We start from the raw sequence: 288,358 nt of genomic DNA, 5'->3' as shown, positions 1-288,358 counted from the left end.
GGAAATCCATCTTGTAGGTGACTGGCAGCTGCCCCTCACAGGGAGCACGTGGGGGTGAAGCTCGACCCCCCACAGGGAGCTTCCACGTGACTCTGAATTGCAGTTTTGAGGACACAGGGCCAGGCACCTCCGCCTCACCTCATTCCTCTGGCCTGGGTGACAATGGACTCCATCAGTGGTGGGAGCCTATTGTGGCCAATTTCTCAAGGCCGTGCCACAGAAAGGCCTGGAGAGGCTCATCTGAGTCTGAAAATGACCGTGGAAGCTGCAGAGCAACTGGTTCCCAAGGCTTGGGAAGGAGCCTCCTAACAATTATCGGCAGCAAAATGTATTCATGTTGCAACGCGTTTAAAATAAGCAAACCGGCCCTAGTGCTCGGCTCTGCTCTCAGCGCTGGGAGGGAATTTAACAAGGAAAATCCCTGCTCTGGAGGTAGCTGTGACCTATTTAAGAAGAAAGAACTTTGCATGTAAAATGATACCTTACGCTGGGGCTCTTGGCCCTCCTGCCCCCTGAGCCGTGTGTGCTCAGCTGCTGAGAGGATCAGCACAGGCAGGCCTGACGGACCATCTGGGGGCCAGAGTGGGCATAGTGCCCAGAGCCTGTGATAGGTTAGGGGCCCATGAAAATGTTTTAACTTGTAAAATCAGAAGAAAAAAATGAATATAATCCAATCTGAATTGCATTCACATTTGTATCAATGCAATCGCAAAATATGTTTTAATTTTTTTTATACAAAAGGAGGCCCAAGAAAGGCAAAAATTTCCAAGAACTCCAGAAATTATAATGCAGCCCTGACTGAACAAAAGGGAAACCAAATGAGCAGCTGCAGAAATGCCCAGTTACCATTTTGCCCTTGCACGTGCAGCTGAGCAAGAAACATGCAAACCTCAAGAGCCCTGGAGCACGTCCTGAGTAACCATTCTGCTCACAGGCATGTGGACACTGCCCTGGCCCTAGAAATGAAGCGTTGATAGAGGTGATTATGGTGATAATCACTGCAACCGTTTAATGAGTACTTCCACTATGCATCAGATTCAGTGCTAGAGGCTTTACATGCTTGATCTCATTTAATCACCTCTACGACCTTGGAAGGTAGGTATTATTACCTACAGTTTAGAGATGAAGAAACCACAGCTCAAAGAATTTAAGTAACAAGCCCTGGCCACAGGCTCTATATTGGCAAATGCAAGGGGTGCCGTCCATGTTATATTCCCTGATGCTGATGCCCCCAGGAATAACGTGGTATGACAGTACTGGCCAGGCTCACCCATGTGTGTTGCATCTTCACTCCACTGTCTCTAAAATTACAGATTTTTCCCAAGCAAAAGCACACCCCAGCCCAAACAAGAGAGAGTGCACAGAAATGGGCCCGAGATTCCCTAAACCTAAAAGCCCAAGTTTTCCTTAAAGTACCCCGTACCTCAGATCACAGGACAAAAGGGCTCCTCGTGGCTGCGCCCCGTCACTGCTACATGGGGTGCCTGTGTCTACAGCTGCCGGGGGGAGGGGAGTGCAGGTGGACTTCCTGCTTATTCCAGGCTTTCTCCTCTCTCTAGCATTCACTGTTTGGCATGTCTTTGCCAGTTTCTCTTAGATGCTCTCCAAGGACCTTTGTAAGCATGTCTGGATGAAGGAAATAAAATTAACTGCCAATTTTTGTCTATGTGTTTCCCGTAAACCATCTTAAATCTTCTGTGAGCCCAGCTGAGTACAAACACAGAGTTATAAGCTGTGTACTACTTCACCGTTCAAAGTATGGTCCCTGAACCAGCAGCGCTGGCACCATCTGGGAGCTTTTTGCTAGAAAGGCAGAGCTCAGGCCCTGCAGATGCCTTGTGAACTTGCGTGTATATCGAGGTCGGAGAGGTGCCAGGGTGATTCGGAAGGGGAAGTCACTAAGATTGTCAAATTTGGCTCTACAGTGAATCACCAAGAGCTTTAAAAACTACTGACGCGGGCTTCCCTGGTGGCGCAGTGGTTTGAGAGTCTGCCTGCTAATGCAGGGGACACGGGTTCGAGCCCTGGTCTGGGAAGATCCCACGTGCCGCGGAGCAACTAGGCCCGTGAGCCACAACTACTGAGCCTGCGCGTCTGGAGCTTGTGCTCCGCAACAAGAGAGGCCGCGATAGTGAGAGGCCCGCACACCGCGATGAAGAGTGGCCCCCACTCACCGCAACTAGAGAAAGCCCTCGCACAGAAACGAAGACCCAACACAGCCAAAAATAAATAAATTAATTAATTAATTTTTTTAAAAAAAAGCAAAACTACTGACGCATGGATCCCATGCCAGAGACTCTTAGATAACTGGTATAGGGAGCGGCCTGTGAGTTTGGGATGCTTCAAAGCTCCCAAAGTGATTCTAACATGCAGCAAAGTTTGAGAACCCCTTGACTAAGTGCCGCAGGGCTTCTGAAGAACTTGGGAAGGAGGGCACGGCAGTTGTACGCAGGTGGATGTGACATATATTCATGGGGTAGTGAGAAGGCCCATCTGAAGAGAGAGCAGAGGCCGTGTAGGGGGTGGGGGTGAGGATAAGAGTTTGGGGAGCAGGCTATGGTCACGGGATTCAGACTTGAAGTAGTAAGAATAGAGTGCTGGAGGAGATGAAAATCGCTCTTAGAAAAGCTTGCTCTGACGAAGATTTGCTGGACAGGATAGAGTGTGGGGAGCCTGAGTCAGGGAGACCAGCTGTTCACAGGAGCCCATGTCAGAGCTGATGAGATCGGAGAGGCAGGATGCCTCTGAGAAGAAAAGGAAAAGATGGCAGGCATGTTGGATTCATTTGCCAGGGCTGCTGTAAAAGCATCACAAACCGGGCAACTGAACAGAAATTTATCTTCACATCGTTCTGTCGACCAGAAGTCCAAGATCAAGGTGTCGGCAGGGCTGGTTCCTTCGGAGAGCTGTGAGGGAGACTCTGGCCCATGCCTCTCCCCTCGCTTCTGGTGGTTTGTTGGCAATCTTTGGGGTTCCTTGACTTATAGAAGCATCACCCCGATCTCCGCCTGCACGTTCCATGGCGTTCTCCCTGCACACATGTCTGTGTCCAGATCTCCCCTCTTCATAAGGACATCGGATTAGGGCCCACCCTAATCACCTCAATTTAACTTCATTACTTCTGTAAGACCCTATCTCCAAATACAGCCACATTCTGAGGTACTGGCGTTTAGGACTTCAACAGATGAACTGGGGGGGGGCACAAATTCAACCAATAAGACGCATCAAAGGAAAAAATCTATGCAAGATCGGTTTTGCTATGTCACAATAAAGGCAACTGAAGTCAGCTGGATGGGATCTCCACTCATATTCTGAGGTTGGTGAGGATCTCATTTTACTGGAGGCAGATGCAATAAATATGAAACTAAAGGGGACTTTCCTTGGCAGGGAAAGCTGGCCAAAATCCTTTTTTAATTCAGTTTTTCTTGCATCACAGCAATGACAGTTGATTTAAATGTATCCATGTACAGAGTTGGGATTTGTAGTCCGTGGTGTAATATGAAAAAACAAAAATGCCATCCTTTGCATGCAGAAATAACTGTCACAGCCTAGCAGAGGTATCAGCAGGCCCCACATGGTTGAACCGAAAAGGAAATAGAAGATTCCATAGGTAGGCGCTGGGCTCCATCACTGGTCAGTGGACTGCGGCTCATGGGCTCAAGCTTGCGCTGAAGGAGGCAGGGGGTTTCCAGGGTCAAGATCAAAGGCCACAGAAGTTAAGAAGCCAAAGGATGATGTCATGAAGGTGAGGTTATCAGCAAGACACACCCTAAGCTGCTGGACACCTCTGGTGACTCTGGTCTGACAGCAGGGGCAGTGCATGCAGAGGGAGAGACTGTGATCCGGGTTCGAAGATCCTAAGGGCCAAATCGTCCAGAAAAAGGAAGGTTCCACCTGCAGCAGCTTCATATGTGCCCGACGTGGATCTGCTGCTCCTCACCCAAAAACAGGGGGACGGAGCTCTATGACTTTTGTGTTTTCTTCTCCTAGTACTAGAGATGGGCTTTGAAGGGCAGCCGTTCTCAGACCTTATATGCATTGGAACCACTGGAGGGACCCGTTAAAACATTGATTTTCTGGACCCACCCCCAGCATGTCTGATTCAGTAGCTCTGAGGCAGGACCCAAGCATTTGCCTTTCTAATAAGTTTCTGGGGAGCGCTGGGCTGTGGGCCACCCCGTGAGAACCACCCTGTAGAGTTAGGCACTCTCTCTCCCCTTCACGATCAACGATAAACGTTTGAGGAGCAGCTAGCCAAGGTTCGGGCTGCAGTCTGTGACCATGGGGTGTAATGGTCCTCCTCATTATTTATTGAGGATCAAGTTCAGTATCTCCCAAGCTCATTGGCTTCATGCTCCGACCAACTGAATCAAGTGACCTCCACTTTTAAATTTTTCCAGGATCTAAAGGATCCTGACAAGAAGGGAGTTATTTGATTTTTGTGGGTGATCATTTAACCCAAAAGTACAACCTCAAGGTATTTGTTATTGAGAAATAGCCTCACATGTACACAAAGAATCATGTTCATTGCAATTACTGACTATAATAGCCAAAGTTAGAAAAATCTAAAGGTCCAGCAAAAGGGGAATAAATTATGGTATATCCATACTATAATAAATAATGCTACACAGGGATTTAAAAGAATGTACAAACATGAAAAATCTACAAGGTATAATTAGAGGGAAAAAAGGAAATTGCAAAACGATACATACTAAATTATCTAGTTCATGTTTTTTAAAACCCATGAAGACATGTGTACAAATGCATAAAAAAGGGCCTGGAATGATATAGGCTAAGCTCTTAAGAGTAGTTGTTTTGAAGAGAGGAGGGCAAATGGGAGAAGGATTATCTCAGTTTCCCATACCAACAAGATTCTGCCTTTGGCTCCTGCCGTAGTGGAAAGTGCTGGGCTCGGCCCAGCCCATAGAGGTTCTGGGCCTCTACAGCAGCCCAAGGAATACAACCAGGGTACAACCTTTGACAAATGAAAGACAGGAAATAACAGGAGGCTTCCTTGGATGTAACTGGCTCCTTGGCGATGTCCCGCACAGCCAAGACCATCTGAGTTCTCTTGTTTTCTTGTGAACCTGTGGCCTACTTGGTAACTCCCACCTTACCTTCTTCCTTCCCTGTCTTCACGTCTCCGTTTCTCTCAATCTCACTTCCCTGGGATTCCCCACCTCCATCCCAAGTATTAGCACAGTAAACTTTGCCTCCGGCCCATTTTTCTAGGGAATTTGAACTCAGACAATCTATTTCTATGTTCTCTGAACTTTGAAAAATGATAATGTATTCAGCTAATACTTGTAGAAGGATAAAATAGGATTAAGAGGGGAAGGGTGATCGGTTTATTATGAAGAGCAATGTGAATGTCCTGATAATTCAAGGTGTTTTGCTGGCAGGAGAGCGAGGTACAGGAGCCGCTTGCTTCAGCATATTCCAGGTGCTCCCCGAGGAGCCTGGGGGCCAAAACCTTCTCTAACAACGTAATGTTTTCATTATCTTCCATGGAGTCCCCTTGCCCCGCCCCAGTCAGGTCCGCTGCGTCAGACCCTCCAGGAATTATCACCCTCTTCAAAACCTCAGAACCGGCTCCCTTTGCCTCTCTCTTCCTTCCCTGCTTGTGTGGGTGTGTGAACGTGTGTTACTTAGGTCATTTCAGATTGATTGAACTGGGGGCTCAGAGAAACAGTCCAGAGGAGAGCCACCTACCCCATCCTTCTTTTCTTCGCATTCAAGAGAAACCTGAGCTCTTCCTCAGAGGAGACAAAGGATGGGAACAGGAGAAGTGGCAAGCTTGACTTGAAGTTTAGCTGGGCCTAAGGTCTCACCCACCTCCTCCCACAGCAAATGCCCCAGAAGCAAAAGCCACTGAAGGTACAGGTCTCCAGATTATAAAAGAGTGGGAGATAGGGAAAATTACTGGGGGAAAAAAAATCAGTAAATGAGCAAGTTCATAGATGCAGTAGCCAAAAGAAATTGTGTTTCGTAAACTCAACTTTTTAAGTCCAAAAAGGAGCCGCAATACAAAGTCCCGCCCGTTCCCTGCACTTTTGCTCCAGAGGATAATGGCTTGGTGCTGACCTAGAAGGGCGGGGCTGTCTGGATCCAGAGTTTGCCTTGGCTAAGTGTGCTGGGCACAATTAAAGGAGAAGTTTTACCTTCAGGGAAGTGTCTGTGGATGCTTTGTAAGCAATGCAAAAGAGAAGGGAGTCTTTCTCAGGCACTGTTTGTTTTGTCCCAGAAAATTTCCCTTTATTCTGACTCAGGGATTGTTTGAAAAGACAGAACAAACAAGAGGCTGTGGGTAACAGAGTCCAGGCTTTTAGGTGAGAGAGGATTTGGTCTCTCTTAGACAAGAATCCTGAGAGTCAAATACCCTATAATTGGACAGGCTTGCTGTAGGAATTTCGTCGCAGGATTAGTCGAGAAAGGGAAGGTTTAACCAAAAGAAGTTTAAACAAGAAAAAGTCTGGGGTTTTTGATGTAAAATGATAGCGATCTGAAACTGAGCAGCTTTTCTTAAAGCCGGGCCTGATTTCAGATTAAGAATGGAGTAAAGGGCTGAGAGATGCCTCCTCCACCAATATCAGGAAAAGAAGCCCACTGGACCCTCCTCTGTCTGACATGACCCTGCTCCTGTCGGCAACTCTAGCAAAGTCAAGTTTGCCTGGACATGGTCAGGCCTACTAGGAAATCCTGCGCTTATGGACTCCTTTTCCACCCAAGCAGGTCCAAGGAAGAACATTATGTCCTGTAAAACCATTTCTGTCTCAACATTTGAGAGTTTTCCTGCTTTTTCTGTGGGTTTGTTTAGGAACTTAGGTGCTCCACCAGAAAGCTTTTCCTTAAAATCTCTAGTCTTCAATTCCAAGGTCACCCTTGTCCTGCTGACCTGGGCTCCCCGCTTCTGCCCCCGCTGCTCAGTCCTACCTGCGGGTGCCCCTCACCTGCAGGTCTAGCCTTACCCAGCCCTGGAGCCAGTCCCGCCCAAGGCCGGAAAGAGATTCAGAGCCTCAGGCCCACCAGCAGATGGGATGTGGAAACATGTACCTACCCTGGGAGGCCCAAACCTTCTCACGTCCCCCAGGTCATGACCTGCGGCCAAGCCCTGCCACACAGCTGGGTTTCCCCCAGGGCACCAAGGCCCCAGTCCCTGGTCTGCTTTTGTCAGTTCCCCTCTCTGGGGGATGGAGTGGGCCCTGTATCTGCCGTCAGGGGCGGGGCTTGCTTTTTCATTGGACAGATCATCCAGAGTCTAAAACCATGGCCTGCAGCCAGGGTTGCCTACTGTCATGCCTGCCCTCCACAAGCCTGTGGACCGCCACCCCTAATACACCTAAACACCCTATGGCTTAAAGTTTCTCAGACTTCAGTGTGCACAAGAATTCCTGCAAGCTTGTTAAGAGTGAAGTGCCGTGCCCACCACTGGAGATTCTGTGCCAGGTGCCCAGTTCATCCACTCATCCCCGTCCTGGGCGACTCTAGTGGAAGAGCTCGTGAAGCCCATCTTGTTCAACCCGACTCTGGGTGAACCGTCCGCCAGACCAAGTCCTGGACAGCTCTGGATGCCTTCCCTGTTCCCCACTGACCCTACCTCTTCATATCCCAGGCTGCTCTGTCGTCACGTCACTCAAGGCATGACATCTATAACATTTTAACATGTGTTCTATTGCATGTCAAGCAGGCTGTGGTTATGGGACACAAGTTCTCTCTCAACCCAACATGACTGTAAATTGCACCCTGGCTTCCCAGCCCAGTGTATACACAGGCTTCTACATACATTGGGCATTCAATACCCTCTATATCTGGCAGTGACAAGAAGCTCATCTAAGGGATGTACATTGTTAAAGAGGAATATGGTGTTGATAATTTCAAGCACGATGAATTTTTAATGAACAGTAGTCACACAGAAACGGACAGATTAACCTAAGAAGGTTAAATAAAATAATTTTATATTTGTTCCACTTGGTCTACCTTCCTCCTTTTTATGCTGTAGCAGAATACATTTTGATCTGACACCAGAAGGCACTTTCCATCATGGCTTTATTTCAGAAGACCCAGCGCCCCATCTGGTGGACCGAGAGCTGTTTGCACCGCCACCCTCTTTACCGTGCCACCCTGAGGAGTCAGCCAACCCCGCAACTGTCCAATCCCATTTACTCCCTCGCTGGGAGGGGGTCCAGGCCTCAGGCTTGCCTCCCTCCTTCCCTCACCCACTGCTGTGCTCCCTTTCCTGGTCTGTCATCTTGATTCACAGAACACAACATCAGGGCCTGTATTAGCATGGAGAATGGCAGAGAAATGCAGGATGTGGGAGAAGGCTTCCACTTTCTCCTTTCTCTGCAATCATCACTCAGCTGCTTCAGTAAACAACAAAACTGTTCCCCGCACACATCATTACCGTTCACAAGATTAAAATAGTCTGGAGGTCGGGAAGGGGAGCACAGGTTAGCTTGAGTTTTTGAAATGAATAGCTTTCCCTGGCTAAGCCTCCCCTAACCCTTTCTTTCCTGAGGAAAATTGAGGATAAGAGGCCTGGGAGAAGTTAAGGTGCATCTCCCCACTCACACAGGAAAAGATTTGAAAGAAAGACAAAATGAGGAAAAGACAGAGCTCAGCACAGGCCCTCGCTCAGTGTGGGCGAGGCGGGCAGTGGTCTGGGCTTAGGACTGAGACTCTCCTGGCACTCTGAACCCATTCTGGGCCGCGGCCAGCTCGGTCCCTCCTCCCCAGGCACGAGGCGCCTGTCCTACCTTCCACAGCCCAAGTCCAAAATGAGTCCTGGGTGAGTGGCTTCATGCTCATCTGTTCAGGTTATAGTTTTGAGTGTGGGTGCCCACTCCCCTAAGGGGGCAGAAGCCTCCGACATAACCGGGCAGAGTAACAACAGCCCGACAGACTAGAGCTGAAAGCATCCTAACAGAGCACCAGGGCCTCCAGGCGCGTCACGCTCTATGTGAGTGGTGCCCTGGAGTTGGGTCACACCACGAAAGCCCTAAATGTCAGGGAAGCCCCTCCAGATGAAGAGATGTTTTCTATGATCTTAACATGTGTCCTGAAAGGGTTCGTGAGGATCAGTCATAAAGGAACAGATTTAGTGAGGCAGATGTTTCCACACCTGGCATAAAGTTTATAGGACAAAATCATGTGATAAAGGCCAGGGAGGTAACATTATGTGAGTCAGGGCCTAACTAGAGACACATACCACCTTCAGGCCTTCAAATGCAAGTTTAAAAAATGTGCTGGCCAAACAAAACCATCTGAAGACCAGGGTCAACATCCTGGCCTCCAGTTTGCAATCCCTGATCTAGGGGAAAAAACAAAGTCAAGAGATCAGGATAAACAAGGGCAAAGTGTTTTGTTCTCCTGCTAATTAGCAGCCCACATTCTCTCTCTGCTGTGAAGAATCATCCAGACTATGGAAAATGATCACCACCAAAAGAACACGCTTTCCAGGATGTTTTTCTGGGTATCAGGACGGGTTCCACCAACCAGCACCCCCTCTCTATTCTAATCTCCTTTGGGACCAGGGAACATCTGTGACATTAGAAGTGCATCTGTGTCCACAAGATGGAGGGTTTTCTTCTATTGAAACTAATTAGCACTGGCTGTAATAGAACCCCCATGTCCTTGATATTATTAGTTTGGTATTGTGACAACAGCACTGGCCAGCCCAGTCCTCTGGTACTGGTGAAGACAGGGATAAGCAGACACGTGCTGACTGTGGCCCGACTGGTCATCTGTGTCTGTGCCAGCCACTTGCCTAACAGCCTCACTACCATTCCCCATCTGAGAAGACTACAAATTGAGGCTCGGTCACATCAGCCTAGATTGGAAATGGATGGAGCGCCAAGCTCAGGGAGCATCTGGACAGAATGATTCCTGCAGCTTGCTCCCAACAAAGATATCACTGGTCCGTGGAGACTCTCAACAGGCTTGTTGGGAGCAGACGGGAGAAGGGCTGCCATGACAGGGTTGGAAGCCAGAGAAGGAAGGGAAACAAGTGTCAGGCTTTGGGGTCCTGGATCAGTATGTGTCCCATGTGGCCTCGTCCCATTAAGATCAATGACGGGGATGGTTGTGAGGATTTGGGATCTAACTAAATAGCTTATAGTTAGTTGGTTAAAAACATTTTCTTCCCCAAATATGATGTCAATCAAAGGCAACTGGTCAGTTCCTTGTCCTCGTGTTTTCCATACGCAGGAAAACTCCAAGGATATGGGAACAGGAATGAGGGTAGCTCTCTAGTACCTGCATTTTGAGGTTCAGTTAAAGAATCTGTTCAATAACAGCTGGGAAAGGGAATGCTACAATGAGGGAAGGAAAAGGATGGATGTCACCCTTTGGTAAATAACCACTGCCATGAGCCTCTCTAGCACCTCCCACATCACCACCTTGGCTGTCCTGGGTCCCTGGAACCCTCACTGTGTGCTGTTGAGGCCACCCTGGCACCGGTCAGCTCACCAGCCATCCCCGCATGGTTCCTACGCTCCTGCCCCATCCCCGCAGGTCCCTGCGGCCAAAGCAGGCCCGGGCTCCACAGAGACCCAGTGCGCATCTGATCCCCTGAGTTGGTGGCCGCCTGACTGACAGCCGCACCCCCCCAAGGGCACCCTGGTGTGGCAGCGATGGGCACTGCAACCTCTGCAGTAAGATTCAGTTTAGACCAAGTGAGCTACCCTAGCCAAGAAACGCCTATCATCTGCCCAGGGAGAAAAAGCCCAGGGACGTGTGCACGTGGGAAGGTAAAGCCTGAGATGTCACAACCAAGACGAGAAAAAGAAATGCCAGCCGGTTCGGGAAAGTTCCGTATAAACCCCGAGCATTATTGACTCTCTGCCTTTCTCAGGTGGCCATTGACTGCTGAGTCAGACAGATAGGGTCCCAGCAGGTGTAGATGTTTTCTTGACCTGTGCATTTTCCAGATTCTCACTCAGTGCTGAGCATGTGCTAGAAGCTCTGTAAGTACAGGCTAATTTCCTCTCCAGAACACTTGGACTTAACTGAAATAACTTACTGGACTGAAGAGAATCTCTAGGTGGGAACTTAGGTCTGCCTAAAAGGTAAGAGGAACACAGGGCACCGGTCAGGTGTCCTGCTCTTCAGAGATTGAAGCAGGCCTGAGAAAAATTACGTTCAGGCAGGGCCTGAACAGGATTAGGGGAATAGGTCTGAGGCCAAGAAGGAGCCCTCTGCCCTCCTTCACTGGGGCTGGGGCCTTGAGCATCCCTCCACACCTTAACTAAAAAGCAGCGAGCTTCTTTTTTAATGAAGAGTCTATATGTGATAGCTTATACAGCCTTGTTCCATTTAAGCCTACAGATAGCAAGAGTGAAGCTTCCATTCTTGGCAGACTGAATGACTGAATGGTCCTTGTGGGAGAGGGAGACCCCATGCCTCTACCCCAGGAGATGTCACAGCAACCGAGGTTTTCTCCTTTTGTTCATCACGTCTGTGGCCATCACTGAACTGTGGGTATAACGTGGCAGCCAGAACGGGTGAGCCAGCCAAGGTATTGCCTAGATTTGGGGAGATGATGGAAGCAAAAGTCAGAAGCCAGGCAAGTATTCAAGAGGCAGAAGAGGAAGTGGTGCCAGAGGACAGTGCAGGGGGAAGGGAGGTCAGAAACCTGGAAAGCAGACACAAGATGCCAGAGCAAAGCCTCCTTGAACAACAGGCAGCTTTTGGGAGAAAGTGATTACTGCTCTCCTGCAGGGTTGGAGCTAACCCTCCTGTTAAAGTCCTCTCAGTGAATGAATGAATTGCACCACCATCTACTCTGAGGGTCAAAGCAGTAACCAAGAGGGAAGGCTTCTCTCCTAACCTCCCACAAATCCAGCTTATTCTGCCTCCTAAATCTCTCTCTCCTCTTCAGCCCCACTGCTACCTTCCTGATTCAGGCTGCCATTTGGTAGCACGTGGATCAACGGTTCTCAATCTTGGCTGCACCCTGGGATCACCTGGGAACTCCACCCCCAAAGATTCTGATGTCATTGGTCCCGGCTGGGGCCAGGGTAGGGCCAGGTGCTTCTCTTGTTTCTCAAGATTGAGAGCCACCCAGCCCAGTGACAGCAGGTCTCTTAGCTGGGCTCCTTCCCTCTGGTCTTGCCCTCACTCTCTCCAATCTGTTCTCCATGTGCTAATTGAAGGAAACCAATCAGATAATGCTAAAGCCCTACCTGTAAACCTACAAATGGCCTCCCATTGCTCTCAAGGTAAAGTTCAGATTCTATTACATGGCTTGCAAGTAGCTTCATGACCTGGTCCCTGTGAATTTCTTAATACTCCCTTCATACCAATAGGTGTCCGTCCATTTCTATTCCAGTTCCTCAGAGAAACCATGTCTCCCTACCACCACACCTTTCCCCTGCCAAAAGCATTATCCCAGGATTTTCTTACTTTACAAAGAGCAATAACTTCATTTTATTCAGCACCCCAAAAGAAATCTCTCCAGTGACAAGGTAATATAAAACTCACCAGTCAAATGCATTAGGGTAAGTCAGACTTCTTCGCTTTACTGACAAATTTCTACCATCTACAAGAGGAAAAGGAATTTCTGACCCAAGTCTGGGCCAATTTAAAATCAGCGATCAATGGGCTGGTCTTTGTGCTTGAGGATGGCACGTAACTTTTTCTTGTTTGGCAGTACATGGGGACAACAAAAAAGTCCCAAGGATATAAGGTTGTCCTGTTGAACCATAAGTTCTATGCAAGAAGGACCACAGTGGAGTGATAGAATGACTCCCAAACCTATAAGCCTGGACTGAAGGCATAACAGAGTTGAAACAAGAACATGCCATCAGAAATGGAGTTGGCAGCCCCGACCCAAGGTGTGTTCAACAGTGATGCCCATTTCAAATTCATCAGAGCCAGTGACCATATATTTTACATATAACTATGATTGAGCAGGCTCTCACAATTTAAGGCTGTTAAGTAGCAAAACCATCTAACTAAATCCCTTTGTTCTGATTTCAAACTCACCAAACAATCTACTGTTGACAATTGGCTTGAAGATGGTTCTATAGAAAGAGACAGATACAGACCATCACAATGTATTTTACCTGCATGACAGTTGTGTTTTTCAGTATAAATCAAGAAGCTGACATTCTGATTTGATTCACAAGCCTATGCGTTTGGTTAGAGCAAATCTTTCCCAGGCATTGGATCTGCTCTCATGGTGCTGACTGAATCAGGTTTTGAGAGCATAAGGCTAGGGGCAGACCCTACACCCTGAGGAGGTCATCAATATCAATACCATTTGGGGAGGCCTCTTTCAGTCCTCCAGCTTCCCTGGATATGCCGCACTCTAGATCTTCAGTTCACTTCTATAACTTGCACTCGAGTTGTTTGTTTTCCCGGAGTGTGTAGGGCTACTTGAGTCCAGAACCAAGGACATAATCTGCAAGATGCCTGCCTGTGAATGGTTTTCCCTCTTTGATCAGTTACCTGTTATCTCTGGGAATTAAACTCACAACCCCAGTTTCTGGGCACCTAGCTCTGGTCAACTGAGTGAAAAACCTCTGGTGGAAGCACCTTGAACACTCCTGACTTCCAAGCATCTTATGTGGGGTGGAGTCCCCAGAGAGCTAGCGACAACTTCCAAAGTTAACAGAGGGGTTTTTGGCCTCTTTTTCTCTCCAACCAGGTTCTTACAGGCTCACCTTGATGGCAATCTTCCCAAGGATGCCAGCACGTACTTCCTCTCAGCCTACTCTTCATGTGAATATTCCATTGCCCAAGAGAGTGCCAGACACCTAGCAAGGGCTCAATGAGTGTTCTAGAGGTGAATGAATGAAAGAATGCAGGCAGCGTTTCTCTCCCTTTCCTGTAGTCCCACGTCATTCACAAGCACGTCACAGCCCCGTTAGGAACATCTCTTTACACAAAGTGATTCTCAGTACCGTGGGTTGGGGAGGGGGACTCAGCTGTGTGTCAAAATATCTGAGGCCTTAGGTTTGATAGTGCCCCCCACGCCCTCCAGGAGGTCCTCAAATGTCCATGCTGAACTCTCGGAAAGAAGACTAAAGAAAGCACTTTCTGACTTCCTCTGGCTGGGCATCTGGCCAACCTTGGACAAAGCCAGGCAGAGCCCTGAGGGGCAGTAGAGACTTGGCTCTCCAAGGCTCTGGACCTCCTTCACATCTGCCCACACACACCGGCTGGGAGACTCACTCCCAGGACTGGTGTTGCCATTCCCTGCACAGAAAATGATTAAGGCAATTTTGGTTTCAGAGAAACAAGTCTCCCAGTCAAATAGGTGATACCCAGAGAGAAGCCAGGCGGCATGAGAGATCCCCGTTGGGCTTCAGTGTGGAGTGGCATTTCCTTCTTGACAGAGATGGTCACAGTCTGTTCCTCCACCTTTGCCTTGCCTTACACCTCCATGCTGTGGGCAGCCAGGCCAAGCCCCCAGGCCACTGCCATCTGGGCCTGAGGCACATGGCACACCAAGAGCCAGAGACCCACTTTGTCACCACCACCTATGTGCCTGGTGGGCCCAACACTTAGGTCCTGGCTTCATTCATCACACAGGCTGACCAGCAGGCTGTTGCCCAGAGAGGAAGCACTCAGTAATTACTGCTGAATGAATGAATGAAGGAATGAATGGATGGATGGATGGATAGATTGATGAATGGGTGGATGAATGAATGAAGGAATGAATGGATGGATGGATGAAGGAATGGATGGATGGATGAAGGAATGGATGGATGGATGAAGGAATGGATGAATGAATGAAGGAATGAATGGATGGGTGGATGAATGGATGAAGGAATGAAGGAATGAAAGAGTGAGTGAATTTATGAAAAGACTGTGGAGTAGGACCTGAAGAACTGAGACAAAAGAGGGCCCATTTTGAAATGAAGCTCATTGACATGGAATCTGAGAGAAGGACCAGAGTGGTGGCTTGAGAAGGGGCCACCTGAGACAGGGAATACCTAGAGCAGAAAGTTGTCAAAGGGCAAATCAGGACCGCAGCACCCACCGGCCTCTGAGATCTGCAGGGCCCCTCAGTTCTTCAGTGGGTGCCAGGAGGGGGACATGTGTAGTGGCTGGCGTGTCCGGTTGGAGATGGTCCATCACGACCTCACACGGTCCTTTCTCCCACCTGCCACCGGGGAAAAACCAACAGAGTTGTGGGCGCTCGCCCCCAAGGCATTGCACAGCCTGAGGTGAGGCAGGAGGGGGAGGGGAGGAGTGGGCGTGGCTTCAGATTCCCACCGCAACTCGCAACTCGGGGCTCCGTGAAGGCCTCGCCGGTTTTTCCGGAGGGCCCGGCGGTGACTTGCACAGAGACTTCAGACTCAAGCCTCACTTGGAGTCTTGGCAGCCCAGTGTGGCTGCTCTGGTTCCAGTTAATAATCAAAACCTGCCACTGCTGCCGCATCTGCCCCGGTCGTGTTCAGAGTTGAGAACAGCAAGACCCCGTTCCCAAGTGCATCTGATGCCCCAATGGAAGAAGCCTATTTAGAGCCATAAATCCACAAGCAGAGCCGCCACTAGTCATGACGCGCTGGCCTCGTGCGGGGCCTGGGGATAAATATTCAAGGGGTCCCCTCCCTTCCAAGTAGGGGCTTTCATTATGCCCTGTTTATAAAGGAGACTTGGAAGGGTGGAGCTCATGCTCTTAACCGTTACCTTCACCCCTCTGTCCAGTAGGGTCAATTTGTGAAACTAGGACTTGGAAATAAGTTTGTTGCTATAGATGAGAGTTTCCCCCCAGACATGAGAATAGGAGACCAACCCCCCCGCCCCCCCCACACACACACACAACCTCCTGCTGCATCCCTTAGTCCCTCTATCTATTAAATTAACGTTTGCCAAGAGCCTCCTGGAGTCTGGCACTGACCTTCATTAGCCTCTCCCTGGGTGCTGATGTAGAACATTTGGTATCAGGATAACAGTGGCCAGGGGGCCCAGTGCTCCTGACACGGGGGCTCCTGGCCTGACCTCTGGGAGTGGAGTGACTGTTCACTGGCCCCCCTGCCAGACACGTAAGAGGCCAGGCTCCCGAAGATGTTTGCTTTCTCGGCAGCGAAAAGCCCCCCCAAAGCAAAGCTCAAAGGACATCTGTCTTCAAGGACCCCAGGATCCTTTTCATTTTAACAAAAGACATAAAAAGGCTTTGCAAAGTGCTGAGAGGATTGAATTCTAAAACATCAGAAAGAGAAGATTATCCACTGTTGCCCCTGCCCTCGGCAGCCTGTTCAGTAAAAAGGGACAGTCGAGGGGGAGTGGCGGGGGAGGGCGGCCTGAAGGACTCCACCGTCGAGCTCCGGCAAGGAGCAACCCCTCCCCGGGACACCCGGCCCTTTGCAAGCGTTGAGCGGGGCCTCCTTCTCGCGGGTGCTCCGGAGCGGAGGCTCTGCGTGCGGTCCGTGGACCGGCGGTGGCAGCCTCACCTGGGAGCTTGTTAGAAAGGCAGATTCTCAGCCCCACCCCCAGCCCTACTGACCAGAAACGTGGGGTGCTGGGCCCGGCCATCAGTGGCTCTGACACCGGCTAGCCTGAGAACCGCTGCTCTGGAGGAAGAGGAACACCGGGTGTCTTTCCTCCCCCTGGAGCTGCAGCCCAGCTGCGGAGCCCGTGACCCCAAGCCAAGGAGAGCCCGTGTGACTGGTGAGCGGAGCGTTATGGCCAAGTTGGCGCTTGGAATTCTGACTTCTGGAGTCATCCCGGAGCTAGTGTGTTGCTTCCCCAATCGCTGACACTGCAAACATCTTAAAAGTCATTTTCTGGTCAGATTCTGCCTCCTGCTCCCGTGCCGGGTGGATGGAGGCCGGGCTTCCAAAAGGATCAAGGACGATCACAGACTAAATGGAGCCAATCTTCATAAAGTGCTCGGACGATGTCTGGACCTTCACAGGCCTCAAAACCGTCGGCTCCCATTCCTTCTTGCTTCTCACATCTCTGCTGAGCTCAGTACGTCCTGATCCAATTCTTCTGCTATACATATGAACCACAGACCCTCCGTAAGTGCCTAATCCAGCCCTGACGGGGCACAGCCTCCCCCCGTGAGAAAACATCCCAAATCGTCGTTCTGTCTAATCACCCGTCCCCACTGAGGGCTCAGAAACCACATGAGTGCCTCATTACTCCTAAAATGTACAGTTTGACACTTTTAGCACAAAGCCAAAGCCACGCTGGAAAAGCACCAGTTTGGTGAATCGCTTGTCAGCACAGACATCACGATCCCCAGGGATCCCTGCGTAAGAGCAGGAGGAGGGCGTGTTCCACGGGTGACTGGCCTGTTTTCTATCTAAGGCATGAGAGGGAAGTTTTGGCGTAAGGGCCTCGAATTTAAACTTATTCCACCGTTAGATGGGCCTTCAGCGAGCACCTCCGACGGCGCTAGATGATGTTCTTTGGCACGAGTGGCCTAGAAACAGTGGCCCATGATGCCAGGCAGCCAACGAGGCCGAGAGAGCCCTTCGGGGAACAGCAAAGAGCGAGGTGCCCACAGCAGGGCCTGTGGGCACCGCTAACGACTGAGGTCTATTTGTGGCCGGGATTCAAGGAGGTCGGTGAGATGGCTTCCGCCTCCTGCCTGGCGGAGGAGGGTTTCACTGGCAGGTTAACTGGGGAGGGCGAGTGGCACAGATGTCACCTCTGCCCTCCTCACTCCTTCCCCCTCAGCGCAGAGCCTCTGCTCATCTGCTTAAGTCGCAGGCCTCTGCATTCTCCAGATGTTAGTCTGCCACGTTTCTCCTTCGGAAGGGACGGCCGCAAGGCCTGGGAGCAAACTATCTTTAACGAGCCTGGAAGGATCCCGTCGGGGCCAACCTGCTCTCCACATGCCAAAGCCCCGCCACAGAGAGTTCTCCTCCTCCTCAGTCCCCAGAGCCACCTCCTGTTGCATCTCATTTAAAAGGACTGAAAGGCAAACAGCTTCCAGACTCTTCTATCTCATATTCTAAGCTCCTTAACGGAGACCAAAAGGGACTGAAAAAACATCACCGGGTACAATACGTACTCTCTAACAGTAAAATAGGTATTCTTGAGTCTTCTGCGTAATAGTCACTCACACCTGGGCACAAGCGTTCAGCAAGCTCTGCCAGCCTTCCCAGCAGAACCTCATGGGAAAGAACAGTTATTTATTCAGTAAGTGTTTAAACCCCACATACATTCAGCCAGGTGTTGTGCTCGGTGCTGGAGTTACAATGCTGAGCAAAACTGCTGTAGTCCTCCTCTCACTGGACTTCAGTGTAGAAAGCAGACAGGCATTCAGCAAATAAATTGACAAACATACATCTAATTAGAATGCGTGTTAGGTGCCGAGATGAGACGCTCCCAGGGAGCTGCTGGGCCCGTGGAGTTCTTTAGGCAGGTTTTGCAGGATGTGGTGAAATGGAGTGACACACGAAAACTTGGAAATGTATGAGCGGTGCTTTGCAGAGGCCGTCTAACCACAGCTGAAGCTTGAGTGGGCCCAAAAGATAACACATAGCACAGAGCTGGAGTAATCCCCACTGTTTCCTTCTGCCCTTGATGCCAGAAACAAATGTGGCCCTGAAGCCCCGTTCCTCTGCTGGTGCCCACAGCCTGTCTCCCATCCTCCATGAATGCCCCCCACCCCACGCCTGGTCTTAGACTCCAGTATATCCATGTACAGAAGAAGGCTTTTAGATGCTTCTCCTGTATTTCTCAAGATAATGAGAAAAATGCCTAATTACATATAAACCAGCCAAAACCAAAACACACACACTAATTAGACTGCCAGGCCACTAATACACCTGGTGTGAGAATGCAGACCCCAGGGGCTTTCCCAGAGCCCATTTCTCAGAGGAAAGAGAAGAGGGGCTGGCGTGCAGTCTCTGGGCCGGTGCAGAATCCAGGCTGCAGTGTTCTCCTATCTTCTTCCAGGGGACACATTAGCTGTGTGGTGGGCACGCTCAGGGCTGCCTGTCTCACTTGTCCCTGTCCCAGTCTCTGGCTACCGCACTGGTCCTACCTCACCCACTGTTAGGCCCCTGGGAGACTCCTGATTCCTTGCATTGCTTAAACCCCCTTCATTAGCCATTGGGAGATCAGAGAAGGAACAGTGCGTGAGTTTATTCGCTTCAGTCCCCCTCTGCAGACATGGCAGTGGCTTGGTCCCACCCCCAACAAAAGCCCTTTGGCAGAACTGGATGTCATTCTCCTGTCAAAACCCCCTTGCCGTCTGCCAGTTTTTTCTAGACAACTCCAGATAGGGAAAGAGGGAGAAGGAACCTTTCCAAGTGGCCTTCTGTCTAGGCAACTCCGACGCAAATGTTTGATGAGCGATCGCTGATACCACCGCCAAGTTGAGGGTGCAAGTGCCAGCCAAACACAGGGAGTGGCTGTCAGTCACCTGTTCCCTGTCCCACCCAAGATCTGACAAGGAGACGTGCCCCCCTGGCACTGGCTGACTGCTGCCGTAAGACATCCCGACTCAAGGAGCAACCCCAGCCAGAAAGTGTCAACTTCATTCATCAGCAATTGGTATTGATAGAATGAACCTCATAAGCAAGGGAATCCATGACACCTGCCAGAAACTGCTTCTTGGTTTCCCATGCTCTGCCCCTCCACACACACACACACACACCCCTACATGTACACACACACACCTCCGCACACCCCATACCCACCCCTACACACACTCACACACATCTACACCCCTCCCCCCTCAGTCACACATACACACACCTATCACAGACCCAGACACACACACACACAAGCACATACACGTTGACTTTCTTCTATGCAAGTGATGTCAAGGACTCAGCATTAGAAAAGCCTGTGTTTTTGCTACTTTCCAGTAGAACCAGGAGGTTGAGGGTATTTTCTACAGGTGGTGCAAATTCAATTACATGCACTGTGGGTAGGAGGATGGAGAGAGAAAGAGAAGGAATTGCAGGCTGATTCGTTGTCTGGCCTACCAGGGACACCCAAAGCCCACCGCCGGCTTCAGTGCCCACCTCTTACAATGTGAGTGGCTCCCGGCGCTGACGTAGGGTGACCAACTGTTTGCCAGGGATTTGGGGGTTTCCCGAGACACAGAACTTACAGCACGAAAACCAGGACAGTTCTAGGCAACCGGGAGAGCTGGTCTCCCTAACAGCGTGATTCCTGTGTTGAAAAATCATTCTCTTTGTGGGGAGGCTATATGTAAAATACCATGAAATTAAATTCATGATATGAATTTAATTTCATATATATTAAATTCATTATACTCATATGTGGTGCAAATTATACTCATTCCTATATTCATTATACTCATTCCTATATTCTATATGCTGGACATTACTTTCTCCATTAGACATTCTTACCAAATAATTTGGCCCAGGATTTTACACACATAATAGTTTCATGGTAACATCAGAGATTTTTCAAAGACAGTTTTGAATCTGAGACTCTTACCTTATCTGATGACTTTGAAGCACATGTAAGGTGCAAGCCCACTGCAGAGGAAGTGGGCCACCGAGAGCCCACAGTAAAATCTACAGGCACGGAAGAATGTCATTTTGTGGGACACCCACTGGGCTGTGCACAGCCAAAGCCATTCGTGGCCCAGGCTCGCCTCAGACACGGCTCTTCCCAACCAGGCTAACTGCGGCCCAGCTGCCCACCCCTGTGAGGCTTGGGTAAGGTACTGACCCCTCTGCTTTCTCGGCGGCTCCTACGTTTAAGACAGTTGTGAACACCTGACTTCACACACTGAGACATTTGATACGAAAGGCTTTTTACAATGTTAAAATGATGCCATTTCAAGGAAGCAAAGCCCCGTCCCTCTGCCCGCTCCTCCCCCCAAGCACCCCACACCCAAGTGCTCACCAGTGCGAAGGTCAATGACCTATGAAGGACAGGGAAGAATCAGAGTGTAAAGTATAAGACCCAGGTGGGCAAGCTGGGTCTGTTCACGACTCGGAGCTCCTGCCGCTCTTGGGAGAGGGAGACTGATGAGAAACAAGCTGGTGCAGAGCAAGTCCAAGGTGAGCTACTCTGTGGCTCTGAGAAATCCATGCCGCCGATGCTGTGTGTGGAGATGGTGTATCTGAGCTGCATTTTGAAGACTGGGTAGCATTAGCACCTGGGACCTGAGAGGGGAAGCATATTGGAGGCAGGGCAGCAGGGTGACTCACAGCCAGGACAGCACACATTTATTAAGCGCCTGCTTTGCGCAAGGTGACTGTGCCAGATGCTGGGGTGACAAACCGGCACAGGGCTGGGCTGGACCTACGCTGCTAACAACCTCCCTGTCCTTGTCATCAGTGTCCTGGCCACTGGCCCCTCCCCCTCCATTTCATCCCAACTGCCAGCATCACCTTCGTTAACTTTAGGCTTCAACCCATCACAACCGCCTTGAGAATTTCCTGCAACTCCTTTGGCTTTTGGGGACCATATACAATGTCCTCAGCACAGCACAGCCCCTGGTCGGCTGCCCCCTCCACACCTCCTCACATGTTTTGCTCACACCCCTCAAATATCACCGACATCACTCATTGGTGCCTTTACTCCATTTGATGGACAAGGACGAGGTAGAGAAGTGGTGGGGAAAGGGGTGGGAGGAAGGGGGACACTGAGCTGGGCATCTGGGAAATTGCTTTTAGGACTCAGCTCTGCAGCTGCTGAGCACTGGGGCCTTGGCAGGTCACCTCACCTCTCAGGCCCCAAACATCCTCACCCAGAGTGGGAGGGGTGTGGCTTTCCCTGAAGGCTCACTCAGTTCAAACATTGGACATACTGCTCCTGTCTCTTCACTTAATTCTCACAAATGCCCGGTGAAGTAAACATGACTGTGTCTGTCTTACTGCAGACACGAGTGGGTTGAACTACTTGATCTCCAAAGGTGCTTTCAGTTCTAATATCTATGACTCATGAAAGAGTTTAATTCTGAGGCTCCACAGCAGAGAGAGGACAAGCATGCTCCCTCTGTTTATCTCTAGCTGCATAACAAGTGACTCCAAAACTTTGCAGCTTAAAGCAATAAACATTAATTATCTCATAGTTTCCATGGGTCAGGAATCTGGGAGCAGCTTAGCTGGCGGTTCTGGCCCAGCATGTCTCTTGGGAGGTTGCTGCCACTGCAGACTGAGGCTACACAATCTGGAGCTGCAGGAACCCCTCCAAGCTCAGTCACATGGTTGTTGGCTGGCCTCGGTTTCCCCCTGGCTGTTGGCTGGAGGCCTCAGTTCCTCACCACGTGGAGCTCTCCAGACAGAGGCTCACAACCCAGCAGCCTGCTCCCCTCAGAGTGAGTGAGCGATCCAAGAAAAGAGAGAAGGCGAGACACCCCAATGTCTTTTATGACCTAGTTGCTGAGTCACACATGATCACTTACACCTTATTCTGTTCATTACAAGCAAGTCACCAGACCCAGACCCAAGCAGAAGGAGGGAAATTAAGCTTCACCTCTTCAAGGAAGGAGATCAAAGAAATTGTGGTCATCTGTTTAAAAACAGAACACTCCCCTTTCCAAAAAGAAGATGATGCACAAAGGTAAATCCAAGGGACAAAACATTCCTAACTATGAGAGGAAGTAGATCTAGTGGTTAATAACATAGGCCTTGAATCAAACAACCTTGGGTTTGAATCCCAGTTCCCAGTTACTTAACAAACGTACAACCTGGGGCAAGTCCCGTAACCTCTCTGAGCTTTAATGTCAGTGTCCTCATCTGTAAAGTGATGACAATAACAACTCCCTCATGTGGTTGTTGTGTATAGAAAATGAAGCGATGGTTGTAAAGCTAATGGACCATAATAAGCACTCATGACATAGTCGTTATTATCACAGGAGGTTCACTCACAGTAATCCTTGCCCATCTTTAATAATAGAAAGTTACTGGGTTAGAAGAACATGAGGCACTAGGAGAAATATTGATACATTTGGGAGGGGGTGATGAACCCAGATAATTGGGAATTTGATTAGTAAGATTGGGCTCACCTGGATCCAATTATCCACATTTAAAAGACTATTTTAAAATCTGTAATCCTTCATTACATCTGTGAAGTTCCCTTTGCCATGTAATTCAACCTATTCATTCAGAAGTGCAGGGATGAGGCCATGGGCATCTTTGGGGGCCATCATGCAGCCTACCACAGATGCTACATGGCTTCCCTGAACCGTGATAGAACCACCTAGATTGTCAACAGGGTATAAAAGCCAAGAGAACTAGCCAGAGGGTTTGGGTTCAGGCACAGGACCCTAGACCCTGAGAAGCACTGACAAGAACTCCTCGGAGTCCCTGAGACAGGACTAGCAGGTAAGTGAACTGGGCAGGAATTCTAGACTGAGACAACGAGACACAAACCAGCTCCCAGAAGGGGCACTGAGTGGACACATAGTTCCTGGTATAAGGCAGAAACCCAGTTACTCTACCCACAAAGTCAAAGCAGTCTGGAGCAAGGTTGGCTAGATGTTGAGTCTTCTAGGGTCCTTAGCATTTCTTGACTGAGAATTGGGTGTGTTCCAGTGTCTCCAGCTGGAAAATTTTTGATTTGAAGAGAAAGAGCTAGGTAAGTCCTCACAGACTTCTTTCTGCAAGCTCAAGGCAGAAAATTTGGCAGGAAGTGGGGGGCATAGTTCACAGATGGCCTTGTCTTAGCAATATTTCCCCTCTGCATACATTCAAATACCAAAAGGTGGAAGAATCCTCTAGTTAATTCATGGAGATGCCCATCTGCTTTCTTTGTCTTTGATTTGTGTGTGTCTATGTGTGTCCTTGATTTTTACAGCTAGACCAGTTCCTTTTATCTCCTGGACCTGATGAGATGTTAATTACAGTACTATATGTTACAAAGGTGAAAAATGTAAAGTCCACAATCCAATGGAAATATAAGGGGCAGCAGAGCCCTCCCTAGAGTATATCACCTTGGTGTAATTGTTTTGGGTCACATCACTCAGACCACAGCAGGTTGGTGGAGGAGGTGATGAAGGGAACCCCCAGCCTACATTGAAGAAGCCCGTCTCCTAGCACTATCTCCCCTGTCACCAAAGACAGAAGGGCGACAGTGGTTTTGGCTTCCAGAAACAATTGGGCTTGTTCTTTTCCATACTCTCCACTCCTACTCCCTTCCTCATTCTTGAGACTGCTTTTCCTTCTAGCTTCTCTCTTGTCCCCCAGAAATTCTACTGATGGCTGATCCGAATATGGGCTCTGTCTGTTTCGATGTTGCTGTGAGTATTTAACTAGATTTTCCCAGAACAGGAGGACTACAGGTCAGAGCGGGATACCCTTCCAGTCTGGTAGGTCCTGGACCTACCAGTGCCCTTGGGATGGCTCTAGAACCCCAGTGTGAGATGCACTTAGCAATCACTGCAGGTGGCAAATCTGGTTCTAACTGCCCAAGTCCAAAAGCCCTTCCTGTGAATTTCCTCAACTTGACAGCTACACGAGGCAGAGGTGGACAGAAATGAAGCCCCAAGTATGGGAATGCTGTGAAACCCGCTGATCAGAGTTGGTGAGATTTTCAGAAGCGGGTTCTGTGATAAAGCTCTCTACTCTGCTCCTTCCCAAGAGGAAGTTGCTTGTGGTGGGTGACACTTGTCTCTCCCTAGACACCGGATGCTGTGAATCTAGCTTCCTTTCCTAACTTCCTTTCCTTCCTTTCCTTTCCTTTCCTTTTCATTTCCTAGCTCAATGAACTTCCAAGCCTGCGTGCTTACCTCCAATCCTCAACAAAACAATGGACTGATTAAGGTGCAGGAAAATAAGTGAAATTCGCAGCTAAACACACACACACACACACACACACACAGTAGAAAGACCCACCTAGATCCTACTCCCTCCATCTTTTTTCCAACATGGGCTCTACTAATTCTTATTAACTTGATAGAACGTAATGCTGCAGAATGACTAAAATGCCCATCCCCAACTGGACCATAAGCTCCTCAAAGGCAATAGTGGAGTCATAATCCTTTTGTATCCCCACTGCACTTACCATGGTGTAGGGTTGTGGTTCCCAAACTCATCACAATGAAAAATGCAGATACCAGGACCCCATCCCAGACTGACTGAACTGGAGCCTCAACGAGGAAGAAACTATCCTTTATTAAAGCTCCCTGGATGATCCTAATCACTGAATGAAGCCAGCATTAGAAACCACTGGCAGGGCACAGTACGCAGTAGGTACTCAATTTGTTGAAAGCACAATGAAATCCAGCTGCCTAGTAGACCCGATCAGAAAAAGAAATAATGTGCTAAAAGTAAGACACATCTAGCTGTCTGGGTCCATGGGAGGAAAGCCTCATCTGGCTGATTCCTGTCTTCCTCATTATCAGGTTAGTTTTTTCTGGAATGGCTATATTTGCCCTTCAGGATAATAATTATTATTTATGGAGTGTCAAGCATACTAAATTAAGAACCCGATAGTGACAAATCCCTCCACCAGCTTTAAGGTACAGGGAAGGGGGCTTGGCTCTTAAGGGTACAAGACCAGCCTAGGAATAGGAAGATAAAGCTATTTGTGTCCTTGACCAGTGGAACTTTTATCATACATGCATTCTAGATTCACGTCGGGTCCAGAATGCAGTGATGTGACAGGGAGGGGAGGATTAGACGGAAGGCAGAGGCGGGAAGGAAAGAGGACAGGACAGAGAGAATTCTCAGGTTCCTTTTTCTAATCTCCTTCTTCCTGAGCCCATACTGGAGAAGGGAGTCATGCTTGGCACTTGGCCCTTGGCCCTCGGCCTACTAATATTGATAATAGAGCCCTTGATCTAGACGAGACTCACAGCTCAAGACACGGGCAAGAGATATGATATTGTGACCACTTTCACCCTTGTCTCTCTCCACGACAGGCATGTGATGGCTGCAAAAGAAAAGGGAGATGCAGCCGCCAGCTGCAGAGGCAGGGAGGCAGCCAGGAGGGAAGGGCGAGGTTCCAGTGGTGATTAAGACATTTTAGATCAGGAGAGTGGGATACAAATGTCAGAGCAGCTCCCATCTTGATGGCCACAGCAGCAGCAGCAGCAGCTGGCAGGAATTGGTTTAGTGGTAGAGGGAGCTTAGCGGGCGACTGCTTGATTCCCAGCCCGCTAGGGTGGCCCTGGGCCATCTCGGGGCGGCCCTTCGCCAGCGGAGGGGAGAAACTCTGCACTTCAGCCAGGCGGGAAGGGCCAACAGCATGGATGGCCTTAACACACTCAGTAGTTCTCCAACTTGAGAGCACTTCAGAATCACCAGGGGATCTTGTTTAAACTTTAGATTCCTGGCTCCCAGCCTCTGAGGGTTTTGCCTTAACCACCAGTCTTGACCCAAAGCCCTGGAGTTCCAGTGGGTGGAAGCTGGACTCTCCCTTTTACTCTGTTTACACATCCTGGAAAATGGCCCTGAGCCCACTCCTTGGGACCCTAACAGGCACACCCACCAGGGCTCGCTTGGTCCCTAACTAACAGTGATGTAGCGGACCCCCGGCAGGGCCCAGCTCACCCAGCTGCCCACCATGTATTCAATAGGTTGCAGTCAAGCCCCACCCACAGGAGCTCCATTCTTGCTCTGAAATGGTCAGCCAGACTGGGCTAGCCCGTGGGGAAAGTCAGCCCTGGGTGTGTATCAGGAAGGCTGCTGATACTTGAGAACTCACTGAAACTGTGACCAGGATTAGATTACCCCCTTTGAGCTGGTCAGGTCAGATTTCCAGATGCAGGGAAGGTCTTCTGGGGACAAGGCTTCAGATGGCCTCCCCCATCATAGTGTTCTACTTCGGACCATCACACTGCCCTGCAAAAAAAGAAAGAGTGCGTGTGTGTGTGCCTGGTGTGTGTGTGTCTGTGTGTGAATGTGTATACTTAGGAGTAGAGGCGTATACTAGGACGTACAGCAGCTGTGGACTCCCTGGATGTACATGGACAGGACTCTTGGAGATCATTGTTTATTTTTTTCTTCCTTTTGTCAAGTTTAAGACCTTTGTACTTCAGAAGTATTGACTGAGCACCTCCTCTGTATTAAGCACCATGGGAGATACAGAGGTCCTTGTACTATCAGAACTTACAGCCTAGCTAAAGAATTTTCCCAGAACATTAACTGTTTAATAAGAAATGGAGGAGAAATTATGTCCTTTTGAATTTTATACCTCTGATGCTGCCATACAATCTACGGGATTTCGAGCTCTTTGAGGGACAATGATTTCTATTATCTTGGTCCCCACAAACATCTAAGGTGTCAGTATTGTTATTAAGTAATGTTTGCTGACAAAAGGGAAATTGAAAAAAATTCAAATATATTTACTCTGAATATGTGAACTTCAGAGGATACTAATTTTTCAGTGATGTCTTGCATAATTTTTAATCTCTTTCATAGCAACCTCAGTTTGCTTTTCTTTATGTGGCAAAACCCTCTTTAATGTTTAATGAAAAAACACTCCACTCATGGAGCCCAGGCCACTCTTATGCAGCCAGTATTTACCCACCCCTGTTACGTGCCCAGTATTGGGCCTAGTGCTGTGGGGTAAACAAAGAAGCATAATAAGGTAACTGGGGAGCCAAGTTTATCGTGCAAAAGACTAATTGGAGAAGAATATGAGACAAATCTATAATGCCAGTAGCGCATACATAACCCAGAGATCTTTCTTCCAAATCACAGTTTTTCTCAAACTAGAGGAATGAATAGTCCCCTAAAAGGAGAACCTTTTCAGGGACCTTCCAATTTGACCTAAACATTTTTATAATGTTACTTCAATATGTATAAACATAAAACTTGGCATAAATTTTTAAAATTTATAAGTACCAAAGCAAATTTAAAATGACACCCCCACAAAAAAAAATTCCTGAAAACCCAATAATATTCAAATTAACACCAATTTAATGATACTGTTTTGCTGAAACCAAATTAGTGGTGTTGGGTTTAATAATAGAAAGAGAGAGCCTCGGGTCTGGTTCTTTATTTAATCGGCTTGGCTTTGTAGTTTAACTTCCATAATACTAATTCAGAGAGGGCCTGTTTACACAAGAGTGCTAGTCAAAACTATGTTCATGGCTTCAAGGCTTTGTCTGCTCATTCAGAATAATCAGACCTCATACTTAAGCCAAAACTTGCTGCATGCAATTCTCAAATGCCTGTTTTAATGATATCTCATCTGATAACACTGTGAAGTTAAAATTCAGTTGAAGATAAGATTAACATTGTGACACTCTTGAGTCTACATTAAATTTCCTCCGATTATTGACTGTATTAGAAGAAGAATTCTGTATTGTAAATTTACTACTATACTTACTTATAATAAACTACAAGTTGCAAAGTACTCAACCCAACTGAGCCACACGATATATCTGCTTATATGCTGTGGTGGTCAATTTTATGTGTCAGTTTGACTGGGCTAAGGGATGCCCAGATACCTGGTAAAACATTATTTCTGGGCGTGTCTGTGAGGATGTTTCCAGAAGAGATTAGCATTTGAATCAATAGACTGAGTAAAAATAATCACTCTCACTATTGCAGGCAGGCATTATCCCATCCATTAAGGGCCTGAATAGACCAAAAATGTGGAGGAAGGATGAATTTGCTCTCTGCTTGAGCTGGGACATCTATCTTCTCCTGCCCTCCAGTATCTGTGCTCCTGGCTCTCAGGCACTGGGACTCATGTTGGGACCTACACATTGGCTCCCATGGTTCTCAGGCCTTTGGGTTTGGACTGGAACAACAGCACCAGTTTCCTTGGGCCACAAGCTTGCAGTTGGCAAGTCATGGGACTCCTCAGCCGCCATCATCCATGAGCCACTCCCTCATAATAAATCTCTTTCTGTGCATCTGCACATACATCCTAGTGGTTCTGTTTCTCTGGAGAAGCCTGGTTAATGCGCCCGTGAAGCTGCAACGGCGCAGGCGCGATTCTCTGGCATTGGAAACGCCTGCACCGCTGTGAGCCAGGAGATGATTCAGGCCTCCCACCTTCCTTCCTTATTTGAAGCTACAAAGCTTCATTCCTACCACCGCTGCAATTTCATTTGGCTTTCACTTGGTGCAAATGGAGATTGGGTATAAAAGTGTAAATGCAAGCATGAAAATATTATGACAGTTTGGGTTTAAAAAATGGTCATTCAGAAGATCTTAGATTAGCATTTTCAGATTTTCACTGAATTAAAATCCTAAAGTTAAAAAATGATTGTAAAGAAGCCATAAACCCTTGAGAGGGCTGAGGTGTACTCGTAACCCTCCATTCTGACCTTCCCTCTCCCCTACGACTTCATGCAGGGCTGCACAGGGTGTGCTCAGAAGAATTAGGTCAATTAAAAAGATGAACCCGATGTTGGAGGGGAAGGGATAAAGCCCATCACTAAGTAAGTGGGACTTTCCCAGACTCCAAAGGGACAGCATCTAAAGTGTTAATGCCTCCACATAGGTGCCCCTCAGGGGTGCACCCTTAGTCCCTAACCTGGCTCCCAGACATAGAATTCCCATATCTCTCCTCAAAACATCTTCTTTCATCAAACTTCCCAAGCTGGAATCTCCAATGACCTTTGGGGTAAACCAGATCCTTGTACACCAAAAGGGACCATGATGCCACCACCATCTCCTTTCTCCCCCGTAGTACATTTCCCAGGTCTAAATCACTTAGTCTGAAGGAGGGTACTGACACTTCTAATTATCACTGATGTCCACTAACACCCCAGATCGCACAGAGCATCCAGTGGTTACAGCTTTGGAATGCCTGCTTTCCTTGTGGGGCCAGAAGGGTCTTCTGGGTCAGATTGCCTTTGCATCTCTCACCTGAACGGGTTATAGGCATGACTGTTTCTTTAACTGTTGCACCTGTTGAAACAGGTCCACTGGCGCATACACACACACACACACACACACACACACACACACACACACGGCACAAACATTAATTCTCAGAGACAGTAGCTTCTACTAGGAAGGAAATATTTCCTGTTTCATAATCTCCACGGTGCTGTCTCCATCCATAAGTTTAGAACATCCTATGATTATACTTCCAGCATGTGTTCCTCTGCAGGCTTACAGAATGGGAAACAGATTACATGTTCCTTAGCACCTGTTCCCTCAGGTACAGGAGAAGCTTTGAACCGACCATTCTAATGAGGACTCATCTAAATTATCTGCTACTGGCTTTGTCCTCTGGAGACTGGTCACTGAGGGAAGGGAAGGTTGTGAGACTCACTTCCACTTATAAGTATTACAGGTTCTCACGACAGTCAAACATCCACATTTTCTAGAGATGCCCAGGAGGCTTCATGGTGAGCTGAGGGCTGAGCGGAACCTTGCAGGGTAGCCTACTAGGCTCAGCATAGGTGGAGTGGAGATGAGGAGTGGGGCGAGTGGGTCGGGAAGCAGGAGTGAGGGGCAGGAATCGGGAAAGGCCTGGAGCCTGGCAGGGGCCAGAGCGTATGTGGGGACATGGGAGCAGGAGGAAACAGTGGGAGATGGGAGTAAATAACTAGGATGGGGCAGGTTATGGAGAACCACTGTATTTCCTTGAGTAGAGAATAGAAAATTCAGAAGTGAAATGGTGTTTGGGATGGATAAATCTGGCAATGGTGGGCAGGATGTGTCGGTCTGGACACAAGTTTAGAAGTTATTGCAGGGGCTTCCCTGGTGGCGCAGTGGTTGAGAATCTGCCTGCTAATGCAGAGGACACAGGTTCGAGCCCTGGTCTGGGAAGATCCCACATGCCGCGGAGCAACTAAGCCCATGAGCCACAACTACTGAGCCTGCGCGTCTGGAGCCTGTGCTCCGCAACAAGAGAGGCCACGATAGTGGGAGGTCAGCGCAACGTGATGAAGAGTGGCTCCCCGCTTGCTGCAACTAGAGAAAGCCCTCGCACAGAAACGAAGACCCAACACAGCCAAAAATAAATTAAATTAATTAATTAATTAAAAAAAAAAAAGAAGTTATTGCAATAATCCAGGTGATGAAGCGTGATTGTTAGACTTTAGTTCCATATGGACAAAGTGCTGCATCACATGTGATAAACCCGAAGTCTACGAGTGCACTTCACATGCAGGAGTTGCTCACTTCTTCAACTAAAGAGGCTAAATAAAGTCTAGTTACCAGGAGTTGTCAATAATGGAGTGCAGGGGAGGATTACAAAAGTCCCTCCCTGTATTCAGATAGATACCACTCCTACATACATCTGGCTCAAAGAGCCATGATCTTCCATGTTCTTTTTTATGAAAATATGTCACCAGAATCTCTCAGCACTTTCCCAATCTACTCCCAGTAGCCGAGAGTGACAGAGAGATGAGGGAAGATGCAGGCCCCATCACTCGCAGAATCTCCGGATAAGAATACCTTTGATGATACACTCCACGCCAGTACAGCTCTCTATTGCCACAGTGTTGTTGCATAAAAACAACCACAAAACCTCAGTGGAGTACAAAAACAGACTTTTCTTTTTGCTCATGAGCCAATGGATTGCCGGGCCATCCTGCAGATCTGAGCAGGCTCGCTCGTGTCTGGCAGGTCAGCTGAGGGCCAGCTGGTTTAAGAGGGCCTCTGCTGGCGTGACTCAGTGCCATAGCCTCTCACCCCCCAGGAGGCTAGTCCAGGTTTGTTCACAGAAGGTAGCAGGAGCTGAAGATGGAGAAGAAAGCAGACAAGTGTTCTGCAAGTCTGTACTTTCATCTAGTTTGTTCCTGTGCCGTTGGCCACAGCAAGCTCTGTGTCCCAGAATCAGAGTGGGTGGAGACTGCACAGCTACACAGCAAAGGGCATAGATACAGAGAGATCACTCATGGGGGCTAGTAATGACATCAGTCTGTCACAGTGCCTGAAAGAAAAAAGGCCGAAAGAGATCGGAATCAAGGGCAGACTGAGATCTGGATTGAGGAAGGCAATCTCCACAGTAATGTTAGGAAGGAAATGACAGAACTGGTCACCAGGAGACAGGAGCCTTTCATGTTAGGAAGGCCAATGATCCTCAAACTGACCCCATAGCTCATTCTTTCCTCCTCTACACCTGCGAACAGTGAGAACTTGGGTGAAGGATGGCTATTCTGCTCTTCTCTGCAGGCAATCACAAATACTTTTGCTTTCCCTACCAACCGGCTCCTTCCCTTCAGCCTTCAAATATGATCTCTCCACCTTAAACAAACTCTCACTTGACTTCCTATGCCTGTCCAGCTACTGGCAGTCTTGAAATGGAAGGAATAGAAGGAATAGATGGGAAGCAAGGAATACTGGCGACCTTACATGGTGGTTCCCTTCAAACCAGCACAGTGAGACTTAACTTGGGAGCAGAAGTACTTGGTCATGACCAGGCAGGGAGAGGCAAGGTGGGATCTTGGTCTACCTATGTCATTGGCAAAGGCTGCAAGGGTTGACATATGAGGCCGTTGTGTATTTTTCACTCTTGACTCTGACATGTGGCATAATCCGACACGCACAGGATGTCTGCAGCCTCCTCAAAACTTAACATGGAGATGAGAGATTCATTTCATGAAATTCCCAAGACTCTGCTTCCGCAGGATGATTCCTGCTGAAAGGGCGATGCTGAGAGCAGAGCGTGACGTTTCGGAAGACTCTTGGTTTCCTGGTGAGGCAGAGGAACAACTTGAGAGGAGTTGATCTGAAGCAAAGGGCTTGGGGAACAGGACAAGGCATGCCCAATGGGCAGACGAGGAAAGTGGGAGCCAAGAGATGGACACGGCCTCTGGGAAGGACGGCAGGAGCAGGGCTCGGCTCAGAGAAGCGAGGAAGAGACTGAGGGGCCATAGTCGGCAGACGGTGCTGTAGGTGACGGCTGGAGGGAACACAGCCAGGCCAGCGGGACAAGTGGCCTCCGGCAGAGCTGGTGCAGCCTGGGTCAAGGAGCAAGAGCTGGCGTCTGTGAGCAGAATGGACCAAAGGTAAAAGCCTGGCCTCAGGCTGGGGGTTCAGGCACAGTGGGCTGCCAGAGAGAGGGGGAATCCCAGGGCCTGCACGTTAGTTACAGTGAGGAAACCACTGACGGGAGACCTCAGGTGGACGGGTCAGTGCCCACATCTGCGCCGAGCTAGAGCTGCGCCTATAATTTATCTCATCTGAGCAGCATTGCTTCCTGCGAATCCCTGCAACTTACAGCAGGATTTCACTGTGGCTGTGAATTGGTGATGTGCAAAGGGCGGGAGAATAGGCAGCAGAGACCAGAGGAACAGGAGGGAACCATGAATTCAGAAGCACGGTCTACAGAGAGATCTCTGACACCTTCTTTACCTTCCATTTGGAGACAGAGGAACCCTTTGGTTACTTATGGGAAGTAAAGGATCAGTTATAATTTCCTCTCCTTCGTCTATGAACGTAAGACTCACAAGCTACCAGGCCTGCAGCAGGGCTGGGGGTTTTCTACGCCCCTTCCCCCAGGAGCAGAAATAATTAATGCTGACTCACACGATCACAGAGATGGATTTGTAAGGCAGCAGGCCAGTGACTTTGACCTTAATGTTGCTCAGCTCAAGCCAATCGCCCTAATGTGATAAATGACAACGCGCAGATGAGCCCAATTCCCCCCGACTGCTCAGCAGTCAGCATTTTTCTGACAGTCCCCTTCTCCTAAGAAGAGAGCGCCATCTTGTGTAGAAACACTGAAGTTCAGGATGTGCCAACCCATTCTTTTCTTCTACTTCACTAACTTTCTACTAGGTCTGCGCCCTCCTGTTTCATTTCCAGAGTACACTGAGAGGTCGCGTTATAAGAAATGAAAGGTGTCCCTGAGCATGTGAAGCTGTTTCCAGGTACAAAAGGCTAAACACTAAAACACTAAAGATGTATCTGGGCTTCCCTGGTGGCGCAGTGGTTAAAGAATCCACCTACCGGTGCAGGTCACACGGGTTTGGGCCCTGATCCGGGAGGATCCCACGTGCCGCGGATCGACTGGGCCCGTGCGCCACAACTGCTGAGCCTGCACTCTGGAGCCCGCGAGCCACAACTGCTGGGCCCGCGTGCTACAGCTGCTGAAGTCCGTGCGCCTGGCGCCCGTGCTCCACAACGAGAGGCCACCGCAACGAGAGGCCTGCGCACCGCGACGAAGAGTGGCTCCCGCTCGCTGCACCTAGAGAGGGCCCGCGCGCAGCAACAAAGACCCAATGCAGCCCCAAAATAAATAAATAAATAAATAAATAAATAAATAAATAAATAAATAAATAAATAAATAAATAAATAAAAGATGTACCTGGTCCCCGGAGGGTACCTTTCAAGTGTAGTTTTGAAGACCTGTTACTTGTCTTCCTCAATTTGGAGCTTAATAGAAGTGGAAAATCTGCCTACCTGAAATTCTCCATTTAGCACATGTCTGTGAATTAAAGGTTTCCTACGAGCACCTCCATTCAAGTCTGGAACATTCTGTTGAGTTTTCTCCAGCCACAGTGTTGTTGTGAGCAAGCCAGTGGTGGGGTGGTCAACCAGCTCTCAGGCAGGGAGGAGCTGGTCCCAATTTATAGCATCTGCTGTTTTCCCTGCTGCAAATACTTCTGCGACGGCTGATCTCAAGGACCAGACTGACATCACTGGTGCCCAGCTGGGAGGAGATGCAGACCATGGGCTCCAGCAGGGGGCACAAGCTGGCTCCAGCACACCACCGGCTCGCAGACCTGGGTCTTGTGCTCACCTATGGAGTCCCATTCACCGCTCAAATGTGATTAACTGTCAAAAGGGACAGAAGGGCCGATGTAAAAAGACCAGGTTTGGGGACCCAAAGATCTGCAAAAGTACCAGGCAAGGCCAGAAGGGGGTTGAGAAGCAAAGAAAAGTTTTTTCTCACCCTTTTACAAAGACACAGAATTCTGGGGGCAGGGTCTGGGATGCTGTGTCCCAGAAGAGTTGATTTTCACCAGAGCAATAATCCGTGGAGGTGCTTCAAAGAGTACCTAACATACGGGATGTGCTCAATAAGTTGTCGTGTCTGTTGTTAAGATTGCAACTTTCTGGAATGTCCCAATAGCCCACATATCTTAATTTCTTATTTTCTTCAATTGAGCTCCAAGGGGAATAAGTGTATCTTTTTCAGCCTCCAACAGATATACCCCCAGCATCTCTGGAAGGCCCTATTTATTTTCACTTGAAAAGGGCCAGTAGTGAGGCTGGCAAACACTCCTTCAACCAGACAACCCTCCTGAGGAAATAGCATCTATTGAGCACCTAATACATGCCATCTGATTAACATCAGGTCTCATTTCTTTCTCGCAGCAACTCTGTAAAGGAGGTGCGATCATTTTCCTTTCACAAATAAGGAAACTGGAGTCTGATGTTATGAGAGGTGTCCAGGGCCATTGAATGAGGCGGTGACAGAAATGGGGTGATTCAAATTGGGATCTTTTGGGCTCAAAGCACATCACCCTCTCCATGCATCCATACTGCCCATGAATGAGGAAGGCAGAGCTCAAAGAAAGCATTTTCATAAGGTTGCAAACCCCATTTTGCATATCATGTCACAGTCCGTATGAGTGGGACCCTGGATTTGTGCAGTGCACAGCCTGTGCACCCTGATGTGGCTGTGTGTGTATTTCCCTTTCCTCCTCTTTTTCACTTGTACCACAGGGCCATTTTCTCTTCCCCAGGTTACACCAAAGCGGAAACAAAAGTCCAAAGAAAACGGACTTCCACTTAAGTGAAAGACAATGATTTCCTCCTCAGAGGCCCGAGGAAGGGGAGAGAGTAGACGGTGGCCACTGAAAACAGGAGTGGAGCGTGGTCTGGACTCCAGAGGGCTGAGGAACACCCCAAAGGGGAGAAAGGAGGCCTTTCTGTGAGAGAGGTCCAGAGAGGAAGGCGAGCGGCCCCAAGCAGAAGGACGCAGCTAAGTTCTCCTGGAATAACATCCTAGACATAGGTAAGTCCCCCTGATCTGCAGGTGGGGAACTGAGGTAAGGGACCCTTTCTATGGGGTCAGAGAGGGACAACTGGGTCCCTGACCAAGGGCTCTCGGAACAGAATCAGTCGGGGCATTTCCCTGTGAGCAGGGGCCGCACGGAACCCCCAGCTACCTCCTGAAGGGCCACAGACCCCACCACTGTGGACAGGAGATACACCATACAAACAGTATAATCGATGCTGGGGGTAAAGTTATCATCTGAAAGAGCTGTCACCACATCTCTCTTCAAGCAGAAACTCCTTCTGGAAGAGTAAGCTGGGGAGGACTAGGGCTGCAAGGTGAGCCCTTGAGGGCTGTGGTTACAGTGGGTACAAGAGCTTCCAAGGAGGGGAGCCGGGGCGTCTGCTGGGGAGGAGGCAGGTGGGGTGTGGGGAGGGAGGGGAGGAGGGAGAGGTCAAAAGAAAGACAAGAAAGGAGACAGCGAGAAGTCAGAAGATGACAGAAGGCTGCGTGGAGAGGGGCGACGCCCCCTCTCTGCGAGCACCCAGCTCTAGGAAACATATTCAACTGGTCTGAATGGGCCTTTCTGGCCGCTAAAGCAGCAGCTGTTGTCACATCTGGGCAGCTGAGCACATCCAAAGACTTGGGGCCCTGGAGGCTGCAGTGACCCCGACCACATCAGCCTCTCTCCACCCTGGAATTTGAACAGGGGATTCCAGCCAAGTGTAGCTCTATGGTGTGACACGGGGGGGCGGAGGGGGGGCCAGCTGGCATCCGGCTTATAGAGGGTTCTGTGATGGAAGGAGAAATGTAAATTCCACGTGGGAAGCTCCGAGGTCGTGTCCTGGAGCAAGCACTGACACAGCATTTGACCTTCGTTAGCCAAGAAGCCACTTCAGGACATATGCTCAGAGGCCCTTCTCCCCACCTCACCAGCTGGATGTCACCCTGCCCCATTCCTGTGGAGAAGGTCAGGTGCGAGAGAGAGAGAAAGGCAGGTTCCTCCCTGGTCCTTCAGAAAGTGTGGAAGAGCTCAGGGAGAAACGTGGGGTGGACAGTTGAGAGAGATTGTCCCCGCTCTAAAAGGAAGCCTGGCTGGGTATGTTTGCCTTTAATCAAATGACTTCTACATATGCAGAGGGCTAGAGGGCTGTTTATTTTACTATTTACAAATAATTGGAAATTTTCTTTATTTAAATTTTGAAGGCTCGGGTATTGAGAATTTACCCCCATGCTATTGGAAATCTGACTATTTTGGCAATGTCCACATGTAAGTACTTTAAGACACCCCTCTGCCTAAGGCTAATAAAATCATTGTGGTATAACTAACACTGGATCCATTCATTCGGAAATGCAACTCCAACCAGTTGGCTGTTTGCAAGGATAGCACATGGTTGGCACACACCAAATATTTGTGGAAAGAAGGAGGGAGTCCCCATGAGCTGAGATAGACAGCAATCATGAACTTGGAACCGTGAAAGAAAAGTCAAGGGTTTGGAATGCAGAGGTCACTGCACCCTAGATGGAAGATGGCACTTGAACAGAGAGCATCTCTACTTGGCTGAAACTGCCAAAGCAGGACTAAAGGGCTCAGACCCAAGCATCCCTAGGCAACCCAGATCTTCCCAGCCCGCACAATGGGTTTCTCTGGGTCGCTTGTTTGCTTTCTTTTGATTCTGCTCTTCAAAGGAAATAGGATGTGTTGATGTTTTGGATAAAGAATGTGCCTTCTGGGTGATCTAATTCATCTTGCAGAAGAATGAAAAGGAAACGAAAGGGCAGAAGGAAGCAAGACTCATGGAATATCTCAATAGAATGAAAACATTCTATGGAGAGGAATGAATTTTTTATATACTGTTCTGTGAACAGGGACAGGTCATGCTGCTGTGCTGTGTTCTCCATCTTTTAACCCTAAACCATGGACAACTAGATACAACTGGTGTGAAGAATAACTTTTACATGGGGTCGGGATGAGTGGTGGGCGCATGGGAAACTAACGTGCTTGACACAGAAAAGAGCTAACTACACACGCTATCTCATTTAATCCTCACAACAGCCCAGTGGTAACTGGTATATAAGCAAATAAAAACAAAACATACCAAAACAGGCTCATGAAGAAAAGTCACACAACTGGGAAGTGTTAAGCTCAAGACTTGGGGGTCCAATTTGGTCTAATGCCAAAGTCCCTTCTCTTTCCACTGCCTCCCAAAGGCAATGAGGACTCTGAAAATTACAAAGAGCACTGCTGCGTGTGGAAGCCCCTTGTCTATTCCAAAAGCACTTACTCCAGGAAATCACCAGCTTAACAGAGGTCTCAGTTTTTTAGAAGATGCGGTATGGATGAGATATTTTCAGCTAGCTACTTCTATCAATCTCTCAGGCTATATTCTTTCCAGTTTAGTGATGGATGGGGTGAGTCACGGGATTTTGTTTTTAAGAAGTTAAATTTCCACATCTAAGTAGCTGTGGTATGTCGGGATAAGGGAATTATTTTGCCCTCTTACGCCAGAGCCGAGAAAGCCGGTTACTGAGGCTGTGCAAGTCAGTACATGCCCCTGAGTCCAGAAGCTGGAAGCAGCGGCCAGAGAGGTGCGCCCGACAAGCAGGTGTTAGACTCTGCCCCATTCCCCACCCACCCCTATTCTCATTTCATTCCACTTGGATTGGTCGTTAGTCAGAGTCTGCATTGATACAAGAAATACGGACGCTCTGTACTCTACACAAGCCTAAAACAGCTTGAAGAACAGTCAGCCAGGCCACTTTCTCTCTGCAGATGCCTGTGGTCTCTGTATTTGCTGCGTTTTTCATCTTCATCTAACTGTCTGCGCCTCTGTATGTTTAATGCACGCAGGTGCTAGGGTTCCCTTAGAGCCAAACATTTGGATTGTAAACCATGGAGGGCATACACACAGTTGGCTTTTCATTCAGATATTTGGCATCGTGGAAAGACAGTTAAGCGTGTTCCGTTCTTCTCAGTGTAAGAAGGGAACTGCTCCACTCAAAAGTGCTAGAGGGTTCCTCAAAAAGCTAAACATAGAATTACCATGTGACCCAGCAATTCCATACCTACATATATACCCAAAAGAATTGAAAACTGGTATACAAACAAATACTTGTACACAAACGTCCATAGCAGCACTATTCACAACAGCCAAGTAGCCACTAGCAAAGGAATGCATAAAGAAAATATGGTGTCTTCACACAATGCAATATGATTCAGCCATAAAAAGGAATGAAGTGCTGATATGTGCTACAACATAGATGAGCTTTGAAAACAGGCTAAGTGACAGAAACCAGACACAAAAGGCCATGTATTTTATGATCTGATTTATATGAGATGTCCAAAATAGGAAAATCTATAGAGACAGAAAGCAGATCAGTGGTTGCCAGGGACTGGCGGGCCAGGGAAAGGGAAGTGATTGCTTAATGAGTACAGGGTGTCCTTTGGGGGTGATGAAAATGTTCTGGGACTAAATACAGGTGATGGTTGCACAACACTGTGAATATACTAAGTGCCACTGAATTGTACACGTTAAAATGGTTATTTATTTTTGGCTGAGTCTGGTATTAGTTGCCACACCTGGGATCTTTCGTTGCGGCGCACACGCTCCAGAGCGCGTGGGCTTTGTAGTTGCAGCACTCAGTCTCTCTAGTTGTGGCGCGCAAGCTCAGTAGTTGCAGCACGTGGGTTTAGTTGTCCCGTGGCATGTGGGATCTTAGTTCCCTGACCAGGGACCAAACCTGTGTCCCCTGCATTGGAAGGCGGATTCTTAACCACTGGACCACCAGGAAAGTCCCATTAAAATGGTTAATTTTATGTTATGTGCATTTTGCCTCAATTTTTCTTCTAAGTGCTGGGAGCATGGAGTAGGGAGTAAAGAATAAATGGGCAGAAGGCATCTGAGGAAGCAGCACAGTGGTGAGAGGAGCAAGAGACCAAGATACAGAGGACGTAACTCTGCTACGAGCTGTGTGACAGCAGGTGAATCACTCACCCTCTCAGGGCCTCCATTCTCTCCTCTGTGAGATGCAAGAGACTCAGAACAGCCAGCTCTGAGAACATATTGTGTCGATGTCAGCTATGGTTGCAAATGTATCGTTGTTAATTTTATAGATACGTACGTTCTTCTCTAACGACCTTCTCCTAGATGCATCTTGGTTTTTAAATCAGTTCACTAGTTCAATCTTCGTCAACTTCCAAGAGAAAACTCAGTATTCAGGAAGCCAGAAGAGCCTGCTGTTCTGATAAATATTCTGTGTTGAACAAGGGGAAGTGAAAGGCAGAGCAGAGCCCGCAACTAGCGAGTTAAGAGAGCGGATGACATCAATGCTTCTGGCCAAGGTTGTCAAAGAAATATGCGTTTTCACTTCACCACCCTGCAAAGCTAATAAACAGCCCACTGTGTATGATTTAATATGACACTGTATGCAAACTCGAAGGCTGTCTACTCCAAGGGAAGATCTGATGTGTAACCAGGGGAGCATCACGGCTGAGCACATTGGCCGTGATGAAGCCAGTGCCCCACCCCTGCTGGGTGCACCCAAGGTGAGGGCCACGCTGGCCAGGAGGCTGTGGGGCTGTTTTCTCCATGACTGCCGTCCAGACAAGAAGGGCTGCAGGCAGTGGGGGACCCCACACGACGCAGCCCCAGACACATCCCCAAGGCTGTAATCTCCAGGGCATCTAGAGCGGTGGCGTTACACCTTGCTCCACCTTCCAGAGAACAAAGCACCAGTCTCTCCTCCTGCTTCTCTGGACCACCCAACAAGGAAGGACTCCAGCTCCCCTGAGCAACGCTGACATCAGCGGTCCTGCAGGGCAGGACAGACCATCACTGAACGGGAGGCTCCCCTGGAATGACGGATTCTGCCCCAGGGTATCGCCCTCTCTTGCCTGCCAGCAGCTGACTAGCTCTGGGACCTCTGTGCACAGGGAAGAGAATTGCACAGACTCATCTAGGTGTATTCTCCTAGACGCCCTGCATTCTGATGCTGCCTACACAGGCTTTTGCCTTGACCAAAAAACTCTCCTATAAGGAAAAAAACCCAAGCGTTGTCGCCTGGGGTCCACACTGCATTCAGCCTTCTCAATATGCCAACTCCTATACTAGCAAAAATGATCCACGCATGTCTATTTCACACTCAAACACTTACTAGTATCAACTGTGTTAGCACACTTCTGCTTGGCACAGTGAGAGGTTCATAGTAAACAGAAGGCCTGTTCTCTGCCTTAGGGACTTAATTTGTTCATTCCTTGATTCATTCTGTTTTTGAGCCATCTATCATGTGCCAGGCACTGATGCCAGCAGTTCAGAGTCAACAGGGAGGAAAAGTTCTCACACCTAAAACAGCTAGAGAATAATCTCAAACAGACATAGCATGGAGGCAAACCATACAACTGCTGACACTATAAGTTTAGCCATTTGAATTTATCGTTATATATGTATTCAGGCACTTTCGAGCTAGAAGGAGCCCAAGTCATCCCTGAGTCCATTGGAATGGTGCCTACCCAGGGACTGACTACAAAAGTACCTCCTGGACAGCTTCTTAAGCATACAGAGTGTCACACCCATCAGGATTGTCAAGGATGTGGAGAATCTGGGACCCTAAGGCACTGTTGGTGGGAATGTAAAACACTGCAGCTGCTGGAGAAAACTGTATGATGGTTCCTCAAAAAATTAAAATAAATTACATATGATCCAACAATTTCACTTTAGAGTGTATGTCCAAAAGAATTGAAAGTAGGGTCTCAGAGATATGTGTACACCCATCTTCATAGCAGCACTATTCACAATAACCAAAAGGTAGAAGCAACCCAAGTACCCACCAACAGGTGAATGAATAAACAAAATGTGTTCTATACACATAGAGGAATATTATTGAGCCTTAAAAAGGAAGGAAATTCTGACAACTGCTACAACATGGAAAAACCTTGAAGACATTATGCTAAGTGAAATAAGCCCATCACAAAAAGACAAATACTGTATGATTCCAGTTATTATGAGAGTAGTCAAATTCACAGAGACAGAAAGCAGAATGGTGGTTGCCAGGCGCTGGGGGAGGAAAGAATGGGGAATTGTTGTTTAACAGATACAAAGTTTCAGTTTTGCAAGATGAAAAAGTTCTGGGGATTGGTTGCACAACAATATGAATATACTTAACACCGTTGAACTGAACTATTAAAAATAGTCAAGATGGTAAAATGTGTCATGTGTATTTTACCACAATTTTTTTTTAACCTCTCTATTGGAGTATAATTGCTTTACAGTGGTGTGTTAGTTTCTGCTTTATAACAAAGTGAATCAGCTATACATATACACATATCCCCATATCTCGTCCCTCTTGCGTCTCCCTCCCACACTCCCAAACCAACCCCTCCAGGTGGTCACAAAGCACCAAGCTGATCTCCCTGTGCTATGCAGCTGCTTCTCACTAGCTATCTATTTGACATTTGGTAGTGTATATATGTCCATGCCACTCTCTTACTTCATCTCAGCTTACCCTTCCTCCTCCCCGTGTCCTCAAGTCCATTCTCTACGTTTACGTCTTTATCCCTGTCCTGCCCTTAGGTTCTTCAGCACCATTTTTTTTTAGATTCCATGTATAAGTGTTAGCATACAGTACTTGTTTTTCTCTTTCTGACTTACTTCACTCTGTATGACAGACTCTAGGTCCATCCACCTCACTACAAATAAATCAATTTCGTTTCTTTTTATGGCTGAGTAATATTCCATTGTGTATATGTGCCACATCTTCTTTATCCATTCATCTGTTGATGGACAATTAGGTGGCTTCCATGTCCTGGCTATTGTAAATAGAGCTGCAATGAACGTTGTGGTACATGACTCTTTTTGAATTATGGTTTTCTCAGGGTATATGCCCAGTAGTGGCATTGCTGGGTTGTACAGTAGTTCTACTTTTAGTTTTTTAAGGAAACTCCATACTGTTCTCCATAGTGGCTATATCCATTTACATTCCAACCAACAGTGCAAGAGTGTTCCCTTTTCTCCACACCCTCTCCAGCATTTATTGTTTGTAGATTTTTTGATGATGGCCATTCTGACTGGCGTGAGGTGATACCTCATTGTAGTTTTGATTTGCATTTCTCCGATGATTAGTGATGTTGGGCATCCTTTCATGTGTTTGTTGGCAATCTGTATATCTTCTTTGGTGAAATGTCTATTTAGGTCTTCTGCCCATTTTTGGATTGGGTTGTTTGTTTTTTTGATATTGAGCTGCATGAGCTGCTTGTAAATTTTGGAGATTAATCCTTTGTCAGTTGCTTCATTTGCAACTATTTTCTCCCATTCTGAGGGTTGTCTTTTTGTCTTGTTTATGTTTTCCTTTGCTGTGCAAAAGCTTTTTTTTTTTTTTTTTTTTAAAGAAATTCACGTTCTTTTATTTATTTATTTATGACTGTGTTGAGTCTTCGTTTCTGTGCGAGGGCTTTCTCTAGTTGCGGCAAGTGGGGACCACTCTTCATCGCGGTGCGCAGGCCCCTCACCATCGCGGCCTCTCTTGTTGCGGAGCACAGGCTCCAGACGCGCAGGCTCAGTAATTGTGGCTCACGGGCCCAGTTGCTCCGTGGCATGTGGGATCTTCCCAGACCAGGGCTCGAACCCATGTCCCCTGCATTGGCAGGCAGATTCTCAACCACTGCGCCACCAGGGAAGCCCTGTGCAAAAGCTTTTAAGTTTCAGTAGGTCCTATTTGTTTATTTTTGTTTTTATTTCCATTTCTCTAGGAGGTGGTTTACCACAATTTTTAAAAATACAGGTTCCTGGGCCCTGGTCCCAAAGATTCAGACTCAGTAAGTCTGGTGCAGGACTCTAGAATCTGTGTTTCTAAAGCTTCCTGGGAGTTGCTGATTTGCAGCCAGTTTGGACACTTCCAATCCCAGTACTTATTTTAGAGAGAAGGAAACTGAAGTCCAGGGAAGTAAAGTGATTTGCCAAAGGTCACTCAGCTCCCTAGTGACTGCATTTGAACAAGCCTAGACTGGAGGTTTCTAACCCTGGCTAGACATCTGAGTCACTCACTGGGCCCCAACCCAGACCCACTGAATGTGGATTTCTGGGAGAAGAGGCCTGAGCAACCTGAATTTGTAAACACTCCTTCAACTCTTAGAAGTCTGATGTGTGGCCAGAATTGAAGACTCCTAACCAAGTCTTGTGGTTCTTTTCACCCTTAAATGCTGGATACCAGATTTCAGCTAGGAAGTAGGGATCATGTGTCTGCTGTTTGAGTGGGCTGCTACCAGCAGAGCTTCTGGCCAAATTTGGTGGTTTAGCAACAGTGGTTCCTCACTACTGCATATTTTGCATATTTCAGGGTCTAGTACACTGCCTCTGTTTCCTCAGTGCAAAGGAGAAAACAGCCCCCGGAGAAATACACATTGAAGAAAAGGCACAATGTAACCACTATGTTCCACTTCACTAGCCAGGGATGCAAAAGAAAATCACATTTCTTTTTTTTTTTTAAGGAAACAGTAAAATTGTATTTCTTCTCAAAGACTATAGAAATCCAGCCAGGCAGTATATACTATTTTTTTTTAATAGATCTTTACTGGAGTATAATTGCTTCACAATACTGTGTTAGTTTCTGTTGCACACCAAAGCAAATCAGCCATATGCATACATATGTCCCCATATCCCCTCCCTCTTGAGCCTCCCTCCCATCCTCCCCATCCCACCCCTCTAGGTGGTCACAAAGCACCAAGCCGATCTCCCTGTGCTATGCTGCTGCTTCCCAGTAGCTAACTGTTTTACATTCGGTAGTGTATATATGTTGATGCTACTCTCACTTTGCCCCAGCTGCTCCCTCCCACCCCATGTCCTCAAGTCCATTCTCTATGTCTACCTCTTTATTCCTACCCTGCAACTAGGTTCATCAGTACCATTTTTAAATTTTTTTAGGTTCCATATATATGCATTAGCATATGGTATTTGTTTTTCTCTTTCTGACTTACTTCACTCTGTATGACAGACTCTAGGTCCATCCACCTCACTACAAATAAATCAATTTCGTTTCTTTTTATGGCTGAGTAATATTCCATTGTGCCACATCTTCTTTATCCATTCATCTGTCGATAGACATTTAGGTTGCTTCCATGTCCTGGCTATTGTAAATAGAGCTGCAATTGAACACTGTGGCACATGTCTCTTTTTGAACTATGGTTTTCTCAGGTATATGCCCAGTAGCGGGATTGCTGGGTCATATGGTAGTTCTAGTTTTAGTTTTTTAAGGAAACTCCATACTGTTTTCCATAGCGGTTGTATCAATTTACATTCCCACCAACAGTACAGGAGGGTTCCCTTTTCACTACACCCTTTTCAGCATTTATTGTTTCTAGATTTTTTTGATAATGGCCATTCTGACCAGCATGAGGTGATAATTCATTGTAGTTTTGATTTGCATTTCTCTAATAATTAGTGATGTTGAGCATCTTTTCATGTGCCTCTTTGCCATCTGTATGTCTTCCTTGGTGAAATGTCTGTTTAGATCTTCCACCCATTTTTTAACTGGATTGTTTGTTTTTTTGATATTGAGCTGCATGAGCTGTTTGTATATTTTGGAGATTAATCCTTTGTCTGTTGTTTCATTTGAAAATATTTTCTCATTCTGAAGGTTGTCTTTTTGTCTTTTTAATGATTTCCTTTGCTCTGCAAAAGCTTTTAAGTTTAATTAAGTCCCATTTGTTTATTTTTGTTTTTATTTCCGTTACTCTAGGAGGTGGGTCAAATAAAATCTTGCTGTGGTTTATGTCAAAGTGTGTTTTTCCTATGTTTTCCTCTAAGAGTTTTATAGTGTCTGGTCTTACATTTAAATCTTTAATCCATTTTGAGTTTATTTTTGTGTATGGTGTTATGTAGTGTTCTAATTTCATTCTTTTACATGTAGCTGTCCAGTTTTCCCAGCATCACTTATTGAAGAGGCTGTCTTTTCTCCATTGTATACTCTTGCCTCCTTTATCAAAAATAAGGTGACCGTATGTGTGGGGGTTTATTGCTGGGCATTCTATCTTGTACCATTGATCTATATTTCTGTTTTTGTGCCAGTACCATACTGTCTTGATTACTGTAGCTTTGTGGTATAGTTTGAAGTCGGGGAGGCTGATTCCTCCAACTCCGTTTTTCTTTCTCAAGATTGCTTTGGCTATTTGGGGTCTTCTGTGTTTCCATATGAATTGTATAATTTTTGGTTCTAATTCTGTGAAGAATGCCATTGGTAGTTTGATAGGGATTGCACTGAATCTGTAGATTGCTTTGGGTAATATAGTCATTTTCACAATATTGATTCTTCCAATCCAAGAACATGGTATATTTCTCCAACTGTTTATGTCATCTTTGATTTCTTTCATCAGTGTTTTATAGTTTTCTGAGTACAAGTCTTTTGCTTCCTTAGGCAGGTTTATTCCTAGGCATTTTATTCTTTTTGTTGCAATGGTAAATGGGAGTGTTTCCTTAATTTCTCTTTGTGATTTTTCATTGCTGGTATATAGGAATGCCAGATATTTCTGCGCATTAATTTTGTATCCTGCAACCTTACCAAATTCATTGATTAGTTCTAGTAGTTTTCTGGTGGTGTCTTTAAGATTTTCTATGTATAGTATCATGTCATCAGCAAACAGTGACAGTTTTACTTCTTCTTTTCCAATTTGTATTCCTTTTATTTCTTTTTCTTCTCTGATTGCTGTGGCTAGGACTTCCAAAACTACGTTGAATAAGAGTGGTGAGAGTGGGCATCCTTGTGTTGTTCCTGATCTTAGTGGAAATGCTTTCAGGTTTTCACCATTCAATATGATGCTTTCTGTGGTTTTGTCATATATGGTGTTTATTACATTGAGGTAGTTTCCCTCTTTGACCATCTTCTGGAGAGTTTTTTATCATAAATGGGTGTTGAATTTTGTCAAAAGAATTTTCTGCATCTATTGAGATGATCATGTGGTTTTTGTTCCTTAATTTGTTAATGTGGTGTATCACACTGATTGATTTGCGTATATTGAAGAATCCTTCCATCTCTGGGATAAACCCCACTTGATCATGCTATATGATCCTTTTAATGTGCTGTTGGATTCCGTTTGCTAGTATTTTGTCGAGGATTTTTGCATCTATGTTCATCAGTGATATTGGTCTATAATTTTCTTTGTGATATCTTTTTCTGGTTTTGGTATCAGGGTGATGGTGGCTTTGTAGAATGAATTTGGGGGTGTTTCTCCCTCTGTAATTTTTTGGAAGAGTTTGAGAAGGATCAGTGTTACCTCTTCTCTAAATGTTTGATAGAATTCGCCTGTGAAGCCAGCTGGTCTTGGACTTTTGTTTGTTGGAAGATTTTTTATTACGGTTTCAATTTCATTATTTGTGATAGGTCTGTTTATATTTTCTAATTCTTCATAGTTCAGTCTTGGAAAATTGTACCTTTCCAAGAATTTGTCCATTTCTTCATGGTTGTCCATGTTATTGGCATATAGTTGTTTGTAGTAGTCTCTTATAACCCTTTGTATTTCTGCAGTGTCAGTTGTGATTTCTCCTTTTTCATTTCTAATTTTATTGATTTGCGTCTTCTCCCTTTTTTTCTTGATGAGTCTGGCTAAGGGTTTATCAATTTTGTTTATCTTCTCAAAGAATCAGCTTTTAGTTTTATTGATCTTTGCTATTGTTTTCTTCGTTTCTATTTCATTTATTTCTGCTCTGATCTTTATGATTTCTTTCCTTCTACTGACTTTGGGTTTTCTTTGTTCTTCTTTCCCTAGTTGTTTTTTTTTTTTTTTTTTTTTTTAATTTTATTTATTTAATTTATTTATTTTTGGCTGTGTTGGGTCTTAGTTTCTGTGCTAGGACTTTCTCTAGTTGCGGCGAGCGGGGCCACTCTTCATCGCGGTGCGCGGGCCTCTCACTATCGCGGCCTCTCTTGTTGCGGAGCACAGGCTCCAGACGCGCAGGCTCAGTAATTGTGGCTCACGGGCCTAGTTGCTCCGCGGCATGTGGGATCCTCCCAGACCAGGGCTCGAACCCGTGTCCCCTGCATTGGCAGGCAGATTCTCAACCACTGCACCACCAGGGAAGCCCTCCCTAGTTGTTTTAAGTGTAGGGTTAGATTTTTCATTTGAGATTTTTCTTGTTTCTTGAGGTAGGATTGTATTGCTATAAACTTCCCTCTTAGAACTGCTTTTGCTGCCTCCCATAGGTTTTGGGTCATCGTGTTTTCGTTGTCATTTGTTTCTATGTATTTTTTTATTTCTTCTTTGATTTCTTCAGTGGTCTCTTGGTTATTTAGTCACGCACTGTTTAGCCTCCATGTATTTGTGTTTTTACAGGTTTTTCCGTAACTGATTTCCAATCTCATAGCATTGTGGTCAGAAAAGATGCTTGATACAATTTCAATTTTCTTAAATTTTCCAAGCCTTGATTTGTGACCCAAAATGTGATCTATCCTGGAAAATGTTCCATGTGCACTTGAGAAGAAAGTGTATTCTGCCACTTTTGGGTGGAATGTTCTATAAATATAAATTAGATCTATCTGGGCTATTTTGTCATTTAAAGCTTGTGTTTCCTTATTTATTTTCTGTTTGGATGATCTGTCCATTGGTGTAAGTGGGGTGTTAAAGTCCCCTATTATTATTGTGTTACTGTCAATTTCTCCTTTCATGGTTGTTAGCATTTGCCTTATGTTTTGAGTTGCTCCTATATTGGGTGCATAAACATTTATAATTGTTATATCTTCTTCTTGGATTGATCCTTTGATCATCATGTAGTGTCCCACCTTATCTCTTGTAACAGCCTTTATTTTAAAGTCTATTTTATCTGACATGAGTATTGCTACTCCAGCTTTCTTTTGATTTCCATTTGCATGGAATATCTTTTTCCATCCCTTCACTTTCAGTCTGTACATGTCCCTAGGTCTGAAGTGGGTCTCTTGTAGACAGCATATATATGGGTCTTGTTTTTGTATCCATTCAGCCAGTGTGTGTCTTTTGGTTGGGGCATTTAATCCGTTTACATTCAAGTTATTATCGATATATATGTTCCTATTACCATTTTCTTAATTGTTTTGGGTTTGTTTTTGTGGGTCTTTTTCTTCTCTTGTGTTTCCCGCTTAGAGAAGTTTCCTTGGCATTTGTTGTGAAGCTGGTTTGGTAGTGCTGAATTCTCTTAGCTTTTGCTTGTCTGAAAAGCTTTTGACTTCTCCATCAAATCTGAATGAGATCCTTACTGAGTAGAGTAATCTTGGTTGTAGGTTTTTCTCTTTCATCACTTTAAGTATATCCTGCCACTCCCTTCTGGCCTGCAGAGTTTCTGCTGAAAAATCAGCTGATAACCTTATGGGGATTTCTTTGTATGCTATTTTTTGTTTTTCCCTTGCTGCTTTTAATATTTTTTCTTTGAATTTAATTTTTGTTAGTTTGATTAATATGTGTCTTGGTGTGTTCTTCCTAGGGTTTATCCTGTATGGGACTCTCTGTGCTTCCTGGACTTGGGTGACTATTTCCTTTCCCATGTTAGGGAAGTTTTCAACTATAATATCTTCAAATACTTTCTCAGACCCTTTCTTTTTCTCTTCTTCTTCTGGGACCCCTATAATTCGAATGTTGGTGCATTTAGTGTTGTCCCAGAGGTCTCTGAGATTGCATTCAATTATTTTCATTCTTTTTTCTTAATTCTGCTCCTCAGCAGTTATTTCCACCATTTTGTCTTCCAGCTCACTTATTTGTTCTTCTGCCTCAGTTATTCTCTTATTGATTCCTTCCAGTGTATTTTTCATTTCAGTTATTGTGTTGTTCATCTCTGTTTGTTTGTTCTTTGGTTCTTCTAGATCTTTGTTAAACATTTCTTGTATTTTCTCAATCCGTGCCTCCATTCTATTTCCAAGATTCTGGATCATCTTTACTATCATTACTCTGAATTCTTTTTCAGGTAGATTGCCTACTTCCTCTTCATTTATTTGGTCTTGTGGGTTTTTACCTTGCTCCTTCATCTGTGACATATTTTTTTGCCATCTCTTTTTTTTTTTTTTTTTTTAATGAATGGGATTGTGTTCCTGTTTTACTGGTTGTTTGGCCGGAGGCTTCTAACACTGGGGTTTGTAGTCTATTGGGTAGAGTTGGGTCTTGGTGCTGAGATGAGGAACTCTATGATCCCTCACTCTGATGAATATTCCCTGGGGTCTGCCAGGGCTTGTGAACCAAGATCCTGTAAGCCACCTGGAGTGGCAAAACAAAACAAAATACAACAATAACAAAGTAAAAAATAAAATTAGACTAGGAAACTAACAGATATGTTAGGAAGAATATAAAAATAAAAATATAGATGAATCAACAGCCAGAAGGTACATCAGTACCACAATAGTAAAAAGAGGGGGAGGGAAAAGAAAAAAAAAAAGGGTGGGAAAAGACCTTGGCTGTGGAGGGTGGGGCCTAAGCAAGGGTGAGGTTTGGGTGGTGGGCAGGGCCAATGCTCAGGACCCACAGGGCTGGAAAAGGCCCTGGGGGCTGTGGGGGGTGGGGCTTAGGCTCAAGGAACAGAAGGGGCCCTGGCGTGCCCCCCACCCCTGGTCTCAAGAGGGCAGGGGACCTCACCTGGGAGCCCAGCAGCCTTCCTGGACTCAAGTGGGTAGGCCAAATGCCCTCCTGTCCTCTCCTGCTCCTCCGGTCTGGGAGGGCCCCTCCCTGGAGGGCCACTCCTGCCCTTCTCTCCTGATCTCCCAGCCTCCCTCCTATGCCCCCAAGGACCCACGTGGCCTGGAGGGGGCTTTGGAGGGCAGGGGATTGGCCTGGGAGCTCAGCAGGCTCCCCAGGCCAGAGTGGGCGGGGCAATCACCCTCCACTCCTCTCCCGCTCCTCCTGGAGAGTCCCTCCCACCTGCCTCTCCTGATCTCCCCAGCCTCAGGGGCACCGATCCTGTCTGACCTCCACTTCTCCTGCCCCCTCAGCCCCACTACGTCCTACTGGTTCACTTTGGGGTTCCTCCCGTCTCCTTGGGCATCAGAGTCCTCCACCAGCTGCTGGCAGACGCCCTACTTGTGGGGACATGCTAACTCTACACGGCCATTTTGACCCCCAACTCCCACATTTCTTATAAAGTCTCTAAGCCCCTAGCTGCCTAAGTTAGTAAGAAATCAAGACGTACTTCCAGAACTTCCTTCCAAAAACCATTCCAAAACATCCCAGGCTTGCCTATGCACACCAAAGGGCAGTCCCACCTACTCTCAGCACATAGCAGCTAAGCACACAGCTTTCCTACTTAAAGCAGATCCAGTTCCAAAGGGCCATTAGTCTAAAGTTAAGAAGCCACCTCTGGATTCACTGCCATCAATAGGACTGTGATTCAATCACGTGAAGCTTTCACACCACTTGTGGATAATATGTGTCCTTTGGGGCAGTCTTCTCCAGAAGAAGCCAATGTGGTCATCATCAAAAAGACAAGAGGTAACAAGTGTTGGGGAGACTGTGGAGAAAAGGGAACCCTCGTGCACCTCTGGTGGGAATGTAAATGGTGCAGCCACCATGGAAAACAGTATGGAGTTTCCTCAAAAAATTAAAAATAGAACTACCGTACAATCCAGCAATCTCACTTCTGGGTATATATCCAAAGGAAGTGAAAATAGGATCTCAAAGAGATCTGTACTCCCATGTTCACTACAGCATTATGTACAATAACCAATACATGAAATCAACCTAAATGTCCATCAACAGATGAACAGATAAAGAAGATGTGGTACATATACACGATGGAATATTGTTAGGCCATGGAAACAAAGAAATCCTGCTGTATGCTACAACTTGGATGAAACTTGAGGGCATTATGCTAAGTGAAATAAGTCAGGCAGAGAAAGACAAATACTATATGATCTCACTTATCTGTGGAATCTACAAAAGCTGAACTTAGAGAAACAGAAAGAGGAATGGTGGTTACCAGAGGGTGGGGTATTGGGGGAAATGGGAAGGTATTGTTCAAAGAGCACAAACTTCCAGTTATATAAGTAACAAATTCTAGGGATCTAATGCACAGCATGGTGATTATAGCTAATAATACTGTAACATATATTGAATATTGCTGAGAGAGTAGATTTAACTTATTATTATTATTATTATTTTGGCTGCATTGGGTCTTCGTTGCTGCGCGAGGGCTTTCTCTAGTTGCGGCGAGCAGGGGCTACTCTTCTTTGCGGTGCACGGGCTTCTCATTGCAGTGGCTTCTCTTGTTGCAGAGCACAGGCTCTAGGCACGTGGGGTTCAGTAGTTGTGGCATGTGGGCTCAGTAGTTGTGGCTCACAGGCTCTAGAGCGCAGGCTCAGTAGTTGTGGTGCATGGGCTTAGTTGCTCTGCAGCATGTGGGATCTTCCCAGACCTGGGCTCGAACCTGTGTCCCCTGCATTGGCAGGCAGATTCTTAACCACTGCACCACCAGGTAAGCCCGAGAGTAGATTTAAATGTTCTCATCACCAAAAAGAAATATTAATTTTGTGGGATGGAAGTGTTAGGTAATACTATCATGGTAATGATTTTGCAATATCTAAGTATATCAAATGAATACATTGTGCATTTTATTTTTTTAAACTTTGAAAAAAACAAAGTTTATTACTTACAGGTCCTAGAAATTACACGGCACACAGGGGGGCCACACAGCGAGGTTGCAAGTAGAGAGAGAAAGAGCCTTTGTGCATGTTAAACTTACACAATGTTATATGTCAATTACATCTCAATAAATCTAGAAAATAAATAAATAAATAGGCCAATGTCACCTACACTGAACGCCTGTTGCGGCAGGTAATCCCCCACCCCCACCCCGCTCCCTGCCGCTCCCGGATGATCTCTGCAAGTATCCTAAGAAAATCCTTAATATCTGTGATCTCCAGGCCAGTGTGTCTGCTGTCAGCCCCTCAAATTCACTCTTCGATGCGGAGCAGATTTGAACAGGCCTTGAACCTATGGGCCACATGTGGCTTGTGATGGTTCAGGAGAAGCATTTTACCACCTATAGGCTTTAAGGTCCTGAAGAAACTCCTAGCTCTCATCTGAACCAACATTAAGCCAAGACTTCCGACAATGGTGTTCATCCTCTCATCACAGAGGCAAATGTCTCTGATTTCACCAGTTGCTCTTCTTGCTCTCCTGTGACTTGACAAATACCTCACGTGTTGCTTGATCTACACTTTGCTCTTCTAACCGTCCCTACTGTCTCGTAAAAATTCACTATACATATGCAAAACACACTAAACTAAAAAACAGTATGGCTGCTATGAAAGGACATTGTGTGACCTCCCCTCCTGCCATCTGTTGCGGGCAGGCAGAGCTGGTGCACTTCAGCTCTGAAGCAGGGTTCTGCAGGTGGAGATTTGAAGGTGGAGAAGCTTCTGTGCTCTACTCAGTACCCCGATAGTTCCATTCTCCATCCTTGATGCCTCTGCTCCTAAAACATGATATCACCTCCAATGCAAGAGGCCCAACAGCCCAGGACCGGCCCATTCACCTAAGGAGTCATCAGGACAACGTAGCGGAGACTGCAATCCACAGGGATAAAGCCGCCCCAAGGCACAGTGCTCCCTTCAGCTGCAAACATGCAGGGGCTCCTCATCCCCCAGCATTGCACCCAGCATCCCATGGTGCATCCTATGAAAGGGGGTGGGAACTTGGACTTCAAATGTTACAGGTCCAATAACCCACTCTTCCCATCTGTCCATGCAGGAAGATACACACACACACACACACACACACACACAGAGTTATTTTCTCCCTAAAATCATACTCATGGCTCCAAGATAGTTGGATCTAAAGTAGTTCCTGAAAAGGCCAAATACTGTGGCCAAAATTAGCCCTCTCTGAGTCCTAGGCCAGACTCCCCAACCCTCTGGTGAACTTTCTCTCAGAGTCTTCTGTTATCCTTTCTTGCCATCTAACCTGCTGGGCAATTCAATTTATAACATATGTTATAACAACATTAAATTTCCTAAAGAGGGAATAAGGGTCTCAAACCATTCCCTCTCTGGAGATACCTGTGCTCCATATGTAAATATCCCCAAACTCTCTTCATTACAGTGAACTTGCTCTGCACATGTATTACTGAAGAACCATTCCATTAACTTTCCTAGCACAAGACAAAAGAAAGTAGAGATATAAAAAAATTGGAAAGGAAGAAGTAAAACATCACTATTTACAGATTCTATGATGATACACCAAACAACCCAAAAAAAATTGACAGAAAAACTATCCAAACAATAAGAATATTTAGTAAGGTAGCAGGCTCCAGAACTAATAAACAAAAAATAACCCTCTGAAGATATAATGGGGAAAACAGGTGCCATTTACAAGGGGAACTAGAGAGAAAAAACATAAAATTAACCAAAAAAGATCAAGGCCTATAGGAAAAAAATTTGAAACCAGTTCTGAAAAGAAACAGAAGACGATTTGAACAAACAGAAAGGCATACTATGTCGTGATATGTCAATATTTTGTAAAGGAATTAATAAATTTAATATATCAATATAAATACGAACAAAGTTTTTTTTCCTGGAGCTAGACAAGATGATGCTAAAGTCCTCAGAGACAAATAAAGTAGGAAAATTCTGAAAAGAACAATGAGTAGTATTCACATTAGTATTATTAATGATCACAGTAGTATTACCAAAATTTTAATTTAGTATTACTAGTGTATAAATAAGCAGACAGACTAATGTAACAGTAGAAAATCCAGAAATAGTCTCAAATACATGAAGGAATTTGGTATATAATAAATCTGGAAAATCTGTGGGGAAAACAAGGACTTTTCAATAAAAGATATTATTACAACTAGTTAGGCCATCTGGAAATAGTTTGTAAGCCATACCTTATGCCATAAACGAAGAAAATTTTCAAATGGATCAAGAATTTAAATATAACGATAAAAAAATCTGAAAACAAGAGAATTCTTTTAAGGTTATAACCTTAGAATGGTTAAGACGTTTCTAAAATGATTCAAAATCCAGATGTCATGAAAGAAAAGATTAAAATTTTTTACTTTATAAAAATTGAAACTTCTGCATGAATAAAAACAAATAGCCAAATGAACTATTATAGACAAAGACCAATGACAAACACAAAAATATTTGCAACTCACATTCCATATATACAAAAAGCTCTCACAAAATGACAAGTAAAAAGATCAATGGCCTAGAGTCACATGGGTGAAGGATACCCCATAAAAAGGAAATACAAATGCTCTACCTCACTCATAATAAAAGATGTAAATTAAAGCCACTGAGATACCATTTTCTTAATTAACAAATTGGCAAGAATCCAAATGTTTAATAAGGCAGAAGCCTGCAGAGGAAACAGGTCCTCTCACTTATGGCTGGTGGGAGTATAAATTGATACAATCCGTTTGGAAGCAATTTGGCAATATCTATTAAATCACAAAGGCATGTTCCCTCTGACCCAACAATTCCACCTGCAGGGATTCATCCCACAGTCATTCTTTTACACATGCAAAATGACCTGTGTACAAAGTGACTCACTGAGGCATTGTATGCAATAGCAAAAGATTAGAATCAACTTAGATGTACATCAATAAGAACCTGATTAAATAAATTATGGCGCAGGTTAGATAGGCTGGGACCTGGGACCCTTTACCAGAATGCTTGCACTTGTGCCTGTCTCCATGGACAACAGAATACAAAGAAACTATAGGAACTAAAAATACACATATGCGCAGTTGGGGCAATCATGAACAAAGACAAAAATGCCACAAACCAATTGCCATTTCAGAGGTGCTGGGAGCAAAAGTAGGGTACTGCCCAAGATCCCTGCACACAGCACCACCAAGGCGGCGGGCAGACCACCTATACCACCCCTCCGGCCTGACCCACCCCTACCCTCACCGCATTTAAGGAACGAGGCTGCCCTCCTCCTCAGAGAGCGAGCAAGGGCACGTGTTACTTGTTTTCGCTTCTTTGTGCTAGAGCACGAGTCCCAGTAAAGCTTTGCCTGAATTTCTCATTTTGCCTCTTATCAATTTCTATTGATTAAAGAGTCCAAGGACCCGAGTCAGTAACACAGCCACAAAATGGAATATTATGCAACTCTAAAAAGGAATAGGAAAACTCTTAGGGAACTGATATGGAAAAGTCTCCAAGATAAGATGGTAAGAGGAAACAGTAAGGTACAAAATGTAAGGAACACTGTTAGTTGATTTTTAAAAGTTGGGAGAGGAAAGGCTGTATATTCCTATTTGTTTGTACCTGCTTTAATAATACCTCTTAAAGGATGCACCAAGAAACAAATAATATGGGATAGCTGCTGGAGGAAGAGAAGCTGGCAGGACAAGGGAGAGAATTGCGAAGGAGCCATTTAACCATATCTATTTATAGTTTTCATTTTTGAACTATGCAAATGTATCACCTATTTTAAAAAAAGAAAATGGTAATTTTTTAAAGAATATGCTGAACAAGGGGGATTAAATGGTATTTCCTTTGATTAGCACAGGTTGTTAAAGCCACTCTCACAAACATAAAATTAGGCTACTCTCTGCATATTGCCTAGGGGGCCACTGTGCTGGCATTCCACTCCCAGCCCGTGGGTCTCAGCCCCCAAGGTGGGGACAGTGAACTGTCAGCTCACATTCCCTGTTTTGGAGCCAAACCCTAACCATCCCTGGATTAGTGGGGAAAAAAATGCAAAAATAGATAGCCTGGCCAAGAAAGTCCTTCTTTGAGAAACTAAAGCTTATTTCCCAAACCATACAGTAAATTTTTAATGAGTTTATGCAAACTCAATACACATTATGGAGCCACAACTAAATAATCTACAATTATATTTTAAGATAGAAATTGCTTTTAGGCAAGAATACAAAAGAATAAAAAGCCTAAATGCACCTGATACCTCCCACTGGTTCTCCATAATTGTACTTTTACACATGACGGTGGTGGTCTGGTCTACAATTCTCTCAGAAGCAACATTTCATGCTCTACCACTTGTGCACTTACTATTTGATGTGTTAAGGTCAGTTCTTTTTTTTTTTCTTTTTTTAATTAATTAATTTATTTATTTTTGGCTGCGTTGGGTCTTCGTTGCTGCGTGCGCGCTTTCTCTAGTTGCGGCGAGCAGGGGCTACTCTTTGTTGTGGTGTGCGGGCTTCTCATTGCGGTGGCTTCTCTTGTTGCTTCTCTTGTTGCAACAAGAGAAGAGAAGAGTAGCGCGAGCTTCTCATTGCTTCTCTTGTTGCGGAGCACAGGCTCTAGGCTCACGGGCTTCAGTAGTTATGGCTCACAGGCTGTAGAGCACAGGCTCAGTAGTTGTGGCACACAGGCTTAGTTACTCCGTGGCACGTGGGATCTTCCTGGACCAGGGCTCAAACCCATGTCCCCTGCATTGGTAAGCGGATTCTTAACCACTGTGCCACCAGGGAAGTCCCAAAGGTCAGTTCTTATCTCTTAGATACCACAACATAGGCAGATTTTTGAATACTTTCTTTCCATTAGAACTGTGGCTATTTAAGCAACAATGTCACTGTCTGAGTTAAAATGGGGGAAGTGGAGGCCCTTCATGACAGCCCATTGTTGACATATCTATTCCCTTGACTTGTGTGCAAAGCAAGAACATGTTTGGAAGTTCTCTGGGGCCAGAAGCTGTGCCTTCTTCTTCTGAATCCTCAAAGACTGAAATGTATCACCTGGCACACAGTAGTGCTCAGCAAAGGTTTGATAAATGAATGATGAGGTCAGAGAGAGGAAATTGACCTACCAATGCTTAGGAGACAGCAGAGTCCAATTTTTCTTCTACCATCAGATAGCAAAAACAGGAGGATTATTTAGGAAGCCTGAGAATTGCCCAGGGATGTGGGTGGTCCATACAATTCAATCTCTGGTGGCAAATCTTTAAGTGGATCATTAATTTTCCATGGACAGTGGACATGACCAGTAGGAGAACAATGGCACCAGCATGTTTCCCCATAGAGCTCCTGAGTCATAGAAGCTGTACCCACAGGGGTTGAAGAAGATCAGAAGACAGGGGAGGAAGGTGTTACTAATAGCAAAGGTCCCGATGGAGAGCTGAGTCTCAAAGAAAGGAAGTTCAAGACCTGGATTGTTGGAGAAGACGGGGAAAGAGTGGACAGAGGCAAACGGCAGGGTGGGTAGGATGGCCAGTCACAGAGGTGGACATGAGCCTCTCTTTCCCTGCCGCCTTCCTTCTCTTTCCCCTACTCCTCCCTTGAAAAGCTGGGCTATGACCTAGAGGGGGAACCTAAAGTTGAAGAATAAAGCCCACACAACGGGTAACCACAAAAAAATTAATTTGAACAGAGCCAGCCAAGGAAAAACAGGTGGAGGTGGCAATCGGGAGCTATTGTGAGTTCTTGCGTAAGGAGATGCAAAAGCAATGTGTTGATAAGATCAATTTGACAGAGACGTGCAAGACCTATTGGGAAGATGCTAGACTGATCAAGGGCGCTCAGTGAAGTGCTGTTAGAATGATGGGAGTTGGAGTGAGAGTCAAGGCAAATATTTCATTTCTAAGGAAGAAAATAATTGTTGCCTGGAGGACCGATTAAGGACCAGGTGTGAAGTGCAGGGAAGTTATCATAGAAGATTCTGAGACATCTGAAAAACAGGCAATGAGTTCCCCTGGTAGGAAGTGGGTAATTGGGAAAGGAAGCTCGGATTTGGGATGCAAAGATGATTAATGACGTTAACTAACGAGATGAGTATGATTGTGGGCAGTAGCCCATTGAGGTGATGGCAGAATCATCTGTACTAAATACCCTCATGTGGATCTTCACCTGGAGGAAAGACCCCGGCCTGTCTTTATGGTCCACGGTACTGGACTTTCCCACATCAGAACGTGTTTTCATATTTCAACTCAGTGACAACTTCTATGATATATGATTTTTAAGTCCATTGCCTATAAGCTCAGAAAAGGCATAAAGGCTGTCATTTGGGGGCTCACTCCTTTTGCACTCAGTGTCATCAAGTTCAATGAACATCAGATTTACAAGCCCTGAATGAGCTGCTCTTCAGGGGCTCTGCTCGCCAATCTGCTGATGGGCCCATTTTACCTTTTGGCTTTCCCATAATTACGTGTGTGTGTTGGCCTGGCTCACTTCACACCACTGACAGGACCCTGGCCTTTGATTGAGTTTGTGAGCTCAAACTTGGTAGAACTCACAAATCTTTTCCTACTGAATGTCTCATTGAAGATAAGTGTTTTCAGGTTGCCTTACTTGGAAGGAAAAAGCAGCTCAGAATAGAAATCTCCTCCTTGCAGAGAAATATACTCCCCTCCCAAACGAAGTCAATATAGAGAGGGAGTCCCTGGAAAGAGTAGGGCCCAGAGTGGGAGTGGGTGAGGCGGAGGCTATTTTTAGGCCCTGATGTCGCCGCCGGATGGCCATTGGCATCAATGGACAAAGGAGGTCCGGCCCATTGGACTGTGTTCCTTGGCCGACATTCCAGGAGCTGCTGGCTGAGGAAGGTTATTTTCTGCAAGGAAAAACACACTGTCCAGATGAATGGTGGGTCTGTCTGAGGACTTGCTGAAAGGTCTTGGTGTATTTCAAAAGCAATCCTGGCTTCAGTGAAGCAAAACTGAAGAGCTTCACTTCCAGGCCCACCTGGGTCTCCTCCCCCCACATTCCCCTCTCCTCCCTTCTTCCCTGTCCTCCTTTGCCTTCCATTGTCACCTGCCCTCCTCCCTTCCTCATCTCACCAGACAGCTGCCTTGGCAAGGAGGGAAGGGCGGACAGACGCAGGAGCCCTTCAACAGGAGGCAGGAGCAGCTGCAGCCCACAAGTCACAGGATCCCTGCCCGGACACGTAGCCGGAAAATGGGTCTTTCAGGACAGGCAGGACCAAGTTTACTGCCTTTCACGCTGCTTGAACCCAGTGTGACCTGGTGCACCTCTCAGATCACGTCCTAGTTTTTGGAATAAAAAGTAGTATGTTGGTATGATGTAGTTGCAAAATTACAAAAAAAAAAACAAAACAAACCTGGAAACAGGGGGATTGATTGGAACAAGACTAAATTCATGTCAAGCCATCTAAATTGAGATTTTGGAGTCCCACGTTTCCTTGCCTCAAATAGGGTCTGGCTCAACTCCAGAGCCCAGCAGTGGACTCAGAATGGAAATGGAACCTATCAACTGGCCCCCTCTGTTGGGATGGCAGCTCATTCAGGGCTTGTAAATCTGATGTTCATTGAACTTGATGACACTGAGTTCAAAGAGTGAGCAGAATTCGGAGGGTCAGGAGTTCTTTGTGATGACTATCCAGGACGTGGGCAGGCCTGAGGATACCTGCGCTCCTGACTCAGGGTCCCCTCATCTCTCAGAAAAGCAGGTAAGAGTCCTCTTGCCAAAAATGGTAGGCAGCCAGGAGCCTAGCCAATAGAATGTGTCTATTGTGAGGCTCGCCTGCCAAATATCTCAGCACATATATGTATCCCTGAATGAGTCTTTGTTTGGTTTTCGCATTTTTGGAAACGTTATAGAAATGGAGTCATGTGTTCATTCATGAATGGCTCCTTTCACTCAACATTGTTGCTGAGATTTTTTTCCCCAAGTTAATGCATGAGCTGTCATGCATTCATTTTTCAGTGTATATAGCACAATTTATGCATTCATTTTCTCCTGGGTGGATATTTGTGTTGTTTCCAGTTTTCTTCTTTTGTTTTTAACAACAGTTCTGTTACAAAGATTCTTGTGCTCCTCTCCTGGAGTTCATATGGAAGAATTTCTCTAAGGGGTACATAGTGAAATTTCTGGGCCATGTGGCATCTTTAGCTTTTCTAGATAAAGCCAATTTTTTTCCCCAAAGTACTAATTTACACATCCACCAGTAGTGCTTTGCTCACATCCATGGTATTGTCTGAATTATTAATTTTTGCCAGTCTGGTGGCATAAAATAGTATTTCCTCCTTGTTTTAATTTACAGTCCATGTTTAATCATGAAATTGAGCGTTTTTTCATATGTTGTTATCCGTGTTTCCTTTCCTATAATGTTCCTGCTCTTATATTTTCTCTATTTGTATAGTGTGGTTTACTTGTTTCTTAGTGGTTTTTAGGAGTTATTTATATATTCTGGATAATAATCTCTTTTGTTTATATGTGTTACAAATACTTTCCCCCTGCTTGGAGCTTTTACTTTCACTCTTTTTATAGTCTTATAGTAGTTCTTAAGGTGGTAGAATTATCAGTCTTTTCCTCGCTGCCTTGCACTTTTGTGTAACATTTAAGAAATCCTTCCCTACCCTGAAGCCTTAGAGATGTTCTGTGTTTTTTCTAAAAGGGCTTAGAATTTTGTCTTTTACCTTTGAGCCCTTAATCATTCTGAATTGAGTTTTATACGTGGAGTGATACAGAGTTCCAATTTCATTTATTTTCCATATGAATAATTATTGAATAGTGTAGCACTTCCCCACTTTTCTGTAATGCCACTTTTTCCATTTATCAAATTTCCAAATATGCTAAGGTCTATGTCTAGGCTGTTTTGTGCCAGTGATCTTTCTGCCTATCCCTGCACTAATACCTCACTCTCTTTATTATTATTTTATAATGAGGCTTGATAGCTAAGAAGGCAAATCCCTCCTCTCTGTTCTTTTTTCTTGTAGACTGTGTTGGCTAGTCTCGGACTTTTGCCCTGCCACATAAATATTAGAGCCAGCTTGCCAACTTCCATGAAAAACCATGTTGGTATTTTTACTGGAAATGTATTAAATCTCGAGCTCAAATTTGGAAAAATGGACATACTTTCCTTACATTTTTATTGCTATTGTAAATGATAACTTTATCAAATTAAATTTTCCAAATGTTACTGGTGTGTAAAAATGCAATTGCCTTGTTCATATCGTGTTTATAATTGGCAACCTTGCCAAACTCTTATTATTCTAACAAATTGTCTATGACTCTATGCAAACAATCATATCATCTGTGAATAATGATAGTGTGGTGTCTTCCTTTCTAATCCTTATACCTTATAAATCTTTCTTTTTTTCCTTACTGTACTGGCTAGGAAGTGGTAAAAGCAGGGATTCTTGTCTTGTTCCTGCTTGCTAAAGGATCTGCTTTTTCAATTTCATCATTAAGTGTGGCATTTGCTGTAAGTTTTCTTTCTACACTGATTGTCTTTATCCGGTTTAAAAAATTCCATTCTATTCCTCATTTGTTAAGAGTCTTTATCATTAAGTTAACGTTGGATTTTATCAAACAGTTTTTCTGCTTTTACTGAGAGAATGCCATGTGAATTTTCTCACTGGATCTGTGAACATGGTAAATTATATCAGTCCATTTCAAATGTTGAACCAGTCTTGGATTTCTGGGTTAAGCCCTTATTCCAATTTAGTCATGATTTGTTGTCGCCTTATATATTGTTCATTCAGTTTGCTGATATTTTGTTTAGGATATTTGTATCTATGTTCATTGAGTAAAATCAGCCTACAATTTTCCTTTCTCATATTGTCCTCATCTGCTTTGGGTATGAAGGATTTTTACTAGCATCATAAATAGAATGTTCTTTCTTTTTCTATTCTAAGAGTTTGTGTAATATTTTAATAATCTGTTTCTTTAAGTCTAGTGAAACCTACTTATAGGGCTGGCATTTTCCTAATGGGAAGAGTCCGTATTAATAATTCAATTTATTTTATTCAATGATTATAGAACTATTTAATTTTTCTATTACTTTTAAGTCAGTTTCAATACTGACTTCAATACTGAGTTCTATTTTCCCCACTAATTTGTCCATTTCACCTAAGTTCTACTGGTATAAATTTGTTCATAACAATCTCTTATTATGTTTAATCTCTGCTGTATCTGCTGCATGGTCCCTTTTTTTTTTTTTTTAATAGTTTTAAATGTATTTATTTATTTATGACTGTGTTGAGTCTTCGTTTCTGTGAGAGGGCTTTCTCTAGTTGCGGGGGCCACTCTTCATTGCGGTGTGCAGGCCTCTCACTATCGCGGCCTCTCTTGTTGCAGAGCACAGGCTCCAGACGCGCAGGCTCAGTAGTTGTGGCTCACGGGCCTAATTGCTCCGTGGCATGTGGGATCTTCCCAGACCAGGGCTCGAACCCGTGTCCCCTGCATTGGCAGGCAGATTCTCAACCACTGCGCCACCAGGGAAGCCCTGCATGGTCCCTTTTTTATTCCTCATATCTGTTTCTGTCTTCCTTCTTTGTCTCATCAATTTTTCTGGAAGTTTGTCAATTTAATTAGTCATATCAAAGAACAAACTCTTTGTATTGATCATCATTTTATTCTATATTTTACTCTGTTTACTACTTCATTAATTTCTTCTAAAATATTTATTATTTTCTTTATTCTACTTTCTTTTAACTATTTTAATGTCCTTTTGCTAACTTCTTAAATTGAATGCTAAATTCCTTGATTTTTAGCCATTCTTATTTTGTAACATAAGCATTTAAAGCTATAAATTTCCCTCCAAATACCACCTTAGCTGCATCTCACAAATTTAGATATATAATATTTTCATTATTTACAAGTCAAAGTGTGTATTTTATTTTTCACAAAGCAGCATATAGTTCAATGATTTTTTACCAAATGAACACTCAAGTAACTACCAACTAGGTCAAAAAATAGAATATTACATGTACCCCAGAAAACCCCTGAGCATCCCTTCCCGTCTCTATACTATCCCCCCCTCCCCAAAGCTAACCATTATCCTGACTTTTATGGTTATCTTTTCCTTTTTTCATAGTTTTAACTCCAAAGTGTTTGCGCCTAAATACAACAGTTTAGTTTTGCCAAACTGTTTTGGTTTTCTGTTTGTTTTCTGTTTGTTTATAAATGGGTTCATACGGAGTATATTCTTTTGAATTTAGTTTCTTTCACTCAACATTAGGCTTCTGAAATGCATCCACATTATTGTTTATAACTAGAGTTTGTTATAATTGCTTATAATTCTCCATTGTATAAATATATCATGATTAATTATCATTCTACTCTTAATGGACATCTGAGTTATCGTCAGTTTGGGGCCATTATGAATAATGTTGCTATGAATAATCTTGTAAGTCTCTCAGTGAATATGTGCCTCTATTTCTGTTAATTATACACTTATCAGTAGAATTACTAGCTCAAAGGGTATGAGGAGCGTCAACATGAGTAAATAGTGACAATTGTTTTCTAAAAGGGTTGTACCCAATCACACTCCACCAGCAGTGTAACTACTGCTCTACATTCTTATCAACATTTGGAACTGTTTTTCTTTTCAATTTTAGCCATTCTGATGAGAAGGTAATAATTCCAATTTGCGTTTTCCTGCTTATAATGCTGTTGAATACATTTTCATGTGTTATTCTCAAGAAGAAGAGAATATTAGCCACTGTTAAAGAAAGAATTAGTAAACTGGAAGATAGATTTGGAGAAACTATCCAGAATACAGCACAGAATGGGGGGGAAAGATGATTAAATAGAAGTTAAATGACATGAAAGATAAAGTAAGAATATTTAACATATAATTACTTGGAATTCTGAAATAAAACAATATAAATAATGGGAAGAAGTAACATTTGAGGAGATATTAACTGAATTTTTCGAAGAATTGATGAAAACCACAAATCCTCAGAATCAGGAAGCCCTATGAATTTCAAGAGATGTAAAGTTTAAAAATCCACACTTTTTTTAGTCAAAGAATACCAAAGAAAAAAAGAAGATCTTAAAAGCAACCAGAGAGAAAAGAAAAATTACCTATGATAGAATAACAATTAGATTTACTTCTGACTTCTCAAAGCAACAAATAAAGCTAGAAGACAGTAGAATAATATTTTCAAAAACCTAAGAGAGGGCTTCCCTGGTGGCACAGTGGTTGAGAATCTGCCTGCCAATGCAGGGGACACGGGTTCGAGCCCTGGTCTGGGAAGATCCCACATGCCGCGGAGCAACTGGGCCCGTGAGCCACAATTACTGAGCCTGCGCGTCTGGAACCTGTGCTCTGCAACAAGAGAGGCCGCGATAGTGAGAGGCCAACGCACCGCGATGAAGAGTGGCCCCCGCTTGCCGCAACTGGAGAAAGCCCTCGCACAGAAACGAAGACCCAACACAGCCAAAAATAAATAATAAATAAATAATTATTTAAAAAAAAAAAAAAAAAAACCTAAGAGAGAGTCTTAGAATGTCGACTTAGAATGTATATCCAATGATAGTTCCTTTTAGGAACAAGGATGAAATAAATATATTTCAGACCAGCAAAGAGTGAAAAAGTATACTAACAGCAGACTCTCACTAAAGCAAAAGACCAGATCATTGGCTAAATGTTGTGGAAGCCAATAAAAAACAGGAAATTCATAGGAACCAAAATAGAAGCTATAGTAGATAACTTTGAGGTATCAACTCAATCCTCCTCCCCTTTTTTTCTGAAAACTAAAAAAATATATAATGTTCAAAAAGTTAACAACATGCCTCTCATACAAATACAAAATAAACATATGTCAAGATTTGCCCACTTCATTACTGAGGAAATCAGCAGGATAGTGAGGCTGGTTCAAAGGAGAAGTATAAGTTAAATGAATATACAGTCATTAAAGAAAGAAAATGTTGGAATAAGATTGCTAGGTTAGGTACAAAACTAGTTAACATGCTTATGGGCAATAAAACCAAAAACTTTGGTTATATTTTCTACCAGATAGAAATCATTTGAATATCTACTGGACAAAATCTATAAGTTATCATGTAATTTCAGAGTCTGGGCCTTTAATCAGTAGGAGAAAGTGAGTCATATAAAGATACATTCCTCTAGATAATTAAAGAACCCTAAGGTGGTTAAGCAACACTCCAATATGACATTGAATGGACAAGCTGTCTTTCTTTTGCCTTATTTCCAAATTTGAGATAATTTTTCTTAACAAAATAAATCCCCACCTAATGAACTAAACAATGGCAGTAATGCTGGTATCACATGACTCACAGCCTAGGTCACAACTGACCCAACCTACACTGCTCAGCTTCTCTACCAGGTGTTGGGAGTTGGGACACCATCCTCAAGACTCCCCTTTGAACTAGGGAGCAAAGTGTGCCATTTTGTGGCAGCCATGTTTATCCATGCTCATGCCAAAGAAGTAAAAGCTGGTCTACGGACAAAAAGAAGCATGCATCATCCTTGAGAAAGAAGCAAAGAGTCCAGTTGGCCCCAAGTGAGAGAGAGAAAAGTGAGAATGAAATAACTACTAGGTTCTTGATGGCTTTCCACTCAGTTCCTAGTTCCAGGCTTTCATGAAGCTCAGGCTATAGTTCTTGGCCTTGATTCTTGAGATACTCCAGTATTCATCCAATAAATTCCCTTTTGTGCTTAAGGAGAGTTAAGTGACTTTAAAAACAAGAACAACAACAAAAGAGTAATCCATGATTTGAAAACCCAGAGAATCAAGACAGAGAGCAATGAGAGACTTTGTCCAATCAATGCAGATCCACAGATCCTGGGGCAAGACCCCCTTCCTGAGTCAGAAGACATCATTCTTGTGTGTTTCCTGTTAACCCAGGGTAAGGGTTCTCTGCTATGCAGCTAAGTACCACATAGCAGACAATTAGCTAGGACTTATCATGAGCCAAGAGCTGCAATGGGCTAAGCCCATGAACTCATTTACATGACGTATGTGGCAGATCAAGGACGACAGTCACATCTCTGTTCTTTCCAGCTCCTTATTGGCCATTCAGATAGCTTACAGCTGACATCTCACAGCATGTGGCATGTCCTCTCTTGCTTATATTGGTATAAAGAAAAGCACAAGAAAATCTCTGTAGCTCTTTAGTTTGACTTATCAGGGAGGTGCAATCATGAAATTAAAATACCGACATCTCCAGTGGAAATTCTCGCTTTTATATTGAATTTTGTTTTTATATGTTCAAGCTTCCAAGCTAATACTAGACACTAGGACCTCTCTAGAAAGATGCAAAGAAAAAGGAAAGAGAGCCACAGGGAGGAGGGAGGGAAGGGCAGTGATGAATACATGGGAAGGTAGCTGGAGCAGGACAGGACCCTGTGAGAGAGAGAAAATAGGGCCGAAATGACATAAATTAAATCTGATAATCTATGGCAAACATGGGAAAACCAGATATCACTAATTGTTTGCCCTGTATAAATCTTTTTAAATTTACCCTGGTGTGTGTGACAGGAAATAAGAAACTGGAAAGGGACTTTTATGAAAAAGCTTTTCAGAATATGTTAAATAACAAAAGGTCCAGCTCTTTTGTTCAATCACATCAGATAGAAACTCAGCAGGCCCGAGGGCCACTGCTGCTTCTAATTAAGGCCTCAAGGTAAGGCAGCCCTTTAGGGGGTCTCATCCCAGCAAAACATAAATTCCACCTCTGTCTCTAGCAGCAGAAGGCTGGCTGGGGCTCAGTATGCTGTGTTTGTTCTCAGCTTGCATGAAAAGTGGTAGGCCTCACCTGCCTTCCAGACACCCTGCAAGCAAGTTTATTCTAACTCCGATGCTCTTGTTCAAAGGACTCAAAGCATGGGTAACAGATGTTAGAGGAGGAATGAGAAGCAAAGCATTTTTCCTTTTTATGTGTATTTTTGTGTGTCTGTGTGTGTGGAGGAGGGGTTTTATACGTGAAAGAATTACTACTACTGCTTTCCTCTGCAAAAAGATGCCGCATCTGTCACACAGGTGTCGGTGCTGAAATCGTAGGCTCGGGTAGAGGGTCTTATTTCAGCCATGGGTCTCAAGGAGAGGGGTTCTCAAAGTTTAGTGATCATTAGAATCACCTGGACAGCTTGTCAAACAACAGATCACCAGCCTCACCCCCAGAGTTTTTGATTCAGTCGGTCTGAGGTGGTGTCCAAGAATTTGCATTTCTAACAATTTACCAGGGAAGGCTGATGCTGCCACTTCAGGAACACCACTTGGAGAATCACTGTTCTAGGAGAGCAAAGAGAAAGTGAAAAGGCGAAGAATCACCCGCTGTGGAACCTCAGGCCCAGCCTGATTGATTTTTTGAGACACAGGTGGTAGACAAAGAAAAGACAGCTGTGTTTGGATCTGAGCAGCTATGTGAAAGGGCAAGCTGACAGCAGGCAGAAGAGAGTTCTTAAGTGATTGCCAAGTGTGGAACAGTTTGCATGAGGAGCGGGTACTTAGCCAGAGGGTGAGTGGGATTCACGTTTACGGCAGGAGGGGGTGTGGGTCTTCTTAACCCCTGCCCCAGCTTCCTAGGCCTCTGTCAAGGCCTTGGGTGGGACCTAGTTCTTCATGTCTTCCCTCTCTTAGACGCTGTGGGTGCCCGGGCCCCCCAGGCCCAGCCCTGCCCCAGTTATTGCCACACCTCTTGCCCCTCACTGCCTGTGTCTCCCTCTGTAGGAAAACCGGGCTGGTGAGAAAGGCCCTTCCTCCCCTTGGCTCCTAGTGAAGGAGGACTGAGAAAGCATCTGGGTTTTGGCCTGAGCTGCAGGGCACTGTCTGCCTCCAAACTCATTCCCCAGCCAAGCACCCCTCACACCCAGTTAGTCCTGCCCGGGGTGGGTCATTTTGTCAGCTGTGGGCGCAGGGAAGGGGCTCTGTCTTACAGAGGGTGTTAAAGTAATCAAACAAGGAGGCCATTTGACAAGGCTCTAATGCCATGGCCGCCTACTCAAACCAAAGTCTAATCCTGTAAATGCCTCAGAGTCACAAAATCAAGATGCTAGGGACAACCAATCACAAACACCCAGCCAGGCTTTACGCTATAGCCAATCAAATAATTCCCTTACTTTGCTTCCCCACTTTCTCTCTGTAAGTCTCTCCCCAGCTCCTGCCTGTCAGGGAGCTCCTAACCATACTTCCAGTTTGGTGCTGCCTGATTCCAATCGATTTTTGTCTCAAATAAACTCTCAAAATTTTTAATATGCCTCCGTTTATCTTTTAATATGGGAAACAGGAATACAGCATTCATTTTTCCACATGGTTTTCCCTTCCTCACTGACCACCCCTCCACCAGTTCTCAGTGAGGTAGTACAGGCTGTACTAAGGAAACAGCCATGGCTCCTGGTCTCAACCACAGGTGGCATGAGTCATGGCAGGACTACCTACGTAATTTTCAGGGCCAGTGTAAAATGAAAGTGCAGGGCCCCTTTTTCAAAAGTATTACGAATTTCAAGATGGCGCCCGCAGAGCATTAAAGCAAGCTTGAGTTTCCTCTCTGTATTGGGCTCTGAGCAACCATGCTGGTCGCATGTGCATGGGTCTGGACCTGGTCATGGGTCGTCTGTGGAAGACTTAGCATTCAGGTAAGAAGCTCTAAGCTCTCCCTAAGCGTGGCCGCTGCCCCCACTGGGCTGGAGGGAGCCTATCCTGCGGAAGGAGTGGGAAGGAGAGTGAAGTCAGACAAACAGGAAATGCAGTCCCTGACCTCAGAGACTCTCTGGGGCCCTGGGAAGGCAGACACCAACTGCTGGAGAACAGATTCTTGGGACAACTTCCCATGGCCAAGATGATGTGGCTGACTCCATATATCTAACTCGGCTTGCTGGTGCTTTTCCAGCAAGTTTATCCAGGAAAGGTAAACACAGGAGACCCCTCACTTTCAAGGGCAGGAAAGGTGAAGCTGAAATTAGGAGGCTCAGGCACTTCTGTATGATCATGGCATTTTGATGTCAGTTTCTGGAAGCCTCTGCCAGTATTCAGAATTCTCATGTGCACATCAGAGAGCTGAACTACCTGCTCTCTAGTCTCTCCCAGCTCTACGAATACGTGCCCAGCCTTCTTTAAAACAAAGTTCCAGGTATCTATTGTATACCAAACTGCCCCAAAAATTGGTGGCTTAAAACAACCACCGCTTTACTATCTCACAATTTTGTGGGCTAGAAATTCAGAGAGGGCTCAGCCATTCAGTTTTTCTGTTCCACATGGTATCAATGAAGGAGACCCAGGACAGCTGCACTCACACGTCTTGTGGCTTCATGGGGACGCCTGGAAGGCTAAGCCCAGCTGGAACTGTCCTCTGGAGCACCCACATGTGGCCTTTCAAACCAGGGGAACTCAAGGTAGTGAATTCTTAGATGGCAGCTCCCATGAGCTTCCCAAAGCTCAGGGCTCCCAGAAGAGCATTCCAAGGAGCCCAGCAGGGAGTTTGAAGTCTAGACATGGAATTCGCAGAATGTCACTTCCACTGCATTCTGTAGGTCAAGAAAATCACCAAGGTAAGCTCAAAGCAAGTAGAGGAGAATGGGATTCCACCCCTCAATGGAAGGAGTAGCAAAGGATTTGGGGCCATTATTGATTCATTAAGGACGCTGTTTATATAAGAAAGAAAATAGAGAACTCCAATCAGCATCCCCATGGTCAGAGAAAAAGCCTAGGCTGAATATCAAAATGTTAGGGAATGTACATTTTATGTTTTAAATTAAAATGCTTAAGATACATAGGTCCTATTTTTATATTGATTTGTCAACTTTCTTTTTTCTTTATTTTGACCAATTGTATGGGATAAGAATCTCTCTTATCCCTGTAAGTTTTTAAAAATGCAAGAACTTAGATCCATCAAAATTTCTTATTTGTCCTTAAGGATTGAAAGCACAAAGCATAGTGTGTGCTTGCTAATTCAGTACAAAAACAAAAAACTGGGTGCCCACTCTTTTTTGCCCCAGAGCTTCCTGCTACAGCCTCCGTGGTTCGTATTGTGAGACTCCATTTCCTAGAGCTAAATTGCCTTCGTGGTCGGCCATCTGCACGCCTTTCCACTTCATCTTGGTTGAACTTGCCATTTTCCAGAGCACATCTCAGCCCCATTCCTCTCAAACACATAGACTCTCTTCCTCTGACTGCTTCTAACTTAAGCTGGGTAACGCTCCTCCCTCCAGAATTCCAAGGAAAACCAATGTTTTCCTAACTCCGATTTTGAAATACCCACCACCTACCAACCCCTCTCTGAAGTCATTGCTGCTCAGTTTCACTAACAATCCAACCCCAGGGGCCATCACATCCTCAGCTCCTACAGACCCCATCAATGGCCCATCAGACCCTGCACACCTCAGAGTCCTCTCATCCTTTTTTTGCCCTCTCATCCTTTTAACAATCTCTGGGCTTCCCCGCACATTTCCCCACACCTAGGGTGCCTTCTCTGGCAAAACAGTCTCTGGCAAAACAGTACCTACACTTTCAGACTATCCTTCCCCATTAAGCCTTTTCCAGTGAACCTCACCCACGGCTGTCCTTGCCTAACTTTAAATCCCAACAATCCTGCCTGTGCTCCACACCACCTCTCTCCCTGTGGCCTGTGCATCACATGCAGACTGCTTCTAGCTTGTGACACATGTCTCTTGTCATTCCCTCCAAAATGCAAACACACTGAGAGCAGAGACTATGGTTTATGGGCGGGGGGTGGGTAGTTATTCAGTGTAGAGAACAGAGTTGGGTTTCACAATATATACTCTAAAGATGCATATTAAAATTAAATGTCTAAAAATGTACATATTTTATTTTTTACTGAGGTATAGCTGATTTATACAATATTGTGTTAGTTTCTGCTGTAGAGCAGTGATTCAGTTTATATATATTTTAAATGTATATAAATTGTGCCAGGCACAGGACTAAGTACTATACGTTATTTAATTCATACATTTAATTCTCATCCTATACCACTATTACTCCCTCTCAGGTCTAATTTTAACAAAATTCCACCAAAAGGAAAGAATTTGGCTGCCCCACATAGCTCAGTAGCATGGGATTTGGCATCTGGGACAAGCACGGCTCAGGATGCCAGATAAAGGCATGAACAGCATCAGGTGGGGTCAACGGCAGTGATTTCCTGGCAGGTAAGCTGCAGCTGCGTTAGGAGGGACATGGCGCTGACTGCAGGCAGAGGAGGAAACAGATAAGCCTGAGCTATGGGAAGCAGGCATTTGTGAGCAGCGGGCAAGAAGTAGGTTTCCTGTTCTGGGAGACAGGAGCCATGTAGGAGTTGTGAAGAATGAAGTTGTGGAAGCGGTGGGTGGACCTCTAATCCCACACCCTCAAAGAGGTCAGACTTTGTTTTATTATATATTTTACCAAAATTGGAACCAGGGAGAAAAAGAACAAGCCACAGAAATTCATTCTTGGCTCCTCTCAGAAAATTGAGCCACAAACCACAATCCTAAAGTCTGTTTGCTATTGAACATGCAATTCAAGGACCAAAAGGCACTGGCACATCTAGTGGGCTTGCTGGCTCAGTTGCCAAGTTGGCCGGTTGGGGACATCTGCCAGCAGCCTGCTCTGGTACACTCTGTTCCTGCCCAAATCTACTGCAGTAATTAGCTTTACTCATTAGTTTCGAGTAAATAATCTCCTTGTCACAGCTGGGATCCTTTATCAGAACAGTGGACATTAGGGTTTGCAGAAGCAAATGATTTTTTTCCCCCTGGAGTTCCCTGGAACACTAAGTCATGACCCAGAGATCTGAATGAGGCAAAGAAACTCCCAAAGATGTCTAAAGTTCTGAGGAATAGCTCTGCCTAAAGGGGGGAAGCATAAGATATTAAAAACAAATGAAAGACAACAACAAAAGAAAACCTTTGAAATGGATGTTGATCTTTTCTTCAACTCAGTTTAGGTTCAGATCAACAAACATGCAGAAGAATCTACTACATGCCAGGAAATGTAGTCTGGCCCTCAAGGAGCCGAGGAGACTGATAAGGAAACTGGTAATAAATGCACTAATAGTGTTAATGCGCTAATAATGCACAATGATAGCAGAATGCACAGAGAGAGGGCGCCCTAACCCAGCCTGGGTCTTCAGGGAAGACTTCCTGGACATGTGACTCCAGCACTGATTTAAGATGGGAAGTAGCAGCCAGGAGTACTTCTGCAAGACTTGCACAGGAGGGAGGCATGGGGTTGATTCTGGGCCTTTTAAAACAATTGGCAAAATACATGTTGTCAACCTTTTATCCCTTGGTATCCCATCATTATGCCCATTTCAAAGGAGAAAGTGAAAAGAGAGACTTCAGCTCTGTCCTTGGATTGCCTGTGGGGTTGGGGTTAGGAGGACAGTGCTGGCAGGACACCCGCCTGCCTCAGGTAGTGCCCCATGGTGGCAGAATATCCTGTCCCTGAACCTTTAAGCCCTGCCCCCCCCACAAAGTATTGCCAGGGGCATCTGCAGCACCCTTAGTGCCAGGGGCATGGTCATTGCCAAAGAGGGGGCCAGACTGCTTATAGTTTCAAAGCCTGCCTGGGCCAGAGCTCAACACCAAAGCCCATTCTCCTTTCAGCAGAGGCTCACTGTGGAATTCGACCCAGAGCTGCCCGACAGAAGGAAGGAGATATGGGTAGTCAGAGGGCAAAAGGGATATGTCATCTCTTAGGTTGACTGGAAATCACAAGTTGGGGAGAAAAGGCAAAGAGGTAAATAACTGCATGGTGGTTAAGAGCATGGGCTTTGCAATCAGACAGTTCTGGGTTTAGGCCCCAGCCCTGCTACTTCCTAGCTGTATGGGTACGTTCCCTGATCTCCCTGCACCTCAGTTTCCTCATCTGTAAAGTGGTACAATAGTAGTTACCCCAGTGGGTTGATGTGAGAATTAAGTGTTTACATGTAAATAATACATGTAAACATGTCATGCAGTGTCTGGCACATAGTAGCTACTCAATAAATATTAGCCATTGTTTCTTCTGTCCATTTGCATTCCCCATGTCCATGCACAGGATGCCTGGATCCACTAAGGTTTTTACCGGAATCATCTGGATCATTGCCTTCATTTAATCATTTTGGAGATAACCAATGATTTTTTACACTAATGTATATTTTGTAACCAGAAAATGAAAAAATACTTTCTAGTAGCAAAGAAGAGTTCCTGGGGAAGACCAGAGCTAGAACAAACAAGGGTGTCCACCAGGAAGCAGTTCTCATGTCCTTTCAGGCAGAAGGGATTCATTCAATGGGACTTTGCCTTACTGGTGGTCAGCCCTGGCTCACGGGCACATTTAGTGACGTGTGGTGTCTCAGAATGGACAATCCCTTTGAATCCATGGCGACCCTAGTCCTGGGGTGAGATGAAACAGAGAAGAAAGGGCCTTTGACATTTGTTCATCTGAACTAATTCATATCACTTTTACTTTGATTAGCAGCTACTTCAGTCAAGGCACTGCTTTAGAAATCACTGTCTTGGTCAGAGACAATCAGGGGCCAAGCAGACTGTCCCTTGATTATGAAATTAACACTCTCCATCCACAATTGTGATCACAATCACCAAACTGTACTTACTTAAAGCTGTGTACTAGCTCAGCATTTGAAATTCACATTCATATCCATGACCTTCCCATGAGAGCAGCAATCCAGGATTTTTATCCCTATTTTACAGAGGAGGAAACAATCTCTCTGAGAGCTTAAGTACTTGTACAGCTCCATTCAACTAGAGAGGGGAAGAAACCAGGGCTTACCTCCTGGCCTCCTGATTCCAAAGCTCTTACTGTCACTAAATCAGGCAGCTTTTGCCACATGGAGGGGACATGCTGCACATTCTTTTTCCTTTGGAACCTAGAGGACACATTTCTAGGACGGCTGGCTCCAGTCAGAGAGCAGGCTATGCTCCTGGAACCACTAACCCCCATTACGTCGTGATCTATCCATCCATGGAGAGAAGTTTGCAACCAGCTTCATCACACTCCAAATTCTGCTGTTATCAGAATTAGAAATAGTATTCAGTCAGCTGGCCAAGACTGGGCAGAGGGCAACCTCGGGGACTTACAGACATTTTAGGGGGAGGAGGAAAGTTCATTCTCAATGGAAAGTTGCAGGCATTGCTCTAGCTAGCCCACCTCTCTGACCTTCAAGTCATCCACTGTATCTTTTCTCAGGCTTTAGTCTTCAGGAATAAGATGGTACTGAATTGACTGTGGCGAAAGAATTCTTTGGGTAGGGGAAGCAAGAGTTGTGACCACTGCTCTCCTGGAAAGTAGGTTTTGGATGGAAGGCTCAGGAAAAAGTAATCCTGTGTCCAGAGAGTCTACTGAGATCTAGGCACCAAACTGGACCCTGCAGTGTTTTTGGTACCCTCCCAAATAGAGGGGAAGACAGAAGTGTCACCTAGACGGGCTCAGATATCCGTGGAGGAAATGAAACATTCAACCACTTCAAGAGGAATGGTGCTGGAAAGCACAACATCAGGATGGTGGACTTTTCTCCAGGTGGCAAAGAGAAAGGCCCAGAATGCCAGAGCTATCTTGAATATGTTCCAGTGATTTTCTTCTGGGCCACTGCAGCTTACTGAACACCAAGCCCCTTGACCTCCTCTACCGCAGGCTGACAGGTGTTGCCCATATCCCAGATGACAAGCTCAAGCACTAAGTCAGCCCATACTGACTACTCTGGACTTGCTGTCACATGAGGAAAAGAAACCCCATAAGGTTCAAGCCACTGGATGTGAGTTTTCCCTTCCCTGCAGCCTAATACACTCCTCCCAGCTATAGCCAGGCAGAGCCTTCCTTCTCTGTGCTCTCATTTGTCTCCTGGCACTTGGGAGGAGAGTCAAGAAAAGTAAGTGGAGCCGACTGGCTCCCCGACTCACACAGAGGAGCAGGCCAGGAACTCAGTGCCCTGACCTCAGCAGTGCCCAGCCCAAATTTGTCTGGAAAGTAGAGGATGCTTCTGTCCACAGAGCCCCGGCAGAGATGGTAGCAAATAAGGTAGGTAGTTTCACCCCATCCCCTCCCCTCTGTCTCTCCTCTCGTCTTGTTCCTCCCCTCTCCCCCTTCCCTTATCCTCCTGAACTGCCCAGACCCTTAATTTCTAGGCTTTTGTCATATTCTTCCTCTGTGGGTCAACCTCTCTTATCTCTCCGTCCCCCAAAGAATTGTCTGGCCTAGGATCCAACAACCCTAAGACCCTGCTCTCAGCCAAATGTGTGGTTAGGAAGACTCTAAGGAACTAATTCAATGAGAAATAAGTTTCCATTGCTTATAAGTTTATTTAAAAAAAAGAAAAAGGAACCAATTCATTCCAAAAGGATAATCACTTAATATGTTTTGGTTCTCAGGGAAATATGCATTTTTTAAGGTGACGGTCATTAACCTTAAGACTTATGGCAGACGTTTGGGCATTAAGACAGGCATTGGGGAAATATTTTGCAGCAGGAGCTGTATCACCATGTGGGACTCCCTGGTGTGATAAATCTCCCCTCCCCCTCTGTCCAAAATGGTCAGCCCTAGGTCACCCAATTTCCTCTGAAATCAGAATCCCCTCATCCAGCTGCCGGGAAGAGAGAACAAAGCTGCCAAATGATTATTATTCAAGAACAAAGCAGACCATTTATTTTAGTAGGTTCAGAGCCATTATCTCCCCAGGACACATGCTCCAGTCAGTGTGTGCTAGCTTTATCCAGCCGCATTTCCTTCTGTCCCCAAATCCTTTAAGACCGAGTTGTTCCCCTTGCTAGAGCAAGACAAAAGGGAACTGGAGAAAGAAATTTGTGGTAGCAATGACCTACAAACGCTGTCCTGTCCTTCCTTTACTGCCTGGACATCTACAAGGCAATAGGATTTCCTGTCTCTTCTAGAAACCCCAGGTGAATGAGAGAAGTTTCGAGAGAAGAGGACCGGGGCAGCCATCTTCCATCTGATACAGGAGGAGCAGGATACCCTCAACATCACCACCATTGTCAAGGATCCAGACTTCTTTGCTGCTGAGGGTCCCAAGAAAGGGTGCCAGATAAAACACAGGAAGCCTAGTTGGATTTGAATTTCAAATAAACAGAGAATAATTTTTTTAGTATGTAAGTATATCCCATGCAATATGGGAGACATACTTATACTAAAAATAAAAACCATCATTCATTCTTCATCTAAAATTCAAATTTAACTGGGCGTCCTGGATTTTTGTGTGCTAAGTCTGGCAAACTGATCACATCATCCCTCCCCACCCGCATCTCCTGTACCCTCCCCCACAGCTGGCTCTGGTCACCACACAGTCCTGGACCGGTCACCTGCAGATGAGGATTTATGTGCGTACACACCAGAAGCATATAAAATGATATGCATCCAGGTTCAGCATTGAGGAGCATCGGAGATAAATCTCACTGGGAGACATTTCATGTCTGGCTGCTTCAGACTTGCTTGCCTAAGGTCATCTAAAAAACCAATAAATATGTTCTATGTTCTCAGAGAAAACAGGGACCATTTCTCTAGAGGAAATGGTGAAATTTTTGAGGGAGGCCTCCTGCTTGCATATGTCAATCTCCCTGGGCCCAATCTAAAAATTGTGAGGTTTCAACTAGATTCCTAAGACCTTTCCAGTTCGAAATTCTGTGAGTGTGTGCACCCCTGGTGGGCTGGAAAGTCCTGTCTCCCCCGCCCCGTATGTGCTGCCCAGACCTGCTCAAGTCCCAGGACACCCAGGGGGCCAGCTCCTGCCCCAACTCCTCTCTCAGTGGCAGTCCGAGAACAAATTGCTCCCCAGCTCTTCCTGAAACCTCTGACACTTCTCCACCTCCCCAGCCTCTCCCTCCCATCTCAGATATGGGTCCTGTTCAGAGGTCCTCTTTTGAGTTGGGACCTCAAGCCTTCTGGCTCTCTCACTGGTCTATCTCACGGGTTTATCTCCTGCATCCCCAAGAGCAACTGGTCAAAAATAAGCAACGATCATTATCCCTTAAAGAAGATGTGGAACATATATACAATGGAATATTACTCAGTCATTAAAAAGAATGAAATAATGCCATTTGCAGCAACATGGATGGACCTAGAGATTATCATACTAAGCAAAGCAAGTCAGAAAGAGAAAGACAAGTACCATATGATATCACTTATATGTGGAATCTAAAATATGACACAAATGATCATACCTACAAAACAAAAACAGACTCACAGACATAGATAACAGACTTGTAATTGCCAAGGGGGAAGCGGATGGGGGAGGGAAGGATTGGGAGTTTGGGATTAGCAGATGCAAACTATTGCATATAGGATGGATAAACAATAAGGTCTTACTGTATAGCACAGGGAACTATATTCAATATCCTATGATAAACCATAATGGAAAAGAAATACATATATATATAATATATATATTAAAAAACTGAATCATTTTGCTGTACAGCAGAAATTAAACACAACATTGTAAATCAACTATACTTCAATAAAATTTTAAAAAAACAGTCATTATCCCTGATAGTGACCTACTAAAATTTAGGCTGAAAAGCAATCATATAGATTCCAACACTGTGAGGCCAGACATGATGGGTCTATGGTAGGGTTCTGGATGTACTTCAGCAGCTTGCCCAAACTCACCTATAAAATCACATTAGGTTGGGCTTCCCTGGTGGCGCAGTGGTTGAGAATCTGCCTGCCAATGCAGGGGACACGGGTTCGAGCCCTGGTCTGGAAAGATCCCACATGCCGCGGAGCAACTAGGTCCGTGAGCCACAACTACTGAGCCTGCGCGTCTGGAGCCTGTGCTCCGCAACAAGAGAGGCCGCGATAGTGAGAGGCCCGCGCACCGCGATGAAGAGTGGCCCCCGCTCACCGCAACTGGAGAAAGCCCTCGCGCAGAAACGAAGACCCAACACAGCCAAAAATAAATAAATAAATAAATAAAATTTTTTTTAAAAGTTTAAAAATAAATAAATAAATAAAATAAAATCACATTAGGCCAATAGTACCCAATCATTCTTCTAACAAAATCATTCTTCCTTCTCACTGCCATTTCTTTATTCCCCTTTCTGTCCTTATTTCTGTTTGTGTCCTCTTTCACCATTTACATTCAAGTCAATTTGTCCATTTGAATTAATTGGCCAGTAAAGGCTTTGGAAAGGTCTGTCCATCTTTTCTTTTTTAATTAATTCCCCTATAAGATCCATGTAACTAACAGCTTATGTTTTCTCTCCGTTCCTTGCATTTTTATTCTGCCCAAAGTAAACCATAAAGTTCCAGTGAATTTCAAGAATCCAGAATCTTAAAATTCACTGGAACTTATATTTTATAACTTTACATATAAGGTCCTCTGAAATCTTTTTTTTTTTCTTTTTTTGGGGCGTCTTACCAAAAAGAACTCTATCTTCTCATGCACTTAATTGTTTGGGAAACAGACACACAAGAGTCTAGTCACCTGCCCAAAGACAACATCTGTGAAATTTTCTGGGATTAAGAAAAACAGTAAGATAGGATTTTGTGGTAGAAATGTTTCCTTGTATACTTTACGTACGACTTTTCCCAATGCCAAAATTTTACGACTCCATCACAAAAATCCTCCTGTGGCTTTCATGACTGCTAATGGCAGTATTTAGGGGCTTCTGGCTTCTGACTATGAGAATCTCAGGCTTAACATTCCAGGATACTGGCTTTACCCCTGGTGAGAAAAATCTCTTTGGTGTAGGGTCTATTTCTATTGTTTTGCAAGAAGGAAAAGGAGCCACATAATTAAGGCTGGAGCACGAGGAAAGGAGCTCAAGGAGAAGATGCCTATGCGGAGCCAGGACAGTGGATGACAAAGCAGATGAAGAGGAGACCCCCCTTCCCTCCGATAGACGGTCATGACGGTCAGTCTCCTGCCCCTCCGCCAGCCACTGCCCAGCTGATGTTTAATATAATACAGGTTTCCAGGGAATGGAAGTTTAAATTTCAGTGTCTCCCAGGGAGTTGGTTCATTTGTTCACTCACAACCCTTTACTGCATATCTGTCACCTGCCAGATACTGTGCAAGACACAGGAAACATAAAGGGGAATCGGACCCTGTCTGTGCCCTCAAAAAACTCACAGACTAATACCTGAACAGCTCTACAAAGAGTAAGTGCATCACGGTGCATCTTTGCGTGTTGAACTGAAAGCACAGGCTCTGCATTGCAGTGGTTCTCAACCACGGACTATTCCATCCCCCAGGAGATATTTGGCAATGTCTGAGGGCATTTTTGGTTGTCACAACTGGGTTGTACTGGCATCTAGTGGGTAGAAGCCAGGAATGCTGCTAAACATCCTACAATGCATAGAACAGTGCCCCCCAACAAGGAAGTATCCAGCCCAAAATGTGAGTAACGCTGAGCTTGAGAAGCCTGGTCTAGTGGGACAAATATGCTGTGGTCAGTTCTTTCCAGTTGGCTCAGGAATTTGAGTCCACACGGCCACTTGTGTTCTTTTCCTGGTTCAACCATTGATTGGCTTTTACCCCTAAGCAAGTTAATCCACCGCTTAAGTTTCCTCATCTATAAAATGGCACTGGAGTCTCTGATCTCCACATCCCTTCCTGCATAAGAATCTATGGTCTCACAGGGTCAGTATTTGTACTTTCACTGAACTCTGCTCCTATGAGAAGAATGCCTTGACCAAGGTCTGTTGACTCTGCTCCAAGTCAAGGAGCTAAGCTGGCTTCCTGTGTGGATCCTGAGTGTAAATCGGGGAGGGCAAGTGTAACCTCTGCCCGAGGACTGCCATTAGGAGGTCTTTATCTCAGAGCCTAAGTTTTCCCATCAGCAAACAAGAGACACAACTTGTCTGCCTCCCTGTGTCAAGAAGAAAGGATGGAGTAAATGAAGCAAGATGGAAAACTACCCAGATGCTGCTCTGGTGACCAGATCCAAACCATACACCCCACTCTTCCCCCTTTTGGGGGGCTTTGAGGAAGTGAAGTGGTAGGAGGGACCATGCTTAGAGCCAGCTCAGCGGCCTGGGCTGCTGAGGGGAGGAGAGGCATCAGGACCTCTTTATAGGGCTTTGGAACTGCCTGAAGGAGGACCTTTGTCTTCCGTCTCCCTACAGGGTAGTTAGACTTGGATTCTTAGCCACATATTTTAGGCACTGGGGCTGGGTGTGGGTCAAGTGCCCTCAGATTCGTTCTCTCTCTCTCTCTCTCTCTCCCTCCCTCCCTGGCTTCAAACTCATTCACCAAACAGAAAGAGCCTTTCAGGGCTGTCGGGCTGGAGGAGCCCGAGAGCAGCTCTGGAGCAAAGGGGGAACCAGCCCCCTTGGAGGAAGGAGAGAGGCTCGCATCTAGCCCTAAACACAGGCCTTTTCACAGCTCCCGCAGTGCTGGCTGTAACCAGAAAGGCAGGAGAGGGGGACAGGGCAGGGCTGTCTTTGGCAGCTACTCTGATTTCTGTGTTACTGGCCTCCCTGTACTGGCAGAATGCAATCAGGTCTGCAATTGGAGTCTTTGTGTCCTCCCCTTGCTAGACCAGTGCCATCTGACGTGGCAGGTTCTGTGTGCAAGGAACAAATGAAACCTTTTTTTTTTTTTTTATTAAAAGAAAAACTAAAATTCAGCGATATTAAGTAACAGGCCCAAGTTACTTAAACTGCTAGGTCAGGGGACTTCTATTAGTGTTGCTTACTATTCAGTTTGCTTCCTTGAGCTTATTAACAGTAAATGTTCCTTAGTCAGTGAACCACATATTTCCCATTCTATATTGTTCATTGTTTGGGTTTTGGTTTGGGTTTTTTTTTTTTTTTCTGGTATAATTTACATTCAGTAAAATGTACGAACCTTAAGCATACAGCTCAATCACACACACACACACACACACACATGCAGCATTCATCTGGATAAAAATATAAAACACTTCCATCATTCCAGAAAGTTCTTTCATGCCTGATTCCAGTCAATAGCCACCCTAACCCCAAGAAGTAAATGCCTTTTTTTTTTTTTCTTCTGTCACCATAGTATAGTTTGTCTATTCTTGAACCTCTTATCAACCTCGTATTCTTTTGCTCAATATGGTAATGTTTTTTAGGTTCATCCATGATGTATCAGTAATTTGTTCTTTTTATTTCTGGATAGTATTCCATTGTATGAACATACCGCATTTTGTTTATCCATTCTCCTATTGATGGATAGTTGCACTGTTTTCAGTTTGGGGCTACTATGTTCATGTGATTTTTTTAATTAATTAGTCTCATGTGCCTGTTTTAATTCTCTATTCAAATGAACTTTAATGAGAGCCACCCTCCATGGGTCACAGCATGATGAGAGAGGAAGAGGTACCAGCTGACCTTGACAGTCCTTTCAGCCCTGAGGTCCTCTAACTCAGCCTCTTCTCTAAGAGCTGCTATGGACCACCTACTTTCACGTGGGTTGTGACAGTGTTTTCTCTGAATTGCAGAGCAGAGAGTGGTTGTTTCCTCATAAACAGAGATATGACTCCTGCACCTACAAGTTCACCAACAAAGACAACAGGTCTTATTCACGTACAAGAAATACACCCATTTCTCTTCACCAGGTGACATCTATTCACGAAGGAAAGATGCTCTCCTGTTCTACCCACTGGAGAGGGGCCAGCTGCCATGGTGAGATGTAAGTAGGTGTCTACTTCAGCCAGCTCTCCTGTCCTCCACGGAAAACTACAGAAGCTTCTCCCTTGAGGTATGTGGGAAAGAGCAAGGCTCACAGCGGGAATGTGAACTGGGTCTCCAAAGCATTTCTGGCAGATGGAGCTGCTGGACCCTTCAGTGAATTCCCACCACTCATTCTTCTTCCTTCTGCTGTTTATTTTGTCTAACACTAGCTTTAAACATGTCCATACTACACCTTGTAAGTCTAACTGCAGTGCACACTGAAATCCAGCACAAAGTCAGGCGTCCATTTAACCACAGAAAGGGTCTTTCTTGCCCATACAAAGAAAAGATTGGGTGGGGGGGGATTTCTCTGGCAGTCCAGTGGTTAGGACTTGGTGCTCTTACTACCATGGCCCTGGGGTTTAATCCCTGGTCGGGAACTAAGATCCAGCAAGCCACGTAGGGTGGGCAAAAAAAAAAAAAAAGAGAGAGAGAAAAAAAAGAAGATTGGGAACAATCATTTGGATGATACACATAAGAAATAATCACTTTGCCTTAAGGTTTATTCAACAAATATTGATTGAACCACAAAGACGCAAACTCCTAATGGTCTGAATCATTATTACTGTGCTAACATCCAGCCTGGGTACCGACCAGCAAAGTCCTCCTCTCCTCACACATTCCTGGGACAGAACACACCACAGAAAGGGTGGTGGGAGGTGACAGGGCAGTGTGGGGGGTGGGGGGGTGGCAGGGGGAGGAGACACAAATTCCATCTCATTCCCTCTTGGGCTTCTCTCATCCCTCCTAGCTCAGCCCTTGATCTCTCCTTTCTTCCACACCTCTCCTCTTCTCTTCCTAATTAGTTCCATTTCTCTACTGATCGCCACTCTTTAGGGGTTCACAAGAAAAGGGAAGAGGACAACCAGGTGTAGATGTCACAACTAAATAGCCTTTACGCAGGCTTTCAGATCCCCCACCTCCCCTTTAAGCACTGCTTGTCCCTCAAATTACCCCGCGTGTACCCCAGGAATACTTCATCTGCACCAGCTGACCTAATACATCACTGTTTTCCCAGCTCCTTCAAATCAAGACACATACCTCTCACCTCCCACCCACTTTGCTTTTCTAAGATAGGAAGCAAAACAGTTCCCTGGGATCCTAATGATCTGGTCCAGGCCCCTGAGCTCATGTCTCTCATCCTCAAAACAGGCAGGGGTGGTGCTTGTCTGTTACTTGACTCCTCCTTCCTTTCCCTAGACTGGCCTCCCCCTTTTCTTAAAGTGACAATACCGTGTATAATCGGCTGCCGACAGCCTCATCCCACCCCAATCAGCCTTATCCTAGCCCCTGGCCGGCCCTAGCTCTGACGGTGCCATCCAGAAACCAAGGTATTTTTCTAACCTCTCCCCGCCCTCCACCCACCTCTTATTCTTTCAAGAACAAATTCTCCCCCCACCCCAGAATTTCCAAATAAAGAAGAAAAGATAAAAGAGTTTCTTCCATTTTGATAGCTGGTGAAATAAACTAATTGTCAGGTTTTGGGTTTTTTTTTTTTTACCAAAATCTGATTCAGAAATGAACCAGTCCTGAACTGGGTTTGGATTTTAAGGACAAACCTAAAAGAGCTTCTGAGGTATTTTTTGAAAATTCCCAAAAGTAGCCAGGAGGTGAATTTGCTAAGCTGTGGTTATTGGCATGAAGGACTTCGAAGGCAGGAAATTCCGTGCATAACTAGCCTCTCTTCCTGAAGCCTGCCGGGATCAGGAAACTAGACTCCTCCCCGGCTATTTCTCCTGGCTTCCCGGCCACCCACTGGCTCTGACGGGCTGGTCCGATGGGCCACTTACTGTAAGTTACAGCTTCATAGTGTATTTTCACATCCACTTCATCAAATCCCTTCCAGGCGAGAGTTTAGGGGAGAAGATGGGCTTTAACTTGCAGAGACACCGACCACTTCTTCCATAAAGTCTCAGCACTATCTTCTCCTTCTATGGAATCTAGTCAAGGAGCAGCCAAGATGACCAGCCCAGAGAACTTTCCATTTTGAGAAATTCCTTCTGGATCTCTGACGTCTATTCCCACCTCCCCACAACACACACACACACACACACACACACACACACACACACACACACACACACACACATACACACACACTACATTAGTCATGTTACAGTCTAGCTATAACAAACATTCCCAACATCTCAGTGGATTAGCATACTAAGGTTTATTTGTCTCTCACATTTAATACCTGTTGTTCTTAGCAAATATTGCCTTGATTGTGAGTTTTTTTCTAAATTATATGTCTTGCCTTCTAGGTCATAATTCTTGGAGGAATTGTGACTTATACATTATGTAACTGAGATGTCCCTCTTTACAGTTTGTAGTACAAATAGCCTCAACCAGTTCCCAGAATTGGTAGTAGCTAGAAATCCAGTCTGTATTTTTCAAAACCCCAACTCCTTTGCCTCTTTATATCCAAAGATATCTGACTTCTGATTAGTATGTAGGTAGGGGATAGAGGGAGAAAATGCAAAGGAAATGAGAAGCCTTGGGAAGGGGTCAAATCTTATTTAGTCTTCTCTAGCTGTGCCAACAGCAGTGGCAGGCTGGTGGATGGAGAAAAGTTTTACCTCCCTGGGTGTAGAGTCAGGATAAGCCAAGTGTCCCTTGGAAGCCACCCTCTGGCCTATGCTCAGTCAAGAAACTACACCAGGGAGAGGGAGAGTTGGAGGAAGGTGGTCAGAAGATACAAAGTATCAGTTATAAAATAAGTACGAGGGATGGAATGTACAACATGACGACTATGGTTAACACTGCTGTATGATACATAGAAAAGTTGGTAAGAGAGTAGATCCTAAGAGTTCTCACCACAAGGCGAATTCTTTTTCTTTTTCTTTTTTTTATTGTATCTATATGAGATGATGGATGTTAACTAAACCTGTTGTGGTCATCATTTCACAAAATATATAAGTCAAACAACCATGCTGTACACCTTAAACTTATACAGTGATATATGACAATTATTTCTCAATAAAACTGTGGGAAAAAAGAAAACTACACCAAAAATCTGAGCTCCTCTCGCAAGGATTCCTTCAGCTGTTTCTCAGGGTGAGCCAAACCCTGGAGAACTGGGTCAGGATGGGTTCCAGCAAGCACCTCGTGGACCCAGAACCATTACCCCCTTCTCTCCAGCCTCACTCAGGTGGACCCATCAGATTTTTTTTTTCTGTCTCTCTCTCTCTCTAACTTCCTGGTAACTTCATTTTGGGAATCCACTTGCCCATCTCTGCAACTGGCCATGATGAGAGCTGCCTGATGCCAACAATAATCGATCTCCCTAATTCTGCAGTCAAATGCTCTGCCACTGAGCTATACCCCCATCTCCCTAATTATGAACCTCAGGAGGAAGGTGCAAATATATATGGCAGATTGTATTAATGTTCACCACATATTCCATTTTTCCATCCTATGGGAGAATTATACATCCCTGCCCTGCTGAACTCAGGAGTTGCCCCCTGACTTGTTTTAGCCATTTATTGATAAATGCGGGAGGAATTGAAATATGGGATGTGTGTCACTTTGGAGCAGAAACTGTAAGAACCAGAGTGTGGTTTACATGAATCTTTTTCCCTCTGCTATGAAGACCAAACAGTGCTTCATATAGAAGCTGCTCCACTATCCAGGATCCCAGGACAAAGACAACATGGAGTAAAGCCATGGCCAGCTCAGGATGCATGTGTCGCATGAGTGAGAAACAAACCTGTATTATTGTTGTTGTGAGCCACTGAAAGTTTGGGGCTATTTGTTAAAGCAGCGTAACCTTGCAAATCCTGACTAATAAAGTTAATATCCAGTCCTTCCCTGCCTGATTACCCTGGGACTCCTTGTGCAAATTACACCACCTTCTCCTCAGAGCATTTCACACCACAAGAGGCTTCTCAAAGAACTCATTTTGCCTCTCCTCTCAAGGTCTCCTGCCTGCCTTATATCTGTTTAGTAAATGAGGAGTCTCGACATCTGCCCTGAGGTGCCCTTCTGGTTCAGCTTCTACAGAAACTGTTTGGCAGTTCCACTTGCTAAAAAAGGAAAAAGTAGTAATCTCTCAGAGGGCAGAGCCACTGCTTATGTTTTCCCCAGAGTGGCTTGAACATGGTAGACACCAGTGAATGCTTGTCATCTGGGATAATTCTGAGAGGAATTCACAGCGTTCTTAGCATAGTCAGAAAACCTGAGCAATCGATGGGAACACCGAGAACTTGTTCCATCCAAATCTCTACTTATGCCATGTCCCTGTTTTAGCAACCTCCCTCAAAAACAAACAAACAAACAAACAAAAAACCCTAGAAGCAAAGGGTATAATTGGTTATTTTTAATCTGAGAAAGAAAAAGATCCTGGGCTGGACAAGTCAAGCTACCTGCTGGAGAATGGAGACGAGGCAGTCATCGGGTCGATACAAAGCCAAGTAGCTGACCCGATCACACTGCAGATGTTTTAGTGACACGTAAACCCAGCTTCAGAGGCTGTGCCAGTACAGCCTGGTCTTGACGGTATTTCCACTGGAGGAGAGGTCTGGCCCATTTTGTTCAATTGGCCCATCAGTCGGTGGGCCACCTTGACTCCCCTGTATCACTGCTCCAGCTGGCAGAGCTGGCAGCACCTGGCTATTGAGGGCCCAGGTCAACACAGGAGCCGAATTACCCCAGTGTTCCTTTTGCTCAGTGCACGTTGCAGGGGGACGGCCTGGCCTGCCTGGCACAAGCCTGCACGTACGACTGAGCCAATCACGTTGGCAACCTTTGAGGGCCGACGACATTTCTGCTTCGGAGGCTGGCACTTCATAATTACAGCTATGTTTCTGTTGTCGTACCAAATTACCTCACTTAGAGCCTTAAAATAGAATCCAGCCTAAAGTTGCTGACTGAACAAACAAAGAGGGAGGCTTCTCAAGACTCAAAAGCTGGGTGCTGAGCCAGAGGGCAGGGCTGCAAGCTCGACCCAAAAAGTCCTAACTGTGAAAATCCTATGACTCCTCTCTTCTCGCCTAGTGATGAAGACTGCGCAGTGCCACAAAGCCATCTGCTCCCAAACTAGAAATGCGAATTAATTTGCAGTTCTGTCTCCATCATGCTCCCACTCATTCATGCACTCATTCATTCATTCATTCAATAGTTTATTTACTTCCTCTATGAGACCTACTCTCCCTGCCCTCCAGATCACTCTCCCCAGCCTCTCTGCTCTGGGTCTAGGAGGCTGACTTCTACAGACCACATCATCAAGCTCCCTTGCCCTCTGGCTGCCAGATGGGTTAGGCTGAGGGGAGCAGGAGATGGAAATTAGAAAGTGGGAGAGGTGCGAGGTCAAGGCCTTTATTCCCCTGTTCCCTCCCTGATCGGCCAGGGTTTGCAGTAGTTGCATTCTGCTACCTGGGCCATAGCTCCTGGCAGGTGGCCCCTCTGCTGCAGATCATTGCAAATGGTTCATTTCTTCCCCTCATCCCTTCAGGCCCAGAAGTGGTGTATGAATTTTCTAGAGCTGCGGTAACAAAGTACCACAAACTAGGTGGCTGAAAACAACAGAAATGTATCGCTTCACAGTCCTGGAAGCTAGAGGTCTGAAATCAAGGTGTTAGTAAGCCCATGCTCCCTCTGAAACATGTAGGGGAAACTTCCTTGCCTCTTCTAGCTTCTGGTGATTGCCAACAATCTTTGGTGTTCCCTGGCTTATAGGTGCATCACTCCAATCTCTGTCTCCATCACCACACAGCTGTCTTCTCCCTGTGTGTCTCTGCCTATGTCTCCTCTTATAATGACACCAGTCAGATTGCATGAGGACCCACCCTAATGACCTCATCTTACCTTGAATACATCTGCAAAGACCCTATTTCCAAATAAGATCACATTCACAAAAACGGAGTTAGGACTTCAAAACATCTCCTTGGGGACTTCCCTGGTGGTCCAGTGGGTAAGACTCCATGCTGCCAATGCCAAGGGGCCCAGGTTTGATCCCTGGTCGGGGAACTAGATCCCACATGCCAGAACTAAGAAGCCCGCATGCCGCAACTAAAGATCCCACATGCCACAACGAAGATCCCACGTGCCGCGACGAAGACCCAGTGCAGCCTAAATTAATTAATTAATTAAGAAATATAGGGACTTCCCTGGTGGTTCAGTGGTAAAGAATCCGCCTTCCAATGCAGGGACATGGGTTCAATCCCTGGTCGGGGAGCTAAGATCCCACATGCCCCAGGGCAACTAAGCCCTTGTGCCACAACTACTGAGATCGCTCACTTCAGTGAGAGAGCCCGCGTGCCACAAACTACAGAGCCCACGTGCGCTGGAGCCCGTGCGCCACAACTAGAGAGAGAAAAAACCCGCACGCCACAACTAGAGAGAAGTCTGAGCACCACAACGAAGAGACCACGCGCTGCAACAAAAGATCCCGCATGCCTCAACAACTCGACGCAGCCAAAAAAAAAAAAAAAAAGAAATATATATATATATATCTCCTTGGAGGACATACTTCAATCCCTAACAAGTGGTAACAGCCTCCCACCATGGCTAGTCCCTGGACTGCTCCCTTAATCCTTTCACTCCTTAATAAATAGTCCCTTCATTAGAGTCTTTTCAATTCCTTTTTAGAAAGTGCCACCTGTTTCCTGCCAGGACCTTGACTGAGACCCCTATTGCCTGGCTGCCCTAGAGCACCTTGTAAGTGCTCTGGGAGCACCTTGTAAGTTACTGGGAATACAGTGGTGAGCAAACATTAGCACAGTCCCTGCCTTCATAGGGCTTACCGTCTGCCATTTCATTGGCTGAATCAAAATATCACAAAGTAAAATTGCAACTGGGATGCGATACAAAGGAGAGGTTCACAGAGCCCTGAACATGCTTAATCGGGGAGTCACTCTAGTCAGGGAGGGCTTCCCAGGGAGAGGACACCGGAGCCAGAATGTGGAGGATGAATGGAGTCAACCAGATAAAGAGGGGATCTTAAGGTACTCCCGCCCCCGGCTAAGGGAGAAGACCCAGAAGAAGGAAGCCAGTGTCCCTATTTCCCCCCAAAGGCAGATCTACCTTCGTTCATATCCTAATCCATCCACAGGTGACTCTTCTCTCCAGGAAGAATTTACACTGTCTCCTGTCCTCACAGCTGCAGACCCCAGCAGAGAACTCTGGTGCAGAAGAGAGCACCCAAATCAGAGAGCAAGAGGCCGTCCCCAGGTCTACAGGTAAAGAGCAGCAGCACGTCGCAGAGGGCATGGCAGGGAGCAAGCGCCCTGGAAACCCAGGGACAGAGACGGCCAGCGCACACGTCAGCCTCAACACACCCAACACCGAAATCACCGTGTCCGTGAAAGCAGCGCCTCCCGCTCTGTGTTCCCAGACTCACTGGGGACACCCCAGCATGTCTCATCTGCTCCCCCTCTCCCTCACTCAGCTCCTCCTCTGAGAAATCATTGTGTGTGTCTGATTTTACCTCCTCAATCTTTCTCAAACCCATGCTTTCCTCTCCTTCACCACTAGCTCCTGCCCTGTTTCAGGTCCTTATGTCTCTCCCTAAACTTTGCATCCGCTCCTTCCTTGACTGGTCTCTACCCTGGCAAATCCACCCTCAACAGCACAGCCACCAGAAAGCCAACCACCTCGCTCCCCTGCGGGCGACCCTCCCTGACCACTTCCTCCCAGGAGGGTATAGTCCAGGTGTGAACAGGCCCTGCCTTCCCGCCAGCCTGTCTCCCACTGCCCATCCCTGATCTTCCAACAAGGCCAAACCCCTTTAGCTCCTCGTACACATCAAGTCATCTCTCCCCTTCTGTGCCATTTTTCAGGTTGTCCCATCTTTCACTGTACCCTCTCCCACAATCTAGTTACATCCAGCTCATGCCTAAAATCTTGATTCAGGTGTCAACCCCTCCAAGAAGCCTTCCCTGACCCCCCTCCTCTCTCATTTCCCACCATAGGATCCTCCATTAAATCTAATATCACGTGCTCTAAATCTCTGTGGAGCTATTTCCCGCAGTAGAATGAAGATCCTTGATGGCAGGAACCATATCTTATTTGGTTTCCTATACCTATTGCTCCAAAAGTAGACGAATGAATGAGTGGAATGACAATCAAATGGGGGTTGACTGGGCCACTTCTGTGCTAAAGTCAGATGCCCTCAAAATGAACAGAATTCCCCCCCCCACTCACACACAACTATCACTATTACATGGGTCCCCGCTCAGCTCTCCCTCTACTGATCATTCTTCCAACCTATAGAAGCTGCTTTATTGGTATTTGTTTCATCTCAGTCCCTAATAGGCAATATATGGAAGTTTCTACCATACAGTAGTTGTGTGACCTTCGTTATTTATCCTTTCTAAGCTTCAGTTTTCTGTAAAATGGACTCTATTACAGCATCCACTGAACAGATTTGCTGTGAACATTGAATGAAATAAGGTGCATGGTCAGAACTCAGTAAACGGTAGATGTCACTAAGCTGGAAAATGGTGCTGACAAGAGATACACAGGTAGGTGCAGTGGGAGTTCAGAGGTGAAAATGGACTTGACAACTGTTGCCTTAAGTAGAACATCCCTCCCCCCAAAAAAGTATTTTACACATGATCAGTAGCTGTGGGAAACTCCACTGTTGTGGGTTTACTGTGCTGTTACAAAAGGCAGTGCTTGCATTCACTTGCCAGTCTTAACCAGCGTGCATGGAATTGCAGCAAGACCAAGAAAAACATGGAGAGAGAAAAAATTCAGTGTGTTAGGCCAAGGTTTCCCAAGACTTCCATCAGGCTCCTAGAGAAACTGTACACGTTCGCCTCCTGCTGCTGGGGTGAAGTGGTGGGAGAGAGGGCCTGCCTTATCAAATGAAATGAGTAGCAAACACATTTGTTCCCAGCCCAGATCCAAAAGCTAATCCTCATCCTAAGCTTAGTAATTAGTAGGTGACAGTTTGATGATTGCACTTGTAGATGAGAAAGTCAAGGACTGGAGGCCAAGACTGTGCTTTCTGGTCCTGGTTTCCAGGACCAGTGGCCAGGCCAGTCATGTCCATCTTCCCTCCCCAGCAACCTCCTCGCTCATGGGAGTTCTCCTGGCAAGAGAACAGGGGGAGTGGAAGCTTTCTCAGCTTCAGCATCAATCAACAAACATTCAAGGGGCAACTGCAAAGTACCCAGTCCTCTGCCAGGTCCTTTGGGCCAGCTCTGCAGATTTAAAAAGGAAGTACACTGAACAGCAAAGGAAACCATCAACAAAATGAAAAGGCAACCTATGGAATGGGAGAAGGTATTTGCAAATAATGTATCTGACAAGCGGTTAATATCCACAACATATAAAGAATCCATACAACTCAATAGCAAAAAAACAAACTGATTTTAAAATGGGCAGAGGAACTGAATAAACGTTTTTCCAAAGAAGAAGTACAAATGACTAACAGTTACATGAAAAGATGCTCAACACCACTAATCATCAGGGAAATGCAAATCAAAACCACGATATATCACTTCACACCTGTCAACAATGGCTATCATCAAAGAGACAAGTGATAACAAGTATTGGTAACAAGAAAAGGGCAGCCTTAAGCGCTGTTAGTAGGAATACAAATTGGTGTAGCCACTATGGAAAACAACATGGAGGTTCCTCAAAAAATTAAAAATAGAACTTGCGTATGATCCAGCAATCCCACTTCTGGGGATATATCCAAAGAAATGAAATCACTATATCAAAAAGATATCTGCACCCCCATGCTCATTGCAGCATTATTTACAATAACCAAAAACTGGAAACAACCTAAGTGTCCATCAACAAATGGATAAAGAAAATGTGGTATGTAAAAATAAAATGGACTATTATTCACCTGTAAAAAAAGAAGGAAATTATGCCATTTACAACAACATGGATGGACCTTGAGGGCATTATGCTAAGTGAAATAAGTCAAAGAAAGCCAAATACTATATGATCTCACTTATACATGGAATCTTTTTTTTTTTAATTTATTTATTTTTGGCTGCGTTGGGTCTTTGCTGCAGTGTGCAGGCTTCTAATTGCGGTGGCTTCTCTTGTTGTGGAGCACGGGCTCTAGGCACATGGGCTTCAGTAGTCGTGGCACATGGGCTCAGTAGTTGTGGCTCGCAGACTCTAGAGCACAGGCTCAGTAGTTGTGGCGCACTGGCTTAGTTGCTCCGCGGCATGTGGGATCTTCCCGGACCAGGGCTGGAACCCGTGTCCCCTGCATTGGCAGGTGGATTCTTAACCACTGTGCCACCAGGGAAGTCCCTATACATGGAATCTTAAAAAACCAAACTCACAGAAACAGAAAACAGATTGGTGGTTGCCAGAGCTGGGGGAGGGGGGAGAAATGGGTGCAGGTGGTCAAAAGGTACAAACCTCCAGTTATAAGATAAATAAGTTCTGGGGGTGTAACGTATATCATGGTAACTATAGTTAATAACATTGTATTGTATATTTGAAAGTTGCTAAAAGAGTAGATCTTAAAAGTTCTCAACACAGGAGAAAAAAAAATGTGTGACTATGTAGGTGATGGACGTTAATTAAACCTACTGTGGTGGGCTTCCCTGGTGGCGCAATGGTTGAGAATCCACCTGCCAAGGCAGGGACACGGGTTCGAGCCCTGGTCTGGGAAGATCCCACATGCCGCGGAGCAACCGGGCCCGTGAGCTACAACTACTGAGCCTGCGCATCTGGAGCCTGTGCTCCGCAACAAGAGAGGCCGCGATAGTGAGAGGCCCGCGCACCGCGATGAAGAGTGGCCCCCGCTTGCCGCAACTAGAGAAAGCCCTCGTACAGAAACGAAGACCCAACACAGCCAAAAAATAAATAAATAAATAAATAAATTTAAAAAAGAAAAGAAGACTACTGTCTTTAAAAAAAAAAAGAAAAAACCTACTGTGGTCCTCTGGCTGCAGAACCTGCCCTCTTACCTTCTAGCCCAGCGCTGCCCAGTGCAGTAGCCACTGGCCACATGCGGCCATTACTTGAAGTGCGGCTGGTCTGAATTGAAATGTGCTAAATGTGTGAAATACACATTGGATTTCAAAGACTTGGTATGAAAAAGGAATAGAAAATATCTTCTCAAAGTTGTATTGATTACATGTAGAAATTATAATATTGTAGATATATTGGGTTAAATAAAATGTATTACTACAACTGATTTCCCTGTTCCTTTTTACTTTCTTGACATGGCTGCTAGAAAATTTTGAATTACATTTGTTTCTCGAATTATATTTCCATTGGAGAGGGCTGTTCTATATTGACCTCATAGTTTGCTTCAAGCATTAAATCAGTGAATACAATGAGAGCACCTAGCACAGTACCTGGAACAAAGTAAGCACCCAACAGCTATTCCTAATACTAGAAAGATCAGTGTTTTGCAAATGGTGTAGCCAAGTTTTCTTTTTCAAGCAACTTCCTCTAACAGATAAAAAAGCACTTCTGATTGAAGCAAAGGGGTGTCCCTTCCAGCAGCTCATTCACCCTGGCACCACCTCCACAGCTTGGAAACCCACAGAGTGAAATCAACTTTAAATATCCTGCAAGCTTTAGCATGGTACGTCTATAATTTCAGAGAAGGCGAGGAAGTGGTATTGGACAAAATCAAGGTGTCTATGGCAGAACTTTAAAGATGGTCATGGATCTTAAAAGTTCTCACCACAAAAAAGAATAATTAAGTGATGCAATGAATTTGGTTGCTCAAGCCATGGTGGTAATCATCTCGCAACAGAGAAGTGTATCAAATCAACACGCTGTACACCTCAAACTTACACAATGTTATATGTCAAGTATATCTCAATAAAAATTAATTAAGGCCAAAAGAATGATCTTGGAAAAACACTACCATTTTGCTTGAGAGGATCAAAGTGATTTGCTACAAGATCTAGACAGTCCAGAAATCGGGGGGTCACGAATGTGAATGGGGTCACCTGTGGGCCCCTGGATCATCACCTGCCTACACAATCCCCACGCACCACGGCAGCTCTCTCCTGCTCCTCACTAGCGCTAGCTCCAGGGAAGGGAACAAGCGACACTCAGCCCAGACACCACAATGACTTTGCTGTCCTGAAGGCAACTCTGGTCTCAGTCAGCCCCGGCATCTGCCAGGCAAGCCACCTGGCTCTTGCTGCAGCCCTCGCCCCTGGTGCTGGTGTGTGTGTGTGTGTGTGTGTGTGTGTGTGTGTGTGTGTGTGTGTGTGTGTGTGTGTGTGTGTGTGTACGGGGACAGCGGCCAGCTCTTTGCCGGGCTCTCTAACAAGTTCCGCAAGTCTGTTTGTTAAAGAAAAATTCCAGTGGGTGCATCCAACACATGGAACTCAAGTACAGAAATTATATTTATCCACCCCACTGCCAAGGAGATCACATGCCCCGTGAGTCACTCCAGATGTGCTCAAAAACACAGTCTCTCTGTGGAAGCCCAGTCCCCCAATCCCAGAGAGAGTAGGATTAACAGAGGTCCCGCTCCTGTTCTCCCTAGGAGGCAGCCCTTGCCTCTACCCTTCTGAGGCAGGAGAGGGCATCTCGGCAGGTCTGAAAAGGAAGGGGAGGTAAGAACGATATCGTCACACTGGGAGGACCAGTACGGGCATACCTGTAGCTCCTGGGGTCCCACTGGGTCTGAGGGCGACTTTTCACCTTTTTGGAGGAAAAGATGTGTTGGAAGACGTTGCTGCTTCTGCTGTTGTATTATGATGCTCAGGCCACTCTGTCGCACAGGTGGAGCAGGGGTGAGTTGCTTTTAATTTATTTGTCTGCTTGATGCTCATTCTTCTTTCTTCAATACAATTAGGAATTTGGGGGGAAGAAAGGAGAGAGCAGGAGGAAATTAGAAGCCCTGCACCCTCCTTTTATCTCATCTCTGCCAATTGCTTTATGCTTCTCGACATGCTAGAAGGTATTAGAAGGTGATGGGGGAAATGACACCAAAAACTCAAAGTCGCTGAGGGAACTGGGTCGAGGGGGAGAATGCGGAGAGCATCCCTTTCTGACAGGCCAGAGGGAAGTCATCTTTGCTTCGTAGAATGTGCACAGACTCCCTTGAGTTCCCCCCAGGCTGCTGCAGCTGGGCAGGGCGTGCGGAGAGCAGGTGCTCGGGACTGATACTGACATGAAGGGACTGGGGGTGCTGACCGGCAAGAGGCCTGCTACCTGGAGGGAGCGGGGTGTCCACATGGAGGGCCCCACGCTGCTTCCTGAGCAGGAGTGGACACATCTTTCCAGCTGGAGAGAGCTGGTCCAGCAGCAGGAGAGGACGAGTAGCCCCTCAGCATCCTCGTGTCTGCCTGGCAGCTACCGCCCTGGCCAGCCCCCTCGGAAAGGAAGGAGCCCAGCAAGGCTGCTCCCCACGGCCGACTTCCTTGCTCTCGGGACACAGCTCCTGAGAGCCGGCCTGGCATCTTTTTTGGCTCCCGTGGGCAGACACTGGCAGCACCTCCAGTCAGTGAGGGTTTATCACTTAGGAAGCAAGGGACCAATAGTGCTGACTGCTCCACACCGATCTGAACTGAAATCTTTCCACTGCCTAAAGTCAACTGAGGTCTCTCTCCTGGAAAGAACTGGAAAAAGAAGTCAGGCTCACTGGTGTTTCCAGAGATCCAAAATAGGGTGACAACTGCACAGCAGCAAGAGGATGAGCCCCCTGGTTCTCAACGAGAGTGTCAGGGAAGGAAGGAGCGGCCAGCCGGGGCACAGGGCAGATGTGAAACGGGGGAAAGAAAAAGCCAGTGCACTTATTAGGGTTTTTATTCCCTCACTTGTAAGCACCTCCCTGCTCATCATGTGCACAAACTCTGAGGGCAACACTCGGAAGCACAGAGCAAAGAAACCTTGGCGCTGTGTTCTGCCACTTACCCCTGTGTGACACTGGGGGCCTTCCTTAATCTGCCTATTGAAAAAGGATGATAATATCCACTCTTTAACGCACAGGCTGTTAGAAAGCCAAATGAGATGATTTGCTTTGTTACAAGGCTTGTAAACACAATAGCCGCATGATGAGCTATCCTGCAAGGAACTCCCAGATTTAAGTTCTGCCTCTAATTGGCTGTGTGATGTCTGGGAAGACTTAACCTCTCTGAGCTTTAGTTCATGAACAGGTAACATATTAACAGTAACAAAAACTGACCCTCACTGTGTTGTCATGTGGGGGTCATATTGAAAAATGTAAATAAAACGCTTTGTAAGTGATGAGGAGCTATATAAATGTCAGCTATTACCTACTACTTAAAAAATGAAAAAATTTCATTAAAGAAAGTCTGAGGTTCTCAGCAGAAAACCTATCGGTTCTATAGCAACATCCTGAGAGCAACTGCTCTGGCTTCACCCCTCCTCACTGGGGAGGGTCTGCCCCCCAATAATGATAACAATCTGTATAAAGACACAAGGCCAACACAGCTGAAATAGAGGCCATGGTGAGGCAGCTGATGTTAAGTGCTGGATTAGCCGTTCATATCAGTGTTCAGGGCCAACACATGATGCAGAGCCCTTCCAACCATCATCGAAAGTCTTCCACGTAGTTGATTTTTTTTTTTTTCGTTTTTAACATTTTTTTCTAATCATGAAAGGAATACACAATTGCCCTTTTTTTATGACGGAATGGGAGTCACACCCAGAGAAAAACCAATTTTTCCAAATGTATTAACTGTTCCTTTCGCCTGCATCCTTACCCCAACCCTGCCCCCCACCCCAGTGCTAGGCCTAATTTAGAAGAATTCCCTTTGGAAACAGTCAGAGGGCGACTTCTCCCTACAAAACCCTCCTCCTCCATCCCCCTCAGCACCACCCCCTGCCTCCACGGGTAGAAACGTGGAAATAAACCCAAAAGGAATACACCCTGCCCTCAGGACATCTTTTTTTTCCTACCGTTCTCCCAGCCTCTCCCTTGGACACGCTCTCTAGGATTCCGCCCTGGGAGGCAGCTCCCTGCGCCAGGACGGCTGCGCCAGCCCCACCGACTTGATTAAGACCAAGGGCCTCACCTGTGGTTAGCGAGGCCTCTGGGAAGCGGACACACCCGGCCCAAGTCCCAGCCCCACCCAGGTCCTGCCGGCACACCGCCTGGGGGGCTGCAGGGAACTAGCCAGTCTTTAAAAAAAACTACACGTATTATTTCCTATAAGTATCTGAGTTTTATTAAATACATATGTCATTTCTTTGAAAAGCAGTTTCATAAGGTAGGGTGGCCCTTCAGTGGTGGAATGTATGTCATCTTCAGGTGTCCAGTTTAGCGCTGTGTGTGTTTTCAGTCGTGAATATTCCGTGAAGGGAAGGGCCCCGGGTGGGTGTTTTCAGTAAGTGTCAACTGACTCACCGGTCCAGCATGACTAAGTAGCCACCTCATTCACTCCATGGTCACTGCCTTAGGAGGCGTTATTCTGACCACTAACAGGTAAGAAAGCTGGAGGATGGGGGAGAACTTAGCACTCCCCAGATCCCTCAGCTGGAAGCTTAGAGCTGGATCTCACTCCCCCAACCCAGTCTGCAGAGGCAGAGCCTCAATGTCCTCATCCACGCCCCTGCATCCCTTCCAGGTGCTCCCCCTGGGCGGTGGCACATTCTGGCCAAGGGGAGCCAACTCACAGCAGCCCTTTCAGAAGCACTCCAGAGGACCCCAACACACGGGGCCAAGATCCTGGCTCCCTCAGGACATCACTGTGTTTCCAAAGGGCTGGTCCAGGAGCAAAAAAGTAAATGACATCAGTAGGATCTGGCAAAAGACCTTTTATAAATGAGAGCTTTTCCTTTCCACACCCACGGTCATTTCCATAGAGTTGTGTCAACTGATTCATTAAAAATATGGTTGTATTTTGGTATGATATGGTCATCCTTTGGATGGATGTGAATCCATTGGAAAGGATGTGAATCCTTTCCAATAAGCTCTTTGGTACAGATGCTGTGCACAGTTGCATGGAAACCATGGTCAGCCTTAATACTGTTCTGTGTTTTTTAACCTATTTGGGAGATGGGAGGGAAGAAGAGATTTTTATCCCAGGTTATAAAAAGTCAAAGAGAAGATTAGGCTCAAAGCAAAAATAGGCTCTTCCATTTAGGGAGGCTTCTGCCTATACGTCTGGGCAAGAAAGCTTGAAGGAGGTAAGGCTTGGGGAGCAAGACAGGTGCAGGTGCAAGCCTTGACTGAGATAATTAAAAGTAGCTTCTCTGGGTATGAAGGGAACCCTTCTTTACTGTTGATGGGAATGTAAACTGGTGCGGGCACTATGGAGAACAGTATGGAGGTTCCTTAAAGAACTAAAAATAGAGTTACCATATGATCCAGCAATCCCACTCCTGGGTATATATCTGGAGAAAACCATAATTTGAAAAGTTACATGCACTTCAATGTTCATAGCAGCACTCTTCACAATAACCAAGACAGGGAAGCAACCTAAATGTCCATCGACAGAGGAATGGATAAAGATGTGGTACATATATACACAGCGGAATACTACTCAGCCATAAAAAAGAATGAAATAACGCCATCTGCAGCAACAGGGATGGACCTAGAGATTATCATACTAAGTGAAGTAAGTCAGAGAAAAACAAATATCATACGATATCATTTATATGTGGAATCTAAAATATGATACAGATGAACTTATTTACAAAACAGAAACAGACTCACAGACAGTGAAAGCAAACTTATGGTTACCAAAGGGGGAAAGGGGTGGGGGAAGGATAAATTAGGAGTTTGGGATTAGCAGATACAAACTACCATATATAAACTAGATAAACAACAAGGACCTACTATTCAGCACAGGGAACTATATTCAGTATCTTGTAATAACCTATAATGAAAAAGAATATATATGTATAACTAAATATATATGTGTGTGTGTGTGTGTATATATTCACATGTCTGAATCACTTTACTGTACACCAGAAACTAAGATAACATTGTAAATCAACTATACTTCAATTAAAAAAAAAAATCAGTTTCTCCTAGACCCAAACAGGGGTTCCTCATAGATAAAGGGAGGGTGTGATGGAGACAGGAGACAACATCTACTTTCTGATAATTATCCAGGACCTGTAACTGCAAATAAGTTCTAGAATCACTCTGTTAAAAAGAGAAGGGTGGGCTTCCCTGGTGGCGCAGTGGTTGGGAGTCTGCCTGCTAATGCAGGGGACACGGGTGTGAGCCCTGGTCTGGGAGGATCCCACATGCCGCGGAGCAGCTAGGCCCGTGAGCCACAACTGCTGAGCCCGCGCGTCTGGAGCCTGTGCTCCGCAACAAGAGAGGCCGCGATAGTGAGAGGCCCGCACACCGCGATGAAGAGTGGCCCCCGCTCGCCGCAACTGGAGAGGGCCCTTGCACAGAGGCGAAGACCCAACACAGCCAAAAATAAAAATAAATAAATAAAAATTTTTTAAAAATTAAAAAAAAAAAAAGAGAAGGATTTGGTGAGGCACTCTGAAAACAATGGAGTTGAGTAACAAGGAGAGTGAATGTGTTTCTATGGGATTGTTTATTCATTCAACAGTCATCGGCAGGATTTTAGGCACTGGGAATACAGCAGTGAACAAAACAGACAAAATCCCATGCCCTTGTGAGCGGACATCCTAGTGAAAGGAAACAGACAATAAGCACATATAGAAATAAAACATCTGGTTCATTGGATGGCAATAAAGTTGGGACAGATTAGAGGGTATAAAGGATCACAAGTTTAAATAGGAGAGTCAGGGAGGGCCTCACTGAGAAGGTGACTTGAGACCTGAAGGAAACACAGGAGTGAGCCATGCAGTCTCCGGGGAAAGAGTATTCCAGGCAGATGGAACAGAAATGCAAAGGCCCTGTGGCAGAGGCATGCTTGGTGAGCTCAAGCAACAGTGAGGAGGCCTGCAGCTAGAGGGGCATGAGCCAGAGGATAATAGCAGATGAGTGCAGAGAGGTAGTAAGAAGTCAAGTCGCGTAGTACCTGGTGGCCATCTGAAGATCTTTGGCTTCTACTCTGAGGGAGACGGAAAGCCATAGAAGTTTCTGGGCAGAGAATTGACATCATCCAACCTATGTGTTCACAGAATTGCTTTACTTGCTGTGTTACGAATACAATGAGGTGGACTTCCCTGGCAGGTCCAGTGGTTAAGACTCTGCGCTTCCACTGCCGGGGGCACGGGTTCGACCCCTGGCAGGGGAAGTAAGATCCCGCATGCCACGTGGCATGGCAAAAAAAAAAAAAAAAAGAATACAATGAGGAGGATGAAGATGGAAGCCAAGGATGGAAACAGAGACACCATTAGGAGAAATGTTCAAGGTTTGGACCAGGAGGCTAGCTGGGATGCGGTAAGAAGTAGCCAGATTCCAGATATATTCTGAAGGTAGAGCCAACAAGATTTGCTGATTAGTGGGGTGTGAGATGTGAAAGAAAGAGAAAAGGCAAGGATGACTGACAACTCCCAGGTTTTGACCTGAGCAACTATGAGAGATGGGAAGACAGCAGACAAAGCAGGAGATGCGGAGCAGGTGTGACGGATGGCGGGGGTTGGGACTGGGTTGGGGATCAGGAGAGACAACTATTACGAATCCAAAAGGAGACTCCCACAGGCGGTTGCATATCTAGAAGTCAGGCCCAGAAATACACAGCAGAACACCCGTACAAAGTCAGTGTGGCTGGTGAGAGGGGAGAGACCCAGGCTGAGACCAGGAGTCTGCAATGCGAAGAGATGGATGAGGAGGAAGAGTGGCCAGCAAGGGGGTATTTTTTTTTAAAGAAGCAGCAGCAACGTGTTTTCATGCTGGCTTGAAAGATCAGTAGAGAGGGGAAAATTAACGACGTGAGAGAGAAAGGTGGAAAGGTGAGCGACATCTTTATTGGAGACCTCGTGCACGCGGGGAAAAGTTGGCTCGAGATAAGAGCAGGGACACGATAACAGAAGGGAAGTCAGAGGATCTGGGCAAGAGGCCGGTAACTGGTTTAAGGAGAAAGGAGGAGGTGTGAAATCATCATCCATTTCATGCTGAAATAGAGTGAGAGGAATCAGGAAGTATGGGTAATGGTCAGGCAGCATTTCGGGCCCCTCCTGAGAATAACGATCACGAATTTCAAGTGAGACCATTTAACCCAGGTGCAGATGTGGAACAGGTAAAGAGATGGGGTGTGCTTTTGCCTAGTGACTGCAAAGGAACAAAGAGGGAGCAAAGGAGATGAGGATTTGTGCAAGAGAATGATCACAGGGCTGTAGAAATTTGACCTTGTATATCACATTATCAGCCAAAGTTAGAGATTTGTTTAAATATGTGTGATTCATTTAAGAGTATGTTTTATACCATACGCATTCATTCATTCCTAATTAACTACATGTATCCTTCCCGGGGTTACACACAACTGAAGAACTCCCAGTCTTGGGGCAGATGCACCTACAAGAAGATAGCGTGGTTCACCCTCTTGGTGAGATTGGGGGTTTTTTGTTTGTATGTTTGTTTGTTGTTTTGTTTTAATTTTTATTTTATATTGGAGTATAGTTGATTAACAATGTTGTGATAGTTTCAGGTATACAGGAAAGTGATTCAGTTATATACCTATACATGTATGTATTCTTTTTCAAATTCTTTCCCCATTTAGGTTATTACATAGTATTGAGCAGAGTTCCCTGTGCTATACAGTAGGTCCTTGTTGGTTATCTATTTTAAATACAGCAGTTGGGTTTTGAAGCCCTTGAGACCTGGATTTTAATCTCAGTCCTATTACAAACAAGTTGGGTGGCCAAGGGCAAGTTTCTTAGCCTCCAAGTTTCTTCATCTATAAAAGGAGATGTGAATGTTTACCTCACAAGGTACAGAAGGAAAGCACCAAGCATGCTGACTGACCCACAGTGAGCTCATAAGCTGTTAGGATGTCTGGGCTCCACGTTTGAACAACTTTGGCCTGAGGTCCAAATGTGTCTCTCAATAGAAGACACGGACAGAACACGCTAAGATACATGAATCCCTGGATCCAGTTCCTGAACTAACTTAGTGCATGTGGCGTGAACTTTAGCAAGTAAATTTTTTGTTTCATGCGGGTTGGTCCAGTGTATCACAGATACTCAATGTCCCCTGAAGGCTCATGAGTCCGGGGGGTCGGGGAGGAGGGGCTGGCTCCTCTGCCCAAGGCTGGCCAGTACAGCAGACCTTCATGCAAGGCCATGGGGGTGGGGGGGGGGTCTCTGGTGTCCCCTGATCACACCGAGTGGTCCTTGTGGGCATATTCACAACCTGAAGAAATAGCCGGAGTGTGGGCTGGGTGTGGAGCGTTAAGTGAAAAAGGAAGAAACAAATCGGCCTAGTTTTACACCAGGCAGAAGACACACAAAGTCAGTGATCTTAACAACACCGTCCCAGCAGCCTTCCTGCCCAAGGCTCCGCACTCAGGTGGTGCCCAAGAGGGAGTGGCATCTTTCTGCCAGTCTCTGCCTCCCCACCCCGTTCCCCTCTCTCCCTTCTCCCTCCGAGAGGGTGCAGCTGCTAACAGCCGTCCAGCGGGAGCGTTCAGGCCTCAGAACTATCAGCCTCACAAAGATGGGGCCGCTTATGATCGCTCCCAGCGAGGAGGGAGCCGAACTTAAACAACCTCATAAATTTGGGAGATGGGGCAGAAGGGAAAGGAAGGAAAACCAGCAAAGGCTGAATTGGAGAGTCTCCAGGGATGTTCTGTTTGTTGTTGTTGTTGTTTTAATACCTAGTTTATTTTTAAAATCATTCCAAAATGTATATATTGAGACTGCACTCAGTATATATATTGAGCTCTAGGCAGACACTGAGGTCAAGCAGAAGCATAAAATTCATTCCCTCCCAGGAGCCAGCAATAGACAGCAAGATGTGAAATGTGCAGAAAGGATGCAAGAAGAAGATTAAAAAGAGAATTAAGGAGATGGAGAAGGAACAAAACAGTGTACAGTGGGGTCCCAGGGAAAGGCTTCCTAGGGGCACGGGGCTGTTCTTCTAACCACGTGGGAGCCGGTCTGGTTTAAAGGTTCGCATGTGTACCTCTCGGAGTTGGTCAGCTCTCGGTCGGGCCATTTGCATTCTGGCAGGGTCCAGCCTCTGTCATTATGGACAAGGACATCTGATCTGGAGTGGCTGGTCGTTTAACTTCTTACCTGAATGTTTCGACGTGGGCCAGACACAGCTTATTTCTCGCCCACCACCAGCAGCATCTCCAGTGGAGATGAATTCCGGTCTCCAGACCTAGCCTCATGCACAGGAAGTCAGACACGGGCAGCTGCCGAGACGCCTGCCCCAGAGTTGGCTGCACGTAACAGCCCAGAGGGCCATAAAAGTCCCTGCCCCACACACACCATCAAAGCAGCCACAGCAACGTGAGGGGTACCTGTGGAAGGTGGGAAGAAGGGGGAAGGGGTCCATCTGTGGGACTCCGGTGCTCCCCACATATACTTTCTGAAGCAATAATCAGCCCTAGTCCAGAGGCTGAATTGTTTTCTAACAATCTTCCTCAAACTGTGTTATTATTTTAAAAATTATGAGAACAAGGGCTCTTGGAAGCAACGTTTCCATTATTAAGCCCAGCTTTGCATCAGGAAGTATTTTCTTCCCAAGTCTTGAGAACTAGGGGTCCACCAGGGGTGTGCATGTTAAAGGAAGTGGCTGTTCGCAGAGAAGCAATTGAGTGAAGTGCGTGTAGGTCTGGCCTTGAATAACTTCCCGGGAGGCAGCAGAAAGGGCCCCGTGCAAGGACCTTGTTCCCTCCTATCCCCTTCACCTGCTGCAGTGTGAATTTTTTTAAAGGGAACAATACCTTTCATTTCATAATAACAGAGAAGACATAAAGGAGTTGCTCTCAGATCCTACCTTGAAAAGGGGTTTCATGGTAAGAAGGAATAGGCCACATCTTGGTCCAGGACCAGTTCTGGTCCTAGTGTCACCTCCCACCAAGGAGAAAGAAGGGTCAAAGTACACCCCTCCTTGTGCCGCCACTCTCTTGTCTCCGAGAACATGAGGGCCTTGGTCTCTTCAGATGCCCTATAAGGCCTCATCGGATGGGAGTGAGTTCTGAATTCTAGCCGGGAACCAGCTGCTTGGCGGTGGGTCTGGGTAACCCAGTGGTTATGGATACTGCCTGCCCGTTGTAACACCTGGGAGCTGTCAGAAGTCCTGATGCCTACATCCACCCCATAGATGCCCATGAACTGGCCTGGGAGGCGGCCTTGGGCATGCAGGTTCATAAAGCTCCCCCCAGGTGATTCTAACGCACAGTCAAGGTTGAGAAGCATTGGGCTAAATCGGGAGTGTCCACGCGGCAGGAACAGGTCCTTCTACACAGCCTTGGGTCAAGCACCTTCTCACTGTCAACCTAGGCAGCCATTAGAAGTACCTAGGAAGCTTTCAAAACGTTTACTGTCTCAATCACATCCTAGTCACTGAAATCCGAACTACTGGAGCTGGGACCCACACACCCTGGGTGACTCTAATGTACCGTCAAGGTCGTGAACCTGCGGAGTAGGAGATGCCTCGCCCTCCTGAGCTCCACCTGAGACCAGAGGCAGAGGCTGCGAGTGAGCAGAGGCTAAGGCCTTCTCAAGTCCTAAAGTCTATGATTCTGTGGGAAATGGGCACTTTTCTGGCAAAGAGAACAAATTCTGCTAAAATTCTGGGCCAGGAACTATCGCTCTGGAGTCTGTAGGCTCCATCCCCTGAGATGGTCTGCGGAAGCAGGTCTACCCCTCTGCCCGTCAAGGCCCCGGTCAATGCAGGGATGTGGTCTGCCAACAGCTGCACCTTGTGTGTGCACCCTGGAAACCTGCCAGGCTATGCTGCACAGGCCTAAACATGAAAGCACATTGATCCAAGCCCCTGAGGAACTTGTGGGCTAGACAATAAATGGATTACAGAGAAAGCAATATTACAGCAATACTACAGCCAACCAGCTTTTCCAGGAGGTGGGAGATTCCTACCAGTGAGCTTTTCAGGAAATGTCCTTTACGTTGAAGATGTTTCATTCTTATCACTTCTAATAGAAATCCTTGTTTATGCAGTTCCCTTCTTCAACACAGTACTCTGGACATCACTGGACACTATCTTGATGGCCCAAGGGCGCCATTATCAAGAAGCAGAGCTGTCATGTATGGTTACGCAAATTGCGCTTTGCACAACTTCAGGGGGCCCTACTTACCTCGAGGTCTCACCAATTTTTACAGTTATTGCCCAGTTTTCTGGTAGATGACAACCAAGTGTCTTGAAGAAGCTGCCCCTTTTTCTCGCAGCTCCACCACCACTTGGATTCAGTCACTTTCAAGACTGGATGGCTAACCTTGGGGTTCACCCACGGGAGAAGCCAGTGCACGCAGCAGCCCCACGAGCTCACTCTTTTTTTCTTTCAGCCGTGCTCTTCCCTGCCGCCCACCGGCCAAAGAGATCCTCGTCGGTGCCCTTGAACCCCATCCTGCAGAGCTCCCTGGAGGAAGTAGAGCTGCTCTATGAGGTAGGCAGAGGGGAGAGTGGGCCACTCAAGTAACTCAAAAGGCATTGCTCCTTCTCTATGTTTTTTGGAGAAGTGACCTGAGTCCCTGAAAATGATGGACCTCTGTTGCCCGGGGACTGGCCTAGACTTGTGTGTGGAGGTTGTGGAATCCTGTGCATCCCAAAGGAAAGTGTTCCTCGTACCCTCTTCTCCTTTCCCGCATGCTGTCCCAGGGAAGGATGGCATTAGGGGTTTAGTCGAGGCAAAATTAGAGATTTAGGCTTGGCCCAGAGGTGCCTCTACCTGCACCCAAGCAACAGAGTGGGGCAATATTCCCCAGCCAGAGCTTTAAGACAGGACTCATCAGCAGTGCCCAGGCAACGCCAAACCTATTGTGTGAGTGGAGTCGTGTCTCAGTAACCTCATACTGTGACAGCCCCATTTTTGAATCTGGGGCTGCCCCAAAGGCTCTGTCCCTCTGCCTCTCACACCTCTGGCACCAAGACCCCACTTCTCCTCCAAACCACAGGTAAATTTCCCAAGGCCGCTTGGTTTGGTTCAGAGATAAAATTCCAGGTTCGAGACCTGAGCTTTAGTTCTGGTTCTGCCGCCCATCAGCTATGTAACCTTGCATAAGCCACCATTTCTCCCTGGGCCTGAATCTCCTCCGCTGTTAAATGAGGGACTCCAAGATCGCCAAAGTTCCCCTCCTGCCTTGACGTCCTCTGACATCCTGCATGTACTAGAACTGTCTGACCAAGAAGGAGACAGCCTGCCATAGTCAAGCAGCTGAGCCAGGCAGAAGATTTCAAATCCTGCCTCGGGGAACAAACTGGAAAATTCATAGCCTCTGCCAGGTCATGAACACGGGAGTCAGAGCAAGAGACCTGTTTTAGGAAGATAACAGACAGTAGCATGCAGGATGGATTAGAGCCGGGGGAAGCCGGAGACAGAGGGGAGAGTTAGGACTCTGAGTCTAAATTGTACTGATTAGGTTCCTGATATGAGCCTGGCACTGAGCAGGGGGTGCCTATGACAGACCTCACCCCTACTCTTAAAGAACAGTCAAGAAATGAGGACAAATCTCTGTAGCACACTTAATTCCTAGCACAATTCTCTGCATCCTTCTAATTCCCAGCTTCTGATTTTACATTATCCAAAATAGTCAGTTTGTGCTTTAGAAGATCTTTGGTGGGTGGGAGGGAGGAAGGAGAGAAGGGGGTGATTCGGGACACTAGAAACAACAAAGAGTCACTTAATAGTGGCTTTGTGCCAGGCACAGTGATAGATGTCGCTCATATTTGTCTTATTTACTCCTCACAACATCCCAGTGAAGTATTGTTGTTATTAATCATTTCACAGAGGAAGAAAATGAGGCTGAGAGAAGTTAAGTGACTCATCCGAGGTTACACAGGTAGTGGGGAAAGTCAGAACTGGGACCCAGGTCTCTTGATTCCAAAGCTCTTTGCAAGCCACCTCCCTACATGAACGCATGCGATCATGAATCCAGTGATGTCCTCAACAACAATGAGTGCCTCATGCTTTTCCACACCCCATGTTTCTCCCCAGTTCCTGCTGGCTGAACTTGAGATCAGCCCTGACCTGAAGATCTCCATCAAGGACGAGGAGCTCGCCTCCCTGCGGAAGGCCTCGGACTTCCGCGCCATCTGCAATGATGTGATCCCCAAGAGCATCCCAGCCATCCGGCGGCTGAGCGCCAGCCTCTCCAGCCACCCCGGCATCCTCAAGAAAGAGGACTTCGAAAGGACAGCGCTGACCCTGGCCTACACAGCCTACCGCACAGCCTCGGCCCAAGGGCATCAGAAGGCTATCTGGGCCCAGTCCCTCCTTAGCCTCTTCCATGCCTTGAGGCACGACTTGATGCGGTCCCCATGTCCCAGAGCATCTCCCTGAGAGACCGGCTGGCACCAGGACCACGGAGCAGGGACCAGCACACAGTAATCCAGAAATTCTTCATTCTCTACTCCGTTTACAGAGACCAGCCACAAAACACATACCACCAACTCAGAGCAGCAAAGATAAAATAAGAAACACCGATGCCCTTTGCCCCTTGTAACTTCTTGACAAGCATGAGATTGTGATTCATATCATAATGTGACCTGGGCTGGAAAAAAGGGCTGGAATGGTAATTCAAGATGCCTCCAGAGGCTGAATGGTTTGCCTGGTGAATTGCAGGAGTCTAAGATATGCTTTAACATTGAGTGACTGTAACACAAACACCCAAGAGTGAGGACAGAGCCAGGAGAGACATAACAGAAGTTTGGGCATGGTGGGAAAGTGGGGGACAGATTTCTTTGGTCCTAAGAGATCAGGGTGCTGGATTGAATGAACATCTTTCCAAAGTTCTGTAGTAAGATATAAAGAAACTAGAGCTATAGCCAAATAAATACATTGTTAACCAAGGATATACTTCTCAACTTTTCCAAAAGTCCCCAAAAAGAATCAGTCAGAAAATCAGTTATGACCTATATATCTAGACTCTTCTTTCCTGAAGGCTGGTCTAATGTAGAGGAGAAACATGAAGGGGGCCAACAGAAATGCTACTGTCATGCCTTGCCTTTTGAACAGAGAAACCAAGCTAATGCAGAGAGGGTCATCCTAACGAAAGAGGTGGCACCAGTGCCACGGCCTGCCTATCCTAATGCTAAAATTATTTAGCATCATCAGAGAATTAAGTGCTCCAAATAAAAATGATTTTCAGATGACAGAATTTTACCCTTTCAAATACCAAAACTTTCATTTTAGCAGTATTGACTGGATATATATGAAAGCCAGTAAGCTTGAATTTAGTATCTTGGAAACATTCTAATGAAGGAGTTAGATGAGATCATCTCTAAGATTCCTCTATTTCTGAAATTTTCACAAGCATTTAACTAACTGTGAGATGTTACAGGGAGGACCCCTGGACCTGAGATGTCTCTGCTGGACTGTTTGTATCAACCCTGAAAGGTCCCAGGCTTTCTTAACTCTGAATCTGGTGTGAGTTTTTCCTGTTGCCTTCCTCACTGTCAGGCGATAAAAGTAGCAATTTTCTTTGCTACCAACATAACTTGCCCTTTGCAATTTGTTCTTTCTTACTGGGCATCGCCTGAAAAATAAGATAGCAAGTCTTGTTATAATTCCACATTAAATAAGAGTTAATAGATGAAGGTCCCTGCTAGGAGTAAAGCACCTGGGTCCTAATAAAGATTCCTCACCAGCTCAGAGATCTTTCCAGTTTCTCCGAGGTTTACAGCTGGGTTCTGGAGGCTAAAGCTGCAAGAAGTCTTATCTTTGAATAAACAAGGATTCACTGGGCTAAATTTTTTATTCTGAAATGGGTATTTAACAATTGCCACTGAATGAAGACGAAAGCTGGTCTGGACTTCTTTAGAATCTTTGAATAAGTGAGCCTTGCCTAGCAGCGCAAGCTGCATGATCTTTTGAAGTAATACCAGGATGCAGGAACAAGGTGTTTATCATCAGAGAAAAATCCCACTTTGCATCCCGATGTTCTCAGGCTCAGAAGATTAATCAGTCTCTCTGGTTCTCATTCCCTGGTTATATTGCTCTTTTACCTCCCTCAAATACAGACTCTGATATATGCTTTTTTGTTCAATTTTTCTCTTTCTAAGATTGCATGTTCTCTGTGATGTAGTCACTCCACTTGCCTCTTTCTTTTCAGTGTAGTTGGTGTCTCTGCTGTTCTGTCTTTGGGTCCTGTTCTGATTATCTTTATATCCATTCCTCGAGGCATCTCCCAGTTTCTTCTGCTGCCTCTACTTGCCCGTACTCTGTTGCTCACTGTCTCCTTTGGGGATCACTGTTTGATTAAAACAAAGTCAAGACAGAGGTACAGACAAGTTTGGAATTGCCCAGAAAGCAGATTAGCCTCACGGCCTACCTTCAGTATTTGTGCTTTTCCTGGATGTGGGCTGGAGAGGGGGGTCAGCAGGGCCTCAATCCCTAGACACTGGGCAATACTCTAACAGTCAGAGTCTTGCATCCACCCTGGCGCTCCACCCCTATCAGAACGGATCTGAGAGCTTTCTTCTAGTCACCAGGAGGAAAGACCCACCCTTGTCGTCCCTGCCTACCATGTTAGGATATACATGGCTGCACCCAGGGGCAGGAGATCCGTGAATGGGAGGGTGGTTCCCAGGACCAGTGATAGCAATGGCAGTTCATTCACCCTGCCACAAAAAATTAAAGGCACTTTTGTACGGATAAATTGGGTCCACACTTATGTGGCAAGCAACTGAAAAAAAAAAAAAAGAATTAAGAAGGGCACAACCTTTTTAAAGACAAATGAAAATTTCATTTTTAGTAACTAGATACTTAAACACTATTTTAGGCTGAATACAAATGAATTGTTTACCCACAAAAAGCTTTATAGCAATGACTTCATTTACAAGCAAAATCAAATATTCTCCTCACCGCCACCCCAAAACCCGACTCTTTGCCCAGTGAGCAGTAAGGGAGTAGCCTGGGCAGCAATAGACTCTCCCATTTTGCCTCATTAATGCCACACTGCACACACCACCATCACAACCCAGTTACATTTTGTCATATTTACTCAAAGAATAATTCAGAGTGTGACATTAGTAGTGGAAGCTTGCCTGTGACTCAGTGGAACCCTTCTGCCATTTCTAGACTGCTGGGAAATTTTAGGATCTAAAAATTCTGCAAGTTTCCTCTATAGCTGGCATTCTCATGGCTACCTCTGGTGTCACTCAAGAGACATTGGAAAACATCTATATGCTGAAACCTTCATTGCTCTGTCATCTCACCTTGAATCTAACTAAAGGAGAATCACATAAGTGGTAAATCACATAAGTGGTAAAGGCCAGAGCACTGGCCTAAAATTAAATGCTTGTTAAATGACTTTACACAGTGCCCCTGACTTTCCTAACCCATTTTAATATCTTTCAGTTTTTTATTGTGGTTAAAAAACACATCATATGAAATTTACCATCCAAACCATTTCTAAGTGTACGGTTCAGTAATGTTAACTACATGTACGTTGTTGTGTGACAGAACTCCAGAACTTTTTCATCTTGCAAAAACGATACCTATGAAACCACAACTCCGCTTTTCCCTCTCCCTCCAGCCCCTGGCAACTACCATTCGACTTTCTGTTTCTAAGTGTTTGACTACTTTTGATACCTCATATAGGTGGAATTTGTCTTACATTTCTTAAGCAATGTATAAAATTTCCTTAGGAAAATGTTTTCTTTATCTAAAAAGTGGATAGAGTCCTGAAGGAGAACTACTGGTCTTACTATGTCACTCACATAATTTTATTTAACAAATATTCACTTATGGTGTAATAAAAATGTCATGATCGAGTTTCCAGGCTTAATGGAATCTTTATTATCTCATATTATCTCACCAAGGAATTTGAAGTGGCTCATGGGTTTAACAGAGAATGTTGACTTCCACAGCTGTTTATTTGTACCCAGTCTCTTTGATATTTGCCACCAAAACATCACACATGTGTTTTTGCTCATTCTGAGTTTCCAAATCATCACAAAATGAGGCCTGAATGTAGTAAATACAGTAGCCAGTCTTTAAAATGCATTTAAAGAGATGAGTCATCGTAGCGCATCCTACAATGGCAAGAAAATTTCAAACTCGGTCGGCCACAGTTGCTCCTGCGTTAGAGGTCAAGAAGAACTGGTTTTCTAAAGTCACCTTTCTGGAGTCACTTTGCCTTTAGCCTGGGGATTATTTCCAACTGGCATAGCTGCAGACCCTAGAATGCCATTCCTTGCGTTCTGTGAATTCAAGCGAACGTGAATTTCATAACCCTTGACTCTGCTCAGCATCTCTCAGATCAAGGCAATGCTGCCAAGGACCACCAAATATATAAGTTTGGGGGCTTCTCTCTCTCTCTCTCTCTCTTCTTTCTTCCTTGCCCCATATCCACATGACTTTTCAGAGAAAAGAGAATGCTTCTCCTGAACTGTAAACAGCAGAAATTCCAGCGTCCAAGGGCTGCAAAGGCCCTATTCCTGAACCCATCAATTTTTTTCCTGCCCTCCCATCTCCTCCTTGCACACCAGCCAAAGGAAGCATCCTGCTTCTTGTTTGGTAAAGAGCCTCAGAGAGGGACATTGGAACACCTACTCCAGCCAGAAAGACCACAGATGTCTGGGCTCCAAGGGCCTCTGAAATGAGACTGGTATCTAGATTTTTCCAGAGAGGCAGTACCCTTCCCATTCACCCTAAAAGGGTCTGTGGTCTTTCTGAGAGGCTAACATCCTCTGTTGACTCAGATGCTTTGTATTCACCCGGGTGCTGAAGCAAACAACCTTTGCCACCAGGGAAATCTAAAAGACTTAATATTCTATACTCTGGGCTAAATTTCTCCAGGATTAATATTTCATTTTCTCCCTGCCACCAGACATTTCATCTTCCTAAGGACTAGGTCAGCAAGTAGCCCTCCCAGAGAAAACTCAGGGTCCTATGCTTTGCAGCGTTAAAGCAGTGCTTGAGGAAGTGGGATTATGTTTACGGTGATGGTCATCACTCCAGCCCCTAGGATGTTTGAGAAACAAAAATAAGCTTTGCAAATTGCTTAGGTTCTGCAGAATCAGCAGGCCCCTGCTGGGACCAATCCCGAACTGCCTTTGGAAGAGATACTGACTCATTCTTTCCAACGTGCTGATTGGCTGTGAGGAATGGGCGTGGCTACTGCCTCCGTCCTGCGTCCCATAGGTGAAGGAAAGTTAAGGTGGGCCTCCAGCAAGAGTTTGTCCCGTGACAAAAAGGAATGTCTTGGGCACTTTTTTTTTCTGCTTTGGAGGCCCAGGCTCAAGGCAAATTATAATGGGAAACCAATTAGAAGGAAAGCAATTTGAACAGAGTTAAGGTGCCAGGTCCTGGGAGAAGAGACCAGCCCTATTTGAAGTCTCCATGGTCTGCTGACAAACTCGGGGGTTTGTTTTAAGGGAAGTGGGGGGACTAGATTTTTTTAAGGAAAGGGGGTACAGCCAGCACAGGTAGAAAGCGAAAGTGGTACTGCCCAAAACAGGCCATCAGAGAGAGGAAAAATGATGGAGTGCACAACAGACGGCAACCAGACAGCTGCAGCAGAGGTGTAATCTTGATTGATTAAGGGGGCTTTTGCTGAGCTTTAGAATGAAGTTACTCCATTACTGATCAAGCAAAGAGAGAGCCATTATGCCCCCGTTTATCATCCTTTCCCGCTTCCTTTTTGCTGGGCATAAAACTATGCTCACCAATCCCACCTAAAACCGAAGGCGAGGAGGCCGGCCTTTGTTGCCAACAGGGGTTCTACCTGCCCTCCTGTTCTGCTCTTAAGACGAAAGAGGACTCTTGGAAGCCGAGAAAGGTTGAAGGAGTGTTTCTGGAGGGAGGCGGGCGTCGCCAGCAGCGCAGGCACTTGGCTGGCGCGAGCTCCGAGGGGAGGAGGTCCAGGATGGGCTTGCTGAAGGGCCTCCTCCGAGCCAGGAAGCTGCTGCTCGTCGTCTTCGTGCCTCTCCTGCTGCTGCCTCTGCCCATGCTCCACCCCAGCAGCGTGAGTACCAGCCGGTCCCCTCCTGGGGCCAGGGGGTCAGGGGGGAGGTCAGAGGGGAGGCCGGTGGAGGGAGCGCGGTGCTGGTGCAGCGCCTCAGCGTTCTTCTGTTGGTGTAAAGAAATGGAAATGCTCTCCTGGAGGAGGCTAACATACTTTCTGCCTAAAAACTGCCATTTTCATCCCTTCACCCCGTTCCCAGTCCCCCAGCCCCACGGCCCCCGGCCAGGAGTGAGATAAGAGGAAGGGCGATGGCTGGAGTGGCCGATCTGTGTGACACAGAACAGTGGGCCAGCCTGCTCGGGGGCAGGGGCCAGGCGGACACCCGGTAAAGAGAAGGGCGCTCTGGAGAGCCGGTATTTGCCAGGAGTCAACATGTGACCATCCATATGGGAGAGCAACTGGACATGCAGGAAGACCTCCCAGTAGAGGAGGAGGATGGGGGAGGGAGGGGACCGTGGACCCTGGCCTGAGGTGCACTGAGGTGGGGTCCCCGGCCAGGCTCTTGGGCATCTAGCCAGGGTCTGTGGGTGACCACGGTGGGCTCTGGTAACCAGGATTTGAAACTCTTAATCTCTCAAGCTCCTTCTGAACTTTGCGCAGCTTGGCAGCCTGCCCTGGTCCCATGCATATGGGACCTTTGATTATTTGTATCCTCTGTGTTTTCTTCTCTGTGCTCTTGAAGGAAAGAGAGCAAATGACTTGATACAAAAGAATAAGAGCCCCCAACTCTAGACTGTGGCCCAATTTTTTGTCCAGGTTTGTGTGAGCAGAAGAGCCTGAGCTCTGGCTCTGCTTCTGAGACCGTCGTCTGCCTTCCTTGCCTTCCTCCGGCTCCTTTTCTCCTTCCTCCCCCTCCCCCTTTCCCTCCTCCTCCCCTTCCTCTCCCTCCTCCCCTCCCTCCTCCTCCCGGCGGCTTTACCCCTTCCCCTAGCTGGCACTACCCTTGAGACTTTAGGAAAAATAAGCTAAGAAAGGTTAATCTTGTTTGTGGGAGGGGAAGGGTGTCTTCCACTCAGCTCCCAGAGTAACTTCGTAACCAAGATTAAATTATACAGTTAAAGGGGATTAGAATGGTTTCTTCAAAACAAACTGGTTTAAATCTTTAGTAGAATAAAAACTCAGAGCACCAGGGAGCTGCTGATGAAAACCGGGCTGGGATTAGCAGACAGTGATTGGTGCTGAAAGTTTGCCCGGCGTATACACTAGTCCATTTCCTTTGTCCCAATAGGTTGATTTTCTTTTCTTTTCATGTTTTTGTTTTGTTTTGTTTTACTCAATGTCAGACAGGTTAAGGGAATGCCAACCCAGTGGCACCTGCTCTTCTCACTAGCAGCGTCAGGCACCCCCCGTGTCCCCTGAGTCCGCCCCATCTCTGGGGACCATGACTGCAGGGCGTAGTGCTGCCATTTAATTCTGGGAGCCTGTCTTGGAGCTTCTCAGTTACCAATGACTAGTGAGAAGTATCCACGTGAAGAAGAAAACAAAATAACAAATTATTGAAGTAGACAAAAAAAAATCTATAAATGTGACAGAAGAGGGATGTTGTGGAAAAAAAAAAAAAAAGAGGAGAGACAAGGAAGGAAAGGTAAGCCTCTGCTCTGTTGGGGTCTATAAAAATTTTTGAATAGGTTTTTAAAGATGGACTCACTGAGACCAAGAGACATTGCCCTTCCTTGACCTAGCCCCTTCTGTCCAACTGAGTTTCACCTTAGGGCAGGGTTTCTCAACAGCCACACTAGTGACATTTGGGGGTGGGGGGAGATAGTTCTCTGTCGTGAGGGGAGGGCCGTGCTGTGCTGTGCATTGTAGGATGTTTAGCTGCATCCCTGGTCTCTACCCATCAGGTGCCAGCAGCACACAGGCACCCCCCGCAATTGTGACAGCCAAAAATGCTTCCAGATATTACCAAATATTCCCTGGGGGGCAAAATTGGCTCCAGTTGAGAACCAGTGCCTTAAGAAAAGTGAAATATGCTACCTCAGAGCTTCCCAGTCTGTGCTCATGGGGAAGCCCTCGGGACAGCCAGCTAGATGGAGCCCGGGTGGCCAAAGCCCTCGGACCTGGATGCAGCCTGCTCACCACTCGCCCCAGCGTGCCCTGCAAAGATGATTCCCCCGTGTGTCACCGTGTCAGTAAGACGCTGCCCTTCTTCCTCTGCAATGACGCAGAAGCACCTTGAGGTCACAGTAGGCACAAACCACCACGGGGACTGGCTCTCATCTATTCGGCCCCCTTGCGTCACACTTAGATTCTGATATTTAATCCTTAAGATCCCTAAATAGCCTTGTTTGCTCTGGGCTGGAACTGAGAGAAGTGATCTGGGCAAGAGCTCCTGGTCTGCAGTTCTGATGGTTCTTCAAAGTGACAAGCTGCAGCTGCATTTTAGGAAGGATTAGTATGACCTCCCCTTTTTTCCTGCCCAGCTCTCTAAAGCCAGGGGCCCAGACTTGATTTCCCATATACAGAAGAGGAGGGTCAAGAGGGGGGCATCTGTAACTAAGCCCGGCTTCAGCATCCCGGTGGGATAAAAGTTACACCCAACTCCCAGGATAAATTTTCAAAAGCCCTTCCAGTCATTTATGACACCAAATTACGTGACCTCAAGCTCCTTCCAGTGGAGTCTGAATGGTATTTCATCGGGGTGGTCGGATTGTAGGGAAAGAAGCAGATGCAAACATCAGTTAGTAGCAGGGTCAGGAAGCATCCGCTGTGGGGAAATGCCACTTTTGAACTCGCTTCTTTATTTGTCAACAGGAGCAAAAAAGAACTGACAACACTATCCCTTAAAGGCACTGCCCGAGTATGCACCAATCCCTACATTCCTGCTGACCAGTGGCAGTGATAAGAGGCTGTAGGTTTCTAGAATATTTTCTCCAGTAGATAAGAGAGACCTGTTAGCCAGCAGAGGAGCCCAGTTCAGTTCACCAACACTGATTGAGCTACCTGCCAGACCTCGGCCAGATGCAGGAACACAGGATCCTGTAAACAAACTTCACAGAGTATTCTGCATTATCTGAATATAAGCTTCCCTACTGAATTTTGAGACAGTTGAGAAGAGGCAAAAGGAAGTTTATGTAAATTCCATGGGTGTACTGAGTGCGAAATAGATGGAAAGGCCATCTGAAGGTGGTCTCTTGGCCATTCTTCTAATGAAAGTTAGAAAGCTCTAAGGAAAGTTCAGATAAAAATGATGGCAGTTTATCCTGTTCTTAATACTGCTGGATGAAGGTGGCTTGGTGACTTCCTCCAGTAACTTATTCTAATTCCTAACAATAAAAAAATTACAATCAAAAAGTTTACCTTGGCTTACCCAAATTCTCCTAATTCAAACCAAAACGATGCATGGTAGAAGGAAACAGCTCTTGCTCTCTCTCTCTCTCCTTTCTCTCCTTCCTTCACTCCTGGACCTGTAATGACCAAGCCAAGAAAGACTGAAGGTTCTTTGTAAGGAATAAGGGCTTCTCAGTGAGGGAAAGACATTCTATCTCCTTTTCTTCAACTAGAAACAACACCTGCCATTCTGTCCCTTTCCCAGGAAGGAGATGGGAATAAGTGAGCTCAAGTGTGTTGAAGGGCTTTGAACTCCTTTAGGTATTTTTATTTCTGCAGTAAAGGGAGCATTTCTCTAAATTGCATTCTTTTTCAAATGGAGCCCTTTTTTCCCCCCAGTATTGGTTCTGTTGTCTTATCAGCACTTCCAAAAGCTTTAACTTCTCTCTGATCTTTTGGCCCCAGAGGAAATCTCAGTGGGAGCTACAGTCAACAATTGTTGCGCCCAGTTCCCATTTCTCAACCCCCAACCCCATAATCCATGCATATCAGGAGGGAACAAGGTTCCAGCCAGCCAGGCTGGGTTAATCACTCCTGACGCCCCTCACTGATCGTGGTGACCTTTTGTAACTTTTGTGTAAGAGTTTGAGGACGCTTGTTCTGAACCCAAGGGAGAGATAAACAGAACAAGATTTGTCAGGTTCCTTGATCACCAGCCAGCCTCAGGGCAGGTCAGACCTGAGCCCAGTGGGTTTAGAACTAGGTATAAACGGAGGAGTCCACAGGCAGCTTGGATCTTCTATTCAGTGGCCCTCCGGAGTCCATTGTTAAAACCCTTGGACAGTGACCTCTCCCAAGAGTAAGCCCGTGACCTTTCTCACCACCATTAATCAGCACCATTTGGGGCAACCAGGATTACTGGAGCTAAGGTTAAGGAGGACTGATTTTTTTATAAGAATGTTGTACTTATTTATTCTGTGCACCCCACGGTTGTACAACCAGCAAAGGGAGTGGGCTGGGGAAAACCCTGGTAAATTTCCAGGCCTTCCCTTCCAGATAGACAGCACTCTTACTCTCTTTGTCAGAAGGAAGTTTCCATGTGCGTCAGGCAGTGGAGTGTCCCAGACACTTGTTAGGGCACTGGTTCTCAACAAGGGATGATTGCCCCCGCTCCCCCCGCCGCCAACGGACATTTGGCAACGTCTAGAGACATTTTTGGTTGTCACAGTTGGGGAGGTGCTACAGACATCTAGTGGGTAGAGGCCAGGGATGCTGCTGAACATTTTACAGTGCACAGGACAGCTCTCCCCACCAACCCGGCAAGGAGTGATCCAGCCCCAAACGGGCCAGTTTCAGAACTCACATGTGAATCAATTACACAAATTAATCCCCACCTTCATCTACCCCAAGAACCTCTAGTATCTGATCAACTTGACACCAAAATATCCTGCCTAGACCAAGTTAAAACTGTGAACTCCACCTTTATAGTATATGGTCTGGACACCGCAGTTAATTTCAGTCCCTACCCTGCTCAGTTTCAGGAACCAACCGAGCTGTGATAGCATAACAGTCCGGTGGCCACCCTGTTGCAAACCAATGCAAACCACGTGCCAGGCATCAGTCGCCCCAAGGAGCAGCCATAACTTCACCCACCAAAATACGATGGCATGTATCCACCAAACTTCTCTGCCAAGTCCACCTTTGCACCTCCCAGAGCTGTGTTCCAGTGCCCATGTTTGAGTCCGTGTGCCTCCTGCCTCTGCCCTGGGTCTCTTTTGGATCCTCGGTGGCAGTGGCTGTCCCTGTGACTAACCACCCACTTTCCTCCCCTTCCAGGAGGCTGCGTGTGCTTACGTGTTGATCGTGACTGCTGTGTACTGGGTGTCCGAGGCGGTGCCTCTTGGAGCTGCAGCCCTGGTGCCTGCCTTCCTCTACCCGTTCTTCGGAGTCCTGCGATCCAGCGAGGTTAGACCATTAGTCGCCCCCTGCTCGGTCCCTGCTGGGCCACTGAAAGAGGGCTCAAGGTGAAGGGAGATTCACAAAGCAGTTGAGGAGGGGGCTTCTTTCACCCTCTGGAACAACCCATTAGCACTAAGCCTTTGCACCTGCTGTTCTGGACCCTGAGCTCCTTTCCTTCAACCCATGACCTTCATCTCCATCAAACTGCCTCTTTCAGGAAGCCTTTTGGTTAATCACATCCAATTGTTCCTTCAGCCTGAAACCCTTTAGGAACTGTATGATTGGCACATTCAACCAGACTGCTGTTCCTCTTTCTCTGTCTTCTGATTGTCCATTTAGACTCTAAGCACTCAAAGGCAGGAATCAGGCCTCCCAGGTCCTTGGAATCTCATGATGAAGCTGAGCCCGTATGGAGTAGGTGCTGAATAAATGCTTGCCTACAGAGAGACTTACCGTGTTTCCCTGAGTCCTGACAATGTCTTCACTTTCTCTAAAAAACATTTCTGTCCCTTCTTCCCCAACTCAAGATTACTGCATATTCTTTCCTTGACTGCTGTCTACCTAGAATCTGTCCTCTGTTCACTCTCTCCCTCTATGGCATTCTTAAAATTCTAACAGAAATTGTCAACAGGAAGCCCAGGGTGGTGCCAGTGCAAACAGTTAAGCCTACCACAAATAGGAAAGAAGAAAATCACAGCCAGAAACCTGGAGCAAGATGAAGAATGGTCTTCATTCATTAACACCTGATTCCATTTGGATTATCTCCTTATAGCACCTGGTCTCCGCTTAGGGTTTCTGAAGGAGATTGAATGGTAGAGGTTAGTTAAGGACAGAGGCACAGAAGAAAGAGGAAAGGGAACTAATGTTTGAATTCCTACTAAGAATCAGGCACTACACCAGAAGTGCTGTATTAGTTAATACTCCCGAGATGTCTACAAGGTAGATATTAATATTTCCATTCCACGGATGAGGAAAGAGGTTCACAGAGTTAAGAAACTTACCCAAGATCACATAGTAGGAAATAGCAGAATTGGATTCAAACTCATACCTGTCAGATTTCAAAGTCTATGCACTTGCTTACTGTACCATAAGAAAAACACTCCATAATGTATCATGTAGCTTCATGGTGAGTTAATACTAAGAACTGTACATCTCTTCACCTGTGTGATGTGAGGAAGGAATAATGAACCTGGGTCCATGGGATGCCTTAACCATGGATAACAGAATTATTTTTAAAGTCCAGAGATAAAAATTAGGCCGTCCCCTAATTGCTGTACTTGACTACAAATTAACAAGTTGTCCTTCTACTGCATGGACTTAACTGGCTGGTTTTTGTTTGTTTGGTTTGGTTTGGGGCAGTTTGGTTTGGAGGCTGTTGGTACATCAGTTCGTTTGTTGGCACTTAGTAATCATAATAGCCTCAGACTCTCCAAAAAGGATAGCATCCCCAAAACCCTCAGCAGTGCTTTTATTCCTGGAGATGGGTCCAACACCAATATCCTGGGGACCCCCATAAAAGCTAGCCTGGGACCTGAAGCGCTAAGCAGTCACTCCAATTATCCCCCTTCCTCTGTGGAAAGAGAGCAGGTAGTTTGGGTCTGTGTGCATGCCTAAAAGAACAAGCACCAATATTACTTTTCTTAAGAGAAACATAAATGAACTTGTCCTGCAGATTTCTCTTTAGAATTGTGAAAGCGAAAGCCAACGAGTCGGGAGGTGAACGTAGAGAGCAGAGGAAGAAATGAAGTTATAGAAAGAATTGAAACTTAAGTAACATTTTTAAAGTGAGCTAACTATTCATTAAAAGACTAATATCTTTGTATTTCACTTCAGGCAGCCCAAAAGCCAACAGTATGCCTTAGTCTTACAGTAGATGATGTCTCTATTTCCCCAAGGGCCTCCGGCAGCGGAGTCTTATAGACAGGTGGGCCAATCAGCCCCTCCACGCACTAGGGACGTTGCTAGGCAACAGTTCATCCTAGGGCCCGCCCATCTGCACAGCCAGGAAGGCTCAACCTATAAGGAGTCTAGGGAGGCAGTTGTTTTTAAAGGCAACAGGACTTTGTAAGGAGAAAAAGAAGACTTTCCGGGGAGAGATCGGGTGTTGCTATTGCTGGGGCTGGAGGTGGAAAACACTGGAGAAGCCAGGGGCCAATTTTATCATTTGAGGTGAAAAACCCTACCCCGTCTGTCTGATAAAGTGGCTTTGGCTGGTGATATTTAACAGCTGAGCTCCAGAGAGCAGTTTAAGGCCAAATATAATCTGTTTAGCTAGCCTTTTAAACTCAGATTAAAGGACATGCCGATCGGGTAGAGGACATGGGTTATAGCCCTTTGTGAGCCAGTTGACTTTGCAGACAGAGAAAATATCTATTCCACAGCCACCGACTTCTCCCCCACACCAGCATGTGCCATGGCTCCCTGGGAAAGGCTAGGCCGGGGGTCTGCAGGAGCCCCCTACTCCAGACAAATCATCCACTTGTCACTCCCCAAACCCACCTTGTGCTTGCCCAGCCCCTTGCCGGGACTCAGGCCATTCTTCCACTTTGGAAAGTTCTCTCTAATTCCTTCAGCTTTTAAGATCCTACCCAATTACCCTGTTGGTTGAAGCCTTTCCAGAAACCTCAGGTAAAAGTGTTGTTCCCATCCCTTGGAGCCCCCTGATACCTTTGTCCTTTAAACGGTACATGAGATACATCAGATATACACTTGCTGTGGACACGTCCTCTCTCCACCCAGATTTCACACCCTCTAGGATTTACGATGTCTTACGCATATGGGCTATTCTTGCACTAGCCCTTAGTTCATGTTTCTTGATTGCAATGTTTCTTGATTGTGTGTCAGTAGTGTACTCTCCATATGAAGGAAAGCATGTGAATAGGATCAGTGTGACCCTGAATCTGTGGCTTTTGTCCCTCAGGTTATTCAGTCAACATTCAGAAAAATATTTTGAGTGCTGTACCTACCATGTGCAATACAATATGGGATGTTACAGATACCTTGCAGGTGACAAAAATGAAAAAAAATATCATTTCTGGGACTTCCCTGGTGGTCCAGTGGTTAAGACTCTGTGCTCCGAATGCAGGGGGCACGGGTTCAATTCCTGGTCTGGGAACTAAGATCCCACATGCTGTGTCGTGCAGCCAAAAAAAAGAAAAAAATTTTTTTTAAATATATCATTTCTGCACTCTTGAATCTCATAGCTAATGCTTTGGGTTCCCCCTGGGGCTGGATGTGTGCATATAAATGGTTAAATTTTACAGCGATGAATTGTCAGTCTGCAGGATTTTAAGAGTTCACTGTGTGCAAAGCTTAGACTGTCTTCTATCAGCTGAACTCAGGCGCTGAAAAGAGGTAGAAAATGGTCAAAATGGCTCCTGACCTTGAGAAGTTTCTCCTCTAGCAGAGAGAAAGTATAAACCACATGGAATAACACAGTAGACCCTATGCAGTAATGCCTCTTTTTCTGGCCTTGCAGACCCCAATTTACACAATTTCACGTGAGGGAATGTTCTATATAAATGAAATTTACCCTGTCGAGTGCCCAAACTTTATATTGACCACTTTTTGACTGAGGTCTTTCCACAAAGCTCTATAATTTCCCTGGTCTTTTAAACAAATGTTGCTGAACATAAATTAACTTTTTCTTTGGAGCCTTCGATATTTCCAGGGATAACCATTTCTGAATCAGAGAAATGTGGGCTGGGTGATAGCACGGTTGAGTAACTTGAGTGCTGGTTGAAGAGCTGAACCAAAAGAATCTGAGTAACATGTTGGGGTCGCGCTGGAGAGAGAGCACAAATGAAAATAAGAAAGGCACGTTATCGGATTGCAGATGACTCAAAGCTAGATGGACCAGCTACTGTACAGTGACAGAATCCATGCTGCCAGGAAGAGACAACGGACTGGAAGGGAAGTCCAGGCAAAAGGGAACTTAATAAGGATAAATGTTAGCAGTTTGTGTGAAAAAGATCTTTGGCTTTCAGCTGAGTATAGACTCAGTGCGAGTCGGCTGTCTGTCCAGGGTGGCCGCCAAAATGCCAAGCCTTTACCACATGTCAGGCGCAATGGGAGGTCCTTTACATGCACTGTATCTCTTAATCCTCTGGGAAGTGGCTATTATTTTTATCTTTGTTTTACAGAGGAGGAAACTGAAGTTAAGAGAGGTTAAGTAACTTACTCAAGGTGATACAGCTAGTAAGTAGTAGAGCCAGGACTTGAAGCCAGAATTGCCTGACCCCAGAACTTTCACCCTTAACTGCTAGCCAGTATGTACTGAAATCTGCTCAATTAATAAACGTATGTGTTCAGAGCAGGAAATTCTGGATAAGGAGCTCATTCAGAGGTGGGTAGCCAAGATGTCTGTAATCTAGAAGCTAAGTCACATGGGGAATGAAGAAAAGCCTCAAGAGGGGCATGATTTCTGGCTTGTACAGCTCAACATACCAGGCTCAAAGGGTCAAACCAGAACCAGAGTCAAAGCACCGTAAGGTAGATCCCCTCTCTGGGAGGGAAGACCCTGAAATGGGGGCCACACGTGGTCCTGGTGTTCCTGTCCCCAGAAGCACAAGCCAGATGACCACGTCAAGGATACTAGAGGTAGACTCTGTGCCTTGGGAGAGGGGCTGGGCTCTAAGGCCCCCTTGACTTTAGGATTCGATTGGCTTGTAAGCATCCAGCTTCTGCTTCCCTCTGCTGGTGTACAGAGCTCAGTCCTGTATTTCCGATTTGTTTTTAGGTCTGTTTTTTTGTTTTGCCTCCATTGTGACTCTCGTTACTGTCATCATATATGCCTTGAAAGTCCTCTAAGCCTTTCTACTGTGTTACTGTAGCTGGGGACAGTACCTGTGTCAATCAAGTGAGCTGAGATTCACTGTTTACAGGAGAATGGCATAGATGTGGGGACCAAGTGGCTCTCTGGGGAACTAAAGGGCATGGTTTGAACACTGGGACTTGTAAAGAGCCTCAGAGATGCCCAAGGTCAGGAACTACTTCCGGTAGTGATTACACCTGCTCTTTATCTACCCTCCAACACATGCACCCATGCGCGCACGCGCATGCAGACACGCTTCTTCTGCTGTCTCAGTGGCCCTGCACTGCAGGCTTCTAGCAAGTCTAATTGAGATTCTAGCTCCTGCCAAGGCAAGAGAGGCAGCAAGGCAGCTCCAGCTGGAAAAACAAAACAGCCTCTACAGCCAAGTGATACTTGAGTCTGATGTCATGAAATCTGCTTCCCTGTTTGTTCCTCATCTTTCTGACCCACTGGATTCCTGACCAGCGCCTAGACCCTGACTTTCTGTGTGTAAACCTGGGGCCATTTCGTATAGCACTTTCCACTCTGCCTTTCTGGCCTCTACTCACTACAGGGGCTGACACCCCATACCTCCACCCCCCAGCCACACACACAGGCCTGTGAGGACACAGGCTGAGCGTCTGTGCCCAGCTACCCACCCTCACCCACAGCCATCCAGACACAGCCCAGAGCTGAGCCCACACCCAGGCCATCCGTGGGCCGGATACCAGGAACCTACAGATCTTGCAGCCTTTTGAGGCCAAGCTAATGTTTCCACAGGAAGAGCTACAGGGGCAGATCCTTCAGTCCTGAAGAGACTCAGGGCACCTTATCAGTCAGCATTTCCAGGCTCGGCAGGAGCTGGGCTGACTTCGGGTCAGGTCAGCACCCATCTGGGTCTCTCTGCTTTAGACGTCTCTAGGGTAGGGTTTACAAAGAATGTTTTTTTTGTTGTTTTTTGTTTTTTTTTTTTAAATTGGGTTATTTTATTTTATTTTATTTTTTTATTTTATAGCTACTTTATTTATTTATTTTTGGCTGTGTTGGGTCTTCGGTTCGTGCGAGGGCTTTCTGTAGTTACGGCAAGTGGGGGCCACTCTTCATCACGGTGCGCGGGCCTCTCACTATCGCGGCCCCTCCCGTTGCGGGGCACAGGCTCCAGACGCGCAGGCTCAGTAGTTGTGGCTCACGGGCCCAGCCGCTCCGTGGCACGTGGGATCTTCCCAGACCAGGGCTCGAACCCGTGTCCCCTGCATCGGCAGGCAGATTCTCAACCACTGCGCCACCAGGGAAGCCCCAAAGAATGTTTTTTAAGCAACAAAACCTTTCCTTTAAACTAAATCTTAGGAAAATCAATACATGAAACAGATGGAAGGGGAAGTCCTACTCTGATCAGGCAATGGGGGCCCAGAGCCCTGGCTGCCCGAGCCCTTCCCCCCAATACCTCACGGCCACCCTGTTCCCGCAGCTGCCGCTGAAGTTGCAGAGGCAGTGAGTGGTTTGAAAACCTCCGTCCTCAGGGAATACAGACAGGTGGTTAGGAGGGTGTCTGAGCCCGCAGAGACTTACCAGCAGAAACAGCATTCCTGCCCCCAGGGAAAGGCGGAGAGGCAACCACGCTGGACTTGGCTGCATTGCCAGGGTGGTGGTTGCAATGGTGTAGTGAGGGGCTTCAGCTCTGACGGGGGTTTTAGCTCAGCCCGGAGCGGGCCCAGCCCACGCATCCCATCCTGGGGTCAGAGCAAAATTGTTCAGATGAACCAAAAGAGCCTCAAAATAGGTCCGTTTCCAGAGACCACCACTGGCCTCCTGAGGGAATGCCACGTTCCTGCCACGTGAAGAGGCACACCCACAGCAACTTGCAAGGACAGCCTAGGTGTGTGCAGCCAGCAGCAGCGTGCCGATTGGCTGCGTTTCTGACGGGGCCCGTACAACGCCGCCAATGCCTGCGTCAGGACACATTCAGATCCACGCATTCTGCCCGTCTCTGGCTGCCACCGCCATGAGCAAGGACACTGGCAGTGTGGAGAGGGTCAGGATCCAAGTTGGGAGTAGGGTAGAACTGAGTTTGAATCCAGTTTTCTCACTAACTAGTCTTGAGCAAGTTGTGCGTTGACTGAAATAAAAGTTGCAAGTTAAGTTTTATTTGGGGAACTTACTGAGGACTATGGCCTGGGAGATACCCTCTTAGGTAACTGAGGTACTGCTCCGAAGAGGTAAGGTAGGAGCCAGGAGATATATGAATGTTTTTTTCTGGAAAAGCATGTAGTCAGACATCAAAAGACCACTGCTAATCACAACAGACATCTCAAGTTAATGATTTTAGTGCTTTTCTATCTATGGGAAGAAGTAAGAATCTGGGGTCATTGAAATGATCCCTTAGATATGCATCTTAACTATTTAGGGCCAGTACCCAAAGTACAGAATGCTTCCTGTTTTTCTCCATCCTGAATTCCCCTCAGGGTGCACAACTGCAGTGGCTAATGGCTTGATCCTTATAGAACTGGAATGGAGGGCAACATTCTTTTCTTTACATGTGTAACCTCTCTAAACTGCCATTTTACTCATCTGGAAAATGAGAATAATAGGCACACCCACCTCATGGGGAGTTGTGAGGATGTTAGACCTACCTGAGGGACAGAGTGCCCATCACAGCACCCAGCTTATCTGCACGAATGATTCAATGGTCCATCTGTCTTCCTCCCTGACGATGGCCCTGTTCTTAGAAAAGCACTGAACTGAGATCAACATCCAGATTTCCATTCTCCTCAAACTTCTAGGATTAAAGCCACAACTCCCTTCACCTTCCCATTTAAAAAAAAAACAACAACTTTGTAAAAAAATTAAAACCTGACATATCCAGAGAGCAATAAATAATTCCGTGACCAAAGAGAGTAATGTTTTTAAAAGCTCATCACTAACAGATGTCACCTGCAATTTACTAACAATGAACTAGTTCGTTAAAAGACTACATTGGTCAACACTTCTGTCCTTGTGCCTCTCAATCCAGGCTGGGTTAGAAAACTCTTTGAGATGTACTCACCCTTCACTTTAGAAAGTTTGGGGGAATCTTTGTCTTTTAGGTCCACCTTGCTCCTTCTTACTTCATTTCTTTCTCTTATTCCCCCCACGTGGTCATGCTGGCATACCTGATTCCTAACCCTCAATCTCATCTTGAAGCGTTTCATCTTTTCACTTCTTTAACAATAATAATGGACCATTACTGAGCACTTCCTATGTGCCAGGCCTGTCTTGCATCATCTTACTTAAGGCCCATACAGATTCAATGTGTTGTGTATTACTACTTAAAAGGTTGAGATGATGGGGGAACAGGGGTTCAGTATTTGGTCCAAGAACACACAACTCATCTGTGGGGAGCAAGCATTTGAACCCAGGTTGAGTTCTTACTTGCTATCCTCTGCTCCACCTTTTCAGAGTGGCCTCCTTGAGCCCATCTCTTCTTAAACACAGTCCAGAAACATCTCTGCTCTCCAAACTTGGGGTTTTGGCACACTGAGAAAAACCACAGACCAGAAAAGCAGTAAAGGCGATAACACTGCCAACGCAAATGTCACAAAATCCAGGCACTCTAGCCATGGGAGGAGCACTCGTTTTAGAATCTAATTTCTCTTTGCAAATAGTTCTAACAATTTTCATTATCTAGTTTCCCAACTCACAGAATATTAGTCTTGGAAATTAGATAGTGGGGAAATGAATGCTCATGGCAAGTATGAGGACGCAACACATTTTGGAAAACGATTAAAATAATCCTCAAGAATCCTGGAACTCCCAGAGGGGTTGTAAATAACCAAGGTTTTATTGTAAAGAAAAAAAAAAAAATCAGTGGGCTAGAAAACTAACCAACAACACCATTGGACAAGATTTTATTTATTTTGCCTGGGCCCTCTCTGTATGCTAATGGCCTCAGACCAGGTCAGCCTTTGTGTGGAAAACGTAGTAACAGAAGAGCCACCAGGAACCCTGGCTGTCAACGTGGCGGGCCACGCTAGCTGGTTTGCATGTGTCATTTAATCTCCACAACAGCTTTACAGAAGATTGGGACTCATATAATCCTCATTTATTTTTTTAGATGAGAGAAATGAAGCCCAGAGAGGTTGAATAACTTGCCCAGCATACAGCCGAGTCACAAACTACACCCAGGCTACATCACCAAGCACGTGGCATCGCTTACAAGGGGGCAGGAAGGACACATGAACAGACCTGAGCACACCAAACACCAAATAAGAAAACATCACAGGGCCAATATCCCACTAAACCTGGGCCTGGGGCTCTCACTGGACCGGGCCCAGGTATTTGGGGCCAGTGTCAGGGCTGTGATTATGAATAAAGATGAGGGATGTGGGCTGGCCCGTGCTGTCTGGGGTACCCAGAATTTCCCCTGGAGTTGAATTAGATGAGTGGTTTCTACTTGGCCACCCTGAGTGGCATGTCAAATAGTAACTTTAGATTCAGATGGACCTGGATTGATATCCCAACTCCCCCCCTCACACTGTGACCCTGGAAAACTTCCTTAACCTCTCTGAGTCTGTTTCCTCACCTTAAGCGAGAAAGTGAATGCAAAATACATTTCTGGCATGTAAAAGGCACTCTACCACATGTTGGTTCCTTTCTCCTCGCCCTTGAGAGGAACCCTGAGAAAGTAGCCCCACCTCTTGTGCAGGCTCTGAGCCCCCTAAAAGGCCATCACCAACTGGGGTCTATTAGGATATGTGCCAAAGAGGCAGAAAACTAAAATGTTGTCAGTCAGTCCCCTGGGAAAGTAACCCTGGTAGCACTGAGTCTTTAAAAGCTTCACAGAGAGCCATGAGTCATGGGGCCAGTGGGGGACCATCACCCAGGGGGACAATGGTGTCTCAGGTCTTCTGTGGGTTCCTCTCCTTGGTAGACGGATGAAATTAAAACACCAATTCCACCACAAAGCTGCCTCTCAGCTGCCTAGGAACATGAGTGGGCAGTGAGGAAGGTCCTAGGCCCCCAGTTCAGCCAGCCCTCCCATCCCAGCAGTGCTTCCACCTCCCACTAGGGGGCAGCACCTCCACCCACCGTCAGGGCCCGAGGCTTTCCTGTCCCTCCCAGCGCGGACTCCGCCCCAGAGTCACAAGCCCAGCAGAGCTTCTCTGCCCTCCGGGAGCATTAGTGACAGTGTCCATGAGGACTGGGGTCGAGGACGAGGACTAGATTAACCACAAGCAGAGGGCTCTTACCCCAGGAGACGGTCTCAAGAGAGGAGAGATGATCCTTCTGTTGCACAGAACTCATCAGCCAGACACAAGGAAATCTCTGTGGGCAAAAAGAGAGAAGGGAGAAATGGAGCAGGTTACCTTTTGGGGGGCTCTTATCTTACCAAAGTGTTCCATGCAGAGTTTAAAACTCAAATAATACTGAAAAGGTTTCAATGAAAAAAAACAGCAGACTCCTTCCCCACCCCTCCCTCCACCAAATCCCACCTCCTCCAACCCAGAGTCAATAACTTAACTTTGTTAACTGCTTCTTCTGGTATTAAGCTCCACGGTCCGATATGATATTCGTATATTAATTCTTGAGTTATCACTTTTAGACATTATCAGTTGACTTCTGATAATAGCAGGTGAGGATTTTGTACTCTTCCATCACCCAATTCTCCTCCCTCTACCTTCCCAGTACAGGCATATAATTCAATAATCAAAGTTTAACAGTATGATTATATAAATTCTGTCTACTTCCAACACTGCAGATTTTACTATATTTGTACTTCCTTCCCTGTTCAGTTTTTATTTTTCTTGCAGTTAAAAATGTTCTTGTTTTCTCACTTTAAGAGGATTTCTAAGTTAGGAGTTAAACTTTTCTATATCTTTTCCTCCCAGTTTATATCATGGTTGCATTGTTGGGGACAACTCTCTTGTATGTGACAAGTATTTATTGAGCATCGACTTTTCCATATTATCCTATTAGGTGCTAAGAGATACAGAAAGAAACATGGTCTTTGGCCTTTTGCAGCCTAGAATTCAGTTAAGAGACAAGAGAGATACACATAAAAAAATAAACAGTACAAGCATGAAGCAACAGTTCAAGCATTGCCCTATGTGCTCTGTGATGTGTAGAGTTAATAGTACCCACAAGGAATGTTCTGGAGTCAGAGGCTAGAGTCACAAGGAAGGTTTTCTGGACGCCACCAGGCCTGAACTGGGCTTTGAAGTCTCATCAAAGTGGAGATAAGGAGAGAATGTTCCAAGGGAGGGAATCAACGAAGAGTTGGTCCTGGAGCCCAAACATAGGAAACATGTTTGAGCAGGACTAGGTCTCAATTTCCTCGTCATTAAAAAGCAAGAAGAAGAAGCTGGTAACTGGTGCTATGGTTGTGTGAGAGAAAACCCCTAATCTTAGGAAATAAACACTGAAGTATTTAGGGATAAAGGACCAAAATGTATATGACTTACCCTCAAGGTTCAGGAAAAAAAAAAAAAAAAACCTATACAGACAGTGGATGGCTATTTCTTGCACTATTATCATTTTGGAACCCTTTGGAACTTTGGAATTATTTGGAGTTAAAGAGTTATTCAAATATAAAGTTTTTTTAAAGGTTTAAGGCAGGTTATAAAGACACCTTCAAGAACTCTGTCCTAAGGAAATAATCACATTTATATAAGGTTAACGATTTAAGCTGAAAATTATTCTTTGCTCCATTTGCAGCAAAGAAAGAAAAAAAGAAATCAACTTAAATATTCAACAAAAGGAAAACGGCTAAGTAAATTCTATGGTACTTCATGCTGCCATTAGCATGAATTTTTCCAATAAATTTAGGTCTCATAAGAAAATGATCAGGGTACAATGTCAAATGAAAAAAAGAAGCAGGGTCTAAACCAGTACAAACTGTATAAATCCAATTATGTATCTATATAGACATTAAAAAATTGAAGAAAATATACCACAGTACTAAGAGTAGTAGGATTAAGGGTAATTTTATCTTTAATTTTTCTATATTTTGAAGTTTTCCATAAGGAACATGTATTAACTTTCCAATAAAAAAATGAACATAATTTTCTAAAAAGCTAAAGAAAATGAGATTAGTTGAAAAACCCAGGGTTATTTTCATAATTTTTAAGAATTAAGATAAAATTGTAAATATGTTTATTCTTTGAAATCGTATTCATATCGCAATTAGAATGGAGAAGAATATCTACCCTATAGAGTTGCTGGCAGGATTAAATGAAATCTTTGTAAAGTGCTTAGCAGAGTGCCTGCCTAAGGTAGTATGTATGTATGTATGTATACATAAAATTTTTTTAATTTAAAATTATATATATATGTAATATACATATATAGAACAACTGGCTATTTTAATAACCCTCATCTGCCTGCTCTTTGCTTGCTAGCCTCTGGTTGAGCGTGAGTTTAGTCGGGCGGGGGCTGGGCCCCGGGTCGCGTAGGGGTGACCCGAGCTGGCCTCTGCAGGTGGCGGCCGAGTACTTCAAGAACACCACGCTGCTGCTGGTGGGTGTCATCTGCGTGGCGGCGGCTGTGGAGAAGTGGAACCTGCACAAGCGCATCGCTCTGCGCATGGTCCTGATGGCCGGAGCCAAGCCGGGCATGTAAGTCACACTTAGTGCGTCCCCTCAGCTCCCAGTGGGCCCCCTGGACGGTCAGAGGGACGTCCACTTGAGGCTTTCTACCAGTGGGGATGGGAGGACACCAGGGCCTCAAGGCTCCCATCTCCCCCTCCAGTGAGAGGGCCTGTGACCATGGAATGGAGACCTGAGTGGGTGACTTTGGTGTCCTCTATTGGCACAATCTAAATAACCTGAGTAACCTAGACTGCCGGGGCAGCAGGTTACAAGATCTAAGGGGCTCATCTGGTAAAACAAGAGGGACCAACGTAAATTGTTTCCCAACCTTTTTCCCTTGTATCAGGGGAGAGGCTGGATGAGGAAGTGGTGTCTTCTCCTCTGTTATTTAAGGAGGCATGGAGGTTTCCTCCCATCTACCCTGAGTTCTTGTTGTCATTGGTTTAGACCAGAGGCCTGTCAAATGTGGCATCTGACCCGGCATCTGCAGGGCACTGCAGGCCCTCAGCTGCTTCCTCTTTTCTCTCTGCTGTCAAGAAGGCCGCTCGGGAATGTGTAGGAAGGTCAGGATTGAATGTTTTGTATGAACTCACTCCCACTCTGTTGGATAACCCTGCCCTTATCTTCCCTTTGGAATATCGTCCTCACCTCCTAGTTTACAACTTTCTTGCAACACTTTTTATGTAAGCTGCCCTGACTCTCCTGGGAGTCCAACAGAGCATAAATAAATAATATGTATTAGTTTTCATCCCTAGTCATTAGATGAAGACACGTTATACTTAAAAAGATGTTCCTGTCTCCCACTTAACCACAGCCTAACTCAGAGCATAATCACTCAGTAATAACCTGAGGTGTTGTACTCCACACTCGACCTCCTAGACACACAATGGCATTTCCCCACATCACGTTGAGGCTCTGCGGCTCTTTGAAACCCCCAGGTACTATCGTCAAGAATTTTTATCCCATTGCGTTTCTACTCGTCTCTATTTACCGCACCCTCCAGCAAGTTTCCACCCACCACGGGGCCCTCTGTTTGCCGGTGCATGTCCAGGGCAGACAAACTCATGTCTCCGTCAGCCTAAACAGAGACACCATCAGGGCTCTGGCACCTACCCGGTCATGATCCACAGGACAGCTGTGCTGGCCCCAAACTGTGCAAAGTCAATGATCCCACCTAGGGTGATCAACACGGGTAGTCTTTATGCTGGCTTCTCTTACGGAAATAAGAACTATATCTGTACAAACACACAGTGCATGTTTTCAAAGTCAAGGAGAACTTGAGAGTTATCTTTGTTAGTGTTTTCCTCCAAGTGTCAACTCATAGACACAGCCTTGAAAAAGTGCACACAGTGCAATGGGACACTGCTGGGCCGTTGGGGGCTATGCTTTCAGCGGTTGGTAGTGGGACAAGTAGTGGGCGGAACCGTAAGCTCTGTCCGTTAGTCTCTATTTGGTCGCTAATAACTGCGGTGACTTGGCTGCAAAGCAAGGAATGGGATGGTACGCGTAGGACTGCTGGCTGCAAGGGCCAAAAAGAGAATTCTTTTATACACAAAAAACACACATCATCACCAAGCTAATGTCCAGAGAGGAGAGCAATCAGGAAGTCCATGCCCTGTGACCCTACCACCAAAGCTATTCTTTGCTTAAGCAAGGGCTTTTCTTTCTTTTTTTTTTTTTTGGCTAAGGCCACTAGCCCACGAAGTGTGATGCATTCATTCAACACATCTTTATTTAATGTTTACTCTGTACCAAGCCCTGGGAGTACAAAGCTGAATGTATGACGTAAACCCCCCATTTTCTGGATAAATGCCAGCACCAGCAGGCTTGCAGGAGGCCCCGAGGGAGCCGTGCGAGGGCGGAAGTTTCACCCGGGGAGGCGGGCATGCTGTGATGCGCCCCCCGCGCCTCCCTGCCTTCCAGGCTGCTGCTCTGCTTCATGTGCTGCACCACGCTGCTGTCCATGTGGCTCTCCAACACGTCCACCACCGCCATGGTCATGCCCATCGTGGAGGCCGTGCTGCAGGAGCTGGTCAGGGCCGAGGAGGAGCAGCTCGTGGCCGGCAGCTCCAGCGCCGAAGAGGCCGAGCCCATCAGTACAGTTTGCTGGAGTTCATCTCCCCTTTGCTCCTCCACCCGAGTGACACTGCACAGCTCTGCGCCCGCCCCCACCAACCCTCACCTGCGTCCTGCCTCTCGTCTCGCCTCTTCCCCTTCCTGGCCCTTTACCCCGTACCAGCCCTTGTAACCTGAAGCTTCCCTGTGACCCGCATTCCCAGCTCTTCCTGCCCTACTTAGAGCAGCCACCGCTGCTCCTTTCCCCCAAACGCTCAAGGATTACAACAAGACCCCAGGCCTGTCCGTGTCGCTGAGTCCCACTATGCCTTCCGAGCGGAGGGAAGGGGAGTCGTCAGGCACCAGGCCCAGCAGGAGCCTTGATGCCTTTGTTTCCTCATCCAGCCCCAGCCCAGAGCCCCTGCCCTTCAGGGTCAGGTCCAGACTCCACATCTCACTTCCTGCTTTCCTTTGCTACCGTAGATCTCGATGTAAACAACAGCCAACCTTCCCTGGAACTCATCTTTGTCAATGAAGAGTGAGTATGACCGCCCTCCTCCCAGACAGAGCCTCTTTCAGCTGCACGGGCCAAGCTCACGTCTTACCACACCACCACCTCCCCCCGCCCCGATCTCCTCTCCATACCAGGGAGCCGCTTGCCAAGATCCTGAGGGCAACTCCCTTAACCACTGGGTATTGCAGGGCTGAGGGAAGAGGGGAAAAGACTACACCGACTTTGAGGGAGTATGTGGACTATCTGTACAGCTACCAAGTAGAATTTCAGCTAAATTGATGTCCCCCTTGGGAGAATAATATATTTAATCTACTAATGAAAAAAGGCTCACATTTTAGATGTCACTGGAGATTCTTAGAGAATCACAAAGTATTTTTTAGATATTAGATGTGGTCTTACTAGATTTGGTCTTATTAGATATGGCAAAGAAAAACTAGGTGGCAGGTAGGGGATTCGAGGACAGTTGGTGAGACAGCCACGTGCTGATGAAAAAAGAAGCTTTTAGAAAAGGAGAAATATCGTCTCAAACACCCATGTGAGGTAAATCCATTAACAGCTGATTTCTTTTGGAGATCTAGTATCAAAATGTGGTCTTCAAGGGATACTGGGATGAATAAGACATTTTGAAAGTCGGATTTGTACTAGAGCTCAGTTTTGCTATTTGCTCTTTTCATTAAAAAATGGAGAACACACACTGAGTGAGACCAGCACTATGTGAAGGGACAGAGGCAGAAGGGTGCCATCAGCTTATCTTCCTCCCGTCACTGGCTCCAATCATAATATACTGGACTTTCCTCCCCAGCCTTGACCATATCTCAGGCAAATCCTATAGCTCTTCTGGTTCCTTTCAGATATTAGAATGATCTCGTCTTTAGATATTCGGCAGTCTAGTCCAGACTCATATCAAAACTTCAATCCCTCATCCGAAGCTTCTCCCCGCCTCCTCTCACGCTCTCACCCAACCCCCCTTCAGTCTGCAGGATAAGAGGTAGAAGTGAGCAGGGGAGACAGCTGACTTTTCTCTTACTCTTCCCCCACCCTCCTTCCTCTCCCCTCACCAACTCTCTGCATCTGAATTCTCCAGGGTCAGGGCAGAGGCTGTAGGGAGCAGGAAATATAAAGGGGCAAAGAGGGTCTTGGCTGGAGGTATTCTAGAGTGCAGTCAGTGCCCTGAGATTCAGGCAGCGACTCTTTTACACGTCGGGCACCTACCTTCAGGGTCTTCGGAGTGCCCCCTTGAGGCCACCTCTGCATAGGCTGGGCCTCATGGCACGAGGTGCTCTTGGATGACCGCTTGGGCTCCCTCGGTTCTGTGCTCTGGTGGCTTTCTCCAGCCTCTTTATTCTGGGGACGCCTCTGGCCCCTTGGGCAGGGCCTTTTCAAGGTGGCAGTAGCCCAGCTACCTTCCCTGTGCCGCCCCCAGTAAAGGCCACCGGACACTGAGAGCACAGCCTGCTCCCAGTGCAGCGGGCCTTTTCTCCTCACTCTGGCCTCTTGGGCAGCGCACACTGGCCTCTTGCCCTTGTTCTTTTCTGGATGAAAATACATGTCCCCAAACTCCAAAGCCAAAGCTCAAGTTGTCCCGGACTTCCTCAGCAGCGTGCAGGGAGGATCCAGGGCTGTCACGGTGTGAGGATGGCGGTCTTCTTTCACGCCAGCACCTCCCGTGCTGTCTGAGGGGTTCCATGCCAGCCTCCTCACCCGATTTGGGAAGGAAGGTGGGGAAACATCACAATACTCCTCCCAGCCTAACGACTCTCTCCGGTGAATGCTTCCTCTGAGCCCCATCAACGCCTTATCCTTCCCTGATAGAGCCTGGAGGTGGGTGATGACCCCAGGCCCCCACTTCCTGCACGTGTGTCCAGCCCCTCTCACTGGCCTTCCCAGCGGTTGAGCTCATAGCACCCACCATCCTCAGAACTAGGACAGACCAGAAACATGCATTTAGTGCTCAGTGTAAGTCCGTAATGCTGGTAGTTAAATCCCCACCTTCCTCTCTCCTCAAGGCAAAGACTGGGGACCAGTAGGAGTGGGAGGGACTCAGCACACGCATTGCCTGCCACCCTCTGAGGTACAGCTGCTGATGAGAAATTCACCCCCATCTTCTTGCTCTCACATGCTTTTTACCATGTGTGGCCCTGGCCCTCCCTGCTCCTGTCGCCTTAGATAAGCATTTCATGTTTCTCCTCCTAGAAAGTGAGCCAGTGAGAACACGGTCAGGGGCCCAGGCTCTCCAGGCAGAGGCAGAGACAGCTTCCTCTCTGGCACCACCACTTAGAACCAACTGCCCTCGGGAAGTTAGTAACCTCTCTCTGCCTAGTTTCCTACTCTGTAAATGCAGGTGCTGATACCCGCCCCTTAGATCTGTCGTGAGGATTAAAGTCCGTATTTGGGTGCTCAGCACCTAATAAGCACTCCATGTTAGCTATTATTAGGAGTCTCGGTTTCCCTCCAAAGGAAACGCGCTGCCCCTGTTCCCACAAATCCTTACCACATCTCTGGAAGGTGAGATTCATCTTCTTTGTAGCCTAGAACACCTGAGTCTAGAAGGGTCACTAACACCAAACACCAACGTGGGGAGAATTCCCATCTCATCAAGTCTGGGCCACTGTCATTTTTCCCACTTCCTTTGCTTTCTTCCAGCACGTCGAATGCAGACTTCAGTTCTCTGATGCAGAACAAGGTATGGCCCTGGGTTTCTTCTGTGCTTTGAGATACTTGAAAGACCCTCAAGATAACTCAGGGCAGAGAAGCCTGGCAGCTTGTCGAGGGCACAGAGGTGCTCCCCTGAGCCTGGATGCGTGAGGCTTTGGGCAGTTCTGAGCCCCAGCCCTGGGTACTGGGCTTAGCGCCACAAAGGACAGGTTAACATTTCCTCGCGGAAACCCAATATTCAGCCATCCAGATATTCAAGAGCCACGTATTCAGCCTCAGGATCCCTTTCAGGAGGGATTCGTTTACAAAAATCTTATTACAAAAAGGGGACACCAAGTTTGCCTGCACCCTCTACGTGGCCTCACCCCCTCGCCCAGGGCTGGTTTTACATCTCTTCCTACCTCAGTCCCAATGGATGGGCTTTGATCCGTCCAAACTGTGGACTTGGTTGTGTGCGATTTTTTTTTTTTCCATGTTCTTTGTGTTAAAGAAAAATGAAGGGTTCTTCGTTAGCTAATGAAGTTCTAGAAAGCCAAGCTCTCCTATAAGGTCAGAGCCATGTTTTTCCAAGTTTCAAAAGCCCCTTCAAATGGGGAACCTGCGAGAAGGAGGCAGGCCCGGTAGGGATGGCTCTCTACCGCCTGCTTGCCCTGGTTCTGGTCTCCGAGTCCCACAGGGGGGAGGCGTGGGTGCCCCCAGGGTGATCAGGGGGCTCCTCCAGGCCCCACAGCCTCCTCGTGATAGTGTGACGGTCTGTGTCCCGACAGAACCTGAATGGCGTGCCCGCAATCACCAACTCGGCCAGAACAGCAAACCACCAGGACAAGAAGCAGCACCCATCTCAGGTAATGGAATTGCACCTCCTAACCCTGTTTCCTACATGAAGCGCCTTGAGCTTCCCAAGGGGCACTGCTCGTGAAGCTGTGAGGGTGTCAGGCTAGCGGGCTGTCGCCAGGCACACTTCAGCCATCTGTGTGTCTGGCCTGCGTGTGCCACGGAGATAAGACATCCCGCTCACTGTTGACTTTGGCAAGTCATTCCACTGTCTGAGCCCCAGTTTCTTCAGCTATAAAAACTGAGACTTGGTCTAGATCAGAGGTGTTCAAACCACTCCTCAAAGGTGCTTCAGGGGCATTGCAAATATTTTATTCGAGTATCCTGAGATTTTAAGGCAACTGCTTTTCTGTTCCCTGATTTTCCTGGTACTTTATCACTGAAACAAAATGCAGAAGTAAAATGGACGTCAAAGGTGGTGTAAAATTGCAACCATCACTTATAACCCTTGATTTCAAATTTTTGTGTTCATCAAAATCATCTCAATTATGTAGCACCCATATCATCATGAATAAATGCCATTGTTTATTAAATACTAAGCACTGGGCTGAGCATTTGCTCTCTAGTCTTGGCTCAGTGAGGTAGCAACTTTGAACTCCATTTTGACAGAGACGCAGAGAGATGAAATCATGTACCCAAGGCCTCAGAGCTAGTGAGAGGAGAACCTCGATTCAAATCCAAGTCTCCCTGACCCTATGTGTCTACTTTCAGTTAAAAAATAGATGTTTGCCCATTAAATGCTACATTTGTTTTCTCTATTGGAGGTCCATGTAAATTTTCATTAGGAGAAAGGATTGTGGAAAACCACTGGACCAGAGAATCTCTGAGGTCTCCTCCAGCTCTTATAATCAATGAATCTTTCAGGAAAATGTGGCGGGATCCAGCCTTTCCAGGGCCCTCCTAGGCAGATGGGGCAGTGGTTACGGGCTTTAAGAAATGTGGCAGGGTGGCCTCTTCCCCTTGGTTTTCCTATGACCTGGCCTGCTGACATTTGTACCAGGCTACTCCTAGTCTCACGATTTGGGGCCAGGCCTGGCAGGACAGAGGGGCACTTGCTTCTTTAGTCCACAGTTGAGACCAGAGGTCAGCAACCACGGACCCTGAAAGGCCGTCACATGGACCACGCAGGGCCTGAGAGGACCATGGCCAGGCTGAGGTTTATATGCAAGGGGGAGGGGAAAGTGGGAAGGAAAAGCCAATAGGCAAGAAGGGAAAAAGTGAGAAAGAAGGGAGGAGAGAATCACACACTTTGACTCTCCGCCCAGTGAAAGCTGGACTCTTTCTATAATGCAAAGCTTATTTTTTAGTCATCTCCCAACCAGGACTGTATTTTAATTCCACGTAGAATAACCACCTTCTATTTGGTATTTAGACACAAAGTGGAGAGCAGTCAGTTTTACTGGAATTCAAGTAAAAAACAGAACGTGCTGTTAATACTCATAACAACAAAAATAATAATAGCTTACCATTGGTTAAATGCCAGGAAGTGTTCTAAGTGCTTTCCATGTACTCTTCAAAACAATCTGGCAGAGAAAATAGGATTTTCCCCATTTTACAGAAACTGCAGCGGGGATGGGGCTGCCCAAGTTGGTAAAAGGTAGAACTGGGACTGGGATTTGTTTTTCTGACACCCAAGCTTTCCACTGCACAATGGCGCCCCTGTTTTTCATGCTTTGTGTGCCAGACAGCCCAAGCTGGGTTGGAGAAATTCACTGATTTTCCTTTGGTAGGAAAAGCCACCAGTCCTGACCGCCAGCCCCAGGAACCAGGAACTCAAAAGAAAGTACAAGTCCCAGCATGACCAAATGATCTGCAAGTGCCTCTCTCTGAGCATCTCTTACGCCGCCACCATCGGGGGCCTGACCACCATCATTGGCACCTCCACCAGCCTCATTTTCTTGGAACACTTCAATAAGTAAGTAATTCACCCGGTCAACAAATATTTACTAACCACCCACTGTGTGTCAGGGACAGAACCAGGTGCTGAGTATACCACAGAAAATCGAACCAGAACAGTTTCTGTACCAAGAGGGAAAAAAGATGATCAAGTCATTACAGTTAAATGTGACAAGAAGGGTGGGATTCTGCTGGGGGAGCCCTGCTGAGGGACCCCACCCAGTCTAGAGGGAGGAAATGACTCCCCCAAGAGGCGACGATGAAAGTGGAGACCTGGAGGCCAAGCTGGAGTTAACTAGATGAAGGGAGATCTTCCAGACAAAGAAAACAGTGTAGTAGGCTCAGAGGCAAGAGAGCAGAGCACATAAAAGAAAATGACAGAGGGCAAAAGGAGGCCAGGGAGGTGGACGCACAGATCACAGAGGGCCTCGCAGGGCCCACTAAGGAACTTGGACTTCATCCGAAAGGCCGTGAGAAGCCTTTGAAGAATTTTAGGCAGGGAGTGAGGTTATCATATTTACAGTTTTGAAAACTCATTCTGGATTTTTAAAATGGACAATGGTTTGGAACAGAAAAGGCAGGCAGCAGGAAGATAATCCAGGACACAGCTACAGATGCCCAGGAGAGAGCTGATGGTGGCCTGGGCAGCAGTGGGAGGAGAAATGGCCAGATCTGAGCGAGATTCAGAGGGAGACTCGACCGGCCTGGGTTGGATTAGGAAGGGCCTGAGAAAGGGAAAGCCCAAATCTCATTGTCAGGCTTGGGGCTTCAGGAGCTGGGGAAGCAGAGTTGCCCTTGACGTAAATGAGGGGAAAGATGAGTAAATGTTGATACAGAGGTTGACATGTCCAGGTGGACACCTGGGCTGGGGCCACAGCTGTGCCCAATGATGAACAAGGAGTCCACCAGATAACCTTCTTGGCCCCCTAAGACCAAGGAGGCCCCCTAAGCAGTGGATGTTGATAACAGATTTGGAGATTCCAAGGCATGGTTCTCCTGTGGACAAAGTTCACATCCAGAACCTTCACGAGGCTCTAGAGACCGAAGTTCTCCAGAACTGATGCCTTGTGTCCCCCAGTCAAAACACATTCCTTGGGGGCTTCCCTGGTGGCGCAGTGGTGAAGAATCTGCCTGCTGATGCAGGGGACACGGGTTCGAGCCCTGGTCCAGGAAGATCCCACAAGCTGCGGAGTAACTAAGCCCATGAGCCAAAACTACTGAGCCTGCGCTCTAGAGCCCCTGAGCCACAACTACTGAGCCCGTGTGCTACAACTACTGAAGCCCATATGCCTAGAGCCCGTGCTCCGCAACAAGAGAAGCCACCACAATGAGAAGCCCGCACACCGCAACGAAGAATAGCCCCCGCTCGCCACAACTAGAGAAAGCCCGTGCGCAGCAACGAAGACCCAACGCAGCCAAAAATAAATGAAATAAATAAATTTTTTTTAAAAAACCATTCCTTCAGTGACATTATAAACAGAGTACATCAGATTGCCTCCTCTATTCTGTTGTCTTGAAAACCAGATCAGAATCTTTACATAAATTAAGAGCAAACAGACCCAGAGTGATTCTCCTGAGTGCAAAGTATATACACTTCAGTGGTATCAATTTTGGTTGCCTGGATGCTTTTTTAGCTTATTTCATAATTCTTGGCAGGGCTCAGTACAGTTGCAGCTGCCAAGTGAGTCCTAGATAATCTTTTACCATATTTTTATCATTATCTCTACCATTAGCTCTGCTCTGTCTTCTTAAGGACCATTTAGCTTATTACCCCGAAATACCACATGGAAATCCATCCTTTTCTAATCACTGACCTGGTTCTTTCCCCTCCAGCCAGTATCCAGCAGCAGAAGTGGTCAACTTTGGCACCTGGTTCCTCTTCAGCTTCCCCATCTCCCTCATCATGCTGGTGGTCAGCTGGTTCTGGATGCACTGGCTGTTCCTGGGCTGCAAGTGAGTCCCAGGGCCCTGCCATCAAGGCTCTCCTGTCCATCCAGGACCATGGCGCAAGCCCTGGAGGGTGCCACCCAGCGGGGAGCTGCCAAGTAACCACAGAGGATGCCCGGAGGAGGACGCAGTGGACTAGATGAGGAGTCAGGCATCACATCTTCTAGACACTCTAAACATACGTGGACTCTGCACTTCTCTATGAGCTCTGCAATGAAATGTTCTTAATTTCAGCCAACTGCTCAGGGGAAGTGCTGGATTCATAAAGAGTCTGAATCGGAGAGTGTTTAATGTAGTTCCATACAGAGTAATTTGAACTAATTTCTAAAGAAGTGATGCCAAGTAGAAGTTCCCTTAGGCTTAATTTTATAGACATGGCTGATTTATACTTAGTAGCTGTATGAAATATGCTCATAGCCCTCAAAATAATATTAGACATTCCCCATGCAATATTATTTCTAATATTAATTTGCTTAGCCAGCCTTTTACTCATTACGGATGCTTACTCCAAATTTGATCAGCTCCGAACACATAAAGGGAAGATGTATATGATATTTTGCTATTAGTCCGGGGACCCAACATTCCCATTGCTCAGGGAATGTTCTCTGAGTTGACTTTTTTTTTTAATACCTCAGAGACAATTATCAAATCAAAGATAACTGTATACTTCTAAGCCTCCAGTGTTGCTAATTGAAAAGTAACACCCACTTTCACCCCAGACAAGCCTTGTCTCTAGACAGATACACATACACACATCTATGTGTGTGTGCAACACACAAATATATAAGCATCTATACACATATGCCGCATCACATTGATTCTCACTTATGTAAAGGACGAGCGTGTAGAGACTTTCCCGGTGGCCCAGTGGTTAAGACTCTGCACTTCCAATGCAGGGGTGCGGATTCCATCCCTGGTTGGGGAAATAGGATCCCACATGCTGCGTGGCGTGGCCAAATTTAATTAATTAATTAATTGATTGATTAATTAATTAAAAAACCCAACTGGGCAAAAAAAATAAAGAAGACAAGTGTGTAGAAACAACCCCACATAAGTACACTTGCACAAGTCCACGAGACATGACTTTACATTTATATACCAGAGACATACCCGAAAGGCTGGGGAGAAGGCTGATGAGAGGCTGTGTAACTTGGCAGATCAAGAGATCAAGTCGCATGATAGGTAGGGCGAGTGGAGAGAAGAGCCATCACAGCCAGCCAGCCAGTAGTTTAGTATTTGCTTAAGACCTCTTCTCCTCTGGGCCTCAGAAGTGTGCTTCCTTTGTTCTTTTGCTCATTCTCCCATCTCAGTTTTAAAGAGACCTGCTCTCTGAGTAAGAAGAAGAAGACCAAAAGGGAAGAGTTATCAGAGAAGAGGATCCAAGAGGAATATGAAAAGCTGGGAGCCATTACGTAAGAATCAGCCCTTCACCCTCTCTCCTTCCCCAGGAGAAAGAGTGGCAGGTAAAGTGTGCACAGAAGCAGCCTTGTTCTCAGCGGTCCCTTGAGCTGGGGGAATTTTCCTCAGCTACGAATCCAGGCATTTAGAGGTGCTACTTAACGCCAAAGTCAAGCTGGCCCAGACTCTAAGGGCCACCCTTCCGCTCTGCTGTATTCCAAGTCCAAGTGGTTAAGCAGTAGCTGCGTTTTAGGTCCCCACTATTGGAGCTCTGCATACAGGAGCATCCCAAAGCAAAGTCTGAAAGCTAACAGATACTTCCCAATTCCTGGAGTGGGTCTGTTTTCTTTTATAGCTACCCGGAAATGGTGACTGGATTTTTCTTCATCCTGATGACGGTGCTGTGGTTTACCCGGGAGCCTGGCTTTGTTCCTGGTTGGGATTCCTTCTTTGAAAAGTAAAGGATATTGTCTCTGAGAACAACCCCCTAACCCAAACCCTTCAGGCAGTACCTGCCAGTGTCCCCTCCTAGATTCTGTGGGATAGTCGTGGACCCAGGAAGCACTTTGTTCCCTTGAAAGTTCCGCTTTTTCAGGGAAGCTGCAGTGTGGAGTCAGGAAGAAAATAGTCTTTGGAGTCTGAGTCCAGGCTTGGGATCAAGAGCTGCCACTTACCATCCACATGACCTTGGTCTTGTTACTTAAGCTCTTGGAACCTCAATTGTTATGGGAGTTAAAGGAGAATATGTCTGTAGAGTAAAACACCACCTGTAAAGACCATGACCATCGTGGCCGAGGCCTGTCCCACCCCTACATATTCCCGAGGGCCAGGGCCACAGGCCACAAGCTCTCAGTGGCAGCTTGTGACCCTCCCAGGAAAGAGAACTCATCCTTTTCTAGTCTCCTTTATCTAAATAACTCCTGACCACTCCTTTTAATAGGTCCATAAATTCACACTAAGACACCTACCCTAACCAGGCCCTGCCTCCAGACATTAACCGCTGCCCATTAAATCCACCACTGGACAGCATGGCAGCAACTGGCAAGAAGGAAGGTTGACGTCCCCTCTAGACTAGGTCCTCAAGAGAGGCGCTGTGTTCAGACAGGCTGTCCTGAGACACGGTGTTACCCCTGGGCTTCCTGACCCTCTCCCCAGCTCTTCTTGTCTCTTCGCCAGGAAGGGCTATCGCACCGACGCCACAGTCTCTGTCTTCCTTGGCTTCCTCCTCTTCCTGATTCCAGCGAAGAAGCCTTGCTTCAGGAAAAAGAACGATGGTGAGAGGAGTTCAAGAGAAGAAGTTGGGGCTGGCTCTAGTCAAATAATGGTCGAAGTCAGAATTTTGGGAGGAGCCTTACCAAAGCCCTTCCAACTCCTCCCAGAATAGCAGAGTATCCTCTGGTTCATCAATTAGGCCCCTGTCTCCACAAATCACACCCATTAGGGTTCATCTGGCTCTGCCTCGCTGTCTACCTGTGATCCAGGGGAGGACCAGGAGCCCTCACTGGGGACGGAGCCCCTCATCACGTGGAAGGACTTCCAGAAGACCATGCCCTGGGAGATTGTCATTCTGGTGGGAGGAGGCTATGCTCTGGCTTCTGGCAGCAAGGTAACCCTTGAATCTGTTCTTATTGGGTCCAATATTTCTCCAGCAGCTTTACCTAATGAGTCATTATGGTGCTGGGAAGGAAGATTCAAAGGCGCTGAGAGGTGAATATTCACCCAAGTCACTGGGAAGGGAAGCAGTTCAGCCAGGAATGGACATCCTGTCCCACCTTCTAAGCTGGCACTACTGGGAACAGAGTTACAGATAGCTGTGCCACAGTCACGGCACACAGGCATTCACACCTCACTTATGGGCCCACACTGCTACAAGCAAAAGATGTATTTGACTTTGTAGGCATGTCCTTCTGGAGTTTTGACAGTGGTGATAGGTGTAAGGTGTAAGGGCCCAGAGATGCTGCAGATTGACTCACAGCAAATTGTGAGTCCATATGCATATGGACTCCATATGCTTATATTGAGACCCTTTGGAGAATGTATGCTAAAGCAGATGTAAATGCCCCCCGCTTCCTGACTGGGAGGATTTGGGATGAGATCTTTTAAAGGGGGCTGGTGGGAAATAGTTGATTTTCCTAGATTGTTAGCCCTTCCTGAAATAAACAGCCCTAAGAATCAAGCAGGTTAGGGGTCTCCCTGTTTTCTTCCTCTACCTCGTCTATCTACATTCACCCATTCTAAACTTGGCTCACTTTTGACTGCCCATTCATTGTGGGCCTAAATGCTCTCTGCATCAGTAACAAAGTCACAGAATCCTCCACTTGGAAGGAGCCATGGAGGACACTGAGTCCCATCTTCCCACCCAAATAGAGATTTCCCTCCAGGACACCTCCAGTGACAGGGCAAGCCCTGCACAGCCAACAAAGAATACTGTTCTTTACTTTCAGTTCAGGTCTTCTGGATGTCTTACACTCTTTGTTCCGGCTTTCTTCTCAGGAAGCCTCTCCTCTCCTGTAATAATTATTAAAACAACAAAGACAATCAGGTCCCCTGAGATCATTTTTTTCTTCCAACTAAAACTCCCTAGTTCCTTTAACCATTCCTCATAGTAGTGACCCCTTACCATGCTGGTCTTTCTCCTTAGGACCACTTTGCCTTTGCTCAAACACAGTCCAGGGGTGGTCAGTCTAGTGCAGAGTAGAATAGTTAATTACCCAAGCCCCATCCTGTATTTTTATGGAAACTTTTATAAGGCTTCATTGTCATTCATGTCAATATTCATATTGAAACTGCAGTCAACTAAAACGCTTCATTCTTTTCATTGTTAGCCACTATTAAGCTTCATGTCCTTCAACCAATCCTGTATATATGCTGTCAATATTTTTGATTCCAAGTTCACAATATCATATTTATCTTTGTTGAATTTCAGTGGTTAGTTTTGGCCTCTGAGCCTAGCCTGGCAAGATCTCTTTTCTTTTTCTCTTTTAACCAAAATTGTGCATGTATAGTTGGTATAACTGTAGAACCTACTGACTACTACTTTAATAATATAATTCAGGTACAATATGTGTGATTCCTACTGAATTTCAAATAATTTCAGTCTTAACATTAGTGAGGAAAATCCAATAAAAAATGTTTTCATACCAAGGGTTTAAAAAATTAAGGTTTCCTTTGTTGTGTTTTTTTTCCTAACTTTGCAGTCTAATTTACCAGTTTATTTCATTATAGTATAAACTAGTTCTTCTGAAAAAAAAATTGCCATTAAGTTATTTCACTTTACGTACAAGTACTGTGTGGAAAACATGATAAATAAAAATCCATTTCTTTATAAAACATACTGTTTCCACTCAGCTAACTGCTCTCCCTCCCCTCTCTTTGTCCAGAGAGCAAAGTTTAATGTGTCACAAGAGATAACAATTACAGAGTTCCTGTAGGCCTTGAGGCTCTGCACCCACAATTAATTGAGGTAGTCCCCACATACTGGATTTATAGCTCTCGGTCAGTTGAGAAAAAAGAAAGGGAAGTGGTCCAAGGTAAAAATGGCTACATGACAGAATTCTGAAGCCCTTAGGTCATCAGTCATCTATGAGCATGCCATGAAGTGGCCAGGGTGCTGTGGAGATCAAATGAGGTTTCGATGAACTTGGAAAAGAGGAGAAAGGGTGGCCTGCGGACAGTGTAGTAAGGCAGTCTTTAACAGTAAAACATGAGTAGGGCTTACAGCTTGAGGAATCATAAAATGTCTCACCTTGCTTTCTGCCCTACTGCCCATTTCTTTATTGCATTTGCAGTCTAGAGGGTAAATAGGAAAAGTCAGAGCTTGTCAACCATAGAAGGGAGAGGAGGGAGGGTGGGGAGAGCTGGTGAATGCATATGGCAACCTGGGGTTTTTTAAGAACATAAACTCAATTGTGCCCTTCATTTTTAGGGGAGGGGGAGAGCCCTCATCAATGGCAGATGAACATCTTCCAACCTAATGAATTATTCCAAGTGGGAATATTCATTGATTTGAGTAGATGTGTATAGGTGTTGCTAATGGAAAATGTTCAAGCGTGGCAATATGCCTTTATATCGTGTTGCCAAAAAGCACGGGCAGATGGTAGATCCTGATGTCAGCCACGATGAGATTTGAACCTAACATAGGTCGAGACTGAATGACTGTTTCTAGGCCAGTGACGTGGCACCTTCCCCACTACATGGAGATAGACCTGTAATCCCTCTCTCCTTCATTACTCATGTAAAACTTCTAATGCTCAGTCTTGCCCATTCAAGGCCCCCAAAACCAGAGGAAAGGTTACTATCCAAACATGTTAATAATTTTTCCCATTTCACGGGTGATAAAATAAGAGAAATAGATTTCAAAAGCAGGATTAAGGATTACACTTGGCAATCTGTGTAAAGGGCATCGTTGATTGAATGCACAGCATGAGACTGTCAGAGGCTGGAGAAAGAGTAACAAGTTTGAAGTTGAGGGGCTGATCACCCCAAAGATCTCCAACCCCTGCCAAGTCATATCAGTGCTAAGGAGGATCTCAGCAAGTAGAGGCTCTCCGTGCCCTGTGATAATGACTGACCAGGAGGCCCTAATTAGACTGAATGGTGTACAATCATTTAAAAAAAAGCATTTGCTGAGCTACATAGTGATCTAATCATAAAAAATCAGGAATGCCTGTGGGTCCAGTCTGCCTGAAAACAGGGAGGCAAATTAGATGGCTCCTGGTGGTCCCTTTCAGCCCCTCACCATCCCTGACCTTCTGGAGGCTAAGAATTCCACTGGGAGTGGCCTTTCCCGCTTTTTTCTCACTGCATCACCTTGTCTCCTGCAGAGCTCCGGCCTTTCCACGTGGATTGGGCACCAGATGTTGTCTCTGAGTAGCCTCCCACCGTGGGCCGTCACCCTGCTGGCGTGCATCCTGGTGTCCATTGTCACAGAGTTTGTGAGCAACCCAGCCACCATCACCATCTTCCTGCCTATCCTGTGCAGCCTGGTGAGTAGAGCAGGGTTCCCAGATATCCAGACCGGCTACCACAGGAACAGACAGGGGCAGGCCCGGGCCCAGGGGCAGTTCCACGGCTGGACTCTCTCTTCCGGTCATTGCCACAGCCTTCACTGATTGGTGTTCAAGCCATAGTTTGATAGATGAAGTCTATTTCAAATAGTAACTGATAAGTAAAGAGATAATTAATAACAGCAAGAGTTCTAGAAACCCTTTTCCAAAGGACTAGGCTTAGTTTAGGGGCAGCCCTGAATGGAAACAAGAGTGGACAAGATAACCTTAAAACCCTAGGATTCTAATTCCCCACAATCATCATCAACCTTTCTCTCCTAAGATGAGACCTAACAGGAGGGCAGGAGAAATAGCTACAGAAAATGGAGGCAAAATGCTCCCAGAAGTACTCTCGGCTGCAGAGACCAAAACCACAGCTCTGTCATCAGCGCCTCCACCCAGCTTCTCTGTCCAGGAGATTCTGAGAATTATGAGCAATGCCAGCCTCATTCCACGGTCTCAGAACAATTTGTTATTAATGGAATAGGGGAGGGAGCAACTGCCAGATCTCAGCCTGGCTAAGCAGCCCCAAAGGTAATGCACCAAACAAAATGCTGCCTCTGTCCCATTCTGTGAGGTGGAACCTATAAAGTGAAGGCTCCTTCTCATTGCCAACAAAATAATATCCTCCTGCTCTTTCTAACCCCAAACTCCTCCCAGCCACTCTTTGCTCGTTGCTCAGATGACTCCCTCCAACTTCTCCCTTCCATCATCCTGCCTGTGTGAGCAAGGGAATGCACTTAGTTAAAACTTGGCAACGTTGAGGGTAAGACCACGGGTTCAAGTCCCACGTAAGGCAATTATCTTACCTAGGGAAAAAAAACCTTAATTCTGCACCCCAAGAGCGAGAGATGCCTACTCCCATCAAAGCAGCTTATTCATGAGATTTGTATTTGAAGAATTTCTCAGCTAAAGAATAAAATTTTAAAACCACTTCCTTAAACCAGCACCAAGAAATGAAACATCCCTTCTGGGAAGTAACTTGGAGCCCATGTTTCCATGGGAAGTGAGCGAGCAGCAACAGGAGCCCGTCCAAGGAGCCCAGCACTACATGCTTCTGAGAGCGTGATTTGACTGCCCCCAGCACATGGCGTCCAGCCAAGGCTAGCCAACACCAAGCCATCACCTAAAGCACATTCACGAGAGCAAGCACAGGAAATACAAGTCTCATCTCAAGGCTAACGCTTCTGTGAATTCTCTCTTCTCCTAGTCCGAAACGCTGCACATAAATCCGCTCTACACCCTGATCCCAGTCACCATGTGCATCTCCTTTGCAGTGATGCTGCCAGTGGGCAACCCCCCTAATGCCATCGTCTTCAGCTATGGGCACTGCCAGATTAAAGATATGGTGAGTCGTGGGTGTCCTCTTCCTGCCAGGCCCACCTGCCATGAGGACAGGGATGACTGGCCCCACGGCCTTCTCCTAAAGTTTATTATTTTGTAAGCGGTGCCCTTGACCTGTCATAGCTCAATCTGCTGTGGCAGAAAGAATGGTCCTGGTAAAAGATTTCTGTATGGTCCATGAGCACCAAGAATAGCAGAAATGTGCTCTTCCCAATCCTAATCTGGGAGAAAGTGGAAATGTGGACAGAAAAAGCTGGGACAGACATGGGATGTGACCCAGTTCCAGAAGGTAAGAGCTTGTTCTAGTCTTTGCCTCAGTTTCTTCATTGGACTCTGGGGATATTCACTCAAAGAGTTGCTGGTTTATTCACAGAAGGTTAAGTGTGAGACATTGTATGAACCTAGGGTGATAAGAACAGGATCCTTCTATTCAACTCTCTCCCCCAAGCAAGGAACCCCCGAAGCAACAACTACAAAATGAAGCACTCACAGCCCATTTCTTAGTTTTCAGCGAGGCTCACGGAAGACAGCTCTGAGGGTACATTTTGCCGCTGCTTTCAGTGTGCAGCGTATCCACTCTCCACCCCTCAACCTGTGCTCACTGCTATGCTTTTTAATACCCAGGGCTGACGGGGTTGGGAAAGGAGGAAGAAACTAATACAGATGACTGGGCCGGGCTGACTGAAAGCCGGCCCCTTCACCCTTGCTGAGGGCCTATTTACTTTTCACTCAAATCCAAACTTGATCTCAGCAGCCCTGTAAATACCAAATGGAGAAAAGGAAGAGCTTCAGGCTGGGAGCAGATATTCAGATCCTTTCTACTTTCAAACTGCTCATCTGAGTCATCTGAATTACTTCAGGGAAGGGAGGTCACAGCCAGCCCTCTGTCCCCCTCAGATCTTACTACACAACCCTGTCTGCTCCTACTGAGCTCTGCCCCAACTCTCCTGTTCCCACGAACCACGTCCCGCCGCTTCCCCCACTCCCGCTCCCTCTGCCATGAGATTTCGCTGCTCACCCCCAGCCTTCTACCCTGGAATCAAGTGATCAGAGACAGTCTTTTGTTTTTTTTAACATTCTTATTGGAGTATTATTGCTTTACAGTGATGTGTTAGTTTCTGCTGTATAACAAAGTGAATCAGCTATACATATACATATATTCCCATATGTCCTCCCTCTTGCGTCTCCCTCCCTCCCACCCTCCCTATCCCACCCCTCTAGGTGGTCACAGAGCACCGAGCTGATCTCCCTGTGCTATGCGGCTGCTTCCCACTAGCTATCTATTTTACATTTGGTAGTGTATATATGCCACTCTCTCACTTCGTCCCAGCTTACCCTTCCCCCTCCCCGTGTCCTCAAGTCCATTCTCTACGTCTGCGTCTTTATTCCTGTCCTGCCCCTAGGTTCATCAGAACCTTTTTTTTTTTTTAGATTCCATATATATGTGTCAGCATACGGTATTTGTTTTTCTCTTTCTGACTTACTTCACTCTGTATGACAGACTCTAGGTCCATCCACCTCACTACAAATAACTCAGTTTCGTTTCTCTTTATGGCTGCGTAATATTCCATTGTATATATGTGCCACATCTTCTTTATCCATTCATCTGTCAATGGGCACTTACGTTGCTTCCATGTCCTGGCTATTGTAAATAGTGCTTCAGTGAACATTGCAGTACATCTCTTTTTGAATTATGGTTTTCTCAGGGTATATGCCCAGTAGTGGGATTGCTGGGTCATATAGTTCTATTTTTAGTTTTTTAAGGAACCTCCATACTGTTCCCCATAGCGGCTGTATCAATTTACATTCCCACTAACAGTGCAAGAGGGTTCCTTTTTCTCCACACCCTCTCCAGCGTTTATTGTTTGTAGATTTTTTGATGATGGCCATTCTGACTGGTGTGAGGTGATACCTCATTGTAGTTTTGATTTGCATTTATCTAATGGTTAGTGATGTTGAGCATCCTTTCATGTGTTTGTTGGCAATCTGTATATCGTCTTTGGAGAAATGTCTATTTAGGTCTTCTGCCCATTTTTGGATTGGGTTGTTTTTTTGATATTGAGCTGCAAGAGCTGCTTGTATATTTTGGAGATTAATCCTTTGTCAGTTGCTTCATTTGCAAATATTTTCTCCCATTCTGAGGGTTGTCTTTTTGTCTTGTTTATGGTTTCCTTTGCTGTGCAAAAGCTTTTAAGTTTCAGTAGGTCCCATCTGTTTATGTTTTTATTTCCATTTCTCTAGGAGGTGGGTCAAAAAGGATCTTGCTGTAATTTATGTCATAGAGTGTTCTGCCTATGTTTTCCTCTAAGAAGACACAGTCATTTTTAAAGGCACTGGATGACGAGCAGGGAGCCGGTCCTGGGTTCTATTCCCAGCCTGGGCACCGACTCAAGGCTTCACTTTCCTCACCTGCTAAGTGAGGAGGTTCAAACTAGATGCTCTGTGTGGCCCCTTTCAGCTCTGAAACGGCCTTAATTTAGCTCCTTTAGGACCTGCCTCCTCTCATCTGCTAGGAAACATGGGCAGTTCTCCAGGCCAAAAGGCCCAGGAGGCCAGGGTGATTAATAAATAAGTCCAGGGCTTGGGCCAGAAGGCAGAAAGGCACATCTAGTCATTTGCTTAGAACAATTTCCTAGCATTCATTTTTCCCTCGCAACTTTCCCAACTTAGTCCCAGCTAGTGGACTTGTGGTGACATGCTGTATACTTGGTCATCACCTGGTAGGATGCCAGCCATACTTACTGCACACTTTTCCAAATGGCCCTGGCTCTGCCATCCCTCACGTCCCCCTTCCACCTGGGAGTGTCAATGCCATGACAGAAATGGAAGGGGTCAGAGCTGTGGAGGTGACATTCCCTCAGGAGAAAGCAGCAAAGGCCCCATGCCAGCCAGGGTGCCTGTGTCACCTTCCTGTGGAAGGGCTGGTGCGGAGGCAGCTGACCTGTTGCCCCAGGTGAACCTAAGGTACACTTCATCCATGAGCTGTTCCTTGGGGGAAAAAAGGTAACAGTCATAGAATACAGGCTCTCCTACGAGTCTTATGTGTCAGCACATTAAAGGCTCTGAGAGGTTCCTGCTTTACAAGCTCTGTTTAATCTTGATGAACACATTTCCCTATTATGTAGCTATAGAACTCTTTTTTAGCGTAACTTAACATCCCAAGATCTGGTGTTCCAAGTACATAGCTTCTAGGCCTCCATGTAATAGCGAGAGTGCTACAAACATAGAGAAGGTTCTAACGGCCGTCTCCCAGCCCCAAGTCCTCCCTGCTCTCCTGTCCTCAACAGTCCTGTGCCCCCTACAAGGCACCACTAGGGCACCCCAGGCAGTGACTGGAACAAATCAGGGCCACGCAGGTGGGCTGTGATCACATCAGGGGTGAGGCTCAGGCAGGGGACACAGGTGGGGAGCATCTGGGGATCTGCGCTGCTGCCTGCTCACGGTGACTAGAGTCTGTGTGTCCTGCTGCTTTGTCTCCTGCAGGTGAAAGCTGGCCTGGGGGTCAATGTCATTGGCCTGGTGATAGTGATGGTGGCCATCAATACATGGGGAATTAGCCTCTTCCACCTGGACACTTTTCCCGCCTGGGCTAAGGTCAGTAACATCACTGATCAGGCCTAACACAAGTGGGCAAACGGCCCAACCAGAGGAGCTGCCAGCACCCGGCAGGATCTGACCAACAGGCCAAGCAAACCACCAGGAGTGCACAACCCCCAGCAGAGGAGTCCGCCAGCTACCACCTCGAGTGAAGCGCAGGGAGCCCGCAACGACCAAATGCACAGGCTCGGATGTTAGTGTCTTCTGCTCTGCCCTCCTTCCTTAGCACCACAGCTCAAGGAAACCTAAAACCGTTCTCACTTCCTTGTACCTAGTCTCTCCAATCAGCTCTTTCTGAAGACAGGACGAGACAAAAGCCTGTCTTTGTTGCCCCTCAGAGGCTAAGCCTCACAAACTGACTAGTCTCACTGGGTTTGATGTTACTCTTAATTTCTCAATCCCTTGTAGGAGTAGAAGGAGAAATCCAAATCATCCTACCTATGCGCAGAGAGTGAAACCAGTGACTTCTCCTCTTTGGGGGGAAATCTCACCTAGAACTTGAGACCTAACGTTGGCTCCTTTCTCTCAAGTGTTTCTATCGTAAGTTCTCTCCACAAAAAGGCAGTTCTTAGTAAGTCCTCTTTGTGGCAATCAGTACTTTTATCACTACTCTGATTCCTTTTTAAGCGTCTCTCTTCAATGGCTTCTCTATACCTTGGCACCAAATTCCTGTAAAGAAATAGTGTCCCCTTCAGGAAGAGGCTGGTGCTGTTCTCTCTGTCAAAGGAAAAGGAAGTTGAGAAAGAAGACACAGATTAGTGTCTCTCTCTTCACTCATCACTAACCATCAATACCACCGTGCTGGTTAAGTGTCGGGAGGGAGAAAAAACGTTCATACTTGTCTTATTAAGGAGGCCGAAACTGTGATTAAGACCATAGCACTATTAACGATATTGGAAGGACTTTCTTCTGGAGGTAATGAGTAGTTCGTCCCTGAGAAGACAAGCACAGAAAGGTCCAAACACATCAGTCACTTTCTACAAGTTAATGAGCCTCTTGAGGGGAGGGGAGATGTCTTACGTCTCCTAAAGTCCCCAACAACTTATACAATATAGTAAACTGTACCTGCTCAATAAATGTTTCCTTTGAGAAAAATCACTTTGGAAATCCAGGCCTCCTCCTTCCTCCTGTACTACACCCTTTCCCCCAAGACAGAGGTCCTTGCTATAGGACTGGATGAAGCTCCCAGGCCCTCCGGTCTTCAGGCATTACACATTTCTGATTCCTACCATCAGTTACTCGCTAAATACACCCTATGGGAAAAGGAGGACCCCATAGTTGCTGCACTTCTTGAACTGATTTTAAGTTACTATTGATAGCACGTGCAGTTTTCCCACAATAATTAACCAATAAGTCACTCCCTTAGTTTATCAAGTATCTGTGAGTTATAAAATTCTTCTGTGCCAAACTTGCACCAGGTTTAATCAGGAATATTACTGCTTCTGCCGATTAGCTTAAGCTAAATTATCTGGCCGCTTATAAAAGTGAATGAGCCCATATGAAATACCAGTATCAGGTACACTACGTCTGGTTTGACGAAGCCAGATCACTACAGTCACGTTGCTTTAAAATGTTCAGAAGAGTCAGGATGTCACTCCTAATGTCAGGGTAGCCAAATCCTCCAATGTCTGACCTATTACAGAACTTAGACTCCAAGCCTTAAAAGTCAGACAATAAGACAAAGGCACAGATAAGATGATTCTGGGAGTATAAAACAGTAAAAGGAGAAAGAAAAGTTGACTTAGAATTAAGTTGACTCAGAAAGATTGGTCCCTGTTCAGCTATTTGAGACCCTGACTCACTCCGAAAGGGAAAGCAGTGGAGCCCCCATGCAGCTGCTGCCAGGTCCCCCAATCAGCTAAGCAGCCAGTTCAGAAAGGGTGTTTATTTCGGTCTGGGCAGTAGACTGAACAGCACTGTTCTCTCCCCAGACCAGAGATTCAGGCCAAAGAAGATTGCTCATTCCAGATATGACTAACAAATGTCAGCTATGACTAACAATTCTTTGTCTTCTAAAATCACTCTGCTGTTGGACAGGAACTACAATAATAGCTGTACTAGTCTTGTCACTTGCAAATATATTAAATTTGATTTTATCTTCTCGTATCACAACTCTACAGGGGCAGAAAAGCTATAAATGATCATCTTATACCAGCTCATTTCATAGGTGATGAAACGGAGAAACATTAAGTAGAGTTGCATCTTATTCTCGATTATACATCAAATTTGCTTAAAGTTGTCTCTCAAATTCCTTTAAGTCACCCATGAAGTATAGGGTATACTATCTTTTATGTTAGTATTTACATGAAAAAGACTCACGTGCCATCTTAGTAAGTAAAAAATAGCTAGATTTTCCTCCATTGTCAAAATAGATCCCTGTTTATTTAGCTGAACCCAAATAAAGCAGGTGGCTTTAGGACCCTGTTTGAAAAATACATCTGAACACTAGAATCACCCAACTGCACTAGCGAGACATCCAAACCGTTAAAAGACAAAGGGAACTGACAGCACCCGAGGGCACAGGGAGCTGTCCTGGGGCTGTGCTCACAGAATGAACGCCCAGCACACCGCCCGCACTATTTACAGGGCACCTTCTGCTTGGCCCAATCCTGTACAGCTGTACAGGTAAGAACCAGGCGACCACACTGCACTTTCCATAAGCAGGCGCAGGACTCAGATTTTGCAATGTCCCACCCTGCCCCATGCACTTTCCAAGACACTTCACCGTTGGGTTCTTTTGTTTCTCTCCCAGTGCCTCAAAACATGCCATCCGCTAGGTCTTCAGTACTTGACTACGTTGCACGCAGATTTAGGAAAGGTATAAACTGAACATTGGAAAATCCAAGTCTCACAGACTCCCTATTAAGACCAGGCAAGGTCTCAAAATATTTCCCCTTCACCGCCCTGTTCCTTTCCATAAGGCAAGGCCCTAACAGTCAGTAGGGAAAGGAGAACTCATTCATCTGTGTAAGGCATGGAAATGCTATGTGCAAAGTCCGAGCCGGGAAGCTGAAGAAAAGCCTCATATGCTCCAGTACGGTATATAGTGTTCCTTCAGGAGTAACAGAAAAAGCATTTAAAATGTGGGAGAGCTCCGCAGAAAAACAAACATCAGCATAGCACCAAGGGAGTGAACTGCCCAGTGGAAGTGAAAACATGATGCATGTTACATATGCTCCATGAACCCGTTAAGTACAGAAGACTGGAAAACCCACACATTCTAACTTTTCTCTAGAGTCACACAAATGAAAATTGAGTAAATGAGTTAGAAAGAAGGGGCTTCCCTGGTAGCATAGTGGTTAAGAATCCGCCTGCCAATGCAGGGGACACAGGTTCGAACCCTAGTCCGGGAAGATTTCACATGCCATGGAGCAACTAAGCCCGTGTGCCACAACTACTGAGCCCGTGTGCCACAACTACTGAAGCCCATGTGCCCTAGAGCCCATGCTCCACAACAAGAGTAGCCACTGCAATGAGAAGCCCACGCACCGCAACGAAGGGTAGCCCCTGCTCGCCGCAGCTAGAGAAAGCCCGCGCAGCAATGAAGACCCAATGCAGCCATAAATCAATTTTTTTAAAAAAGTTCATTATGAGTTAGAAAGAAGGAAATAAAATTGTCCCTTTAAATCAAAACTGCTTAATTGTATAAAACACTAAATCAGAAGAGGCATCTAAAGACATCAACTGGTAACTTCAACTCATAAAATACAGCGCCTTTTAACAATTTTAAGTAAGGTTCTTTTGGTTTTTTCTCTCCCTTTGGTTTTTGTTTGGGAGGGTTACAGTTTAAGAATAAGCTTTCCAGTTCAATGTATTTTTTAGGTTCCCAACATAAACCCTGAAGTCTTATTTTTCACACGTGAGTAACCTGCAGTAGAATTTTATGTAACCTTCTTAAGGTCAGGTGTAGCAAAAAGTTTCCTTAAGTCACATCAGCAGTAGTTTTCAAACTTTTTTAAAAGAAAAAAAGGCCTGTCTTGCAGTGGTTCTTCCCATCCCTCCGCTGCTTTGTAAGGCAAGGGCCTCTACAAAACACCCAGGGAACGTACCTTTCAGTGCCACAATCACAATCACCACACCCTTTAAAATCCATGATGGTTCTGGGTTCCTCCAACACTATATCTCAGTGAAGATAATCCTGCCTGAGAACTCCGAGCTCCTTTTCACTCCTGCAAGAACCTAAAACTAGGAGAGGGGCTCTGAATGGTGACCAGGAAGTCAGCCTGCGTTCACTGTGTAGCAGTTTACATGGTGTAGGTGATTTGCTGGGTGGCTCCCACTGGCAGAAATGATCCTGTCATCGAGGTAAGTGTCACTCCTGAGGGAAGCTCCAAGTCCAAACAAGCTTTGTTTACAATATATAATTATAGAGACCTAATTTTCCAACATCCAAGTGACCCTCAAAGAAGCCACTCTGGGGGTGCAGTGGTTGAGAATCTGCCTGCCAATGCAGGGGACACAGGTTCGAGCCCTGGTCTGGGAAGATCCCACAGGCCGCGGAGCAACTGGGCCCGTGAGCCACAACTACTGAGCCTGAGCGTCTGGAGCCTCTGCTCCGCAACGAGAGGGCGCGATAGTGAGAGGCCTGCATGCCGCGATGAAGAGTGGCCCCCACTTGCCGCAACTGGAGAAAGCCCTCGCACAAAAACGAAGACCCAACACAGCCAAAAATAAAAATAATAAATAAAAAAAAAAAATAAAAAAAAAAAAAAAAAAGAAGAAGCCACTCTGGGAGGAACACAAGCACAAATAACAATGCTCCATGGCTGATAACAAGGGATTCCTCTTTGGAAACAGTTTTCCAAGCTTGTGGCTTGAAAAACCCTTTTGAATACCCTCAAGGATGGTAAACCTCTAGCCTTCGAGGCTGTAGTTCATTCTGCTAACAATTCGGTCATTCAAGATCAAACCTTGTAAGCCAGGTGGTATGATCAAGGTGCATACTATAGATTTTCATCAACAAAGAGAGTGACCATAGAATAATGACAAATTTTGCAGTTCATAAACTGGCTCCAAAAGTGAGTGCAGAAAAACAAAAGTATTCTGACCAAAAGCAACATGTTTGGACTAATATCTACTATTTATTGGACATTGCAAAGCACTGTGCTACACATCACATACATTATTTCAACTGTTTCTCATGGAAGCCCTATGAGGTAGGTATTGTATCCACATCTTACAGAGAACACAACAGTTTCAGAAAAATAAGCTGCTTGCCCCTGATCACACTGCAAGGGAGAAGCCAACCATAATATGATCCTAAGCAGTACAACCTGACAGGGACAAAACTTATCTCCATGTATGAAAGATCCATGTTTCCAAAGAGAAGCAGATCACTTCATTTTATAATCACATTTAGTATCAGTGGCATCACTGCCTGAAAAAAAAGGTCTCTAAACCATTCTTCCAGTTTACTAATTCTGCTAAAATGTCTTCAGAAATGGCGACATCAGTGAAGCTGTCTAACAAGCCCTCTGGAACAAAACACCCAGTGAAATGGGCCTTTATTTATATTTAGTGCAAAATACACTTCCAGGACTTGAGCTTGGAGCTATCCCCCTGCACAGATATGTATAATATTAGGTTCAAGGTTATCACTGTAATAGCAACAGATAGGAAACAACCTAAATGTTCCTCAGGGGCAGATTAAATAAATTATGGTATATTCATTCAGTAGAACCTTATGTAGCCAAAAAAAGAAAAGAGGTTCTTTGTTCCTTACCTACTGATATGGAATGACCTCCACTGGGGAAAACACTGTATATAGTTTGTTATCATTTGTATAAAAACCCCCATGTACATGTGTTTGTTCAGGCACAAAATCTTTCGCAAAAGGATACAGGAAACTAGTGAGTGCCTGACTCCAGGGAGAGGAACTAGGAGATGAGGGACAATGCAAATCACTTTGTATTGACCCAGGGGGAAAGTTAGGTATTTAAACTTCTTTTTTAATTAAAAAAAAAATTAATTGATTATATACTTGAAAAATTAATGGACTGATTATACACTTGAAAAATTACAAGGGTAATTTATGGTTGCAGAAAGAAAAACACAAAAAGTCTTCTTATGAGAATCTCTATAAAGTTATAATTTAAATACATTTTTTTAAATGTAAAAAGGCATAAAATTTCCTTTATAGACAACTTCTCATTTATCTACCATGTAATGTCAAATGTGCCTGTAATCCCATAAAATAAGTATGATTCTTATGAGAGAACAGAGCCAGATCAAATGCATCATTAGGAAAAAACATACATACCAGACTATGAATTCTACTGAGGACAAAGGCCATTACTTTAAATACTTTTGAATTCCCCAGTTCCTGATAGGGTTCTCAGAACAGGGTTTCTTGGTTAATGAACAGCAAATTGATTTATTGGTTAAATTAGCAACTATGGAGCTTCCTGACAACAACATAAAATTAGTGGATAATTCACCAGAAACTGGCTTCTAGATTTTCATTTTAATTACTACTTTGAAACAACATAATTTAGTACCAAAGGTTTAAACACCCAATATAATTGCTAGACTGTGAAATCAGCATTATTTATATCTCATCAGCTATACAAAACTCATCAATTTTTCTTTTGAAAACGGTAGTAGAAATCCCAAAGAATAAGGGAGAGACTACTAATTAAAGGTCATGTTTACTAATCTAGCACCATAATTCCATTCTCAGGACCTCCCAAGTGGCTGGAAGGAGGAAGGGAAGAAGTGAGGATGTTGGAAAAGTAAGGGCTGTTCTTAACTTGTGGCCGCATTTGTGCTGTAAGGCAATGCAGGGTCTAGCAAAGAAGAAAATTGCTGAGGCTGGAGATGAAAACAAAAGCTTTTGGTTCAGATGGTAAACGAGGCCCTCAAGAACAGTAGAATCAGTTTATCCAGGAGGCAGTGCTGGAGTCGGCCTCATGAACTAGGGGGTTTCTTCTTGGCGTCCACGTCCTTTTTAATTTCTTCAAGTTTTTTAGCCAGGTTTGGTATCTTTAAAGAGAAAAGAGATTATTATCATTTCGCATCTACCTAATCAATATTTTTTCATTTCTCTTCCTCTAAATATAAATGGTTTTTTTACTTTTCCTCTAAAAGAAACCTGCTCAACAGTGGTCTTTCTTAGCCTCATAACTGCCTAAGAAGGATACCAAAAGATGTAAGTTAAAGTAGGCTCCCTCCCCAAAAGCCAGACCCTGACTTCTACTTTTGTATACCCACTTAGCCCCTCAATCCAGTGCCAAGTAAAAGTTGTACATATAAACAATAAATGTGACATAAATTAACAAGCACCTGCCTAGAAAACCACATGACTCAAGTGAAGGTTGACAAAGGGAATTCCCTTTATCACACTAAAAGCTTCACTATAAAACAAATCAAAAGTTAATATCATGTTTCCCTTCCTTATCTCTTTAAAGTAAGCATTACCTTTTAGGATCCCCATTCATGGGCATTTGTGCCACCTGATTTTCAACTTCCCCATCTGTAAAGTGAAGCTAATACAACTCCCTACTTCACAAAATGCTGTCCTCCTTATATGTGCTGCACTATATGAATCCACCTCCAAATTACTCAGTCATCTCTACTACTGGGTAGGGTGCTGAAAAGATTGTCCAATTAAAGTATCACTTCACATGATTTTCCACAGAACTGTAAGAATCTAACAGTGTTACTCTGTGCTAACAAACCCAGCTCAGGATCACCATGAGACCACCTAAACTGATGGGATTTTGCACTCTTATGGTGACAGGCGCTTCTGTCAGTTCTGTTATTTTTTCAAACAATGGAAAATCTTTCTACAAAATTCAGGACTTTTTCCTCAGACCTATGGATCTTGTTTATGCTGGAAGGCATACCTTACTTCAGCAAACACAAGTCACTATGTATTAGTTACGTGAAATCAAGGAAGACGTGAATATGGTCACTTACGTCATAGTTCTGAGCCAGGTACATTCCCACCACGTTGCCAAGAGTAAATCCAAGCTGTAAGGATAGAACAGGAAGAGTCACACTGGAGACGGAGCTCTGTGCCATCCGATACCACACCAGATTACATGGATAATATTCTCCTAAGGAGCGCAGGACAGTTATAAGACCCTGGTGTCCAGGCTAGGGCCGTGCATAGCATGAAATTCACATCTTTCTTCTATAAAATAAACACAGAAATATCCTCCCAAAAGGTTAAAGAGTATACGAAAGAATATATGGTAGCACTGAACACACTGACCTTATAAATATTTGGCTGTAAGTTCTAGAAACTCAAGCCAAAATTCTGATTTTTGTTAAAAGCCCGTTTATTTATTTTTATTTCTTTGGTTATGAGATTTGTTATTTCTTGCTACATCAAGTAAAAAGTATTCAATTTTAAAAAGTATTCAGCTAAATCGTAGGATCTTAGAAAATGAAGGGACCTTCACAGTTCAATCTCTTCATATTGCAAGAGGCACCTGAGGCCTAGGACAGGGTCATTCATAACAGGAGCACAGGACAACCTAAATTAGATTCACACTCAAACACTAAAATATACAATGACATGAAGCAGGAAGCTGACATGCAACTGAGACAGCACATGGTTTAGCACTCTGCCGTGGGTGGAGTCTAACGGGCAGGGCACTTAAGACCTGCAGAGAACACAGGTACCCTAACCATCTCTTAATCAGTGACAAGAGAGACGGGCACGATTTTTAGAGAACTGTAAGTGTTTATCCCACTGGGTGACTTTTCCTGAACAAAAACTGTTTCATGAAAATTTAAAGCACTGCCTTCACAGCAAAAGAGTTTCAAAGTTCCTTAAGGTTGGAGTTTTAATGATGATCTATAATTTCCTGGGTTTTATCCCCCAATAATTAAAAATCTCCAACTGAACGCCTAACTTCTAATTTTATAAATTTGAACTGGCATCTGATTTTTTTTATCATTTTCTTTAATCAGTGTCGCTCCTATGCAATACACAGCAGAGGTTAACAGAGAAAAACTAAGCGCAGCACTTAACGCTAATGGTCATATGTGGTGTGGTCGAATTGTCTTCAAGCTGGAGAACTTCAGAACACAGCTGGATCCTTAATAAGTTTTAAGCTTACTAAGCTTTAAACACCAAAAGCATAATTTAAATAGGTTTGTTGTAAGTTAAGAAGCATAAAAGAGGCTATCAAGTCTAATCATAGACCATTTTCTGATCATTTGATTAATCAAACATATCTTGTGAATATTTTTACCAATCTGCACCAAGAAGCAAAATGATTTTTTTCACTCCTATGGGTTGAAACCAGGCAGTTAGAAGTTTTCCAAATCCAGAAAGAGTATTAAATTTGCTTAAAAAAAGAGGGGAAAAAAATCATCTAAGAATGTTAGCTCTAACACCAAACAGAAAGAACAGAGGGTTGAAATATTTCAAGAAAAATAAATTAGAGATCTGGTTCTACCACTGTCTAGCTGTGTACCTTTAGGCATGACACTTAACCTCCTTGGCACTTTGCTGATCTGAGTTTCCTGATTTATAAAACATTATACTAACAATGTTCCTTCTAGCTCCAACATTCTAGGATTCTTGGTTCTTACCACGTGTGTCTCAAAATAAATATGGCATATCTAATGTGTCTTCATTTTGGCAATTTCACGAGGCATCAGGGCACATGAAAAAAACAGCAGTTATTTTAAAACACAAAACAAAAACCATGGGTCTCTAGACAAGTCATATCCAATTCCAGTTTCAGAATACTGCTAGGTCTACCAATGGGATATTGTAAAATTACATACACAACATGAGAGAAATGGGCACATGAAGAGAAATTTGAGGAAAATGCATGACACCAGAAAAGCATTCATATGTTGTTCATGGGATACTCAATAGACAAGTTTAGACAGGTAAAAAATTTTAATCTGAATAAATAAAGGATCTCAAAAAATAAAATCTAAATCTGAGGAACAGGGACTCATTAGTCTGAGAAGTTAGACTGGAGCCAGAGTACAAAACGTCTCGAATGAGTCTGAAGCCTCTCTGCAGGCCAAGAATGCTTAACCTCCTCCAGGCCAAGACCTGGAAGCCTCCTAGTGGTCCATCCGGATGGCTGGATGCTATCCCCATGGTCTTCCTCCACATCACACGGTCCCCCCATAGTACTCCCTGCAGAGAAGATAGTGCAGAAGGAAGGCAAATGCGTTCTTCCCAAGCTCAACACTAAATACATCACTATTATGTCCTCTCTGCCATCATTTTGAGACTTTAGGAATACGCAGCTTCTTCTCACAAACATATTGGGGACAATAAATGGTGAAACACCAGAAGTTTGGGGACTGAGGAGTGACATGAGCGAAGTAATGTAGAGGACAAACAAGTGAGAAGAAATCTGAAAAAAATCCTCCCAAATACATCTGGCCTCCTAAGGTTTTGATTAAAGGATTACAGTCCCTTATACCCTGAAAATCAATTTCATATCCAGCCCTGTGAAAAGATTATAAAACGGTCTCTATCTTAAAGAATTTATATGATGTATAGAAAGAAAAGCTACATATAAGTAAAATAGTTATGTAACAACAGAAAGCAGCACCCAGCACAGGACTTTGAATGTAATAGATGCATGAAAAACCAGAACTGGGTCGTGCATTAAGTAACAAAATGAGTGATACAGAAGTGATTCTTTTAAGAAACCATACCTGAAAGAGATCGGTGTACCTCAACTTGTTATTAAAGGTTCTAAAGATGCTGAGGAAGTGTTAAAATTTAAACTGGAAAGGGACGTGACTGTGGAGAATCAAGGTACAAGATAGGAATGACATGTGATGACCTGAATAAAAGAAACAGGCCCAGTTAGAAAAGTGGATTTGAACTAAAAAATGGAGAGACATACTAGTACAGAGAGCTGGGTAGGGGTAGCTGATGGACTTTAAAAAACAAGCAATGGAGTTTAGTTCATTTACAAAATGGTGGGGAGCCACTGACTGCTCTTTACCAGCAGCAACATGATGAAAGCACTGCTTTGTAAGCATTCACCTGACAGCTGTTCCCAAAAAAGGCTGAAAAAATACAGATTAGAGAAGGCACACGGGATAGCAAGCAAACAGGAATGAATTGTTTTTCTTCTTTAAAATCAATGAAGATCAATGGAATAGAATAAAGGGTCCAGGAATAAACCCTTACATTTATGGTCATGTGATTTTCAACAAGGGTGCTAAGACATCCAGTGGGGAAAGAATGCTGGGACAACTGGATATCCACATGCAAAAGAATGAAGTTGGACCCCTACTTTACATCATAAACAAAACTTAACTCAAAATGGATCAAAGACCTAAATGTAAGACTTAAAACTGTAAATCTCTTAGGAGAAAACATACGAGTAAATCTTCATGATCTTGGGGTAGGCGATGGTTTCTTAGATATGACACCAAAAGCACAAGTAACAAAAGAAAAAAATAGATAAATTTGATTTTATCAAAATTTAAAACATTTGTGTTTCAAAGAATACCAACAAGAAAGTGAAGAGAACCCACAGAATGAAATAAATATGTGCAAATCATATATCTGATAAGGGACTTGTACCCAGAATACATAAGGAATTCTTATGACTGAATGATAAAAAGACAACCCAATTTTAAAAGAAGCAAAGGATTTGAATAGACACTTCTCCAAACGAGATATACAAATAAACGGCCAACAAACACATGAAAACATCATTAGTCATGAGTCATTAAGGAAATGCAGATCAAAACCACAATGAGGTGTCTCATCGCACCCACTAGGACGACTTAAATCCAAAAGATGTATAAGTGTTGGCAAGGATATGGAGAACCTTCATACGTTGCTGGTGGGAATGCAAAATGATGTAGCCACTTTGGAAAAGTCTTGCAAATCCTCAAAAAGCTGAGCACAGAATTACCATCTGACGCAGCAATTCCACTTTAGGGTATACAACCAAGAAAACTGAAACATGCACCTACACAAAAACTACATGAATGTTCACAGCAAGATTACTCATAACAGCCAAAAGGTGGAAACAACCCAAATGTCCATCAACTGGTGAATGAATTAACAAAATGTGGCATATTCACACAATGTAATAATAATCAACCATAAAAAGGAATGAACTCCTGATTCATGCTACAACATGGATAAACCTTGAAAACATTACGCCAAGTGAGAGGCAGTCAGAAAAGACCACGTATTGTATGATTTAACTTACAGGAAATGTCCAGAACTGGCAAATCCAGAGAGACACAAAATAAATTAGTGGTTGTCCAGGGTTAGGGGTGAGGGGAATGAGAAATGAATGCTAATGGTATGGAGTTTCTTTGTGGGGGGCAATAAAATATTAGATATAAAAATTAGATAGTGGTGACACTTGCACAACTCTGTGAACATATTAAAAAACCACTAAATCCTACACTTTAAATGGGTGAATTGTATGATATGTGAACTAACTGTATCTCAAAACTATTAAAAAAAAAAAACAGGGGCTTCCCTGGTGGCGCAGTGGTTGGGAGTCCGCGTGCCAGTGCAGGGCACACGGGTTCGGGCCCTGCTCCGGGAGGATCCCACATGCCGCGGAGCGGCTAGGCCCGTGCGCCATAACTACTGAGCCTGTGCTCTAGAGCCCGCGAGCCACAGCTACTGAAGCCCGTGCGCCAAGAGCCCGTGCTCTGCAACAAGAGAAGCCACTGCAATGAGAAGCCCGCGCACCGCAACGAAGAGTAGCCCCCGCTCGCTGCAACTAGAGAAAAGCCCACGCGCAGCAACAAAGACTCAACTCAGCCAAAAATAAAATAAATAAATTTATAAAAAAAAAAAAACAAAAACAGTAAGATTTGGGACTTCCAGGGCTTCCCTGGTGGCGCAGTGGTTGAGAATCTGCCTGTCAATGCAGGGGACATGGGTTCGAGCCTTGGTCTGGGAAGATCCCACATGCCGCGGAGCAACTAAGCCCGTGCACCACAACTACTGAGCCTGTGCTCTAGAGCCCGCGTGCCACATCTACTGAGCCCACGTGCCACAACTACTGAAGCCCTCACGCTTAGAGCCCGTGCTCCGCAACAAGAGAAGCCACCTCAATGAGAAGCCTGCGCACCGCAACGAAGAGTAGCCCCCGCTCGCCGCAACTAGAGAAAGCCCCCGCGCAGCAACAAAGACCCAATGCAGCCAAAAATAAAATTATAAATTTATTAAAAAAAAAAATAAGCCCATGTGTGTTACAATGTGTAAGAATATTGGAAAGCACTGAGATGCAGTATGCAAAAGCCGAGGGAGGAGGGATTAAAGAGGTGATTAAGAGTACCAGGTACTGCTGCTCTGAGAGATAAGAAAAAGCAATGCATTACCCCAGTAACAGTACAACAGGCAGTGTACACAAGCCACGAGCAGTGCCCATCATATCAGGTTTCCCTTTAAAAGCTTCAAAAGTTTCCTTACACCAAACTGGCTAAACCATGCTGCAATTAAGGAAGCTACTGCAGTAAAAGCAAGGGGGAAGAGGCAGCAGGACCACAGCAGCAAGTTTCAATATAGGGATTATGGGCAAATATTTTAATCCAAGGAGAAATGAACAATGAAAAGAAGATATAAGGAACACAATCAGGTGCAGTGGTTTTCAAATACTGTTCCAAGAAATGACAACCACAGAAAACATCTTGGAGGGTTCCAAAATGGGTGATGACAGAGCACCCTCCAAGATATTTAACTTGTGACTATCCCGTCACTTCCAAAACCTGTTGCATCACTACCCTTCTGACGAAAACTGATCCCCATTCCTGAGCAGAAACTCAGAGGACAACTGATACCTTGCCAAGAGAAACTGAACAATATCTGAGTCCTTACTGTCATTGTTTCAAGTACTTTAATGTATTAACTCATTTTTAATCCTCACAATAAAACCATGAAGTAGGCTCCCATTTTCAGATGTGGAAACTGAAGCATAAAGAATTTAAATAACTTGCCCAAGTTCCCACTGCTTAAAAATGATGATTCAAAGGCAGGAGTCTGATTCTGGAATCTGACCTCTTAAGCACTAGGACATGATGGCTGGTCACAGGTTAAAAGCTCGAGGAGATCTTAGGGATCATCTACATCAACCCCATTGTTTTATAGATGAAATGGCTGAAAGCAAGGAGAAAGATTCGCCCAAGTTCAAATGAGCTAGTGAATCATTTGACAGAGGTAGAATCAAGGTAAAGTAATGCTATCACTTCTTTCAACAAATGTAATGAGGAGGTGGGAGAACATCCGTGTTACTTCTGAGCTAGGAATTTAATGAATGGCTTCGGCATCTCTCCTTAAAAGCTGAGAATTCTGAATTTGCATTATCAGTCACATCCATATTCATACACAGCAAAAGTTTATTTCAAAACCAAATAAAGGGCTTCCCTGGTGGCGCAGTGGTTGAGAATCTGCCTGCCAATGCAGGGGACACGGGTTCGAGCCCTGGTCTGGGAAGATCCCACATGCCGCGGAGCAACTAGGCCCGTGAGCCACAATTGCTGAGCCTGCGCGTCTGGAGCCTGTGCTCCGCAGCAAGAGAGGCCGCGATAGTGAGAGGCCCGCGCACCGCGATGAAGAGTGGCCCCTGCTTGCCACAACTAGAGAAAGCCCTCGCACAGAAACGAAGACCCAACACAGCCAAAAATAAATAAATAAATAAATAAAATTAAAAAAAAAAAAACCAAATAAAGTCACTCTGCAAAGGTACTTACAAAGTTAAGTGTAAATGAATCCATGTCCTTCCTCCCAGTTATCAATGAGCTACGGCTGTATAGAAGACTCAATTACATCGTCTTACACTTTGGGGCTGACACTGTCTTTAACCTGAGTGTTTCCTACAACCATATGGCAGTAATTATTTCTATTGACTCCTAAGCTAATACCCAGTTAGGACACTGGAGAAACTTCCAGAAGCAGAGGTGTAGCCATGTCTTGTTTGGGTAGTTTACGTCAAGGATACTCTCTTTCGGCCTAGAGATTGAAAAATTAATTACCATCTCAAAAAGGACAGAGGGGCACCTTTTCTTCTTTAATCTCTTTCATAAAGAACGTAACATTTGGGAAAGTATCTCATCCCAAGAGCACTCAATTTCCATCGGCCACCTGGAAGGTATTAGAATACCTGCCTCTTATCAGAATCAGAATTTAAACATCCAGTTTTGAAGGCACGAAAACCTGGAAGAAAGACTTTCACCTGGAAGTTTGGCAGGTCCTCCTGAAACCTTCAACCAGGCAATCTTTGAAACACACTGGGGCTTTGCCAGAAAACCCGCTTTCAACTGAAGTAAAGACCCATGAAAAATAATTTGTTTACTCATGGTAACAGTCGTTTTACCCTACAGTTAGCATTTTGGAAAAATTATTTGTACACCAGGGCCTGACTCAGGCCAGCAACCAGCCGTCCTCCGTCTGGAAGCTATAAAAGGTCTGACGAGGGCTTCCCAGGCCTCTAAAACTCTAGCGGTTTACTCCTTCAGAGTTTATTCCTGGCCCTCCTACGTTCTCAAAGACGCCAACCAGCAGGGCTCTCAGTCGGGGACGGGGTATGTGTCTACGTCAGGAGGTGGCAGGGCAGAAAAGTCATTAAGGCCCCCGGGAGCCTTAACTCGAGGAATACACAAAGCACGCGGACACGTCACAGAAGAGCTTTGAAAACGCACGCTCTGACCCCTCAAAAGTTTTAGGGACTTGAAGGGCGGCAGAAAAATGCCGGCAAAAGGATTTGGGTGAGGCAGAAACAAAACCCCGAGGCCCACCCCGACAGGCGACTAGCAGGCGCGGGGGCAGTGGGACCCGAGGGACCCACGCCCAGGGCCCCCAGCTCGCTCCTCGGCAGCTCCACTCACCAGGAACTGGAGCATAGTGTCAGCAAGGACTCGTAGGTCGGCTGCAGCTCCGTGGGCCGTCCGAAAGTGCCTCCCCCGGCGCGACGGGCGGAGCCCGCGGCCGACTTCCGGTTCACGCCCCGCTCCGCCCCTCGGCACCTCCCGCCTCCCCTCACCCGGAAGCGGCTCCGGGCGCCCCCTGGCGGAGCTCCTCGGGATCACCTCCTGAACTGACCGCCCGGCGCGAGCGTGCGGGGCCGGCTAGGAGCAAGTCCCAAGCCCCAAGCCGGGTTTGCATTAGCTTTGAACATTCAGATTCCAAGGCCCAGTCCTCAAATCCCGCTTCTGTAAAGCCGGGTCGGGGCCCAGGAATCTGTATTATTAACCGGCATCGCCACACTTATGATGCACAGCCAGTCTTAGAACTCCCGGACCTAGACGGATCACAGCAGGCGGTGGTTCCCATCCCCACGTGCAAAGCGGAATCACCTGTGGAGCTTTTGCGATATACTCCACTGGGGCCCCAAGCAGAGTTGTATTTTTCAAAAGCTCCACAGATATGCTGTGTAACCTGCGTTGAGGATCTGTGATAGAGGTTAAGTAGTAAGATGGAGGCCTTTGGAGTCTGGCACAGCTGGGTGCAATTCATGACTGCCGTGCACTTCCTGGGGCAGCCAGAAACGAGTTACTTAACCTCCCTGAAGATTGCTTTTCTTCAGTGTAAATGGGGCTAGCACCAGCTCCCTTGCTGAACTGTAGGGGGATCAAATGAGACAAGGTAAGGGATCCATAAATGCTTGTCATGCGTCGGGTGTGGACAGTGAGATCTGGAAGACCTCTTCCTGGCCTCTCTGCACACAGAGCTGCCACCTCCTACTCCTGGTCTTCGAATCCCTCCACAACCTCCATCAACACACACACTTACAAAGCAAGACCACCGTCTTCTCTTTGCTCTCAGCCTTTTGAATTCACCCTTATCTGCTATATTAAGTAGAACTCTGGTTTCCAATAATAAAAACAAAATCATATTAGCTTAAACCAAATGAGAGTGTATTATACAGTAGACAACAAGGAGGAATAGGAAAGCTATTAGGAATTAAGCAGCATTTTCTCTCCATTTCTGCCCTTCTCCATACATCTGTCTCATTGTTCTCTCTCTTTGCTTTACGTTTTTTTTTCTGCTTTCCAGAATATGGCCACTGTTACTTAAATTTACTCATTAAATGGTCCATCCAATAGAAAGACTGGATCACTCTTTCATTACCATTTTCAAATACCTGGGAAAGGAACGATGATTCGTGTCAGTTGCTTTCCAATCAATTGTAACTAGAAGGGACAGGGTCTCTTTGAACTAAAGTGGCTGCCAAGAGGAAGGAGATGCTGGTAGATGGCTGTAACACACTCTACTTTCCAATATGTTTAGGTTAAAACTTGAGTCAGTCAAGTCTTGACCAGGGCTTCTCAAAATTAATGTGCATTCAGATAACCTGGGGATCTTGTTAAACTGCAGATTCTAATTCAACATATCTGAGTTGGGTCCTGAGAGTCGGTATTTCTACTAAGCTCCTAAGAGATGCTGCTACTAGTGGTCTGTGAACCATGCTTTGAGTTACAAGACACCAGACTATAAGCTACATGAGGGTGAGGACTTTATCTATTTGGTTTACAACTCCATTCCTAGTGCCCAGAAAGTGAACACAATATTTATTGAAATTCCTTGTATAAAACCTTGTCTCCTTTTTACAGATAAAGCCTTAAATGAAGTCTGGCTTTTCCCCTAAGGCCTTTTCAAAGGCTCTCTCTCCATAACCCCAAATAACCATGAGGCATGGAAAAGAAAGACAGGATTCTTTGACTACTTTCAGGTTATTATTTAAATGTTCTCATATTTTAAAAACCTCCTTTAAAATTCATGTCTTCCCTCTACCCCTTCACAATGCCTTAACTTACTGACTTCCTAGGCAGTCCCCTCATTCACTGAAGGTTTGGCATCTAACAGCCTTCCATTCAGTCCCAAGCTATCATCATCATGGGTGACTTCAAAGGCCATGAACACTTGTATGTTCAAAGAATCCTTACCTCTAATGACTTTGATCCCCACACCACTTCAGCAATCCACCATCATGTTCATAACCCACACTTTGTCACCTCCTGGACCTGCTCCACCTGTGAAGTATTACATTCCAAAATCCTACCTTCTATCCTATCAACACTTTGACCTTAGCCAGATGTCCAGTCTCTCAGCTGTTCCACATTCTCACAAGCTATGAGCTTCCTCCTGGCTTCACCCTTTTCTATCTGGTCTAAACCCCCAAGAGATCAGAACTTCAGTCAAGGACCATTAGCCTCAAATTTCATATCCATTGCCATTCTATGATACTTGCCTTTCAAAATTTTAATTCTTGATCAGTCTGCCTTTTTCAGTTCCATACCAGTGATTCTGAGCATCAAATGCGTATAACATGGATCATTCAACAAATGATATTGATCTAATGAGGTTCACTGTTATTTTTCCACCTGGAAAAAATAATGTTGGGTTCCTACTTCACACTTTACACATAAATAAGTTACAGATAAATAACAACCTAAACAAAACAAAGCAAAACAAAAAGAAATATTAAAATCACTAAAAAGGGAGAAATTCTTTTATAATTTCCAAATTTGAAGGTTTTTCACATGACCCACATGGTACAAAACCCAGAAGCCATAAAAGACTGATAAAATCAACTACATACAAATAAAAAATTTTCTGTATGGCAGAAAGGAAGAGAGAAAGAGAAAGAAAGAAAAACATTATTTGTAAAATAAGTGACAAGGCCTAATTTTCTTTATGTAAAAGAGCTCCCACAATTCATTGAGACCAACAATCCAATAAAATGTGGTCAAAGGATATGAACAGCTCATAGAAAAGGAAATACAAATGGCTCAAACATATGGAAAGATACTCAGTGACATTCACACTAAGAGAAATGTAAATTACTACCATAATGAGGTGTCATTTTTCTCCTGATTAGCAAAAATCAAAAAGCTTGATTATACACTGTATTGGAAAAAGTAGGGAAACAGGCATAGCTATACAGTACTAATGGGGATACAAATTTTTGTTGTTGTTGTTGTTTTGGCTGCGTTGGGTCTTTGTTGCTGCGCGTGAGCTTTCTCTAGTTGCGGCGAGCGGGGGCTACTCTTCGTTGCGGTGCATGGGCTTCTCATTGAGGTGGCTTCTCTTGTTGCAGAGCATGGGCTCTAGGCGCGTGGGCTTCAGTAGTTGTGGCTCGCAGGTTCCAGAGCACAGGCTCAGTAGTTGTGGTGCACGGGCTTAGCTGTCCCGCAGCATGTGGGATCTTCCAGGACCAGGGCTCGAACCCGTGTCCCCTTCATTGTAGGCGGATTCTTAACCACTGCAGCACCAGGGAAGTCCGGAAACATATTGCTAAAAACTTCTGTGGAGGACAATTTGGCCAAAACTATCAGAAGTGTAAATGAGCATATCCTTTATCTCAGCAATCGCATGAACTTGTGTATATTCAAAAACATTCATCGTGGCAAAAAAAAAAAAAATAGAAATGTTAATAAGTGAGTAAATCATGCTATATACATACATTGAAATACTGTGTGTACATGTGTGTTTGTGAGAGAGACAGAAAGAGAGGGAGAGGTTTTATATGTGTTGATATAGAAAGATCTTCAGTATAAGTGGAAAAAAGCAAAGTGTTGGTATGGCAAATAGAAAAAGAAGAAAGAAAGAAAGAAAAACATCATTTGTACCTATGACAAGGGACTAATTTCCTTTATATAAAGAACTCCTACATATTTGAGGCATATGACAGAGGCAATATTACCGATCGGTGAGAAAGCATGGGCTATTCAATGAATCATAAAAAGAAGACTGATTATCCACATGGGAAAAAAGTAAGTAAAGTAAAACTAGATCATGGACATTCACATGCAAAAAAATGAATCTAGACACAGACCCTTCACAAAAATTAATCAAAATGGATCATAGACCTAAATATATAACACAAAACTATAAAACTCCTAGAAGATAACATAGGAGAAAACCTAGATAACCTTGGGTATAGTGGTGCCTTTTTAGATACAACACCAAACACACAATCCATGAATGAAATAAATGATAAGCTAGATTTTAATAAAATTAAAAACTTCTGCTCTGCAAAAGACATTATCAACAGAAATAGAAGACAAGCCATCAACTGGGAGAAAACATTTGCAAAAGATGAATCTGATACAGGACTGTTATCCAAAATACACAAAGAACTTTAAAACTCAACAATAAGAAAACAAACAACCTGATTTTAAAATGGACCAAAGACCTTAACAGACACCTCACCAAAGAAGATATACAGATGGCAAATAAACATATGAAAAGATGCTTCACATCATGTCATCAGGGAAATGCAAATTAAAACAACAATGAGATACCACTACACATCAATTAGAATGGCCAAGATCCAGATCACTGATAGCAGCACCAAATGCTGGAGAGGATGTGGAACAATAGGAACTCTCATACACTGTTGGTGGGAATGCAAAATGGTACAGCCACTTTGGAACAGTTTAGTGGTTTCTTACAAAACTAAACATACTCTTACCATATGATCCAGCAATCATGCTCCTTGGTATTTACCCAAAGGAGTTGAAAACTTATGTCCACACAAAAACCTGCACATGGATGTTTACAGCAGCTTGGAACATAATTGCCAAAACTTGGAAACAACCAGGATGTCCTTCAGTAGGTGAATGCATAAGTAAACTGGTATATCCAGATAACGGAATACTATTCAGTGCTTAAGAGAAAAAAAAAAGAGCTATCAAGCCACGAAAAGACATGGAGGAAGCTTAAATGCACATTACTAAGTGAAAGAAGCTAATCTGAAAAGGCTACTTACTATATGATTCCAACTATACGACATTCTGCAAAAGGTAACTATATGACATTATGGAGACAATAAAAAGGTCGTTGGTTGCCAGGGCGGGTGGAGAAATGATTAGGCATAGGCAAATCGCAGAGGATTTTTAGAGCAGTGAAAATATGATGTACGATGTTACAATGAAGGACATACGTCATTATTCATTTGTTCAAACCCATAGAATGTACAACACCAAGAGTGAACCCTAAGATAAAAACCATGGACTTCAGCTGATTATGATGTGTCAGTATAGGATGTAGGAACATCCTTGGTAAAAATGTACCTGGTGAGTGATGTTGATAACAGGGGAGACTATGCAGGTGTAGCTATAGGGAGTATTTGGAAAATCTCTGTATCTTCCTCTTAATTTTGTTGTAAAACAAAAATTGCTCTTAAAAAAAGTATGACAATTGGAAGTGTTATCAATGGTGTGGACGAACAGGAGCTCTCACCCTATGGGTAGGAGAAAATTGGTACAATCCCTAAGAAAAATATTGCAATGTCTAGTGAAATTGAAGCATTTAATCTCCAACTCAGGATTTCCATTTTTGGTTGCATCATCCAGAGAAGCCCTCTTATATGTATGATAATCATTATTGCAGCACTGCTGGTAATAGCAAAATATTGGGAACTTAAATGTCTACCAGCTCACCAATAGTAGAATGAATAAATTAGGGTATTTGTAAAATGCAATACTATAATTCAATAAGTATAATAAATGAGCATGAGGGATTATCAAAAACACCATGTTAAACAAAACAAACAAAAAAACCAACCTGCAAATTGCTTCATAATATGACGACATACTATGATGACACAGACGGTCCAGTTGTCCAGACTCCACGCTTCCGATGCAGGGGGCACGGGTTCCATCCCTGGTAAGGGAACTAAGATCCCACATGCAGTGCAGCCAAAGAAAAGAAAAAAAAAAAATAACCTGATGATACACATATATAAATTAACAACCTGTAAAACAATACTTTGTAATGCCTATGAATACACATATGTAGTGGAAGTATAAAGCATAAATGGGAAAGAACAACAACGAATTCTTGATGTTTATCTCTGAGAAGGAGGGAGGGCAATGGGATCAGAGAATTCACAGGAGCCTCAACTGTATCTATATATTTTTTAAATTGAAGTATAGCTGACTTACAATACTGTCTTAGTTTCAGGTGTACAGCACAGTGATGTGATTCAGTAGTTTTGCAGATTACATTCCATTATAGGTCATTATAAGAAAATGGGTATGATTTTCTGTGCTAAACCGTATATCCTTGTTGCTTATCTATTTTATATACAGTAGTTTGTACAATATCTGTTAATCCCATACCCCTAATTTGTCCCTCCCCCTTCTCTCTCCCCTTTGGTAATCACAGGCTTTCTGTATCTGAGTCTGTTTCTGTCTCGCATATACATTCATTTGTATTATTTTTTAGATTCCATGTATAAATGATAGCATATAATATTTGTCTTTCATTGTCTGACATTTCACTAAGCATAATATTCTCTAGGTCCACCTATGTGGCTGCAAGTGGCAGTATTTCATTTTTTATGGTTAATATTCCATTGTATATATACCACATCTTCTTAATCCAATTGTCTGTTGATGGGCACTTGGGTTGCATCCATGTCTTGGCTATTGTAAATGGTGCTTCTATGACCATTGGGGTGCATGTACCTTTTTGAATTAGTGTTATCATTTTTTCTGGATATATACCCAGGAGTGGAACTGCTGGATCATATGATAGTTCTATTTTTAGTTTTTTAAGGAAATTCCACACTGTTTTCCATAGTGGCTGCACCAATTTACATTCCCCATATTTCTTTCTTTAGAAAGATATACAGCAAATATAATTAATTTTAAGATTTGATAAAATTAGCTGTATGAAATGATAGAGTGAACAGAACACCCAGATGGGCATTTATTACCTTGACTATATTATTTGTATGATTGAAACAGTATGCAATTTAATAAAAATATTTAATTGGAATGAATGATAAAAGGTATGGTTGAAACATTTTTTAGAAACAAGATATTCATGGTCTCAGCATATCAAGCCACAGATTACTCATTGCAATGGGAAACAGAGAACCTTTACAACAGAGATGGTTTGTCAAATACTACCATAACCAAATGATCAAACAATATAATGGGACAAACTGATACGCACCTCCTGATATGACACGCTGAGGCATATCACCTGAATAATTGCAGTATTCTTGCCAAAAATGTTTAACCTGAATCTAATAAAGAAAAACCAAATACCCTTTTCAAAACAGCTAAAAAAAGTCAATGTTGTAAAAGACCCTCTCCTCCCCCAAAAGACAGAGGAACTGTTTCAGAATGAAGGAAGCTAAAGAGATAATTAAATGTAATGTGTGATAATTAAATCCTGGGTTTTAAAAAAAGTTCTAAAAGTACATTTTTGGGGCAACTGAGAAAATGTGAATATGGACTAAACATTAGAAAATATTGTTGGGAATCCCCTGGTGGTCCAGTGGTTAGGACTCCTCGCTCTCACTGCCAAAGGCCCAGGTTCAATCCCTGGTCGGGGAACTAAGATCCCACAAGCTGTGAGATACAGCCAAAAAAATTTAAAAAGGCAAACGTCTTTAAGTGTGATAATTGTATTGTGGTTAGGAAGGAAATATCCTTGTTCTTACCTGCTGAAATATTTAGTGATAAAGTGTCATGATGTCTATGACCTACTTTCAAATAGTTAAGGAAGCAAACCAGTATATATACACATAAAAAAAAGAGATAAAGCAAATGTGCAAAATGTTGATAACTGATGAAGCTAGGTGAAAGGCATATGGGTTCATTACTTTTCTTTCAACTCTTATGAAGATTCAAAGTTTGTCAAAATAAGTTGGGAAAACAATAGACAAATACTTAGAAAAGACTAGATTGTGTATGACTGCTTTTATAAATAGCTCAGCTAAAGCTCAGACAGCTATATTTAAACATCACTAATTTATCAAAACTAAAACACTAATAACTAGGAAGAAGGTACTCACCTCTTTTTGATTTTCTAATTCCACCAAACTAATTAACTCAGTAAAAACAACATATTAAGATCCTATATTTATTTAGTATTGTTGAGGAATAGATGAATCTACCTTTAAATGCTAAAACTTTTTTAAACAAGCCATCTAAAATCTCCTTCAATCTTCTTTGCTTTGCCGAAGAGCACATGCTGCATCCAGTAGCCTCTCTCCACGCCCCAGGGAACAGTGCTGAGTCAGGCGGCGTGTGCCTCGAGTGCTAGCCTCTCCCCGTCGTATTTATTACACAAACAGCATTTCTGGTCAGTCTTTTAAGTAGCATACGTGCAGCTGCAATCCTTCCTTCTTCTCCCTCCCACACACTTCTCCACTGCCCTAACTTTTGACCCCCAGTCTGCTGTAATTTTGGAAGAAATGATGGGAAAACAAAATAAAGAAACTTAGTAAATCCCAAATCTTAACTAATTCCAAATTAGCTAATATCTCTGTCCTGCAGAAGGCTTCACACTTCAGAGGTTTATAAGATGCTTTGAATCTGTGCCCCAGGCTCTTTTTGATTATTTCTGTGTTCATGCCTGTGTTCCACATGATAAAGTTTACCATATGCCTCACCAGTGGAGCAACAGTCAGTATTACTATATCTGGGACCAGTTAATTATTCATTCACATCCCTCTAAGAATGCTATTTATTAACAGGATGCTTTCCAGCTAAGGCTTGATATTTATAAGTGGTAGGCAGTAGATTAATTTCAAAATACAATAACAATGACAAAGCCTTTTATAAATGCTTAAAAAGCCATGGAAATTTTATTATAAGATTAAGGGAAACAAACCCGTAACACCACAGAACTAAGTGTTAATTTTCTGCCACTACCTGAGAGTCAAGACTCTTTTCTCTCTCAGCAGTCTCTTCTATATATCAGGCTGAAATAATTTTTGGCTGGAAACGGGAAAACGGACTTTCAGATGAGGTAGTCACGTGCACATAAATACTATCGGGCAAGAAATAGAGTGGTGATTGGGTAAATTCTTTTTCTCTAACTGCAGCCATCCTATTAACTATATGAGAAATACAGGCAGATGATTTATTTGAAAAGTTCCACAAATATTTTAAGGAACAAATGCAAGTGATTATTTTGTCATTTACACGCAGAAAAGAAAAAATAATTTTAGTAAAGAGATGGCTTGACTTTAAAGAGCATTATCATAAAAAGTGTAATGTAGCTACAAAGAGAGAAAAAATTAGAATTTTCAGACTATGCCTTTAATTTAGCATTCCGAATAATACCCCTGGGGGAAAACCATCACTGTGGAAGGATTATTTGTTGAATTCCAGATAATATTGACCATTTTATCTAGAAGATAAAACTTCAAGAGACTGACCACATATTTGTTTTTTTAAAAAGTATTTATTTATTTATTTATTTTTACCAGTGAGGACGAAACCAGGCAAAGAAGTTTACAGAAAAGAAGTCCATATATAAAGAAAGAAATAGCAAAATATCTTTTGGTCATAATTTAGAAAGAAACTATAAAAAGGAGACAGTTTTCCCCAATTCCTCTCTTCCTCAGAAGAGCATACACACAGGCTCTCAGTTCCGTGATATCCTCAGCAAGCCTCGGATACGTCTGACAAGAGCTTGTATGAAACTATAGCGAGATCGAACTTTTGAATACAATCCTTCAATGTCCAGAAGTTTCTTTTGTAGTGATTCTCCAAAAGCACTGATGGCATCAGCCTGAAGCTACAGGTAACACAGGTGACATTTCATTATTAAGTAGTCTCAAATACTTCTTTTATTCTATGTCTTCCTATTTAAAATACCTTTGAATTTTTGTAATGTGGTCCTTTCCCATGTGCCAGATTAACTCAACATTCACATTTTCCACCCTAGAATTTATTGGTATGATACTAATGTTTTTCCTTCTTTCCCTTGTTGTATAAATGTGTAAAACTTAAAATTTGCTTTAAATAGCAATAACTGTTGATATACGGAGTTTCCAGATCATGATGCCTACCCTTACTGAACCCTTACTATGTTCTAGGCTCTACCCTACGAGTCTCACACATGAAGCCTCATTTAATTCTGACAAAATGCTTACAGGTTGAATTATCATTCCCATTTCTGAGCTGAGGAAATGGAGGCTCAGAAGCTAAGTAAATTGCTCTGAGTCATGTAGCTAATAGGTGGCTACACTAGAATTCAAACTTGAAAACTATTATCTTACTAATATACCAGTCTTTCCCTTTTTACTTTCAAAAAAAAAAAAAAAAGAGTATGAGAATAGAACCTTACCTGGTCTATATCATGTTGGCTCACTATAGTCAGCCCACTTCTAAAATCCAGATTGCTTTCTGAAGCGAAGGAATCTAGAGATAAAGACACAGTCAAACCAGCTTTGCAGGTGTGTGTCTACTACACAATGGAAGAAACTGATGGCAATGAACCACAGTGCCGTGAAAAGCATGGGTCAAGACTGAGAACTCTATTTCAGCTTTCAGTAAATGGAAGCCCCTACGAAGCATTTCGCTGTTCTAGGCCAGGGTTCTCTCCCTTATTGGGTCCTAAGGGATCCAATACACGCTCATCAGTCACAGAAGGTCCCTCGAGCAACAAGGATCTTGGCCTAGGCGGACCCATTTCCATTCTTCTGGAAAATTATCTGTGACCAGAGGACTCTGGACCTGGGTCAGCCATTAACTGCAAGAAGCTGAGGAGCAGCTGAAGGCAGCCTCTACAATGCTCTTGCGCTCCACACAACTTCCCATGGACAGAAGGGAAAATACAAAACACAGCTATGCCTAGCAACTAAGCAACTCTTGATTACCTAGTCCACCCTTAGTAACCTGAACAGTAAAAAGTAGATTAAATGTAACTAGTTTTTTAAGGTGCTAAAATCTATAGGCGTTTATGGTTCACTAATTTTCAGAATAAAGTTTACCTTGCAGTCTTCTGCTTTTAAGTAAGGTCCTGGAGGCAAATAAGGAATCTTGAGAATCCGTGGGTGTGCAATGTAACAAGTAGTACTCCAGATGGCGCCAGAGAATAAACAGGCAGGTCTCTATGATAACTATAGAGGAGAGCTCAGATTAAAGGAAAACAATCTCGTCACATGATTTTGCAAAACAGTTTCTGAGGGCTTCCCTGGTGGCGCAGTGGTTGAGAGTCGGCCTGCCGATGCAGGGGACACGGGTTCGAGCCCTGGTCCGGGAAGATCCCACATGCCGCGGAGCAGCTAAGCCTGTGCGCCACAACTACTGAGCCTGCGCGTCTGGAGCCTGTGCTCCGCAACAAGAGAGGCCGTGACAGTGAGAGGCCCACGCACCGCGATGAAGAGTGGCCCCCGCTCGCCACAACTGGAGAAAGCCCTCGCACAGAAACGAAGAACCAACACAGCCATAAATAAATAAATAAATAAATAAATAAATATTTAAAAAAAAAAACAGTTTCTGAGCAGGCGGGAAAAGAAGAGACTGCACCATTCAGTGATGTACCACAGCCTCAGTCTAATAAACTGGACGTAAGGTCCCTCCAGAAAGCAGCAAGATGTGCTGAGAGGAAGCGGGTGGAAACCGTGGGATGCTGTGCCAGCATAGCCTTCAGTGTCCTTGTCTCCTGTCCGGACAGAAAGTGTCTGTGTATATTATGAGGATTACTAGTTACTCTAAAAGGTAAGAAAAATATTTTCAATTTAGAAATATATCACACATTTAACTAGAAAAAAACTAACAGTAATTATGTCCCCTTCCATATGATTCTGATACACAAATAATGTGAAAATAAGTAAACAGTTCCCACATTTGAAAATTCTCTTAAAGGTCACCCTTCAAGCCCCACTATGATTCCATTAAGGATACAAGAACAAAGGGAGAGCAGTTTAGCTCGATTGTTGATCAGCTTCACCAAACGCCGCCTTGCTAGAACATATTTCTGGGTAGTGGAGATTTTATCAACACCAGCAGGCATCACAGACTGACACAACTAAGAAAAAAAACAAACACAGTATTAAGAATGACATATATTGTAACAAAAATTTAATGAAAATCTATATACTATAAGTAGTCACTTGTGATACGTACTGTGAAAAACATTCAAATAAATTTAAACATCCTTGCAGACAAGAGTTAATTATCTAATTAGGAAGCTAGTAATTTTAAAAAACGAGAGCCGAAGAAGCAGTTGAATTCACAAATGAACGTTCATCTGCTGCTTTTTGAAAGTCCAGTCCCTGAAACAGACATTTCCAACCTGCTGATGGGCCAACCAATCCTGAATTTCTTGTCAAATTAAAACAAAACAAAACAGTGGGATTTCCAAGCAGTTAGTGTCACAATGCCACGTGGAGAATTTCTATAACAGCTGTCAGGTATCTTCTGAAGAAAATGTGAATTAGACTTGTAGAGCGTAGTAAATACATGATCATCAACCAGAACGTCCCCTGATCCCTTCTCCATCTGGCATACTTGCAAGCACAATGGGTCAATTTAACGTGCAGACACTGGGTTTGGCAGCAGGTGTTCTGCAGTGGGACTGGTGGAGTGCCACACGCTTTACTGTGATGCTGCAGCTCCTTCTGCGCCTACTAGCATCACCCAGGAGCTGTGCACGAAGGGGAAGGACTGCCGGGTGTAAACCACACAATTTCAGGGATTACCTGAACCCAGTCAATAACACCTGCCTCAACCTGTACTTGCTAGCTGTGTGGCTTTGGATAAGTTAGTCAATCTTTCAGTGCCTCACTTGCTCATCTGAGAAATGGGAGACGCAACAATATCTGCCTAAGGTATTCAGGTAGAATATGTAACTCATGGCTTGGCACATCATAAACTCTCAATAAATGTCCCCTAGAATTATAAGAATGGTAAAAGGGAGTAGGCTCTGACTACTCTTAAGAGTGACACGGTGTTTTTCAGAAAACCTGGTGTGAACCAGGAATGGCTCAACATGCAGGCTGCCACAAAAGACACCACGAAGCTTCAGCACTGGCCAAGGGAAGCCTTATAGCTCAGCTGTGCCAAATGGAAAGAAAGGCAGGCTACTTAGAGAGCAGGCCCAGTAACTCAGCATCTTTAGCTACAAATAAGTGCCAGGGTATGATACTGGATCATTGAGAGAAGGCAGTCAAGTCTGATACGCCATCTCATTTGTCTGAAAAATTCACTTAACAGATACTGAAAATGCTGAAGGAACAGAGACATCTTACCTAAGGAATCACTTCTAACTGAAAAAACATCTGCACCTAAGTTTCTCAGCCCAGATTTTTAGAGTATAAATTACCAAACTCTTTATTCAAAGGCCAGCTGCTGAAATTTCTACTGAATAGCAGGTGGTTTTCTTGAACAGGTACAACTTCCTGTCACTCAGTCAAGAGTTTCTATGCTCATGAGGTGTGGTGCTTAGGTGAGGAACTCTTCTTCAAGCCACACAGAGCTCTGAGTCATTGTAATTCCTTTCATCTCACTGCATGCATCATCTTTACCTACAAGTCTGACACCAGACCCCTGGTCCTTACCAGTAAAAACAATGGCTTCTCAAAAGTCTCCATCGCTTGGGACTTCCCTGGTGGTCCAGTGGTAAAGAATCTGCCTTACAATGCAGGGGGCACAGGTTCCATCCCTGGTCAGGGAACTAGGATCCCACATGCCACGGGGCAGCTGTGCCCACACGCCACAACTGCTGAGCTCGTGCGCCTCAACTGGAGAGCCTGCATGCCACAAACTGCAGAGCCCAGGTGCTCTGGAGCCCACAAGCCACAACTAGAGAGAGAAGGCCTGCACGCCACAATGAGAGAGGCCTGCACACCACAACGAAGAGCCCGAGTGCCGCAACTAAGACCCGACACAGCCAAAAGTAAATAAAATAAATAATAAATCTTTAAAAAATAAAAGTATCTACCGCTCATTATAAGATTTATACCTCTTTTATCTCATCTGGAGGAAGTTGCTCCACGTTCTGTAGCTTGTTGACACTCCGTCGATGACTGTCGTAATAGCTGAAGAAATCATTAGCGCTCTGTTTCAGCAGGTAGACAATAATGCCCAAACCAGGTAGGCGCCAGTATGGAACCACTGGAGCTTGGGTATCTAATAGAGTTGATAAAAAAACAATGTTCTACTTATAGCCATTTTATATGAATCTCAAATGACCTGTTTTTTTAAAAAAAGGAAAGCCCAGGAATTTAAGGGCATGTAAACTATTATTAAAACCAATCCAAGACTACTTTTAAATACCATTGACAGTTCAAAGGAGTGGTTAGGAGCTACTGTAATGAGGTAGGTACATAAGGCTGGAGCCTTGAGACAATAAGGAAATCTGGCTGATGGACACTGAGACAGCTTACCCTTTACTGGGTGAAGACCTCTTTGAGAACTCTATGGAAGTTATAAACCTTTACACCCATCTCTCCACCAACCCCCACCCCGTGCACACAAATACAGTTTATAGTTTCCTGACCCCAGGTGAATAACTCCTGCCTCGCCCTGTGGCTCTACTTATATGGACTCATTTCCAGTCTGCATCTTTCTGGTTGCTGAGTTCCCAGATCAAAGTTATTCTTCCAAAGAGACAAGGAGAATACTAACAAATAGTTAAAAAAAAGATAATTAAATTTAAAGTTTAATAAGTCTTCTACCACAATAACTCCATTTGGATAGCAAAACAAAATGATCTGCCTTTTACTTGACGACTTTCTGATGAAGGTATAAAAGAAAAATGTGATGTTGGAAAAGTTGTTTGTAGAGGGAAGAAAAACTAGGCAAGCAATAATGTTACTATTCTATTGATAGAGATGGTTTGTGTGGTACAAGTAAAGCAATTTCCTCTTGTGACTGAGGGATTTCTTTGAGAAACACCTTGGCAATTTCAGGTTTAATATGGAGATAAACTTTGTTTAATGGCCCCAACTGCCATGAATACTGAAGGAGAGATCTACATTTGCTTTCTTCACTGTCACCCCCTTGAACTTTGCTCCAAAGTCCGATCTCATAGACCTTCATGTGGAGGGGAGAAGAGAGAAGAGTCCCTTGTCAGTGGATTCTGCCACCAAAAAAATATCCTATACTCATCTGATTTGCCAATTCTCCTTCACCAGTCTCAGTGAAGATGCGACAATCTTTATGATACAGGTCATCACAGAGAGCCTTCTTCTAGTGAAATTAGGTACGCTGGTCCCCAGACAACATTTGTGTGACCTCAACTTGGTAGGAAGCTATCCATAAGTACGATGGTCTAATGCTGAGAGTATTCCAAATCACTTCAGGAGTTCTTATATACTAACTTGCTAAAGCCTAGAAAATATTAGAGCACTCAGAGGCACCAGAATTAGACATCAGATGAGGATGGCTCATGAGATATTTAACTACAGAAACAGATTCTGCATAAAAGACCATGAAGTCAAAGAAGTAGAAGTGCTACAGGAAAGGGTCCCTTGATCACAAGTAATAGTAAATACACTAGAGGATAACAATAATACAAGAGCAATAATAAGAATAATAATAGCTAACATTGATGTCATGCCAAGCACCAGGCACTGTTCTAAAGCACTTTACACATATTAACACATTTAATCCTTACAATAATTCATCAGAGGGAGCTTGTTATTACTTCCACTTTATAGACAAGGAAACTGAGGCACAAAGAGATAAGTCATTTTTCTTAAGTCACTTGTAGCACTGGGATTTAAATCCAGGCAGTTCATCATCAGTCTGTGCTCTTAACCACAAGGTTAAACTATCTCTCTATAACTAAATATTCTAGAACCTGCCAGATACCTACCCATTCATATGTCTAGAATTGGCAGAGAAGAATATGCTTATTAACCCTTAAAAAAGTCTGAAGAAAAATAAAGACCAATTTATAAGGTTTCATAAAGTTCATCTTTAAGTATTAAAGATCAAAAATTGACATGGTATGCAAAAGATTGGCTCAAAATGAAAAGAAACTAACGAAATTTTAATAATTATTAGTGATATTAATGTTTTGAAGAATAAATGACAAAATTACAATTTTGTTTGAAAAATCTTATGCTCAGGTTAAATTTGTTTTAAAAAGTTAGATTCAAAGGGGAAGAAAAGGATTGCCCTCTTGAGGCAGAGTTAGAGGTCTACATCAAGCTACAGACCTACAGGGATTAGTAAACAGATTCATGCTCATTTACAAACTCCCAGACAGAAAGGGGACACAGCAGGTTAAATGTCACTGCTACGTGGTAGGAAAACCACTCTTCTGAATGAAAAGGGGTCTTTGAGTAGGATTCCCAATCATTCCATGCCCCTCCAAGTGAAGAAGACCTCCTTTTTCCTATTTGCTGAGCCACCTGAACTAGCACTTTTCCCTCATGCTGGTGAGGCTGCACCTTTGTAGTCTAGTGATCTTCCTGGCAGCAAACTTTTTGAATATAGGAGAAAGCTAGAACTATGTAGAATTAATTTGCTTAACTAGAACTGTGTAGAATTAATTTGCTTAACTAAGTCAAAGAAATTGTTTTATATATCCAGTTTGAATGATTTAAGCACTTTACTCCATAAAATATTACTATAAATCTTTATAGTTACTTCCTCAATTTCTTTAAGACATACTCTCACCCAAGGCTACTCCAAATGAATCACTGAATGACAGGTATTTTTAAGTAAAGGTATCTTATTAGGTTTTAAGAACTTCTGCTTCCAAATATGTCAAACTAAGACCATACCAGACAACGGCCCACTCCCTGCTCACAGCAGAAAATAAAAAACCTAGACATAACACAAAAAATAACTACCTAAAGTTACCAAAGTAAACAGAAGCAGACAGACGCTGGTAGGGAGTGCAGACGCACTGGAAAGAGGGCAGATGGAACCTGTACAACTCTAAGCTCCCAGCTCATGGCCTTCGGCCTGGGGCTAAGTACACCCAGCAGTAGCACAAGCAACACAATGCAGAAGCAGGAGTGCTGATGGAAAAGGCACAGTCATTCACGCCTGACAAACCAAAAAAGGAGCAGCTGAGAAGCCGGGAAACCATGACCAGTGAAGAGAGTTTTAGGGGACTGCCAGAAGAGCAGAGAGGGGATCCCTATGGCCACCCACATCGCTAACTGACCCCTGAACCATGCAGGCAACACACTCAAAACATCTCAGCTAAAGGCAAAGGACATAAACTGGCGCAGCACCTGTCACCCAAGAATCAGTGTTCACGGGTCAAAATAGCCAAGGTAACTGAGCCAAAACAAAAGAAAAACACCATACAGGGAAAAAATAATGGCATCTAGAACCTTCAAACCTTTGTAACGTCAAGTATACAATTTTAAATACCCAACATATAAACAACTAAGAAAATGGAACACATTCTCAAGAGACAAGGATACCAAGCAAGTCTAATCCCTGATAAACCAGATGTTGGTAACTAATGAATGAGCGTTTTAAAGTAGCTCTTATAACTATCCTAATTGAGGGAAAACAAACAATGAAAACATAGTTAATCTCAGTAGAGAAAATAGAAATGAGATAAGAGAATCAAACAAAAATTATAAAACTGAAAAATACAATTTCTGAAATAAAAAAAATTCACTGGATATATTTTGCCAAATAGAGCTTATTGAGGAAAGAATAAGTGAACTTGAAGATAGAGCAACTGAAGTGGTCAAAAGGCACAAACGTCCAGTTTTTAGATAAATAAGCACTAGGGATGTAATGTACCATGCAATAAATATAATTCACACTGCTCTATGTCATGCATAAAAGTTGTTAGGAGAATAAATCCTAAGGGTCCTCATCACAAGGAAAAGAATTTTTCCCCTTTTATTTTGTATCTGTATGAGATGATGGATGTTCACTAAACTTACTGTGAAATCATTTCATGATGTGTGTAAGTCAGATCATTATGCTGCACACCTTAAACTTATACAGTGCTGTGTGTCAACTATATCTCAATAAAACTGGAAGAAAAAAATTCCAGTCTTCAATTATCTGTAAATATAGTTGCTAACGTAAAATTTACATATTCATATGATACCAAAATATAAACAAAAAATTACAAGGAGGAATGGTTGCAAAAAATAAATGATCTGCCCATTACATTTACCTTCAGGGCCTTGAAATCATGCTAACATACATAAACTGTAATGCAACTTTACATGAGATAGTAAATCAAATAATAAAAAAGTATAGCAAATGTTCTCATCCTATTTCTTATAAATAAAGAGCATTACAAAAAAAACCCCATAGTATCAAATCATCTAATATATGTTTGAAGAGAATGGGGCTGAAAATATTTGAAGAAAAAAGTCAAAATTTCCCCCAAATTGATAAAACAAAGAAATGTATAGATAAAAAATTCTCAACAACACTAAACGGAATAAAAACAAAGATGCCCACACCAAGGCACGTAACAGTCAAACTGTTTAAAGAGGAAGAGCACATCTCAAGAGCAGCAACAGAAAAACAACACTTTACATATAGAGGAACAATATTCCCATCAATGACTGACTTCTCATGAGAAATCATGGAAGACAAAAGAAAGTGAAACCATATCTTTAAAGTACAGAAAGCACAAAACTACCAGCTCAGAATTCTATATCCAGCAGAATTATCCTGCAAGAATGAAGGCAAAATCAAGACATTTTCAATAAAAGAAAATTAAGAGAATTCATCACTAACAGACCCATACTTATGTAAGAAATTTTTCGGCCTGAAGGGAAATGACACCACGTGGAAACTCTGATCATTGAGAAAGAATAAAGAGCATCAAATGTGTTTAATATCTAAATAAATGCAAAAGACTATTTTTTTCTTTTTTACCCTTTTGTTCTTTACTTATAAAGCATTAAATTGTTTGATATAAAAATTATTGTCTAAGGGAATTTATAGTGTATGTAGATGTAATACATGTAACAATTACAACATAAAAGAAGGGGGGAATGTGGGCCTATACAGTTGTAAGAGTTGTAAATTTTGAATGAAGTGGTACTATTTAACAATAAACAGGCTGTGAAAAACTATGGCAACTCCTAAAAAAAAAATAATACAAAGAAGTGTAGGTAAAAACCCGATGGTAAAATTAAAATCAAATTCTATAAAACAGATTTTTTTTAAAAGCAGGTAAGGAAAAACAAAAACAAAAAAACAGAGAAAGGAGGTAGAAAGCAAATAATAAGTAGAAAACAATTAAATGATAGACCCAAATCCAATCATATCAATAATTACATTAAATATTAAAGGACTAAACACACCACTAAAAGCAGAGATAGTCAAAATGGATTAAAGAAAAAAAGACTCAACTCTCTGCTGTGTACAAGAGATGCACTTTAAACATAAAAACATGGATAGGATGAAAATAAATGGACAGAAAGAAATAAACCATGTAAACCATAAGCATAAGATATTTTGAAAAAGAAGAACAAAGCTAGAGGATTTATACCACCTGATTTCAAGACTTACTGTTGATATAAAGCTATTGAAGAATAAGTATATAAAGACAGTGTGTATAAAGTATATAAAGACAGTGTGGTATTAAGAGAAAGAACATACAGATAAATGGAACAGAATCGAGAGTCCAAAAATAAACCCAAATTTATGTGGTCAATTGGTTTTTGAGAAAAGGTATCAAAGTAATCCAAACAGAAAAAGATAATCTTTTCAACAAATGGTACTAAAACTGGACACAGGCTCATCACTAGTCATCAAGGAAATGCAAATTAAAATCACAGTGAGATATAACAACACAACCACTAGAATGGCTGACAAACCAAGCATTGGCAAGGATGTGGATCAGCTAGAACTCTTATACATGGCTGGTGGGAATGCAAAATGATTGTACTTTGTAAAACAGAATGGCAGTATCTTATTTAGTTAAACATACCACAGAAGCCAGCAATTGCATTCTTAGGCATTTAATCAAAAGATATGAAAACATTACGTCCACATAAAGATTTATATCCAAATATTCATAGTAGCATTATTCACAATAGCTAAAAATCTGGAAATAACCCAAATGTCTATCAACTAGTGAAGAGATATATTATGGTATATTTTTAATATGGAATACCAGCCAGAAATAAAAAGGAACAAAATAGTAATACACACATGGATGGATTTCAAAAACACTGAGCTAAATGAAAGAAGTCGAAACACAAAAGACTACATATTGTATGAGTCCATTTATATAAAATTTTGGAAAAGGCAAAATAATAGACACCTTGACCAGGGGCCAAAGGAAACAATCACATGCAAAGGGACAAGAAGAAACTTTTAAGGATGAGGGAATTATTCTATATTTTGGTTGTGGTAGTGGTTACACACTGCATAAAATTACAAAAAGTACTCAAACTGTACACCTAAGATGGGTGAATTTTGTTGTATGTAAATAAAAAACCTCAATAAAAAAAATTTTTCTTAATCCCACTTGCTAGGACATTTTATAATGGAGTTAGACAAACAAGAGTTCTTAGCATAACATATTTTTTTCATAATATTATTCTATTAAATAGATATTTTATGTGATTAAGCAATTTTCAGAGAAAATAAGACCCTGAAGACGATGAAAATGTGACAAAATGATTCACAGAAATCTCAAACAAAAGGTTTCTTGAGATCACCACCAGTCCATCACAATACAACCACCAAGATCCAAACGGGCTTTGGCTTTTGGATGTCCCATGGGACAAAAGCTTTAACCAATCCATAATCTGGCCTCATATTCCTAATCTTTCCTACTGGGTCACTAGGGGATCATAGGCTACATCAGCTTACTAAGTATCGAAATTTTACTTTGCTATGTTACAGAAATTTGGAGCTGAATACAAAACCCAACTGACACACTAAATTCAGCTTAACATGATTTAACATACAAACTGTCTATTTTCATACTTTTCACCTGGCTAGTTTACTCTCCAATCCTAGAGCCTTTAGGCTCTCACACGCTACATAAAACTATACTCTCCCCACATGGCTCTTCCAGATTCATCCTCAGAAAATCGCAAATTTCTCTATTCTTTCCAGTTCTCCAGCTGTATCCACAGGTTCGACAAAAGTACCTCCTCATCACTCCTTCTTAAAGAAGTCGTTTTAAAAATTTCCCATTCATTACTGGTGGTAAAAAAAAAAAGAAAAAAAAAAATTGCATCTTACTGGGGCCAACTAGAGCTTGTCATAATCCTGGCAACTTAATTCCTCAAATACAGAAAGAAAGAACTAGCTAGCTCACCTTGCCGGGGCCCATCTCTATTAATGGTTTCTGACAGGCTAGGGGTGAAGAGACACACAGCATGCTGAAAGGTAGGGGAACTCTGTAACATGAGTGACTGGCAATATTCCATGACATTGGCACAAATCTACAAAGGAAGAACAAGCAGTAACAAAAATATTAGCTCCCCAAATGCCTCATATCATGGAAATCCAGATTTGAAGGAGAACAAAGTTATAGATCAGTTTGTAAAATTACAACAAAGTTACAAATCAATTTGTAAAATTACCCACATCTATTATTTTTCTCAAATATCTCCAAAAACATAAAAAGCTTAAAGAATAGTTACACAACTCTCACTCCTCTTACCTGCTGCATAGCCAGTTCGATCTCATCTTTCTTGCTCACTCTATCCCCCTCCACATTATCATCTTGAAATTTAAACTGACGCAGTCTGTCAGAGCCACCAAAGCGACTTAGTAGTCCTAAGCACTGGCGCTAAGGAAAGAAAAGATACTTTTTTGTTCATATCTATTTGTATATGTTTAAAGTTAGTGACCTATCTTTCTTGAGGGAGATAAAAAAGAAAAACTCAGTGGGGAGTGAAATCACTTGTTAAAGCATCTAATTTCTTACTTCCAACTGACTCAACTAAAGTTAGCAATATTAAAATTTACCTTTCTGCAAATGTATTTACTTGGCAGACAACTCATTAAAAGAATATTAATTCTTTTAGCAGTTAACCCCCACTAAAATCTAAGTGCTTGCCAAAGATTTTTTGTATCACACCAAATAATTTCTTAGTAGATTCCCATTAAATAAATACTAATCAGTAAACAATGAGAAGCAAAATGAGATGGCAAACAGAAGCAGATTTGTGATAATTTTGTCTACTAAGGCTCAAATTGAAAGGTTCTTACTCCTGTGGCTGCTCCTGGGGACTTCAAAAAGGAGTTGGGAACACAGAAGTAACCTTGGCAGATAAATCACAAAGCTCATTTGTTGGAAATGTTGGTACTTTTCACTTGAGAATATAATTGTTCCTAAGGTTCTCAGTGGGAAAGGACAAGCTTTGCAAAATTGGCAGTAGGTCCAGAATCAGAGATGTCGGTTCCAATTACAGGTACATGACTTTTTGCTATATGTCCTGGGACAAGTTACTTAACTTCCTCAAGCCTCTGTGTTCATATTTCTAGAGTGATAATAGCAATTCCTACCTTATAAGATTATTGTTAGGATTACCTGAGACATTGAATTGTATTTAAAGTGCTTAGTACAGTGTTCTGCACATAGTAAGTGCACAATAAAAACACGTTTAAAACATTGGTATTACACATACACACACTCACCCCTACATATATACATCCATATATATTATATAATATCTAATTTAAGCTGATGTTAGTTTAAATAATAAGTATGGATGTATGGATAAGGCAAAACATACTAAGGAGATTATAATATAAACTTAATTTGTCAAAATACTCTTTTTAAAACTTAAAACTGGCTGTTTGCTATTCTTACAGACAAAAACAGATGCACTAACACATTTCCAGAGGCTACCTTATGAAAGATGCATCAAAAATATTTTTTTCTCCCCACCAATGAAAAAAGTTAGAAGGCTTAAAAAAAAAAACCAAAAAAAAAAAAAACAGAGTATTTTGGCTTGGTTAGAGAGAGTACAAGCCTTTCTGGAGTGCTATTTGACAATGACTCAAAATGTACTACTTGTATACCCATGCACCCAGTGATAACAATTATGCTGATGGTAGCACTTTTCTTTTGGAAACTTGAAAAACAGCTCATGAAAAGAGGACTGGTTAAGAAAATTACTGTATCTAAAACAATGGAATATAAATTCTACTATATAAATATAATTCTTCTGCAGCCAAAAAAAAGTGAAGGTGCTCAAATCAAAGCAGGCCAGGAGGCTCCCAGAAAGACTGTGATAAAATATCTAATTGATAAGCTATCTACTATGTTTGAATATATTGAAAAGAGATTACATAACTGGAGGAGAGTTTGGGAATAAATTAGAAATAAGTACATAAAACCAAGCAAATAAAAAAAAGAAACAATTACTTACTCTAGGAAAAACATAATGTATAGAAAAGTAACATATGGTCCATCCATGGCTTATTCATAAATGACATTTCATAGTAATAATAATATAACACTAAATATTAATCTAATCGAAATTATGATACGATTAGAGTTGGGGGTGGGGACACGTTACGAGAGAGGTATGTATTGTATGACGGAAGAACAGGGGTAAAGAGATCTAAATTCTCATCCTTCTCGATGGAAGGTCAATAGATGACTCTTAAAATTGGAAAATCAAGTAGTAGTAACATAAGCATATTATTTAGAGATATGAAAGAATCAATTAAAACCGTTGCCGGGTTTACCCAAATTCAGGGAGCAGAGTGGGGAGGATCAGTGAGAGGACTGTTGTATTTTGTTACAAGTCTTACATCTGCTCTTTAAAGAAGTAAAAAAATTTTTTTTAATTTAAAAAATAAAAAAGAAGTAAGAAAGAATCAGTTACCTGGAATCTTCCAATATGTCCCTGTAGCTCCATTAGAGATCCTTCATTTACATCAACATCAAGTTCACTTAGTATACCTATAACATTTGGAATGCTTTTAAATGTAGTTTTATAATCAAAAAAATAAAAACATTAAAAAACCAGGAATGGTAGTTTTACTATTTTATATTTATATATGTATAAATATATATATTTATATATATATGCATAAATAGACACAGACTCTACCATGAAGGAGGTTTGAGAAATACGACTTTACAAAGATTGCGTACCACCACCACACAATATGTAAGTGTACCACACCACATATTCAGTCATATGCAAGCTAAATCTAGACTGAATCAGTAATTCAAAAAGGCACTTCAAAGTTTTTGAGAAAAATCTACTTTTTATTTATAAACATAAAAGTTAAAATTTTCTAAACTCAGCAGTAAATTACTTTCTCATGCAACACTTCAGAATATAAAACACTAAGAGTGAAATGCATTTCTTTTTTCTTTTATCTCTTCTATGTATTGTACCATTTGATTTTTTTTCTTTTCCCTTAGGCAAAGTACAGTTTACACATACACAAAAAAGTTGCCATTCAATTTCTCAGTTTGGACCCATTACGAAATCCCTAAAGCTGATCAACCTTTTATAGTACCATGGACTCGCTTTATTTCTATTGAGCCCTCCAAGCAAAGCCATGGGTCATTCTCTCCACTGGTTTACTTCTTTGTTCCATAACTGTAGCCATGAGGAGAACCCAGCTGATCCTGTCCTAGCCACCCTAACTAACTATCCACGTGTTTTCACAATCCCTTTAATCCATTTCTTACTTCCAAGCATACACTCCATAGCACATAACCCGGAACCTTATCCTTTGCTCCTTATAATGACAAGCCTTCCTCCTTTTAGATTTCTCAGCCCATCAACCTCTACACAAACCCACAGAAAATACTCATATCACTTGGCACATGCTGGCTTGTTACCTCACCTGCACCTCACTGCTCTACTAGCTCCTTTCCCTTTCCCACCTCCACCTCCACGGGGAGTAGGCTCCCAGAATCACTCTATTTAATTACTTTCTAAAATTTACCCTACCGCAGAGGATTTTTCCGCACTATCTAAAAATGTGTTCAGGTCTCCCTTGTACTCCAAAACAAAACAAAACCAAGTAAAAACCTGGTTAATATCAAATTCTTGAAATATTTTTTTCTCCATTTGTTGCTTGTGATTCTTATGCCCTCCTTTTCCATCTTAACCCCTCGAAAGCTGGAGTTTGCACTTAACACTATCATGGAACTTTGGCTTTTTCCTGTTTGTCTCTAACCTTTCTGATCTCTGCGAGCTGTGTTGCTGTTCCCCAGTTCTTTCATTCCTCCTGCACACCAACTGCTGCCTCTATTTTAAAAACCTAGCAATTCTCAGATTCTTTTTTCTTTTGGCAGCACCGAGTGGCATGCGGAGCTTCCCCAACCAGGGATCGAACCCGTGTCCCCTGCAGTGGAAGCACAGTCTTAACCGCTGGACCGCCAGGGAAGTCCAATTCTCAGATTCTTAAGACCTTTCCACTACATGCCACCTGAGTGCTGTGGACCATATATATCATCCTCAACTCCAAAACACTTTACAGAATATCTGTGGGTCACAGATAAAAAATTAACCTGATGATAAGTAGTTGAGGAGGTACAACATATCTGGCACTGGGCTAAGCATTTAAGACAAAACCATATAGTAAAATTATAGGATAATACAAAACCATATGTAATCAAGGGCTGAACTGGGCAGAGTAGGGTTAAGAGGAGTATAAATTATTTTTAAACGTTATTTTTAAAAATTAGGAGGGTATTTGGCATTATCTTTTAAAATTATTTTAAAGTGTGTGTGTGTGTATATATATACACACACATGTATGTAATGGTATATATATATATATATATATATATAAGTATATTTATATCTGACCAAGCACTGCCAGGAACTTACCAAGCCTACCAGCTCAAATATACAAAAATGTATATGTATACGTACACACACACACACACACACACAAAGTTATTAAATGCCACACTGTTTGAAATTTTTAAAAAGATCGGAAACAGTCAACGTGTCATAGGGGTCTGGGTAACCACCTCACAATTGGAAAACTATTCCACCAATTAAAGAGTGAGGTAGGAACTATACATGCCGATGAGAAAAAATCCCCAAGACATAATGTGGGGAAAAAATTACAGAGCAGTGTGTATGGTATTTCATTTGTGTAGGGAGGAAAAAATTTTTACACCACGTGCAGAGAAACTGCTGGAAAAACAAAGTATAAATTGATAATTGGTTCCTTTTAGGGAGCAGGAATTGCTGGTCAGGGTGCTTTTACTTTATTCTTTTATTTTGTTTGAATATATCATGAGCATGTTAAAATAAACTGTGCCTTTCTGAATATAACTTTAATACAGTGACAGGGTTAAATGCTGCTATTAGCAAAATACAGAATATTTCAAGTATTTTTAAAAAGTAACGAAAGGAAAATTCATCAATAAAATCACCTTGCCAGAGGATCTGATAAAAGGTAAATTCTCTCTGTACTAACTCAGGACTTCTGGATTAAGACGGCAGAATGAAGTAGTATCATAGAATGTCCCTTCTATAATCAACCTACAAATAAATGAAATTCACCAAAAAGGGAAAGGGGCCAACTAACGCCATAAATACTAAAGCATGGTGGTGGTTAAGGGAAAAAAAAAAGGGGGAGATGAAGAAAATTCCAGGGGAGTAAGTAGCATAATTCAACTCATGACCCTCATCCCACCCCTCAGAAGCAGTACAGAGAAAAGAAGATAAGCCAACAAACTCTTGCAAATTCTCATGGAGACCCCGCAATTTGCAAAGAAGCATATTCGGGTGATTAAGTAAATTAAGTAATTAGGAGAACTAGTAATTAGGAGAAATCAAGGTAAAAACCATTTGGAGAAGAAACACTACATTGCACTATGGGACCTTAGTAAAGGCAAGAAGGGTGGCCTGTCTTGGTATCATCTCAGGACACTGGAATGAAGTGGGGAAATGAACATAATAAGCACACAGGACTAAGACACTCCAAGGCTGGGTGGAGTTGACCCTGGGATCTCCTCAGAATGAGCACAGGCTCTAAGTACCTTAACATGCACTGCACTCCGCCCTGCCGAACTCTCTCCTTCTCCCAACACAAAGGGCTCAGGCACTGAGGCATGCCCAGAGAGGAAAAAATATTGCGGGTGTTGGGGCAGAATCAGAAGTTGGCCTCAGACTTCTCCACAGCAATATAAAGATGGAGGTAGTATAGGCTAGTAGTTAAGCACACAGACTAAGAAGCCACACTGCATGAAAAACCCTACAGTATTATTTGTGTGACTTTGGACAAGTTAACCTCTCTGTGCCTCAGTTTCCTCATTTGTAAAACATATGACATTATTATTAATAGTAGGCCATGCTGTCATTCAAGAATAAAGGCAACCTTTAGATGTTTGTAAACATTAGAGAGTTCAGGGAAGATTATATACTTTTTCTTAGGGGAGGGGACCTCAATATGAATTAAAAATACCAAGAGATAAATCAAAAGAAAGAACTCAGAAATGGTGAAGCTATAGGAGGAAAAAAAAGAATTGGTGTTTTTCTGTGAATCCATGCAAATATATAAGTAAAACTAAATAGCTGAAGTTATTATGGTTGCAGGACTGAATATAAATGATATTTACTTGACAAAGTAAAAATAATACAAGCAAACAACATGAGGGTGGAAGAAGTAGTGTAAAATAACTCATTACTTCATCTTTCACATCAGGAGTTAGTTGATTCTGTCTAAAATTTATATGTAGTAAAAAAAATTTTTTTTAATGACCAAAATATCTTAGTAATTTATCATAATCTTTTTTTCTTCTTAATCATAGTGATCTTTTAAGAACTAATATCTCTTGCACACTTGTAGTAAAGAAACATTTGTCTGGAATTCATCAATGTCTTCAGTTTCTCTTCAATTAGTTTTTCATCTGTAAAGTTCACATAAAATTAAATAGCTGTTTTCTAAAACTGCATGTAAAAGGTATCCCATTCTCGTAAATTACCTCTGTATGTCTGTTTCTCTCCACCGCCCCTCCACCCCACTAATACATACATATACATAGAGCAATGTTTGAAAAGCTACTTACCAATGTTAACATTTGATAATTTCTAGATAGTGGGATTTGAGTGTTAATTATTTTCTTGAATTTTTTATACTGACCGTATATCACTTTTATAAACATATTACTTCAAATAAAGGCAGTTAAGGGGACTTCCCTGGTGGTCCAGTGGTTAGAAATCCGCCTTCCGATGCAGGGGACGCAGCTTCAGTCCCTGGTCGGGGAACTAAGACCCCACATGCCACGGGGCAACTAAGCCCGCGTGCTGCAGCAGAGGATCCCACGTACCGCAACAAAGATCCTGCGTGCCACGACTAAGACCCGACGCAGCCAAAAATAAAATAAATAAATAAAGATTTTTTTTTTTTTTTTAAAAAGGCAGTTAACTCTGTTAGTTCCAATCTCAAATAAGTCATATATAGCTGCAAAGTAATAATAACCTCATTCTATTAAGTGTATGTCAGTCTGTAAAGCACTGGTAAAAATCCATTCAACATAATCAACTCACCAGGAAGTGCTGCTTTACTTATAATTCCTGTCAGCAGAGCCAATTCCTGCAAAGATCCAGCACTAACATCCTGACAGCGCAGGATTGCTTGTATGGTATCAGAATGAGAAATGAGAAACTGTAACACCTAAGACGAAGAAAAGGAGGGGAAATGGAAAAACAGAGGTGGAAGAGTAGAAAATTGTATTATAAATTTATATCCATCTGTTTAATAACATTGAAGCAAGTAATTTAATGTAATGAATATTAGATAAGCAGTTGTCTTTTGCATTTACGTAATTTATTTCTTCAAGAAGCAAACATCTAACTAAATTTCATAAGAAAGCTAAAGATAAGGATTATTTCGAAGTTTAGAGATTAATACACTTAGAAGCTACTATAGAAGAGTATAATATAACTTGGAACTACTGTATGAAAACTATTATTTGACCCCTATATTTTTTATTTTTGTCTAAATGGAACTAGAACATGAATTTAAAATGAGTGTGTACAAAAATGACTTACTGGGACTTCCCTGGTGACTCAGTACTTAAGAATCCACCTGCCAATGCAGGGGACATGGGTTTGAGCCCTGGTCCGGGAAGATCCCACATGCCGCAGAGCAACTAAGCCCGTGCACCACAACTACTGAGCCTGCGCTCTAGAGCCCACGAGCCACAACTACTGAGCCCACGTGCCACAACTGCTGAAGCCCGTGTGCCTAGAGACCGTGCTCTGCAACGAGAAGCCACTGCAATGAGAAGCCCACACACCGCAACAAAGAGTAGCCCCCGCTCGCCACAACTAGAGAAAGCCCATGCACAGCAACGAAGACCCAATGCAGCCAAAAATAAATAAATAAATTTATTTATTTATTTTTAAAAAATGACTTACTGAATTCAAGTTTGCTCTGTGAAAGTCTGACTAGTGTGACATGGGGACAGTCACATAAAAGCTTTTGTCTAACTCTCCTTTTGATATGATGAAAATAAATGAGATACAGATCTTGACCTCCAAACTCTGCCCTTTCAGCTTAGCATTTTACAGTGTACCATCATAGAAGACTCCACTCATTTTCACATTCAAACAGCTTCTTAACTAGAGTATAGATGCCCTGAAGGCAGGGACTACACCACAACTGGCTGAACATTTGAATCTCTCAGGAACTGTGCCCCTTTTATTTTTTAATACAGATTCCTGGCCTCAGCCCATCATTGTTGGACATGAAACTCAGTAATCTTCATTTTTTAAAGAAGCTCTTCAGGTAATTCTGCTACGCTCAGTATAAGACTGGCCTTGTATCACAATGTCCCACTTCTACTAAAAAACCTTAATCTCGAGAAAGTAGAAGACAAAGTTTTTGAGTGTTAAAGAACTGACTCAAAGGCCGCATATGAAAGGGGTAGAATGTCACCTAGACTAATGCAATATAAAATCAGGTACCACACTAGAAACAGCAGCATTCTATCTTGGGAAGGTATGCCTGAAGACTGATGGCAGGGAAAGCAGATAAAATCACCATAAATTATTAGGATGTGTCCTAATTCCTGAGGGTATCATAATAATAGAGCAACACAATAAAAAACTGCAGATTCTTAGTGATAAGCCTAATTAATCAGTGAAAGGTTAAATTGTATATTGCATTATTAGTCTAAGAAACAAACATATTTTTGAAGATTTCACTGAAAAGCATTGAAAATAAAACTAATTTATAGTGTTTGAAGGAAAAATATTTTATTAGAAACTCACTTATTTAAATTACTCATTCTTTAAATATCACAACTAAATGTGGCATTATCATCTATCTTTTGTATTTTCTGCAAGGTCTAATAAAGGAACAGCATTCTCTAATAAAAATACCTGGTTAAATTACATTTTAGAAGCCAGCTTATTTCTATCACAATAATTGCTTCCTTTTGCAGAACAACAAATTTAGATCTCTTGCCTTCCATCTCACTATTCTATTAATTAGCTGTGGTGTTTCATTCAAACAAGAGTACAAAAACAGACCAATGAAGTTCAGAGCAAAGTGCAAGGGGTCTATCTGCAATACCCAGCTCTGCCACAGACAGAACGATTAAGGTAAATTCACGTCAAGCGTTCTATGCCTAGGGCTTCTGCGTTTGTAAAATAAAGGTTTTGCACTTGATGATTTCTAAACTAAGGATTCCTCTTACCTGCCCTGCTGCCTGCAAGTGCTGGGCCATACTAGACGTGAGGATGACCTGGCACAAGCGGAGAGCTGGAAGCAGAATCTGGCGGTACCGGTCCACTGGAGTAGGGATGAACACTGGGGCATCTCTCAGGACAAACATGCTTGATTCACATCCAGTGAACAAGGAGAGAGCAACAGTCCAACAGTTAAAACAGTCCCCGACCATCTCCATGGCAAACAATCACAGGTGGCTAATTAAGATGTGAAGCTACTAATGAGGACTCTGTATCCCAGAGGTACAGTTAGTGAAAACAGTTATCTGAATGTTTTAAAATCTTTGTAAAGAATATTTGCATAGATTTGAAAAGACAGTGCTAAAATTCCCCAAACATACTTACTCTACTCTAAATGTTCCCATGGGCCACAGAGACTATGTGTGAGAAACAGACAGAAACAAAAGTTACTCTTCCCAAATTTCCCTCTTGTACACCCATAGCCAAAAATGAATCTACATTGTCCATTATATAAAATAAAACAAGATTTTAAAAATTAAAATGAGATTGTAAAATCACTTAACCTTTAAGATTAGGTCTCAGAATATTGTATTAATAAACTATTATTTATTGTAAATATTTCTATTTAAATTTTTGAACAAAAAAAAAGGTTGCCTGTTGAAGAGAAAAGAATGAAAGCAGAATATGGAAATAATAAGAAATAACAGAAAGGCTTTCCAAAGACAGGCAATAATAATGTGCCATGAACTGAGGAATACAATTTACTCAATCCTCTTCACCTAAGGTGAAAGTAATAACTCTCATGTTTAAAACCTTAGAAAGTGATATTAAAAAAATTTTCTTTTCTAGAAGTAAAATATTTCTATAGTTAAGCCTGGAAAATCTCAAACATACAATTTGGCAATGGATCTTTTGAAGAAAATTACTCAAACTGACCTAAATGTTATTTAACAGTAGGAGGGTATGCTGTAGGCCCTAACAATGCTGCAGCCATGCAGACAAAAAAGAAAAAATTCATATTCAAACTCAACTGAGAAATCTGCTAGAAAGTTTGAAACTTAAAATAATTTCACTTGAAGCTTTCAAATTAGCAAGCAGTTGGTAAAATGTTAAAATGAGAAAAATATAAAATACTATTCAAGTCATCAAGAAAAGAAAATCCACAACGAATTATAATTTCATTACAATACTTTAAAAGACCAGTATAACTGAAAATATGTACTTCTACTAAACAGAACAATAAAGTTGGGAAGAAAAACATCTAACAAAATGCTCTCCCATTTCCCTCTTATGTTACTGCTCTAAAATGGAAAGCACTAGGTCCCTACCCACTTTTACCCTTATTAACAACTTCCATTTATTAGTTAATGGCAGGGGTATATGACCAAACAAAACCATCAAGATGAGAGTACTGCTCCAACAGAATTATAAACGGCAAAATTATGTTTGAAATTTTTTTTTCCTTAATAATCCTTTACTGGTAACTTTAAAAAAAGCGGCAGGGTGGTGGGGATGGTGGTGTGATGAATTGGGCGATTGGGATTGACATGTATACACTGATGTGTATAAAATTGATGACTAATAAGAATCTGCTGTATAAAAAAATAAATAAAATAAAATTCAAAAATTAAAAAAAAAACATTAAAAAAAAAAAAGAAATTGATATGGATGCTTACCCCTGTGGGTTCATTTCTGGGCGCATGTCATAGACTTGGCATTGTGCCAGCCTCACAATCACCCCAGACCTCAGCAGCTCTAAAGCACCCTGTTGTATCTTGGCCACTCTTGTGAGAAATGCCTAAGAAGTTATGAAACAAAAATCATCAGTACAGACATCATAGCCAAGGGTCTCACATTAAAATGAGACTTTCTCATAGCACATTTCTGATGTGTAATCATTGGTGAAGAGAAATTCTGAGCTAGCTAGGAAGGGGTATATTATACCACCTTAACCATAGGATTTTTATGAGGAGTAAATGGCACAGCATATCTGAAGTGCTACATACGCCTTGCATGGATTAAGCATTCAACTAAATCATCATGTGGGCTTATGGAGGGCAGGGAAGATTGTTTTGCTCACAGCTGTATCTCTACTACCTAGTGCCATACCTGGCATGTAACAGATATTTAATAAATACTTGTTGAATAAATGAAGGAAGGAGGGAAAACAGAATTAATGAAGAATCTAAGACTTTAGTGCTTCTCTTATTGTGACATTTGTGGTATTTTTAAGCAGGAGGAAACAAATTAAAACAGATTTGGAGGAAAGGAAATGAATTATATATACTGTATTGAAAAATCCTGTGTTTAAAGTAGAACCAGCACATCTACACTGGAATTTCAACAGGCAACTAACAGTCTGATTTTCGTTGCAGAAGGACATTTTTGCTCACTCTTCTCCTCATAGACCACTGGGTGTCATGTCGCTTTGCCACCACCAGCAATCGAAGTGAGTAAGCAGCAGTCTCAGTACCCAACTAACCCTCTCAGGACGATTTCAACTCAACTTTGGCATGCTCAGAAGATACAGTTCTAGCACATGTCCCCAAATTTAAAACTCCTTAGAAATGATTACAGTTTGTATGCAAACTGTAGGCCATGCAAAATGTAGGCCACGTTAATTTTCTTTAATATATCCTTAACCCCAAGAGGAAATGACCTGTTGATCTAACTTCAAGTGAATATAAAGCCTTACCATTTTGGATTCGTAAGTATAAAGGGCTTTTAAAAGGGGAGGTTGTGGAGTGAGTAAGCTCTGCAAAGTATGGTCATCTTCTACCAAGCTGTCCACAAGCACCTTCAAATAGCCACTGTTAGAAAGATACAGAAGCCACTGCTGCTGCTTATCTACGGAGACAATCCGATCAAGTAGAGCCAGTGCCAGCATCTGACGGAAGAACAGATCAAAGTCCAAAATGTGGAGATGGCTACCAAAATCAACAACAGTAACTCCCTTTATCTGGAAATGTTTAAAAGTTTTCTTACAAGGAGAATGGCTGCCTGCAATACAATTCTCTCTCTCTCATTTTTTTTTTTTGAGAAAAATGTATGTATGTATCCAGAATCTTGATTTATTAATAAAAGAAAAAACTTCAGGGTAAAGTTATATTTCTGAAACAAAACCTAACACATTAAAATAATGGCATTAAATATATTTTAGCAAAATCTAAACATTACTTGTTGGAGGAAAGGGATTTTTAAAAATAGCTTTTTCCCTCCCAATTGTAAAGTTTCACATGCTCCTTGTAGAAAACAGAAAACTATACAGAAAATACATTATCTGATAAACACAGATTACTTTGTTCTATGTCTTCCCAAATTTTTTTTTTAACATAATTGAGAGCGTACTACATGATTCAAATGCCATGTAATTTTCCACCAGCAGGAAATTATCTTCTCACTGTATTATCACCAGTATGACATAATATTTTAAAGATATATAAATGCAAATACCCCTTGAAAAAGCAGAGGAAGATACATTCAGTATAAAAGCTATGTATCCAGCATTCTCTTATGCCAAGATCTTGATTAACCAGCATCTCTGCTGGTTAATTTCTACCAGTGTAAGGCAAATCTCAAAGTTAGCAAAAAGATTATTCTGAGGGTACAGTCTGAACTAATAAAGGATTCTGAACATAAGTAAACAAAACATATGAATGAACAAAACAGAAATTCCAAATTATAGTAAATAAGAAAATTCACTAAAATATATTACAGAAAATAATTCCCAATATATAACATACATTTGAAAAGCCAATCCAGTTTATGCCTTAATAAGTCAAAATATCTATCCAATTATAATACTAAGCAGGAGTTACTGTACCCTTCCAATCTCATGACCATCACAAGCATCTCGACAGACCACTTCCATGAGGGCAGCACCATAGCTCTCAATGATGGCTATGTTTTCTCGCTGTAATTTACTAAACACATCTTCAGGGGCGGTCAGCCTTTCCCACATGGTTTTCTTGGCTAAAGGGTTACAATAGAAGACATATGAAACACTCCAGCAAAAAGCAGTTTGGTAACAGAGTAATTACACCTCATACATGACGACAACAGAAAAATCCTTCCATTATTACCTGCACACAAAGACCCATCAATCGATGAGTCTAGGCAGGTAAACTTTAAGAACACAATGCACTATTCCATGAATGTACACTGAGATAACAATGGTATTAGGAAAAGGATAAACTATCCTTAAAGAAATAAAAATGAATTATGAAACCCCAGGAGAAACATTCCTGTATTTATTTCACTAATCAATCTGGTTTTATCTTTTATTGAGATCTATGAGAATTTGGCTACAAAGGAGCAGGTACAAAGTAGACAAAGATCTGCTTCCAAAAAACAGATATTTTATTCTTTTATATTTTTTAATTGAAATATTCATTAAAAAGAAAAGGTATACTCATTATGAAGATAATTTAAATTAATTTAATTTAATTTAATTCAAGGAACACTGATTAAAGATAGGATCATATGCTTTATATAGATTCCTGTAAACCTTTTAGAAAAGTTTCATAAATACACTACATACAGCAATAATCTGTATTTGAAACTAATCTTATGACTTTTCCCCAACTAGTACATGGTAGCAGTTTGTTTTTTTTTTAACATCTTTATTGGAGTATAATTGCTTTACATTGGTGTGTTAGTTGCTGCCGTATAACAAAGTGAGTCAGCTATACGTATACATATAACCCCATATCTCTTCCCTCTTGTGTCTTCCTCCCTCCCACCCTCCCTATCCCACCCCTTAGGTGGTCACAAAGCACAGAGCTAATCTCCCTGTGCTATGCAGCTGCTCCCCACTAGCTAACTATTTTATATTTGGTAGTGCATATATGTCAATGGTAGCAGTTTTTAAACTGAGGAAAGATTCTCAAGACAGGGTGATCAGAATGGAGGACAAACAAAGCAGGTTTAACCATGAAAAATAAAAGTAACACACAATGTGGCCTATATTCCACTATAAAGTTTGCAGCAGTCAAACCTTCAGAGTTTTAATGATATTTTCTCCCTAAAATATCTTTACCACTACTTTGATTTTATTTTAGTCATATTTAATTTCCAACAGTGTCAAAGCAGGGTATGAGATTATTAATTTTCTCAACTGTGTTACTTCCTTCGGTCACCTGGTCCCATCTACTTCTCTATTTCACCTCCCTCCACTCTCAACCTCCACCCCGACGCTGCCGCCACACTAGCCCTCAAATTCAGCACTTCCTTCAGTCTCAGGATCTTCGCACTAGCTGTTCTTTATATTCTTCCCCAGATCTTAGCATGGCTGCCTCCTCTTCATCATTCCAGCCTCTATCAAATATCACTTCCTCAGCTACATCCAGCTTCCCTCCTCCTCCCACCCCACACACAATATATCACAGTACTGTTTTATCTTCTCCACAGTACTTATTTATCAGATTTACTCAAATTATGTTATTTTTTAGTTTCCATGCTTGTATCTCTGTCTCCTCACATCAAATGTAAGCTTATTAACAACGGGATTCTGTCTTGTCTACCACTGTTTCTCCAGAATTTAGCACAGTGTCTAGCACATAGTAGAAGCTCCAATATTAATTACTGATTGATTGACAGCTTAAAGGCAAGTTTAGAAACTTTGCTCCAGGGATGCCACCAGATGCTCTCAGGGTCGGGTACCACGGTGGGTGGGTTTTCAGGAACCCAGCCTGAGGAGCTACGGCATCTCCTCTTCTGTTTTACGCATAGGATTGCCACAAAATTATCTGAATAAAGGCTTTGGACAAAAGTCTGAAAGCCACTACTTTATAGGTTTAACATTTTTTAGCCATGAATTCCTTAGTTCAAACATTGTGGTTGAAATGAGGGTAGAGAGATGCTGGCACATCACTCTAGAGGCTCTTCCACATAACCCCTCAGGTACCCCTGCAAGAACCCTAGGGCTTCACAATGAAATCTGAAAAACAATGGCTTGCAGAAGACCAGTTAAGTATCAAAGAAATATTTGATTTCAGTTTTCAAACTATGAATAGATCACAAAGTTCCAATATTACTACTGACAGAACTACTTAGAAATAAGAAAAATCTAATTCTACAGTTTAATTAGACCTTTCTTTAAACCGGACTCATAGACAGAGAACAGACTTGTGATTGCCAAGGGGGGTGGGAGGTGGGGGAGCGATGGAGTGGGAGTTTGGGGTTAGCAGATGAAAACTATTACATATATAGAACGGATAACAACAAAGTCCTACTGTATAGCACAGGGAACTCTATTCAATATCCTGGGATAAACCATAATGGAAAAGAATTTTTTTTTTAAAAAGTCCTTTCTTTAAAATCCTCATTTTTTTTTTTTTGGCCGTACCACGCGGCATGCAGGATCTTACTTAGTTCCCCAACCAGGAATCGAACCCACGCCCCATGCAGTGGAAGCCCGGAGTCTTAACCACTGGACCACCAGGGAAGTCCCTAAAATCCTCATTTTTTTAGGGAATTCTCAGGCGGTCCAGCGGTTAGGACTCCAAGCTTTCAATGCCAGTAGTTAGGACTCCACGCTTTCACTGCTGAGGGTCCGGGTTCAGTCCCTGGTTGGGGAACTAAGATCCCACAAGCTGCATGGCACAGCCAAAAAAAAAAAAAAAAAAAAAATCCTAATTTTTTAGGGGATAAATTAATTCATTAGAAACCACCAAGATGATTTCTTCTACTTCAATCTTTCCCTTCTTCCAACATACCATATAAACCACTGCCACACAAACTTTCCTAAATACCAACTTCTTCATATCAAATTAATCCCCTGCTTATGGCTAAGACATCCTCCTGGTTCTTTACTCCCTCCTAGTTTGGGCCTTGCCTGAAAAGCCCTCCATTTATTCTTATGTAAATGCAACCCCACCAGAAAAGTCCAGCAAAACTCTCGATTTCCTTTCTCTTCTTAACTCTTATAAAACTTGTAATTTATACTTGGGGTTGGCAAACTAAGGCTCATGGGCAAAATGTGATCTCCCACTTGTTTGTTTTTTTTGTTTTTTTTTTTAATTTTTAAAATTTATTTATTTTTGGCTGTGTTGGGTCTTCGTTTCCGCGCAAGGGCTTTCTCTAGTTGCGGCAAGCGGGGGCCACTCTTCATCGCGGTGTGCGGGCCTCCCACTTTCGTGGCCTCTCTTATTGCGGAGCACAGGCTCCAGACGCGCAGGCTCAGTAGTTGTGGCTCATGGGCCCAGCTGCTCCGCGACATGTGGGATCCTCCCAGACCAGGGCTCGAACCCGTGTCCCCTGCATTGGCAGGCAGATTCTCAACCACTGCGCCACCAGGGAAGCCCCTCCCACTTGTTTTTGTAAATAAAATTTTAATGCAGTATAGCATACGTCTCTGGCTTCTTTTGCACAATAATGGCAGAGTTGAGTAGTTGCAACAGAGAACATATGGCTTGCAAAGTCGGAATTAGTTATTATCTGGCCCTGTACAGAAAAAGCTTGCTGGCATCTGGTCTGTATCATCCAATTTAAGGCTTATTGTTTTATAAACACATATATTGCCATTTTTACTAGGATAAAAGATTTTATGAAAGCAAGAACCCAATTAATGTTTCCTGCTTCCTGGAACAACTAAAAATAATCAACCACCAAATGATTACTGATTTTTGTTTGTATTGTAAAAAGGGGAAATAATCTAAATGTCCAAAAATGGGTAGGCTAAATAAATTATGGTACATCCATAAGTGGCAAAATCTATACAGGTATTTAAAATGTTACTTAATGAGGCACGAAAAGCTGATAAAATACTAAATAGAAAAGGGAAGATTTAAATCAATAAAAAAAGATGGCTGGCTATAACCAAAATGTCGTGATAGTTATCTTAGAAGGGTAAAATGTGTGACTTTTCCTTTTGTTTGTTAGTATGTTCTAAATTTCCTATAATCAATATTTATTTTTAAATAAAAAAATAAAAGCTAAAAGATATTTTTTAAATATCTGATTATGAATTTTTAGTCAGGTTCTAAGGTTCTAGGACCTGACTCAGGTTGTAAAAAAAATAAAAGGAGTGGTGAGAAATGTACATCTAAATTCACATCAAGCATAAAGCCTGCACCCACTATACACATATATATAGCTATAGCTGGTATTTTTATTTTTATTTTTTTATTTTTATTTTTTGGCCACACCATGCAGCATGCAGGATCTTAGTTCCCCGACCAGGGATGGAACCCACGTCCTCGGCAGTGAAAGTGCAGCGTCCTAACCACTGAACTGCCAGGGAATTCCTGTAGCTGGTACTGTATTTTTAAGTCACTTATTGGAGTCGGATTCACAAGAACAGAGTTAACAACAGGCAAGATGCTCTATGAAATCCTTTTAGTCCCACTACTTTATGACTAAAATCAGAGGTGTACTTGTACTATAATTCTAGATCATACTAACACCTAGACCATAAAAACTGAAAATCTCATGATAGGATTCTAAAAAATTTAATAATGGCAAGAGATTATCTTTTCTAATCTCTTTTAAAAAGATGATTGGATATTATGGTTTCATAAACAAAGAACAACAGGAATATTCTTGATCAAAAGTCGCAATAGCCCAGAAGAATTATGAGCAGATCAGAAAATTCCTCATTCTTATTATAATTCCTAATTCTTATTTATAAATAAAAGATACTACCGAATACCATTAACTTGTCAAACTTAAAAAGAAAAGCCAGTTTAGAAGAAAATAGAACATATGAGAAAAACTTATAATAAAAGTGCTTAAAATTACAATTTAAACAATTTTAAAATTAAGAATTCAAACTGACATCTTCCATACAGCTATATCAATCAACTATAAATTAAAGTTGAATGATATGCTCCTAGAAAATGGAAAGTTAAAAATGAATCTGTTTTAAAAGCAATATAATCCATTTTACTGAAATTACAACAAAACATTCAAACAGGGCTAATCTCACAGAAATAAAAGTAAGGAGGATGCACTATATCCTCTACACTGAGGTGTTAGCATAACTTTATAGGTTGGCTTTATAAGCTTTTATTGAAAACATCAATCTGATTAAAAATATGCTGAAAAGTGTATATCTTCGTCATTATCAATCTGTTTTTAAATGTGAAATATTTTTATAATACTAGAGCTTAAGGAACAGATCAATAGAGAAATTAAGAACATAATAATTGGGGTTCATATTAAACATTTAGGCTCTGGTCAAATTATCCACTTTTTCCTTCTAGTGGTCACTGGTAGAAAAGAGAGAGAAAAAAAAAGGTGAAAAAAATACAAAGAGATATATTCATGATGTCAATGGCTGTCAACTAAGCCCCAGGAATTACAAATGCAAAAGCAATGTCTGATTTGAACTACACTGTTCTTAATTAAGGAAACATATAAGATCCTCCAAATAATTTTATCAAAAAAATATTGGGTTGGCCAAAAGGTTCATTTGGGTTTTTCCATATCATCTTACAGAAAAACCCAACTGAACTTTTGGGCCAACCCAATATATGCTTTGGTTCCTCCCCAGATCTACTGCATTGCCAGCTCAAAGTGATAGGATCCACCCATATGGATTTTCAGAAAATTAACTATATGCTTAAGAGACGTCTGAATTTCCTTTTCCCTAAACTGCTCATATCCTTTGCCCATTTTTCTGTTGGGTTATTGATTTGTAGATGCTCTTTATTTATTAGAAATTAGTCATTTGTAATATGAGCTACAAATACATTGCTGATACTGAATTCTAATTCTCAGATCTGTCAAAAAGAAGCAAGTCACTTAGCCTCTCTAAGTCAGATTCCTTTTATACCAAACAGGGAAAATGGCTGCCCAGTATTCCATACATACGTTTATATAAAAATAAAGAAAAAGTGGTATGAAAAAATAAGTATATAGACATTAAAAATTCAGTTTTTGTTTTAAAACAACAGAAAGTAGGTACACTGGCACAAAAGTATGTGCTCAATAAATATTTATTAAATTTAATATTTCTAATTTGAAAATTAAAAACACTAGTATCTAGGGAATAAAGTACTTTGCTATCTATCTAAAACAAGTCAAAATAAGCAGTAATTATGACTAAGATAAAAAAGCTACTTAAGGGATAAAATTGCTCTAAAAATAGATCATTTGAAAATTAAAAACAAAGGAGAGCAACTTCCCTGGTGGCACAGTGGTTAAGACTCCACGCTCCCACTGCAGGGGGCCCGGGTTCGATCTCTGGTCAGGAACCAGATCCCACATGCATGCCACAACTAAGGAGCCGGCGAGCCACAACTAAGACCCGCAACAACCAAAATGAGAAAAATAAAAATAAATAATAATAATAATAATAAAAAAAAGATAACAGATTTTTAAAAAAAGGAGAATCTTCTTTTATGGTCACACTGCTTTTACCACATCTTGATAATGACTTCTTATAAAGCACGTTGTAGAGCTCCACCTAGTGGTTAAGTGGTGATTTTTGCCAATTCAACTAAATACAATGTTAAAAAATTTTTTTAGTCAAGAGGAAAATGCGGGAGGTGTGTTGGCGGATTATCTCTCATAAAAAAAAACTCCTATTTGTTTAAAAAGTTTCTCTGAACTATTCTTTTTAACGACCTTAAAAATATTTTTGTGCATTATTTATGCTGGTAGGAAATTCCTATAAATACATCATTTGGCTCTTATTACATTCTAAGGGAGATATTATACAAAAATATATAGCCAGTAATGAATAATATGAGATAATCTAAGTCTTACACACAGAGTGGTTTTTAAGAATCTGTGTACAGGACTTCCCTGGTGGCGCAGTGGTTAAGAATCCGCCTGCTAATGCAGGGGACACGGGTTCGAACCCTGGTCCAGGAAGATACCACATGCCGCGGAACAACTAAACCTGTGCACCACAACTACTGAGCCTGTGCTCTAGAGCCCACATACCACAACTACTGAAGCCCATGTGCCTAGAGCCCGTGCTCCGCAACAAGAGAAGCCACCGCAATGAGAAGCCCGCGCACCGCAACAAAGAGTAGCCCCCACTCGCCGCAACTAGAGAAAGCCCGCGCGCAGCAACAAAGACCCAACACAGCCAAAAACAGATAAATAAATTTATAAAAAAAAAAAGAATCTGTGTACAAAATAACAAATACTCATTAAGGTTCTCAGAAAGCACAAGGAGCCCATTATGAGAAGGTACTTATGACAAGTTCTTAAATAGCAGAGTAACTCTGGCAAAGAGTATTATACGCTGGTCTCCTGAATAGTTAAAAACATTTTTCACATTTGGCGATGAAAGAATCCATATTATTAACTCTTATTTAAAAATGCTAACTATACGGGAATTCTTTGGCGGTCCAGTGGTTAGGACTCCGCGCTCTCACTGCCAAGGGCCTGGGTTCAATCCCTGGTTGGGTAACTAAGATCCCACAAGCTGAGCGGTGCAGCCAAAAAAAGAAAAAAAAAAAGAAAAAAGCTAACTACAGTTTACAAAGTTGATTTATCATTGCTTTAAATACACAGATCTTGGGCTTCCCTGGTGGTGCAGTGGTTAAGAATCTGCCTGCCGATGCAGAGGACACGGGTTCGAGCCCTGGTCTGGGAGGATTCCACATGCTGCGGAGCGACTAAGCCCGTGAGCCACAACTACTGAGCCTGCGCGTCTGGAGCCTGTGCTCCGCAACAGGAGAGGCCGCGACAGTGAGAGGCCCACGCACTGCGATGAAGGGTGGTGGCCCCCGCTCACCGCAACTGGAGAAAGCCCTCACACAGAAACGAAGACCCAACACAGCAAAAATAAATAAATAAATAAATTTGTAAATACACAGATCTTTTGACCAAGAAATTCAACTCCTTGGAATTTATCCAAGAAAAAATTCACATTAGTACAAAAAGACATATGTATGCTACTGATGAGAATTTAAACTGGTAGAAGGCCATTTGGTAGAATCTATTAAAATAAAAATGTGCACCCTCTTTCACATGGAAATTCCACCATGAAGTATCCTTCTTGAGAAATATATAGGCATATAAAAGAATATTTGATGCAGCTTTTTTGTGATAGTAAAAAATTAGAAACAATTTAAACACTTATGAATAAGGCAAATGGTTAAACAAATGGTACTTCTACACTACGGAATAACAGAGCTATTTTAAAAGATATGTACTGTATGTATTGTTCAATGGGACCAGAGGTGAGTGGGAGTTACAAAAATATATAAGCTAAAGTAGTATTTGAGGGTCTGTGTTTACATTACTTTTGTACCATTGTCACAATTTTAGAAAAACTAAACATTCTTCCTTGACTTTAGAGGAAGCACTTTGATTCCGTAAAGACTCATTTATTATAGCTTTGCTGAGCCAAAAGATGAAAAGGTGATTTTTTTTTTTTTAATTTAAAGTAACCAATCTCTAAAAACAGAAAAGACAGAAATCTAATTCTACCTGCTTCTAAGGTGTCTGGTTCATCCGGTCTCTGGGCAATCTGTAAGTAATAAAGCAGAGAGCCATACAGATGCGTCCTCACTCGCTGGAATCCGCCACCTAGGAAAATATAGCAGCGTAAAAACCTTTTTTCAAATTAAGTTAAAACAAATACAGAAGTTGTAAGTTACAGGAAATTTAGATGAAAAAACCTGTCTTCAAAATGAAGTCTAACAGTTTCTTCAATATGATATGAAGCGAAGAATCTCCAATAGAAGCAAACCCCACCACTGCATTCTCTGCGGGCGGAGGTGAGGTGCAAGAGTTATCAAGCACAAAAGCATAATGAGCCTCTCCGGGTCCCAAGACTACTGGTTGCTTCTGTTCTGTGCGAACGGCTTGGCTTAGGTGAGCGGTCAGGGTGAACACAGCACCTGCTACCACCGGCATTAACTCCTGTGCTGCTTCATCATCCAGTATCTTAAAGCAGAAAGACAAATCAGAGTGAGCACCCTGCTTTCAGCTACAGTCATTAACATGTCTTATACATTTAGCTTTTCAATTACCATAAGAATATAAGAATGGGCTTCCCTGGTGGTGCAGTGGTTAAGAATCTGCCTGCCAATGCAGGGGACACGGGTTCAAGCCCTGGTCTGGGAAGATCCCACATGCCGCGGAGCAGCTGGGCCCGTGAGCCACAATTACTGAGCCTGCGCGTCTGGAGCCTGTGCGTCTGGAGCCTGTGCTCCGCAACGAGAGGCCGCGATAGTGAGAGGCCCGCGCACTGCAATGAAGAGTGGCCCCCACCTGCCGCAACTAGAGAAAGCCCTCGCACAGAAACGAAGACCCAACACAGCCATAAATAAAATAAATAAATTAAAAAAAAAAGAATATAAGAATGGAATTGTATTGTTCAAACACAGTAGAAGCTAATACACAAAAAGAAATTTAAATAGAATGCTGGGTAATGTGTTCTTAACCAGAAGGGAGTCCTATCAGAATTCCCTAGAGGTTTTTCATGGACATTAACATAATGGCCTCACCACTAGAGTCTCCCATTCAGTAGGTCTAGGGTAAGATGTGTCATGTAGATTTTTAAAAAGCTTCCTAGAAAATTCTGATACACACTCTGGTTGAGAACCGTTACTGTACAGAGTTAATACCTTTCTCAAGGAAAGTCTTAACACTGGCATTGCACAACTCTATTTACTCCAAATGGAAAATGGGAAAAAAGGAGTGGCCAACTATATGTTTAAATGATATAAATATTCGTTTGGCAGTATAAAGTAACTTATGAAGCATGTCACCTTATCATGCACATCTTGTAAAATATCACGAATAATCAGTTGTCGATCCTCTGCCTGAATGAGGTCCTGAGGGCAAGCTGTCAGTATAATTTCTACCAGCTGCCTCCAAGACTCCAGAGCATGCCGTTTTGCATGAAGACACTGCAACAATTTGTTTCTTCCTACCACGTACTGAAGTACAGTGCTGATTTCCTAAAGCCACAGAAATTGAATTGCAAGGTTAACACACAGGCAAATAACGTCTTTCAACCAACAGGTTCCTATTTTTAACACTGTCAGTTAATCCGAAAACATTTATAGTATACTCTGGAAACCTTCCACATGCTTACAAGTCAGCAGATAACTTTTCACATTATACTGGTGGCCAAATTTTTAACACTGTCAGTTAATCCGAAAACATTTATAGTATACTCCGGAAGCCTTCCACATGCTTACAAGTCAGCAGATAACTTTTCACATTATACTGGTGGCCAAAGCTACGAAAAATAATAAATAAGGCTGTGTGTGTGTGTGCACGCACGCGTGTGTGTGTGTGTAAGGCAGGGGGCAGAGGTGACGTGGGTGGAAATGAGTTTTTAACCCTATCTTCTCTTTTCTTGCAACTGTCTAGTTATATTTACTCCGGAACACTAGAGTTCCCTAAAACCCAAGTTCAATGGCATGTTTCCTTGATGTGTCTTTTATTTCTTTGCTTCTTGCTTTGGCCTCACCAACTGTGTTTCCATGAATGTGGTTCTTCCCACCTGCTCTCTTACCCGTATCTCCCCATTTGTGGTGACAAATGACTCCTTCCTCGCTGATAGGGAGCATGTGAACTCTATTACACAATATGAAAAGGTTACAAAATCCTCAACTAGCTTAGCAGAAAAGATGTCATTTGTTCTGGCATCCAGACATTAACTTCAGTTCAGCTTTTAACAGTCACAAAGTCAAAAGTGAAAGATACCATTAAAATTTAACTTTTAAGTAGTTTACTAATAATGAACTAGAAGTCAATTCACTGTTTTGTCTTCTAACTGGCAATTTAAGTAGTTAAATAGTTAAAAGGTTAAAACTAACATATACTCAACAGGGCTTACCTCCATTAGTAGAGGTCTCTGTCCTATGGCTGCCATACCCTGAAGGGCATTTACTTCGGCTACAAGAACTCTATGAAGAAGCTATATAATTGAGAAATGAGAGAAAAATAAGACCATTTCAGACACTGGTAGAACAATAACCTAGCAATTACTCTAAACTGCCCTAGAGGGAAAAGTTTCAGATACCTTTATATATAATCTAATAGTGGCACTGTCCAGTTTCTGTCAAAAACAGTATATCCCTCACATGCCGGAGAGTGGTACCAAAGAGTGTCTGTGGCAGGAAAGTTAGTGGAACTGCACGGGATAGCTTCTTCCTACTAGTGAGGTGATTACCATTTACCTGGTAGAGAGTTAAATAGGTAAAACCACTCCATAGTTATAGCTGGGTAGCATGACTACTAAGAGGAAGGTGATAGGGAACCTTTTATAGAGGCAAAATTAGTGTGGCCTATTCAGTTTTCTTTCCTGACTGTTTGAAAAGTGAAAACCAGTCCAATAAACCAATATCTCTATCAGAAAATAAAAAGTTATTTTTTCCTTAACGACTCAAAGTCTGAACCACTTGATACTGCACATGCTCTAAAGAAACGCTCACCTTGACATTGCAGACTGTCTGTCCCCGTAAATTCTTGTGTTCACAGTTAGCAATAACTTGTTCAATCTGGGCCCGATCAAAGAAATCCAATTGCAAAGGCTCGGGGATCTCCTGACTGAAGTCAATGGAGTCGAGAATACTGAGAATTTTTCGACGTACTAGAAATAATAAAATGTAGTTCTATTTTACTTGGGACACTGAACAGAAGAGCTAACCACTGTACTCAGCTCACCCTCAAAGACAGCGCTATGTTCAGAAAGGACATCAGTCTGGAAATTGAAGACTGTGTTGAAATCTAAATTGGATTTTATTTCTAATACATTCATTTGCAAAAATATTGTTTTCCCATCCTATCATCTTAGTTATAAAAAAATTTTTTTTTGATGACAAGCAATCCTTTATATAGCTTTTCTACATCAGTTCAGAATTTGCAGATACAGGCATTAATTACCTCTTGAAATTTTATGCAATTTAATATAAACGTATCTACAAATTTATTACAAATTCAAAGGGCTTTTACCTTTTGTAGCAGTGTCAAAGTGCAGGAACCCAGAGACAGACCTATTTTCATCTTCTATTCCTCCTTCCCCATCTGTTGGAGCATCAGTAATAACAGATCAGAAAAAGAACAACACACTCATAAAATTTATTTGGAAATAACAAACACAAGGTATTTTATTTCTATGTCACTGTTTCTAGGTCAAAGAGCCCCTTGCAAATGGATAATTAAAATGCAAAGATGATGAGGACTTATCAACAACATTCATCTAATTCTTTCCGTCTCTATGAGATCCACTTCACAATTGTAGAGAGCATAATCAGAACCCCAAAAGAGGCAGGACCCAATCATGCCAGTGAGATGATTAGGAAAGCTTATGCTTAATTGGCATGCAAAATACGTATTAGAGTATCTTGGGTCATGCTGGCTCAGTGTGACAAACTCCACTGTGTATCTGTGTCTATGAATACACCAAATTGTGAATGCTCCAAACAACAATAAAATGGCAATTATGGGTGATTTTGTGTTTTAAGGAAAAGAATTCTAAAGGCAGAAAGAACTTGTTTGGCCTACAATCACATACTAACCATAAGATTCAGATCTGAGCTTGCATTCACACAGACCAGTCAGCAGCATAACAATACAAATGCCAACACATGTTCACCTGAGTATGGTTTCACTGGCATGTCATCCAGTAGGAGGTGAAGGAGCCTCTGGGTGTGTGACCGTTGGCGATTCAGAGAAGTCACCCTTAGTTCTATCGAGGCAGTCTTCATCAGCCATGACATTTGGTTCAGCATAGATATTTCATATTCTGGAATTGAAATATGAATGTTTAGTTTCCCAGTATAATAACACAAGATCAGAACAGACCTAAAATCCGCAACTCACCAGCTATTTTCCCATGTAACATAGCCAATAATTTATGAAAATTGGCACAATAATTTATCACTCTAGAAAATTAAAAAAGAAAAAAAACAGATGCCAAGGGAGAAAAAATAAACTAGTATATGTGTATGAAAGGTGAGCAAAAGCAATTGAAGATCAAAAGAGAATCAAGTTTCTGTCAACAGAATAATTTCACACAGACGTAGAGGATTCTGAGTCTACCATAACAGATGCAGGCCATCAAGTGTGTGGTGGTGGGAGACGGCACTGTAGGTAAAACTTGCCTCCTCATCAGTTACACGACCAATGCCTTTCCTGGAGAGTATACCCCACTGTCTTTGACAACTATTCTGCCAATGTTATGGCGGATGGAAAACTGGTGAATCTGGGCTTGTGGGATACAGCTGGACAAGATGATTATGACCTATTACGCCCCCTATCCTATCCGCAAACAGATGGATTCTTAATTTGCTTTTCTCTTGTGAGTCCTGCATCGTTTGAAAATGTTGGCGCAAAGTGGTACCCTGAAGTGTGACACCACTGTCCCAACACTCCTATCATCCTGGTGGGGATGAAACTTGATCTGAGGGATGATAAAGACACAATTGAGAAACTGAAGGAGAAGAAGCTGACACCCATCACCTACCCGCAGGGCTTGCCATGGCCAAGGAGATCGGTGCCATCAAATGCCAGGAGTGCTCGGCGCTCATGCAGCGAGGCCTCAAGACAGTTTTTGATGAAGCTACCTGGGCAGTTCTCTGCCCACCTCCCGTCAAGCAGAGAAAGAGAAAATGCCTGCTGTTGTGAATGTCTGGGGCCCTCCTGCCTGTCCCGTCCCCCAGGACCCTTTGTACGCTTTGCTCAAACGGTGAAGACTTTGCACTCAATGCCAAGTTTTTGTTACAGATTAGTTTTTCCATAAAACCATTTTGAACCAATCAGTAATTTCCAGGTTTTGTTGGTTTAAAGTGTAAGAGTTCAAACTTTCACATTCTATTAAAGTTTAGCCCTAAAACAACAAGCTTCCTTAAAGCTTTATTCTTCAAAGCCCCTATTCTTGCTCAGATTGAGAGTTGCCAAAACACCTTGTGAACTAAGTTGCACTGCGGGGCTAAGAACACTAACCACTAAACTGTTTAAAGACCTTTGCTTGGAAGAGACTGTAGCTTCTGAGGCAGGAGATGCAGACGCTCGCTAATGAGTTTCAGACGTGAAGAGCAGTACAGCCTCCTTCCCGAAACGCTGTCATTTAATGCATCCTGATTGACCAGCCCATGTTCACTACCTAACATTGTACTTTACATCATAATGAATGAATGTAACAGCTCGGCTCTTTGGATCAATCTTTTTGATTTCACAGTGAGATTTCTAGAACAAGTTAGTGTATTAGCCTTTGTGAGATTTTGAACAGAGCTCTTACTCCCGTGCTCCCTCCGATGAAGCATTCTGCTCTGGCCGTGGGTGCGCTGGGTGGCGTGTGTGGAACGCTTGTGATCAGAGGATGAAGACAGTATTTTAACAAAATATGGAGATTAATTTACACTACATTGTATACGTAATAATAAAACTTTTAAAAGTGTCACAGGTAAAAGTTTTAAAAGGTTAATTTCTCTCAATTGCAGTAGATGATGAAGAAAGGTCAGTATTATCAGTAAGTGTTTTCTTAAGCTTTTCCTTTTCCTTAAACCTGCCTATCCCTCCTGAAATTGGGCATTTAATGCACCTTTGACCTGGTCATTCTCATAGTTGCAAACTTAGTAAGTGCTTTTCTTATAGAAACCCCCCCCTTTTTTTTTTTACAAATTTTTTTATTTTATTTATTTATTTTTGGCTGCATTGGGTCTTCATTGCTGCTTGTGGGCTTTCTATAGTTGCGGCGAGCGGGAGCTACTCTTTGTTGCGGTGCACAGGCTTCTCATTGCAGTGGCTTCTCCCGTTGCAGAGCACGGGCTCTAGGCACGCGGGCCCAGCAGTTGTGGCTTGTGGGCTCTAGAGTGCAGGCTCAGTAGTCGTGGTGCACGGGCTTAGTTGCTCTGTGGCATGTGGGATCTTCCCAGACCAGGGCTTGAACCCATGTCCCCTGCATTGGCAGGTGGACTCTTAACCACTGCGCCACCAGGGAAGCCCCTAGAACCCCTTCTTAATGAGCAATATGCGCCTCCTTGTATTATAAAATCTTTCTGAATATGCATTAGAAAAATTTTTTTGTAGATTAGTAAAAGTGCATTCCTGTTTTCATGTTACTTTATTCAAAGCCAGTAAGTGCTTTCCTTGGTCTTCTAGTAACTAGGTATAAAAATCATGTGTTGCAGCTTTACAGTTTTTAAAATACTTCAGATATTCTTAAACTGTAAACCTTGCCAGATCACCGACACTGCACCTGGACTAATAACACTGACCCCCCCACCGCTTGCCTCACTGAGTGCACACACGCTTCCTGTCCTTGCCCGAACGATGTTCCTTGGGATCTCTGAGGTTCTGTCAACCCTGTGCTCATGCTAACAAAGTTCTGCACAACTTACCCACTGGCAAGAATATGAGCTTGGACCTTTCAACCACCAGAACAAAATTTTTTAAGCTGACAGTTGCAGAATGGTGGAGTGTTTTTACATTGATCTTTTGCTAATGCGATTAGCAGTATGTTTTGCATGTATGAGTTAATAAATCCTTGAATCACGAAAATAAAAAAGAAAACCCAAGTAATTCTCAAATATTTAACTTGTTTAAAAAAAAACACTATCATAAAATTTGATTCTTATTTCAGAAAACAAATACATTTTTAAAAACTAAAATAAATCTAAATTGCATAATTTTATGATGTCTTGAGACTATGAAGGACATTTGGTCTAATATATAATTAGGACTGGGAATGTCTTATACAATAGAAGTTTTTGAATCCAATATTATCTCAATATGCCTGGCTTTGAAGTCCTAAATTATGACAGTTTTATAAATATAGAATTCACCAAACACTACTACTACTGCTAGTAATAATGATTACAAGCAAAGCTAGATCAATTTTTTAAAAGTACAAAGCATAATAGGCAAGATATTAACTGTTTTTTTCTAATTAGGTATTAAAAAGGGTTTCTTTAAAACTTTCTTAAAATCTTAGGGCTAAAAATAAAATACACTTATTACGAAAATGAAGTGAAAATTTTTGCCACTAGGTAATTCCCAACAGTCTCTCACACCACACTCTAAAAAGTAAACAGAAGCTGATAATTACTAGTAATGGAAATTTATTATGAAATTTGTAAGCCTAGATTTCCTAAAACATAAAGATGATGCAAAATAAACTTTAAAAAAACTCAATAAAACCACTACTGTCTGGATATAATATGAACTCAGAAAACTTATAACTTGATCAAAAAGAAAATTATATAAAATAGAATCCTATAAAACATAGATAGCCTGGGATAACTGTGTTGATCAGGCCAATAAACTAAAGTTATAAATAGTTTCCATCGTAATTAGTTTTCTATTTTTCATTTCAAGACCTGAATTTGTTTCAATATATACACAAGAAACAAAAGTAAAACAGATTTTTATGAAACAATTTCACTCAAAAAATCTAAATTTCCAAAATCTTTTTATATAAATATTTTCTTATCCCTTCAACACAATTTTAAAATTTTATTTGCTAGTAAAAGAATCAAATTCCATACTTAACAGGCTATTTTTAAATAATTTTATGCTGGCAGTTAAAACATCAGGTTTCTCAAGCACAAATTACAAAAGCAACCCAAAGGAACAAAGAAGCAAAGTAATAAAATGAGAACAGAATTCCACAAATTCTAAAACTGCTACCCCCAACTGTTATGAAATTAAAATCACTCAACACATATTTTACAGATTTGTTTTAATAATAAGGGAAAATAATGTCCTACCTTTGTTAGAAAATGGTAAATGTTGCAACTGAGAAAATAAGAAGTCCTGGCTGGTTCTCAAGTATCTCATAGTAGGACCAGATGTATCAGAGCATGCACATAACTGATATATCACCTAAAGAATTACAGTAAAATAAGAAAACTCCCAAATCAGCTGTTTATATTATACATTTTAAGATAAAAGGCGAACTTAAATCTACTAAGTGGAAACTAAGACCCATTAGCAACTAAAGCAAAATGGATAAACACATGTACATATAAAATAAAAGCTCAGAGTTACATGCAGTTCTTGGCACACTAACTCAAAATATACTGGAATACAATTGGAGAATGCTGACAACAGTACTATAGGACTAATCTTGAAATCACCCTAAATATATTAATATTGAGTTGGCCAAAAAGTTTGTTCAGGTTTTTCCATAAGATGTTATGAAAAACCCGAATGACATTTTTGGCCAACTCCAATATATATACATGTAGTTAATTAACAAGTTTTAGTATTTTAACTATTATTAGTAGCAAATTACTCAGAAGTAACTTCTAAAAACCAAGGTTATGTATTAATCAGTTGATAAAAATGTTGGGATCAGAGAATCCCTTGCAGGTATCTAACCCTATGTATTCCCAAAGAGCAATGGTTCAGTATTCACCAATTCAGTGTCCGCTGTGACTATACAACTAGTAATGACAATGGACTGTAAATTCAATTTGTGTCTAGAAATACAGTCTTAAGAAAAATATAAAATAACAAAAGGTAACTAAAGATGTTGAGTAAAGCAGAGTAAAAAGACTAGAAACAACCTAAGTGTAATTTATATTGTAGCAGCATAGAAAGTTTATGGGGGGGGAGGGGCCACAAAACTGTATGTCTACTGAACATACCTAAATAAATAACATGTATACCCAAGGTAAAGATAAGAAGGGAACACAAGGTAAAGCTTAAGTACTTGCAGATGTATGCTTGTCTTTCAAACAGCTTTGATACTGTTTTTGACACTCTATACTGAACTTCTCAAAACAAAACCAAGTTATTCATATTAGATGGTAAGTTAAGAAGATTCAAGAACAGATGCTCAAATATGCTCAGATATGCGAGAAGTAATACTATTAGAGGGAGAAGGACACAATAGTGAGTTCCAAAAGCATGACAAGCCACTTTACAAGGGTTTGCGTGATACACTTCCTAGTTCCCAAGACCAGGTAGGAAAAATCTCCATCGTTAAAGTGAAGAGAGCAAAGGCACAAGATTCAGTGTCAACTCTTCAACCAGAAGACCTCATACTGCTGGATGATGAAAGTATCAACAAGGCCCAAATTATTTCCCTTCCATATGATCAAATTTATTTTTAAACTAACAAGCTCTTCTTAGAGGTTTAATTTTTTCCTGAAGCATAGTGAAGTATAAACCTAGAGGTTGGAACTTCCCTGGTGGCACCATGGTTAGGAATCTGCCTGCCAAAGCTGGGGACACAGGTTTGTCCCCTGGTCCGGGAAGATCCCACATGCCACGGAGCAACTAAGCCCGTGTGCCACAACTGCTGAGCCTGTGCTCTAGAGCCCGCGAGCCACAACTACTGAAGCCCGCGCACCTAGAGCCCGTGCTCCGCAACAAGAGAAGCCACCACAATGAGAAGCCCGCGCACCGCAAGAAAGAGTAGCTCCCGCTCGCCGCAAGTAGAGAAAGCCTGCGCGCAGCAACAAAGACCCAACACAGCCTAAATAAATAAATAAACAAGCAAACAAACAAATAAATAAACCTAGAGGTAAAGGAAGCCTCTTTCATAAAAAATGGAGCAGTGCTTCTTGTTAAAATGCAGATTCTGACTCAGCAGGTCTAGAGAGGGGCCTGAGATTCTGTGCTAACAAGCTCCCAAGAGGTGATGCTGACGATGCTGGTCCACATTTTGAGTAGCAAAGTCAGAGCACGTGTAATAAACTGGCGGACTGCTGGTTTAGACATGTTTTGTTTGGCCAGTACAGTGTTTCTAAAATCAGAGGTTCTGGCAAACCAGGGCCTGCATCCCAACAGGATAAAAATGAGAAGGGGCTGAGTAGCAGGGCATGTGCTCTCCAGTCTGCCAGATTGTCCTCTCCCTCCCCTCCCCATCTATTTGTCTTAAATCTGGTTTCATTCACTTACTTCACCTGCCTAACTCCTTTAACCCAGATGATTAACCTTATCAATTGCTTCTACCTAAATATGTCAAAATCTGTAACACTGTGCTAAAATATACATCAAGTTTGTTCCCAAATTAAGGGATTCACAGGAAGACCTAGCTGTAGTACTTAGAAGTGAAGGGTTGTTTGGATAGCTAGAGGATAGAGGAAAACAGTAAAGAATTACAAAAAGAAAAACAGGAAAATAACAAAGAAAAATCTCCATGTTACTATAAGTTAATGACGCATTTCTTATCATGAAAATGAGAGTCAGGGTGTCACTTAAATTGAGAAATTAGTCGTATCTTATAAAGCCTAGTTCTTAAAACACTTATAAAATGAATAAAACAAGAAATAAACAAAAGAATAAAACAAGTAAGACAACAGTTCTCATTACAGTTTAAACTTACATTAATTTCACTGTCTACCACCTTACATATAGCTGTAGGGCTGCATAATTTACATGGTTCTTAAAAAGTACTTTCACTTACATTCTTGCATTCTCATGTAAGTCTCACAACAGCCCATTTCACAGATTAAAAACTCAGAGAAGTTTCATGGCATGCCCAAGGTGACGTAGCTAGTTAAGGGGCAGAGATAGGAACCAGAGGTCTTCTGACTCAAATCTACTACTCTCGTCACCAAAAAGAAACAACTTGAAACACAGCATCCTTGAAAAGTTCCCACATTATCTGGTCTAAATGCATCCAACTTCCCTTATTTTTCAAATGATCAACATATAGGATCATGTAGATCTACAGGATTTTTATCCATAAATGAAAGACTGGTCAAACTTCTAAATGAAACTCATTTCAATTCAGTCATACTGTTATACTTTCATATCTGCGATGGAATCAACCATCTAATTAAGCTTCTTCTCCTAAGTGCTACAAAGTGCAGCCCTCTGTATACCTGGTAACACAGCTCAGCGAGTTGAGGAGATTCTCTCACTGCCACCGGGCCTGTTCTCCCTTCAGTTCCCTTCTCCAAGATGTTTAAGATGGCATGAAGGCAGGTCCGAGGGCAACCTAACACTCCTGCATAAAACCAAAAGGAAATTCAGCTTCTCTTTTCAAATGTCTGCATTAGAAACCTTAAAATACCTTTATAAAACTTAAATTCCATACACATATACCCTACCATAAACATCCTTTCAAATATTGATACAGAAAATTTATTAAATACTAACTTTTCAAGGCTTAGTTTGTCCACACTTGATCTAAGTCCTAAAGATTGGCCCATCACATTACCTTTCATACATTATTTATTTCTTTCAGTGAATTATCCCATGAGCCTGGAATTTAATAAATGACCATTTAGCAACATAAATATGAAAAGAAATAAATGCCTATGTGTCTTAATGGCTATACCTGGGTCTTGTAGGTTTGTGGTACTGACAGGTTTCTTCAATTCAAAGCCCAATAGGTAGAGAGCAAGATTTGGTGGATTGCGTTCCAGAGAGGTGATGAGAAGATTCAAGATGTGGATTCTTGTTTCATGATGGATTCCAGCTAATTTCTTTTCAAGTTCTGATCCTTAATGTGGAAATCACAAAACAATAAAAAGTTAACATAAATCAAATGGAAAAATACAAAACTTGTATCCCAAACCTCCATGTTTTCTTTAGTTTTAGTTTACTTGATTAGCCATTACATTAAGTTCAGATTTAAGAGGTTTCCTTGATTAGCCATTACATTAAGTTCAGATTTAAGAGGTTTCCCAAAAGCCTTATATACTTTTATGCTAGCAAATTCTCAAATTTCTCTTACATCACCACTAGGCATTCTACAGTTTTCTTTATAGTAAGCATTTACATAAAATAAAAAATATACATGTTAATCTAAGACATACCCTCTTCTAGACGTACAAATTCTTCTGTATCTTCACTATCCAAACACTCCACAAATCCAGCCATCAGCTTCTGACTTACACTCTGAAGTCATATAAAGATTTTAAAATGACTAAATATTAGAGAAACTATGATAAATATGATATATATTTATAAACATTTTTCTATAAAGAAAAAAGGCAAATCTGTTCCAAGGAAAGTATTTAGGTTTTAGTTACATTTTTAATTAATATAAAACTGAGTTCCTTAACTGAGTGCCATTTAGCTTGCTATAGAAATAAAGAAACAAAAACTTTTAAAGTTTATTGGTTTTAAAACTTGCTTCACTAATTTTCTTTCCCAAAGAATCAAACTAGTTTTTTTTAAAAATAACATTAAATTGCTATTTCATAACTTCTTCATTATATACTCAATGCTATCAGATCGTAACTAAAATATAAAATAAAATTCTCATCTTCTCTCTTTAGAAACGTACACGTACACCAGTTTTATGTTTCTGGGCTGAGAGACTAGATACTACTTTACCTCCTTTAAGAACTCTAGTAGGATGCTATGGGGACTTCCCTGGTGGTCCAGTGGTAAAGAATCCATCTTCCAACGCAGGGGGGTTTGTTCCCTGGTCGGGGAACTAAGATCCCACATGCCGCAGGGAAACTAAGCCCACACGCCTCAACTAGAGAGCCTGCATGCCGCAGACTACAGAGCCCACACGCTCTGGAGCCCGTGCACCACAACTAGAGAGAGAAAACCTGCAAGCCACAACTAGAGAGAAGCCAGCGTGCCGAAACGAAGAGCCCGCGCGACACAACTAAGACCCAACGCAGCCAAAAAAAATAAAAATAAATAGATACACTTAAAAAAAATAAAAAAAATAAAAAACAAGAACTCTAGCAGGACGCTAAAATTGGTAATAACAATTCATACTCAAATGAATGCCAGCAAACTGAAAATCTTCATTCAACATCCCCTAATTAATTATGTGGTTTCATGAACTTCATCCAAAAACCAGATTAGACATCTGTATTTTACTATAAATAATCGTTCTCAACCTGGGCAGTACTGCCACTCCAGAAGGCACTGAGAAATATGTGGGGGCATTGTGAGTCATCACAACTAGACATTACTGCTGACAGACAGTGGCAGGGGACCAGGGATGCTAAGAGTCCTGCAATTCGAGGGACAGTTACACATAAAATGAAGATCTGTCCCACCCAGAATGCCAGAAGAGTCCCTGTTTCAAAACATGGAAAGACAATAATATTCTTCAACTAGCAAGAGCAGTGACTACCAGCATAAAATACAAAAGGACAAATGTCTATAAAGAGAAAGAAAAATAGCAGATTCCCCAGTTATAGCTATTCAGTGAATAGAAAGAGAACTATTATAAATTGGACTAAAAGAGGAAAACATCTAAAAACATTCTCCAGTGTATCAAATGAAGTGACACAAATGTGGGTCACCAAAAAGCCATAGAAGTAGACAACTCACAACAGTGAAATCAGAATTGCAGAGGCTCACTCACCACAGAGGCAACTGAGGAAGGGTGAAACAAAGGATGCAAAAAACAAACAGAAGTTGCATTTACAAACCTAATAATCACTTTAATGTGCCTGGAGTAGCAACAGTCTCATTAGGCCATACAGTCACATACCATAATATAGAGTATAATCACATACTGTAGTATATGTAGTATCACTGCGAATGCTATTATCGTCAAACACAAATCACAGCCCAGCACATGGGTAGGCTTTCACCCATCATATACAAATATACTTACTCTCAGAATTTTTCCACATACAAGAATAAGATGTACTCAGGAAACACCAAAAAATAACAACAACAAAATCAGTTACCTGGTCATGTGTGAAATCTCCAACCAATTTTATCTGAATATTGGAATTGCAAGAGATACAGCAGAGGATCTTGGCACTTTCAAAAGCCAATTCTGGATTAGTATTGCCATGATATAGGTATCTTTAAAACAAGAGAACGTTTGAGGAACTATGTGATGAAATTTTTGCTTCTTACTATTCTCGATACAGGACATTTAGAATCAGGGCTTCCCCTACCCATACAGCACTTTTGGGTAAATTAGACAAAGGTTTCCCCTTCTAACTAGATGTAACCTGTTACGGGTTGAATCATGTTTTCCCAAAATTCATATGTTGATAGCCAAACCCAGAATGACCTTATCTGGAAATAGAGTCTTTGAAGATATAATTAACCAAGCTAAGATGAGGTCATCAAGGAGAACCCTAATCCAATGACTGATATCCTTATAAAAAAAGGGAAATGTGGACACAGACACACACACAGGGAGAATGCCGTGTAAAGGTGAAGGCAGAGATTGCGAGATGCTTCCACAAGTCATGGAACACCAAGCACTGCCAGCAAACCACCAGAAGTTCAGATTATACAATGAAAGTTTGCTCCCCAGCCCTATCCTCCAAACATCCAATTTCCCAAGAGGAGACAAACAATATTAAGATTATGTCATTTTGTACTTAGAAATTTTTAGGACATAGAGTAAGTTAGAAAGGGACTTCCCTGGTGATGCAGTGGTTAAGACTCCATGCTCCCAATGCAGGGGCCCTGGGTTCGATCCCTGGTCAAGGAACTAGATCCCACATGCATGCTGCAACTAAGACTTTGCATGCCACAACCAAGGAGCCCACGAGCTGCAACTAAGGAGCATGCCTGCTGCAACTAAGACCCAGTAAACCAAATAAATAAATAATTTTTTTTTAAAATGCACTTAAAAAAAAAAAAGAGTAAGTTAAAAAGAAGAAAAAGAAATTATAAGGTTCAGAGTAATTAAAATCAGAGAAGCAAAAGAAGATAATAATAAAATGAGACAAAAATTTTAAGTGATGCATTAGGGATCTGACCAGATTTGGAAATCAAAGCTAGAATGCCATCTCATTCATTTCATCATTTCTCTACCTACAAATGGAACTTACCTGGCAATGTTCACCACATTATCAGCCTTCTTAGTTCTGGGATTGATTCCCTGCAATAGCTGTTCTAAAGGACAGACTATTAGAGCCAGCTGACTCTCTCTTAGGAGATCCATAAAGAGGTTTTCCTTTTGCAGAGTAAGATTGAGAAGTGCAAGGCAATGTTGCACTGCTTTCTCCAGGTGTTTCTTCCCTACAGAGCAAAATCAAAGTTAGAAAGTTTTACATGAATCTTAGAAACTCATAATCAATTCTTAGGAAAACAAGATAAAGGACAAGTTCCAGATTCAAAAAGACCTCAAGTTTTCAAACCTTCAGCAGTAACTTCACAAAACTCCTCACCCAGACAAGTCATGGTAACTTTTGTGATTCAGATTACTTTAATGCAATGGCTTCTCAGTAATTTTTCCTGTATCCTTTCCCTGATTATTTAGAGCAATGGTTCTCGGATGGGAGTGAGCTTGGCCCCAGAGGACATATAGCAATATCTGGAGACACTTTAGGTTGTCACAACAAGGGATGTGCTGCAGGCATCTAGTGGGTAGAGGACAACAGGACAGCCTCTACACTAAAGAATTATTCTGCCAAAGGTGCCAATGGTGCTGAGGTCAAGAAACTGATTTAAAATAATACATAACCATTGTGGAAAATCTGGAAAATAAAGAAGCAGAAAATACAAACAAGAGTCACCTATAATCCCACCATTCAAATTTAAAATACATGTGCTCTAGAGCCAAACTGCCTAAGTTCAAATCACAGTCCTGACCCTGGAGAAAGATGTGAAACCTCTTTATGCATCAATTTCCTTATTCAGACATGGAAATAATATCATCTACCACATAGGGCTTTTGTACAGGTTAAATGTATTAATACATGTAACGTGCTTTTAAAATTGCCAAATGCATAGTAAGCACTCAATAAATGATAATAACTAGTAGTAATAGTAAATGAAATTTATTGAACACTATGTACCACACTCTATAGTAAGGGCTTTTACAAATACTGTGAAGAAAACAAAACAAAACAAAGATTAAAATTTAATTAAATTAATTAAATTAAAAAATTTAAAGTTAGACATGTTAAAGATGTTAAAGTGATAAGAGATAATTATGATTACCTACCAAAGATCCTGCAATAAGACAGTTATAATGAGAGTCTCTGTACTTTAGTCTGCTTTCACTTTTAATATACTTTCATTGTATGACTCACTAAAACAACACTGTAGATACAGAGAGAGAATCTTACAGTGAAAAGGAAGTTCAGAGGTCATCTACTTCAAACCTTCAGTTTACAAAAGACAAAACCAGCAAAACTGTTTTCAATATATGAAGACATTCAGGCACATACCAGGGAAAGGAGCATAGGTATCAAGCTGCTTAACGCCTTCCTCCAGTAAACTAAGAGCAAGCTCCAACATTGGTGACTCATTCAGAAGATGATACATCAGGCTAAATCCTGGTGGCTTATAGGCTATGATTTCTTCTCCTAAATAGAACATAACATAGTGCAAAAGATGGTGAATTAGTATTTTTGTCAAACCCTTGATTTCTCTGAAATATGTGAGACTTGTAAATTAAATGGTATCTAAACAGATGAAGGCAAGTTTCAATTTAGAGACAGTGACACCAACTATATACAGTGGTAATTTCCAAAAGAGCTGATCTGCACATAGCAGTTAGTTCACATGTTACATGTTAACTCACTAAAGAATCTGTAAGGCAATGTTCTTACTCCTCCATTCAGTGAAATTTTACTTTATTTTATCTTGCTCAGAACAATCAAAATGACTTAAACAATACACCAAAAAACATAAAATTATAATTTAACTTAATTTATAATTTATAGCTTATGTATAATAATTTATAAATTATAAATAGGTTTATAAATAGCTGACATCTTGTTTGAAAGTGACAGAATTAAATCACCTTGTAGTTCCACAAACTGGTCTACAAAATCTTCAAGTTGAGGTTCATAATCTCTGAGCAATTTATAAAACACCGCCAAAACAACCTCAGCGACTTCCCACTATAGAAAAACATAAATATTTCAATAACAGGAACAGTTCAAGGTGATAACCTTGCTAAGTTTTTCATTCCTCCCACTTTTCTCTAGAAAATGAGTGAAGTCCCCTTTCTACTTTATTTATGCTAAGCAATATAGAAATCCCAGTTCATTTTGCTTTGTTTTGCTAAAGGAAAATGGATTGGCTAATTTTTCAAGGTAAAACATTTGTAAAAGCATTAGTCTAAAAGAAACATTTCTACAGCAGATATTTGGGCTTTGTTAATAAATCTAAAGCACTCAGTATCTAGCCATAGTCAATTTATAATTAAACAACACCAGATCTGAACACCTCTCCAAAGTGTCAAATATTTCAGTTTCTCTAAGAATCTCAGCTATGGGCTTCCCTGGTGGCGCAGTGGTTGAGAATCTGCCTGCCAATGCAGGGGACACGGGTTCGAGCCCTGGTCTGGGAAGATCCCACATGCCACGGAGCAACTGGGCCCGTGAGCCACAATTACTGAGCCTGCGTGTCTGGAGCCTGTGCTCCGCAACAAGAGAGGCCGCGATGGTGAGAGGCCCGCGCACCGCGATGAAGAGTGGTCCCCACTTGCCGCAACTAGAGAAAGCCCTCACACAGAAACGAAGACTCAACACAGTCATAAATAAATAAATAAAAGAACGTGAATTTCTTTAAAAAAAAAAAAAAAGCAAAGAAATATACACATCAACTTTAAAAAAAAAAAAAAAAAAAAAAAAAGAATCTCAGCTAGACAGGATCGGAGATATCACCTCATTTAATCAACACTTATTTTGCAGGTGAAGCAAGTGAAGCTCAGAGCAGTGAATGATATCCCCAAGACCATAAAGTTTGCAAGCAAACGTGCTAGAGGTCCAGCCCTGCACTTCTAATTCCCAGACCAGTGTTCATGGCTCTAGCCAAAGTTAAGAATCAAAAATAAAAAAAAAAAAAGTTAAGAATCACTGGTAGGCTTCCCCCAAATGACCTCATTATCACCTCTTTAAAATGTTTTTAAAAGCTATGTAACAACAAGGAAAACTATTTATGCCAAAGGGAAAATATATATAACTGTACAGACAATAAAATTAAACTGTTTAAAAAATCTACTGCATAGAATTTTAATAAGGCTGAGTTTGGTAACTGTACATGGTGGTTTTTTAAATATTACTTTAGTCATTATTTCCACTGTACATTATTTTATCACGGCTGATTTTGAGAATTGGGACAATCATTTTTTAATTATTTTTAAAAAATTATTTACTTTTCTCTATTTTCCAAATTTTTCAAAATAATCTGTTTAAATAAAAAATGCTTATCACCACATAATAATGGATTTTAGGATTAATAAATATACACACTGCCTCTAACACTCTGTTTATAGTTATTTATCTCAATCCAAAGCACTGTTTTTGAGAAGCTAGTGTTCTAAAATACAAAGATGTAAGTTAAACCTTAAGAAGACTTCCTAGTGAAATAAATTCACAAAATTGAGGGAAAATTTCTTAGGGTAATATGTGGGGAAATAAATGGTAGCTGGGAAGAGCAGTAGTGCTAGAAACATAGAAATGCATGGGTGAAAAATAATAAACACGGAAAGAAAGTTGCTGACTAAAGGTCTAAACCCTTAGGTCATAATGACCTTTTTAAGAAAAGGCAAATAAGATATTTAAAAGAAATGCCAAAAAGTATCAGAACATTTTGTTGAAGAGATTGCAATGATCAGCATCCATTATCCATCTGAAATGACTTTTATTAATGAGGCATGGCTGCTGTTATAGTTTTCATCCAATAAGGAAACATACGTTAATAAGGTAATTCTGGGCTTCCCTGGTGGCGCAGTGGTTGAGAATCTGCCTGCCAATGCAGGGGACACGGGTTTGAGCCCTGGTTTGGGAAGATCCCACGTGCCGCGGAGCAACTGGGCCCGTGAGCCACAACTACTGAGCCTGCGCGTCTGGAGCCTGTGCTCCGCAACAAGAGAGGCCGCAGTGGTGAGAGGCCCGCGCACCGTGATGAAGAGTGGCCCCCGCTTGCCGCAACTAGAGAAAGCCCTCACACAGAAACGAAGACCCAACACAGCCAAAAATAAAATAAATAATAAATAAATAAATTTTTTAAAAAAATAGAATCTAGGCAATAAAATAAAGTCTAACCTTTAAAAAAAATAAAAATAAAAATAAGGTAATTCTAGGGCTTCAATAAAATGTATACCCCTCTCAGTGTTTATTTCTACCACATGAGAAGCAAAACTTCTAAAGCAACTGACAAAAAATAAACTTCAGTTATTTGGGACTAAATATTAGAAACAAACTATGTCCAATGATACGGCAATGAAAAATAAACTATGCTAGATACAAGTAATGATTACGCAGTCATTAAAAAGACTGTTTTCAAAGAATCTTTAATAGCATGAAAAAAATCCTCATAATACTATGTTTAGTGGCCAAAAAGGGATACAAGCTAATGCAGCTCATTATCTCAGTTTAAGTAGATATGCATAAGAAAAAGAATAATAGTTAACCTTCCCTTGGCAACAGGATTATGGGTGATATAATTTCTTCATATATTTTTCTATATTTTCCTAATTTCCCAAATTAGCATGAACTATATTATTTTATAATCATTAATACAACAAATAAATCCAACAGGTTCAAAAACAGCAAACTATAAAAATAAAGCAGAAATGTCCCTACAAGATATATCCAAGGGTAGTCTGTGAACCAATAAACAATATTATAGACTAAAGTGAATTACATCAGAACCTGGAATGGTTTCTTACATAGCTTAGTGGTTATGAGCTTGGATCTGGAATCAGAGTCCTAGGTTCAAATCCTGGTCCTGGACCTTAAGCAAGTTCCTTAACTTTGCTAAGCCTCCATCTGTAAAATGGGAATATTAATAGTACCTGCCTCGCAGTAATATTAGAATTACACAAGCTGATATATACATTTAGCTCAGTTGTGAGTGTATTGCAACCAGAGCAAATATGTACGTAAATGTCAGTGCTCCCTCAGCCGCTATCCACGGCAAACATACCTAATGAAGCACAGTATGCCTTCCCACTAAACCAGACTCCACAACCCAGAAGTGCTACTAATCATTAGAAATTAGTGTGCAAGTTTAAACTTATTTCAATCCCTAACCAAAATCATCCCAAAAAAGGATAGTGTGTTTCCAACTGCCAAAGGTGTAACACTTTTGGTTCAATTTTGGTCAAAATTTGTTCAATTAAGGATCTAAATGACTATGACTTCATATCAATTAAATAACTGATCACTAAAAAGTCACTGCTTTGGTTTTAATGCCTTAATTTATTTTTTAATGCATATAAACCAATCAGACCACGGATATGTCAGTATAAGACCATGAATTTTACTAACTTTCAAAAGCTAAAATGAGCTTATAGCATCTTGTACCTCTAATAAAAGAAAAAGCAGCAATAAATGAGTAAGGAGACAAAAGTTTTTCTCTGAACATAACCTTTTCAGCTGCTCTCCGGTAAGCTCTTGTACGGAATCGGAGAAACACAGAATCTCTAAGGAACTGCAAATAAGGGTCAAAGCCGGGAGGCCGCAGTCCAGCGCCCAAATTAGAAGGAAAGGAGCTCTCCACCAGGGTACTAATTAGCTGGCAAAAGGCACGAGTTAATGGGTATTCTTCACATCGGGATTCTATCTCATTTAGTTCCACCTTCCAAAGAAAAATAAAGGAAATTAGGTAACATAAAACCATCAGCTATAAAGTGCAAAGCAGTTTTCAGACATTAACTCATTAATATCGGTATAATATCACACCCAAAGACCCACACAGATATTATCATTTTTTATTTAGAGGTAAAGACACAAAAGTTAAAAATGGAAACCTTAAATGTTTCTTTAAAAAAGAGGAAGGGGGCGTAGAGAGAAGAAAAGAAACGAAAACAAGTAAATTCTCACTTTAGGGTTGACCCAAGTAGCCTAATTAAATTGAGTTCAAACCAAACTTTCAGTTTGGATGGCTGCCATCTAACATGCCTTTCCAACTCCGAAACCAAAAGTATTTTGATTTCTTTCATAAAAAGTTTCATCTCCATTTCAACACAAAAAACCCTCAAATGAAAATACATTAAAGTTGAAAATACATTAAAGTTGAAAATTACAGAAACCTAATAGGGTAAGAATATTTTTTCTTAGTCTTTTTATCATGTGAATGTATGAATATAGCATTTAAACTAAAAGGAAAGCTTTACCTCAATACCAATAGCTTGCCTCTGGCTTGGAACTCTTACAGTTTGCAGTATCTTAAAATAATAAGAATTAGATGTTAGGAGCACTCATTTATCAATGAAAAGAAGCAGCTTTGCAATAATATTCATATACAACACCCACCACATCCTACATCTTACAATGTCTATCAGAAATGACAACTGAGAAGTCTCTGATGAACTTTCATTAGCAATTGCGTCCAGGTTCAGGGAGAACTTCCAATTACCTGGGATTCAGAAAACTGGTAATTTCTAAGTGCACACAAGATGTGTTTTCAGCAACTTTCCTCTCAGATATTCCAGGAATGAACCTTAAAAGGATTTATGAGATGAAATCTCACCCAAACACACTTCATCTTAGGTATAAAGAACCACTTAGGACAATGATAAGTACTGACACGCTCATGAATGAAAAAATGAAGTATCAACACTAAACTAAAAGTGGCCAAGCCTCCAGCACACACCAACTCCCTTAATTTTTGTTTTTATAAAGTATCATTAACATCTTCAGGACACGTATGTCACAAAACAACTAGGATACTGCTTCAAAACAGTAGCTTTACCAATGTGTCAGAATCATAGGCTCCCTCATGTGGTATTATTTCTAAGACAAACATATATTCCTCCTAACCATTTTACTAGAAAAATCTCTATAGGACACATTCTTATTTTCCTTTTTTTACTTTACCACATATAGAATAACTCTATCTTGACATAAAAATTCCAATAGGGCTTATAACTAAAGAAATAAGAGTTGATAGAGACACTTCACTCGTCTGCTGTAAGACAGGAAGGGCACAGAAGGAAGCAGCAAAAAAAATAGGCATCTCCCACATTTAATGAGTACAGATGGCTTCTGAAGGCTTATATCAGCCTAGTATCAAAGACAGAGTTGAGGAATTTATTAATCTTACAAACACTGAAAAACAAAGAGAAGAACCAGTCTCCAGTAACCCAGTGAAGCTGTCAGCTGATCCAAGAGAAAAACCCAAGCCTGTTAGTTTCTGATGCTATGCTTAGGACCAAAATCATAACTTTCTATCTGTGAAGTTCGTGGTATACTATACGTTTCAGTTGGATGCACTTGCTTGTACAATATTATCAAATCTCACTTCCAAACTGTAATAATGTAAATAAGAGAGCTCATAATACTACCTGAGTGTATTCCAACGACTGCCAGAGAGAAGCAGCAATTTCAGGAGATTTTCCAAACGCTGCAAGTGTCTTCAATAGTTCGGCCTTTAATACAGGAGGGATACTGCATTGCAGGAGTCCCAGAATCACCACCACGGGGGTCCATTGAGGATGTTCACAGAGTGCCAAACGAGCATTTTCACTCTGAGTATTGAATAAAAAAAGAACAAGAGAGACTTTCCATTTTCAAAAGCTAAGAAAAATGACCAGTAATCATCTAAATTGCTAACACTTACACTGAGTATTCGTAGGCTTAATACATACTAAAACAAAGATAAGCCTACGGCAAATGCTTGAACTCTACCAGGAGATCAAATCAGATCACTAGCTCAGTCAGTGTAAAAAATGGAGAAAAGATAGCCTTTGTAGAATTACTTTGACAGCTCTAAGAATGGAAAATAATACATACAAACAGAGAAAGTCTTCCAGGGTCACATAAATCTTACATAGGCATTTTACATCTTTTCTGGAACAATGTTAGATATGAATGAATAAAATACCTTGTCCTTTTCTGAGAAAAAAATGGAAATACACACACACGCACACACGCACGCGCACACACACACTCCCACACACACGGTATCAAGTATCACTCCATTTTAATTCAACAAGAAACAATTAACAGGGCTTCCCTGGTGGCGCAGTGGTTGAGAATCTGCCTGTTAATGCAGGGGACACGGCTTCGAGCCCTGGTCTGGGAAGATCCCACATGCCGTGGAGCAACTGGGCCCGTGAGCGCGTCTGGAGCCTGTGCTCCGCAACAAGAGAGGCCACGATAGTGAGAGGCCCGCGCACTGTGATGAAGAGTGGCCGCCACTCGCCGCAACTAGAGAAAGCCCTCGCACAGAAACGAAGACCCAACGCAGCCAAAAATAAATAAATAAAAAAAATTTAAAAAAAAAGAAAGAATTACAAACTTTATGTTTCGACCTTTAATACTATTTAGCATTACTTTAAAAAAAAGTAAGTTAGAAGACACTCTTCCTATCCTTCGGAGAGAATGTCAGACTAAGGAACTTAGCTTTGCTCTAGTGAACAAAAGAAACAACTAGAAGAGCAAATGGGACCTAATTAAACTTAAAAGCTTTTGCACAGTAAAGGAAACCCTCGACAAAACGAAGACTACCTACTGAATGGGAGAAAATATTTGTAAATGATATGACCAATAAGGGGTTAATATCCAAAATATATAAACAGCTCACACAACTCAACATCACAAAAACAAACAACACGACTAAAAATGGGCAGAAGTCCTGAAAAGACACTTCTCCAAAAATGACATGCAGATGGCCAACAGGCACATGAAAAGATGCTCAACGTCACTAATCATCAGGGAAACGCAAATCAAAACCACAGTGAGACACCACCTCACACCTGTCAGAATGGCTATCATCAAAAATAACACAAAGGCGAGAATATGGAGAAAAGGAAACTCTCCTACACTGTTGGTGGGAATGTAAACTGTGCAGCCACCGTGGAAAACAGTATGGAGGGTTCTCAAAAAACTAAAAACAGAACTACCATATGACCCCGCAATTCTACTCCTGGGTATATACCTGAATAAAACAAAAACACTGATTTGAAAAGATACAAGCACCCCAACGTTCATAGCAGCATTACTTACAATTGCCAAGATACGGAAGCAACCTAACTGTCCATCAAAAGATAAATGGATTAAGAAGATTTTATATATATATATATATATATATATATATATATATATATAAGAAAAAATATTCAGTAAATTTTCTTTTTAATTAAAAATACTCTTTATGTGTATATATATATGTATATACACAAGAACCTATATATCCACACCTATGCTAGGAAACCTTCTAGAAGGATGTGTATCCAACAGCTCATTCTTATTTGCCCTTCTGATTATTTTCTTTCAGGCTTAGGCTATTATTTTCATACACACTTATGGCAGTAAGCAGGGGCTACCAGAACTATACCCTCTAAAGGTGAAGAAACAAAGAACTTAGGAACAGAATAGCATAAAATACTAACCACAAAAAAAAAAAAAAAACACAACGCCAAATATATATGCTAAATTTATCACTCATAAACTTTAAGCATTATAAGGAAACTTGGGGGCTCCTTACAATGCCACTGTGCTAGAACACAAATAAAGTTACATTCTCACATGCTGTGGGTGGGTTACCTACCCAAGTAATGATGGTAGATGTGAGCTGTAAAAAAGCAATCAACCCGTCCTGCTCCTTCTGGGTGATGCCACGTGAAGGAAGGTGACGGTACTGGACACTATCAGCACTCGGAAGATCCTTCCGGAGGTGTTCATGGTAAAGCATCAAGGAGTGAAAGAAATGTTCCCAGGAAACAGGACTGCCGCCTGCCCCCTGAATATTTTCAACTGTAAAGAAACACAACACAGCACAGAATTTCCTTTCAAAATTGTCTAAGCATTTGCTTGGAAATGGAGGAAGAAAATAAATTTAAAACAGTAAACTTTGTTTGCCTTTGTCCTAGATAAGCTGTGTGTTGAAAATGGGTTAGACACCCTCTGTAAACTAAACTCTGGATCAATTTATCCCTGGGACTAAAACTGGGTGGTGCCCATGTAATGCAAACGTAAATTACTTTGGATGTCAGTTACCTACTTCGAATCCAGGACAGTACTCTGTGTTGTCATGTAACTATACAGGGCTGCTTTTCCCATGAGTAGTTCCCAAATGTTGAGCTTAAATTAAATTCCCAAAGAGAGAGAGAACTACAATCTAGATTTGCAAATTACAGTACTCTATTACATACCAAGCACTGAGAGCAAAAGCCTAGCAGATAAGACAAGGAAGCCTTGACAGAATAGTCAAAACACAGGTCTTGGAGCCAGGCAGATCTCAGTTCCAATCATGGCTTCCCTGTGACTCGTGACCTTCGGTAAATTACTTAACTTTGCTAAACCTCAGTTTCCTCACATGTAAAAACGAAAGTAATAATATCTACCTGACAGAGGTGTTTAATAAGTATTTCTTTCTCTTCCCTTTTGCACTATTTTTGGTGTAACCAGACTCAAGTCTGAAAATTAAGTGAGGAAATTGGGAGAGGGTTGAGAGAAAAACTGTAAGAACAGAAATTTAGAAAATAAGGACTTATGAAGATAAAGAAATCAAACTTACGTAGCAAAGGTGTATATTTTGCTTTGAGCACCAGATGTGTTCTTAAAAATGTATATTAATTCTCATTTCTTAAACTGAACTGTATTTTATAAAGCAAATGGAAACTCTCCAGTCTGTGAGACCATAATCAAAGCATCGCCATACATAAAGCCAGCAGTGGGCTTCTCTCTGTTATAAAAATAATGTATACGCCCAGTAGAACCTAGCACATATAACCAATGTGCTTTAATAGGTAGAAGGATACTGAATGTCACAACAAACTTAGACAACATCTAGATTTTTCTTACCATGACTGCTACCATTGACTTTGAGTAGACTAAAACAGTAGTGGGCACACTGGGGCCCATTGGCCAATCCCTGGAGCATTTTCAAATAAGGAATATAAATAGTTGGAGGCAACAGGTCACCCATTTGCCTAACAAACTTTGACAAGACAACCTGAAACAGGGAAAAACCAACAGTTTACATAAAGCATATCTTAACTTTAAGCCAACATGGACTAGCTAATAAAGACTACATATGAACTAAAATGAATTAAGTACTTTCATTTAACTCCCCACCCAAGACAAAATAATCTGGTATTCTATTTATGAAAAACTGCATTTTCAAGTTTGTCATTAGCAATTTAATGCAATTATAGAATATCTTTGTGAACATAAAATACATTTTTAAAAACATCTTAATATCACAAAACATAAGACTACTCACATTCTAAATACGTAAAACAATTGAAGAAATTTACTCATTTAAAATTAACTAGCAAATTCAAAGGTAACTTAGAACCCAGAGTTCCTAAATCCCAGTCAAATTTAGTATGAAGATCTAGGAACCCGAAAGAACTTTTTATAGTAACCTAAACATATTCTGTTTTGTGTTCTGGCCAATACATGTTCCTACGCTCCTGTTCTCTAAGTCCACTTCTTAGATTTCTCTTTTCTCTTGCTTATACCTTAAATCTATTATCAACAACTAAACATATTATTCAGACTAATTAGTTGGAACTCAGAACCAAAAATGTTACAGATCTCTGGAAATTATTGTTAAATCTGTTAGGTATAACAATTTTATGATTATACAGAAAAATATCCTTATTTTTAAGAGATACTAACTTAACCAATGAGAGGTGAAAGGTCATGCTGCCTATAATTTACTTTAAAATAACCCAGCAAAATAAAAGCAGTAGAAATAACAAGAGTGGAAGTGAACATGGCAAGATGTTAACAGCTATTAAATTAAGATGTTGGGGAATTCCCTGGTGGTCCAGTGGTTAAGACTCCATGCTCTCACTGCTGAGGGCCTGGGTTCAATCCCTGGTTGGGGAACCAAGGGACCACAAGTCGCAAGGCCAAAAAAAAAAAAAAAAAAAAAGAAATTCTGGGGAAATTCCCTGGCAGTCCAGTGGTTAGGACTCCACCCTTCTACTGCAGGGGGCACGGGTTCGATCCCTGGGAACTAAGATCCCACATACTGCAACGCAGTCAATAAATAAATGATTAAATGGAAAGGGGCATTTGCTGTAAAAATAATAAAAATAAATTAAGATGTTGGGTGTTTATTATAATTATTCTCTCTTCCATATGTTTGAAAATTTTCATAATGGGAATTTTTTTTAATATTTAATTAGTTTTAATAAACCCTTCTCCAAAACTTTTTAAATGGAAAAAAGTGAAACAATAAATGTAAGAAATACAGTTAAAAAGAGGGGGGTCCTGATCTTAGACTCTAGCATAAATGAAAATTGTATATGGCATGAAAACATCTAGAACAGAAAATCCCAAAGAGATGAAGACAGATATGGCAATCCATCTGATTCGCTGCTGCACAGCGTCCTTTAGTTACTACAGGATAGAAAATGGACTTTCTCCTACATTATCTACTGACTCATAGGCATTCTGTCATTAATTATAACTTCTAAGCCTTTTTCCTGCAGTATTTTTACCTCTCCTATCTTCCTCAACTTGCTAAGAATGATGTATATTCTTTGTCATGCCTATAGAGGACAGAGTAAGTTAATAAATACTAAGTAAATCCAAGTAAGTGACTCATAAAGAAACTAGACAATTTTCTGTGTCTAGTGCTCCGATGCATAGCTAGTATCTAATAAAAGGCTGACTATATGAACTCCAAAATGATCAGATCAATTTAAGAGTTTCAATTTCCTTAAATAAAAGGAAAAAGTATAAATGTCTAAAGGTTACAATAGTGTTCATTTGCATGAACAGCAATAACAGAAGGAAATACAATTTTTCCTGTTTTTAAGATTTCCAGTTACCATCCCAGAGTACAAAAGTAGAAAAACTAGAAGCTCACCTGGCGCTGAGGGGGTCGCTGATGAGCTACCCCAAGGTAAGAACCCAGGATAGTGGAAGTCTGAAGAGGCTCTGAGGGACACCAGTATTCTAGTGCAAGCTCCAAATTAAAAGGATTCTTTTTATACAGCTCACCAATCTGCAAACAGTAAACAAAGACTGTGGGCAAATGCCTGTAACTCAAAAATTACTTTTAAATAAAAATTTACATTTTTATTGAATTCACTTGTATATTTAAGATATTAGATCTGAAATTTTCCAAAGGTAGGGAAAAAATAACGGAGAGAGGGAGATGATAGTTCATCCAATATAACAACTTACCAAGAGCATTAATTGTTCCAGATCCCTTCTAAGTGAAATGGGGGGTTCGTTGCCCATCTGCATACTCATGTGAATCATTCGAGCATCTTCATCTGCCCGATTCCTCAACTGCTTCACCTATTAAATTTATTATATAGTTTATATGTAAATTTATTATATGGGTTAATAATAATGAAATCAGAAAATCAGGCAACTGTCTAAAAGTGATTACATAAAAGAAAAATATTGTTTAAATATCTATTCCACTTTAATAATGTGAAGAAATATGCTAGGAATTTTACTGCAATATTATTAACCATAATTTATAATATCTTAAAACTTCAATGCATTTTCCACTACAGATAAGTTAATTTTAACTAAAGTGTTTCTCAATTACTGACATTTTGCGTAGGATACTTCTTCACTAGGTTGGATGATTCTAAACATTACAGGACATTTAGCATCCCTGGTACTACCTACTAACTACTAATACCACCACTATAGTCATGTAATGAGCAAAACTAGCTCCCCAAACATCCGCTAATTAAACAATGTACTTGTAAATAACTCAGCAATCAAAGAAGTCTCAAGGAAAATTACAAAATACATTCAATAGAATAAAAATGAAAATACAACATATCAAACTTTGTGTGACCCAGTTTAAACAGAAATCACAGATACATTTATAACATTAAATGCCTATAGTAGAAAAAAATAAAGGTTTCAAATCAATAATCTAAGCTTCTGTGGTAAAAAACTGAAATGATTGGGGCAAATTAAAACCCAAGCAGAGAGGAAAAAAATAATAAAAGCAGAAATCAATAACAGTGAAAGAAAATATAAGAAAATCAACAAAGCCAAAGGCTGGTTCACTGGAGAGATCAATGAGATTGATAAATCTCTAGCCGGGTTAAGAAAAAAGGGAGAAGACACAAATTAACCAATATTAGGGATGAAAGAAGAAACATCACTACAGATCATACAGACATAAAAAGTATGATATTAGGAATATTAGGAATAACTTTATGCCAATCGATTTGATAACTGGAATGAAACAAATTCACTGACAGACACAAACCTTCAAAGCTCATTTAAGAAGACATAGATAACCTAAATAGTACTATATCTAGTAACAAAATTCTAGTGTCCCAAAATTGTGTGAATAAGTTCATTGTTTACCCTATCCAAACCATATATGACTTTGTTTATTCAAACTCCTCTCAGCCTTTATCTTTCCAGATGACCACTATCTTTCCATAGTAAAAGTCCCTTCTGGACTAATAACTAGGAAAAAGTTGAAGTCTTAACCCTTTCTAAGGCTTCATTTCCACAAACGTAAAATGAAAGGATTTCTTCCTATTCCAAAATTCTATGATGTTAATCTATCACATCCTTCAAGGCTGATGAGGTCTCAAGTTACCTGTTAAACATTCCTTGACTATTCCAGTCCTGAGTGAGCTATCCTTAGCCTAAGAAATCCACTGTAATTTACTGTCTATACCTGTCATTTACTTACTGTTACTACCTGTATTTTTCTGTGTATATCTCATTTCTCCAACTAGACACCAGGGGTCCCCAACCCCCAGGCCGTGGACCAGCAGTGGTCTGTGCGTGGCCTGTTAGGAACCGGGCCGCACAGCAGGAGGTGAGCAGCAGGCAAGCAGCAAAGCTTCATCTGCCGCTCCCCATCGCTCGCATTACCGCCTGAACCATCCCCCCCAACCCCCTTCCCCGGCTCCCGTGGAAAAATTATCTTCCACGAAACCAGTCCCTGGTGCCAAAAAGGTTGGGGACCGCTGACCTAGACTATATATTCTTTGCTGGCAGGGAATCAATCCCCTACTTATTTGTTTTCTTCACAATTCCTAGCATGGTTACCTGGAATACAGGAGAAACTCAATGAACACTTGATTCATTATATCATGAGTAAGCACTTCATTCCTTGTTTGCTACCATTCTGGGTAGTTTTTCCATTTGCCTTATGTTTTTCAGTAGGTAAGATATCAGAACTGCACATCGGTATTACAAGTGTAGACCCTTCGGGTGCTTTTTTTATGCACACACACACAAAAGGCAGTTTTATAGGACTTTACCCCCTCCTTTACTTCCTGCCACCGCTCTGATGGCTTCCTTGGCACAAAATGGCACACAGAACATATGCTATGTAGGAACTGTCTGAAATGGCTCTAAGAATTCCTTTTTGGATCAAAGTTATAGCTCGAGCACTTTATTCAAATGTAACCTCACTAAAGGTGGGCAGGGCCCCTGGGCCCTGTTTTAAGAAAAAAAAAAAAGAAAGAAAAAAAGCAACCTTTGCATTAGTTTCTTAAACCCATTACTTTACCCGTATCTATGTGGAGGTCTATTTATACACTATAATTAAGAGTCTAAAAAATTATCTATGAAACTATAAAACTGGAGATTCTCCACTATACCTCTTCTAAATCATGTATAAAAGGCATTAAATAAGACAACCTTAGCACTGATTCTCCAGGGTAGCATGAAGTTAATAATTTTCTCCCCACAGAAGCATTTTCATTTGCCCATTATTTTCTCATTACAAACCATTCTCAACATCAAATATTTCTTCCTTTTAGCTTGTTCTCAGTTAATGGGTCTTACATTATTTCATGTTCATGAATCACAAACTAATTCACAAGCTGTAACATAACAACTACTGCCAAATATTAGTCTACAGTAAAAGATTTTATTAGTTTCCAAAACATAAAGTTAATTAGTCAATTTTAAATTATTTTATAAAATTCTTCTACTACTTTTTACTCATCTTACATTATTACACTTACCTTCATTGGCATAAGTGCCAGGAAATCTGTAATGAGATTATGGATTCTACGAATATAAAATTCCTCCTGATAGAAGTTTTCTGACACCACTACGGATTCAGTGAGGAACAGGAAAACACTGTCTGCAATTGCGAGCTCTGCCATTGCTTCATCTGCTTCTGTGAATTCAGCCAGAGCTAGGAACATATTTAGAAAAACAGCACATGGAGGAAAAATTACTAAACTAGATTATAGTATCTCAAAATATTCTGCTGATGGTTCAAAATTCAGATCTCTTCTCAACCTTCTAACATGTTCTGTACACAAAATAAGACAGTGTGTAACTGTAATTGACTCACAAACCCCAAAGAACTACAGAAAAAGTACATTAGAAAATCATCTACTCTTCACAATAACAGCGAGAGTGATAAAAAAAATTACTTAAGGGACTTCCCTGGTGGCTCAGTGGTTAAGAATCCGCCTGCCAATGCAGGGGACATAGGTTTGAGCCCTGGTCTGGGAAGATTCCACATGCCGCGGAGGGACTAAGCCCGTGCGCCACAACTACTGAGCCTGTGCTCTAGAGCCCGCAAGCCACAACTACTGAGCCCGCATGCCACAGCTACTGAAGCCTGCGCGCCTAGAGCCCGTGCTCCACAACAAGAGAAGCCACCGCAATGAGAAGCCCCTGCACCGCAATGAAGACTAGCCCCCGCTCGCCACAATTAGAGAAAGCTCGCGCAGAGCAACGAAGGCCCAACGCAGCCAAAAATGAATAAATAAATAAATATATATATATTTTTTAATTACTAGGTAATTTTGTGATAATCTGTCTTTGAAAAAGAAATGTTAAATAGCTTATTCTGCTTCACTGTCATAGAGACCAAATACATTCTGTTACTTAAAGTACACTTTCAATGCCTTGAAAAGGGTCAGGAATAGATATAAACCAGGATAGTCTCAACCAGAGGAAAAGAGATTGGTTGTTTTTTTTGTTTGTTTATGTGTTGTTTTGCATTTTGAAATAACGTCTGTATATCTACCCATATCATACAAACTCCTTGAGAACAAAACAGTTTCTTAATTCTTTATTACTACTAACAGTAATGATTACTAAAATTATTAATTATTAATATTAATTAAATATTAATAACAATAACTAGTTCCAAGCCTTCACTTGAATTCAGAAATACTGGAATTAAGAATTTTTTTTTTTTTTAAATATATTTATTTATTTATTTTTGGCTGTGTTGGGTCTTCGTTTCTGTGCGAGGGCTTTCTCCAGTTGCGGCGAGTGGGGGCTACTCTTCATCGCGGTGCACGGGCTTCTCACTGTTGCGGCCTCTCCCGTTGCGGAGCACAGGCTCCAGACGCGCAGGCTCAGTAGTTGTGGCTCACGGGCTTAGTTGCTCCGTGGCATGTGGGATCTTCCCAGACCAGGGCTCGAACCCGTGCCCCCTGCATTGGCAGGCAGATTCTTAACCACTGCGCCACCAGGGAAGCCTACTTACTTGAAGACTACTTACTTGGGTAATAAAGCACACTAATATCTTAATGTAAATTGAGTTTTGTCATCTCAAAACAGTATATAAAAATTTTAATCAGTTTAGTAAAATTCAAAACACATTTTTTATGAAATAATGTAATAAACATGTTTTATAAAATGTCCAGAAGTCTACAAAAAGAGTAGGAACTAATTTTTCAAAATTCACATCTTTGTTAAAACTCATCTGGATTATTTCAAGAAATGACCATTTCTGCAATATAAGCTATTCATCTTTTCTAGTAATTTTTAAAATATAAATTAACAGATAAAAATGTATACTTTAAAATGTTCATTATAGCGAATTCTCTAGTGGTTCAGTAGTTAGGATTCCACGCTTTCACTGCCGAGGGCTTGGGTTCAATCCCTGGTCAGGGAACTAAGATACCACAAGCCATGCAGCACAGCCAAAAAAAAAAAAAAAATTCATTATAATACCCCTAATTTCAAAGATTATAAGAGGGTATGAGCACGTAAAACTAAAGAGATTAAGTAGCCAAAGATCTAGGACTTGAAACTAGGCCTGGATTCCTATTCTTATCTAGTGAAGTATATAGTATTTTCTACTGTGCCTCTCAAGATTAGGCCAATGGTACAGTAATTTGATTAACTATCACATAGCTACTTAAAAGTATACAGTAATTTTATGCCAGAAAAGTACTGAAATAAGACTTGTAAATGAATAAGAGGTGTAGTTGAGAAACAGAATTTGTACATGTCTGTAAATGTCTAATTCACCATCTACCAGCTTTAACATAAAAAAATACTAGGACAGGGACTTCCCTGGTGGCTCAGTGGTTAAGAATCCACCTGCCAATGCAGGGGACATGGGTTCGAGCCCTGGTCCAGGAAGATCCCACATGCTGTGGAGCAACTAAGCCTGTGTACCACAACTACTGAGCCCGCGTGCCACAATTACTGGAGCCCATGCGCCTAGAGCCCATGTTCCACAAGAGAAGCCACTGCAATGAGAAGCCTGCACAAAACAGCAAAAAGTAGCTCCCACTCCCCAAAACTAGAGAAAGCCCATGCACAGCAACGAAAACCCAATGCAGCCAAAAATAAATAAAGAAATAAATTTATTTATTAAAAAATAATAATAATACTTGGCCAAAGAAAAACATGTAACACAAAAAGAGCTTTCCATAAGCAGTCTTGAGGGAAAAAAACGGAGCTGGAGGAATCAGACTCCCTGACTTCAGACTATACTACAAAGCTACAGTAATCAAGACAATATGGTACTGGCACAAAAAAAGAAATATAGATCAATGGAACAGGATAGAAAGCCCAGAGAGAAACCCATGCACCTATGATCAACTAATCTATGACAAAGGAGGCAAAGATATACAATGGAGAAAAGACAGTCTCTTCAATAAGTGGTGCTGGGAAAACTGGACAGCTACATGTAAAAGAATGAAATTAGAACACTCCCTAATACCATACAAAAAAATAAACTCAAAATGGATTAGAGACCTAAATGTAAGACCAGACACTATAAAACTCTTAGAGGAAAACACAGGCAGAACACTCTATGACATAAATCACAGCAAGATCCTTTTTGACCCACCTCCTAGAGTAATGGAAATAAAAACAAAAATAAACAAATGGGACCTAATGAAACTTCAAACCTTTTGCAAAGCAAAGGAGGCTACAAACAAGACAAAAAGACAACCCTCAGAATGGGAGAAAATATTTGCAAACGAATCAACAGACAAAGGATTAATCTCCAAAATATATAAACAGCTCATGCACCTCAATATTAAAGAAACAAACAACCCAATCCAAAAATGGGCAGAAGACCTAAATAGACATTTCTCCAAAGAAGACAGACAGATGGCCAAGAAGCACATGAAAAGCTGCTCAACATCACTAATAATTAGAGAAATGCAAATCAAAACTACAGTGAGGTACCACTTCACACCAGTTAGAACGGGCATCATCAAAAAATCTACAAACAACAAATGCTGGAGAGGGTGTAGAGAAAAGGGAACCTCTTGCACTGTTGGTGGGAATGTAAATTGATACAGCCACTATGGAGAACAGTATGGAGGTTCCTTAAAAAACTAAAAATAGAATTACCATATGACCCAGCAATCCCACTACTGGGCATATACCCAGAGAAAACCCTAATTCAAAAAGACACATGCACCCCAATGTTCATTGCAGCACTATTTACAATAACCAGGTCATGGAGGCAACCTAAATGCCCATCGACAGACGAATGGATAAAGAAGATGTGGTACATATATACAATGGAGTATTACTCAGCCATAAAGAGGAACAAAACTGGGTCATTTGTAGAGATGTGTATGGATCTAGAGACTGTAATACAAGGGAAGTAAGTCAGAAAGAGAAAAACAAATATCGTATATTAACGCATATATGTGGAACCTAGAAGAATGGTACAGATGAACCAGTTTGCAGGGCAGAAATAGAGACAGACGTAGAGGAGAAATGTATGGACACCAAAGGGGGAAACTGGCGGGGGGGTGGTGGTGGTGGGATGAATTGGGAGATATGGATTGACATATATACACTAATATGTACAAAATAGATAACTAATAAGAACCTGCTGTAGAAAAAATAAATAAAATAAATTTCAAAAATTTTAAAATAAAATCTTTCCACAGCCCACTTGGGAACAGCATGAGACTAGAGAACAAAATGTTCTGGAATCATACAACTGATAAGATACTGGAATCTGCTGACACTCTAAGACTAGGAAACATTGACATGGACTGTAAACGTTAATAAAACCTTTCCAGATTTACCCTAAAAACCTACAGAAGTGACAATTTTGGGGGCTTCAAATTACAACAAAAGCATAGTTCTCACCCTGTTAGAGTAAACCACTATTAGTATGATAATTACATGAACGTAAACAGCAGAAGAGGATATGCTATAGTGGGTAACAGATTGTTAGAAGTCAGATTCCCCATCCATTATTGATTGAACCAAATATCACCTAATATACTGTATTTTAAAATAATAGTAGTTTTTAATCTGAAACAATGTGAGAAAAATTAGTCTGTGAACAAAACCAAAAAGAAAAATGTAAAAAAAAATACTGTTACACTGTCATTTCAAATTTAAAACTCTTAAGGAAAAAAAGAAGCTAAAAGAGAATTGTCACTGGCTGCAAGAAAGGGAAAAAATTTTTCAAATAATTTCTTTTGGGAGACAAGAAAAAAGGAAAAGATCCGTATTTCACAATACAAAATTTCATTTACCGCAACTCTAGGTATCTTCCTAGGCTCATGCTTATACATGTTAAAGATAACACCTTTTTCTTACACGGCGCAGCCAAAAAAAAAAAAAGAAAAAGATAACACCTTTTCTGAAATGCCGTTAAATGTTGATATGTCATTTCCTCATAACAAAATGACCTACAATCAGTTTACCTGTCACATCAGGGAGCTGAGATATCCCCCTCAACGCCAGTGCCCAGGCAAGTCTCACAGTGGCTTGCAGCCCCGGCAGTTTCCAAGGCTGTGAGTCTTGAAGACGAGAGTGAACTGTTGCAATATATTGTCTCTCTGTCAACAGTGGAAGTTGATGAATCATATCTGAAAACAAAAATAGACAACTATACCAAAGTAGAGAAATTTTCACTTTTGATATACAGGAATAATGTCTAAGAATCAGAAAGTCAGAGTATTCCCAACAAAAAATTATGACTAATTATAATTAATGTTTGAAATAATAAGTATACTATCATAAAAACAGACTACATCTACTTAATTCTGTGATTCATTTCATTCAATACAGGAAATCTGACCAATGCATTAACTGGCAGCATTCCTATATGAGAAGCACAGGTACTGCTTGTTATGTGACACACAATGTACTATGTGACAATTTGATTGGAGGTAAGGGGTAGTTGTATTTTAAATAAGTCTTTTGTAATGGCTAAGGATGATCACCAAAGAGGAGTGGGAAATGTCTGGTCTCCTCACATACCTAACGAAAGGAGACGGGGATGATACAGTCAAAAGCAGACAGCGGACAACTGTTGGAATAATTATAAATATTTATGACATTAAATGGCAATAAGCTTCCTTTGTGGGAATCATTTTTGAGATCCTCAGTTCTAAGCAGTAACTGTTTACAAGGTTACCAAGAGAAATTTTATCTACTTCACAGAAAAAAAAAAGTCAAAGATAATATATTACTAAAAATTATAGTGATCCTCCCTTAGAATGAAAGGTTTAAAATGTGAATAGTAAAGAAACAAGCAAGAAGGGGGACTTCCCCGGTGGCGCAGTGGTTAAGACTCCACGCTCCCAATGCAGGGGGCCCAGGTTCAATCCTTGGCCAGGGAACGAGATCCCACATGCATGCCGCAACTAAGAGTTTGCATGCCGCACCTAAGGAACGGGTGAGCCACAACTAAGCAGCCCACCTGCCACAACTAAGGAGTCCATGTGCCGCAACTAAGGAGCCCACCTGCCGCAACTAAGACCTGGCACAACCAAATAAATTAATTTAAAAAAGAAAAAAACAAGCAAGTAAATTAGGCATGCCTAACTCAACAAACATATATTGCAAATCCTTTAGCACTTTCCCATTCCAAAACCTCAAAAGATAACAGAAATATCTAACGGGGCTGCAATTACTTTAAAAATGTGATCTTATATCTAAATATTCAAATATGGATGAATTACACACAAAGGAATAAAATATACTATTTTTATCTTAGTTGTTAAAAAACCACCCTTCTTAAATGTTATCTCCACAATTAAATGATTTTTGAAATAAATGTATTAATAGGTACAAAATCCAATACCATCACGTTCCTCTGTGCTTTGTTCTATAAAACTGATATCAAAGCAGTACAGAAGTGCCATAAGAAGAGCCAGATTCACTGCATCCAACGAGCCATTAGCCTCAACAGTCACTCTTTCCAAATGTCCAATAAGGAGCAGAGTGTCATCTTTGCCTAAAGGTGATTGGCAAGCCCAGGCAAAAAGGCTTTCTGCCAGAGACTGCCTGCACTCCTTGATGAGATCAGAAACCTAGAAATAAAGATGAATGATTATCGGTATAAATAAATTACACTGAGGCCTGATCTTATTCCAAAATGTAAACTATCTATCATAAAGGCGAACTATATAAATGTATCTGAATCCATAAGTGACCCTAAAATCTCACCTCTGCAATTCTGAACAAACCCTACGGTTAATTACTCATTCTTAAGTCCCAACCTCCTCTATAGGACAATCAATTTCTTAAAGGCCTCAGGGCTTCCCTGGTGGCACAGTGGTTAAGAATCAGCCTGCCAATGCAGGGGACACGGGTTCAAGCCCTGGTCCGGGAAGATCCCACATGCCGCAGCACAACTAAGCCCATGCGCCACAACTATTGAGCCTGTGCTCTAGAGCCCACGAGCCATAACTACTGAGCCTGCGTGCCACAACTACTGAAGCCCGTGCACCTAGAGCCCATGCTCTGCAACAAGAGAAGCCACCGCAATGAGAAGCCCACACACCGCAACAAAGAGTAGCCCCCGCTCGCCGCAACTAGAGGAAACCCGCGCGCAGCAATAAAGACCCAACACAGCCAAAAATAAATTAAAAAAAAAAAAAAAAAAAATTTCTTAAAGGGCTCATTCCAGAAAAAGTGCTAGCATGGCACATAGTGACTAGAAAGAGGCTGAAACAAGTGCAAGTCAATTTCATGGACACAACTGCCTACACACTTTCCTATGCATTGTTAATTTTCCTATGCCTGTATTAGAAGAATGTTTTAAGTGACATGACTTTTCTGCCTCCAAGATGTGACACAGACAACCCGTGAATTGATGTCATTGAACCCTTGCCTCTTTTCGATGTTTTTCACTGCCCAAACCTCTCTCACGCTGTAGTTTCTCAAACTCATTGTTAACATCAATCTGTGACACAAGAGTAAGAACTTTGTAAGTCAATCCTTGCTCCATCAGCTCATCAGTAAACCGTGTTGTCATGGAAACCAGCTCTGGACTGTAATGAAAAAAATCAATAAAGTTATAATGAAAAGTAATGTTTATACTTTCTCATCACATGGATATAGCAAACACTCTTTTGATGATAATGTTGGGTTACTGGAAACAACCAGGATGAGCTATAACCTAGCTCTTGCCATTCTTTTTAGATCATTGTGTTTCAATAAACTTCTAACCATAAATAACTGAATTACATTTCATTTGTAAACAAAATAAAGCAGGTTTAAACTGTTGTGTCATTCTTGGCAGAATAAGGGAGTTATTTATTACTCAACTTAGGTTATACACTTAAATTCTACATACTAAAGAGAATTTTTGTTTCTAAAATTATAATTCTTCAAGCAATTTCTAATTAACCCCTTGAAATCCTAGCATGCAAACAGACCTGAGTTCGAGGGTCCATGTCTTTCCTCGTCGAGACTGTATCAAGGCTTTCAGGGAATTTGCAATGCACCGCTTTCCATCCCAGTATAAAAGAACAGCTACTAAGCCTCTGGTGAGGCCAGGAAAATGTGGCTGCTGGTGCTCTCCTAGGAAAGGAAGTTGAGAAATAATTTAGTAAATAAACACATATGTGTTTAGGCTGAGACAAAAATCACTATACCAATGTGCAGTTCAAAGAAATCACAGAAACCTTAGGGTTTAAAGGGTCTTAAGAGTCCTCTACTTCAAACATCTACCCACTATTTTATCTCTTTCACAAAAAGTCTTTCAAATATTTGTACGTTTCTTCCCCTAGTAAATTAAATAACATTTTCTTATGTTTCAGCTTTTACTCACCCTTTTTAACTGCTCTCCTTTGAATAAGTTCTACTTTGTCTTTTCTGAACTACCTTGCCTATAGTTTCAGTTTCATTTCCTATGGTTTTTTTCGCCCCTTGGCCCAATCGCTCTTACACTCTACTCCCTTCTGTTCCCCAAATTCATCTCACTGCCTCACACCTCTTACAGGAGATTTCTTCTGTCTAGATGCCCTCTGTCTTCCTGAGTGCACACCTACTCCACCTGACATATGCCTACTCATTTTTCAACAACTACCGTAAGCCTCGTTATCTTTGTGGACTTCTCTGTACAACCTGAGGTCAATTTAAATGCCTCCCCTCTGGACCATCCCTGAACCATGCATTAATGCACATAATGGTGGCATAGTTATTGGTTTCCATGTCTTTCTCAATTACTAGACCATAAGCTCCTTTACACCAGTTGAAGTTTTATTCATCTTTATATCCCTGGAGTCTTAACACAGTGCCTGGCCCATAATATGCACAGAAAAAGTAATTGTTAAATGAAGTTTTGAGTTAAACTCAAAATTCAAGCATGTCCAGTTAACATCTGCATCACAGAATGGGAAAACGACCTTAGTCATTCTCAATATCATATTTCTTTTAATGCAGCCTTAGGTCAGAAAGGATTCTGGCAGCCACATTCTATCTTCAGACATATTAGACTTTCTTTCAATTAAAATGCCCACCTGGCTTCTTCACATGGTTCCCTTGCTATAATTAAAATGAACTGCTTACTATATGGAAATTTCAATCTTTTCTCTCTACAGCAGCCAGAGAAATAATTTCAGTTATTCTGGATTCTGCAACTCCTGCTTAAAGCCCCTGCCAACAACCTCCCACTGTAATTAGAATAAAATCCAAATAATCTTCATGGCCTGCAAGACTATGATCCAACTCCTGCTCTGTCCTCGTCTTCCTTCACTCTCCCTAGTTCCTGATGTTCCAGCCACAGTGGTCTTTGTATCCTTCAACAGGCCTTTGTTCACACCTTGAGCTGTCTACTCTCCCTGGAACACCCTTCCCCAACAACTCTGGTATCTTGTCATCAGGCAGGTCCCAGATCAAATGTCCCAATCTCAGAGAGGCCTTCCCTAAGTACCCAACTTACAGGTGCCCCCTATCACCCCCCATGTCTCTATATCCCATTGCCTTGTTTTATTTTCTTCATAGAACTCAGTATTATCGAAATTATCTTATTCTTTACCTATTCATTATCTGAATCAGCCCCTCAAAAAGAAACTCCAAAAAAGCAGTGACCTTACCTTCTTTCCCATTATATGACAATAAATGCTTTGTGCTACAAAACTTCTGAGATGCAGTCATTCTTTGCTAGTCAATTACCATGAAAAAGTCTATCTTAATACAGTTAAATTTCCTTTAACAACTCTGATCACTAAACTAAAGCCTTCTCATTAGTCACAGATAAACAAAAGGAAACACTGTGAATATCAAATAAGCTACATCTTTAGAAACTATTTTGGAATCTAAATGATATAATATTTTAAATTACAAGTGAATAATTTTACATTTATGTACTACCTTACCATAGATTCAGTTAAATGTCAACCTACCAGCAAGGAGAAGCTCAACAGCTGCCAATTCTCCAATATCAAAAAGGTCACTGAGGATAAAGGCTTCTTTAATGAGCTGTTCAGGAAGAAGTCGGGTTCCCTGTTGACCCTGGATAGCAACTCCCTCTGTACTGGCTTTCTGAACCTTCTCATGTTGTTGAACATTTTTTGGCTACAACAATAAAAATAAATAAATAGGATCATGTAATGAAAATAGCATATGGAGACAAGGTAAATTGTTACCTAGAGAAGTTTATTCACAGGCAGTCTGGTAAAGTGACAAACAGGAGCATTTCTTATCAGATAAAGGTCTAACTATCAGATATAGTTAGACCTTTATGAGGTAACATTTTACATCACTTTCAACTTTTTATACTGTTATTACCTTCTCAATAACTGCTTCTGCTAAACTCTGAACTACAAAACGTTGAGAAATCACACAAAATAGCATACTATTTTTCAAATGTCTAAGAAACTTTCTAATTATATCTTTAATAAATATAAAAACAATAAATCTTCAAGTGGGAAATAGCAAATCGAAAAGAATTATAGAATTAATTAGTAGGGCTAATGATAGCTTATTAGTATGTTATTTTAAAATGTAGTCTTATTTGCAAAAAGGCTTACTTGGTGCAAATATTTAACAAATAACATATAGTATAGAATTACTTGATAGATCATAAAATCTTAGGTATTTACACCTTGAAAAAGGCCATACAGTCATTTAATTCAACTTCTCTATTAACAGAATGAAAAAACTGATGCCCAGATAAGTCAGGTGACTTGCCTGTGGTCATACAACTCTTTAGTGGTAGAGCCAAGACTGGAACTCAGCTCAGTTGGCTCCCAGGCTAGGGCTCTTAAATAGTTCTTAGATGGTCTTGCTGGTCTATAAAAAAAAACTGTCAAGCAGCAGGGAAAGGAGCTTCCAAATATGAATCCCTGCCACTGAAGTACTCTACCCCTGGTTGAAAAGTACGTCAAGATGTAGTGATTAACAATATGTAAGAATTAACTGCTAACACAATTTACATAACATTATGAAGAGTTAAAATGTTGAAGTGTACCTGGGAATAAATAAAATAATCAATCTTACTATGCTTAGACAGATTAACTATAAGTCAGAAATTCCAAGGAGGCTCATATTTCTGAAATATATGGAACTTTCTAAATCGTATTCAAATACTATTAAGATATCTCCTAGCTAGAGATAAATACAATATTAACTTCTATGGAGAAGAGAAAAAAGATAATAATTGCTCCCAGGAAACTTCCATTTTTAGAAAAAACTTGAATCAATGGACTAGAACAAGTAACATTTCATTTACATGCATTAAGAATGTACTTGCTCCTTCAATCTTTAAAGGAAAAAGCAAATCCAAGAAGCAAAAAAAGAAAATTTCCTACTGGGTTTCTGAACAATGAGATGAAGTCAGGTTTGTGTTTCTTCAAAATCATGTCAAGAAGGTGGACAGCTTCAGGTTGTCTTCTCCAAAGAGCATTTCCCACAGTCTGCCAAATGTCTTTGTAAGGACCCCACAGACTAGCAGCTTAAAGAAAAAAAATAAAAATCAGCATCAAATAAAACATATATTTGGAAAATAAGGTAAGGTTATCATCTATACATTTTAGTCATGCTCACAGCTACTTTTAAATATAAGGAGTTATTTATACAAACCAAACATTAATATAAAAGAATATTAGAATTCACAAGCAATAATATAAATGTCATTTTACCTAAAGTAAATCCTGACTTTAAATTGGAATATCAGCTGAACCTGGTTTTGTCACTTAGTATTAGTTATGTGACATGGAGTGAGAAAATAACCTCTTTGAACTTCAGTTTCCTTTTATATAAAATAGGGACATCACCTGCTTCATAGGGTTGAATGAATTAAATGAGATAAACTAGGTAAAATATACAATATAGTGTTTGGCATATCGTAGTCACTCAATAAATGTAACTGCCTTTCCTTCCCTCCCTATCATCCAGAGGAAAAGCAAGAATAGGGGGGAAAAAATCAGATTCTGTAAAACTTAGAAGCTGAAAAAACAAGTATTTTATTTTGGCTGGGACACTAGCTATTAAAAAACAGCATAGAAATATGGAATTCTTTTGTAAACTCATATAAAAAGGATCACATTTTGCTTTGTAAAGGTAATAACAATAATAAGTAATACTTAGAGAGCTTTTGCTACTAAGCATGGTTTGAAAAACACGACCTGGGAGCCCAAAGTTTCTGTTTGCAAACAATCAGATATGGCACCCCTGTGTTTATAAAGACTCTGAAAGAAAAACTAATCAAAACCACTCACTCACTCAACAGATAAACTAACTATAGCTTAAACCGTAAAGGGTGGTCTGCAAACATGTTTAACTGCCATCTGAGAAAACACAAATCCCACCAAAGTCACCAGAACAGTCAGAATGACATGCAAGATAACCTAACTAAATGCATTACAATCTTATGAACAATGTTGTCAGAAGGCGGCAATTTACTGGGCAGATTTTTTTTTTTAAAAGGATGTGCAGGGAGAGGACAGACTAGACCAGTCAAGCTGGATCATCCATTCACTCAACAAACATTTACTGAGGGCCATGCATGTGCCAGGGACTACAGAGCAAGCAAGACAGACAGGATCCCAGGCCTCAGAGAACTTACAGATTGACAAGAAAGACAGGCATTAAATTCAGGATTCAAAACACAACTACCGGGGCTTCCCTTATGGCGCAGTGGTTGAGAATCTGCCTGCCAATGCAGGGGACAAGGGTTCGAGCCCTGGTCCAGGAAGATCCCACATGCCACGGAGCAACTAAGCCCGTGCGCCACAACTGCTGAGCCTGCGCTCTAGAGCCCGCGAGCCACAACTACGGAAGCCCGTGCACCACAACTACTGAAGCCCGCGCGCCTAGAGCCCGTGCTCCGCAACAAGAGAAGCCACCGCAATGAGAAGCCCGCGCACGGCAACGAAGAGTAGCCCCTACTCGCCGCAACTACAGAAAGCCCACGCGCAGCAACTAAGACCCAACACAGCCAAAAATAAAAATAAAATTAAAAAAAAAAAACAGAACTACCAGTCTAACGGAGAAGTACAGAATGCTATGAGAACATATAAAAGGAAGACTCTAACCTAATCTGAAGGGCAGAGCAGGAAGTTATGCATCAGGTCTTTGGTGTGGGGATGTGGAGGAATGGGAATCACCATGTCTAGACCTTACATAGAGAGCAACCATCCAACTCCCTGCTTTGCTTCTCCTGTTTTGATCCTAAACTTGCCAATCTTCTAATGAAAAATATAGCTCGTCATATAAATTTCTAGAATTAAAAATGTGCTGATGAAATGAGCACCCATGCAGATGTACTTCCCACTAAAGATCAATTAATTGACATACTGGTTTATATATCTGTCTTCCCAATGTGATCAGAGAACATCAATTACTGGAATCTACTCAACACTGGATACACTAACAAACATCACAGTTCCAGGCCTGCCAAAATGAGGACCTGACCCTGGATCCTGGTGACTGCCTGTGAGGTGCTAGTTGGATGGTGACTAACTGACTTCCCTAGAGATCATTTTCTTGGCTCTTTCCAGCTGCAAAGGACAGAGTAGGTTTGAGCCTTGTATTCCTGGCCACGATGGAATTTTTCCTGTTAGTAAATGAGAATGTTTCAAGTAGTAGATGACAAAATGAAATTGGACAATGGTGTGACCAATGGACTAACTAAAATATGAAGTGTCAGGACCCAAGGATGTTGGGTAGGTAAGCTACTCATGAGGTGACGCAACCTTAACCAGGATGAGGGCAGTAAAATAGAAAGGCAAGGTCTGTTGGTAGAGTCAGAACTGGTAACTGATTGGCACAGGGGATGAAGGAAAGTTATCAAAAATGACTTGTAGGCAAATGTGAAACTTGCCTTACCACAGGTATTTTTAAAACCTGATAAAAAGCTAACAAAAGTAAACTGTCTGTAAAAGTAATACTCAATAGAACCCCTGAAGAATAACTTTCTTTGCACTATACATACTTAGTTTGAATAAGCTCAGTGAACTCTAAAAAGAATTCCACTTCCCCCCTTTTGTGGGGAGGCATCCAATAACAGATCAAAAATCTACACTAAAAAACCCCACAGAGGGCTTCCCTGGTGGCACAGTGGTTGAGAGTCTGCCTGCCAATGCAGGGCACACGGGTTCGAGCCCTGGTCTGGGAAGATCCCACATGCCGCGGAGCAACTGGGCCTGTGAGCCACAGCTGCTGAGCCTGCGCGTCTGGAGCCTGTGCTCCGCAACAAGAGGCCGCAACAGTGAGAGGCCCGCGCACCGCGATGAAGAGTGGCCCCCGCTCGCCACAACTAGAGGAAGCCCTCGCACAGAAACGAAGACCCAACACACCCAAAAATAAATAAATAAATAAATAAATAAATTTAAAGTACGTGCAGAAAAAACCAAGAATTTAAAAAAAAAAAAAAAAACCACAACTACCTGGGCTTCCCTGGTGGCACAGTGGTTAAGAATCCGCCTGCCAATGCAGGGGACACGGGTTCGAGCCCTGGTCTGGGAAGATCCCACATGCTGCGGAGCAACTGGGCCCGTGAGCCACAACTACTGAGCCTGCGCGTCTGGAGCCTGTGCTCCGCAACAAGAGAGGCCGCGATAGTGAGAGGCCCGTGCGCCGCGATGAAGAGTGGCCCCCGCTTGCCACAACTAGAGAAAGCCCTCGCATAGAAACAAAAGACCCAACACAGCCATAAATAAATAAATAAAATAAATTTTTTTTAAAAAATGCTGGTAAAAGTATTTTAAAAAAAACCCCACAGATACCAGCCTCCTGAGTCCATCATTAACATCAACACATCACAGAAGGTAGTTGCAACAAAGATTTATATTCATTTTGTCTTTGGTTTGACTAATTTTGGTAAATATCTCCCTGTTATTGATTACAGATGAAAGGAGGCTATAATTTTTCCAAATTACTAAATATGTATTTTTAATATAAGTCATTTGCTTGTTTGAGGAATACATTTATTTTCCTAAATTTTAGGAATACCTCCAGCAAGTCACATTTATTCACTCATTCATCAGGTACTAGGTATGGGTAAGCTCACAGTGTAGTGAGGAAGCACATTTACCATACAGTCATACATAAGGGCAATATCCATTATGGTATGTGCTATGAAGGTGAAGTACCCAGGACAACGATCACATAATAGGGGAATGTGACCTAGCCAGGGAGATCAGGGAAGGGAAGGATTCACTGAGCAAGTGATAATTAGGCTGAAATGTGAAGGATAAAAGTAGGAGTGGGAGGTGGTGGACATACACTCCAGGAAGAGAGGACAGCATGTGGGTTCCCGAGGCAAGAGGAAATGCTGCACTCTCAAACCCCTGAAAATGCCAAGAGAGCGAGAGTACCAAGAAGAGATCAGCAAGGGAGGCAACTGCCATACCTTGCAGGGCTTACCTGCCCATGTTAAGGATTTGGGTCTTTACCCTAAAAGATCAAGTGAGATAGATTTCAAATGTCTGGTGGACTTAGTGAAACAGAAAAGCATGTAAATGTTGAGAGCTGTTCAGGAGGATGGGAACAGACTAGAGTGGCTAGAGGAGGAGAAGGTATGGCGACAGGGTCTGAACACTGAGCAATCTTTGAAAGGTTTGACTGTGAAGAGGAGCAAGAGGACAGTAAATGGAACGAGGCATGAGATCGAGGTAAAGATTTGGGCAATTGGTGGAAAGAAAAGGAACAAAAGAGAGAGGACGGAACAACGGGGAGAAGAGTGTAAAGGGCGGGATTTACCTCAGACAGGAAGACACAGCGAAACTGACGCGAAAGAGTGCACATATATCTAGGTTTGTAGGTTCAAGGGTGAAAAAAAGAGTTCATGCCTGTTGGCTTCTATTTTCTCTGTGACTAGGAGACTGAGGGATCAGTTGGAGCTTAAAGATTTGAGGAGTGTGGAAAAGGTCTGAAATAGACAATGCTATGAACAGGACAGGGGTGACCAGACAGCCACCCAAGGACTGTCAGTGTTAATGGGTGCCTACTCACAAGCCTGTAGGTCTACTCAGCCGGGCTGATACAGGTCACAATACTAGTAAATCATGCCGCTGAAACTCAGGCATAGGCCTTCAAACTCTACCTCTACTTTTTTCCCCTTCTACAACTCTAAGATGTTTAATTTTTTTTTTTTTGAATTATGGTAAAAAGCACATAACATAGAATTTGCCATCTTAAAAACATTTTGAAGTGTGCAGTTCAGTAGCGTTAAGGGCTTTCACATTGTTGTACAACAGATCTCCAGAACTCTTTCATCTTGCAAAACAAATTTTGTACCCTTAAACAACTCCCCATTTCCCCCTCCCACCAACCTCTGGCAACCAACATTCTTTGCTTCTATTACTTTCAATCCCTCATACAAGTAGAATCATACAGTATTCATCTTTTTGTTACTAGCTTACTTCACTTAGCAGAATGTCTTCAAGGTTCATTCACGCTGAGTATAGGACAGGATTTCCTTTTTAAAGCTAAATAACATTCCATTATATATCTATAGACCACATTGTTTACCCATTCATTCGTCAATGGGCATTTGGGTTGTTTCGCTGGACATTTACTTTTCTTAAAAAAATATTCTCCTGACTGGGCTCTTAAAAATGTTTCCTTTCTATGTTGCCAATTAAACACTCCTGCCACAAGGCCTTGTTATACAATGTATACTCTTTGCAGCTGTTGGCAACTCCTTTTCCTTCAATGATTTATGTTTAATGATAGTAACTTAAGACGAGTACATACTAAAGAAAAGTATATAACCACACATACAAGGCACAAGCCTTGTTTTAAGTTTACATCTGTGTGGGAGGGCAGGACAGCAATACTAAGGAAGTAATTTCACTACTAACATTCAGATATATGGAAATACTATGTAATGAAACGAATTACGTTTTGCTTAAGTAGGAGCATGTAGACGTTTAAGTATCAAAGACTGGCTTCGAATCATTAGCTGTATAACCTTGGAGAAGTTACTTAACCACTCTAAGACTCTATTTCCAAACCTGTAAAATGGGGTGTTTAATAGCAGCTACCGCAGAGTTGTATAAAGGGGACTAAATAAGATGAAAGTACAACGCTTAGTCCAGTGGCTGCGAAAAAGGAGGTACTCAATAAGCATAATCATTCATTATTATAAAACAATGTATCGTAGTGTTTCCGAAATGGTTTGATTTGCAAAAGTCAGGTTTAGACAAGTTTTCAAGAATATCAGTCGTGTGAAAAGAACAAACCAGCAACAAAAAGACTGTATAGGGACGGAAAGAAAAGGCGCCCAGAAAAGAGTCCTCTTGAGTGAGATCCTCTACAAGCATTTACCACACAGACGTGCTCTTAACCGCCCATGAAGTTTAGTACAGCTCAATCAAGGCATTCTGAGCAGGAAATTCTTCATTTTCAGGCCCGCTCCGGCCGCTGCAGCACTTTTGGCATCCTTGGCCCGCCCACTAGGAGCCAGCGGTGCATCCCAGGAATTGTGACAGTCAAAATGCACCCACTCTTTCAAACGCCCCGATGGGGGCGGGGGGATTCCGCCCCTGATTGAGAATTGCCCAGAGGACCCAATCCAAATGTTCCAGAGTTTCTTTACTCCCTTCTAGATTCTGCCCCTCCCCGAAGATCTACTGCTCCAAAGGTACAGGAGCATCCAGGGACGGGCCACACACGCAGAGCTGGGAGTCACGGCACTCCTGGGCCACCTTCCGGATTACAGGCTTCATAATCAAGGGACCTCTCTTCCTGTAGGACCCCACCCACCCACCCAACCTCCAAGAAGGGCCCCAGTGTCCATTTTGAGGTGCGAGTTTTCAGCCTGCGCTCGTGGCTGAAAAATATCTCAGGTCTCCCGGCCTCATTGCCGGAGAACTGGAAATCCTGCAGGAATTCGGACCGCAGACACATAATGGGGTGGGGAATGGAAGGGACCAGATTCGGCCCTGGGCTGCGAGAACTGCACGCCAGGTTCCATGGGACCAAGCCTCCGTGCCTCGATCCTTAAGCCCCAACTCTAGGGCTAGAGCCGCAGCGCCGACGCGCGCCATTCAAACTGGGGAGAGGCGGGACTCTAGGCCCAGAGCTAGGGAGAAGCGGGCACTATGCACAAGTGCGGACCTGGACTCCGAGGAACCTCACTGCCCGCGTCTCTGCCTGAAGAACGGACCAGCACCCTGCCCCACAGCTTGCCTTCTGCCCCGGCCGCACCTACCCGAATTTACCGCCAACAGCGTCGCCATCTTGCAGGCGAACTAACGGAGCCCTCCCGCCGCACGGAAGCCCCAGAAGAGGGTGAGGCTGCCCGGGGCCGCGCCTAATCAGAAAGGGACCCCGCTGGCCCTTCCGAAATCCACGCTCGACCGACCCAGGCGTACAAATACTCCAAAATCTGCTCTAAATCACAGACGTCAATTTTCGCCGGGATTGACGAAAATTCCCATTCAAGTCAGGCGAGGGTAACCAGTTCGAAGACCCGAGGTCCTCGAGTTGACGTTAGTCGTGCAGTGCGTCCTGGGACTTGTAGTTTGTTTCTAGTGATTAAAGTTGGTTAGCTGGAACAGAAAAAGACTGTTTATTGAAATGACGCCCACTTATGATATTATGAAAGCCGTAAATCCAAATAATTATCTCCATTTCAAATTAAATCTTCCTTGCGTTACTCCCTTACTTTGGGGAGTGGAGTGGGGTGTAAGGTATCTAAACCTCAAAAAGCCATTTGATGGGTTGCAAACTAAGTTCATTACATTTCATCTACTGTATATACCAGTGTATTGCGTCAATATAGTTGCATGCAGTTAAACAATCATAACTTTTTATTATGAAAATTTCAGATGTATACAAAATTAGAATAATGAATGACCAGCTTCAATAGCTGGTCAGTTCCTGTTCCTCACCCCCAACACAGGAGATTATTTTGAAGAAATTTGCAGACATATCATTTCATAAACACCAAATATTTTTCTACCTAAGCACCCCCAAATAACTGGACCTTCTTTTTTCACTTGCTAAATTTTAGTTTGCTAATTTTCAAACTAAAATACAGTCATTACCATTTGCTATCATATGCCAGATAATTATTAAGAATTTATTAAGAATTTGCTATCAAACAACAAGGTCCTACGGTATAGCACAAGGAACTATATTCAATATCCTGTGATAACCATAACGGAAAAAAATAGGAAAAAGAATGTACGTATATATGTGTATAACTGAGCCACTTTGTTGTACAGCAGTAATTAACACAACATTGTAACTCAACTATACTTCAATAAAAAATAAATTAAAAATGAATTTGCTATCATATACCAGATATTTATTAAGAATATTTATTAAGAATGTTGTTGTTGTTGCATTATCTCATTTAATCCCTGAAACAATCCTACTAGGGAAATATAATTATAGCTGCTTACTTCATAGATGTTCCATGTACCTCACAATCTCACTTTATCAACTCCTCCAACATTCCACTGAGATTGGGAGAAAATAGAGTTTATAGTCTCATTTCACTACTGGAAATCAGAATTAAATAATTTAAACAAAATCACAGAGTACATTGTTAAGAATAGCAAGCATATTCATTCTTCTGAACAAATAATATTGAAGGACACAATGTACATTAGGTGGAACAAAAAAGTCACGGGTAATTTTTTTGAAAGTCATTGTTATATAGAGACAAATGCCAGATTACAATGAAAGTGGTCTTAAGGAGTGAAGGGGAAGAGAGAATGAAAAGGTAAAGGGATTTTTTCCGAAGTTTAGCATGAAAGTGAGAAAAATATTGAGCAGAAACTTGGCAGGAAGTGGCATTCAAAGAAGATTTTCTTTCTCAGCACATCTATTATGAGCCTTCCCCTCACACACTCTTTAAGCCCACACATTTCCCTCTTGGTAGATCACTTTCGATTAAGGAAATCTAACTTCCTGCAACTCCCACGTCACCCATCATCTCACGTACAGGCATGCTCTCACTTGATTGAGGTTTCCTCAATCCATAGCAATTGGGTTATTAGCTCCTCTAAAACTGCTCTCAGCATGGTCACCAGTGATCGATTGTCAAGTCCCACAAGCACTTTTCCGAATACCTTAGAAATTCTTTTCTCCCTTGACTTACGGGGCACCACCCCTCCTAGTTTTCCTCCTGTCTTTATAGTTCTTCTTTTTAAGTTTCCTATATGGCCTTCTCTTTCTCTCTCTCTTTTTTTTAAAATAAATTTATTTATTTTATCTATTTATTTTTGGCTGTGTTGGGTCTTCGTTGCTGCGTGCGGGCTTCCTCTAGTGGGGCTACTCTTCATTGCAGTGCGTGGGCTTCTTATTGCAGTGGCTTCCCTTGTTGTGGAGCACCGGCTCTAGGTGAGTGGGCTTCAGTAGTTGCGGTATGCAGGCTCATGTAGTTGTGGCTCACGGGCTCTAGAGCACAGGCTCACTAGTTGTGGTGTGCGGGCTCAGTTGCTCTGCAGCATGTGGGATCTTCCCAGACCAGGGATCAAACCCGTGTCCCCTGCATTGGCAAGTGGATTCTTAACCACTGCACCACCAGGGAAGCACCTTCTCTTTCTCTTCTCATCATTAAATGTTGTTCTTCCCTTTTGGTCATTCCCAGCCTCTATTCTACCATTCTACATGCTTCTGGGATCTATGGCTTCTTACCACCACCTGTTTGTTGATGAATTTTGTATTTGTATCTTTAATCCGGTCCTCTCTCCTAGGATTCAGATTTGTATATCCAACTTGTCTACCCCACACTTCTATTGACTGTCACACAGGCATCTCAAAATCAATTGATCCAAAGCTTAAATGAGCACTTTTCTCATAAAACTCAGTCCCCTGTATCTACTCAGTTGCCAAAGTTGGAAACTTGGGATTCACTCCATATTCTTCCTTCAATTGCCATATCCTATTCATCTTGCCTCATAAATATTTCTGGAGTCCTTTTTCTCTTCTCTGCTCCCTATGCCATTGTTCCATTGAGGTTTCATCTTCTTATACCTGGTATTTTGCAATAGCTTTCTCAAGGGTCTTCCTGATTTCTATCTCACCCCTTCTCTTGGTCTCCCAAAGTGATATTCAAATACACAAATCATATCATGTACGTGCCCTAATCAAAATTTCTCAGTGACCTAGTTCCTATGGGTAACATTTGAAACTTCTTAGGAAGGCACTCATGCCACTTCCTGATCTGGTTCCGCCTCCTTCTTCAACCTCCTCACGCTTATTCTCCCTCAAGTGCCCTTTACTCTAATCACTCTGAACTATTTGTTATTCCCCAGGTACGACATGCTTTCTGGTACCGTGTACTTGTACGTCTGCTTTCCTATCCGCCTGGAATACCTATCTTTCTTTCTATGTCCCTCTGTCAACCACCCACCAAGTTACCACCACCCACATCCCTGAATTCAAGCCATTATGTAATCATCTGCCACACTGAATCTGGGTGGGCCTTCTGACTTGCTTGGACCAAAACAGTACAGTGGAAGTGATGCTGGATGAGCTCCAAGCCTAGCATTTGAGAGGCCTTGCTGCTTCCACTTTTGCTTTTTACTGCCCTGAGACATCATGAAAGGAAACCCCAGCCAACCTCCTTGAGAATGAAAGACCAGGAGGAGAGAAGCCTAGCCAGCCTCCAGCTGTTCCAGCTAAACCAGCTGAGATGCTAGACATGAGTAAGGCCATCTCGGATGCTCTAGTCCTAGTTGAGCCATCACTTGACTGCAAATGGGCAAGTGAGTCCAGCCCAGAGTTCGGAATTGTGAGCAAGTAAAAGGCTGCTGTTTTAGACCACAGTTTTGTGGTTTGTTATGTTCAATAAACAATCGATTTACTCCCAGAGAGTAACAGCTATGTCTTTTTACATTTGTACTCCCTGCTGCTGCCACATCCCTGGCTTACAGTCACAATTCAGGAAAAAACAATTTGCAGACCTTGGTGCTTCCAAGATGTACTGGCGGAGAGAGAGGCCATATGTACACAATTGTGGCTAAGAGCACAGACCCTAAAGCTAGGCTTCCTGGATTCAAATTCTGTGTCGCTTGCTTATTAGCTGTGAAACCCTCCTTAGTGACTCAGTTTTCTCATCTCAAAATGCAGGTGATAATATTAGTATCTACACTGTAGAGTCGTTAAGAGGCTTATTCATAAAGTGCTTAGACTGTGCCTGACATTTAGTGCTCTGTGAGTGTTGTTTAAACAAAAATAAACTTTTTCTAAGGCAAAATAAGTGCTAAGTGGAGGTATAGTCAATTACTTAGGAGGAGTTTAACCAAGTTGTAAGAGTGAACTGAAAACATGGAAGTAATAGCAATTAACCAATTTGTGATTTATCTGGGGTAAGGGGTAGAACTGTGCCCTCCTCTAATTGATCCATTGTTTGTAACTTCCCTCATTGCTCCAATTAATTGTTTTAACTGTATACACAAAATTCTTTGAAATCTTAAAATAAGAACAGTTAATTGTTTTTTCTTTTTTGAAAAAAATGAAGTATAATTACATACATTATATTAGTTTCAGGTGTACAACATAATGGCTCAACACTTGTATGTACTGCAAAATGATCACCATATAAGTCTAGTTAACATGGTCACCATACACAGTTACAGAATTCTTTTTCTTGTGATGAGAGCTTTTAAGATTTACTGTCTTAACTTTCAAATGTGCAATACAGTATTATTAACTATAGTGACCATGCTGTAATTCCATCCCAGTGGCTTATTGATTTTATAACTGGAAAGTTTGTATATTTTGACTCCCTTCACCCATTTCACTTATCCCCCAACTTCTGCCTCTGGTAACCACCAATCTGTTCTTTGTATCTATGACGTTTGGTTGTTTTTTGTGTGTGTTTTTTTGGCTCCACCACATGGCTTGCGGGATCTTAGTTCCCGGACTGGGGATTGAACCCCGGGCTCCCGGCAGTGAAAGAGCTGAGTCTTAACCACTGAACCGCTAGGGAATTAATTCCCTGTTTGCTGGGGTTTTTTTAAGACTCCACATATAAGTGAGATCATATAGTACTTATCTTTGCCTGTCTGACTTATTTCACTTAGCATAATGCCCTCAAGGTCCATCCATGTTGTCGCAAATGACAAGATTTCATTCTTTTTTTTTTTGGCCGCGTTCTTTCCATATCTTGGCTATTGTAAATAAGATTGTAATGAACATGGGGGTGTAGATATCTTTCCAGGACAGTTAATGCTTTTTTTTATTTTTTATTTTTTTTTATTTTTTATTTTTTGGCTGTGTTGGGTCTTCGTTTCTGTGCGAGGGCTTTCTCTAGTTGCGGCGAGCAGGGGCCACTCTTCATCGCAGTGCTTGGGCCTCTCACTGTCGCAGCCTCTCTTGTTGCGGAGCACAGGCTCCAGATGCGCAGGCTCAGTAGTTGTGGCTCATAGGCCTAGTTGCTCCGTGGCATGTGGGATCTTCCCAGACCAGGGCTCGAACCCGTGTTCCCTGCACTGGCAGGCAGATTCTCAACCACTGCGCCACCAGGGAAGCCCCAGGACAGTTAACTCTTATTTGGAGTCCAGGAAATAAAAATTAGGGAAAATTACATGAAGGAAGTGGCACATGAATGGACAGATGCTAGAATTTTACATGGTCACTAGAGCGTATGGGGGCTGGGAGTGGCGGAACAGGTCAGTGAAAAAGTGACAAAGTCCAAGGTTTCATATTTACAGAGCTGCCAGAATTCCTCTGGACAAGGCTTAGAAATTTAGGTGAGTTTCAAGTTCTGTGATTTTCCACATCCGGCCAGTGGAGGACTCCAGGCATGACAGATTCACCGTCACGTGTGCCCCCAGTCAGGGGCCAGCTGTGGGGTTGCAGTGGCAGAACTACTGGCCTTGGAACACTGGCATTCTCTGGTGGAGCAGGAAACAAATTTTCCCCAGATTTTCCCTGAGAGAGTCGCAACCACAATGCAGCAAATGACTCTGCGTAAAAGCCTCCCTTCAAAGGCAGGATTATTCCAACAGCCCCCTAACTGGTCTTCCTGCCTCCGGTCCCACTCATTTCCAGTTCACCTTCCACAGTGTGACCAGAGGGCCCACTTCTTCCCCCCCTAAAACCCTTCAAGTTCTTGTCACTATCCTGAGGGCAAGTCCACACTTCTTACAATGGAATACAAGGCAGTTCACGACCTGGTCCCTTCAGGCCTCTGCAATTATACTCACACCTACTCCCCTTAGACTCTTTAGTGATTATTGCGGTTACTTAGATACACATTCTGAGCCTCTTCCGCTCCTGGAGCCCTTTACCAGGGCAGCTCCCTTCTTCAGGGGGTATTCCCTCTAGCTGCTGTAGTCACTTCTTCCCTCCAAATCTTTGTTGGCACTATCTTCTCATTCAGGAATAACTTTAACCCCTTCATCTGGTTACTCTTCTCAGGCATCACTTCTGCCCTGCCCCTCCTACCTCAGCCTGGACTACACACCATCCTGTGCTCTCCAATAATGTACTATAATTTCCCACAAGTTTGTCTGTCCTTCTGGACTGAAAGCTGCACACAGAAGAGTAGAGGCAGCTAGTAGCCAACAAACGTTTGTTGAATGAATAAAGGTATGGAAAGGTCAAGCTGCTGTCTTCTACCCATTGCCAGACTATACCGTGGGCTCCTTGAAAACGGCTTCGTATACCACCATCTCTCTTGCAAGCGCCTGAAAACTCTAGGAAAAGAAGGCTGGTCCCTCTTTTCCTCATGCATGGATTGCCAATACGGACCTGAAGGGGATAGGGTATTCCATACTTCGTTATATGAAAAACACCAGGGCTCCAGCTAAGGAATTAGCTGGTTGAATCCTCTCGAGAGGTTTTCCTATACATACGTGTGAGAACTTGTGTCCTGACAGGAGGCATGTGCCACAGAGGTGCGTGACATAGAACAGGAAAATGAGCAGGGGTAAAGGAGTGTAAAAGTACTGGTGGCAAAGTCAATTTATCTGATCAAAAAAGAGTCTGAGTTGTATTCTGGGAATTAGCATGAATACTTGGCTCCAGTCTTGGGCAGCAGTGTGTGAAGGACAGTGGGGAGTTACTGAGGAAAGCAGAGCTCTGTCTGAGTGTGATGAAAAAGCAGAGCATTCATCCTATCAGAAGAATACTCAAAGTGAAACTATGTACAAGGAACAAGAAAGCATTAATTGAAATAAACTACCGTACTGTTCAGGACATGATGCAAACTCAGAAACAAAGGACAATAGGAAACATTCCCAAGTGCAAACAAATGCAAAATAAATAAATTAGAGAAAGAAGATTTTAAGACACCAGATTACCATGAAGCTGTTGTGTGTGTCATATCTCTGCTTCCATTTTGGCCTAGGGCCATTCTTCAGTGATGTGTATTGTGTATCTTCTCTTCCTGCTTCATTGAAGAGTTGAGATTTTAGGAAGGGACTAATCAGCAGTGTAAGGTTTACATGCTGGTGGAGTTGAGGAGAGACTTTTGAGACAGGTTGCCCTGAATCTAAATTTCTACCTTGGGCTTCCCTGATGGCGCAGTGGTTAAGAATCCCCCTGCCAATGCAGGGGACACAGGTTCGAGCCCTGGTCGAGGAAGATTCCACATGCCGCGGAGCAATTAACCCCGTGCGCCACAACTACTGAGCCTGCGCGCCACAACTACTGAAGCCCGCGCGCCTAGAGCCCGTGGTCTGCAACAAGAGAAGCCACCGCAATGAGAAGCCCACACACCACAACAAAGAGTAGCCCCCACTTGCTGCAACTAGAGAAAGTCCACGCACAGCAACAAAGACCCGATGCAGCCAATAAATAAATTAATTTATTTATTTAAAAAAAATAAAATCTTAAATTTCTACCTTGCCAGTGACTCACTGTGTGATTGTAAGCAAGTTTTTCAACCTCTCTGAGTTTCCTCATCCATTAAAATAGAAATAATACTTTCCCTGAATTGCTGTGAGGATTCAGTAAAATAACATACGAATTTAATATAAAACACTTAGAAGATATTCTGCTGTAGTCATAGGACAATCAGTATAAAGAACAATGAGGGTAGAATATGGGGATTAAATAAAGAAAAAAGAAGCCATTGAATGAGTGTCTGATAAAGATACATTGTATTAATGCAGTCAGCCCTCTGTATCCGTGGGTTCCACAACTAAGGATCTAACCAACCACAGATCAAAAATACTGGGGGAAAAAAATTACAGAAAGTTCCAAAAAGCAAAACTTGTATTTGCCTTGTGCTGGCAACTATTTGCATAGTATTTACATTGTATTAAGTATTACAAGTAATTTAGAGATGATTTAAAGTATGGTTGGGGGGGAGGACATGTGTAGCTTATATGCAAATTCTACGCCATTTTATATAAGGGACTTGAGCATCCTCAGAATTTGGTATTGGTGGGGGGTCCTGGAACCAATCCCCTGTGAATACCCAGGGATGACTGTGTTAATAATAGCATAGCATCAACGAACTCTTTTAATGAGGCTCTCATGGCAGCGTTAACTCAGCCATGTTGCATAACCTTATACATTTTAATTTACACATTTCATTTAATAAGCATATAAGTAGTAATAAGACTAATTTAGATGCTTTTACAATTAGACAGACAATTAATGTGGCTGCTAGAACTGAGTTGAGTATATTGTGATTTTAAGATTCTTTAAAAATATATTTATTTATTTTATTTTTGGCTGTGTTGGGTCTTCCTTGCCGTGCTCCGGCTTTCTCTAGTTGCAGCAAGCGGGAGCTACTCTTCATTGCGGTGCGAAGGCTTCTCACTGCACTGGCTTCTCTTGTTTCGCAGCATGGGCTCTAGGCGCATGGGCTTCAGTAGTTGTGGCTCAGTAGTTGTCACTTGTGGGCTCTAGAGCGCAGGCTCATTAGTTGTGGCTCACAGGCTTAGTTGCTCTGCGGCATGTGGAATCTTCCCGGAGCAGGGCTCAAACCCATGTCACCTGCATTGGCAGGTGGTTTCTTAACCACTGCACCACAAGGGAAGTCCTGATTTTAAGATTTTTAATCTCCAGTCATAAGCGTGACAATGCCAAAGCAAGGTAATCATTTTAAAAATGTAGTTAAAAAAAAAAAGGTACTTTCTAACATTGAAATATTGTTGCTTCTTGGTTTCTAAAATTACACCTGCACAGTACCTAGACCAAGTCTGGGTATTCATTTTTTTTAATTGTGATAAAATAAACATGACCTAAAATTATGACCATGTTTAGGTGTACAGTTCTGTGGCATTAAGTGCATTCACACTGTTCTCAAAGCATCACCACCATCCATCTCCAGAACTTTTTCATCTTTCCCATCCAAACTTTGTACCCATGAAACAACTCGCTATTCTCCTCTCTTCCCAGCCCATGGGCAACCACCATTCTACCTTCTGATTCTATGAATTTGACTACTCTAGGTACCTCATATGAGACAAATCATACAATACTTGTCCTTTTGTGACTGGTTTATTTTCACTTATCATAATGTCAGTGTTCATCCATGTTGTAGCAGGTATCAGAATTTCCTTCTTTTTTAAGGTTCAATAATAGCCCATTGTATGTATAGACCACATTTTGTTTATCCATTCATCTGTTGGACACCTGGGTTGCTTCCACCTTTCGACTATTGTGAATAATGCTGCTATGAACATGGGTGTACAAACATTTCCAGTTCCTACATTCAATTATTCTGGAATTATACCCAGAAGTGGAATTGTTGGATCATATGGTAATTCTGTGTTTACTTTTTGAGGAATCACCATAACGTTTCCACAGCAGCTGCACCATTTTACATTCCCACCAAACAGTGCACAAGCTTTTCAATTTCCCCACGTTCTCATCAATACTCGTTATTTTCATTTTTTTGATAATAGCCATTCTAATGGGTATGAGGTCATATCTCATTTGGTTTTTATTTGCATTTCCATAGTGATTAATGATGTGGAACATCTTTTCATGTGCTTATTGGCTGTTTATATATTTTCTTTGGAAAAATGTCTATTCAAGTCCTTGGTCCATTTTTTTTTTAATTAATTAATTTATTTATTTATTTTTGGCTGTGTTGGGTCTTCGTTTCTGCGCGAGGGCTTTCTCTAGTTGCGGCAAGCGGGGGCCACTCTTCATCGCGGTGCACGGGTCTCTCACTATCGCGGCCTCTCTTGCTGCGGAGCACAGGCTCCAGACGCGCAGGCTCAGCAGTTGTGGCTCACGGGCCCAGTTGCTCCGCAGCATGTGGGATCTTCCCAGACCAGGGCTCGAACCCGTATCCCCTGCATTGGCAGGCAGATTCTCAACCACTGCGCCACCAGGGAAGTCCCGGTCCATTTTTTAATTTGATTTTTTGTTGTTATTGGATTTTTAAAGTTCTTTATATATTGTGGATATGAATCCTTTCTCAGCTATTCATTTTTTGGTTTCATTTTATATGTATTTGGTTTTTTACTGCATTATTTTAGAAACTATGATCACTCCACAAGTGACCAGGAAAAGTTGTTAATTATGTTCACAGTCGGAGAGTCTCCTTACTTTGTTCATTTTTCAAACAGTGAAAGTATAAAAGAGAAAGTTTAAATCAGCATAATCCCAGAATTTTTTTTGTTGACAATGTTAGGAAACCTTGGTTATGATTCAATCCTAAAGCTAGCCAATGCTTATGAAAATTCAGTTCATTCTCCTGAGTTCAGACAGAACAAGGCATAAATATGACAGAGAAGAACACATTTCCCAATAAATACCATCTCTCTCAAAAAGATGATTATAAATTTAGGAAATATATGCAGACAGGAGGTTTGAATCTACTGTTTAATATAATATAAATAAGAGGCATTAAGTACTTTTTAAATGTAAAAGTCACTGGTATCATTGCATAGTTGTAAATAAGTTCTGTAAAGTCATAAGGAGATATAGGAAGGAAATAGTATGTCAAGACTTCAAAAGGAAGGTGACCCTTTGATAGGAATAAATACAGGCCAAATCATAAAATAGTAACTCCTACTAAAATATATGTTCTGTGTGGGCAGGGATACTTATTTTATTCACTCTTGTCTCTGAAGTACCTAGAACAGTACCTAGCACCTCATAGCGGGCGATCAATAAATATTTGTTGAATGAATGAATATACAGGAGAAAAATGTTGGTGCACAAGGCAGAGTGAGATTGAGAGAGAAAAAACTACTGAGAAGAACCCAAGGAGATAAAAATCACAAGCAAAATTAGAAGATATTTTAAACCGAATGAAAGTTAAGCATGTCTTACTCAATATTTTATGATAACCTACACTATTGGTGGGAATGTAAATTGCTGCAGCCACTATGGAGAGCAGTATGGAGGTTCCTCAGAAAACTAAAAATAGAGTTACCATATGATCCAGCAATCCCACTCCTGGGCATATATCCCAACAAAACTATAATTCAAAAAGATACATGCACCCCTATGTTCACAGCAGCACTATTCACAATAGCCAAGACATGGAAACAACCTAAATGTCCATCGACAGATGAATGGATAAAGAAGATGTGCTATATATATATACAATGAATACTACTCAGCCATAAAAAGAATGAAATAATGCCATTTGCAGCAACATGGATGGACCTAGAGATTATCATACTAAGTGAAGTAAGTCAGAAAAAGAAAGATGAATATCATATGATACGTTTATATGTGGCATCTAAAAATTTATACAAATGAACTTATATTTACAAAACAGAGATAGACTCACAGACACAGAAAACAAACTTATGGTTACCAAAGGGGGTAGTGGGAGGGTGGGGAGATAAATTAGGAGTTTGGGAGTAACATATACACACTTATATATAAAACAGATAAACAACAAGGTCCTACTGTATAGCACGGGGAACTATACTCAATATCTTGTAATAACCTATAATGAAAAAGAATCTGAAAATGAATATATACGTGTATAACTGAATCACATTGCTGTTCACTTGAAACTAACACATTGTAAATTAACTATATCTCAATAAAAAATAAAGAAAAAGAAAAGAAGAAAGAAAAAAAAGAAAAGGTACAAAATCCTTTCAACAACGAGAACCAGTCCAGGTCCTGAACATGGATGTGAGTGGCAGTACTACCTACAGTTACGCAGGGCAACATTTCTACTTAGGGCCAACCAAAAGAGGTTAGAGCGACAACACCTGCATCTGGGCCTCCCCAGAGGTCACTCCTGCAACAGGCCTTCTTGGCCTTCTTGACCTCTAACTCATCTCAGCATTATCGCCCCTACCCCTAAACTGCTCACTGGTGGGTGACCTAACGGAGCTCTGGAAAGCATTTCCCTTTTTGCTGTTCTGGTAGGAAACTTGGATCAGTAGCAAGCGGAAAAATCTCCAGGGAGAAACCTCACTTGCAGGGGCTGCTGCTGGCCTCCTGGCTCCTGGGTTTTTCGGATCTTGACTCTAATTTGCAGAGTCCTCATTTCATCCGCAACCCAATCAGTCCTGGACCTCTGCTGGAGGTGGAACTGCGTCCTTATAGCTAACCTTAATTTGCTGAATCTGAAATATGGAGCTGAGTAGCGCAGTTAAACTTTGTGGCATAGGCCGTTAGCTGCGCAGGTGACATTCTCTCCTTCTGTCCTATCCAGAGTGAGAAAGGCCACTGTTGCTCAACAGGGTAAAGGCAAGGTGAGGTTGAGGGCAGAGGCGGTTCAAGCAAGGTGCTACCCATCACCTAGGGCCTGAGCAGAGACTGGGAAAAAACTGCGGCAAGGGAAGGCCCCCAGCAGGTTTTGGAGGATAATGGGAGACAGAGCCTGGGGCCGTTGCCAGGAAATGTGAAAGCCAGGAAGTTGTTGCAGAGGGCAGCAGGCAGCCTCACCCTGAATCTAGAGGTGCTACTGATGCATCATCCCAAACTGGACTGTCACAGTGTGATGCCAACTAGCATTAAGATGATTTGACTCAGTGATTTTGAAATTGCAAGCTGTGACACATTAGTAGATCTTGAAATCAGTTTATTGAGCTTATGCCTCAATATTTTTTTTACTGAAAAAAAATAGAATATAACAAAGTATCAGGGCTTCCCTGGTGGCGCAGTGGTTAAGAATCCGCCTGCCAATTCAGGGGACACGGGTTCGAGCCCTGGTCTGGGAAGATCCCACATGCCGCGGAGCAACTAGGCCCGTGAGCCACAACTACTGAACCTGCGCATCTGGAGCCTGTGCTCCGCAACCGGAGAGGCCGCGACAGTGAGAGGCCCGCGCACTGCGATGAAGAGCAGCCCCCGCTCGCCGCAACTGGAGAAAGCCCTCGCACAGAAACAAAGACCCAACACAGCCAAAAATAAATAAATAAATAAATTAATTAATTAAAACAACAACAACAACAACAACAAAGTATCAGTGTCTCATGAGTAATAAGGGTATGTTCTGATTTGTAAAAATTTTGTTTCAGCTCTATTTTGTGTGGTGTAAACTAGGTCTCCATGTAAAATGGACTTCCGACTAGGGGTCATGCCAACAAAGTTTGCTAGCAATGGCTAATTCCCCTCGCTCTGATTTTTTGCAATCCCATCAAATAATCTATTGACTTGAATTTAGCTACCCATGTAAAAAGATGGCATTAATCAATAAACACAAGAATTCAGTTGCCTGACAGTTTTATTTTTCATTGTGAATTAATAAATGGCATTTTGATTCTACTATTATCACTCTCTTGTGAATTTTTCTAGCATGAGTCAACTTCTTACTGCCCACATTCCACTGCTGTAACTAATAAAACGGATTTCTAAGTCAACCAATGCAAGGACTCTGTATCAGAACAGGGTTATTTCAAAGCAATCACATCCTTACTGATCTTTTCCCTGACCTCTGACCTGCCTCCCATCTATCTTCCACCCAGCAGCCAGGGTGATCTTTTTAAAACATAAATCCAGTCATTGCAGCCCCTGCTTAGAACCTTTAAAGGTGTTTAACTGCATTAAGTTGAACCAAGTGAAATAGAAATCGAGCAGGACCCTGTGCGGCTCCTGGGCTCAGAAGCCTTTCTGTGTCCCCTGTTACTTGTTTATAGGGAATAGAATCCAGCCTCCATGACCTTCCCTGAGTCCCAAAGGGCAGATTGGAAGAGTTGCTAATCAGGGAAGGGAGGGGATGCCGAGACACGGGAGGAGCAGCCAAGAAACAATAGTGCAGCCTTGGGGCAGGGTCCTGGTTCCTCCTCAAGGGATACACATAACAACATCTTTGAGTTCTTTACAGGACTAAAACCCCCAACAAATGGAAGATGTTATCATTCTTCATTCCAGAAGAAGACCACCTGAGGCCAGATTAAAGGAGTGCAGGCCCTGCACACACCCTAATCCTTATCAGCAATCCTGTCCTTGAACCATTGCTGTAAAACCCCTCACCAAATCTTCCCGGGTTGGGACACACAGTTTTGAGGGGCATGAGCCTGCTGTGTCCCCCTTTGCCTGGCAAAGCAATAAAGCTATTCTTTTCTACTTCATCCAAAACTCTGTCCCTAAGATTCAATAGGCACTGGTGCACAGAGGCTATGTTTTCAGCATCAAAATCACTGGTCAAAAGTGAAAATCAACAATTTTATGTTGATCAATCTAATAAAAATAAAACAGAAACTCCTCACCTATAAGGACTTGTATGATCTGGATCCAATCTCGTCTCTTTGTTTTAAGCATGTTCATATCTTCATCATGCGATGGTTTTCCTTTTTTCTTTTTTTCTTTTGACAACCCACAATAAGAAATACATTTACATCATCATCCAGGATCCACATGTATATAAGAAAATGTAATGTGCTTCTGGCCTTGATTGCAACATTACTTCCTAAGAGAAGCTTTCTTTAACCAACTTATGTAAATGGATCCCACCCCGTCCTTGATTCTCTATCATTGCATCCTATTAATTTTGTATAGCACTTAGCATAATCTGAAGTTCTACATTTACTTACTTACTTGTGAGAAAAAGTAGCCCCCTGATATCCAGGAGCTGGCCAGATATAATCACTTAGGCCTTGGTGTTGCTGTGAGTTGGCCCAGCACTCATAACTAGGTCTTGATGTTTTCCCACTGAACATAAACAATGTGACACAATATCAACAGTAGATAAAGGCACTCTGTGACCATGATGAATCAAGACCAAAATAAGACCACTCTGTAATCACATCTGAATAGGAGAGAAAATGATAACATTTTCCAAGCTATAAAATGCCAAATATCCTCCCTCCAGCTAATATGAGTGACTGTCACTTCTTTCCCAACTGCAGTTTTAGCCTTACTCCAGTCTGCCCTCCCTATAGATAAGATAGATTGATATGATGAATCATATAATTATTCCTGCTTCCTGAAAGCACCCAATCCAGACCAAACCTCTGTTTCCTTGAACCCTCCCCCAAATTACCCAAACAAAATCCAAATCTTTTAAGTCCTTTCTAAAACCTTCTTACTGAAACGCCCCTCGTTTCCCCATGGTGTTATTAACTCATTTGCAACAATGAGTTAATAAACTCAACTTGTTCAACTATACCTGTGTTCCTGGTATATTATTCACCAATATATTCCCTGGGCTTTTCACAGTGCCTGGTACTTATGAGGTGCTTAATAAATATCTTAAATAAATAAATAAATGAGAATAATTTGTTAGCTTCCACCTTCCTGGGCAGAGGTGGGGGACCTGTCTGGGTGACTGGCTGACCTTCCCAGGACACCGTTCTGCATTGCTGTGTGACTTCATAGCTGTTAGCTTTTCTTAAACTATTGGTGCTCTCTTCTCTGATCCTCTCTCCTACTAGACAGAGGGGTTTTCAATTCTTTTAAACGTGTTCAAACCAAATTCTTCCACGATCTTGGCTTTCTGAGTTCTCAGTGCTTAAATATTCTCTGGATGGCAACAGGCAAAGCCCAGCTCTCACCTCTGGGTCTGAAGAGTGGTCCACTGCGATGCTCTTTCCAGGCAAGAATTTCTTTGACAAACCTCTCCTGACTCCCTCACTCACCCTACCTGGCTTCTAGTATAATAGTTTATCTCTGTGTTGAGGTTCACTGTTAAGCATCCATAATTTTAAATTATTTTTTTCTGATTATAACAATAACACATGCTCATCACCGAGCATTTAGAAAATGCAAACTAGTTCAAGGAATAAAAACTGAAATTAGCTGTAATCCCATAGTTAGAGATCTTGCTTTAATTCCAGCTGGACATATTGATATTAATATAAATTATTAATACTATGTATTTACATTGTTCCTTTTTTGGGGGGGGTTATAATGTCACCTTTAATTATTTATTTATTGAAGTATAGTTGATTTACAATGTTACATTAGTTTCAGGTGTACAAAAGAGTGATTTGATATTTTTATAGATTATACTCCATTTTAAGTTATAAGATATTGGTTATATTCCCTGTGCTGTACATTACATCATTGTATCTTATCTACATTGTTTCTTATGTGTAGTTTTTTTTTTTTGGCCGAGCAGGATCCTAGTTCCCCAACCAGGGATCAAACCCAGGTCCCCTGCAATGGGAGTGTAGGGTCCTAACCACTGAACTGCCAGGGAAGTCCCTCTTATGTTCTTAATAAGAACATTATGAGCATTATCTTCATCATTAAATATTCTTTGAAATCACCATTTTCAACTTTGTCATTCTGCTCAGAGAACATTTATGTGCTAAGAATTCAAAAGCCAGAGTATTAATCCAGTGCATGGATATACAGTCCTAACTTTATGTAGCCGATCTTCTAATACTGAATATTTAGATTTCTTCTAATTTTTCATTGTTATAAATACTTTGATGAACATCTTTATGTATGAATCTTTGTCCATATTCTTTAGAAAGTTTTCCTAGAAGTAACATTATTAGTTTAACATGCATGAATTCTTTAATGCTCTCTATAGATATTGCAAAATTGTTTTAAAGAATTTACTTTCCTTCCATAGAATGAACCTGATTCTCCAACCTTCACCCACACTAAATATTACAACTTTTAAATATATGTTATTAGGTAGTTTTTTTTAAAGTGATATCTAATTTTAACTTGCATTGTTTATTGCTGGTCAAGTTCGGGAATTTGTTGAAATATATTTCTTTAGGAATCCAAATACTCTCCCTACCTTATGTTTAAAAACATAATTAAATAAATCATAATACCTTAAAAATAATGTCATTAGTCATTTTCTCACATAAACTATTTATTATAGGACCCCCATAAATATGAAACAAAAAGGAAACAAGTCTGATACTGAGATAATATTTTAAATCAATACTGTGGTGGAAAAGTCAGGATATGCAGTTGCCATATTTATATTCCATGTTGAATTCAGAATTATTGGTGGGGGAAGAAATTGCCAGGTCATAATTTCAAGGGATGAGGATTTAGAAAAAGACTTCTATAAATTTTGCATATTTATTATGTGCTACTGGGTTAAGCCATGACTAAGATTAGAGACATGAGGGAAGAGAAGGAAGTGTATTCCAGACAGAAATACAACTCTGCCAAAGGTTCAAAAATACCCAGACATTTCCCCAGTGGTGTTTTGCAATTCTTCATATTTGCATTTTTCTCATTACAAAGACCCTAGCCTGCAGCCAGAGCTATTTTACCTCCTCAAAATTCTCTGAACAAAACTGCCTGGATCCAGATCTCTATTTTTAACCCCCCTGAAACTCTTTTTGAATAAATCACTTGATCTAAGTGTGTGAAATACGCTCTGAGCTCTGAATAGCTTCAATTATATTACACTCTATTCAGGTAAATTCAATCCAACAAACATTTATTGAGAACCCACCATGAAAAACAAACAAAAAAAGAGATCTGTAGGAATAACAGATATATCAACACATAACTGCAATACACCATGACTCTCTATGTGATACAGATGGAAATAAAGGACCATAGAAATACAGATAAAGGGGCTTCCCTGGTGGCGCAGTGGTTGAGAATCTGCCTGCCAATGCAGGGGACACGGGTTCGAGCCCTGGTCTGGGAAGATCCCACATGCTGCGGAGCAACTGGGCCCGTGAGCCACAACTGCTGAGCCTGCGCGTCTGGAGCCTGTGCTCCGCAGCAAGAGAGGCCGCGACAGTAAGAGGCCCACACACCGCGATGAAGAGTGGCCCCCGCTCGCCGCAACTAGAGAAAGCCCTCGCACAGAAACGAAGACCCAACACAGCCAAATAATAATAATAATAATAATAATTAATAAATTAAATAAATAAATTAAAAAAAAAAAAAAGAAATACAGATAAGGGACAGAAAGAAAAACTCCTCTTACCTCTTTTCCTTTTGTTGAATGGGAGGTTCAAAGGTTTTTCAGGAAGTAAAGGAGAGAGAGAAGAAAGAGAATGGGGTAAAAAAGAAGAAAACAATTTTAGTTTCTTTCCCATACCCACAAACCTACCCCTCTCGCAATTTAAGCCCTAGTTAGTACTCTGAGATTGATCCGGAATTGACGTAAGTAGCCAAAGCTTTGGGGCAGATGGCTGAGGATTTATTGGGCAACATGAATGGGCCACAGGAGTGACCAGCTATGTGGAAAACTAGATCAGATATTCTAAGAGGTATATGCATGTGGTTGTATTTCTAATTTTCTTACCACTTGGTTGAGATATGATTCATATGTAAAAAGCTGTACATATTTAATGTATATAACTTGATGAGTTTGGGTTAAGTATATACCTGTGAAACCACCACCATCAAAGCCACAAATGTATCCCACATTTTCCTCCCACCTCCATCATTAGTATTATTATTGTTGTTTGTGTGTCTATGTGCGTATGTGATAAGAACACTGAAGAATTACCCTCTTAGAAAAAAACAGAGCTGGAGGAATCAGGCTCCCAGACTTCAGACTATCCTACAAAGCTACAGTAATCAAGACAATATGGTACTGACACAAAAACAGAAATATAGATCAATGGAACAGGATAGAAAGCCCAGAGAGAAACCCACACAACTATGGTCAACTAATCTATGACAAAGGAGGCTAGTATATACAATGGAGAAAAGACAATCTCTTCAGTAAGTGGTGCTGGGAAAACTGGACAGCTACATGTAAAAGAATGAAATTAGAATGCTCCCTAACACCATACACAAAAATAAACTCAAAATGGATTAGAGACCTAAACGTAAGACCAGACACTATAAAACTCTTAGAGGAAAACATAGGAAGAACACTCTATGACATAAATCACAGCAAGATCCTTTTTGATCCACCTCCTAGAGTAATGGAAATAAAAACAAAAATAAACAAATGGGACCTAATGAAACTTCAAAGCTTTTGCAAAGCAAAGGAAATCATAAACAAGACGAAAAGACAACCCTCAGAATGGGAGAAAATATTTGCAAACGAATCAACAAACAAAGGATTAATCTCCAAAATATATAAACAGCTCATGCAGCTCAATATTAAAAAAACAAACAACCCAATCCAAAAATGGGCAGAAGACCTAGATAGACATTTCTCCAAAGAAGACAGACAGATGGCCAAGAAGCACATGAAAAGCTGCTCCACATCATTAATTATTAGAGAAATGCAAATCAAAACTACAATGAGGTGCCACCTCACACCAGTTAGAATGGGCATCATCAGAAAATCTACAAACAACAAATGCTGGAGAGGGTGTGGAGAAAAGGGAACCTCTTGCACTGTTGGTGGGAATGTAAATTGATACAGCCACTATGGAGAACAGTATGGAGGTTCCTTAAAAAACTGAAAATAGAATTACCATATGACCCAGCAATCCCACTACTGGGCATATACCCAGAGAAAACCCTAATTCAAAAAGACACATGCACCCCAATGTTCGCTGCAGCACTATTTACAATAGCCAGGTCATGGAAGCAACCTAAATGCCCATCGACAGAAGAATGGATAAAGAAGGTGTGGTACGTATATACAATGGAATATTACTCAGCCATAAAAAGGAATGAAATTGGGTCATTTGTAGAGACGTGGATGAATCTAGAGACTGTCATACAGAGTGAAGTAAGTCAGAAAGAGAAAAACAAATATTGTATATTAACGCATATATGTGGAACCTAGAAAAATGGTACAGATGAACCGGTTTGCAGGGCAGCAATTGAGACACAGATGTAGAGAACAAACGTATGGACACCAAGGGGGGAAAGTGGTGGGGGTGGTGGTGGTGATGGGATGAATTGGGAGATTGGGATTGACATATATACACTAATATGTATAAAATAGGTAACTAATAAGAACCTGCTGTATAAAAAATAAAATAAAATTCAAAAATTCAAAAAAAAAATAAAAGAATTACTCTCTTAACAAATTTTAACTATACAGTAGTTACCTATAGGCACTATTCTGTATAGCAGATCTCCAGAACTTAATTATCTCACATAATCGAAACTTTGTACCCTTCAACCATTACCTCCTCATCCCCCTCTCCCCGCAGCTCCCGGCAATCACTTCTACTCTCTGCTTCTATTAGCTTGACTACTTTAGATTCCACATATAAGGGAGATCAGCTGTATTTCTAATTGAATGGATCTTTACAGGTTACAAAGTCCTCCTTCCTTCCTATGTATTCTCATCTGTCCTCGTAACAACTTGGTAAATGAGGAGTTTTTTTTTAAATTTATTTATTTTATTTATTTATTTTTGGCTGTGTTGGGTCTTTGTTGCTGCGCGTGGGCTTTCTGTAGTTGCGGTGAGCGGGGGCTACTCTTCGTTGCAGTGCGTGGGCTTCTCATTGCAGTGGCTTCTCTCATTGCAGAGCACGGGCTCTAGGTGCATGGGCTTCAGTAGTTGCCGCACGCGGGCTCAGTAGTTGTGACTCACGGTCTCTAGAGCGCAAGCTCAGTAGTTGTGGCGCACTGGCTTAGTTGCTCCGCGGCATGTGGGATCTTCCCGGACCAGGGCTCGAACCCGTGTCCCCTGCATTGGCAGGCAGATTCTCAACCACTGCGCCACTAGGGAAGCCCAAATGAGGAGTTATTATTCTCCAGTTTTGCAGATGAGAAAACTGAAGATCAGACAAATTAGGTGACTTGCCCAAGACCAGAAAGTCTTGCCATCCAGAAAGTGACACAGCCAGGCATGAAACCTAAGTCTTCTGACTGCAAGTTGAGTGCTCTTTTGAGAAGCGGAAAGCCAAAATACATTAGAAGGCATGCTCGTATTATCCATGCATGCAATGGCTCCAGCTTCTAGAATTTTAAAGATCCCTTTTAAAACCTGTACTAAAAGCTGGACTTCAGGGACTTCCCTGGTAGTCCAGTGGTTAAGGCTTCACTTTCCAATGCAGGGGGTGCGGGTTCGATCCCTGGCTGGGGAGCTGAGATCCCACATGCCTCAGGCAAAAAAAAAAAAAAAAAAAAACTGAAAAATGAAACTAACAAACATAAAACAGAAGCAAAATTGTAACAAATTCAATAAAGACTTTAAAAATGGTCCACATAAAAAAAAAAAAACTTAAAAAAAGAAGCTAAACTTCAAAGGGGAGGAAGTGAGGAGGAAGTTTTTAGTTATACCACGGATTTAGGCAAAAGATGCAGGAAAAACATAACGCTCTAAAATGCTCTAAAATTTTCACCTGTCTCATAAAAGGAGAGGTAAAGCTGAAGAAGAGAGCTAGACAAGATCAACTACAACAGGGACTTCCCTGGTGGCACAGTGGTTAAGAATCTGCCTGCCAATGCAAGAGACACAGGTTCAAGCCCTGGTCGGGGAAGATCCCACATGCCGCAGAGCAACTAAGCCCATGCTCTGCAACAAGAGGAGCCACTGCAATGAGAAGCCTGCCCACAACTAGAGAAAAGAAAGCCCACGCGCAGCAAGAAAGACCCAACGCAGCCAAAAATAAATAAATAAATGTATATTAAAAAAATAAAGATCAACTACTACAGTATTATCATCCTATTTTCATTTATTACTTATTATTAAGTAATAATACTAATACTCAAGTAATACTCATTATTAAGACACTTAAAATGTACTTACAATATTCCAGGTACTGTTTAAGTATCTTAGATGTGTAAACTCATTGAATCTGCACTACAACTCTAAGAGGCAGGTACAATTATGATTCCCATTTTGCAGATGAGGAACCTGAGGTACAGAGAGGTTAAGTATGTTGCTCAAGGTCACTTAAGCAGTAAGTGACAGAGATCCATGATACAGACCCAGAACACTGGGCTTCTCAGGGCCACTTAACCACTATACTGTACTGCCCCTCTGGTCCCTGCAAAGCTCCTCCCAAGAACAGCCAGACTTCCGTTTGACATGGGCTAGGGATGTTCCTCCACACTGTGCTCCCATAATGCCTTATACATTCCTGGTCAAAATACTCCTCACATTTTCTGTTATCACGTGTTTAATTGCGTCTTTCTCCGTCATCTCAAAGTTAAGGCGGCAGATTCTGTGACTCTCTTATTAACCACTGTAACCCAAGCATCAGGCTCAATGCTTGGACCACAGTAGTTGCTCAATGCATATTTGTTAAACTATTGAGTTAAATTAATCTAACAAGCACTTCTATAATGTTTACTATGGGCCAGTCACTGTTCAAAGAGCAAATATTAAACACCCTATGAAGCACTACATACTATTTTACAGATAAGGAAACTGAGGCACAGAGAAGTTGAATGATTGGAACACGGTCACACACTAGTAATAAGTAACAAAGTCAAGATTAAAAGTCAGGCAGTCTGACTCCAGAGTCCACATTACTACTAAACTGAATAAATACATGAATGAATGAATGAAACATCTATCTGTATGCACTATGTAATCTGGGACTGCTGTTCCTTAGGCTTTTGTGGTCAATTAGCTTTCCTAGTGGCTTCTTGAGGGCTTCCTTTATGGCTCACAGTTATTTTTCACTGGCCTCCCCCAGTGGAAAGATGATGAACATTACAATTGCAACTTGGCTGAGTAAAGTACCAGATATTTCTGTCTCAGTTACGCTGCTTTTTATTTAGTCTCTACAAATGTCTCAAGGTGGAAATAGTTGTCTAAATCTTTGGAAAAGAACTAAAGAACTGGATTTTCATAGCATTGCTAGATGTCAGTAGAGTGCCAAGTGGGAAAAAAAGGCTAAAAGAATGATTTTATTTCCAAACATGCAGCATTATTTTGCTGAAATCCCTCATGTCCCAAGTAAATTTTGTGATAAAACGTTGAAACAAAATTAAATATACATATTTAAAATATTCAAACAAACTTCTATGACATTTTCTGCAGTTTATTACTTACTTGATTTGTTCTACAAAAGCTTGCGCCATGAAAATAGGATCCTGGTTTCTTAAAAACTATTTGATACCTACTGGAATATTGGGAGGAAAAAAAGGCATAGTTTGGAAGTAAATGTGCCCGAACATAAAAAAATTTTTTTTAACTCTTGAGTCTCTTTACTGGTATTTCAAGGACTTGGAATGAGAAAACCACACAGAACTGTGCTCTCAGTGATGGAGCAAGAGTTATTATAGTCAAGTTTATATTTTCTCCCACTTTATTCTCATCAGAATATGAAACCTGTTTGCAGCATATGGGCCACTTCAGTGTGTAGCACTGGCCCTGGTATCCCCACAGGTGTTCAATAAATACTTGCTGAAGAGAGAGTAACATAGAAGGTTAGATATCCAACTCCTGTGTTCTAGAATGGCTCTTCCAAAATGCAGATCAGCTTCTCCAAAGAGATAAAAGTGAAACCCCAAATCCTGTTTTCCTCAAAGTTTTTGTGGCAGTCAAACCCAAATGAGAAATCAGAAACCATGAACCCAAAATTTTTAAATGGAGTTGTTCCTCAAGGTCTTTCAGATGAATCATAAATTATGACGGTTTTTGTCTCTGTGTCTGAATTTTCCCCCAAGTAGAAATAATTTATTTTATTTTGGTACCACATTGAGCATGAAATGAAAAGAATCTCTCCCTCTCACCTCTTTCCCCAGGCAACAGATTCCTTCTCCAGAGGGAGTTACTATTACTAGTTTCTTATATATCTTTCTGAAGACATTCTTTGCACATACATAAAAATTTTTTTCACAAATGATAATATACCATACACATACTTCTGGTCTCTCTTTTTCACACACCAGGACGTGATGGACATGGCTCCACACCAGCGTATATGGATCTGTATCTTTCTTTACATGACTACACAGAGTTCCACTATATGAATATACTTAATTTCTTTAGCCAGTCTACTATCATTAGACATTTAGAATTTTTATAAGCAATTACCAGCTATTATAAACAATACTGAAAAGAATATACCTAAACATACAGACCACAGGTATTTCAGAGGGAAAATAATATTACGTAAACACAGAAAAAAAAGGCTCTTTGAAACCCTTTTAGGGGTACTTATTTTCAAATTTTTAAAAAAAGGGAAAAAATTTAAATCTCTAGTAATTTAGTAGGACAATAAAGTATAATAGAAATTAGAGGTTTGTAACATGCAAAAGAAAACTGGATTCTTTTTGGAATGAATGTTCTCTTTATGAATAGGTTGGTTTAAGAGTTAAGTGAAGTGTTTGGATAGCAGCACAAGACGGTTGAAGAGAAATAACTTCAGCTACACGTGTGCAGATTTTTCCATTGCACAAAAGCCTTAAAGCTGGAAAAGGTATAAAACATGGGACTACAAGTTTGAAATGATTAAGGCTGGGAGAAGGGTCTTAGTCATGAAAACAAAGTAGAATGAACAGGTTCAAATAGTTTTGCAGAGAAGCATGGCAAAGGGAAAGGCAGAGAACAAGAGCAAGAGAGTTATAACGGAACTAAGGGCAAGTCTTGAGCTGAAAAGAAAGGCTAACTATCCAAAGGATGGCTATACAATGATCAGTCCAAATAGGGTCAGCAATGAAATCCATGGAAGCCTCTTTGCCAACATGATTTTGCATCTCCATGACCAATCCTGATTCTTTCAACTTGGGGGAGTATCAGCCAGGGGAAGCCGGTGGCAACAAAGCAAAAATACCAATCAATATGCCACCAAGTTTTGCCTGAGTATCTGGACAGAGAAAGACGATGCATGTGACCTAGGCTCTGCAATTAGATGCTCTTTCTAGGACTCTGAGTGATGCAAGGAGGAAGGGCTAGTCAGATTTACTTGTGGCAGTATGCAACAGAGGCAACAGGGCCATTTGAGACATACAGAACAATGGCGATGGATGCGATGCCTGTGACATTTGTGCTCTTAACCAGACTGCTTCAGCTGCCAGCCCCCTGGTCCCTGCCTGTTTTCCAAGCCTGGTTCTCCATTTCCAAGCCAACGGAGTGAGTCATCCAATGTCCTTCTAATACATTTATTTTCCACTTTTGTTAGCCAGGACCCATCACTGTTCTTTGTCTTCAAGAACCCCGACTGATACAGTGAACGTGAAGTGATTGGGGCCAGCCTCTGACAGAAATAAGGACAAGGGCAGAGATCCCCACAACTGGGTCCTAAAAGGGAAAACCTCTGACACTGGGCTATAGACTTGGTCTCAACATGCAAGGCCAGAAAAGCAAAAAGCAGGGCAAAGGTACATAAGGGCTGCACTGGTCTCTGGGAATTAGATAACGCTCCTTCCTTCCGATGAGGTTATTAAGACTATTGGAGGATAAATGTCTGAATGCTCTTCTCTCCAGCAAATGGGAGCTGGTTGCATGCAGGAGAGGGGAAGGGCAGAGAGTGAAGAGGAAATTGATGAAGATATCCAGGGCAAAACTGCAGATTTCAAATCCAATTGTTCAAAGGGAGCTTGGTGGAAGGCGGCAAAGGATCTATAACTTGGAAACAGTAAGACACTATGAGCAGGCTGAGTGATTCTTTGTGATACTAGTACAGAGGGAGTTGAGCCCTTGAACTCATTTGCGTTCCTCGCTGCCATATCCTCAGTGGTGCCTGGTACACTGTAGGTCCTCAATAAGTATTTGTTGAATGAATGAAAGAAATCGTTAAAATTGGACACCCACCGTTAGTTGGCACCTCATCAGGGCACCTCATGTAGGTAGGATGGGATAATATTTGGGGTTTCAATCTAGACCTGTCTGATTCCAAAATCCAAATTCTTAATCATTGGTATATATTATTTACTTCTTGGACTCCAGCAGCAGTAATTGCTCAGGGTTTTGCCACCTGCCAAGCCACGTGAAGGCTCCCATCATGGCTGCTAGTGCTCACCAAGCTGTCACTTGCCCTAGTTGCCATCGCCTCCCTCTCTGTGCATCATCATGGAAGATATGCTGGATTTTTCAAGGTGCCAAAGCTCCTCTGCATCCTGGGCAAACGTGCTTTGGATGTCATGCTTTATGAATGAGTATTAGTGACATGATATGCTCGTATATCAATGTCACACAGAGATTTTAGGGACACTGCTCTTTCAGAGTTGACTCATAGCTCACATTTCCTCCTCTCCCTGGTACATACACCTGCACTTGGGTGCCCACATTACTCAGATATGAGTTTATGGAGGGGGCTGAACTGGGACACAAATCTGAGTAACACACATGAGTCAGTATCATCCCCTGGTCCTCCAATGACTAAGGCTCTGTTACAGTCCTGTATACCAGGTTCTTCCCTGGAGACTCATGTCTCTCAGGAGATTTTTGGGGATCTTCTACAGGTAGAATTCTGGTGGCCATCCCTCGGTCTCCCAGAGGCATCATACTTGTATGAATCCTAGCAGTAGATACAAATGAGATTCTCCCTGGGGTCCTTCTTGGACAAAATTAGCAGTTTCAATCACATATAATAAATTCTCTTTAAACTTCCATGCAATAAAATCAATAAGATGAAAAAAATTCTAAATCGTTTCCATTTTATATGAAATTATGTAAAAAGCAAAATGATAGTTATAGAAAGCAGGTCTGCAGTTGTTTGAGAATTGCGTAGGAGGAGAGGATTGACTGCAAAGGGGTAAGAGGAAACTTATTAGGGTGAGGGCACTGTCCTATATCTTGATCCTGCTGGGGGTTATATGATTGTATACCTGTTGTATGAGTTTAGAGTCCTTCAGAAGCAGACCCAGAGGTAAGAACTTGGGTGAAAGTAGTCATGTGGGAGATGATTCCAAGAAGTGCAGAAGTACAGGAGAAGTATGGAAAGTAAGACAGGAAAGAGAGAAAAAGGGCACATTAATGATCAGTTTACCATAGTGGGCAACTGGTGCTCAATCTGCTTTGTTTTGACTTGAGGTATATTCCATAATCTCTCAGTGTTTCTGAGACATTTTATTTTAAACATCACCTTTAGGATTAATTTAATTAATGTAGGCTTTCTCCAGCGAATTTTTGTTTTCTTCTACCAAGTACCTGATGGTACGAGAAGTCAAGGGCAAGACTGGGTTACTGAGATGACCCACTGAAGGGTACCTACCCTTACTTTTTGAAGTAGGGCATTTCAGGGCCCCAGTCAAGGGCAGAGGATCTCCACCTTCAGATGTGCTGAATTCCAACCCCTGTTCCTTAAACCCCAGGTGTCCATGAAGCTACTCCACTTTTCAGCTGTTCCCCTCAGATTAGCAAATGGCACCAGGGTAAAAGCAGTAGCTCTTTAGCATATTTAACAAGAGGGAAATCTTTTTTAAAAATTTTATTTAATTTATTTTTTTGGCTGCATCAGGTCTTAGTTGCAGCACGCGGGATCTTTGTGGAGGCATGTGGGATCTTTTGTTGCGGTGTGTTGTGTGGGTCTTCTCTAGTTGTGGCGCATGGGCTCCAGGGCGCATGGGCTCTGTAGTTTGCGGCACGTGGGCTCTCTCATTGAGGCGCATGGGCTCAGTAGTTGTGGCTCGTGGGCTTAGTTGCCCCACGGCATGTGGGATCTTAGTTCCCCGACCAGGGATTGAACCCGCATCCCCTGATTTGGAAGGTGGATTCTTTACCACTGGACCACCAGTTATGTCTTTGATGCTTTTTAGTAAATGCTTCTGGTATTTATCCAACTTTTTTTCAGTTGCCTTTAGTGAAAGGATAAAGGGACTCATATCTAATGAGGCCTCAAAAGCCAGGAAGTGGAGTGAAGAGAGGCAAATCTGGACGGTCCTAGAGGTTCATTCCTGTCCCTCTCGCAGTATTGTGGTAGATTAGATTACTGTTCAGCAAATATTCATTCCACCCAATAAGAGGAGTCTACTTCCCAGCCCTTTTTTGTTTTTTGGGGGCTTTTTTAGCAGAGCAGCATGTAGGATCTTAGTTCCCAGACCAGGGATGCAACTTGCATCCCCTGTATTGGAAGGGTGGAGTCTTAACCACTGGACTGCCAGAGAAGTTCCTTTCCCAGCTCTTTTGATGTTGAACTTGGCTGTGTGACTTGTTTTGACTACCGAGATGTTGCCAAATGTGTTTGCACATTTGGACTTGCCCTCCTGCATCTATCTCCCCCATTGCCATGAGAACTTTCCTCAGGAAGCTGCTGCCCCTTCAGCCTGGGCCCAGAATGAACACACATGAAAGCAGTCTTGAGCCCAACCTACAGAAGAGCCAACCCCAACTGGACTTGCAGCTGAAAGCAGAGCCACCCAGATGAGCCCAGTTTAGATACATTGACCCCAAGCTGACCTACAGTTGTATGAGAGAAAACAAATGATAATTCTTTTAAGTCACTGCATTTGTGGGTGGGGTTTGTTACACAGCACTTTTGCTGCAATAGCTAGTCATACAAGTAGCCTAACTCGAAGCTGGCTCAGCAGATGCAAGTTATCGCAACAGATTAAAAAAAAGGCTATTATCAGAATCTGAGCTCCAGAAGCTTCTCTTTTCTAACAGGTCATTCCCCAACCAGGAGGTTCTCATTGTTACATAATTGCCTAGATGCCCCCCATTTCCCATTCTGTATAAGTAGTTAAAACATCAGAGGAGTGTGGTCCATCACCTGGAAAACTCCTTTTGGGGGTATACCCACTCTATTTATGCCAGGCTTACGCATGTGCCTGTGTGGGATAATGAGGAATAATGCTCGTGCTGCATCTCCAGAATGTTTTCCCCACTAAATCTTATTTTGTATTTATACTACGCAGCACTAGGGGTGTGTGTGGGCCTCTGCTTGCTTTGCACAATAAGGGGAAAGGTTGGTCAGAATCATCTTGTATGCTGTTACCAAAAGCCAGAAATC

General features: G+C 42.6%; 4 protein-coding genes, 2 long non-coding RNA genes and 1 pseudogene across 10 annotated transcripts; 3 read left to right on the top strand and 4 right to left on the bottom strand.

Annotated features, from left to right (window-relative positions):
* The first annotated feature begins 94,126 nt into the window (after positions 1-94,126).
* On the top strand, positions 94,127-110,583 carry FAM180A (family with sequence similarity 180 member A). Of its 3 annotated transcripts, none has more exons than XM_082398104.1 (4): positions 94,127-94,572; positions 101,170-101,226; positions 105,155-105,255; positions 106,804-110,583. In XM_082398104.1, the coding sequence occupies exons 1-4, from the start codon at positions 94,497-94,499 to the stop codon at positions 107,146-107,148; spliced, it is 579 nt and encodes a 192-aa protein (XP_082254230.1). In that variant the 5' UTR covers positions 94,127-94,496; the 3' UTR covers positions 107,149-110,583. The 3 variants fall into 3 exon arrangements, with proteins under 3 accessions (XP_082254230.1, XP_082254231.1, XP_082254232.1); XM_082398106.1 differs by lacking the exon at positions 94,127-94,572 and adding an exon at positions 99,231-100,301; XM_082398105.1 differs by lacking the exon at positions 101,170-101,226 and having other exon boundaries at positions 94,143-94,572.
* Positions 108,544-146,602, bottom strand: LOC309631583. The gene is made up of 10 exons (XR_014246382.1): positions 146,469-146,602; positions 144,098-144,167; positions 142,334-142,913; positions 141,372-141,590; positions 140,129-140,469; positions 128,024-128,099; positions 125,429-125,514; positions 117,902-121,790; positions 116,078-116,184; positions 108,544-109,492 (listed from the first exon to the last, which is right to left on the bottom strand). It is a non-coding gene; the product is annotated as an uncharacterized lncRNA (long non-coding RNA).
* SLC13A4 (solute carrier family 13 member 4) lies at positions 112,679-152,743 on the top strand (the record flags this gene model as incomplete). The annotated part of the gene is made up of 16 exons (XM_082398095.1): positions 112,679-112,777; positions 117,884-118,012; positions 130,251-130,387; positions 132,284-132,456; positions 132,899-132,953; positions 135,573-135,612; positions 136,352-136,429; positions 138,149-138,333; positions 140,148-140,267; positions 141,572-141,673; positions 142,015-142,116; positions 142,836-142,933; positions 143,141-143,265; positions 146,483-146,644; positions 147,915-148,052; positions 151,532-152,743. 16 exons carry the CDS (start codon positions 112,679-112,681, stop codon positions 151,667-151,669), a joined length of 1,881 nt encoding a protein of 626 aa, XP_082254221.1. The 3' UTR covers positions 151,670-152,743.
* Positions 152,744-156,706: 3,963 nt separating this feature from the next.
* Positions 156,707-167,593, bottom strand: STMP1 (short transmembrane mitochondrial protein 1). Its single transcript, XM_082398140.1, is given in 4 exon segments — positions 156,707-158,556; positions 158,558-158,626; positions 159,563-159,616; positions 167,444-167,593. Coding segments are annotated over 4 exon segments (177 nt in total). The 5' UTR covers positions 167,459-167,593; the 3' UTR covers positions 156,707-158,517.
* A 9,155-nt stretch (positions 167,594-176,748) lies between these two features.
* On the bottom strand, positions 176,749-262,732 carry NUP205 (nucleoporin 205). 2 transcript variants are annotated; one of them, XM_082398056.1, is made up of 43 exons: positions 259,579-261,663; positions 252,731-252,873; positions 251,324-251,495; positions 249,353-249,497; positions 248,806-248,965; positions 247,774-248,002; positions 246,389-246,553; positions 241,466-241,641; positions 238,683-238,799; positions 238,363-238,500; positions 236,340-236,490; positions 235,084-235,289; positions 232,877-233,059; positions 231,707-231,757; positions 230,959-231,168; positions 227,381-227,480; positions 226,803-226,940; positions 225,459-225,648; positions 224,352-224,472; positions 222,501-222,582; positions 222,020-222,184; positions 221,562-221,686; positions 218,493-218,607; positions 214,379-214,528; positions 213,736-213,807; positions 213,216-213,373; positions 212,618-212,698; positions 211,539-211,730; positions 210,444-210,711; positions 210,253-210,351; positions 201,686-201,834; positions 200,558-200,749; positions 199,539-199,660; positions 197,871-198,009; positions 195,715-195,841; positions 191,068-191,144; positions 188,889-189,017; positions 188,541-188,667; positions 181,278-181,444; positions 179,219-179,342; positions 178,303-178,431; positions 177,657-177,730; positions 176,749-177,104 (listed from the first exon to the last, which is right to left on the bottom strand). In XM_082398056.1, the coding sequence occupies exons 1-43, from the start codon at positions 259,604-259,606 to the stop codon at positions 176,952-176,954; spliced, it is 6,039 nt and encodes a 2,012-aa protein (XP_082254182.1). In that variant the 5' UTR covers positions 259,607-261,663; the 3' UTR covers positions 176,749-176,951. The 2 variants fall into 2 exon arrangements, 1 of the variants encoding a protein (XP_082254182.1); XR_014246364.1 differs by lacking the exons at positions 176,749-177,104; positions 177,657-177,730; positions 178,303-178,431; positions 188,541-188,667 and having other exon boundaries at positions 259,579-262,732.
* LOC309631587 lies at positions 204,822-210,243 on the bottom strand. The gene is made up of 2 exons (XR_014246386.1): positions 206,210-210,243; positions 204,822-205,939 (listed from the first exon to the last, which is right to left on the bottom strand). It is a non-coding gene; the product is annotated as an uncharacterized lncRNA (long non-coding RNA).
* Positions 214,535-217,711, top strand: LOC309631574 (ras-related C3 botulinum toxin substrate 1 pseudogene; annotated as a pseudogene). The gene has a single exon. The product of its transcript is annotated as a ras-related C3 botulinum toxin substrate 1 pseudogene (transcript).
* Positions 262,733-288,358: the final 25,626 nt, after the last annotated feature.

Source organism: Balaenoptera borealis (genome assembly GCF_965194805.1).
Source record: "Balaenoptera borealis genome assembly, chromosome: 7".
Taxonomy (NCBI): domain Eukaryota; kingdom Metazoa; phylum Chordata; class Mammalia; order Artiodactyla; family Balaenopteridae; genus Balaenoptera; species Balaenoptera borealis.
This window is presented reverse-complemented; position numbering and strand designations above follow the sequence as displayed.

Bases quoted from the DNA above. Each gene is read 5' to 3' on its own strand.
- NUP205 (XM_082398056.1), bottom strand. From the start codon at position 259,606: ATGGCGACGCTGTTGGCGGTAAATTCGG. The intron at 249,498-251,323 runs GTAGGTTGACAT...TTCCTTTCCTAG, and splicing joins TGTTGAGCTTCTCCTTGCTG to GAGAGCACCAGCAGCCACAT. The intron at 211,731-212,617 runs GTAAGCCCTGTT...CTGTGGCTTTAG, and splicing joins AGAGACCTCTACTAATGGAG to GAAATCAGCACTGTACTTCA.
- FAM180A (XM_082398104.1), top strand. From the start codon at position 94,497: ATGTGTTGGAAGACGTTGCTGCTTCTGCTGTTGTATTATGATGCTCAG. The intron at 101,227-105,154 runs GTGAGATTGGGG...TTTTTCTTTCAG, and splicing joins TAGCGTGGTTCACCCTCTTG to CCGTGCTCTTCCCTGCCGCC. The intron at 105,256-106,803 runs GTAGGCAGAGGG...GTTTCTCCCCAG, and splicing joins AAGTAGAGCTGCTCTATGAG to TTCCTGCTGGCTGAACTTGA.